The sequence below is a fragment of the Pagrus pagrus genome (assembly GCF_965226575.1).
Source record: "Pagrus pagrus genome assembly, chromosome: 20".
In the NCBI taxonomy this organism is placed as follows: domain Eukaryota; kingdom Metazoa; phylum Chordata; class Actinopteri; order Spariformes; family Sparidae; genus Pagrus; species Pagrus pagrus.
In genome coordinates this window covers 22,500,939-22,712,152 of record NC_140207.1, presented here as the reverse complement: position 1 = coordinate 22,712,152, position 211,214 = coordinate 22,500,939, and the positions used below count along the sequence as shown (strand labels likewise).

Sequence of the window (211,214 nt, the reverse complement as noted above, 5' to 3'; positions counted from 1 at the left end):
AATGACATTGGCTTTCTCCTTGGACTCCTTATACCTTTCCTCCACCATAGCTTTCAAAGCTTAAAGGAAAGAAGAGAACACTCTTGGAATGGCAAATATGGGGAAATAGGGAAAAACACTTCATGTGCTCACATACGCACCTGCCTGGTGGGGAGAACATAGGTAGGGTTCAAAGCTCTAACAAGCTTTCTGAACCCTTTGTCCTCCACAATAGTGAAAGGCTGGGAATCCTCAATCACCATACTGACCAAGACCTCATCCACATCAGTCTTCTCTCCTGATGACAAAAAAATGCAGTATTCAATTACAGATGTCATTAATTAGTCACATTTAAAATATAAATTAATGTTTTAATTTTATGTTTGTACGCTGTCGTATCATTGCATCCTAAAATGGCTTACCTGAGCTTGGTCTACCTTGGTTGGTCTCCTTGTTTTCATGCATAGATGAGGTGTTCTTGTTGTATCCCAGTTCTTTTGAACACAACAGACACTTCACCTTTTACAATACCAGAAATTAGAAGAAATAAATTAGAACAAGGGATACGCTGTGTTGTCACATTTATATTACGCTAGTAATTACTGTGTCCATTATGAGAGATCAGCTCAAAATGTTCCCAGACAGGGGAAAATCTCCTCGCTCTTGCTGGTTCCATCGGAAAAACAAAAGAAGCTTGAATAGATTGCAATAAAGTTCCAAGTCCACAAACTGTAAGGTGACAGGGGAGATCCATTGCGTTTTGTTGCCCCTTATATTTCAAATCCCACGCCAAACCGGTAAACCATTTCCTGAATCAGTCACGTGGTGTGGTATGGTATGGTATGGTATGGTATGGTATGGTATGGTATGGTATGGTATGGTATGGCTGGCTGGCTCGCGAGGCTTCGAACATCACCACACATGTCATCGACACAAGCCTCGATACGCACTTCACAAATATCTTCCTGGACTACTCGACACATGCTTCAAAGCCTCAACACGGAAGACACATCACTACTGGTAAGTATCACTTACATCATATCATTATGCATGGTTATACACCAGGTAAGTACTAGAGTGCCAATGTAATGTAATCCCTCCCACAAGGCTATATTGTATACACAAACACAAAAAGGCTGAGTTAAATGACCGGATGCATTATATCAAATATGAATGCACAACATCACAACATAAACAACTGCATTACACTGAGGATTAATCACTGTATCCTAAAAATATATGAAAACATACATAGATGCTAGAACACGTGTATGAAAGGCTAGCTCAATCTTAACTGGCTATATCCAGCAGATATAATTAACATTTGGTCAAATGAATGTGCTCATATCAAAGACACACCATATCACAATGTATATACTCACAGGTAGTGCCTTCTCAAGTGCTTTGAACGAAGGATGGCAACGGATGAACAGACATCAGCTTCTCTGGAGTACACATGCCATTTACAGGTTACTCTGACTAACTTCCTGAAATACAGGAAGTAGAAATTCAATTCCCAAATACTGCACTATGGTAAGTGACCAGCAGGAGTCACTAAAAACACTGAATAACTGGCAGAGCCAGAACAATCGGTATTACTATCTCAAATGTACAGACATTCTTGTGAGCCACAATGGATTGTTTTGTAACCAATGTGGTCAGAAGTACCCATTACTTGAGTAAAAGTAGACATATCGTGTTTAAATATTACTTTAGTAAAAGTGCGAGGTACACATACAAATAGAACTAAGTAAAAGTCTTAAAGGTCCACTTTGTAAGAAAGTTGATCTCAAAAATGTTTTTTTTATAAGGTAGAATTTTCTGGCAATAAATGTAGTGAAAGTCCAAGTAAAAGTAAAATTATTCATATTAATAAATTTTATTTATTTTTTATATATCCCATATGAACGTATGCACTGTATACTAAAGGTCAAAATTATTATCAGCTACCATATTCAGCAATTTTTAAATGTCTGAATGAGTGTTTTTTTAATCCAACTGTTGATATAATAAATTAATTTACAAATATGCTGCTTTGGCTTTGATGGAGCATGTATTCTGTAAAGTAACTAGTAACTGCAGTTATCGAAATAATGGAGAGTAAAAAGTATAATATTTCATAAAGTAACTCTGACACAGCCTTCAACTCACCTGCAGAGAGGTAAGCAGTATCGGTAAGCCCATTTAGCCCATTAGCCGATATTAGCCTACCACAGATAAATCTGGTGTTGGTGTATATGTTGTCCATGCTTGGGGTAATTTTTATAGCTAATTTATTAAATATCCAGCAAAGTTTACTTTTTCTATATGTCCAGTTCATTATGCCAATGATTTTTTTAGTAGGCTATGTAGTAAGGGGTCCTTGGTCTGAAAAATGTCCAGGATCGCTAATAACAGCAGACAGTACCTGATCTGGCACATCAGTCTGATGATGGAGAGACACAAAGTGGCTCACAGGAGCCTTGAACTGATGATGACCATTCCTGTCACATGGTGTCACTATAAACCTGTAGCCTGAGTGAGGTTGGACCATTCGTCAAACCGCCTCTGTTGGTTTTCCCCACCCCGGTTCTTTATTTTGAAGGTTTTTGTAATTGTACCATCACATTGGTGAAAAAAATCAAGTTATCCATGGACATTTCCTCAGTGCATTTATTTTAACATGTAATCTGAACATGTTCAGGTTTCTACATTCATTGAACACAAAAGAATAACCGAGGTATAAACACAATTCCAAGATTTATTTAATACTGTTTGTGCTTCCTGCTACATTTAATATTAAAACTAAATGGTCGACTCTTTCAGGGTATTTATAATCCCTGCTCCGTCTATTATACAGGTGGATTTACCCTTGAATTCCTAGTTTCTGAGCGGACTGTATTTTCTATAATGAATCAAACTTCTGTCATCCCGGTGACATTCCAGTCCTCTGGGCGGTATCAGGGCGTCTTCCTGGGCCGTGGCCGTATCCAGGGACTGTTCCTCCCCGCGATTGGACCGGTACCGTCCCGTAAAAGGAGTCAAACTTCTCCATTGTATGTACGGGGTGTCCGTCAAAAGTATATTTGGTGACGGCGAAGGCCCTGCCCAGGGTTTGAAAGCTTTGATTGGACAATATCATCGTCACTCAGCCCTTGGAGTCGATTTCATTGGTCAAACTGAGAGCCAGTCACCAGCCTCCAACTGGGATTGGAGCAGAGCTACTCCAGGGAGGAGCACGTTAGTCTGAGCGGAGTGCACACTTTGGTGGGCGGATCGTAGCGGTGACAGCGACGCTCGGAGACTCCTGACAAACTGTCAAAAAGCAGACAACTAACGGTGAGTCTAGTGAAAAATGTCAACTTTGTGTTTGAGTCGCTGTGCGTGGAAACGTGCGCTGTTAGCTGTTAGTGCTGAATCAGTGTGGGCGGACAGCTGTAGTGTGTAGCAGTGAAATGACGGTGATTTTGGATGAGTGATCTCACAGCACGCATCACAGCGACGGTGGACTGGTTTAGGATAATGCTGCCTTCAGGTGCTCCTCGGAAAATCCTGAAAAAAGCACTTGGGCTGAATGCGCAGTAGAAATGTACCTGTCTTTTCAATGAATGATTAGCTAAAGGGCGTTGTTGTGCTAATTTCTTGAACGGCCCATTGCTAACACTGACTATGAACTTTCACTTTCCCCGTCCGGTGTACTATAAAGGGGCGTCGTTCACGTGCAACTGAATATGGTGTTTCGGATATTCCCGACAGCACCTGAGGCAGCATGGGTGCGCACGGTGAAGTTGCACGGTCACAGCAGAGCAGACAGGAGTAAAGTTATGCAAGCTAGCGTGAGTCTGTGTGTTTTGTGTCCATTCATTTAGAGTCTCTATGGAGGGCCGAGCTCCATATACCCAATCCTGTGCTTTGATGCACTTCATCCAAACTCCTTTGACATCACTTAAACTAATGTGTTAGCAGTAGTGAGTCTTTGTCAGTGCAAGCTGATTGATGACAAATCAATCTGAAGAGATTCCCACCGTCTCTGTTGTTTTAGCTCTGATCACTGCTTATCATCGGCAGCTAGCAGTGCTTGTGATACACAAAGAGAGGCCCTTCAGTCATTCCCTTTCTTGACCCTCTCTTGCACACATTTGAAGGTTACATTTAAAACTAAATATGTGGTATTGATGATAAGTGGTGGGTCAACATATCTACAGTATACAGCACTCTTGTGATAATTATTGATACACTGGTGCCAAACAACGATATTTTTATCAAAACATGCAGGCGCTCTCAGCAGATTCCCCTGATAATTTGACTTACCAGAGTCACTACTATATGACTCATGGTGTAAACTTCTGTAAATTTAATTTGCACAGATTGAAAAGAATTTAACGAGGCGTGGTTGCATCCTTCCGTTAAACATTTTAACTCCAGAATTTTTCTACTTCTTGGTAGCTCAGATTTTTGTTATTTTGTGGCTTTTCTACATTGGAATGATGACAGACATGGACATGGACAAGTTACAGTCAGTCTGTGTGTGTGTGTGTGTGTGTGTGTGTGTGTGTGTGTGTGTGTGTGCATGCATCGTTTTGTATTCATTAGCTATGTTTGCAAAATCACATTTTAAATATTGAATGATGAGGCTTAAAGGTCATTCTTGACCTTTGAAACAATAGTTTGACCCCTCAAAGATTCCAAACTCAGGGTCAATTATTTGCTTTTTTAGAGCTTTCAGCTGCATCTGGTCTAGTCTAGTCTCCACAGTTGTAATGACTCAGTAATGATGGCGTTAGCTTAGTCATTACAACTGAGCCAAGTCAATCATAGCTGATGTGTTGTTAATGAAGAGGTTGTGAAAGTTCTGGAAAACGCTCATGTACCTACCTGATGCTCAACATGATGAACTGTCAAAACTAACTGTTCACACCTGCTCTGGTACATTACGGTGCATTTTGCCACTGATGATGAAAAGAGGAATCACAGCAGACAGGATTGTCCCTCTCCCTCCCTCTCTCCCTCCCTCCCTCCCTCCTTCTATCCAGATTACTCTCAATCCTTCCCCAGCCAGATTACTGAGTGAGAAATAAGAGGTGGGACTGATCTAAGGCCCTGAATTCATTATGGACCTGATCCAATCACATCCCTAAAATGTCCAGTTCCTTGTTGCTTTGCCGTAAGCCCGCCAAAGTGATCAGGTATTAGGCCTGAGGGGTTGACAGTTATCAAACAGGTCACAGCGGTCACTCCCTCTCACACCACCTGTCCTCAGAGCTGATAAAAAGAACAGCTACAGTATCTCTGTGTAGAGTTGTACAATATGCAGAGATTAAAGAGTGGTGATACTTTTTTGCCAAGGGGTCAAACCCCACCTGAAATTCTCGTTTGTCCATAGCTAGATCTCTCTGAGTTACCCTGCTGTCTGTATAGAGAAAATGCTTCCTTTAGCAGCAGAGAAGCACAGATACAGCCCCGGATGTGTCCACAAACAGTTCTACTCTTTGTACCAGAGGCTCTTATTTTGAAGGCTACATATATCAGCTCTGGTGGAGGCAGCTGTGTAACATACGATGCAAAATTAGACGTAGTGAAAGTACCTTGAAAAAACCATTTTATAGAAATACCACAGCAGGACTGGTGCCACTAAGAGCAAATATTTCCAGGGATGGAAAAAAAGAGGAACATCTGTTTTATCCCTAAGTGTTTTATAAATACACCAGCCTAAATCTTCACATTCTGCTACAGTCCAACTGTCTCAGTGTGCTGAACGTTTCCCAGTGTTTCCTGAGCAGGCCTTCTTCAATGCTCAGCAGCTTCTTGCCAATATTAAATACCACTCTCAGTTGTTTTATAGTCGTGCATAGTTTTGGGTTCTGGGAAAAACTCTGCAAAGGTGAAATCAGGCATAACAATAGCCTGCTGCTGAATTCTGCAGCAAAACTAAAGTAAAACTGTCTTTATTCTTGCTAGTTTTGCATCACATTTAGTAAAACTGAACATATATTTGGCCCTCGTGGCCAGCTGCATAACAAACTACCCAACTCCAGGAGAAATAAATGATCCGTAAGCATGTTTGCCAAAGTCTAATGTCAGACATTAACCTTGAAAAGAAGGCTTTGTTTAGGGAGAGTAATTGTAGAGTTGGTGGGATGGTTGGTCATTCGGTTGCCCATAGAAACCAAAAGTGAACGAAAATACAGCACTCTGCCTTGAAACATGTGTCCTTATCAACTGGTAAAGTATGCTTCAGTTGGACATTTGCATGCATAGGACATTTCTTAAAACATGCATTAACATTAGTGAACAGGCAGCCACATCCAGACTTGCATTGGAAATGTTAATTGAGTGTCTAAGAACTGTACAATATTTAATTTAGTAGTCTACATTTTAATTCTCAGATGTTTCCTGCTGACCTTAGTGTGGACTCACGACTAAAACATCTGTATAGAAACCATAGCAACCATACACATCCTCAAACTTAAGTGGTTAGTTCAGGTGTAATATAGGTACTGTATATTCTGTACAAATTATCATTAATGTGTGTGAAGTTTAAAGTAAAGAGATGATGAGTGCCCCCTTGCCCCTCAGAACAGAGTTAAAAGGGGGAGTGGTTGAAATCTGCCCTTCTCAAATGAGACAACCCTTCAAGACCCTCAAACATCATCAGGTGTTGTCGATGGCCTTTATGTTAACAGACGTGACCGGGCATCTCAAAATGCCGTCGTTAGCAGCAGTGATTTCTCTTGTGTAACTGTGGCAATCCTGATGTTATTACAATGCCATTTGTCATTCATCTGATGGAGATAGAAAAGCATGGATGATGGTAATTTGTTCACTACTTCACACTACCAGTCAAGTCATTAATTAAAAAGTTTTGTTTTATGTTTGTTATAAAGAAAGCATTCTCATAACCCTTGGTTTGAAGTGTGTCTCTGAAAAATCTATATTTGGAAGATGATGTAGCCCTAAAACTTCAACCTACCCCTCTATCCCAACAAGAATCAGGACCCTACCACTAGGCGTGAACGCTCAAAGCAGAGGGGTGGATTGGGATTGGACCTATGTGTCACATATGAGCCAGTAAGATGAACCTTTAGTCCATTTAGGGTTTGGGTATTCCTTCAAAATGTTTGATATGATGGTGATCGGATACATATTCTTTCTTACTTTACTTAAAGCAATACAAACATGTAAATATACATCTTAAAACAGTACTTAAAAGTAGTCATATGAAACTGTCCAAATCAAATTAGAATTTCTGATTGAAGTTCAAATATAAATATGCAAAAGTGAGACCAAAGATTAAGTTTCTGTACTTGACCGTTTTCCACTTTGGTGGGGACAAATATTATTTAGTTTTGAAAGTAATGTTCCAGCTTTGTAGGGAGTCCTGTGGGAAGCTTTGAATTTAATGTAAAATGAAAGTCTTTCATAAAAAAATATTCTTTTTAGTACAAAGCCTGTTGGTCAGGGACTGAAGATAAAGGATTAGATTGGCACACCATCCAAATAATCTCTTTTATATTATGTGTAACTGTCCATGTATCGTGAAGGAATACACAGAAATGCAATTATGTTTAAATAAATGATCAGGCCAGGGACCAGAGCAAGCAAATTAGAACGTCATCTCTCTCTCCAGGAGGTTTCAAGAGAGGAAATTAAAACTTGACTGAAACTAGAGACCGTCTTATGATGGGCGTATTAATCTATGAAATGAAAAAAAAAAACGATAAAAATTGCTCATCACAATTTCCCAGAGCCCAAAGTGATGTCATAAATGTCAAACATTTACTGAAACAATGAAATTGACTGAAATTAATCATAGTCAAAATAGTTGGAAACTAATTTTCTTTCAAATGACTAATTGAATAATTATTGCAGCTCTACTGACAAGAAAAATTTAATACCGTTTGTGGCGCCCATAGAATGGTTAGTTGACTGAAAGACTCTCAGCCATTGGTCAGCAATATAAGGTACTTTTGGGCTTCAGTAATAATTGGGCTCTTTTGGCCATGCTTCAGTCCATACACACTTCAAATTATTAAACTGGCAGACAATCAAGTCTTAAGTTAACACACACAAGTATAATTGATTGTGACTGAAATCTTTTTCAGCATAGAAATAGAAGGAAATTTGTCATGTTCATCAAAATATGAATAAACATACATGAATTAAAGGAGACATAAGGCGGGATAAAGAATGGAAGGAAAGGGTGAGTCAGGAAACAATGATAATAGTAGGAGGGGAAGGAAGGAAGGTGGGGAGGAAGGAAGGGAGGAAGTATTTAAGTGAACAGACAGGTTCCAAGAGTTACTCAGTCGTAGAGATCCTGAATTCCTCTCAGCCTGTGGAATGTCAATTGACTGGAACTGAGAGTCATTGACTCCCTGCTTTCCAGCTCTGCACCAGATACGTCAACTGCAGATAATCTGCTGTGGTTCCCTTCTTTTCTCCTCATGTCTGCTAACCATGACATGAGCCATAGTTCATCCTAGAATATGTCAGAGAATATCCATTTTGCAATTATGTGACCTTGTAGGTTGAAGCTAATTTGGGAGTTATCCAGGTCATGGTTAGAGCTGTGGTGCAGGAAAGCTGATCTGTGCAGGGTCATCCTGGCTGTAGCAGGATTCTCTCTTCAAGGTCATGAGGCTGCTTCATCCCAACCTCTGTCTAGGAATCAGGAAGCAGTGAAAATCCATCATCCATTTGCTCCTGTGCTGCCAAACAAAGCTGCTGCTGAGGGTAGTTTAGATCTGGGACAGGAACTGCTTTATTATCCTTACATAATGATGCTGCCTCACTTTTGTCTAAGCTATCCACAAACCCAATACATTGCTTCACTTCTTTTTGACAGGACTGATTTCCTTCTCAGCTCATCCTCACCAGTTCTTGAATAAGTTTCAGACATAAGCCCATGTATTGATCCCTCAGCTCCTGTCTCCTCCTTAAACTGTGTTGAAGCTTGGATGTTTGGAAGATTGGGAGTCAGTTGTTAAGGTGCAGCAGGGTTATGCTTTGTGGCCCCGATTGCTTTGGTGGGGTTTTGACGTATAGATATGCTTGAAACGAAATAGTGCTGTCTTAAGGAAAAAGTGTTGGGCGTCGCGATGGACAAGGTCAAAAATGGTTCAAAATGGTTAAAACACTTTCAGACTCTCCTCAAAGGTATTCATATTGTTCCACCTGACTTGACAAAACCCAATGCCAATACTGATATTGGGGAATAAAAAATTCTGATACCAATACGTCAGTCGATATAGACATAGTTTTTGCAGTAACTCCTCAAATGTGGTTATCAAGCACTTGTGACAAAGACATGTAATGGAGGCAGGATATTTTACATGTTAACAATAGATTTTATTGTCTAAAATGACATCAGGGCACTGAAAAAATAATCTTCACTGAGAATTTAATAATTATAAATTACACCAAGCATCTTTTTTTGTATTATAGTCTAAAAAAAATAAGTTTTCATATGGGCCCATACCAAACAACATATACAATACGTCTGCATGCATTTTCAGTAATATTTATCAAAATGACCACATTGGTGTTCTCAGCCATGTCTCCCAGTCCAGTCCCGTTAGAGAGATGATCACATATTAGGGTTGGGTCAATGGATGATAGCATTGCCATCGCCGATAGCTGACAATCATTGATTACTTAGTCTTCTACCATTGTCATATTGGTAACTGCCCCCGGTGGGTGACTACAGTGGTGTGCTAATGAGCAACTCCTGCCTTATGGCAATTGCCGAACCCTTATACATATGTTCTTACTGTGGTCACAGCCTATTAATTGTATAGGAAGGGTTGACTGCCATGTACTCAGTGAGAGCTTGACCCATGAAGAGCATTTATGATCCAAAGTGATCAATACTCCATACAGTGGTAAATAGCTCCAGCACTGCCGGTAATGCCTTCCATCAGTATTGACCCTGCAGTGGACCTGTGAAACATTTTATGTTGTTTACTTTAAAATCAATGCGGCTGTAAAATCTGGTGATGCATTGATGACTGTGTTGCAGAGCATTACATCCACTGAACCGTACTGGCTGTGATTCAGCTGTTTTGAACCAATGCGTCAGTTAAACCTCAGTGTAGCACCCTTTGTCTTTTCTCCACAATTGTCAGAAGTGTCGCTAACTGAATCATCAAAGCATATTTATGTTGTGAAAGCCAAGTCTGTTGGCAGATGAGCTTGGTGTTTTGCATATGGTCAGAAGGAGTGTCGGACTTCGGCCTGTTGTTCAGTTCTGTCCCCAGCCCAAATGGCTCTTATCAGCAGTGTGTGCCTCTCAGCCTCAAATGATTTGTTGTCTTTAAATGTTGTCTGGGCTTGTTAAGAATCACTTTGAGTCGAGTCATGGTTCAGTGAATTGTTGCAAACTCATTCTTTCTATGCTGTATGAAACCCAAAAATCATTTCATCAGAGAGAGAGAGAGAAAAAATGTTGTTCTCCTTTTCATTCCAGATTCACTTTCTTGTTTCAATTAATTATTTATTGCTTGTAGATTTCATGTTAAGTCAATATAGCAGCCATTACATTCAGTGCACTGATACTGCTATGGGAACGCAAAGCAATCTTGGGCTGCAACTAATGATTCTTTTTCTGAAAAATCAATTAATCGATTTGTCTGTGACCATCCCAGTTTCCTGCAGCACACAGTGATGTCTTCAAATTCAAGTTGTTTCCAACTTAATGTCCAAAACATGAAGGTATCCAATGAGCAAAGATAACAAAGAGAAAAGCAGCAAATCCTTACATTTGAGCTAAAACCATCAAAGATATTTTCGTTTTTATGTGATTAATGACCAAAATAATGAATAGTTTATCAGAATTGTTGTAGCGTCCTCCATTTTTGACGCTTAAGGCAGATTTATGGTTGAATGTGGGCTCTGCACAGAGCCAACACTGTAACCTACGCAAGTGGCCGATGCCGTAGTGAGCATTTATGCGTGCTGATATGTCTGCATCAAAGGCAGTTGTGAGCAGTTTGCCAGCTGTACTTTACCCTTTAAACACACTGACCCATTCGGCTCACAGCTGCGTCTCTGGGCTATGCATAACGGACAGGCAGAGTGACTTTAGGGAGGGCTACCTTCAAATCAAGCATGTCCGCTTTGTCACCCTCAGACACTCTGGCCGGGAAAAAGGCTCTGAAGGAAAAGTTCAACCCAAGAAGAACAGCTGGTCGGTCAGGAGGGACTGCAACAGCCAACACAGTGTAGTGCATTTACTGGGGAAACTACATGTCACAATCCCCGTTATAAGCACTGTTGGTTAGTAGTATGGGAGGAGAAGCCGGAAAATGCAATGCTTTCAAGTGGATCACTCGCAGTTGTTGCGTTCCACGTCACTGTGACACGCAGTGACTTCTCTTGGGAGGTGAATGTCCGGTTATGGCATAGGCTACGGTGTAGGACATGCACCTATGCAGGGTCTATTCCATAGGTACTGTGTCAGTGCTAAGGCATAAGCTTTATGTTGCCCTCAAGGTCAGTACTGTCAAGATGGCTTTCATTTGGTAAAGGTATGAATTAGCAGGTCAAAGTCAACCCATTCGCCAGAATAAATGTTGGCAATGTACGTTTCTTATTATTTATTTTTTTTGTTAGTTGTTTTTGTCACAAACACAGCTGGAAATTGTCCCCAGGTCTATTTAAAACATCCAGTGGTGTCACACTGACAAATGTTGAAACGTAGCCTAGAACTGTGGAACTACTACCACCATCCCCTCCACCATATGAAAGTCAGCTTGTTAACATGTAATGTGAATGTGATATGACACGTATTGCAGAAATGTCAGTATGGTACATAGCCTATGACAAGCACAAAATGTAAACGTATGTGGCAACATTTTATTCTGGCGAATGAGCTGGCAAAGTTCTCCACAGCTGTATTGGACTTAGATACATAACAGAATTATTTCACCTTGGCGAGTGAATCAACAGATTGTGGATATTCCTTTGAAATTATTTGAGCTTGCTTGCATTATAAATGCTAGGATGACTAAATCTTAAGAGCAATCATTATGCCCTCTGAACTCCAGCTTTGTTGGACCTCTCACCATATAGGTTGATTGAATGTCTGAAATTAAATGTATGCTCAGTGATTCTTGAGCATGTATTAACATGTTTTATATTTAATGTGTCAGGGTGTGAGATGAGCAGCATGTTGAAGTAACCATGAGCACTACAATAGCTGCAAAATGTGGAGATGAGTAATCCCCGAATGATTATAGTAAATCAGGAGTTTTTTCAATTAAATCGAGGAATCAATGATATGAAATGATGAGATTTTCTCTTTCAACGACCAACAGTAACATAATTGGTGATTTCATATTGCTGTATACCACTTGCAGCCAAACAAACACAGATTTTACCGTGTGTGTTAGTGTGTGTGAACACATACATAGATGAGTAGTGTGTATGTGGTGCTGGAGGGGTAAAGTCTAAGATTGCGTGACAACGGCAGATTGAATGAATGAAATGATGGAGGGATAGAGAGCGGAGAGGAAGAATGGGATGGTACAGCGTGAACCGGCCACTGTAATCCCCCCCTCTCAACGGTAGCAGCTGGACCAGTGTGTCAGCAAGCAGGCTTTACTGCTGCCAATCAGCCCTGCTGGGAATTATACAGCAGGGTGAGTTGGATGTTGCACAGATGGATTGACATGTGGATGGAGGGTTAAGAGGTGTGTTTTGGACAAGGAAAGTCAGAGAATGTGAGAAAATTCTCTGGATATGTCAGGCAAGAATTTTATAAACTAGATATTTGATTAAAAAATCCTTTTACCTTTATAGCTCATTTACAGTTTCAGAGCTTTCAACAGCTTTAAGGTGGAAATACATTTTGGTTGTTTGTGGGGGGGTTTACTCAGGAGTGATAACAGGGATGGTGTAATTCTATCTTAAAGCCAGATTCAAAGAACCAGCTAGAGGGACCCATCTCATATGTCATCAAAGAGACAAAATACAAAGGAAAGGACAGCCATAGGAAAGTAGTTTGACTCACACAGACAGTTTAGATGAGAAACAACAACTGAGACAACAATGGATGTAAAAATACAGAGAAACCAACAGGTATTGTGTCAATTGTCAGGTGGCTGAAATAAAATGCTGTGAGTACTCGACCAGTCAGTAAGCCCCACCCCCCCAGTTTCTGTATGTTTAGAAAGTAGTACCCCCTGAGCAGGAACGTCTTGGGCGCTAAATATTTTCCTGAAACTTACTTTAGATGCTGTTCCCTGCGGTGGAAATGATCTGAATTAATTCCTCCAAAGGGTCCTAGTACTTGAGGAATATTCCTTCAGTGGAAAAGCGACCATACCTTTTCTTAATATATGACCACGCTTACAGCAGAATAACTTGTATATGATAATAACTTTTTCTTCAGTGCCAGCTGCTTGGTTGAAGTTGAGGTTATATGTGTGAGCAAGTCATCATATTTTTCCAACACTGAATATGCCAATGTGTGCTGTTTCTTTGACAGTTGCTTCAGACTTTTGCTTATTAAGTTGTTCCTCTAAAATCCTGGTGGGGGGTTCCTCTCCGCACCGAGCCATGTCAACTATACCACATCAAACTGGGGATGCAGCAGTGTACTGGCTTCAAGGAATAACGTTTATTGTTCCATAAACATTTGCTTATCTGGGGTATTGAATTATATGGCACAAGTGTTATTAAAAATATATATTTCAAGTTTATGTCAAGTGTAATGTCTTTCAGAACATACATTTTTTTAATGGTTTTTTTTATGTTTCAACCAAAAGAAATCCCTTCTGTTTTCATTTCTTTTCGGGTCAATGTAAAAAATGCTCATTTTAATTGTGTAACACCATGTAACTGTAATACTGTGAAGACCTCATACTTTTGCAACCCTACCACAAACGTGTCCTTTTAGATGGACAGATAGTACAGTGACAGTCTGAAAAAAGATTTTAAAAAAGAGAGACTCTGCTTATTGTTCAAAAAACAGTTAACTGTGAGAAACAGGAAGTGTAGCATCACTTTGTGTGATTAGAGTTCTCTGTCTGAGACTCATGTTCAGGATGTGCAGTGCTGTACAGTATAATGACAACATAACAAGCCTTAATGTAAATGTAAATAGATGTGCATGCATTTCTCTTTTTATATACAGAGCTGGGTATGAATTTTCAAACTAACCTAACCCTAACCCTACCCTGGCTGGATGTGAACCAGAGACGTTGCAGTTTGTGGTCAGCACCTTAACCCCTAGGCGACCAGGGTGGTTCATACTGTTAACTGTCATTTTAATATTTATTATATATCTATATTTTTATAGTATTAAGTAGGAATGGAGATGTGACTTGTGACAAATGGAACCCATATTGCTGTGAACCATTATTAGGAATGTGAGGCATTTAAAGTTCATGGTGAAGTCTGTGAGTCACAGGCAGAGAAGGACTTGTGTTGTCATATAGAATCCACTGATCCAGCAGAGCGAGCTGTGTGTATACACACACTAGAAAATACCCTCAAACATGTCATAGCCCTGGATGAGTTTGTTTTGGGATTAGAGTTTGACCTCTGTGTGTCTGTCTGTCTGTGAGTGTGTGTCCATGCTGTTTCGCATTCCATTGCGATGTGTTCAGCCTCGCTCTGCAACAATAGAGCATAGTTCACAAAGAAATACTGTGTGTACGTGTGTGTGTATGTGTATGTGTGTGTGTGTGTGTGTGTGTGTGTGTGTGTTTCAGAGGGTGTGTAGGCGAGACCACGGGGACATACAGGGAATTCATTCACTCATTGCTGTGTGTCGTTTCCAAAGGGAGGGAAAGAAGGACAAGACATTAAGCAGGACATGATGGAGGCTGTGGACATCACTACCTGTCTGTCTCTCTGCTCATTAACGTGCACGCTAATGGGCTGCAGCAAGTGCTGAATTATGCAAACATGTCCCGAGAGTCCTGTTTAATTTTGTTAGGACCATTAGACAGCTCTGTCATACACACACACACACACACACACACACACACACACACACACGGTCAAACACTAGTCCTTTCACTTAGCCCTCAAACAGGCCCACTGTGAGCTCCATCAAGGCACTGTGTTGATGTGAGAGCAGTAGGACACACACACACACACACACACACACACACACACACACACACACACACACACACAGGGCACATATTAACATTACCTAAAGTGGAGCTCTGTGAATGGAGCCAAACATCAAAGACACAGTGGTTGTTAGGAAAATACCAGGAGCCCACTGGCTCCTCCACAACATTAAGATGTAGCCACATGTGTAAATACCTGCCACTTTTTGTTTAAAATGAACATCTGTCTTCTCATTAAGATAATTACCTATACAGCTGCCTTGTCAAATGAGCAATATCAGCTTAGAGGATGAGCTCCAATATCTTTCTCATTCCTTTTGTTTCCATTTAACATGTACTATATGTTTTCACTTTGTCTCTTCATGCATCTCTTACTCTACCCTTCCCACAACAGTCAACTAGTGTGACATGAGAGAACATACACTCGCCATTATTATTGTATGGGGAGATTTTGATAGTGCAAAAGATAAGAATTGAACTATATTATAGGAGTAAACATCCTGAAAAAAGGAAGAATTGAAAGTATTGCCCAAGTTTCAGCCCTAAAAAGGATGTGATGTAACAGTTTCATTGTGGGTAGTAAATAAACTCAGAGCAGAGCATTGACAAACTTGAACTACATTGGCGTTCAAGAGTGATGCTGCAGTTTGTACAGTTTTCTTAACGAGACTTGAATAACCGAAAACTGTGCATCTTGAAGCATGAGTCTATCTGAGCCAGTGTGGAGATCACACATATACAGCAAATACATGCTTCCATTTGAGGGTCAGACCAAGTATGTTACATTAAATCTGGACACAGTGTTGGAGGTGGAGTCCCATTCATTCCTATGGAAGCTTCTCAGCTGCGCTTTGAAGACAAAAAAGCTTGACTTCCAGGGTATGAAAATACCCAGATCTTTCGTGTTGTGCGGCCCATAGAGCATGCACACTGGAGACTTACGCCGACCGAGCCGGATGGAAGCAAGATGGCTCCCTGCTCAGCTGCTTCCATTGTCAACTTGGTGGCCCTGAGGGTCAAAACACAACATTTTAGAAAACATAACATTACAAAAAACACAACAACTATTCTGAAATGCTGTGTTTTCAGAATGTTAATGTGAGTTTTGAAATGTTGCTGCTTTGACTCTAGGGCCACCGTAGGAACTTCACCATCTGCAATGTGGAGAAAGGTCTTTGGTAGTGATACACAACACAAATTAAAAACAAAACATGACATATAATTGAGGACAATCAACAACACACCAGTGAGCAATATGAGTGTTATACAAAATCACTTAACGCTTGGTGCTGATAAAAGGGCAGAAAAAGGCTATGCATGCAGAATGTTAATTGCATTTGGCAAGACCGACTTGCTTAACATATTATGGTGGCTCAAACTTGATGTATGACAGTTAAAACTCTGCAGAGTAGCACCCTGTTTTTTCACTGTCAGCTAAGGTTTGCAATCAAAGAAAGTTTTTTCGTGTTTACAGACATTTTCCAACATCCAAACAACCAACTAAAGATGGCTGCATAATCAAATTGAACAATTCCTCATGCTAAGCTTGTATCTTTTTATGCAACAAATCCTTTCCCATGAATGTTCTAACAAGTACCAAAAATAGGTTTTTTTTTCCCTACTAGCTCCTACACACTTTCCGAAATTGTATCTTTTAGGGTTGAGTACCAGACTCTGTACTTTAAAGAGTACTGACCGAATTACGTTGGTACTACTGAGTAGCGATTCACATTAAATCAATCAGGGTTAGGGTTACTTGAGTGCGCATCTTTACAGTAATGTTATAGAGAGAGAGACAGAGTGAGATGCCTCCCCAAAACTCAGCCACTGACTGTGTTGGAAATTCCTAACCAACATGCCGTTTAGTTTAATAAACAGTATGTTTATTAGTATGTCTGAACCCTCAGTATGTAAACGGCATACTGTATATGAGGAAATATTAGAGCATGCTTTCTGTTTTTGTTTTCCGAGACAATTTTTATTGTACAAGCACTCAGCCTGCTAGCTGCCTAACACATAATGGAAATTCCTGTTAACGCGCTGACAGAGGTTAGCATCACTGCCGCGATAAAGAATATTTACAAATGATATGTTTTAATTCACATACTTAACATAAACAATATGTGCGCTCATATTAATAAGCATATACAGTATTCCATATGCTTTGGAAACTAAATTATACTGCTACAGCAAGCTAAAGGGGTCAAAACTCAAAATTCCCAATCAGTTTAAAATACAGCCACCCAAATGTAGCAGTTTACTTCAAAAAGTATTTTATTTTACAGATTTATAGCAGTGCAGCAAGATGCTAATGATGCTGCTGATATCAAACTTATAACTCCTGACTGACATGTGATGTGCATTGTTACCAGGAATATGACTCATGATATATTGTCTCTACTGAATGACTTAACTGGTTAGAACTGGAGGAACTTTTTTTGTTATTACAGAGAGGGTGAAGTACCGAAAAAAGGTACCTTTGGGTACTGGTACTGAATTCCAGGTACTGATATCAGAACCGGTATCGATTCAAATGTGAACGCTACCCAACCCTAGTATCTTTTCTCTTTGTAGTGTCACACAAAAATACCATGTAGTTGTTGACCCTCTTTTAATTGTTATCTATTTTCTGTCTCTTATTGTTTTTTCTCACCATTCACTGTGATGTGCTCCATCGTTCTCATACGTCCTTACCCATGCCTTGCAAATTTCCCTGTCAAGCTCCCTCCACATCCATGTCTTCCCGCCAGAGGATCAATACAGCCATCCTCTCCCCCTCTCCTCCTCTGTTGGATAGTTGACAGGTTTTGGAGGCCGTCATGGTTTTACATCACCACTGATTAGGAAAGCAGAGCTCTGTGTACTTTTCTCTCTCTGTCACACTCACTCACTCACACACACACACACACACACACACACACACACACACACACACACACACACACACACACAGATTTAGTGATGGCAAACATTTCAGTGCTTTTGCCGGTTACATGGGAAAGCCCTTACAGACCTACGAGGCCTCTGCATTATTCATCTGCATATGGCATATGATTCATTATGTACTATATGTGGGATATCGTGCATAAGAGCTATGCTATTACATAATGATCTTACACACATAAGTGCACTCAGTCTGTTGTAAAAGACCTAAAACTGCATCCGAACGACCTGTCGGCAGTTTCTACACAACCATTTCTGGTACCTACATATGAATGATGACATTTTACATCACTCTGTGTCCAACATACATGTATGGATGTATATAGCATATGTCATATATAACCAGTTTATGAGCGCACATACTTCTGGGGCTGTGGTGCGTCATCAGACTATTTTGGTCCAAGTCACATCAGCATCATGTGATGGTGTTGCATCCGGAGGACAGGATTGATGTGAAATTTGATGTTTCAATTTGTCAAAGTGTGTGTGTGTGTGTGTGTGTTTGCATTCTGATTGTTATGTAGCAGCCTAGCCGGAGATGACAACATAATGACCACATTAGTTCCTTCCTATTTTTTTTCAGTGTCTTAGACCAGCTCTAATATATGTATATCATCGACCAAGGTGCTGCTACATCATTAGCATCCCATCTAAACATTGCATTGGACATTCAGTCAGAAATTTTCAATGGGAAATTCTGATTTTTTTTTAAACCTAAATTTACATGTTTTGGTGTGTACCTGATTCATACTTACAAAAAGTTTTGTGAGTTGTCCAGTGCGTTGCCTCAGCTGGCAGCCGTGACATGACGTCAATGGCTGAAATGTAGTCCTGTGGAGAAACTACGTCTGTCCAAGTTCCGTCGACTAAAAACTATTGTTTTTGCTACTGACAGGCTGAGGCAGGTATTTTTAATGTCTGACAACATTATGGGAATAATTCCTCCGGAGGCAAACCTTTATATTAAATAGAAGGCTCCTTTTTGCAACTAAAAACCAACGATACAACAAAGTATCGCTCTGAAATCTTGCAAGAGGCGAGTTGTTGCAGGAAGGAAATGTGATATAGTGTTAGAAAAAGGAGTTTGGAGTTTACCTCAAGGAACTGCCAGCGTGAATTTGTCTCCAATGTCATGGCTGAATATTTGACTGATTTTGAAAATCTAGATGAGGAAACAACTCTAACAACTCACCTTGTGAGATTTCAGAGTGAGGCCTTTCCTTGAATGAGACTTGTATTTAACAAAAGGGCTATCTCCATAGGACATCAGACAGTCAGTGGCAAAAACAAGCACTTTAACTGGACGTTGTGTTTAACTTGACGGTCGGAGTTGCCCCAAAAGAATACATTGCAGCAGTGTCGCAGCTGCCAGCTGTTTAAAAATTAAAAAAAGTTAAAAAATATGGGAATTCCCCTCCCACCAGTTTTTATCTTTGATACAGCTTTACGTTTTCCTGTCACTTACCTAACATGCGGTCGATTGACTCATCTCTTGGTTCACAAACCTGATTAGTGACTGATTTCTGTATTTCTAGAAGTGTGTGTTATCCATGCTGCTAATCGCATATGCCAATGTTTGCCTAACCATTTTAAAATATTTCAATGCAAATGTGTTTTGGTAGCTGCGTGAATCAGTTAATAAGTGGACATTCTAAACTTAAAAAGGAGGTGATATTTCAAGCTTGAAGTTTTCTGATCGTACCGAAATTCCTTGCCACATAAAGTGCACAAAGCGGTGCTCCTGTCAACAGTTCCATCTTGGCGATGTTTGAAGTACCACTCCAGTGTGTTTTGATATTTTTATGATCTCTCTTGACAATGTTGTGTAATGTGCGTATCAATTACATTCCTTGCGGCCCGAATTGTTGCGACGAGCAGTTACATTACTGGGGGAGTGCACGTCAGGCTACTCCTGGGTACGGTGTCGATTCAACAATTAACCACATCCCGTTATTGGTTTGAGAGAGAATGTTAACAGTTAGAAACTGTGGCTGGAGTGGGGCCTCAGTCTTCTTCCTCCATCATGTTCACAAAAGGTGCTGGTCAAGGGGCGACATAGAGCGTGATTAATCTGAGTTGTTTTTTTTAACATGTTATTTTTTCTATTATTAATTAAACAAAATGAATGCGTTATATTGACAGCCCTAGTGAATACATATTTTTGACAATATAGCCTTTGAGTACGGTTTCATGCATATACAGAATTAAAAGGGCTCTAAGTTACTTTACACATGGTCTCTATTGGTCCAAAGTAAGAAATAAATTGAAAGGGATGCCCCCCTTTGCAGATGACACCCTGTTTGACCAATGTTAAATTTCCTGTTTAATTATCCCTGAGAGCATCATACACCGTGTGCTTTGGGCTTTAGTGCTTTTCTACTCTTAAAACATCACACACTTTTGCCAGGCTGTCATCCATTTTTATATAACAAGGTTCCAAAAATGTGTGTCCTCTCTGTTCTGACCCCTTTTATGACACATGAATGTTTTATCAGTTATTCAACCACCACATTTTCCTGTGTGTGTGTTTGTTCAGGCAAATATCTGAGAGCACAGTTCACTGAGAACATATTTCGATTACATATTTATGTGTGTGACCCTTGTCTTTTTGTGTCCACCTGCATGTTGTGTCTTTGTGTGTCAGCTCTTTAATTTCCTGATGTGACAGTCAAATGAACAAGGCCACATCAGTGTTTATTAAGTCTGAATTCATGCTGTTGATGTTTTGATCCTCCATCCTGTGCTTTGGCACCAGATTTTAATGTGGTTTTAATTTTTTGATGAAAATGTTAATCATAGTTTTCTTTGACAAAATAACAAGTGCTGTGTTATTGGAAGTCCTTTCAGGGACTGAGAGCAGGAACTACAGCTCTTGGGCTAAAATTGGACCTTGTTTACTGCATTCAAAATGCAAGTAAAGTTTCCACAACAGAAAAGAGCTATTCTGTTCTTCACTCTGCAACTGCACCTGTTTAACATTCACAGGTGCTGCAGACACACACGTACCTTTCCAGTGCCTGAACATAGCAGGTGATTGAGGATCACTAACTGCACCTGTACACCTCCTGAGACTAATTACACACACACACACACACACACACACACACACACACACACACACACACACACACGCACACACCAGACACACCTTACTGTGACTTTCAGCCACTCCCTGTATTCAATAACAAACCAGGGGCCCATAGGGCTGTCTCTGTTTCATTCTTTGCCTGGCTTCCTCGACACCAATGTCCCATCACTACAAGCCTAAAAACAACTGTGTGTGTGTGTGTGTGTGTGTGTGTGTGTGTGTGTGTCAGAGAGGGAGAGAGAGAGACAGACAGTTTCAGTATGTTGCTGGGCCAAATCACTTATTGCCTCAGTTGTGGGCTAAAGTGTCAAAATGTGAAATCAGAGAAGTGTGAGAGTTTGTTTTGTTAGATGTGCAGAGGTATGCTGTTTTACTCTTTTATCAGGAAACATTCCATAATTGAAGGTGTGGCACTATGTGCTGAATTGTAGTGATCTCTGGATTTTTGCTGTGTATAAATACAGCAAATGTTAATCTGGGTGTTAATTGCAAAGTGGAACTACATGAAGGAGTGTCTGTGAGGGTTATTACTGATATTATAGTTGTAAAACTGTGACCTGCATTTTTAATAATAATAATAATAATAATAATGTTACTAATAATAATATCAATAATAATAATAATAATAATAATAATAATATTTGTGTTCCACAACCTTATCACACGATAATTTGCCAGAAACCTCATTCAAACGATACGTTAGAATATTGAGTAGCTTTTCTTATAGTGCTTCCTTATGGCAATGCTTGGCTGGCTGGAAAAGCAGTTCCACATTTCTGTCTTGCAGGTTTTTACAGCTCTCCGTAAACAGAAGTGCTGTTAACACAAGCTGTGAATTTGCCGAAGGCTGAGGTGTGATATCACTACGCTGGGACAGAATATGAGGATGTTTTGAAACGGAATAAAAACCAAACATATAAACTCAAAACTGCTCAGCCAGCTAAGTCTTGTTGTAACTACTGTAATATATCTGCTGAAAAATGTATTTTTTCCATTGACAGATTAGGCACTACAGTCACTAACTTTATTTGTGTTAAGCTAGCAGTGCATGCGCCCTGCTCACCAGCACAGCTGGTGGAGGATGCAGGAGTGTCTTTCATCAAGGCTCAATGAAACTAAGTACTGTAGTTTAATTTGCTCTAGCTCTTAATAGCTCGAAATAGTAACTGTTTACTCAGTCTATATCAAGTTATTTTTAAAGGTTTAAAAGTCAACCCGACAACCAGCCTACTTATCATAGGTTTTAGCCCGACTGATACAGAATTTAAAGTAAAATCCGTCACTGATATCACTGTTAGAGATTTTTTAAACAACTTTTTCAGAGTTGTTTAATGGGCAAATACCTTAACAAAAGTTGTTGCTATCTCTGTGTGTGCATGTGTGTGTGTGTTTGTGTGTGTATTGGCAGAGTGCTGTGATTTTGTGGCTCGGTGAAATCGACTGAATGGCCCGCTAGGAATTTCACCGATAGCATCTCTGTCAGATTAGTGCAATGGCAGCTGGACAGGGTACCCCTCAGACCTCAGTACACACACACACACACACACACACACACACACACATACACACACACACACACACACACACACACACATGCACAAGAGTATGATGTGGTCATTAAAGGGGATTTACCATTTTTTTGTCCGACATTATCAGTCAGATAATTGTTACATATTCTACAATTCTACCCATCTAATTACATTATATTTTGGCAACTTTGATCAATATGTGAATAAATTTTGAGCTTTCTTTAATAATTAGTGTATGTACTTAGTCTCCATAGCCCAATAATTCTTACCATTTACACAAGAGTGTCTGGTTAGAAGATTTTATGATATGACACCTCAGCATGACAGGTTGGAGGATTCCCTGTGGGCGTACTTAGAGTGATTTACAGGGTGTGAACAGGTATCACATAACAGTCTCTCACCTCGCTGCCCCCCTTCTGCTCTCATGTAAACTAACCTTGGGACGGACATGTGCATGTGCAGCACTTTTCCTAGAAGTATCTCTGCTTCTTATAGTCTCTCTCACACACATAGACAGAAGCACTGTGCATCTTTGAAGTAGTTCCCCTCAGGTGTGCAGGCAGGGTGTGACTGTAACTAGCAGGGAAACTACTCTGTGCCTGACAGACAGGACACAACAAGCACCTAAAATGAGCTATTTGTATACTAGGACAGTCACTCTAGATCATGCCAAGAGATAACGGCTAGATGAAGGCTATTTATGCACCAGACCAGTGTGTCCCAAACTGGTCAAGCAGGGACGTGTGGATGACAGTCCACTACAAAGTGAGAAAGTTTTCATGTTAACAACCATTAAAAGATACTTGCCACTGGGCCCAGCAGCTTTTCTGGGGGATACCCTGTGATCATTCGATTCGCAGAACAGATGCAGCTGATTGCTTTTCTGCTGATCGACTAATTGATTACTCACCTAATCCTTGCTTCTCTGCTGTAGTTGTGTCGCTCTGGAGTTACGCAGTTACTATATCACAAATGGGGGATTTAGTTACAAGGCTTTTACATGTGGTAATAACACCTTCTGCACTGCATCCTCACTCTTCATCCTCAAACAGGATGTCCATCCTGTCTGATATAAACCTATCTGAGCTACTTAAATGATGTTCATGTACCATTTAACTATAAATATAAACCTGTAAAGAGCATGAATAGTGTAAATTGCTGCTTTAACAGCACTTAAATTCAACTGTATTCTTCAAGTCGCAGGTTAGATCAAAGGCATCTATTTTACTCTCTGGAGTTAATGTGATTTTGAAAACGATAATAATTAGTCAGAAGTGTTGGCTTTGTTAAATAGATGTGCAATAGTCCTTATTCATCTACAGGTTTATGTTTTAAACATTAATATATTAATATTTCTTTTTCAGTCAATATTGCAGTGTGACACCAAGGTGGATGAAGTGTTAAGCCCAAAGAAAACATGACAGAATCCAGTGTAAATACTTTTAATGAGGTTACACTGGGGTCGCTGTTCCATCCAAGCGTTGGAATAAAAGCTCCAGTTTGTAATTGAATCCATCAGGTTGTGTACGAGCAGGTGTGTGTGTGTGTGTGTGTGTGTGTGTTTGTGTGTTTGTGTGTGTGTGTGTGTGTGTGTGTGTGTGTGTGTGTGTGTGTGTGTGTGCGCGCGTGTGCGAGGGAAGAGAGAGAGAGAGAAACTGAGCTTGGGCTAAAAGTCCCTCGTCAGCTGTCTCTGTATATCAGCTGGAACAAAAAACAGACGTGTGGCTGCAGAAAGAAGGGGAAATGGCCTCAAATACAAGCACACAATATAAAGTTATATGAAAAAGAATCCAGATTGTTTAGTTTTTAATCAGTTAATTTATTAATGAATCAATGTTAATCATGAGTTGTGTCAGTTATTTCAGATTCACTTTACATTACCTGCAAACTTAAATATTAAGTTAAAATTTTAATCATTTTAAAACAGTAAAGTTTATGTAAATATGTACATTTGTAATGTGCTTTGGATCATTATTTTATTTAGAAATGTCTCTGTGACATTGAGAGTATTGAGATATATCAGGAGCAACAACCACACAGTCACAAACTCATTCAAGCAGCAGATCGAGCCAGCGCTCATTCTGTCTTACACACACACACACACACACACACACACACACACATGCAGTAACTGAGCAAGCTGAGCATTTAGAGGAAGTGTTCCGCCCCTCTCTTAGAAAATGACATCAGAGGTGTGCTCTCCTCACAGTTGCTACAGGCTCAGGCCACTGAACACTTTGTTCTTCAAGACCATGTAGAGCCTGTCTACTTACATAGAATACAATACAATAAAACAACATACTACACACTACACTCATAGAGTCTGTATTTGTATGGCTTTATTTAATATCCCATTGTGAGCAGCAACAGGTAAAATGTAGGATGGTGCAAATACATTAGTTATTTTGGAAAAATGCTGAATTTCAAAAACCTCATTCATCCATATTCTCTTTACTTGTGTTTAAAAAGTATTGCAATATATTTCAAGACATGGATAAGATCACTGAGGTATTTATGTACTTCAGACCAGTCAGATTCCTGCAGCTGTTTTCCGAGTAATATTGAGTGGCTGTAAGGCTTAATGTCATATTCTATTCTATTCTATTCTATTCTATCCTGCTCGTAGTCAAATTTTCTGCCATATGGATCCCACCCACTGTCCAATGGGTGACCTCATATACCCCCTTGTATGACTCCAGTGAGGTCAGCCTTTCCTTCTGCGCTCTGTCCATGTGACCTCTCATAATAATAGATCCACAGAGTGGCAATGTAGGGATATTAAACTGCCCTGTAGCTAGTTTACAGCCACATCGTCCTTGGACAGTGAACACTCCACTGCAGTTGCCAAACACTTCAAGTAATAAAGTTAGTGTAGTTGGAGGCAGACAGATGTGGACATTGAAATTGCCAATTTTCACTCGTGCTGTCTGGTTGAGTTAAAATCCACTGCACCTTCCAGCAGACTGCTCTGTCACAGCCTCCCAGCTGCACAAGAATATCCTTAGGGTATGACGATGCCTGCGGAGCACTTTGGTGAAGTGATCTCACACTCTGTGTTTGAACCATGTTACAGCAGGGAAGAGGCTTATGTCTTTTCATATTTCTAATATAGTTGTCTCAAGCAGTTACTGTATGTCTACAGTGCCTTGCTCAGAGGCACAGTTTAGAACACACTACATACCGAAGCAGCTGGTCTGGATCTGGTTTCAAACCTGCAGCTGGAATGTAGCAGCAGTGTGTGCAGGAATCAAGCCACCAAATGTTTGGTCCCAGGTTGACCTCTTCGATTTTCACCAGCCTTATTAGAATCAAGCCTTAAAATTCCCATTGTACAGCTAGTGGGTTGCTGTGTACTTCAGCATAATTACTTGTTTTATGTAAAAGCAGGTGGCTCGGGAGGCAAGTGTCACGGATATTTACTTTAAGCCAATTGTGCTAAATGTGTGTTACGTCCCCTGCCATTGAGCTAGCAGTAGGCTTTGGCTGATATAAGATGTTATCAAAAATCACAATATTTGCCATCATAAGAGATATTTTTCACAATATCAAATATCAAACAAATGTGTGCTTCTTCACCTGAGAAGAACTGCTCTGACTGTTTTTTTTATTTATTACAATGTTATTTCTCACCTGGATGGCCCTTTAGAGTTTAGAGGGAAGGGAACCAGTGACAGACTAGCTGCACTTAATATATTATGCCATTGCACTTACTATATATCTAATTTAAAAGTTCCTATGTCATTTTATTTATTATTTAAAAGTGTTGTATGTGTTGCTGCAGTATAGTATAAGTATATAAGTATATATTGTAAGAAAAAAAGCTGGAATGGAACAACACAGCATCCGAGAAGACGGAGGCCAGTTTGACAGAGAATACAGTAAGAAGGTTGTTTTCTTGCAGGTTTGGCTCCTGACACCCTGGTGCTGAGTCAGCAAATAGGACCATCAGCTAGCTAACAGTAGCTTGTAGTACGTTTAGCACCAGTCAGTGATCACTTTAGCAACCAAGTTACAGGTATAAATCCGTCAGGAAAACCCCACCTCAGTTCTATAACTGGCATCCATCGTGCTCAGAGACTGCCTATGGCCCCGGTCTGGAAGTGTTCATTCAGTGGCTGCAGGTTGGCAGTAGTTAGCAGTTATTTTAGCAACTATTAAAGCTGTCAGTTGTTAGGTTATGTTTTTGTATAGTAATCCTTGTGGCCTAGCCTGTTTTGCTGGTGACATTTTGATGCATCCACGGCAGTGTCATAAAAACTAAGATGGATGCAAAATTAGTATGTGTTCCTTTCATCATTTTCCAGGAAGTGACAAACTCTAAAACGCCTGTGAAATGACTTTTTTTGCCATTGTTGGCCTTGATACTGGTGTATAGGTGAGATGTAGGGCAAGACATAAGAATAAAACACTTAAACATTGATTTTGACTGCATGGGAACTTTAAAATGTTTCCTTTTGGGTACTTGGCTGAGAAATTTATATGGGTTAATGATTTATGAAGAGTAAACATTCTATCATCAACCCGACACAGCTCTGATTGTTCAATGTTTAACCAAGGAAGGTGAGATCAGATCCAGGTCATGCAGAGTTTATTTTCTATTAAAGAGGCAGCCATGGCAGCAACAGTGGCAGCAGTTCACAGAGGATCCACTCTTGTGAAGTGTCCTTGACAAAGATAATGAACCAGCTCCCCTGAGCATCTCAGGGATTAATCAAGCACATCATTACATTTTGTTGTCATAAAGTAAAGGAACAGGATAAGGAGAAGATGCAGAGTGACTTTTGGGATTGAGTCCTCTGTGTTATGTCATGCATCATATACCGCTATAGAAATGTCCTGCCAGGGTTAAGCTTACTGTATGTAAAACACACACACACACACACACACACACACACACACACACACACACACACACAAACACAAACACAAACAAACAAACAAACAAACACAGACACAAACACAAATTTCTGTCCTTCTCTTTCACTCCCTACAATCAATCAATCAATCAATCAATCAATCAATCAAACTTTATTTATATAGCACCTTTCAAACAAATCAAAATACAATCTAAAGTGTTGTACAAGTAATTGAAAAAGAAAAAACATGATATGAAAACAGGTTTAGAGACTAATGCACTCCAATTGCAAAAAAATAAAAGTTAAAATAGTAAAAGATAAAGAATAAAAGATAAAAACAGCAATAAAAATAATGATAGAAATAAAATATTGCACGTAAACTTTGATTTAAAAAGTTTATAAAATATAACAAGAATAATAAGAACAACAGTAAAATGTAAATAAAATCTATAAAAAATATAGAAAAAGAATAAAGGGCTATGATGAAAAAAAAAAAATTAAAATAAGCCATAAACCATAAAAATTGTAAGATTTATTTTGTAATTATAAGACATTATGTAAAAGCCAGACTAAATAGAATAGACTCTCTCTGACCCTTTGAACCAATGATCATTACTGGTCAAGCTGTCAAAAGTTCTGTGACATCCAGGCCTTACTATCTAAAATACAGTTAAAAAGTGAGTCAATCGGCCCAGTGTTATCAGGAGACACGGCCACATAGAGCTGAGTGTCATCTGCATAGCTGTGGAAAGAGATGCCGTGCCTCCTGATTACACTGCCCAGGGGTAGCATGTACACATTAAAGTGACGGTCCTAACATTGATCCTTGTGCTACCCCACTGGCAACCTCGTAGCGATTTAGGAAACAGTCGCCTATAGATACAAAAAATGTCCTTCCACAAAGATACGAGTAAAACCAAAAACAATTCCAGACGGGCCAGCATGCTCACTTAATCTATTTAAAGGAATCTGGTGGTCCACAGTATCAACAGCTGCACTAAGGTCAAGTATTACCAGAACTGAAGGCTTGTTGTTGTCAAGACTTGATCTGATTCCCATCAGCTCGGCTTTAAAATATCCAGTTTGTTTTTTCTTTAGAAGGGGCTTCACCAGAGCAGTTTTCAAATCAATTTACAATTGTAAGTATGTCTTGAGATACAAAATTAAAAATAGTTTTAAAAAGTGTGGTTGGAAATGGATCAAGTGAACGTGTGGAGGGCTTCAGTTATGTTTCTATTTTCCTGAGTGTTTCAGCATCAACCAGGTCAAAACATTCCAGCTTTACATCACATCGTACATGGGATATGGGTGAAAGTGCAGTGTGCATGTTTTGCTGGCAGATACCAGATCTAATGTTGATTATTTTCTCCCTGAAGTAGCCAGCAAAATCCTCATATTTGCATTACTGTGGTTAGACGTGGTGGGATTTAAAAGGGAATCTGTTGTACTAAAAAACAGACTTGGATTATGAATATTGGTGTTTGAATTGCCTTGTTGTAGTTTTTAAGTTTTTCAGTGAGTATGTTGTGGATTTCTAGTTTTGTTTTACGCCATTTGAGCTCATCAATTCTGCATTCTCTTTTTAGTTCTTGGGTTTGATAATTTTTCCATGGCACAACCCTTTTTGTAGTTACTTTCCTGGTTTTAGTTGGAGCTACTGCATCAAGTACTATTTTCATTTCACAGTGAAAATCATTTACAAGTCTTCACAGGATGATGGTAACATTATTATTATTATTGTATTATTATTGTAGGTTGCAATTTGTGATGTGAGAGTTGTGGCTATTTCAGGGGTAATGCAGCGTTTTGTAACAGTATGTTCTGTTGTACTTGGAGGAGAATGATTAAAAACTGGTAAAAAAACACACATTGGTGGTCAGACAGATGTTATGTTCGGTCCTTTTAGAGCTCTGTTGGCTTTTTTGTGTCGAGCTGAGATGGTGGGTGGGGAAGCAGTTAGTCATGTTGTAATACATTGCCTCATGTTGTGAGCAAGCACCTGTGAGCCCCTTGTAGATTTACAGATCTTTTCTCAGTCATCTTTGCACTGCATCTTCAAATTCTGTTCCTCTGGCCACACTGTATGATTAAAGTGACATTGAGTGATTTCTCAACAACCTGTACGTTTCGGTGAAATCCTTCAGATTGGTATAAACTAAACCAGTGTTTTATGTTTCAATTTATCCATAAATTGTGTTTTCTAGTGCAACAGATGCAGAGTGATGTACTGTAGTTCCTCCTCATCCCCATGTGAGCCATCATGGTGCTTCATTGTTTACATCCACTCGTGTTGTGTGGAAGCAGATTAAAAAGAGGCTTAACCTTCACCTCTGCTTTTTTGGCAGCTGGAGGACACACACCCACCCTCCCATGAGTACACACGTATACACATACAGGCTTGCACACACACAAATACACAAGACTAATCCACACATACATTCACACAGTCATTTGTTAGCAGACGGCACAATAGAAACTGCCTCTTCCATGGATTTCCTTCCTTTGTTGAATCCAGATTATTTCCGAGTGGCCACACCAAACTTGTGAGCACAAGTGGAAAACAGGAGTTCGGCTCAAACTACAGCACCTCACAGGGGTCAAAAAATAAATGCACTTATGACTTTCTCATAGCAGGATCCAAATCCGTCCCACTGTAGGACCCAGACTAATGAAAAGGTTCTGCTCATGTGGTCGAGAGAGGACCTGCTGAAGAAATAGAAAAGGAACAAACTTTAACAAACTCTAGCTTAGTATTCAAATGGCTGCAATTGGTTTCATACTGCGTGAAATCGTATCAGTTGGTAGACTGGGTGGCATGGATCACACAGCTAACTCTGCAGCTGGCACAAATGACATACTGTATAGTAAACACACACACACACACACACACACACGATGTGGGGTTAAATATGGAAACTGGGGCAGTGCTTCTGACCAGCATGGCTTTGTGGTCGAGGCAGTAGGCAGCAGTCTTCCTGCGACACACCCTGGTCTCAGTACTGGGGGCTCATTTAGCCTGCTGATAATAAGTGTGCCTTCATATAGGCTAGTTTATTTATATTCCTGGTTGGAAACTATCCATTGTTCACTATATGTGGAGTTTGTAAGCCCTTGTTATGATGTAATTTTTTATTTTGATGATGAATTGGCTCAATTCTGACTGATTATCTGAGGACTGATTTACCTACTAACTGGATGGCTGACTAACTGACCATGTGACTGACAGACTAGGTGATTGATTGGCTGACTGCACTTACAGTTCACTAACTGACTGTCTAAGGCCTAGTCCACACAGGTGTTTTTTTTAAACAGGGTTTTAAAACAAAAATGATCTCGATCCAGACGAGTGTTTCACTACCCACTCAGAAATAGGCTCTGCCGATACTAACACAGCTGAAAATGCAGATCACGTGATCATTCATGGACAGTGCCAGTGTAAGCAGAAGCAGATTCTCCACTCTGTGGTTGGTAACCTACAGAAAGTACTGTGACTGATTTACTTTTACTGACTCTTTACAGTTTTCCACTGACTTACGTTTACTTTTAGTTTATATTTGTCAGAGGTACTAGGGCTGATACCAAGGCCATGTACTGATAAGACCAAATCACGAAAACAACTCTGAGTGTCTGCATTGTTTCTATAAAACTCTGTTTCTGCCCATCCACTGAAAACAGAGTTTTTTATTGTCTTAAGGTCCGTTTTCAGTGACCTAATATGCCTTTTTAGGGTGTATGAAAGGCAAAATCACATAGAAAGCACCAGAGGTGGGAATTGTGGAGTCATCAAGTCATCTCCATGCCATGTATTTGTTCTGTTCATGCACTAAACCAGCTGAGTCCAAACAGCACAGCTCTTCAGCCAGGAAGGTGAGCTAATTAGTGAATGCACCTGGTTCGGTGACAGAACAAATACATGGCATGGAGATGACTTGATGACTCCACAATTCCCACCTCTGGAAAGCGCCATGTTTTGACAGACCCCAGTATACGTGGGGATAGTGCCCAACAGGGTCTGTGATAGGGTTGGGCCGATGCCACTGTCCATTGCTGATGGCTGACAGTCATCAACCACTGAGCCCTCTTCCACTGTAACTTTGTGATTTAATAGCCCCCCACCCCCACTCCAGTTGTCATTAGTTGTCCAGAAAAATCTGCGACTAAAAATATTAGTTACTGGATGGAACTCCAGTATGTGGGTAGCTCCTTAATGGGCTTCACTATTGGTTAGCCCCGTTGAGGCTTCACAGAAATTATAGTACCATTTATGGGAGTAGCCTGTAAGTGCTGTTTTTCTGTGGAAATCATCATCTGCAATGCAGTAGACATCTCACAGCCCTAGTCTGTGATTTTAAATGGACAATAAATACATTAAGATTGTCCCATAAAAATAATTAATTGGCCCTCAGCTGCAGAGCTTTTTAGCATTAGGATCAAGGTTAACTACGTGGCCAAACGTATTTGGACATTTGAACATTACACACATGTGATTTCAAAACCATCTGCATTAATAAGACTTTGCAACCAATCAGCCACAGCAGCATTAGTCCCAGTGTCCACTGAGTGCAGTTGTGTTGTGTTGAGACAATCTGCTGCCATGCTAGCTGGTGCTTTTTTTTATAGTCCACTTTCTTAACACACTGAGGCTTCTCTTTTATGGAATAGCTCACATCTCTAAAATGTAAAATGTTTCTGTTTAATAATGCTACATTTATTGATAGTTGACATGAAGTATAATATTTAATGAGGGCTTCATTAGTTATTGACTTTGCTTTGAAGCACATCAAGCAAAACTAGTTTTTGATATTTGTTTATGTCACTCTTGTCAACGGTGTGTGAAGGAGATGTTTCTCTACAAGTTCCCTTCTGCTAATATATACTGTAACTGAAATAATGATAAAATAATGATGAGATTGTGTACTGATAATGGTAAGTACAACCACAAGTGTCTAAACAAGAAGACATTACTAAACATCTCTAAGTAACATTGTAAATGTGGTTACTGAAACACAGGCTGCTTAAAGAAGTATTTCACCACTGGAAACAGGCATCTGACTGGTAAAAAACAGTATGGTTTTACTAAACAGTACACTAAAATATGTTTCTGAGAACATTTTAGGCAAGAAATATACCATTACCAGGATTGTGTTCCATATTGATTTTGCCGGCAAAAGAATGGTTGGCTCTCGGTGCAGGCAGATCGGAGAGAAGTTGATCATTGTTCATTTGCAAGACTAACAACATTGTAGTGATACAAAGCTGATTGAAAATACGCCAGGTTTCCATTTCAATACGCCCAGCTTTCATTTGACATCAGAACTGTGAAGGAGGGGTGGTGCAACAAGACGCAATGACTGTATCAAAAAAGTCTGTGGTCGGTGCTCAAGTTCATCCCCACCTCAGTTTTGTTTGATTGGGGTTGAGGTCAGGTCTCTGTGGCCAGTCTAGAATGCTAAGGGTGCTTGCAAAAACTATAAAAGACAGCCTCAGACCACAAGTACAGATACTGTAAGCCATTTTGTCCATGTAATGTAGTATACCTACATGTTCTCCTTGTGGTAATGAGTAGATAATCCAGCAGATGGTGATGTGGAGTTATTTTTTAGATTTTTGGCTGATGTTAAATTAAGCTGACTTACCTCTGACTGTAATATTTGATAACAGATGTTTGTAGCTTTAAAGAATATTTGTGGTAATATAGGACATAGTATGTATATAATGGCATCAGGCAGGTTTAGGTTCATGATGTACTGTATTATTGGCTGCAGCTAAGGAAAGAAGGGTTATTGTGTGTGTTGATTTAAACATGTTTGACAGGGCAGCAGCTAGACAGAAACTGTAATAACTCTGAGGTCTCAGGATTGATCCTCTTTGCGGCAAATGTCTCCTCTCTCAGCGTCCTTGAGCTGGACTTCGAACACTAACCTGCTGTTTCAACCATGTGAGAAAAGAAGGTTCAGCAGAGAGGGAGGACATGTTTGTAAATGGCAGAGTTGTAAATTGTGCCGTAGACGATAATTGTTAAGATGGAGATGAGACGATAAACACAGTGAGCGTCTGAGCAGCAGAGAAAGGCTGGCTGCTGCTGCTGCTGCCACCAAGGAAGATAATCTGGCATTATAGTTGGAAGATGACTCAACATGACTCGGCAGATTCCCCTCGTGGCCATTGGTCAGCTGAACTCCCAGACGAACTGACGACTGCTTGGATCTGTGTGTCTGTGTGTGTCTCCATGTTTTGGTACAGATTGTACTTCTATGTTGGACCAAGTCATGCATTTCCTTCACACCACCTAATCCCAGCTGAAACTGTGCCTCCTTGTGGTAGAAAGGTATATATTAAGGTGGTATATTAAATTTAGGTTATAACCAATGATAAAAAAGCTTTCTTTTGTCTAGATGCGCAGCAGAGTGGTCAGACGTTGAGCTCAGGCCTCGCAGCTGGTAGACACTGCCCTAGTAGCCAGTTTGATGCCACCTTGGGTGCAAACCTGTGGCCCAGTTCAGTTCACATCAGATTTTCCCCTCAACACCACCAGCAGATAGAATTTGTCATTTTGTTGGCCATGCTCATCAGATTTAAGATTTCCTAGGCAGCATGATGCAATCAGCTGTAATTTTGTTTTTCTGTTGTCATTGCAATGTACACAAGAAACTGTGGATCATTAATTATAAGGATATGTTTTCTAATGTTTTACATTCACAGCTACCACATTATATGGCCATATTTAGAATTTTAAGCATTCCTCTTTAAAGTACACTGTTTTTGAGTTGGAACAAACACATTGATGTCTTACAGACATTTGACATCTGATAAAAATCTCTTAAAGTATCTTAGGACTCTTTTCATGACATTGACACATACATAAAAATACAGTAATTGGGATGTTTTTCTCAGAAGATTAAAGGCTCAAATTCTCAAATATGAATAAGTTGCATCCACTAAAGGGCATTAAGTTTTCTGTATGCATCCATTATTTTTCCATTTTCTTAAAAAAATGATTAACCCCTCCCTCCAAGAGATCGGTATTCATTCATAATTCGTTATCGTAGGACAACAGCTGTAAATCAAATGAAAAATCGTTCTCCATGTATCGTATTTATCTTTATAGTTCTGTTTAGAGCTGTGCAGCAACATTCACCAGGAGATATCATGTTAACTATTCTCTTGTTTATTCCTCTATCTGTGTGTGCGCAGCCATGGCGGAGTTAGACCTGAGTCTGAGCGACGCGCTGACAGACAGCGTTCCCCAGCCGAGCCCAGAAGGCCTGGTGGAGAGGGACTTTGTGGCTCAGCTGGAGGCGGAGGCCTTTGACGATAAGGTCGGGGAGACGGTGGGAAAGACAGACTACATCCCCCTGCTGGACAACGACGACACCAGGGCAGGTGAGAGTGATATGTTGGAACTCATCGGTGTATGGCTATTGTAGATATTACTTATCATGACAAGTGCAGTAATAAGAGAGAGTGAGGAAATTATGTTTTTCTTCTATTACAAGAGATAAGGAGAAGCACACTTTGTATTAATTAAGACAGTATAGCAGACACAGAGACAGTAAACCAGCTGTCTCCTTAGCTGTCACGTCCTTCCTCTTTCTTAAGGTGAGAACTTGATATTAGCCCTGATTTTCCAGTCTCGCCACAAAAAGACAGATCAGAGGCAAATCAGTGCTTGCTCCCTTGAGTGATGATTGTCAGTTGTGAACCGTTCAAAGACACAAGAGCTGGCCGACAGCTTGCAGACACGTTGGCGATGCCTGCTGGATATTAAGCGGGCTAAATATCTGCTTGAGTCACCAGCAAGGAGCCAGGAATGAGTTACAGCCAGTGAGAGCACACACTACTCTTAGCTCTCTGAACCCAGTCTTATCATGCCTCGATCTGTATGGAGCGGGTAAGATAATATAGATACTATCAAAATATATATACACACAAGCTTTCAGTATTTGTAATTGGGTTTCCTTGTTGAACCACAATATGAACAGGCTGTTACTACAGTTTTCTTTTTCATCCTTGGTTTTAGCTGCCACCACCTGTTGCTGATCAGTCATATAGTGTGCAAACCACAGTGAACGCAAGACTCATGATTACAAAACCGAAAGTTGTGCGGTGTCAACAGCACGATGATCTGACTGTCTTTGAGAGTCTTGGAGTGTGACCAAAGCATTACGATTGAAGGATTGATCGATTAAAACACGTTTGGTGCAAGGTCACTTCACTAAGTTGTTACGGCAGCTGTGTTAGCAAACATGCTTATTTACATATGCATCAGACACAGAGCGAACCAATGAGCTCAAAGACGTTCAAAAGCTCCCTACATGTAGTGTAGTATTAAAGAGACCTTGTTTTAACATCCTCCACCTCCTGTTTAATCCAAAGCTGAGTTATTTCCTCCACTTATGAAACTAAAAGCAGCAGGCAGCCCCTGTCTGTCTTTGGACTTAAACGTTCCTGAATGACATCATGCCTTTGACTGAACCCCTGTATCTGATTCCATCTCTCCTGGCCGGGATGAAGATCTGTGTTATGAAACATGAACTGCAGCTGCTCCTCAATGACTAATAGTATCAGGCACTGCTGGACACTGGCTGCCATTTTGGATCTGCTGGGGTGCCATTCAGCCGCAGGGAAGATAGTAGCCTGAAGATAAGCAGAGCAGCGGTCACTGTTATATATCTCAGCTGAATAGAACAGTTTGGCAACATGGCAGGAAAATGTGTCCCAACTCTGAGCGGTTTCTGTCCAGTGAAGTTGCTCAAAGTTTAGCTCCTACATGTATGATAACTATAACTCAGTCCACTGCTACTGTCCACGGCCCTTCATGTAAACAAGAATGTGTGTCAAGTTGTTGAGCATTAAGGACAACATGAAAGAAGCAATGCAGTAATTACGAGTGGGACACCCTATCATTTTACTTTTGTACTCTCAAAAGTATAGTTTACCAGTGTAATAGCTGGCGTATTTGTAGCTGTACTAACAACCGTCACTGGTTTTCTTGTGCACCATGGTTTTATACTGTTTATAGGTAGAAAGATGCTGCAGATTAATTCTCTCTGTAAGGGCTCAGAAATTCAATTCATTTTGCTACATCTTGGTACACATAGAATTATGATATCAAAGATGCTAAAGGGATTTACCAACAAGAACTTGGTAAACAACAAGAAATAAAGCCTCTCAGCCACAGAATGCATGCCTCACACTTGTTCTTACATTATTACAACAGAAATCACCCTCAAAAGAGCCTCCATACACTGTACATCTGTAAGAGAAATGTGTACGAATAGATACTGGATAGAAATATGACACTCCTCAACTAAAAGCTCAGCAAAGAAAGAAAATCATGAAGTCTGTTTTTCTGAAAATGGAAGCACTTGAGACCTTCCGGTGGTTCATAATAATATGGGCATTACTTGTTGCTCAGAATTGACTTTTGATGACCTTTTATCAAGCTGTCCTGTTGGTTCACTCACCACAAAGCAATAAAAAGAGATAGGTAGAGAAACAGAAAGGGTTCTTTTGAGGTGAGTAAGCACATAGATACACAGTAGATGGATCAAATAAACAGCTGAGTGAATAAGCAGATAAAAGGAAGTGACAGTTAACCGGAGCTGACTCAGCTCTTGGGCCTGTTTTGGTTCCCCAGACACTCTGGTCAGACAGTCAGACTGTGTGCGGGCACTCGTCAGTGACAGCCGGCTGTAGGACGGGCCGTGGGTGGTGTTGCCAGTGATCAACTGTGGCACGATGTGTGCATTCGGACAAACGCAGACATGCTGACACACACAGTGCCAAACAGCAGGGCGAGGCAGTCCGCAAATGATTGTCCTCTGTCAGCAGGAGAGCTAGACGGAGGAGGCACAGTTTGTTTTTGTTGTTTTTATGACCACAGTTGTTGGTTTGGTGTCCTGATGCACACGTAATGTGCACTCACATGACCGATGTGTGTTTGATGAGTGTTCTGTGCTCTTGTTTCTGGTCGATGTTATTTGTGTCCTCTTGCTTGGACACAAATGACTTATACCTTGTGTGTGCATGTGTGAGTTGTTGCATGTGGTTTTCAGGTTTTTTGCATGCCTACACATTGAAATGTTAGTGGGTGTTTGTGTACTGTAAATATGTGTGAATAGTCTTGCTTTTATGGCTTTGTGGCTGCATTTACCTGCATGGAAACTTGCATGCATTTTTGAAATAGTGAGTGCTGTATCACAAACTATGATAAGTGGGTTTACAGCCACTGACCAATCAGCCAAAAGAATATAGACAAAAAGAAACCATGTAACAACATAGCCTACTCATCCATGGTAGAAGCACAGGTAGCTACTGCAACAATACAAAGCACATAACTTAGCAAGCCAGCTAATATTACTTACTATTCTACAACCCCAGCATCTGTCTTGCTTAGTTACTCTCTCTTTTTCCTCTTCTTAGCTTTTTCTGTCAAAGTCCTCTTCTGTCTCTTTACCTCTGTCATGATGTCCCTAGAGACTGTTGAGTCCGTTGCCCGATCGCCTGGCTCCAGTTCTGGTGCCTAATTCCTAATTCCCGGACCGAACACTACAACTTCCCGGTGGTGCTGAGAGGCCGAGACATCGAAACCATTCAGCTTATTAAAAGTCACTGTAACATTAAAATTATTTTGAAGCTGTTATTTTAAAGTAAAATAGTTTCATAGTGTTGCTTTTTGAAAGCAGCTGATACTGGTTGTTCAGGAACAATGATCACTGATGAACTTCATGCTACAGGCTCTTTGCCCTCTGTGACTCAGCAGTAGAGCGGGTAGAGCAGGTCGTCCACTAATCATGGGGTTGGATGTTTAATTCCAGCCTTGTCAAAGTGTCTTTGAACAAGACTTTGAACCCCAGTTTGCTGCCAGCAGTTAGACCACCATCGATCTGCATGGCAGCTTTCTGCCATTTGTGTGTGAATAGTTGGCGTTTGGGTTAACGAGATGCAAACTGTAAGGCACTTTGGATAAAAGCAGGTCATTTACCATTTTGCAAAATCAGTGTTGTGTGTGTGCATGTGTGTTTGAGTCGTGTGTGTCCTTGTGTGTCAGAGCCTTGGTGTAACGCTGTTGATATAGAATGTCCTTTGTGTGTCGCATATTGTGCTTTCCTCACTGACACCAGCCAATATGTGCTGCCCTCTGTCTGGCCCAGCCTGACCAGAACACGGCACACAGACCTATTAACATCCTCATCCACTGGTAGACAACACACACAACTAATGCTCAGTGACCACTGTGAGGTGCCCTTTAAAAAGCCTCAAAGGGTCAGGGTCAGTTGTTTCCATTTAATTCCAGCCTTAGTCTGTCATATTTCCGCTGTACAAACCAACACGATGCAGTTTGATTTCCTATCTCATCAAGCACTTAGAGGGATTGTAATGTGTTTGCCTATTTTTGTATGTGTGTGTGTGTGTGTGTGTGTGTAGACACGGGTACTGCATTGGAGAATGGAGAGCAGGAAGTTCATGGGGCGCAAAAGCCTGGTAAGATCCAACAATTCTCTCTGCCGTCGGGTCAGTCTGCTAAGGCCGCCTGGTCATCCTCACCCACCAGTCGTGGCCCGTTAGTCTCCTCTTGTCTCTCAACCTTGTTTACTTCTTCTTGTTCTTCTCCTCAGTTCGATTCTGTGTGTGTATGGGTGTATGTGCACTCTTCAGTCTTGTTAGTGGCCTTTCAGTGCAGGATGTGAGCTGCTCTTACTGCTCTCCAGCGTCCATTCAGTGTCATCTCAAAGCACAAGGCTGCTACTCTTTCTTTTGTCCTCCCAGCTGCTCAGTCTGAGTAGTTCAGCTGAAGAGAATAAGGCATAGAAGTGGCTACAAAAAGCAATGATGTGGGAAACATTTTACAAATGTCTCTTTTCTTATTACAGTACGCTCTCAAACACTGTTGCCACTTTCTTCTTTTGTGTTTTTGTTTGTTGTAAAGAGCAAAGAGGAAAAGTACTCAAATTGTTAACTTTAAGTTATCTTATGTGCAAAAAACACAGATCTGACTCTGGAATAAAAGAATAGATTTTAGAAAATCTGTGGTTATATCAGTCATATAGAGATAATATCACTCACACTCTTATTAATAAATGGAATAACATGATCATTGAGGCTCACTTGCACAAGTCCCTTATACTCAGCAGTCTTTTTGTTGCTCATGATGATACCAACTTGTTACAGTGTCATCTATAGTATTGGAGATAATTAGCTGCAGAGAGGAGATACAGCTCCAGAGAGGAATATTTATTGTTTCAAATGAACAAACCGTCCGTCTTCACCTCTGGCTGTCTGATTATACTGAAATTGACTGTGTGTGTGTGTGTGTGTGTGTGTGTGTGTGTGTGTGTGTCTTGAAACCAGCTCACATTTTCTTACAGTACTCTGGTCCTCTTTGTTTCCCCATCTCTCAGCTTTAACATACTTACTCCACACATGCTCCTGTTCTCCGGTTCAATGTTTCTTTTTGTCATTCAGTCATTTCATTTTCAAGACATTGTCATTAGCAGAGAAAGGATTTTGCATGTGGGTATAAATTAGTGTTTAAAGTCTGCTCTGCTGCTTCACTCCTCCACAACAAGCAATCCCAGTGGCTGCACATATCTGCAAAGTACGACATGTTGTTCAAAATCACAACTCAGTTCACCTTCAAAACTAGTTCAAAAGTACTAACTCACAACCTATTTATACATCAATCAAACAGCAGGGGGCTGTGTAACAGATGGTGTTGATATCTTATATAGTCAAAGCTCCCTTCACTTGGCAGTAGGGCAGTGCTGGTATCGATTGTCTAGGTTTGTGTGTGTGGTTAGCCCACATTCACGTCCTGTATATGTTCAAACTGAACGCTGTGATCAGAGCCCATGATGCAGACAAAATGTGAGATGTTTTTCTTCCATGAACAGCCCAGTAAAAAATGTAGCTTACGTCAATGACCTTTCTGAGATTTGATGTTCACCCAAGCTGTAAGAACCTGTCGCTGCTCCTCTTCATCAATCCATCTGTCATACAGTAAGGCACAAGGTCTGAGACCACTAGTCCAGATATTCTATTTTGCAATTGTTTTGAATGTAATAGGCTCATATCTTTTTCCATTATAAATAAGTATCTCAGTTTAACAGTTTGAGTAAAGAGTTGAATGTTTTCAGAATATCTTTGTATTTGGTTTGTCCCCCTTTTGCTTTAATGACAGCATGCACTCAAGCTGCATGGACTCCACAAGTTAGTGTAAAACCTGCTGACTCATGTTATCGCAGCTTGATCTGACAGTGCTCCACAAAGCTTCTTGTGACGTCACTGAATATTTGGCTTTCTCAGTCTTCAAGTGTCCCCATAAGTGTTGAATGGGGTTGATGTCTTCAAGTAGTTGTGTCAAAGCTTTGAGGTGTTTGGGCTCATTATTCTGCTGCCGTATGAAGATCGAAGATCAAACCAGAGGGTGGAGCATGTCTCTGATGAATGGAGTGGTGTTTGTCCTCAGTCAGGGTGGAGTCAGTTCTGTGCAGGAGTCTGAAAACAGCCCCAGACTTGAATCTTCCAGCACCATGTTTCACTGTAGGTTTGAAACACTGTGGTATCATTCTGTCTTCTGTTTGTCTCCTTACATACACCCTTCTGTTACTGACACTAATCTATCACTGTGATTCAGCAGTGAACTTACTTTTTTCATCATCCACAGTGAAATTCTGGTATTTCTTAGCCCACCTCAACTGTTTGTCCTTGTTTCCCTCCTGAGAAGTAGTTTAGAAACTTCTCATCCCCGAGACACTACAAGAAAGCCTTCTTCTGACAGGGAAACTGCTGATTGGAGTCTTGTGTTGTTTATTTAGTAAAGTCTGTATCTGAGATGAAGTTGCTTTTCTATCCTCAGGGAACTGAGCTCGATATATTGATTCTTCCTTAAGACTAGCCATGATTGACACTAAAAAAACCCTCTTTGCTTAGAATGACAACAAAAGAATATCACTTACTTTCTGAATCCTCAAACTTTCTGATTATCCAGGTTTACGTGAATTTTCAATGTGGTCTCAGACTTTTATGAACTGTATGTTGACCTATGAATCGAGTTAGTAGTCCAATGATTATACACATAAAGGTCAGTTAACCTGTCATGGTTAGAATCAACAAAGCAACATGTGAAAAACGTTGTAAACGTGTAATGTCTTCTGTGGCTCCATAGTAGCTTTCAGAAAATACTTGACATCATCAGGGTTAGGGCTACTTCATTTTGAAGACAAGATATTTGCTAACATGCTGATGAAAAGACTTGCAGCTTTGGTTTTTATTGCGCAGGGACAGGGCCACAGAAAAACACTATTGAGAGTAGATCCAGTGATTTTGGCTTGACCCATTAAAAGACAGGATAAGTCAGTCTTTGCTGCTATTTCTTTTTGACCACTCTCTTTAAAATCCTTTTCTCAAATCTTCCAACTATATGGAGGTGTAATACTAAATTGCTTGAGTGTCCCTCAATTAAAAAAACTAGCCTGATTGTTGATTAAGATTAGTGACCCCATGGTTCAGATTAAATAAAAAGCAGTGTTGATGACATCAATATAAAAGGTGTCATGTTACCACTGTGCAGGTGATGGGGTAACTGTCCCAGCCCTGACTGGCAGGTATCCAACCTGGTCTGTAATTCTACTTTTTCAAATTGAACATAATTAATGTCTACCTTAAACAGGCATTTAAACAGGCTCTGGGCAAAGCTGCGTCTATATTTTCCACTGAATGTCATCTGATGCAAGTGCACTATGGGAAGGATAGAGCTGTCAAACCTGGCCACTGCCATCTTGTACAGTGCGGTCCTTTGTGATGACTGGAAGCCTTGGTGGGATGGATGCTGGTGACACTGGGAGGAGTGATCGGCATGTAAATCAGATGTCTGTGTTGGCATGTTCAACGCTTAGCTGCATGGCTGTTCGCATGGCATGGGTAGCTTGTGTTACCATGGTAACAGAGCCGCATGTTGCATGTGTGTATGTCTAATAGAGAGGCTGTTACTGGTGGAAGGATGCTCTGTTTAAGTTTTGGTTAAACTATATTTCAAATCTCCCACACTGCATCCGTAATGAGAGTACAGTGTGGGCTGTGATGTTTTATTTTTCAGTGGGCCTAATTTAGTAGATAGAGCATCTGGCTGTGTCGAGGTGCATTGGATCCATTCATCACTGTTATTCCAGCAGACCCCAGGGAGAGGACGCAGGCGGTATAAGTAGAAACTGGGTCAAAGAATTGAGAGCGTAAGCTGAATCCTGAGAAAATGCAGATGTGTGTATGTATGAGTGTGTACTGTTGTTGAGATGCTGCATGTCACCTCTGATGCATGATGCTTCTGCATGGCACTTAAAGACAAGTATATCGTATAGAATATTTTCCCAAATATTTGACCATTATAAGATGACGAGCAGCAGAATCAGATAAATCATGTTGGTCAAGTATTTGACTTTTGTTCGATGAGTTAATTTTGTGACAGCTTAACTAACCTGCTTTCTTCCCTTTTTCCCCTTATCCCCTTCTCTTATTCTTTTTTCTTCTTATGCCACTTTTTTCTTCACTCTCTTTCTGAATGAACTCTATTTCGTTGATACCCTTTTTTACATCTTCCGCTCTCTCTCCCCGTCCTCTTGATTGCTGTCATCACCATTTTTTTTTACTCTGCTTCCATCTTCTCTTCTCTTATTTCCTTCTTACCCAATCCCCATGCTTCAGAGGACTAGAACCCACCTCCATCGCCATGCCGACTGTCAATCAGCTGTGCTTCCGCTTCCGTGCACCTCTTCCCTCTCTCTGTGCAACATACACACATATTCACACACACTATCATCCCTATTCATGGCTCCTTTGATCCAGTGTGAAGGATAGAGTCTGAGGTTGAGGACAAGAATGTACATGAATGAAATTACACACACACACACACACACACACACACACACACACACAGAGGAAATGCTCACACGTGCACATCCAAAGACTGTTTCAGGCAGGTGCTGGACCAATAGAGAAATAATTGAAGATGAAAATAGCCAACAAATTTAGATGCAAATTTAAATAAAATGAAAACAAAGAAATAAGGACTGTACAATGTAGCTCCCATAATGCAATTAATTGGCACATACACAAGCGACGTTTAGAGCTAATGCTCTTCTTCAGACTTACTTGTGCATACAGAGACGCCATCTTTAAATACAAACACCACATAGACCAACTGTCTCAAAAAAGCATTTGGATTTAAAGATGGCATCTCTGTAGGTTCAACAAAGTCTGAAGAAGAACATTAGCTCGAAATGTCACTTGTGGAAGTGCAAATAAATTGCACTCAAAGGAACAGTTATGTAAAATGTAAATTCAGTCATTATCTCCTCCCCCCATGCTGATGGAAAGTCAGTCAAGTTTCATAGTCCTCAAAACATTTCTGGAGCTTCACAGCAAAACAGCATCGCAGCATTCTCCTAAACAACTTAAGTAGCTGGGGACTTGTTTTAAAACAGAAAAAACAACCAAAAAACATCAAATGGGTCCATACAGCTCGTCAATGTAATTCAAGTTTCTAGAAGCCCCGAGATCCCAAATTGATATGAAAAGAGTTATTTACACCCTGGACGGGTGACCACTTCAGATGAGGTGCGTGCTTTAGCTTAGCATCCACAGTGAAGATTTCTTCTTTAAAAAGGCTGTAGATAACGTCTTTTCAAATCAACTTGGGATCTTGGGGTTCCCAGAGATGTGGATTATGCCAGATAAGCTTAAGTCATTTTTTTCTTTCTGTTTTAAAATAAGTCCCCAGCTACTTCAGTTGGTTATGAGAATGCTGCAACGCTGTTTTGCTGTGACGCACCAGAAATGTTTTGTGGACTACGAAATTTTCCATTAGCATGAGTGCAGGTAGATAATGACTGGATTTAGATTTTTCAGGTTAACTGTTCCTTTAAGGGAGCTGCATCTACTTTTTCATGTTTTTCGTACTCACACACACACACACACACACACAAAACCATGCAGCACACGCTGTTCAACATAATGCGTTGGCACACTGTGATCCTCTCCGCTGGGCAAACACACAGTCACATTTGAAATTCAATTGTCATTTTGTGCTGTTTTTGTCTGAAGTCAGAATGACTGCTGTTATTTCCACTGTGTCCAATGAAATCTTCTCTACTTGTCTGTATCTTTCTCATCACTTATTATTTGCAAATTTGTCCTATAGTAACAAAAATATACAGTATGCAAAATCATTTCAACTTTACATATTTAAAATTCCACGGTGGCATAAACAAATGAATCAAAATTTAAAAAAGTGACACACATCTGTAGCCCCTCTGCTTTCTCTCCCTCTTTGTCTTACTATCACACTGAAGCAGATAGTAAGTTCAAAAGTTCATGTCCTCACACACACACAAACTCACGGGCACAGACACCATTCAGCAGCCAGTCCTTGTCCTCCTGTCTGACAGATTTCAAACTGTGTCGACAACGCTTCAAGCTGGATTCTTCAACACCCGGCAACCAGCACACACAAACAAACACCCTCACATATTAACCCGCCAAAGGACTATTTGTATTTTTTTTCTGTCTTTGACTTTCAATGAAATGCTTTCAATACTTCAGCTCCCTTCGATGGTCACTTCTCAAAACCTTGAAAATCCCTGAGCTGTGAAACCTGGACTCTGTGTGTGCTTTGCACTATATAAAACATTCTTTAACCAAATCGATGTAGAAGTAAATCCCAAAGCCTGGCCTTCAGTAGACAATCATTTTTGTAACCAATGTAGGAAATGTCCCTGTAGTCTTTGAGCTGCCTTCTGTTCCACGTCACTGTAATATGTAGTTTGTTTATTAGTCCTCACTTCAATCGATCTGATACTTCAGAATGATTATTTATCAAAGTCACTCACTCCCGTGTCTGCATACTAATTAGGCTACATGTCTGTTGTGTCTGTGGCTGTATATTGTCACTGTGTAGGCAACAAGTTCATTCAGTCAATCAAGCATCTTAGTTCACTGAAAACTAGCTTATTAGATCATATCATTAAAGGTAAAGTTCACCGAAAAATTAAACTCAGTCATTATCTTCGTAGCCCACAAAACAATTCTGGAGCATTCTCCTAAAAAACTGAAGTAGCTGGGGACTTGTTTTAAAATGTAAAAAACATCTGAAAAATCCCAGCTCCATACAGGTTGTCTGGTGTAATCCAAGTCTCCATAAGCCCAGTGTTCCCAGATTGATGTGGAAAGATGTTATTTACACCCTTTCTCAACCGCAAACTTCACTGTAGCTGCTAAACTAAAAGTGCTTGCACATGATCAACCGCATGTCGAGGGTGTAAATACCATCTTGTGGCCTATGAATCTTTACCTAACTTCCCATTGGGAGGGGGGTGAGTAGATAGTGACTGCATTTTTTGTTTATTGTTTTTTCAATATTTTATTGTTATTTGGTTGAACTGACCCTTTAAGAAACATTTGTGAATGAGGCGTAGTCATGTTTCATTCTGTTAAGGCATTGGCTTAATAGAATGGAATTTCAAAGTGTGAAGAGTGTGACTTAAACACATTTCCATCTGTCACTATATTGGAGCAGGCAGAGCACCCCACTCATTGTAACAAGTATAATCCTCCTCCGATCTTTTCATGGACATAAGATTATTGACGACCTCTGTAGAGATATTTACAGGAGTCAGAAGTCAAGGTCAGCTGCAGACACAACAGAATTTGAGCAGATTCTTCCTTCTATGTTGTGTTACTTATACACTTTGAATGTTTAACTTTTTAGATGCATAGAAACATCCCATACTGTATGTGCCACATTTAGAACCAGCCAGTTTGATGTGTTCGTTTCAAAAGGTATCTTATCTCGGATTGTCCTTTTTATAGACGTGCCTCTCTCTGTTGTCTGCCTGCACCTTGTGCTAATAAACCAATATATAACACACACTTACCTGGCTTTTGGTTTCTCTTTCTTCTTCTAACCAACCTGGACTAAACCTCCAATCTAATGTCTAACTGCTGTACTTTTCCTTCTGGTAGCTCCTTTCTATTCCTGTCCCTCGCAGACTTTTATATTATGTGCAGTATTATTTCCTCTTTTCAGATATTCTTATATTTTAGCGGCTTTCGAAGAGAACAAGGCGCTTAGTCATCCTGGCTGTAACCTTTAGAGGCAGTGGGTTTTTACACTGCAAAGCTTAGAGATTAGTGTGTGCTGCAGGGAAAAGGTTTTCTATTGCGTCTGAGAGATGTGCCTTTCTGGTTACAAAATACATGTCTTTGTAATTCTTTCCATTTTTGGAAAGAGTGAATAGAAAAAACAGTAATTTTGCCTTCTCTCCATGGCTTAAAAGTACTCATAGAAAAAGAAATAAAGGGGAGTAGGCCCTCTCTAAAGAGGTTTGCCAGCTATCAGTATTTTATACAGTAGCTCCTCTACCAAAATCAGTGGCTGACTGTCAGGTTGCATACATAAAGGGAGAGTTGAAAGAGATAGCATGACAGAGGCTCATCTACATTTTCTACAGCTGTCATTAAACTACAGTGCATCATCATCAGCTTAATTTAAGCTTAACATGTTAAGCATGATAACATGCCGATGTGTAGCATATGATATGATGTTTACCATCTTCACCATATTAATTTAGCCTGTTAGCATTCTAACATTTGCTAATTAGCACTAAACGCAAAATGCAAGATTAAAAAGCCAGTAACTCTGCACTTCTTTGCTGAAATATAATGTGAGTTTTTCACTGCTGTCTTACATTTTGTAAACTGACCCATTAAATCGGGAAAAAAATCAACCGATTAAAAAATAACAAGAATGGTACTCAGTAGAGCAAAAGTTAACATCCACTTGTACATCATGTCAGTCTTCAGTTCCAATGATTTCTACAGCTCTCATGTTTTTGTGATGAATGAAGGCCAGAAGACCTTCATAATTAAATAAAAGACCTGTCATAAATTCATTATTGAACCAAACTTCATGAAGGTTTTTGTGACAAAGTAGTATGTTCCACTCATTTCATCACAGAAACATGAGAGCTGTAGAATTGAACATTGGAAGTGAAGACTGCCATGATATACATGTTCTTTACAAGTGGATACAAACTTTTGACCACAACTGTACATCTGCCAAGGCCCAACGGTCCCCTTAATTCAGTGAAGCCAAATCCAATATCAAATAAAACATATTTAAACATATTCTGCTAGATCCAGATTTTATTTGGATCGGCATCAAATTGAAGTTTTTTTTTTGTTTGTTTGTTTTTTTAAAAGTCCTATCTTACCATGCAGTGTTTCCCTTACCATTCAATTGGGGGGTGGCTGCTGCCGAGGGGAGGGAAGCTGGCCCTGCCCCGTGCACTGACACAGTTCCACACACCTGCAAGCACAGAAAGAGCTAATGAAAATAGTTCTTCATTTCAGCCCTATTAAAATTCCCTTTAACACGTCTTTGGCCTGGTTGAGTCCACTCCCAGCAGGGCAGCTCTGAGACTAGCTGTGTTGCTCCTGCTTTACCATCCACTATACTGTAACCTCTAGAGATCAACATGACCTTGGCAATCCTCTCTGTCAGCATGGGTCTGTTTGTGTGTGAGCGTCTAGTTGGGGCAGCCTGGGAAAAACGGAGGGAGATAAATCGAATCGAGTCCTTTGTGTAAGCAGATGTGCTTTTCAGTGGAGGGATCGCCCCGTACCGTTCAGAGTGTACGCCACGAGCACACACTTACATGCACAAACATCCCAACCCCCAGAGAGCCTCACCTCAAACAGCTGATCCCCTACATCACCCTTAAAGAGGGTGAGTGAAGGAAGATTCAAAAATAGGAATAGGAATGAGTTGGAGATCTGAGGAGTGTTGTACATAATGCATAGATAGACCCCCACATGAGTGCAGTACATTATGTTCATCTGCCCACACAGTGAAGACATGCATCATCTGAGGACCTTGAACTCCTGTCGTGCCTGCAGCATGTTTCATACAATATTGATCGACTGAATTAAGGTGTTACATAATCGACTCAGTTTAGCTGGTCCACCACTGTGGTCCTGAATGAAATATCTTAATGACTCTTGAATGGATTTATTTTTATTACATTTTCTGTAGATATTCATGGTCTCTGGAGGATGAATCCTAATGACTTTGATGATCCTTCTGTTTTTTATTTCGTGACCCCAGCAGCTCAAAACCGTCACATGTCCAGTTTAAACATCTCAGTCTGCTAGATATTGGTAACACTGTATAATAACCATCATTAATAAATGCTACATTTATAGTTAATCAAACTTAAGTTAACAGCTAACACTGAAATGCTTGAACCATTTATTAAGCAGCTTTTCATTGTTGCAACTGATGTTTATAATGCTTTGTAATAAATGGTTTATAAAGCATTTCATTGTTAACAGTGAAATAACTATTAATTAGAAGTTAAATTAACTTTACCATTTATAAATGTGGTTTTTAAAAAGTGTTGGTGATGTATTTGTTAGTCTCAAATCCTTAAAAGTGGTGGTAAGAGGAGCCATAGTGGTGCCGTTGGCAGTATTTCTGAAGTAAGAATGATAGACATCAGTTCAGACATGAAAAACCCTCTGGAGACTTTTCAAATCGTTTGCTAAGCTGATTTTTGCCTTGGTGGGATCTGTGCCACCAGTAGTGGCACTGGCACTGCCTGACATAATTTGGGTCTCAGTTGTAATCCTGTTGCTTCTTCTATATTCTCCCTGCAGTATCAAGGCCGTACACATTGAAATCCTTTAGAAACTTGCGAAGTAAGTTGAAAAGTTGAGAATGCATTTCTCCAGTTGTGGAAAGTGGAAGCACTGATCCACACATATGTATATTCAGTGTCAGGCCAACTGGAGGTTTACTAGTCCCAATATCCAGAGGAGGGAAGTAACAAAGTACAAATACTCTATTACTGTACTTATGTAGATTTTTTAGGTATCAGTGCTATAATTGTGTATTCATTTTTCTGACAACTTTTGATTTTCCCTCCCTACATCTGAACACAAATATCTGAACTTTCTCCTGCTCACATTTTCAAAACAGGCTCGTAACTTTAGTTTGAATGCATTTGAGGGGAATTTTGAATGATTTGTATGTTGGGCATTGCACACCGCCTTCCCAACATCACAAGTCTGATTTCAACATGTCAGTGAATATCATGGACAGCAGACATAGTGAGACAATGTAAAATTCATAAGAAGACGGAAACAGACAGAGAGGGGGACTGGAATGGGGAGAAAAGGTGTGTTACTGTCTCGTGTCTGCAGAGACCCTGCAGCCCTCTGCCTGGATTGTCTTATTTTCTTGCTTTGTTACTGTGCTCGGGACGCTTTACCAACCGAAAATGCCAATGGTAATTCCTTAAGCTACATAGACATAAAAAGATACTTCTGTATCTTTTGTCAGATGGCAGCAGGGTGAACAGACTGTGACTGGGGTGGGTGTTGTCTTTTAGTATCTTTTGGGCTCTGTGCAGACATCTCACTTCACTGATGTCACTGATGCTCTGTAGATGGTACCAGTGATGTTCTGGGTGGTTTTAATCAACTGCTGTAGATCCTTCCTGTCCTGGGCCGTGTACAAGCACCGAAATGGAGTCTTAAATTTCCTTTATAAGTAATGCCTTTTCTGAGCTTTCATTCATTACATTACACGTTTGAGGTTTAGTTCACCTTCCTAGCATTGTCAGCACCTCCATATCTTTCACAGTTCTGGTGTCTCCCATCTTCATCTTGATAATACCCCATAGATTATCTATGGAGTTCAGGTCAGGTGAGTTGGCTGGCCAATCAAGCACAGTAATACCATGGTCAGCAAACCAGTTACTAGTAGTTTTGGCACTGTGGGCAGGTGCCAAGTCCTGCTGGAAAATGAAATCAGCATCTGTAATCTTTGTATAGAGATGCTGATTTCCTATTCAACAGGATTAGTAACTGGTAACTAAATTAGTTATTACTAAATAGTAACTAAACCTGAAAGGCCCTCTCTAGAGCCAGAGTTTGGTATGTCCATTCTGGTCTACTGTAGAAGCATGGCGTTGTAAGATGGTGGTCTCTGTGGAAGAGGGCCAACTCCCTCTGTAGATATAAAAGGCTCATTCTAAGAAAACAGAAACACAATGGTTCTTATTTTTAGTTGATGGTACTGAACAGATCACTATTAATAATTTTCTTCAATTTCTGCCAATAGATCCCCCCGAAATTCTACACACTTTACCTTTAAACCTTCATTTTCTTACCTGTGAGTGTTTAAAACCTCACAAAGCCACTAGTGTGGCTGTAGACTCTGTAGAGCTTTCAAAGACCTCAGACCTCTTTCCATCTTGTTTATGTTAGAATGTAAGAATACTAAGTGAAATCATTGGATACTTGTTGGAAAAACAGACATTTTTAATGTGCCTTTGAAAGGTCTAACTCGTTCTTGCCTACTTGTCAAATGTCACCTTCTTTTTATTTGAATGAAAAACCATAACGGCCAACTTCTAGCTGAGCACATCACCATCTTTGTATAATTTGATAAACTCACGCTGTCATCCTGTTTTACTTGAAGAAGTGATTTGGTAGAAATGCTGGATAAATCTCCTTTAAATATTCATGATGCAACTTTAATCCCCGAGCGGGGAGACAGGCCTAATTCCTCCCTCGCTGATGTCTTCTGTGGAGACAGAAAGCTTTTCATCTGTGTGAGCCTCTCTCACATGTGAAGGTGTGTGTGTTTCACTGTGAATACGCATGTCTGTGTATCCCCACGTACTGTATGTGTGTGTATATGTATGAGTAAATGTCTCCTCCTTTACTCTCACGTCAGAGTAGTGTGTGTGTGTGTGTGTGTGTGTGTGTGTGTGTGTGTGTGTGTGTGTGTGTGTGTGTGTGTGTGTGTGTGTGTGTGTGTGTGTGTGTGTGTGTGTGTGTGTGTGTGTGTGTGTGTGTGTGAGAGAGAGAGAGTATTAAGGCCTCAGACTTGCCTTTGAGCTTTAAAATGTGAAATGTTCTGGACGGGAAACATCAACATGGGCAACTAGTGATTTTTACACTCTCCACTGCACATTGAAATGTGCACTTGTTCACTTCATCTGTTGATTTGACAGGTACTAACTGCACAATCCCTGCTGGTGGGAGTTAAAATCCAGCCCCCTGTTCGGCTCAGTAACATGAATTGTGATGCATGACAGGGAGGAGTGCTAGGAAACGTGACAGCTGGAAATGCAAATATGAGGGAACAAAATACAGAGGATAGTCAGAAAATCCTTTGCGTTAGCTCAACTCCTTAATCCTGCCAATAAAAAAAATCAACAAATATTGACGTAAAGGAGGTCAAGAGAAAGTTACGGTGGGATTGAAATAGACTCACAGGGATTGCCTCTATCGTTTTCCCCTTGCTAGACAGACAAATGTAGGGGTTGTTTTCAGGCGAGGACGAGGAGGTGTCGTAAATACAATGACATAGTGGGCTTGGATTCAAAGAAGTGAAGCCTGGATGAAAAGAGAGGAAGGGTCTATGTTTGTTAAAGGTACCTGCAGGTCCCATCACACACACACACACACACACACACACACACACACACACACACACACACACACACATTACAGAGGCATTGTCACATCCAATACACCCTGCTTCTCTACTGCCTGTCAATGCGCATCACTCTCTCACGCACTGAATCTGTACCATCACTGCATCAGCCTCTTGACCTCTCATCTTCCACAGTCTTCTCTATTTTAAACAGCACCCAAACCTTCTGTGGTTTAATGATAGAGGTGGTAAGTTGGAAAATCCAGCAAGCGTAAACTAGACTTTGAAAGTATCCGGGTAAAAAAGTCCTACTCCCTCATCAACATGCACTGCCGAACAACTGCTAGAAGTCCACGAGAGAGCGTTGGGGGTGAAAAGAGTGCAGCACATCGTTGTCATTGCTAACCATATCCAACTACCTTTGATTTCACATGTACGAAAACAACTTTCATTATCATAATCATGTAAACAACAAACATGGCTACTGTTAGTGCTTCCTGCTGTATTTAGAAATTTTGGGTGCACATTCTCTTCTGTTCCTGTGAATAACCTCGCAATATATCTTGTATTTCATTCACACTGAATGAATTGTCTGGATGGACTGTTGAGCACTTTTTTGTATGATTTTATTATTCTGTGTAAAAGTGCAAGAGAGTGCATGAATACAAAAAACAAGTCCTCTTCTTGCACGACAGTCTTTTGGAAAAAGTATTGCAACACATATGCATTCTGAACATATTGAACATACTGAAAATATTGATAACAATTATTGTTAATTGGTGTGATCAGGTGGTGTTTGCCACAATAAATGTGAAAGTATTGACAGCAACAAATTTAAGCATGGTGGCACATGATTGTACATGAATTTTACACACTTGATAGACATGAAGAAGTCTTTAAGATACAACAGGTGTGTTTTTTATGCATTTCAAGTTTTTTTTTCTTTTTTACCATATCATACCATTTCTTTTTATGTACAGTTACAAACAAAATAGTTGACATTTTGGAGCATTTCTGCTTTTTTGGCCATGTTTCTTTCGAGAATTTAAAGGAAAAACGTGAACTCAATCAAGCTGTAAATGAGCTGTATCATTAATTTATGTCAAGTCCATACAGTATATTAGCCTGTTGGAGAAGCTAACATCTATATTAGCCCATTGGATAAGATAACATGTATGTCTGCATCTATATCCTCTCCTCCACGACACAATACATGCCTCCAACAATCCACTGAATCCAAAACTAAATGCTTGATTTTTGATTTTTCTTGGCCATTACAGCAAGCTAGCTAGCCAGTGACAAATGAAGTGAGACAATCCTTGTCATGGATAGGCAGTCTCGTGTACAGTTTAACCACAGATACAGACATGACAGGATGAGTGATGACTGACAGGATTAAGCTCAGAAATGAGGTCTGACAGAGGACAGGGCTGGTGTGAGTTTAGGAATTGCTTCAACTTGATTTTTAGGACAAGCAGTAAGGAAGTGTTTCTGTAATCAGGCCCCTGCTATCTGTGTCAATGCCACTGTATGAGAACTGTATTCACATAGGAAACATCTCATGCTGATTATATGAGAAACACTAAAAATAATTCATTTAATAACACAGCGTAGAAAATGAAAGTGAAATGGAAGAGTGAGATGGAAAGGCATGCTGAGGTGAGATGAGGCTGGGGTAAAACAGATCTGGAGTGGGGATTAGAGGAGCTGAAGGACTCCAACAGTGTCTCTGAGCGTGTGTGGGGATGCCGTCAGTATCAACAGTATGGCATTAACCAAGCCACATTTTGAAGGGTTTCCCCTTGTATTCTGGTATTCCTCAAGGCCCTTCCTAACTGCCTAAGCGGTGAGCCTTCTAGCAGTGGTTCTGTATGTTCTGACTTATAATTATAGAAGATCAAGGCGTGGTCTGGTTTCACCTAATCCAACATGCAACCCAGCCAATGTTAAACTTTCTGAAATTTGCCACAGCTGCTGGAACATATACTGTAGATGTTATCTTATCCAACTGGCTAATATACATGTTATCTTATCCAACTGGCTTATGTAGATGTGAGCGTCTCCAACATGCTAACATAGATGTTACCTCAAGCAACATGTTTACTTATATGTTAGCTTCTTCAACAGGCTAGTAAGTTAGTGTTAGCTTATCCAACAATTACGGTTTGAGTAACATTTCATTCATATTAGTTCAGAGGTTTCTTTAATGAGGTGCCAGAATTATTTTCCAAAGCCTGGTACATTCAGACTCTTACAGAGTTTGTTGAGGACAGTTTCAAGGTAAAGGTGGACAGAAAGGGAACTACTGCTGATTCAACCTAATTCAAAGAACATGATTAATACTCTGTCGGGGCTGAATCAACACAGGACTCTCTGGATGTTTGTTCTCTCAGAGAATTGCAATCTGTCCTGTCCTCTCTGTGAACCATCATTGTGCGCCTGTGGTGTTGCGGCAGCCCTGACCCAGCCAGTTCATAGTGTCTACCCCAGCTTGAGGAGCTGAGGCTGAGGCAGAGGGGCAAGGAGAGGCTGGGGTCAGCTGGAGGACAGCTGCAGGATTCCAGCCTATCCTGCCGGCTCATCCTAGATTAGACTGTTAAGGTAAAGCAAACCATAGGGCGCCATGCACAATCTGGGATAGAAATACATTGAAAAACAGCCAGTTTTGGTATTAAGCTTACTAGCAGTAAGCTGCCATGATGAACAAATAAAGTACATTGATTTGGAGGTTTGTGACCGAGCCAGTGTGGTTCATCTATCCCATCCAGGAGAAAGAAGGGTGGGGCAGATGAGCACAGAGGACAGAGACTAGCCCACAGGCTATCAGCCATATGAGAGAAGATATGAATGGAGTAAACGAGGCGATGCTAGGCTTGACTTCAGCTGAGTCAGAACTGTAATGTATATCATATAGTCCAGTTTGGGATAAGCCAGGGAAAAGCTTGTTTTAGAGTTAACGTTGTGATGCGAGCTGATGTTAAATGCTGTGGAGTTTCACCATAGAGACTTTAAAATAATTCTCTAATAATAGCCAGCATTAAAAAGAAAATAAAGGCTTAGTAAAAACAAATGGGTGGTGGGTGGGCGAGGGGCTTACCTGTACTGTATAGCTCACACGGTGAATTCAGCATCATGTACATTTTCAAAGCACTTATTCATCAGTGCAAAACCAAAGTCACGTCATACTCTCCACTCTGCTGCTTATTCACAAATTATTTTCACTTCACAGTCACTTCCGTTGTTTTTTCTCTGTGAAGCTACTGTCAGTGAAACCCAAAGCTCCCTGCTGATCGTTCTCAGTAAAAACCTACCAACAGAAGGGGATGCAATACCCACTGAAGCTCTTGATGTCTTTTAATGTGTAAAAACTGTTATTGACGGTAGCTTCATACTTAACAAAAAACAGCAAAGTAGTTTGGATAAAAGTTTTTAACAAGAAAATTATATTTAAATAACTGTGTTGATGTACTTTTGGTTTTAGTGTTGTGGAAATATTCATTAAACTGATTTCATCAAGATGCAGGTTGACATGGACGAGTTTTGAGTTTGTATTAACCAGGGAACAGAGGAAATTAGGACTTAAAGTCTAAAATGTCTTCAAGTATGAGCATGTTCCAAATAATGGAATGGTTGTCTCTGTAGCTGAGGTTAGTAAAGGTCATGGTTTGCATTAAAGCTCATTAAGTAGGCCTATGGTAACAGTAACAATCCTTCCTCTGCTTTTTGTTCCTTTACTCTCTCCCTACGCTTTACTGCAATGACCAGACCATTGTCTTGGGCCAGGCCTGGCACAGGGTCACTCCAGCTGGCTGAACAGTGGAACACCACAGTTGCTCCTTTGATTGACTGTGTCAGTGTTCAGCCTTTCATGTTGTTGTAGCAGCAGTTCTGAAGAGCTGCATTTGGCTCAACACTTGACCCTATTCTTTAACTATAATATCTCGTACATCTATGGCTTGCATATTCAGTTTAATTCAGTTCTTTTTTCTTTGAGCATGGAAAATATATATATACTTTCACTCTGTAATCAACTATTCAAATGGCAACTGAAAACAAACTAACAGAAAAGTTGAGACCGGTGGTAGATTAGGTAGTGAGTAGGTACAGTCTTCTGCAGACATCTGCTAACATGTGGTGATGTTAGCGTTAGCAGGGCTAAATCGGAATGCATTAGCCTGAAACAATACATGTGAAAATAACAGAAGTGGGGAGAAACACTCTTCATTACACTTACTTTACCTGATTAGACTTCTTCTCCGGACTATGTACGGACTGAATCCTCTGACTCTCCTGCTTTTGTGTTTCTGTTAGTCAGTCTAAAACTTTGGTCGGGTAATTGAAGGAATATATTTAGTGATCAGCTAAAGAATAACCCCAGGCTGCCAGGTCGAAAATTACTTGCTGATGACATTTTTTATCCTTACTATTTTAATTTTATTTTAGGCAGGTTGGTCCACAACTATAAAATGAGTCATCAAACACAGGGACCCAACAATATGCTCTAGTGTGGTACAGTCTGTAGCCATCACTAGACTTGTGGTGACTCAATGTTTTTGTACTTCCAAATCACCTCCTTCTGGGTTTAAAATCCTGATAACAAGGTGAGCAAGAAGTGATGACTGTGGTGCAATCCGTTGCTGAGAATGTCACTGGAATAGAGAGTGGACTGTAGTCTGAGTCATGCTTCAGATGGTGTGAATGTCATCATAACAAAGACTGAGTGGCACCGTTCCTCCACTAACCCCTGCACCACCTCCGCAGCTGATCCTGAATCTGCCGCCTGTCCTCAGAAGAACAAGCCTCACAGGGATCCACTGCCACTTCTACGGCGTGTCCCTTTAAAAGTAGAATTAGGCGAGTGTGTGTGTGTGTGTGTGTGCGCGTGTGTGCGTGTGTGTTCATTTGAGGCTGTACTCATCCTTTTTATTCTGTCAGGTCAGCCATGTGTCCACCAAGCGTGGGATCTGGCTGTCTGGCTGCCATCATGTTGCGTCTGTGTTTCTCTCTGAACATCAGTGTGTTTGTTTGGTTACTGTGTGCTGGTGCTGGTGTTTGTGTATGTGGGTGTACGCGCATTTGTTTGTCCACATTAGTGTAGCTGCAGCAGAGTATGTATGAGTGTGTGAGTGTGCGTGTGTCCTCAGATGCATCACACACAGATAAAGTTCACCCGTCAGACTGATAGCTGCTCCAGTCTGTCTTGCCACACTTCGTCCTCAGGCAGAGGTCAGCACCCCCACCGCCCAGCAGCAGCTCTTACATAATTTGAAAATTCTGTCGTCACTAAACACAAGATCTGATATCTAACGCTCTGTGGCACAAGTCACACTTTGTGGTGTTGCATACTAGAGGCCAAGGTTAACCCCTTGTCTCCGACTTAGTTAATTGGGGTTTCTATCCCGCCCCCCCCCGCGCGTTTCCTTGTGACTGGATCGCCAGTCAGCCCTTTATTTTGTCAGCCTTCAGATTTCGTGACCAATTTAATAAATTGGAAGTGAATGCTGTATTATTCCTTCATGATTTCATTTTTTATGGGGAATGTTTCATACTTACACAGGCTGTAATATTACTTTGATACTCCCTCATTTCATCAGCAGATATTTGTCTTCTTCTTTGGTTTTCTATCTGTGTGATACCTAGTTAGCCTGTTTTTCATTAGGTTCAGGAATTTGTTCCTACATAGTGAAACAAGTGAAAATGTCTTGCCAAAGTCGAGTGTTACCACAGAAGCCCAGCAGTGATTCTCTCCTCTGGTCTGTAAAGAGACGGTTGTTAAAGGTCAAGTAGTCGTGATGAATGATGACACTGTAATGAGCCTCCTGACTCAGCTGCAGTTCGAGGAACAATTCATGTTCCAAAAAAACACACACAGACATACACATACTCACATGTGGTGCATCACAGTTAGCCTTCCTTGTTTTAAGCTGAGCAGTTCATTGCTGGTACATTAAACACAGTGCAGTGTGGAGAGAATAACTCAGCATGAAATTTTCCCTCGTGCACTGAACTGAACCATCCCGAAATTTTTCTGAGCTAGAGGAAGGCTTCAGGCACAGTTGCATTTACAGGGTCAAAAAAAAGCTGAAGCCCAAAATGTTACTATTGTTTCACAGCAGATGCAATACAGAGGGTAAGTTTAGGGCCAGTCTGAGGCAGATGGTAATGACAAACTCCAGTATACATGAAAGGAAACTGGTAGATCAAACAGTATCTGATAGGTATTATTAATCTTTGCTAAAAAAATAATAATAATATAAATTTTGTTTTAGAAGTAGTTATAATAATATTGTGCTCACTGAAGTCATTGCTGTGATCTAGAAATGTAGCAACATTTCTACTGCAAAGTCCATCAGGGCAGGAGACACCAGAGGTCAGCGGGGCTGTAGCCTGATTTTATCTTGAGTCCACATATACATTATATCCTTCCAACTATGACAGTAGAGGTGTGAATCTTCACTGGCCTCACGATTCGATTATGATTCAGCTGTCAACGATTCAAATGCAAAATGATTCTTGATGCATCTCAGTGTACGGCATCCTCAGTGATCTTTATCACTGCACATGGCTACTTTCATCATTTAATTCCCCTTTATTCAGAAAGTTCTTCCAACAATCAGACTACAGCAGTCTACAAAAAAAGCTGCATCTTTTCAATACATAAGCATCACAAAAACAAAACATTTATCCATCTGCAGTGCCTTACACGTTTGTTGTAATCTACAATAATATTGTTTTTACATGGCAGCTTTAAGATAAGGCATCTATTGAATCTGCTGCACTCACCTCTCTCAGAGTTGGACGACAAAGTTGACAGCACCTCCTCAGATCTTGGCTGATTAGCTGGGCTTGCTGTAACAGTTACTATTTATGGCTGCAGACATTAGCTTCAGGTGAAAATGGCTAACGTGTTTAGTAATTGTTGTGAGGCAGAAGTCATGCATAGCGTGGCTTTCGTCCAGTTCGTGCTTCCCACAATTTAATAAAATCTGACATGTGCCCCGAGACGTCCGTTTTAAAAAATACTCGGTCGAGTTTTTTTTATCATTTGCAGATGATCTCTGCCTCCCTCCGACATACTTCCTACATAAGTCACGATAGCCTAATGTCCGCTCACAATCCAAAGCATGGGAGCAATGTTGTGATGTAACTTTATTGTCCAGCTGAGGCCGGACAATCACAGATCAACATACTGTAAGATGCAGAGTCTCGATTATGCTCTCTCTCTGCATCAATGCAGAATCTTCCATGTCCACATCACAATGCATCTTATAATCAGGACATTTCCACACCTCTATACAACACGCTGTTTGTAGGGATTACACCTCCGTTTTCCTATGACTTAAGTGACTTAAGTCAGTTAAGTGAGATTGCATAAGACATAGCTGGCTGGATGAAAGTCAAAACATGTATCTAAAAGTGTGCAAGAGGAATCTTCAAACCCAGAAATAAGTTCCTTTGTCTCACAGGCAATGGGTTTTCAGAATTAGCTTTTCAGTTTGATGCCTGACATAAGGTCTGTAGTCTACTTAAGCTTAAGAGACTGTCTTAATGTTTTATTACACAATATTAAAAACCTCAGTAAATACCCCACAATTTAATAATAAAACTCTTACATGTCTTAAAAAAAGTGGTTGCCAACAAGTGTCTAAATGAGACTACAGAGGTTGTCGGGGACATTAAACATCATCAGAGCGAAGACGGAGACTCATCTACTCACTAGTCTGTCTTTACAGGCCCACTTTAGTTACAAGCTTTTCTAACTCTAACTTGTAGATTGATCAGTTTATAGTATAGTGTGTATAGTATAGTGTAATAATAAGCTTTGTGGTGTTGACGTTGAGGTCATATGACCATAATGTAGTCCATTTACAGCCTAACGTTAGCTTTTTACTTCTGCGGATGCATAGACCCTTCAAAAATGAAAAAAGTGGTGTTCGCTTGTGAGGATTCTCTTTCTGAACAAAAAGTATCACAGACTTGTTTACTGCAATAATCCAAAATCCAATTGAACAATCCCATAGGCATTTTGTTAAAGGAACCAGAACTATGCTAAATTTCAGTCAGAGTCCAAAAAACGTTGTTCCTGCCGCTATACAGTATACAAATGTTTGAGACATGAGCCTCAGCCACTCAAGTGGAAGGAAATAGGGCATTTTATGGTCAAAATATCATATTGTGATTATTTTGACAGATATTACGATTGATGATAATGCAACGTTTGTTTGGGTCTGTATCAAATAAACACGTTTTCATAGATCTGGAGAACAATATTTATATGTTAGAACATATCTGCAGCTCTACAGTGCTTCATTTTAATGCTGTTTTGTCACACATTTTACCTTTATCAAAAAATTGCAGCATTTCGTTGGAAACACTTGGCAATATTTGATTGTATATTGTTTAATTGTGCAGCTCTAATCTGAACCACTATTTGATGCAACACTAAAAGTGAGCACATCTGAAATGTCCATTGTACAGGAAACCTGTGTGAACCCATTTACAGGTATTCACCTTGGTATTCACTGCCAAATAAAATAATACAAAAGTTTATGTCAAATCTCTTTTAGTAGCTGACTGCATATGTTTCATGTCCTGTTGGGCAATATTAGAGCAATTTTGCTACATTCCCAGATCTCTGCAATTAACTACTGTACAACGTTATAATGATCAATAGAAATGATGGACAAAAAGTGAAATTATCGTTTTATATACCACTATAACAGGCATCTACCTAAACTCTGTAGTTTACTCTGCTAATTTAGCCCAAGAGATGTTTTCTTTGAGTGATGGGGACTTGTCAGACAGCTACCAGCTTTGAGTTTATGTATTTGTGTAATCCCCCCTCCCCCCCCCCAAAAAAAAATACAAAAACACCCTGTGGTCATAGCTGTAAATAACATTACCGAGTCAACCCGAGTGGTTTGGTCAGGGGTGAAAATGGAAATAGGGAGACATATTAAAGGTTTTCATTCCAGTGCCCCTGAATGCCTTTTCAAAGCTGCTTAGTCTGATTTCAGCACCTTGGACAGCGGAGCAGCACAGCAGGGGAAACATCCGCCTGTTTTTTTTCTCCCTGCAACATTTTTGCTTCGCTGATTTAACTAAGAAGACCAGAAGAAGCTCAGTGCATTTATGTGTACTCATGTTGGCTACCTTAACCATGCGGGAAGTCAAATTTGCGTTTACAAGGCAGACACACAAGTGTGAGACCATAAGGACGAGTGCTGCTCCACGAGTGTTTTGAATCAATCGGTGACCCTGCCGACGGAGTGTTTTCTGCATCCTGTCGAGACAGACAATACACACCCTGCCATGGCCCCTGTGTGTGTCTGATATATGAAAGCGTTAGTGACTTTGGGTGGCGTCCTGTCTGTTTGCCTCACTGTCACCCTCCATGAACGCTGCTGGGAGAGGGTTGCCATCGGTGCCTCCCTCCTTCTCTCCTCTGCTCCTCCCCTCCATTCGTTACGCCTCTGTCTCACTTCCTTGCTATTTTTCCGTTTTTTTCCCTTCCCTCCATTCATCCACTCCTTTTTCCCTCACTCTATAAATCCTCTTTCCTGGTTTTCTCCCCTTCCCTTGCTTTCCTCCATTCAACCCTTCATCTTTCTCTCTGACCCTCTGTCTGCCTTTCCCTCACCATATTTTCTCCTCCTCTTCCCCTTTCCATTTTTACCTCCCACACACAAACAGCCACATTAAATCTGCCAGTCGGGGTTCTGGCCTCTGCTGTCCAGGCAGGATCTCTGGTTGGAGACTGGGACAAGAGTTGAAGGGTGACTACAGGAGTAGAGAGGGAGGGAATGTCTGAGTGCGAGGGGAGGCGCTAGCTGGCGGGGCCTGGGACCTGGACCAGACAGACAGTGAAACGTCACGCCAAACCCAGACTCCCCGACTGTGATCACATTCTTGTGTGTGTGTGTGTGTGTGTCTGTGTGTGTGTCTCTTTTTGTGGCGTTTTGAGTGTGTGCGTGTTACTGGGGGTACACAGTGTTAGTAGCTCAGAGCCAGCTGAGGCTGCAGTGGAGACAGACAGAGACAGAGGCACTGAGCTGTACATGGCAAGCACCACTGAATATTGAGTTGTATGGGACTGGGAGATCTGCTTTTGGGAGGAAATTTGGCAGGTGAGAGTGCAGGTGCATGCGCATGTGTTGCAAACAGTTTATGTATGATAGGGTCAACTGTATAGAAGTGTTGATGTTTTATAAATGCCTACGTGTGAGTCATTTGTGAGTGTGTGTGTGGATTTGTGTCTCGTGGATTTTAGTAGCCTTGTGTTATTAACTTACACATGTACGGCGCGTCATCAGTGAGGAAGAGAAACTAATGTTCGATGATCCATGTTGTCACTGCAGGTTGTAAGCTGACCACAGGGGGACAGACATCTGCGTTGCGCCAAGAGCCGCAGGGAGAGGTGTGGCCACACTCACTTGAACCGCAGCAGGCCTTGGCGACGGACTTCTTATCAGGTACAAGGTGGAGAACATTGGTGACACTTCCAAATAAAATGAAATAAATTAATAATGTTTCAAAAAACTATTGTTGATGATAGTAGGGCAACAGTTTTGGGTGAGTTTCTGACATGGTGTCTTAAAGGAACGGTTCACCTATAAATGTAAATTCAGTCATTATTTCCTCTCCTCTCTCCGTGCTGATGGAAAGTCAGGTGAAGCTTCGTAGTCCACAAAACTTGTCTGGAGCTTCACAGCAAAACAGTGTTGCAGCATTCTCCTAAACAACTGAAGTAGCTGGGGACTATGAGGACTAATAACCGACGTAATCCAAGTCTCCTGAAGCCCCAAGATCCAAAATAAATGTATATATATATATATGTATTATGTCAACTTAATTGATCCCCCAGCAGAGAAATTAAATTCAGATGGGGGACAATGCTAACACTTTTAGCTTTGTAGCTACAGTGAAGATTTCAGCTTTATAAAGGGTGTAAATAATATCCTTTAAATTCATTTTTTAGGTTGTTTTTACTTTGTGAAACAAGTCCCCAGCTACTTAAGCTGTTTAGGTGAATGCTGCACTTCTGAGTTGCTGTGAAGTTCCAGAAATGTTTTGTGGACTACGAAACTTCCCCCGACTCATTGGTGTAGACAACGACGATTTTGGGCGAACTGTCCCAGAAGCGATTTTAGTTTGAAACATAGATAAGGAAGGACATGTTTAATGTTTGTAGTCAGAATAACAATAACAGCTAATAGTTTATTTCAGAGATCACTACCATCTAAGTAACAGCTACTACCACAGGTGTGTCTGAGCCACCTGACTCAGAATGAGCTCAGACCAGAGTCAGGAGTCTGGTCCCTTCAGACTTGACTTTAGACTCCACCCCAACTCCACCTTTACTCATGACTTAACTTAAATAACCTCACCAATACCAAAGATTAAAAAAGACGGATTAAAAGAATGCAGCCAATCAACTTTGAATCAATTTGAGAACAACCAATCATGTTGCAGAAGCAGAGGGCAAGGATGCATTTAGCAGTGCAAACCAGCAGGCACATAAAATGGACTAAACAGAGAGTTTAGGACTTAGACTTGAACTGGAACCTTGGACTAAATTCTTATTTTATTGCAAAACTTGAGACTTTTTCCAAACTTTGGGACATTGTTAAAGTACTCATGATCAAAATAGTGAATAATTCTCAGTTATTCTTACCAGAGTGAACTTTATTAAGAAAGTATGTTGACTAATAGGAATATGAAAAGGACTTTATCTGTCGTTGTCAGTAGCTCTCAGGATACAAATATAAAAAGTAAACAAAGACCACAAAGCTGACCAAAGACAAGTAGAGAATGTTGTTATTGTCAGGTCAATATAGCTATTCGAGTATGTGTTTGAGAAATCTAAGCTTGTATTTGCTAAAATGTAGAAACCTTTCCATTTCTCTTTTTGTTTCCTTCCTCCTTGCTGTCTACCACCACCTCGCCCACTCTAAATTATTAATGCCTTCTTGCCCCTTCACACCTATTCCATCATCTCCATCCCTTCTTTTCTCTTTTTGACTGCTTCATCCATCTTTGCCCTTTTTCTCTCCCTCAACTACTTCTTCTTTCCCACATTTCTCTTCATCCTCTTCTCCCTCTCTGTTGTTGTTTCCCTCCATCTTGCCAGCCTCCATGGCAGGTTATTCAGACCCTCTGGGCTCTCAGACCAGCCCTGCCCAAATGATGGATGCTGGCCGAATGGGAGCTTTTTCAGGTATACCTCTAATGCTTCCTTCTAACTGCCACACAGCAGCGCTGCATTAGTACTGATGCTGGTAGTACTACTATGATACCAGCAGCACTAATAACTTACATTATTAGGTTGACAGGTACTTCACAAACATGAGCTTAAAATTGCAATTTGAATTTTTTTATGGAATAAAATGGAATGGAATAGTCATACATACATGCACACATGCACAGTCACACACGCAAAGTGCACACACACACACACACACACACACACACACACACACACACACACACACACACACACACACACACACACACTAGTCTTTGAGGCCTTTGAGGATTTTTTAGCTTGGCTCAACAGAACCAATTAATTTGACTTGCTGTGCTGAGTGGTGGTAACTGTGTTAACACATCTTTGCTTTTAACTGGGCTGCAATGCAAATGTTTCCTTTACCTTCATGGGCCTCTAATGCCTTTGTTAACTGACCTGTTGGACTATGCCTTTCTCTTCTATCTTTCTATCTATCAGAATAGACAACATATTGGTGTGAATCTCAATTTCTTCAACATTTCAAGATTTACAACATTTTTGTTAATTTCTCAGTGAATAATATATGGATCTTGATGAAAAAAAATCGGGTGAATTTCGGGTGATTGATATTAGTTCATAAACTGATTCTTTCAAATAAAGCAAGTAGCTAGCTGACACTACTGGCCTGGATAAATGAGATGCTGCTTTTAGTGTAACAGACCAGGTACATGCATAGCTAAATCACTTTTGAAGAGGATGCATTTTGTGTGGAACATTATCTTTTTTTTTTTACTGATCAGGTCAACCTTTAGCTTTATGAGTAAAGTAAACTCTGTTATGCTGGTAACACAACCTACAGTGTAGCTGTAGTGAGAGGTTGAATGCCTCTCTACATCTATGAAGATATGTGTAAAAATAATCTGCAATGTCCTCTCATGAGATATATGTGTACATACTGTATAAAGTTTGATTTTGAATTCTTCTCTAAATTCTGTTAATGGTTTGTTTTTAAAAAAGGAGTTGTTTCCCAATCATAAAATTCAGTCTTTGACGATCATTAAAGCAAACAGTGATATTTCAGTACCCAAAGCTCTTGTTCATTCATTTATTTTTTCATAAAAATGTCTGGCCTCATAAAATCTTCCCTGAGAAATGGCTCTTGTTGAGGCAAAGCTTGTTGGCTGCATGCAGAGTTGTAGCTGTCATGAGCTTGGTATCTGCTGGTACTCCAATGAGTGACACACACACACACACACACACACACACACACACACACACACACACACACACACACACACAGTATGAGCTATGAGGCTGAGTTATGTCTTTCACCAATGCCAACCTCTGCATACCCAGACCTCACTGTTGCCTTAATGAGACCTGTCGTCTCTGGGCCACTGCTCCAGGCTTGAACCCTCACACACACACACACACACACACACACACACACACACACACACACACACACACAGAGTTGACACTTACATCCATGGATGCCCACAGAATTACTCTAACACATTTTCCACCAATTAACACATTGAACCCTCATACACATGGAAAACCTCACTAACCCCCTTATCCACACACAGACACAGAATATCCAGGAGCTGAATGTATGAGTTGAGTTGTCTGAGTCATTCTTGCTGATGTATCTTTTTATCTCATGCCCTCTTGGGCTGTCTCTTTTCTTTTTTGTCTTGTTCCCTCTCCTTCTCATCTCTTGCTCTGTCCTTGCTTTGTTAATGTACAGTACTGTTCTTTGTTTTGTCCATGTTTAAAAGAAAGAATATCCTTGTCTTCATTCTTAGTATTTGAAAACCCGCCATAACAGCCCAGGCACCAGATGAAACATTTCTGCCAACCATTGATTCATTCACATTTGTTTGTGTCATAGTACCATATTGGCATTTGTACAAAACCATGTAATATAACGTTTCGTTCACATTAAGTGTGTAGGACCTGACCCACTGAGCAGGCAACGTCTGATTGATTGACTTTAGCTGGATATTGTGCTGTTGCAGGCTAATAGAAGCAAGATAAAGGGCTACCCTCTGTTAAATGGATTATTGTTTGTGTATGTTTAATAACAGTAGCATCATTGCTAAGATAATCCCCAACCCTGAACCTATGTATATGTTTGTCTGCTTTGTATCGTCAGGTTTCTCCCAGCCTGGTGGGATGGGGGTCAATGTGGAGGTGGGGACTGCACCCCTTTCAGCAGAGAGGATACCAAGTATAGCAGAACCCCAGCACCCTATACCCCCAACGGGGTCAGAAGCCCCCAAAGACCACACCCCCATGCTGCCTGAACCCCAGGCTCCTCGCAGCCCTCTGGACCTGTCAGCAGGTAATTCACTTGCAGATTACCTTTACATGCCAATGAAAGGTGTATCTAGTAACAAGAAAACCTGCTCTTCTTCAACAAAGTTGTGCTTGACAATCAAATTTTATACGCACATTCACACATTGCCCAAAGCAAGTCAGCCAATTATCTGGCACAAATGGAGCCTTTGTACCTTGCTCATGGGCAGGAATTTCCCCTTTTTCTCTTGATACAGTAGACTTCCTCAGCTGTCCAACCAAACTGATGTTCAATGCTATTTTCAGTTTTGTAATATGCTGTAGGTACAGGGCTACAGACCACCAGGGTTGAGCATAAGCTGAAGTGGTATTGTCATTGAAAACATTAAAATCCATGGTGCACTTTCCTGACTATGATGTCATGATTTGTAAGATACTTTCTTTTTGACTTGCTGAATAATTTATCTATTTGTTTCACTAGTCCTCCTGATATTTGTGCACAGATGATCTGTCCACTTAGCTACTTCTTTTAGCAGTCTAATGCTTTACAAACGTATATACTTATGAAGTGTTCATTTCTAGACCTCTGTAATATCTGACGAATACTGCTAATTAGGGCTGAATGATATGGTGAAAGAAATCATACTGCGATTATTTTGATGGATACTCTGATTGGTGATTCACGATTAGTGGGAATGATTATTTTTGCATTAGGGGCCGACCAGTATCGTTTTTCAGGGCTGACACTGATACTGATTATTAGTAATGAAGGAGGCCAGTAACTGACATTAGGAACCCAGAAACATTTGCAGTGAAAATAAAAATCTGAGTGTCAACGTTTTGAATAAGTGAGGTTTGCTCAATTACTGCACTTAAGTACAATTTTGAGGTACTTTACTTGAGTATTTACAGATGAATCCCTGTTAAACTCCCCGTTCCTCTGTGACGGGGCCCTAACCAGTCCATGACAGGGCCCTAACCAGTCTTTGACGGGGCCCTAACCAGTCTTTGACGGGGCCCTAACCAGTCCGTGATGGGGCCCTAACCTATGAGTGACGGGGCCCTAACTGGTCCTTGACGGGTCCGCTCGGACCTGCAAGAGTCAGTGACTGGAATGAGATCCCCCTTGATGACTTAGTGTACGTGGGGCCGAATCGTAATGCCCCTAAGCGCTGTGTGTGAAAAACCAGTTGCAATGGTTTATCGATCCACTAGGAGGAGCAGTGATGATGAAAGCTGAACCATTACTTCAGCGTGAAATCAGCTGTTCTTACTGTGTCATAGGCATACAGTATTTGATGTGCTTTTGAGAGTGTAATTCCCACACAGAACATATTGAATGATTATTAGGCTACCATATTATGAGGTCATCAATATTATGCTTCAGCTTTTGGTTTTTCAACAGTTCTGCATGAAAGTGAAAGTAAAATGGCTGGAGAATTAATGATTTAACAGGAAGGAAAAACTGTGTGACCAGCACTTGTCTGAGTGGCTGCCTGCACTAAGAGCATCTGCAGTGGTACTGAGACAAACTATTATAGTGTAAGAGCCATTTCCTTGTTTGTTATTGTAGTCAAGTTTCACCCCTGCATTAAGTCTGTTGTGTCATTCTACTTCATATAAAGTAGGCACTGTACAAATAAACTTTATTTAATTTTGACTAAGACCGGAATTTAATTAGTAACAAGGTTTAACTGTAGCTTACAGTCATAATAAAAATAACAACCACAACAATGAAAAAAAAAAAAATAACATAGCAGTGTATCAGAGACCACAAATCATTTTCTGAACTTAATGCTTTAGAGAGTGGTGTAGATGGCAGAGTAGAGGGCCCTTCTCCAGCAGCTATTGGGGGCTTCTGCAAAAATGTCCTGAGTGCATCTGAAAGATTTAGGGTAGAATACTACATATCTGCAAACTTCACATGTAGGAACTTCAGAGTGTTGAAAAGTCCAAAAGTTGAAATGTATAGAAAAAATATCAATTTCCAAAATCCACAACATGTTTTTATCTAACAAAATATTCTGCTTCAATATATATTTTTGCCGTTTAGCCTTTAAAACATTTTCACTGTGGCAAAAAAAAATTTGCTCTCCTGACAGCATGGTCTAGCAGTAATCTAACAGCATGAGAAATAAAATGTTTTTTTCCTGTTAAATCTTTAATTTTCCAGCCATATTACTTTAACTTCAAATAGGTGAAGCATAATATTGATGACCTCATGATATGGTAGCCTAATTATCTTTAAATATGCTCAGTCCTTGATCATATTTGTATTTGAAGTATTTGGTTTGAATATTTCACTGGGTGTGGGTGGTTACAAGACGCATGAACTATTACGCTCAGTTGACACAATTTCAGAGATGCAATCAGTTTATAAAAGTGTGTTCACAAACATCTTCTGCGTATCTTGGGAGGTGACGGAGGCCAAACGCATCATTAGCATTACAGTGCATCTTTTTGTTCTTGCTTAATGGGCACTGGCCATCCCAACAGGTCTCCCAGCCCCCCACACTCATCTGGCGGCTGCAGGGCTTTTTGAATCAACTACAGATTTTTGTCCTGCATTTTCACAGCGTGCGTCCACAGACAAGAAGAGCACAGACAGATCTCAAGAGGCAGAGCCGCTGCACATGCTCTCCAAACTCTGATCAAACTGTCTAAGCCTGGCTGTGCTGATACAATATAAACTAAGAATCTGTTGCTACACTGCCTATTCAACATGCTGTGAGGAACATTTTGAGTGTAGTACTTAGCTAAAATAGAGAAAGATCATGAACTGGAAGTCCGCCCTATTTTGTTTATGTACTATGAAAACGGAGGCTAAAAAGCCCTGATGAAACTCTAAAACAAGGCAGTGATGAGCAAACATGAATAATGGTCCTGTTCATTGTCTATTTCTCTCCTAAAGTGTTTTCAGAAACATAATGTAGTGGCCTTTTCAGCTGTTCTCTGGTTATGTAGCAACAATTTCAAAAATATTAGTGTCTTTCTACTGAATATACAGATCACTTTTATGCCAGGGCCATCTTAGTCCCACAAAAGTAAAAGTAAGCCTACTCATTAAAGGTGCACTATGTAGTTTGGGGGAAGAAACCCCCCATTTGTATGTGCCTCAACAAACTAAATACACACACTGTCTTTGTTTTCATGACAGAATAAACTGGATAAACAAATGGTCCATTTCAAAATAATATACATTATATTCTCAATTTTTATAACTATTGATGCATTAATGTGTTCATAAGTTTAGGGCTGCAGCAGGTAAAGGATGAACTCATTTTAATAACTTTATATACTGCTGGTTTGGCTTAACCTATAATAATATAACCTAGATACAACTTTAGATTATTGATATAAAATATATATAAACTAAGTAAAGTAACCAGTCGGCCTAACGCTAACTAAATTAAAGCTTTAAAATAAATGAAGTGGAATAAAAGTGTAATATTTGCCTCATATATATATATATATATGTGTGTATAATATGTGTGTGTATATATATACATACATATACATATACATACACATATATATACTGTATATATATATATATATATATATATATATATATATAATGGAGTAGAAGAATAAAGTTTAGAGGGTATTTATCCTGTATATGTGTTTTGTGAGGGAAACGCCATCTCATGGTGACAACCTGCAGTTGAATGAATGGGTGTGTTTACAGTGGAATCTAGCCACTCCCAGTCAGCTGGCAGCCGAAAGATATTTATTTGGGAGGGGGAAAATCAAGGCGACTGCATCTGTACATTATACTTCTACTCAACTACATTTATTTGATAACTTGAGTCACCAGTTACTTTGCAGCTTCCGATCATTCAGTGTTGATAGGCTGTTACTTGTGACATTTAACCAATCAGATCATGTTGAGTGAGACCACAGAGTGGTGGCTACAGAGAGAGGATGCTGCATCGGAGCCAAAGTATTGCATTTTTTAAAACTAAATTATTTTGTTTGCAATCAGACACAAAAAACCCACAGATACTGACAGTTGGAAAAATGTTGAATATCAGCCGCGATGTTCAGCCAGGCCAATAATCAGTCTATACCTATTTTGTGTCACAATTTTTATTTTCACTGTGAGAAAACATTTGAAATCTGGAGAACAAGATTTGTACGTCAGGACATCTCTACAGCACTCCAGTACTCACATTTTACCTTTATTGAAAAATTGCAGTTTCTTGTGATTTGGATACTTGGCTGTATTGCGATTTGGCTAATATTTCCTTTAATTGTGCTGCCCTACAGCTTATTGTTATTTGAAATACTGTAATAAGACCCACCTCTACAGCATGGTTTGAACTGAACAATTCTTTAATCGTGAGGTGTTTCATCATTTTGTCCACCCACTGCATTTTTAAAAAAGGAATAAATAAGAAATGATAACTTTATCATACAATATATATCATATATATGACTGTGGCCTATGCTGCACCGGCTGATCTGTTCCACAGAGGGGTGCAGTATACAGAGCAGCTGTCTGTCTCTGTTTTTCTATAGTGTCCTTTTCGCACACTCAAGCTTCAGTGTGATTTAGTCATCCAGCTCAAGGTCAATGCACATCTGATGCTGACATGTATAGGGTGCCAAGGCTTCCAGTCATATACTGTATGTGTTTAGTCTGTGTGTGTGTGTGTGTGTGTGTGTGTGTGTGTGTGTGTGTGTATGTTTATCCTACAGAGAGAAGCTGTCTGTGTCTCCCACTGTCCACTCTCTCTTGACCAGCCCCTCCCTTCCCCCACCACAGCCGGCCCTGCACACCCCATTGGGCTGCTCTCCAGTTCAGTGCACATCTGATCCTAGAGAGCATGGAGTTGTAGTTGTCACCATGCAGTGGCTTGTGTCACATAATATGGCCATGCTTACATCCTGTCCCATGTGGCTAGAGGAACAATGCACAAAGCATCACGGCAGCTGAGCCCCCATGCTGTGCTACCACACAGCAGGTGGCAGGAACCCTTGTATGTTTACAAAATAAGAGCAGGGGCACATATCAGAGTGGGTATGCATCTGTTTGGTGATTTCACAGCTAGTAGAGTTTGGCACCACATAACCATGAACTGGGGTTGGGCGATGTCTGCCAAATTGGCATATGACGATGTCTTCAGTGAAACATTGTGATGGATGATGCTATCATTCTTTTTTTTTATGAATTTGAGGCAGCGTGTACCCTCAGTGTTGTCGTAAGGCAGCAGTGGCATATTAGGTCACCACTGTAGCCACCGCTGTTTCACACCGTTGCTCTGACATGAATCTCCAACTGTCTCACCCTGCAGAGGAAGCTATCTCCTGTTACCAATGACATACATCCCTGTGTCAGGTCTCCGCACCACACGTCCGTAACTTAGCTTTGTTCAGCCTCTCATGCATAAAACAACGTTGGCCAACTAGCCACGGAAGCTAAGCTAAGAAAACTGTATTAAAACGGCATGACTGAGAGAAACAGCGGCCTGTGGGAAAAGGAAACACTGCTGCCACAAATACAGAGTGTCCTGGGTTCCCCTTATTGAGCTGGTGTAATAAGAAAATAATAAACAGGACATGGAGACAGAGAGATTAGTAGTTGATGTTTGTCAGCCATCAGCGATGGATGATGCCATCGTTAATCGGCCCAACTTTAACATGAACTGTAAAAAGATATCTAAAAGTACAAGTCTCGTTCCTCTTCTAAGATCCCTTAACTGAAGCTTTGTGGGTGGGAGTAGATGGATGTTGTTGATAGCCAGCAGACACTCATTTAACTCATAAAACAAAGCAAATGCAAAATCTTATCAACTGAACTAATACTGATTTTCAGCTATTTCTTCATGTCTTCTTAAGGACATTCCCGCTGAAAACAATCTCATGATACACTGTGAATTCTCAAATAAGCAGAGGTGAAGAAAGATTTTGGGAATATATGGTACTGTAAAGCATTGGGCATTAAGGCAATCCTGTAAACAATCCAGTCACTGGGAACTTGTCTTGGCACGAAGGGCCTTTAACCACATTTGTACAGTCTATCATTGTTCCTTGACCAGGTGATCCTACATGACCTGAATCTGGTTTGTTGAATTCCACCTGCTGCTGAAATGTTAACTTCCAGAGACCAGATACACAGCAGGAATGTTTGAGTCAATACAACTGAGCTGTGCTTCAGTTTAACTGCAAATAGTAGTGCTCCAACTTGAGTCACTGCAGCAGATGGAGATGATTCATTAACAAACTTTTCAATCAATCTGTTTTAAGCTACTCTTGCTTGTTAGCCCCACACCTCTTCTGTGAAATTGATTGAAAGACTGTGTGCCTGTCTGTGTGCAGAATCTCTCTATGTGTGTGTCTGCAACTGCTAGGTAAAACATGGTGACTCACCAATGCAGCAATCACCAACCCCTCCTTCCCTATTACAAGATGTAGAGTGCCGACCTCTGAAAACGTGAAGGGACTTTGTAATGAATCTGAATGAGGGACTGAAAAAGAGCAGGACAATTAAAAATGTATCAAAGTGGCAGCATTAATTATGTTACATTCCTAAATTTAAGGGAAAAATTCAACCAAAAATTAAAATTCAGTCATCATCCCCTCCCCTGATGCTGATGGAAAGTCGGAACAAAACATTTCTGGAGCTTCACAGCAAAACAGCATTGCAGCATTTTCCTAAACAACCGAAGTAGCTGGGGACTAGTTTTAAAATGTAAAAAACAAGTCAAAACAACAGCAACCCAAAAACATCATCATCCCATCAAATAGCTCCAGAAATGGCTAGTTCCCAATTTTTTTGAAAAGATGTTATTAACACCATTTTTAAAGCTGAATTCTTCACTGTGGCTGCTAAGCTTAAAGCGTACACTTAGTGTGAAGAAGGTCTATAAGCCTGACTGTGCATCGAGGGTGTAAATAAGGTCTTTTCAAATCAGTGTGGGATCTCTGGGATTAAACTACACAGGAAAAGCTGTTTAAGGCCATTTTATGTTTTTTACATTTTAAAAAGTCCTCATCTACTTAATTGTACCACCTTTGAAACTGTAGAGTTACTACAGTGTGTGCAGTTAAGGCAAGTTGACTGTTCTTCTATGCTCCCTTGGCCTAATGATGTTGCAGGACACAACATTTAAGTCATTCTGATTCATTTGCGTGATGTCTTTTTCTGCCTCTCCCAATTATTGCACATACAGTATAGAGAGTCGAGTTCTGTCACGGGTTTGTTCATATGAAATATGGCACTCCAGAGAGTAACTGTACTGAATGGGGCCTGACAGCTGCTCCACTTTAGCTCTTTTTCTCTGTATCTTTGTGTGTGCGTCTGTGTGGATAACTAAGAAGTGGAAACAAACTGGGCCAAAGCAGAAGAACAACCTTGTCTCAGCGGGCAATGTCCCCTTTACTCTTGTTACCTCTTGTCTACCTGAGCTTTATCATACAATGTCCCAAGACCTGGCTGTTTTAGTTACAGAATGGCTGCCTATAATTGACCTCCTTTCTATGGGACCATTACGCAGTCTTTTTGTTTTTGTGTGTCTGTCTCTTTGTTCATGTATGTGTAAATATAGAACACTGTATATCTATATTGTGACCTTAATTGCCTCTGCACACAGATACACAATCGTGCACACACAAATGCATAGACACACATCTTGTCTTGATCTTAAACAGAGCTCTTTTGCTGCCCAACAGTTTCAGCGTGAGTGTGCAACTCTGTACTATAGGCCCTGAGGCTGCAGTGAGTCAGCCACCGAAAAGTACCATCATTTAATTTAATACTCTTCAGCATGTGTGTGTGTTTGATTCTCATTCCTCCCAGCACTCACTCCATCACTCAGTATAGACACAGACAGAATTTTGAGACTTGAAATCCAGCTTGGGGTGGATTTTTATTTGGTTATAATTTCAGATCAATAAAACACACATTTGTTTGTTTTACTGACTGAAGAAGGAAATGCACTTCAATGAATGAAGGAGAAAAACCATCCCTTCAGTTCAGATCCATGGTTGTAGTGATTAAGGCTTGGCTTTTTGGAGGAACATGCACCCCTTGTGGCTTTGGATTGAATTCCTTCAGATGCTACTATGCTGTGTCTGATCCATTTTGTCATCTCCTAAGCCCTTTCAAGGTTACAGTTAATTAAAAGATGCCATAATAGTGTTAATTTGTTGTTATTTTGTTATTTACTGTTATCTTCTTTGTAATATTGTTTTGAGACTAAGAATTTTTGCGTCTTTGTCATACACTCTAAGGTTTCTGTTATTTTCTATTTGAGTTAGACTAAGGGAACCAATTCATATAAACAAATCATCCCCCCCAACCTTAAACTCTCCCCTCTTCACCCACAACAAGGTGCCTTAGGCGATGGTTGGCCAGGCCAGGCTGGCTTCCTACCAACAGACGTTCCTTTCAATCCTCATGCCAGCCATCTCGCAACCAGCCCTGACGACCCACCTGACGGTTGGCCTAGCCGAGAGAGTACAGCCTATGCTGGAGGCGACGAAAGGGAGGGAGATGGATCAGACCGAAAACAGAGGAAAAAGAAGAAAAGGCGACAGAAGGAGGAAGGTTCTTTTGAAAACATCGAGAGTAGGAGTCACCTTGAGGTGCAAGCACAGGGAGAAAACACTCCTTCAACCGAGGAGTTTTACCACAGGATTGGCCCAAGGCGGGATAGAGGAGAGGGTGGCTGGGAGGAGCAACTTGGGAAGAGTGGAGGCCGAGGGAAGAGGGGTAAGAGCAGGAAGAAGCTTCCGGAAGAGTGGGGAGTGATGGCGGAACCATTTGTCCCTGCGTCTGCTGCAACCTCTCAAATCACAGAGGAGGTGATGATGGATCTAGGGAGCTCTGTTCAGGGGAACCTGGAGTCCTCGTTTACAGACATGGACACCAGCCAGAGCCCCTGGAAAAAGGAGGTTTTCCCCGAAGAAGGCCTGGTCCCTTCCCCCCTGTCCCAGGACCTATTCTCTCCAACTCTTACTCCCATCAACCCATTGATCCTGAACAGCGAGCTGAATGCCACAGCTGCTCCATTCACCATGCCCTCCACCAACAACAGTGCAAACCTTGGCTCATGTCCGGATGACCCATTTGACCACCTTATAGATACCGAAAATGCCAGCTTGGGTAACAGCAGCCAGGCCTTTTTGCCACCTTTCTCACCAGAGAATGAAGCAACAGGTGGTGACATGGTTGACAGCGGGATGTTTGACAACACCAGTCCCCTCCAAGAGTCTCATGTGGAAGGCATTCCTGAAGGAGACACTTCCGCTTTCAGCCCTGCCTCCCAGCCAAGCCCGGGAATCTCCCCAAAAATTGAGGTGTTAGCCTCAGCCCCGCCTCTCTCACCCTCAGATGCTTCATGGCTCCTGAACGACTCCCACATGAGCAGCAACAGCGAGCTATTTGACTTCAGTGACATGAGCACTTCAGGTCATCCTTTACCCTTAGGATTGTCCTTCGACACCCCTAGCCCAGCCCCTCTCCGCTCCCCAAAAACCACAGCGCAGGAATTCCAACCCAAAGAGCACAAAGATGCCAAGTCGGCCCAGAAGCAATCCAAGAAGTCTCGTTCATCATCTTCCTCCTCCTCTGTGAAGAGTCCCACCTCCCCAGGAGAGAATAAGTTCCCTCTACAAGAATCCCCAGTCATCACCCCTTCTTCCCCTCCATCGGCCAACCCTCTGGCAACTCCAGGATCTGGTCTTAACCCTACAGCTAAGCCTTTCTTTCCAAGCTTTGCCGACTCCACGGAAGAACCTGCTGCGGTCCCTTCGGTTATCCCCATCATTGAAGGTTGGTTGTAGTCAGCCCTGGACAAAAAAGTTAGATGTAGATAACTAAAAGAAATGAGTGGTTTATTGTCATGCATGATGCTTCCATCCAGCTTGAGTCATTCAGATATTCAAACCTGATTTTTAAACAATCCTTTGGACAGAATTGATTCCTTGGGTGTCCTTGACTCATTAGGGGTTTAGATGGATAATCAGACCCATTTCTATTGCCCCTTGCATGGACACATTTGTCTAAAACCTGGCTGGGGCTTTTTGGCTTGTCCTGTTGGACTGTTTTTGAGTGACTAACGCATGGGCTCAAGTGTTGACCAACTGAGGCTGTGGATTGGCTTGACTTTAATCTGTGAGTATCTTCATTGCCAATGATGCACTGCTGGGATTTTCTCATAATTAACAGTGTTGTTGTTGACGGGTGTGCTACTACTAACCAATCACGGAGTCTTTCTCCTTAGTGACACCACTAGGCATCTTCACCAAATCAAAACCAACCTTCTTTTTTCTATTCTTTCCAGGTGTATGTGTTAACACTGTAATCACACTCTGTTTCCTTGCATCCAGGTTTGAGATGTCACTCTTTCTTCTCTGTCCTGTGTCCAATTAACTCCTTTTTCTCACTAGCTGCCTGTTTCTTTACAACTTCTCCTAGAAAAGAATGTTGAAGGAAAAGGCTTTGTTGATGTCATGTTAACTCCTTTCTGTTGTTATACATCAACAGTTCACATCCTGGTGTGTATCCTGAGTGTATCCTACAACGTTTAAGACATTTCAAATGTTAATTGTTGTTTTTGTTGATTTTACTTTCCATGTTCTGTGATGATTGCTGCCTTGGCTGATACCCCATCATAGGTGAGTCCTATTTTGATTTTCTCTTGCAGCTTTTTTGTGATTTTCATGCATCATTATTGGGACTAATCATTGGGCTATTACAGAATTGTTGACAGAACATTCAGACTGTTGAGTGCTTATTGAGTGAAAGTTTCGGCAACAAGGCTGCTTAGATCAGAAATGAGTTGAGTCTTTTTGGTGACAGTAGGGTGCCATCTTTCTCTTTGCAGATGACGTTGTCCTTGTGGCTTCATAGGGCCTAACCAGTAATGTGCACAGGAGCAGGCTGCTCCATTTCTGTTGTGACAGTTGTTGTGTTTCCAACCCTAATCACAAGTGTGTCGAATGACCTAAAGAGGGAAATTGCCAAAACAAGTAACAGAAAGTATTTTCCTTTGCAGGGTGGCTTTGCTCACCTTTAGAGGAAGGATCCAAGGATCCAAGAAATCCAGAAAGAGCAGGGAAATGTATCTGCATTAAAGAGGCGCTGGTTAACTTGTTTTGGGGAATATGACAAGGACACCTCCCAAATGCCTCTCCCAAAGTTTTTCATGTCATTTCTATCTGAGAGGAGACTTCAGGAAAATTCAGACCATGGTGGATTAGATATCCCATCTGGCTTAGGAATACTGTGGGATCGCTCAGGAGGGGCTGGAAAACTTAATGGGTAAAAGGATGTCTCAGCTACCTTGCTTAGCTACAGTACCTACAGTTGCTATTTGTTCACTGCGGCATATACTACAAAGCAAGTTCAACGTACCTTGGATATCTTTTCATTACCTTGCTTCACTAAGCCTCACAATCACAATCACGCTAAGAGGTCAGACAAAGGAGGTAGCAACTTGATAAGTCAGCCCAGGTTTTCCACATCTAGCCATGAGCACATTGACATAAAAGGGGAGGTGTTTGCAGCTTATGACCATTCGCAAACATGGACAAATCCTCTGGAGGCGGCACAGAATATTTCATTAATGAAGAGCAAACTTAGAGACAAATATAAGAAGTTAAAACACATAATTGACGCTAAAAGCAACAAAGCTACAGCTGCCAAATGCAGAAAGGACCGCTGACATAAAAAAAATCACAGACTTTGTGAATACGTAAATTAATAAGCTTATAATATCACTCTCATCATTAGGACACAAGTAAATCTGACTATAATTATATTTGTGTATTCCATTATGTAAATGTTTTGCTTACATGTATTTTTATGTTGTGTATGACAATCTTATAATTTTTCTTTAATCTGAAACCCCTGCGGCATCAAACAGACTTTGGAGCAAATACAAGATAAATATGTACCATAACAAAACATAAATGTACTTTTGGTGTTATCTCATTGAAGATTTCAAGTGTACAGAAGTACACCTATCCTGATCTGTGCACCAAAGAGAATTCACCCAGAGAATTGATTGGTCAGTAGGCAGTAGGGATGGGCGAATCGATCCAAAAATATCGATACCTCCACCCCTTTTGTAGAGCTATTCAAGCATCAATTTGATGGATATAAGGGGTCGGTTTCAGTTTCAGTTTTCAACGTAAAATGTTCAGCCGAGTGAACACATGTAAGCCTTCACTTTGCTTCTCCACGTGTTGTGTGCACAATTCCCGCATTGTGCATGCGCATTTCACCCTGGTACGCACCCTGACAACTAGTTCATCCGACATGCAATGATGGCTGAATGCAAGAGGGGCGTTGTTTGGAGCTACTCCACAGCTGTAAATGAAACTAAATAGTACAAGGGGATGTTGGTGTATGTTAATGCATCCCTATGGTTATTTACTTTTAAGTGCAATTTGGCATTTGTGCACGTGTATACTTGCAAGTGTTTGTTTGTGTGTATGCGTGTCTGTGTGCACGGTTGCGTGTGTGTGTGTGTTTTCGCTCTTTTCCAGAGAAGCTGATTTATGGAGATACATAGTTCCAGAGGATTTATTTCCCTGTCCCTCCTTTCAACACTTCCTGTCTCTGCCTCCCATTGGAGACTGTAATGAGGACTGAGGCAGCCTTCAGCTCTCCACAGGAACAGCAGAGTGTTGAACCTGGCTATTAAGCAGCTTTGATCAATGCCCCCCATCCTTCTACTAGAACGGAAGGGCTTACATTAGTATTTTTGTCACTTCCAAGTCCCATGAATTGGAGGCTAAATTCATGCTTGTTGGGCTGAAGTTTGATCTCTTTGTCATACACAGAATGGTTATGTTTTGTGTGAATGTGTATGTTTTGGTGTGTGTGTGTGTGTGTGTGTGTGTGTGTGTGTGTGTCATATGAGAGAGAAGGCAGAAGACAAAATGCTGATTGCAGCTGGCTCTGTCTTCCCTCTGTGTAATGAGAGCTTTGTTAGAGGCCAGGGGTGGATCTTTGTCACCAAGAGTGGTATTTAAGCCTTGTACAAAAGATAGGAAGGCATGTGGAGCACAATAAAGAGCAAGAAGAGAGACTTTGGTACAGTACAGTTAGGAAGAGAGAGGTTGACATGCAGAAAAACACTGCTCAAGTCAGAGAAACAAAAAAAGAGGAACAGAGTGATGTATAAGAGGGGAGCAGGGATAGAAAACTTTGCTTTTGTATCAGAGGAGAGAGAAAAGGAAAGGATAAAGGAAGAAGAGATGATGCTGTGGAAGACTTGTGGGATTGATGCAGGAATATGACGAGATGAACAGAATAGTGAGAGGGAATGAATGAAGATAATTCATAAACCCTTCTTGTGATGAAAGAGACATACAGGAGTAATATTGAGAGGCAAAAGCCTAGATGGAGATGGAGAACAATGTAAACCTTTGGGAGGGTGATGTTTAAAAGTGAAAAGAGAGAGCGAGGGTCAGAGAAGTATCAGCATTGGACAGTCTGTATCTACACGTTCAGTTTAACAGCAGATAAAGCTGAAACAGATACATAATACTTCTTATTCATCATTGTGTCATTTTTAGAACTGGGAAATGTGGAACATGTTGGGACATTTTCAAATCGTTTATATTTCACTTCTGAAAGTTGAAATAGCAGGGACTGGTGCTGCTTCAAAGTGGATTATTGTGCCGAGAGTTGTGTCTACTCTATTACCTACCTGTGAGGCTATTAATAGACCACTCAAAATACAGTGTATAAAGTGTTTCCTTCCAACAACAGACGACAACCGTCTACACGTCTTTGCACTGTATGATAGTACACCACACAGAAAAAAAATATATGATATTTTCAAATATTGCAAAGACATTGTGTAGGGTCTAGTGGTTTTGTTGACCAAAATGATATAAGACTTCAAGCTGCACTCATTGATATTTTTATGTCAGCAGTTGATGAAATGACTGAATGTCCTGTGAAAGGGGGTCACTTGTTGTGTTGAACCCACAGATTATTATTACCCGACTCCACTATTACCTCTCAGCTTTACTGAGTGTTTTAACCTCGTTCAGCTCATTGTTTTGGTTTTTGTGTCTGGAAATTAATCATTAAAACGGGTTTTCAGCAGCAGCTGGAAGCAGTTATCTGCAATGAACCTACTGTACAATCCCTGTCTAGCACCAAACATATATAGCTATTTGTTAGCAAACACATTCACCATAATCACTTTAAAGGTGACTTCATTTCATTGTTTTTTCACAGATAGTTCTACTGCCTCCAAGTTTTGTTTTTTTTTTGTATTACTTCTAAGTTTCTTCTTTCCTTTCTGTTTTGTTTTTGATTCTCTTTCCTCATATGGTGCTTTCTACTCTAAACTTATTAAGTCAAATAAAAAGTAGATGTGGCACCAAAATAACCAGGAGGCAGAGTCAGGCCACATCGCAACAACACCTGTCCTCCTCAAGCACCAACACCATTCCCTCTCTCTCAAATAAACCACCGCTGTGGTCCTGTCTCCTAGACAGATACAAATACACACCCACACAGACACACATACTGTGAGCAACTGAGTCATCAAGCTATTTAAGGACGAACACAAATCCTCAAAAGGCAGACAAGCGTGAATATACAGTATCAGCAGTCTATTTTTACCACATAGTGCTTTTCGCTGTTGTTTAGGATCTTTTCATTGGGGCACAGGCTGTTAGATGGTAGCCCAGAAGGGAGTTTTGTACAGTATGTCCCCGTCCCTGAACTGGGGTGAGCTAATTCCTTTTGACAGCTTCTGGGGAAGTGGTGGGATTTCACCTTGGTGCTACCATTGTAGAGACCAACTAGCTAACTAGAAGCTAACAGTAGTAGTGTGAGTCACTCTAGGTTATATTTCAGAAGATGTACCATGCCTCAGCAACAGATGCTCAATCTATAGAGATAAGATCCTATAGGACAACTGTATTTTTGTGAAATAGATTTAGTGGAACAAAATCAAAACCAGCTTCATGTTTCAGTTGTACTTACAAAACATCTCATAACATAACAGATCTGATGGCACAATCCACCTCGAGACAGATTTCTATTTCTGATAATCAAACGTAAAACCAATTAAACCTTCTTGCAAAATCGTTTTCCTACTTGTTTTCTTTACTCCTTGGGTCTGACACATAGGTAGCCTTCCACACACGAACGTGTGACCCATAAGACTCCCTCCTCTGCTCATCCTGCCTTCTGAGTCTAACATTAACATGCTCCTTGTTACTGTTCAGCTCCTAAATGAGTCATGACCTTATTTCTGTCCAGTGAAGTACTTTGCTATATTAATAGAAGATGTCAAAATAGTCCCTACAAGATTTGCTCTTACCATCTCTTACCAAGGTTTATACCAAGTTCAGCGCATATACGCAGGTTTTTTTAATTGTGGGTAAACCCTCGAAATAATAGGTGATTGACTCCTTTCACATTGCCACTGGATGAGTTTGCCTGAGCGTGAGTTTCTGTTTTGTTTTTGTTTTTTTAATTTTGCTATATTTTGTCATCACAAGCGTGCCAGTAAAAACAAGACAGGATCATAAACTTCATCAGACTACATCCAGAAGACATTAAGCTTGTTTTAAAGCTTCTTAATCAATTACATTTTGAATTAGACAGACATCACGCTTTTATCTCATCAGAAAGCTGGCAGGGATCAGACATTGAGGACAATAACAATGTAATAGTGGTTACTTTTTGATATCTTTTACTTTCAGTTTTACTTCTCTTTCAGTCTCAGCGCTGACTGAACAATGTTCGAGAGCTGCTTGAACAGAGACAGATGGTGTGTTTGGTATGAAAGGGGTATTACAGTATGTATGTTTGTATCTGGCATCTGTCTGACCATACTTTGGTTGATCTATCTATTTGAAGTCTTCAAGCCCAAACTGAGATAACCCTGTTGACATCACCAGGGATTATATTGTCAGATATGGCAAAGCTTGTCCAGAGCCACAGAACATTTTTTTTAAATGTCTTGATGTGCTGGATACTATTATCCATAACTATTATTGAGCTTTTTGAATTTTAAATGGTGGAGTTGGCATTTAATGTAAGAAGGGAGAATGTATTCTCTGTCCATGGTGCTGAAACCCCATGTGGAGGGAGCCTACATTCATGTCCCTCCTAACAACAGTTCTTTACATACAATATACCATTACTCTTCTTCCTTTACACTATTACAATCATTATTTCTGACATTTGTGATAAAAGGTCTATTTTCCAGAAGTTAAATTACTCCAAACTTGTGAAAAACAAGATTTAAAAAGTTTACTTTTTTAGGACTAAACACCTTATATTAAAGAAGAAATTTCAGTGTGAATGCTGGATGTTGAAAAGGTGACGCTCAACTAAATCTCTGGCTTTAATTTTTGAAGCATCTGAAGGAGCATGTGCTGTATAGGGATTCAAATATCCTATGCCCCTAGGCTAGGAGCTAAACTGCTTGTTTGAGGGGAAGCTAAACTCCATTGCCGGCTTGAATTTTTGATGGATAGTTTCTGGTTTAAAGATTGAATGAGCAGATAAGAGTTAAAAATAGAGTCAATATTTGAAAAAGTTTTTTAAAGTGTCATGAGATAAGTTTAGTTGTGACTTGGACTTGGCATATATATACCAAGTCACAACTAGTCACAATTAGTTTAGTTGTGACTTGGCATATATATACCAAGTCACAACTAAACTTATCTCATGACACTTTTCAACTGAAGCAGGTCTTTAATTATTTCATTTGCAAAGGGGGTGAATGGTGCCTGTACTAAACGCTGGGAGCTAATCTGTGTATCTTGAGAAATACCTGGGAGCTAAACTGCATCTCTGACTTGAATTTGTGTGCAGAAGCAGCTTAAGAGGTATGAAGTGTTGTCAATTGCTATTAATGGGATAGAAAAGTTAACGAAATTAGTTTTAATGGAGCTTCTGTCTTAAAAAATGAGTGTGCAGGTACAAGTTGAAAACAGTATGACGAGCTGGAAAAGTTTTCTGAACTCATATGAAACTCTGCCTTTTCAAGAAGAAGTTGACCTGATTTCCAATTTAGTAGAGCAACTTTATGGTCTGAGCTTTGCTTAGACAGCAGCTAAGCAAACAAGTAGGTCTGTACTGCACAGTAAGTTTTCAGTGTCCCACCAAGATAAATCCAATATGTCATCTTGGCTTTTTCAGCAAGTTACATTTAGCTGAAGACTCCTCTGTATTTGGCGTGAGAGATGTTTGTGAGAGAGCATTGAAGAAATGTGTTTTGCGGATTCAGTATCTGTTAAATAGAAATAAATAAAAACAGATGCTTAGAGGAATGCATCTGAGAACAGCAGAGGCCGAGCCATTGCCCAGGCGGGCAGACGTCAGACAGACTGAGAGAATTCAAGAAAATTGAATGACAGGAAACGAACATGTCTGAGGCAGAGGAGTGTCCAGAAAAAAAATTAGACTGACAAAGGCGTGGAATATAATCATAAAGAAAGCTGAGAGATAAACAAACGGAGGGAATGAGGGAGGGAGGTTTAGGCAGGGAGAGATTTCTGAATACAGAGACAGAGAGGCAGAAAAGCATACAAACAGATTCAGATAGGTAGACATTAATTTAAGAGATGCTTATAGACAGTGTGGCAGGGAGTAAAAATGTTAAGCATGCGCAAGCTAAACAGATGTATGTGTTTATAAATGTATATAAACATCCCACTGCAGACATTTGATCCCACAGACAGGGAACCACAAGACATACTTGAGGTACACTTAAATTGCATTATATGTGTCATTGTATTGTGTTGTCATTATGTCATTACTGTGTGCTTTAGATCAGACAAAAAAACACTAGTGGGAAGTCTTTTCTATAACCAGCTATTTTGAATAAGTCTAGCTTGATATTTACATGTCTGTGAGGCTCGTCATGGAGGCGCTTATCCAGATGCATAAATGCAAAGATGAACTTCATCTGAAAGGAAAAACCTCATAAATGAGTAGGGGGACATTAAAACACCTTTAACCTCCTGTACAATAGATTCAGTCCAGTCGCCAGTATAAAGTATTGGCAGTTCATGTGTCTGCAAATCACTGATTGGCTTCAGATCACGTTCACATCACATGTTTATGACCATAAGCACAGCATTGACACATACAATTGAAAATTGAAGCTTAAAAAAACGTATAGTTTCAACAGTGCTGTGCTTTGCAGAAATGTACATTGCCAACATTCATTCTGGCAACTGGGTTTAGTATTTTACCATGTTGAAAACTGCATAGGAACCCTTTCAATGAATATCAGCCAGCAAAGAAAACCATGTTAGCATGTCATTGGAATGAATGCATCAAAAACAGTTGGGTGCCTCCATTAGTAAAGGACACAACACTAACGCTCAACCAGAAGCTCTAATGGCTTTTAAAAGGTGCCAGACTCACAATTTCTTATTCAGGCAGATAAGCAAGTAACAGTGTGCACAACTGGCCCTTTATGCCTCAGCAGCTAGAAGAAGGGTTCACTTAGCACCTTCGTTTGATAGAGCTGTGTCTGAGAAAAGACTCCTTTTGGAGTGGAAAACCCACCCCAGACAATTCAGGAACGTTGAAAGTCATTAGATGATAATGAAGCTATTAACAGCATTCTAATTTGTCACTTTAGTAATTGACTCCTTGAACCTGATTGACTCATTGTGAAAGTCACACACACAAATCTGCTTATTCTTTTTAACAGATTATGGAGGCTGGAGATAAACTATTGATAAAGGTCAAAATGTCATTTTCAAGTTTCCAGTGGTAGACAGACATGAAGTGCGTTTGGGGAGGGACAGGATGAAGGAAAGGAACAGGGATGGGGGAGTTGCCATAGAGACTAAGGATCAGTTAATGTTGCTCTAGTAACAGCAACACATGCTGGAGTTAATGAGACCCTACGTTGACAAGACACTCTCTGACTATACAGTGTCTGTTCAACACACACACACAACAAACTATGAAAGGGGCGTAAATCAGTTGCAAATGATTATTGAAGATTATTCTACAAGACATGTTAGCAGGCTGTAAGGCAGAAAAGGCAGAAATACCAATTAATCTATCACAAGAGCCTCAAAAGACCAGAAGACATCAATAACATTAATTTTGAGGACAGTACATTTGTAATATTAAAGTACATTATTGTGTGTTGATTCGCTTTGAGCTACAATAAAACCAACCCAACAACCAAAAGACAAAAACAACCACCCTAGTTGGCAGAATAAATGTTGGCAATGTACATTTCTGCAAACCATGGTTATGTTGAAACTTTACATTTCTTCATGTTGGAATTTTATGTTGGTTTACATTCAATTTTCAATATGATGTTGTGATGTTGTGCTTATGGCCTGGTTAGATTTAGGCACAAAAAACACTTCAATCAATCAATCAATCAATCAATCAAAAGATTGAAGATATCTGTTTTGGTCGCCACAAACAAATTGTCTCTTAAAAATATCCAGTGGTTTCACACTTACAAATATTAAAACAGTCTTGAACTGCAGTCACTGGCTTAGCAGCCTTATTGCCTGTAACTCTAATATACTATAATATACAATATACAGTACTCTTGTATTGTAAAAAAAAATGTCACTATGGTAAGTGACTCATACGAATGTGAATGTATGATTCATTTGCAGTTCATACCAACATTTTATCCTGGCCACTACGGTTGGGTACCAAACTCTTAAGGGTTTTGTTCTGTGGGACAGGTGTCACATCTTATTGCAAAATGATGTCCAGAAATCAAAAAGAAATTACCTATTAATACAGGAGTATCTGATGTCCTCCATATTCTCCAAGGTTCTATACTTGGACCCCTTCTTTTCTCAACTTAGATGCTCCCATGATTATCCATAAAACACAACATTGCTTTTTAACTGACACTGTATAATAATGAAACATACAAGCCTCATTAACAGTCTGTAGGATATCAAATCTGGATGGCTTTGAACTTTTTGAACTGTCAAAGTTATCTTGTCAAATTTGAGTCAGTCAAATCTATGCCTCTCGAATCTATCTCTACATCCAAGACTTAGTGCCGTGGTGACAGGGTTCTCTCAGAAGCTCCCGAAACTAAACTTTCTCAGTTTTTCTCAGTCTGTTGAAGCTTTCAGAATCCAACTTAAAAGACAGTATTAGTCATTGGTCTCTATCAGTGTCTAACCAAACCTGTTTCTGTATATCACAGTGTTTGTCATTTGTTGTTGCTATGACAATAATGTAGCAAAGACTGTTGAGTTCATCTCCTCATTTACAGTGAAAGTCTGAGGAAACCAAGTGGAACGCAAACAGGGTGAACGCTCATGGAGCAGTATCAGCGGTAACATAAAAGCAAGCATGAGGCTGTGTAGGTTTTCTGTGGCAGTAGGTTTTGGTAAGTGATTGCACGACACAAACCTCAGCAGGAGGCAGTCAAAAACAGCAAAAGCCTCCTCTTTCATCATCTTAATTATGCAAAACAAGTAAACAAGGCAGGCACTGGTGCATTTCTGTACCAGACTGTGAATTATGGAGATATCCTCAACCAGCAGGCAGCAGGGGAGGAGATGGAGAGAGAGGAGGAGGGAAAACGGATGAAATGTTTTGACTTAGTGCCATCAAAGAACAGTCTGAGCTGAGCACCACACAATAATACATTCTACATTGAGCTATGCCGAGTTCATATTCATGGCATGTGTGTGTCAAATTAAAGAAAAAAAGGTGTCAAGAGCCTTTCACAATTTACAGTTTGCTATAAAAAATGAAAGCTGTGCTTAAAGGTGGGGAGTGAAATAGATGAGGGGCAGAGACTGAGCTGTCACTGGTGTGAAAATAGTCTTCCAGCAGGCATGGTAAAGTTCGTGGTACTACTGTGTGTGTGTGTGTGTGTGTGTGTGTGTGTGTGTGTGTGTGTGTGCGCGCGTGTGTGTGTGTGTCTGTGTCTGTGTGTGTGTGTCTGTGTCTGTGTGTGTGCATGTGTGCGTGTGTGTTTGTGTGTGTCTGATGAGTGTCTGACTGTGACACAGGTTAACTAATCCAGACTGGAAATGGAATTGCACTGCTAACTGAAGCTTAACATAGAGCTCATTTTGTTTTATTAGCAGGGAACTGACTTTGTCCAGTAACACCAAACTACAGGACCTGCAGGCTTATAATGACAGACAAGGTTATTGAAAGTATTGTCATAAAATATGGCGCAGACATTCATGGCCTCCAGAAGATGAATTCTCAAGACTAGTCTAACCCCACCGGCAGGAAGTCTCTTGCCCCTCCCTAACTGAACAATATAGACATTAGCATTAGCAATGCTGCAACACTGGTAGAACAGCAAGGTCATACACAGCACAAGCACACCAATTACTGTGCTGTATTCAGAACTCAACAGGATAATAGGTCTGATGCACAGTAATACCACAGTTGCCAACTTTGGGGAACTGGCTGGAGTGAGATTTTAATGCCATTGGCTCAATCACACGAATGTGCATGATCACTTCACCATGTGCACATATTTGGACTCAATACACCATCAGGGTTATGTAAGGGTAATTCTACTTGTTGAGGTAGAGAGTTGCTAATTCTCCGAAGAATTTTAGACTCAGTGTGATGAATCAGATCTCTTTAATACATGCAGCATGGAGAGAAGACCCACAGCGTTCTCTCCAGTCTTCCAAATGTTTCTGACTTAAATACAACAGAACAGTGGTTACATACTTTACGACAGGTGTTAAGCACTCCTTCACAAACAATGACCCCCTGATGTTTGTGTTGATTGTACCTTTCCCAGGAAAGCAACCCTTTGATGTTTTATTGGACAGTAAATGTCATCTTATCTACCTGACCTATTCTAACACTGACAAGTCCCCACCCCTTAGGTAAAGGGTACATTGATTTCTGAATCCAAAACTGTTTAATTTGCACAGTTTGGAAAAGCATTCAGCTTACACATCTGGCGGGAGCTTAGGTCTAACATTTAGGATATAGCCGGACTATGCCACCCTGGGACTTCCCACAGACAAACACATACTGTACCTGAGAGCCTCTCACAGTATAGCTGCTAACTCTACGTAGCCAAGAGAGCACATCTCCTACAGTCTTACACAGTTAGCAAATTTCAGCTATAGCAATTAAGTTGGCAAATCAAAGCATACTATCCCACCTCGCAAAATGATTCTCTCTAGAGCCTTTTTCATTTTAGAAGACCTGCGGCTACACAGTGGTGTGTAACCATTGGTTTCTCTGGTATTAGCGCTGTAGTAGATGGGGCATTTTCCACTGCTTGGGACATAGAAATTAGTTGAAACCATCGCTGTGCCTAAGTATAGCCTCACAGACCCACGAGCCTAGCTGTAGACTCTAATTAATTTAATAATCAATAGTATAAGCAAAGTTACTTTCTGACCTCCATTTTGTAATATACCATTAATGGTTCAAATCTTGCAAATCTGGTCTAACTGTGAAATCACAAACATTTTACTCTGTTTACTTCTGTTTTCAGGTTAACAGTTACTGTAAGTAGTGTTTGTATATACTGTATACATTTCTGTTTTATGCTTTATGCATGAACCTGATATCCAGCTGCCCTCTATTGTTATTTCATTACTAAATGTAGAGCTGATTCATTTGTTTTTCATATTCTTGAAGTTGGCTGTATAAATCCAGTTTAACTCGACAGGCTGACACCTAATGGTAGTGATAAAAGATATCAATGTCACATTCTCCCTTTCCATGTTGTTCTTTATTCGCTTTTAGTTTTAGGACCCAAGCTCAGCGCTCTGCTGTTGTCCATCATGGCCAGCAGACTGTATGCCCTCTGAAATAATGAAGATGATGGTAGGAAGAGAAGAAAACTGTAGGTGGGCATTTGGTGGTGAGATGGTGGAAGTGGATGCTGTAAACATAGACAGGGTTTGTGTTTTTGCGTGTCTGTATGTGTGTGTGTGTGTGTATGTGACAGAGAGTCACAGACGGTAATGGGGGGAGTAGATGTCTAAATTAGCCAAGGGCGCCAGTTTCATTCATTATGAATAACGAACCTACATTAAGCAGTTGCAGCTGCTTCATAGGGAGTGGTGGAGCCGATGGTTATTATGTCATTAATTATTAACAATGAATGAGACACTCTCTCAATTATGCACCATTTAGGCAAATGTAGTCTTTTTTTAACTCCAAGCAATGCAAGAAAATTGATGACAAAGAAAAGCACAATGTGTGGTTGGTAGATGAAAACAGACAGACAGGGTGTGAATGGATTGACTCAAGTGAAATCTACACAGCTTTTATTCATATTGCTTCTATTCTCACATCCACAATTTTTACCAACAATCTGGTGTCTCCCAGAGGCTTACTGTTAGTGGCACAAAGGAATAAGAACTAAAATCTGGTTTGTGCACATGCAAAATTAGATAAGATTTTTTTTATTTAACTGTAGACAGAATTTGTTCATCTTAGATTCTCTTGATGATATATTGAACAACAAGTGTGCAAGCAGGGTAGGCATTCGCATTGTGGGGAATGTAGGCACCAGGTTCTGAAGAGCAGTCCACAGGTCTAGTACTGTTCTCTTATATCACTGTTGAACTCATAATGGACAGTTAAGAAACAAATGATCAGAATCGATCCAGAGATATTGCCTTTTTATTCCAAACATTCTTCTTCCTTTTCAAAGCCTACATTACCCACAATGCAACTTAGCCACTGAGTACCATTACTTGAGGCAACTCATAAGATGAGTGCCCTATGAAGGCATAAAATACCTGTAAACACACTTAATTGTATAAAATGTAATTGAGTTATCCTTTAATGGGTTAAATTTTCCATTTATCAAAATAATAGCAGCCTGAAAAGTAACTCCAACTTTAGGCAAGACTCTGATTTGGCGCTCAGTATCTGTTGTCAGTGTCCTTGTCACGTTTCAGATGTCTGTGGGTTGTTAGCAGTTCCACTGAAGAGACATTTTCACATTAAACTTGTCCCATGGTTACAGTAATATAACATTTTAATAAGTCCTGAGAGTTCAGACTATCCAGTATTTCACATTAGGTATCTAAAGTATGATTTTAATTGCAGACTTCAACATGTAATGGAGTATAAACATACTCCATTACATGTTGAAGTCTGCAATTAAAATCATCTTCTTTGTTGTATTGGTACTTTGACCTAAGTAAAGGATCTGAATACTTATTCAACCACCGGCAGTCATCTGAGCCGTGCTCTGATGCAACTGGGATTGACTCTCGTTTCTGAAGAAAGCATTATCTCTGCCTATATACGGTATATTTTGTTGTGTTTTTCCGTGTTGGTAATTTGTTGTTCATCATCTTGTGCATTAACCATGTACAGATCCAAACATTTATCTCTCCATCATCAGACTTCTTTCCAAGGAATTACTTTCTTGCCTGATGGCTGTAATTAATACAAAGACTCCGTTGACGGGAGCGAACTCTTTGACCTGTGGGAAAAGCCAGTCAGTACATTAGCATAGTGGAATACCCTCCCTGGGGTGTGTAGCATATTAATAACCCTCCCCTTCTCACACACACACATACAATGTAAGCTTTCAGTGCTGTCATCCATCCTCCTTCCATCAGCACCAAACATCCCCTCGAACCATTTCCCCCAACCCCCTATGTGGCTGGAGCCGGCACACTGATGAGGAGCCAGTTGCCATAGCAACAGGAGGCAGTTGCTTTGGCGACTAATAGGAAGAGGGGCTATATGGAGGAAACAATGGATGTTTAGGAAGGATGGGGGTGTTGTGACGGGCTGCGTAGGAGGATGCGATTGAGCTATAAATAGACTAAAGTCTGTCTGTCTCCCTCCATCATCCATGTCTTCGACAACTCCCTGCTGAGATTACCCTCTTGTCTCTTCACACCTGTGATCCTTCCTGCCTTTCAGAAGTAAATTAGCATATAGTAAAAGGCCTGTCTGTATTGAGGCCACAGCAGAGGAATTTCTCACTCTTTTAGTCCAGCAGTTTCAAATCAGCCACATGACTGTGATAGGAAAAATGAGAAACTGCGACAAAAACAACCGATCACATCACAGATATGAAGCTATTTTACACCAATATTACAGCAGTCTTTGAACACATCCCATGCTATAGTTTCAGTATCAAACGTTAAATAGAAACACAGGATAGATGAGCACTGCTCCAGAGAAACTTCATACAGTGGATAACAGGCAAAACCTGACATCGACGTGTTGTAGTTGTTTCTGGAATATTATAATGAATGTTTTTCCAGGAACATAATTGCATCTGATATCCAAGTTATCCTTTGTAACAGGTGATTAAAGTTGTGAATGGTACCATTTTAACCCAAACCCTGTTTTCCCTAAACCTAACCAAGTATGTTTGTTGTCTAAACCTAACCAAGTATGTTTGTTGCCTAAACCTAACCAAGTATTTTGTTGCCTAAACCTAACCAAGTATTTTTGTTGCCTAAACCTAACCAAGTATTTTTGTTGCCTAAACCTAACCATGTATTTTTGTTGCCTAAACCTAACCAAGTATTTTTGTTGCCTAAACCTAACCAAGTATTTTTGTTGCCTAACCCTAACCCTAACCCTAACCCCTAACCCTAACCCAAGTGTTTTTGTTGCCTAAACCTAACCAAGTATTTTTGTTGCCTAAACCTAACCAAGTATTTTTGTTGCCTAAACCTAACCATGTATTTTTTTGTCTTAAACCTAACAAAGTATTTTTGTTGTCTAAACCTAACTAATATTTTGTTACCTAAAATTCAGTTCAGAGAGAAAATATAGGGATAATTATTAAATGGATTTCCACAAAATTTGATCGAAACATGCATCAAAGGATTATGCCTCAAAGGATTAAATTATTAAATTTGGTGATGATCAGATCAAAATTACTCCAGTTATGACTAAATACCTGTAAAAACTAGACACATCAGCCTCAGCTGTTCTTTGTGATGGCCATGATAAACATGGTGAAAATGAGGCACAACTAACTGAATCTAACTGACCCGAATTACACTGTGAATTGTTTTTTCAATTTTTGTGCGGTTTCTTTATTTTAAAAAACTTTAAGCTCGTAGCTCACACAACTCTTCGTAATTTTTCAGGCCTAATTTTTTTAATTAAAATTACAAGCCTAAAGATGTAATTTGTAAGAAACAGTCCGAATTCAAAGGTTGCTCCAGAACTAAAGGGTCTAGCATAACCACTTACTGCTGCTCAGTGTTGTCTGTGCTCCAGCTATATTCGACTAGCTGCCCTTACCAAGTAGCTCACTTAGCTGTGGAGCTAAGTGGCCCCATTAGCTAACAGGAGTCACATCATTCAAACTTGTTTGTCGACTTTATTTTACGATGAGTTTATGAGGCAATTAAGTTTGTTTTAGTTTGGTAAAAGAGAGAAACTTGAATTCAGAAGGTTAACGGTAGTATTTTTCTGTTTATTAAGGAAAATAGGTATCAAAATATTTTCTTTCTTGACATTTTGTGTTTATTTTGTTTACTTACCAGACTAAGTAGTGAACTGGCAGCTGGAACTATGGGGGCTAGGAGACTATGACCTCTTGAGGTATAACGTGGTATTAGGAGACAGGGGCTTGCTTGTTAGCATGTTAACTGCAGTAGATATCTCTGCACAGTACAGTACAAACTGTAGATGTCTATGACATAACAACAGTATGTTTCAATGTTTTTAACTAAAATTCTGAACACATTTTATAAATTACCCCTTTAAGGGTAACTTTTGAGCTAAACAGAAATAGTGACTTATGTGACCTTTAGTCTTACAAGACATGAGAGGAATGGCAGTGTAACGAGAAAGGTTTGTGTTTTTTTGTGGAAAACACTGCTGTTTCCTGTCACTCTTACCTTGAATCAATGAGGCCATTTAAAGGTGGCATGTAGTCCTTTTACTGGCCACAGCTTTTGTCTGGTCTGTGTGCCCTCCGAGTGGCCTGCACGGGTTATTAGGCACAATGCTTGTGTCACCCAGTGGAGTTATATAAGACTGTGTATAGTCTGTGTGTGTGTGTGTGTGTGTGTGTGTGTGTGTGTGTGTGTGTGTGTGTTTGTTTGGTTCTTTGCCAGACAACCAGTCAGACAGGGTGAGGTCATCCATTTGGTGTGTCTGTGTGTGTGTCCCCATGGGACTCTGGTGTCAGTTTTGTACTTCAAGAGGCAAGCAGACAGGGAGAGAAGACATTTAGGGAAAAAAAAAGATGACAGATGTGGCAGGCAGCGACAGTACACCAGCCTCCAGCATGTCTACCCACCTGCCGGCATGTCTACCTTACTTCCTGTCTGTGCACACCTGTCTGTCTGGGTTTGACGTGTAAATTTGATAGTGACTCTGTAGTGTGGTGATGGAGGGGATGCAGACGGACAGAAAGACAGATGGACAGACAGGTTTGAGGAATGCAGTAGGCCATTCACTGATGTGACTGCACAGTGATTGAGGTGGTAGACATTTTGGTGGACACAAGCTTTCCAACTGTGGTGACAGGCTGCCTTTTAATGGTGTCCAAACATGTAGGAGTCATCAGGAGCTGTTTGAAGGACACTAATGGTTGAACTGAAGGGAAGGAAGAAGGCAAACTGTGAATCCAATGACCAAATAATGTGCCAGAGATACTGTATGGTGGATAAGCAGGAAATGAAATAGGCTACAGCTGTTCAGTAAGATAGTTGAAAAAAAAAGAAATTATGTATTGTCTGTATACAGTGACTTATAACACTGTTATAGCTTATTCCTCCATGCCTCTGATGTCCAAAAAGTAGTACAAACTGATGTCCCTGGGTGGCATCCTTCATATGGATGGCCAGGGCAGTTTGTCCTGAAACAAAGTTTTCAGTTTGAAGTTCTTAGAGAAATTAGCAACACTGAGCACTGTAGGAATATGTCACCCAATTCAATGCTATGTCTCTTTTTTGTGTTTTGATGATGATGCTAATTGAACAGTGATATGATATGCTGCTGCAGGATAAGTTCTGTAATACGATCTTATCTGAGTAATTCCATGAAAACGTCTTTTCAATTCATGAGACTATAGCTGAACCGATACAGATACTTTCCTATTTAGGAATTTTGGACCTCTGAGTTTAAATTTTTTGTAATTCTGTGTATGTGTATTCTGAGCCTCAGCAATTGCTTATTTTTCATTGGACAGGGTTGAAATTTGTCCTAATGTCCAAGAAGTATTTATGTAAAAACGTGTTGCAGAATGTACAGTAATCTAATTAATATCAACAAATCAAGCAAATAATCTTCTATTTTCAAAAAGATGTCATGCTGCTCCTTCATGATTTTGTTTTTTTAATTTAGTTTTTAAATAGCTACTTTTTTGTACTTTTCACTGACTGTAATATCACATTCAGTGGTTTTATTTTATGGGTAGATATTTGAACTGTGTTGACTTAAATGCTTCTATCTTTGTGTGACCTTTGTTTTTCACTGGGTTCAGGAAATTTCATAATTTGAAATAGTGAATTATTGTGTTTTGACCTCAGGAAGTAAGATCAATATTTTTCTTCAGACACAGAGAACAACTTGACATCATCATCATCATCATCCAGGCAATAAACCAAGTCATTATAAGCTGTAACTTGCAAATGTCCTAAACTCACTGAAAAACAGGCTCAACAGGTATCACGAAGATAGAAATCCTTCAAATCAACACAGTATAAATGACTACAGATGAAATATAGAAAATACTACTTATATAGTTCTATAATACATGACATACTTTTAAACCACTGTATTTGTTTAGGATTTATTTTCAAAATGTCAGTCAAACTGGTGAAGTTAACCACAATATAAGTGCATTAATGTTCCCATATTTTTGGTTCTTTGCCGTCACACCTGATAAAATAATGGGATGTGCGTGCACTACTTTGTGGCACCATTTTGAGGATGACCCGGTCAAACAGGCATCACCCGTGAAAACCACAAGAATAGCCCAAACCACGAGTGCAACCCCTTAAACCTGCACTCTGCTGCCTGATTGTTAGTGACACACCTCCTGCTGTGCATCTCTTCACACTTCCTTAAAGTCAAGCTCATGGTGGGACACCAAAATACCAAACCGGTGTGCACCGTGATGAAAATGCCAAATCCCTGAAGGCAAAGTTCCACCATTCACGGTGTGCTGCCATAACAACAACAGAGCTCTTTTGTCCCACATGATGTTATGTATTCGTGAACATGGTAAATCAGATGGAAGGCTTCAGAACGAAAAACAACAATGTAACCCTCAAGCATTGGCTGCGATACATGAGGAAAGTGTTACTCCATGTTACATAGTGAGAGTGATTTGTCATCATTTTGGCAAACTTTTCTGGTAAGAATGAGGCATTATTTTTCTCCTCATGAATTCTAAGGATGGCATTGTCTTTTTTTTTTTGCTGATGGAGATTTTATAGAGTTTCACTCATAAGTAGGTGTAAAAAAAGTCTATAGGGAGTTTCATACATGTCCACTGAGCTGTCAGATGTATCTGGTTTACAGTTAACATTTATAAAGTAGAAAATGGATTCTTTGCTAGGTTCAGTCTGTAACTGCCACAAACAGGAAATCATTTATAATAAATGAGGTATGTCAAGTTAATTTACTTACTGTACATAACATGTTTCATACGGCAGGCGAAGACTCAGTGTGCTTATGTGGTGATTGCTTTTGTTTTAAAGGTAAAATAAAATATATATTTTCTTTACCTTTCTTTACAAATTAATAGCTGTTTAACATTTGTTTTTAGTTGACTGGGACATGCAAGCATTAATTATATAGATTTACATTTAATGACATAAAATATTGTTCAAACATAAAGCAGTTTTACAATATTAATATGTTGTATAGTGAATAAAAAATAATACTAATACTTTTACCATTACTACTCCAGAATAAAGAAGATAATGATAATAGTAGAAAAAGAAATATGACAAAATAAGTTACTGTAGTGATGCACACACATTTATATATACAGAGTATCCATACACATGCATATATACACAGCATCTGCATAAACCTACACACAAATACAAGAAATAGAGACCGACCGATCAAACTTTTTGCACCCAGTACTTCAATATTGTTTATGAATATCCATTTATTCCACCGTTACAAATATTCCAATTGTTGATTTCTGATTCTACAAGTTAATCTTTCCGTTTCTAAAATGTTGTTTACCATCGACTTCCAGTTAATAAATGAAGGTGGGGTGGATTTAAACTAGGTTCTTGTTACTTGTTTCAAAGCTCAAGTGCTTTTTTTCCCCACGTTTTATTTGTCAAATTTGACAGCATTAGTTGATTCTAAGGCATTATGACATCTGCTTTTTAAAATGGGTCCAGAATTGATGATTCATTTGTCATGTCAGATAAGGTTCTCATCTGAAAGGGCTGGAGACAAAAACTATTTGTGTCTATGGCCTGCCAGAGAGACTCTCTCTTTGTCCATTCTTCTGTCCTGCCCCTTCATTAGCTAGTAAAACTTTTACTCGTGCTTTCAAGGAGGGCTCCACCTTTCCTTTTGTCAAAGCCAGCTTGGCATGGCTCTTTTTTCCAGTGGGAAACTTGCGATGAAAACAAAGCTCTTGTTCATTTAGTGTTTTATGAAGCAGTGCTTCCTCTGGGTATTAAGAACCATTTGTAGTTGTGCTTTTGTTAGTGTACTGTTCTCATTATGTGGCAACACAATTTAACAGCAAGCCAAACTCCGTCCAATAAATGCATGAGTCAGGAACCATCTTAGGTGAGCCTTTTGATAAGATGCTGTTGTATATGCATTCATGAAGAGTGAAACTGGAGAAAAACACAAAATACAGAAGCAACTTAGTGTTATATCTGGTGCAATGACAAGGCACTGTAGCTATGGCTTACTGCTACATACTACATGACTTTTAAATAAACCAAATCTGAATTTCAACTATAAATATATATTAAATTATAATAATGCACTTGCACTCCACATTCAACACAGCTCCCACAAAGTTCACAAAAACATCCTCCCCACAAATATCACCAAACACTATTACTGTCATTAGTTTACATGACACAGAAACTTACAGGTGATGCTTTCACAAGCTTAAATGGAAGGATGGCAGTGGATAAGACATGTGTCTGCTTGGAGAGAAAAGGCTGATTTCAGGTCACATGACAACTACTTCCTGAAAAGACAGGTTTCTTCCTGTTCAAACAAACCCATCACTAGGGGGTGCTAAAACATTGCTCAAAGAACTGTAAGCCTGAGGCAGGACAGTTAGTAAGCCATTAGGACTCTAAATGAAAAGAGACTGTTTGTATGAACCACTTTAAGTGAAAACCTTAAGAGTTAGAAGGAATATAATTTGCAGGGAGGTGATTTTGGAAAATCTTGAAGTTGATTTGGGTTTAATATTGAAATTGTACTTAATTGACATTCAGTGTGACTGCTCCAAAGCACCGCCAAATCCTCAAGTGAGGCGGAAACTGAACTTTTCAGAGCAAGATGCAGTGGACAGACCAGACAGAAACATGGTACCCTTCAGCAGTGCATCTTGTCCTGTCCTGGCCTGTCCTGGCCTGTCCTATCCTGTGATGTTGCTGGGAGGTGACATGTACCCACACCAAATCTCCACTGCCCTCATTCCAGTCCAGCTTTGTTTACTTCCTGTGTCCTTTGTTGCCCTTTTCCTTTACTTTTCCCCCTTTTCTTCTCCACCCTTGGCACTGTGATCTTCCTTACTCTCTTGCTTGTTTGTCCCTCAACTACTTTCTTCCTTTACTTGTTGTCTTTGTCTCTGTGTCCTTCTTCACCTTGTTGCCCTGATAAATTTGTCATTTATTTCTCCTCACCCTTTGTCCTGCCATCCCTCGCTCTGTCCCCATTTACCTCTCTGGCTGTTGTAAATTGTTGTTTTCAGCCAACGTTATGCCTTCAGTCCAAACCAACAGCCACGGGAACGCCTGTAACCGCTGGCACACACACACACACACACACACACACACACACACACACACACACACACACACACACACACACACACACACACACACACACACACACACACAGCTTATCCCAGGACAGCAATCCCATCTCTCTCCTTCTAGTCCACTTTTACTTTCCCATCACATACTGACCTTTGCTTAAATGCCCGCTGTGTAGCCCATGATGATCTAATTATATGTAACACAGCCTTTGACAGTTTACATTAATTGCCAACTATTTTCTATTTGTTGATGTGTGCAGCTGCAACATTATATTTTGACACATTTCTATTGCCGCCTATCTGTAGTAAGATAGGTACATTATTTTAAGTATATTTCTGTATCACTATGAAACAAGCTGATAGCTTTAACAGGTAAAGGCCAGGAGTGTACAGGCACAAAACATTTGAATTACCTTTTGTATAATGGTTTACATGGTAAATTCCTCATAATGTACATTTTGAAAGCTTCAGTGCAACAAGAGACTCATGGTACTGTATACTTTACTCTTTATTGTGGGCAAGTTTGAAGATGGATGTGGTCCAAGCAAGGACACCAGAAGTAGGTGGGTCGGAAATCAGGAAGGTGCCATCAGCCCCCCACTTTACACCCCTGGCGCACATTTGTGTTAGGTCACTGCCCTCCAGCTCCAATCATTCCTGTCCACTTTAAGACATGACGTTAAACTATCTGTGATGGAATCACACCAGCCGTGACACCAAATTGGTGTGTATGGTGTAAGGAATACACGACTTGAGATTAGTGAGTTTTGTGAAACAAGACAACTGTACCATGTCTAATGTCATACATTGCTTGGACCAAACAAGGAAGTATTTCAGCAATATTTCAGTGTTCCATAGTAGGATGGTAGGCATATTGATAACATCTGGTACAATTCACCTGCTTTTGCCGAACCCATGTGCCTAATGTTGTGTGTGAAGCAGGCGTCTTGGAATGGCTGCCGAATGAGAAACAGTAAATCACTCAGTGACTCAGTGCAGCTCTCCTGAAGTACACTGACTATGTCTGGGAAATCAAACTTTTTCAACAAGTTGTAGCACAATCCGTTCCTGTTAACTGCTTCAATCACCAGAGCTCCAGTAAAACTTTGCCAGTTTCATGTAATTTCATTGCAGTTTGCAGTTTTGGTGCGATCAGAAAGACAGAAGAGTGGAAATGGAGCTGAGAGTGTTTCTGTGCCAGACACCAAGCCAAGTTCCTGTTAAATGCTTACAGGCTCGACTCAGTGTGTTCATCTGGTTAGTGGTATGACTGTATTTTTGCAAGTATAAGCATGTCTGTCTCATGAATGTTTCTGACATGCTACGTGGCAGAAGGATACCCAGGTGAATACACTGTGCGTCTACATACAGAATATGTGTTAATGTGCAACAACCTGCATGTTTTTGAATATTTTGCATAGCCCACGTTTGATTCTCCAATTGTGTGTGTTGTGTGTGTTGTGTGTGTGTGTGTGTGTGTGTGTGTGTGTGTGTGTGTGTGTATGAGCATGGTTGAAGTATGAGGTGTAATGGAGTGTGATTCTCTATATGTGACCAGATATATTCTGACAGATAACATGGTCCCTTTACCAGAGGCTTTACTCCTCATCTGTCTCCCGTAACACGATTTGCCATCTCCCCCACTTTGATTGGGAACGCTGGTGGATGCACTAATCATTTCACATATACATACATGCTGAAGTAGACCTTCCTGTTAAGACACATGCAACATATACAAATATTCACACATTTACACACACAGTTGTCCGTGCCATCATTTCTTTAGTCTTCTTGACTCCTGCTGTCGCCTTCTCTCATCTTATCTGTCCATTGCTCTTTATTTCTATTTCACACACGCACATGGTGGTGTTGGGGGAGTCTGCAGCCTTATAACAAGGACCATGTATTTGTTTGTTTAAAGGTCTTACAAAAAACATTAAGCACAACATTGGGTCAAGCACGACTAATAAAGTACAGAGAAGGTGAAGCAGAGATATAAATGTAAGGCAGATATTCATTGCGTTGCTCTCGAGGGCTGATGAGGAGTGTGTGCATAGATGTGTGGAGTGTGTTTGGGAAGGTCTTCAGTTCAAATCCACTCTTCCCCAAAGCGCCTGCATCAGCCCTAAGTCAATCCTCCCCTAGGGGAAACAGAGCTGTGTGTTTGTGTGTTTGTGTGTGTGTGTGTGTGTGTGTGTGTGTGTGTGTGTGTGTGTACATTGTGCTTTTTACCATGAGACAGGACTAGAGAAAGAAAGGGGTTGAGGGGAGAAAAACGTGGAGTGAAAGAGAAAACTAGAGGGGAGGGGGCTTTCTCACTCCACCACAGTGGGTGGGATTTGAGAACAGGCAGCAGCCAATTGGCAGCCACAACTGGGTCACATGATGACTGTAATAATCAGTGAGAGAACCAAGGAGTGAGAGAGAAAGAGGGAGGGAACGAGGGAGAGAGCTGAGCATCCAGTTCACCCTCAGTGTGTGATTGAGTTCAGAGCGGAGGCACAGCACGAGAGACGCCACACACACACACACACAAACACACACAGAGCAGAGCGCACCTGAGTGACTGACCGAAAGGGACAACACCGCAAGGCAACAAAGGGAAGAGCGAGAGAAGGGAAAAGAAGTGGTGAAGATTACCTTTAGACTTCCAAGACTGAGACAAAGACTGACTGTGAAACAAAGAAAGGGGGAAAAGGAGAATAGTAAGGAGAGACGGCATGTCTTCTCTCTCCAATCAGCAGCCTGGCTCTCCTTTCTCAGAGTACAGTGAGCTGTGTAAGGTGCCGTCCCTGTCGCCCACTGTGCCGGCTCCGACCTGGGATTGGCAGCACCCCTCAAGCATGGATATGGGCACCCCGAGGGGCCTGGGGGTAGGAGGCGGGGCTCTGGCACCAACTGGACTCACAGATGAAGACAAGCTGTGCTTCTTCGAGCAACCAGGCAGGGGCAGCATGGACGTGGAGCTGAAGGTGCCGGGTAAGGTTGGGGGCATCTCTGGAAGCACCTCGCTTGGAAACGCATCACTGGGCAGCGCAGGGGATAGTCCCGACAGCCCTCTGTCCTCCTCCCCATCTCCCTCCCCAGCTTCCCCAGGCAGACTACCCTCTGCCCTGGGATGTGGGGGCATCAGTAGGGTCTCCTTGCCACCGGTTCCTGGATCCCCGGCCAGGCATATGGAACTGTTGTCATCAACTAGTGCAGTGCCTCCACACTCAATAGGAGCTTCACTGATGGAGGCATCTCCAGTAGACGGAGACTCTCCATCTGAACCATGGAACAACTCCAGTTTTGTGGAATCCAGCCCAAAGGTGGCCATGCCCCAGGTGGCCCCTAACTACTGCGTCATTGGAGTTGTTAATGACAACCACTTGGAGAAGGCCAACAAGGTTTTAGCCGGAGCCGGGGCAGCCCTTGGGGCCCAAAAATTTTCCGAGGGCTCGTCAGGGGACAACAGCGAGGAGGAAGAGATAGAAGAAGAAGAGGAGGACTTGGAGTTGGAGCCCTGTTTTATGGGGCGAGCTCAGCAGCAGAGGAAGGCTATGCGCCGTGCAATGTCCGAATGTTCCCATCTGTCGGTACCAACCAGTCTAGAGCTGCCAGATAAATACCCAGGTGGAGATGGGGTAGGGCTGGACCAGTTGTTGTCACCAATGGGTGGACCACGTCGTTCACCACATTCTATGAAGCGCTCCCTGACGGTTGCAGAAGATCAGCCGGCAACTCCATCGCCCACCCTCTCAGCAGCGGGTACCACACACATCGACCTGCGGCAACCTCCACCTGAACCCCGCCTCTGCCTCTCCCCGTTCCCACCACTGAAGAACGGCAATGCTGGCTTCCCTCTGTCGCCACTAGAGGCCCCACTGCAGGACTTTAAGGAGGAGAAGGAACCAGGTGGTATTGTGCTTCCAGTGCCTCCCAGCCCCAAGGGGTTCAGCAGCATGGACACCAGCTCTGCTCAGTCTGAAGGCTCCGACTCTGAAGGGGAAACTGTTCAAATTAAATCTGACATGGCTAAAGATGCTAAGTTTGACCGCAATGATACTAAACTCAGCAGTAGTGCAGGTATAGACTTTGGAGCTGGCATCAAATCGACAGTGGCAGGGGACATTGATCGTGACCTTGCCACTGGTGGCTATACCAACCTTGGCTTGAGCTCCAGCACCAACCCTTTCATCACAGTGGATGGTAGGTGGAGGTCATGTTTGCAGTCTCCCCTTTTTTAATATGTGATGCTCATCAATTAATGTCAAAGTTGTCTGCCAAACATGTTGATATGGATAGTTTGTGGGTTTAACTTTCACTGCCCTCAGTTCTGCCTGTGGGAGGCTGGTGCTGTGCATAACATGGTGTCACCCAGTCCAACCATTAATTGATCCATTACAACTGCGGACCACCCAGAAAAGGGGCTCAGCACTGAAGCGCTACAGTGGGTGCAGCATGCTGGAGGTGAATTCAAATAAGACAGATGAATTCATGATCAAGTGTTGTTTTCTGTTTGTACTTGGTCGCTGTGTGAACTACAGTGAAGCACATGCAGACAGGATGTCATGCATTCTTCAAATAGCACTCCTATACTATTCGCATCATTTAGGGCTACAGTATGCTGATGAAAATATTAGAAAAATCTTGTCTGGGCTCTTAAGTTGCAGAGATGTGTGATTGTGGGTTGATTTGTCTACTGATAAAGACATTGATTCATTCATTCATTGTTTGAATGCTTTCTTTTATTGATTTCAGTCTTTTTCAAACTAGATTAGGTTTTCTGGTCTAAGCTTGCAAATGGCTTGGGGTCAGGAATAACTCCAGAGGCAGACTGAAAGAAGGAGTGTCAGACGGGGAGAAAGAGAGTGAAAGAGAGAGAATGAAAAGCTGCGAGAAGTCGACAGCAATGGAGCAGCTCCCGCGGGCTACTTGACATTCCGTGGTAGTAGTGTCTGTCTCGTTGTGTTGGTCAAACCCAGCCTGCCAATTTTAGATACAGATCTTACACAAACTGTACCGAGTGGGTGAATAGATTAATCTTATAGTGTGTGAATGCTACGACAACATATCGAAGCTTATTTCCTTTTTTTATTATTTGTGGACACAGGTGGGCGTCTTTATGTGCAACTGAGTATGTTTGGTCATGTGCATGCAAATGTGTGTTGCAGCACAATAAGCTTGTAGCACGAGGTTGTTATAGTAGCTGAGTCTCCAGCTGACATTTGGATGCAGGGTCAGGATAACGCGGTTCATTATAGCTGATGGAGGCTCTGTCTTTGTCCAGCCTCATTTTCTCTCCATGCTTCCATCACTTTTTATTTGTCTACAATGCTGTCTCTTTCAAGCTTCTTCAATCCTCCTGTTGCTCATTAGATTCTTGGTGAAGACAGGCAGAGCCAAGATGGCTGGAAGCAGGTCACGGTCACGTCAAATGATGACCACCTCAGAACCAAAACGAGGTCACTGACTGGGATGTATGTCCCAGTATGGTGGTGCTATAAGGACCATCACTTTGTCTCAGTCTCAGTTTTTCTGTCTGTCTCTTTGTCTCTTTCTTTTCCTCTTTACTCACATGCCATGGTTTTTTTTTTGCCGTCAGCCACAAAGCCGAGTATAGCAGACGCTGCCAGCCTGGCCACTGGAGTATTAAAGGGGCCGTGATCTTTATTTTCTGCCCCCTGAAGTCTAATCAGGAGCATGGCAGAGTCATCGAGCCACAGGCTGTGTGTTGTATTTATGCATCTGTTTGCTTTCATACCAAGGTCATGGAGATATGGCTCTTGCTCCTGCTGTTGAGTACAAACTGTTTATATCCACTGGATTGATAGGGCTCAAACAACAATACTGTTTTCCTCGAAACAAAGGCCCTTTGGAGATACAGTGGTTTCCCAAACAGTGATGTAGTGTAGTCAGTTCATGCAACTGTATTGTATGAGCTGCACATGTGCAATATACTGTTTGCTTGGTCTTAGCTCCGTCTCTCTAGAGGGCTTATGGGAAATAAGGATTAGCATATTTGAAACAGAAAAAGAGGAGAGAGGATTGGGTGGGGTAGGGAAAACAATTCAAAAAGACAAAAGTCATGGAGGGAGAGCTGCAGATGAATATATAGGGATGGAAAACAGGGAGTTAGGCTTTGGTTGAACCTTGCTTGGATAGATAGGGGAGGGCAGAGGAGAAAGAAGGAAAAATCAAGAGTGAGTTGAAAAAAAGGGGGTTAAAATAAACTGAAAGGTTATGGTGAGAGTTCAGTCCATAAGCTTACGTTTCAACGGACACAAACCAAATCCCACGCTAAACCTACGCCTCGAGTCAGTGTGCAGAGCTTCTGTCATTTCAAATTATTTTTGTCTGGTAATATTTCCTGGTTTCAGGGACATTTTCAGCCGCCTTCACTCTCAGAATCAAGCAGATAATTGTCACATAATGTTCCGTCAGGGACGTTGAGTTGAACGTTCTCTCCAGCGGTGGCCCTGTGTTCGGCTGTAGTAAACGGCTTTGGGACGTGGGCATGTGCTTGTGTTTTCTGATTGATGTCACAGTGCACTCACTGCAATTTTTGCTTGCATATGTGTTTGTTCATCTGTGTGGGCATATTATTTGTCTACTGTTTTAATATTTTTGTATATATGTGTATATATATATCTTTATATCCAGATGTATTCTTGCATTAATGTGTATATTTGCATTTGGGCATATATTTGTGCATAAGCTTTGCATGTGCATTTTTAACCCTACTTGCATCTTACGTAAAAATTGGCATCCCTTCCTCTTAGTGTCATACTGTATGTCAATCAAACTACAGAATTCACTTGGTACACATGCTACTGGAATGAGCACAGCTTACTTTTTCTATTGATAGCACATTTTACAATGTTCACTGACAACTTTCAGAAATTCATTTAGAACTGAAGTATTAGCTATGTGTCTTCTGACTTCAGATCTTTCCTAATACCCATCAGTTTCTTTTGTTGTTTTTTTTGTCGAAAGTAACTAACAGTAACTTCAAACCACATGCAAAGCCAATTTTCACCTTGTGTTACCTGAACAAGTTTGACCACAGAATCATTTGTGCACATTATTCGCTCAAGTGTTTATTTTTATCCCGCACAGCCAGATTACTTTACTGTACATTAGCCGTAAGATAGCTAGCAATGGCATGTACTAAAGTTGTGTGTGTCTGTATATTTGAATTCAGCTTCTCAATGAACTAGGCACTCACCAGGGAACTCGGTTCTCTCTCGTCTTTGCCCCCTCTCTGTATCGTCATAACATAAAGGACATTTCACATCCAGCTCCAGTCAGCAGTCAACACAAGACAGAACATAAACACCCGACAACGGAGGCCACCTCCACAGATCATTGCTGCAGTTAGGTTGATAATCAGGCGTGAGGATTAATCCACTTTTTAATCCGAAAAGTTAAAATGTAATCTCTGAGCTCTCCAGTTGGTAAACAGCTCAGGATCAGAGCAGAATCTGATGTGACTTCAGGTGTTTATTCCTCCAGAGCTGGTGTCTCTGAGCTGCTGAGCAGCGGCTCTGCCTCTCCTCGCTCTGCCTGGACCTCCCCACACAACACCTGGCAAAGCCCCGTAACAAAGGTGGATTTCTCACTTGAAGTTGAATATTTTCAACACGTGCTAATGCACAAATGATGCGTATTCATGTCATTCGTCTAGCCAGTTTGAGTAGCCACAAATTTGTGTCATCATAAGACATGCACTGTCTGTGAGAGTATGAACCAAACAAAACCGTCTGTGGTTCAAAGGCAAATGCAACTGCACTGCAGACAGCTGTAAACTATGTCCGATTGAGCTGCCAGTAAGTCTTTAACATGTCCACTAAGACAGCCAAACACAGGGTCTCACACTTCAGATTCCACAAAGTCCAATCTTCACTTTCCACTTTGTTGCCACTTCACAACCACTTTCTGTGTCGTGTGTTTGATGTGCTGCTAAAGGGCAGTGATGGAGTGTATCTTTCACTTCACAGAGAGTGCTGTTGTCAATGCTGACAAACTCTAAGAGCTTCATGTGTTGTGGAGCAAAGAGTGACAGAGTTTTAATGAGACACCGTCTATCAGAGCTGATTTACATAATCAACTTGAGCACCCAAATGAAGGCCCTAGAATTATTCCTCATTAGTTTGTTAATGGTGGAAATATCCCTTTATCAGAATTTCATCTTAACCTCTGCTTATTTGCTTTAGATTCCTGAAGGATAAAGATAATGAATTGTGTATCTTAAGTAGCTTCATGAACAGGACATTATAGGTCAGTCTAATGCAAAAAGCTTGGCGCAAGTTTTTTATTTAATTTAAAGCCATTCCTCAGTATGTGCATATTTATGACATGCAAATTAATAAATCCCAATTATTTCTTTACAAATGTCAGACATGCCTTTTTAACCTACATTTCTAAAAAAAATATGAGACAGCTTAAAGAGCTTTTCTTAAATAATAGAGTAAAGTCGGCATATTTTACCATATTAATAAGAAGGCAAAAAATCTTTGAGCTGAGGCGGTGCTCTTCAGGAGAGTCCAGGCTTAACAGCCCTAAATGAGCAGTAAGTGTTATCATTATGCTAATGAAACCTTCAAATGAATTGGCTCACTGCACACAGATGCTCATTGCTCTGTGCTGTCCTGAGCCATATATTATACAAGAGTCGGGCAACCCCAGGGCATCCTGGTGCCTCAGCAGCTCTGCTCATGCAGCAGGTTGACATCCAGCTCAAACCCTTATCAGGGGCTGTGCTGGGCTTTGTGACCCATGCAGAGCAATGGTGCACTGCAGATCCTTCCAGCTCTTGTGACAACAACAGAAGCATCATATCCATTGCCAAAGCCAATTTCAGTGTTGTGGATGTAAATTCACTCCAATTCATTAACATGCAGAGACACGAGGAAAAAGGAAAGAACAAACACACTACATGTACAGAATCAGTGTGTTTGTTGCTAGCCAGCTACAGATAACATGCAACAGCAACATGTAGAATCAGTATAGTGGCTGTCAGAGGAGAGTAAACTAGCATCAGAGGGGTAGGTAGTACTATTAACTTTGTTTTCACCTGATAGGCGGGACAGATCTTTTATCTGTCTTATGACTACATGGAGGATTATGTGATGTCACTACATGTGTCATAATGTAATCCTATTGTACTGTAGCTCAGAAAACGTTCAGCCTGAGCAGAGGTCTGATCAGCAATAGTAAGTGAACTTGTGTGATTGTGCAGTGCATTTGAGAGAACATGTTGCAGTTTTTCCTCTTCTTTCTGTTTGCTCTTTAGCACTGATGAAATTCACAGCTCCATTGACTTGTTGTCTGAGTGATGTACACTTTCTCTTTCTGCGAAGGGCTGAAACAGGTGTCAAGATCTGTACCATGACATTCTTCATACTGAAGTTAGCATGATAAGCAGCTAGCCGCGGCCCGTCCTGTCTCCTAATACCACTTCGTACCTCAAGAGGTGATAGTCTGATAGCCCCCGTAGTTTCAGCTGGGAGATGTAAAAGTGGCGAGTTTACTGCTTGGTAAGTAAGTCAACAACATAAATTCCCAAAATGTTAAGAAAGGAAATATTTCTACACCTATTTTCCTTACTAAACAGAAAAATACAACCGTACGCCGTCTGAATTTTAGTGAATCTCCAAACTAAGACATGACACAAACTCGACATGAACAGCCTTGCTTTGTCTTTCCACAATCACCTCTGGTTTGGTCGGAATAAATCCTTAATTCACAGAGTAGTTCTCTTTAAAATATAGACATAAATGTGACTTTCATATTCTCGTAACTGCTCTTCGAGAGTTATTGCTGACATCGTGCTTGGCCTCTAGCATGTTCTCATGAAATATTTCCCTCAGTAATGCCCCTTGTTACCGACCTACACCCTCAAGGCCCGCTGTGATTGATGCTTCCAATCATAGGCCGTCAATAATTAATGCCCCTCTCTGGAGAGGTGAATGATTGCTTTTTTACTTTTTATCTCCTCTTGTTCCCGGTCAGTTGCTCTGATGTTTTTGTGCTATCTGCTTACATCTGTTGCTAGAATTTGCTGAAAATCTGCAAGTCAACATTTTTCTGGTAAGGATTGAAGCTGCAGGATTTGGTGTGTGAGTGTTTTTGTCATACCTGATGATGCTTCTGTCTGCTGTGATGACAAGAAAGGAGGAGCATTGTGATAACACACTGTGGGAGAGGGACTTTTGGGCATCGCCTCCTGCTGTTTGCTTAAATGAAGCCATTTTCACCAGGCTTCAAACAGCTGTGACACAGATCAGATTTCTGCCCTAATTAGAGGATCAAGTTGATCTCCTGAGCCTCTCATTGTTTACAGTGTAGAAAGAGAAGCCCTTGTTTGTTCATGTTTTCATTCCCAGTCCTTCCCACTTGGTTCCTTTCCTTTGTCTCGTCACACCGTTGTCTCACTTTATTTAGGTCAGTATTGTTTTTCTTGCTTGCAGTCACCTATTTGTGTGCACTCTGTTCGGTCTGATGTCTGTCAGGGCTCCAGGTCGGGGGTCGTTGTATGTTATGTAAGCTAACAATGTCATTTCATTCTACTCAAAGCCTCACACTCCAATTCCCTTGTCTTGTTCCCTCCTTCCCTTCCTATTATGTCCTCTTTCTATCTCTTTCAGTCCCTTTTCAGTTTTTTTCTTCAACTACAAGGTAACTTTAAAGGTCATTATTGGCATAGTACAATTTTCTGAAGGAGCTATAAAAAGGAAGCAACAGCCTTAACCAGTTCACTTTTGTGTTCCCTCTACATTAGTCTTTCTTCTTGCTCTTCTTCTGTCCACCCACTCACCTCTAAATCTACTAATCAATATTTCCCACACTGACTCTCGAGGCCACCCTTCTCTCTGTCTTTGCTCTTTCTTTTATCTTTATTTTCACCCCTTTTCTGATTAGTCTGCAAAAACAAAAAAAAGGAAACATATGGACCAAATAATCTCATTCATCGAAAATGCATGTTTGATGCTTTAATATCTTGTTAATGGCAACACTTTCACTAACATTAGGTTGGAGACCTAATCTTCCTCTTAGACCACAGACTGGAGCAACGACAACTTGAGTTAAACCAAAACTAGCAGTTAGCCCAAGATGTTGCTGTTGGGTAGATTAGGTTTATCAAAGCAACCCACTTTCCAGAGTAAATGTTGGCAGTATACATTTGTTGACAGTGTACAAACCAGACATATGTTGCGACTTTACATTTCTTTCGGTTTTCGAACGTCTGGAAGTTGCCCTGACGTCTCCTGTGAAAATTTCCTGTGCTGTCACATTTCAACAAATATAACAAAACACCATGATCCCTCGTCAAAAAAATAACAAGTGGTTTCACACTTACAAATATTGAAATGCCATCTGTGGTCACTGGCTTAGCAGCCTTATCTCCAGCACCATCCCCTCCACCTCCTCATATGAAAGTCATGTAATCGACATGCAATAAACATGATATGATACATATTGCTAAAACGTCTATATGATGCGTGTGGTGCCTACATTTTATTCTGGGATTGGGCTGACCAAAGACTCTATTATATGTTACATTAAAAAAGAAGCAGACATAGATATGTCAGATAAGTCAGACCAACATGTTGAATTACACATTGTCAAATGTCACAGGTACGGCTGAAAATGTCAACAGAAATAAACATGTTTTCGATTTCACCACCATGCGAATCAACCAGAAGTGACTGTCGTTAGTGCAGCACTACTGGGATACGGTATATAAGGCCAGGTGAAGGGAACCTTCCAAAAAGCCACTTGATCAGCACCATACTGATACTTGTGTGGGCTTCAGTGCACAAAAGACTGACAGACACCAGCAGCACTTGATTCCAAATTCGAATTTTCTTATTTTTGTAGTTTTGTCCCTCATTCCACATGACAGTGAAATTATACTCACCAAGTTCATCTCTCAACGTGTGCTGGATGAGGTGAAAGTGACACGTGCCTGCCGCCGCTCTAAAAGCAATGGTCTGTTTGACCCACTGCAGGCTGTGACTCAAAACTCATGGAGCCAAATTAGGTACTTTCTCTGAATAATAGCTCAGTCAAATCTGAACACACAGACATGATGCAGATTTTTCTTTTTTACATTCAGTGTGATTTACACTTTCTGAAAAGTAACAACTTCAAGCCCCATCCATATTTACTGGAGCTCAGAATGTCTTGATGTGTTGGGGACCATCAAACTCAAACTGGGTACTTGAGTCCCTGTGTGCAGCTTACAGAAAAGACCATGTGTTTGGCCTTGTTCATAGAACATTGAAAGCAATTTTATACATTTCACATGTGCATACTGTACATGTGACAGTTTGTGATGTCCATTACTGTGTGACAGTGGACCAAAGAATCAGAATTGTTTCCGATGTAGCTTCGTCAGATGCGCTCTGTGCTTGTATTCCTTTTGAAAAATACTGACATCAGGGATCGAGCTCCTAAACTGGGACACAGCTCACCCAACTGTCAGGTCATCATCACCTGAGGTCAGGTGATGCTAATGTTTCATTCAGCGAGTCAACACAGGACACGTATCCTCTTTTGGCTTGTTTATTTTCACGATATTTTGGTTAAGGAGGGCAGCAACATCAGCCAGACTCATAGTAATTTGTCTTCATTCACATCAACAGATCTGAGGTCTGAAATGTTTCTCCTTTTCTCACACACTCGGCTTATTAAATTTGCTCAACCAAATTTAATGCTGTTTACTCTGTTATTATTCAAGCACATCTATCATATCAAATAAATAGACTGAAGATGTTGATTTTCCTCAAACTTGGCACGACGCCTCTCATCAGCTCCACATTTGATGTGATGGTTTTGTTTTAAATGATCCGTTTAAATTGAAGACTGTTCGATTTTATGAACAAACTCTACAGATCATAGAGCTATTTGCACAGATCTTACCTCTGGAAGGTGCTCGACAGACATGACCACCTCGATCTTTTGTGATACTGTGTTGATGAGATTTGAGAAATGGATTTTGTTTACATGCCATTCTCACATTTTCCACTTTTCTTTCCAAACAGCTTGCCTCCTCGCTTGCTATGCTAGCAACAGGAAGAGATCAGTTTTCATTATGAGCAATTTGTGCCTCATCAGATTGGCCTGTCACTGTAGAGATTGGTCAGCACAGATGGGGAGAAACAGGAATGATGAAGACGTATCTCGGTTATATTGGTCTGTGACAGCCATTTTAAATGTGGACCTCCAAGAAGAAATCTAAAAATATAGAAAGACAGATACTGAGAGTGGAACCAATACATAGGTAGCCGTAATCATTCAAGCTCCTGGAGACTGTAATGAGATAGAGCAGAGCACAACAGGATATATAAAGCAGAGGGATGATCTGTCAGAGGCAAACAGGGGAAGCTACATGTCATGTTGGTGAAGATTAGACTGTGAGGGAGATTCTTAGAGATTCTTCTCCTCTGCATGTCTTTGAGTTAGTGTGGTTGGATAATTAGGAGCATGTCTAACATGTTTACATGCTTATCTTATGTGGCACATGTTGAATCGTTTGCCTCTGCTGGGTCTTTCAACACATGAAATAGTCATATGTACAGATTGTACAGATCAGTCTGCACTGAGAGGAATTACTTCAGTGAAGCGTGTATGAGCACAGGAAGCTGTCCTCCTCTACTGAATCTCAACACTTGTTTTTCTCAATGTTTTGAGATTATTAAAATGTATTTTCAGAAAAAATAACCTCATCTTTTCACTTCTATAGCCACATGACCGTTATCAGTGATGTTTTTGTTTCTGGTACTGGAATGGAAACATAACATATCACAACACCCACATTATTATTTGATAATAAGTCTGAAAGTTTGACACATGCAGGCCTGTAAACAGCTGTGCTGAAAATAATCCAATACAATGAATCAAATATGTTAAACTGAAACAGCTTTTGAAGAAGGATCAGTCATGTTGTCACGAATGGTCTATAGACACATGAATGGGATATTGTTGTGATTTGGCATCATGAAGTTGTTAGAAAAAGTAATTAGTTTGTTATTTAATTATTAAACGTGCTGTTGTGAAAGAACAAGAAAGTGAAGATGGATGTAGGAAGAAAGGATAATAGGAAAGATATTTAAATTTTCCCATTTTAAACAACTTTTGTTGTGATCTGGTATAGATTTTTCGAGTTTACGGGGGACTTTCGAGTGCACTTGAATGCACCATGAAGTCCCTGTCCCTGTGCAGTGTGTGTGAAACTGAGACTCTCAATGTAGTTTTGGCAGATAGTTTACCTGCCAGTGCAGCAGAGAGCCCTCACAGATTTACTTGCCAAATGAAAAATCTACCTGCATTTGGCGCCTGACAGGTGTCAATTTTAGACCTTGACATGAATCCACAGGAAAAGACAAAGCCTGTATTGAATATATATTGATATCGATCTCAAGATTTTAGACTCGATATCAAATCATTCATATTAAGATTTTAATCCAGTTTACACAAATACTGGAGCACTGTGGTTAAAGAACTGACAGTTGTGGTTAACCTGCACAGTGACGCTGAAAAAGATGCAGAGTGACTGAGAGTGATGCAGGGCAGAGGGGACATTTTAGGCCTCTGTGCCCAGGGCCAGTTCTTTCATAATCTGTCTTTAGACTGAGTGGATTTAAGTGACAGCTGTATGAAACTGTCTTTTTGTTTCAATTTCTACTGCTGTCTCTGTCTCTGTGGGGTTTTTGGTGATGTGGTCCCATTTGAGTGTATTGCTTAGAAGTGATGAGAGTCTGGGTTTTGGATATAATGAGCTGAAGGTTGTTGTGGCACCAAGTGAGTGCTGCTGCTGGTATGTGTGTGAATTGTTGAATTGGGTAAGAGGCTTATTGTCTGTAATTTATTGGCATCATTTCTAATTAAAATCACTTTTCTTTCCAGTAAAACCAGACACGATGGAGATGGCAGAGAAGAAAGAGGAGAAGCAGGACAACATAAAGAAGGTGGATATGTTTGACCCTCTGGATAAAGCTGAGCACAAGAGTGTGAAGGTTGACTTCATAAGCAGTGAGACTCCAGCAAAGGTGGACAAGGAGATGGAGATTGAGACACAAAAGGAGAAGGAGAAAGAGGCAGAGAAGTTGAAGGAGAAGGAGAAAGAGGCAGAGAAGTTGAAGGAAAAGGAGAAAGAGGCAGAAAAGTTGAAGGAAAAGGAGAAAGAGGCAGAAAAGTTGAAGGAGAAGGAGAAAGAGGCAGAGAAATTGAAGGAGAAGGAGGAAGAGATGGACAAAGTCAGCCAGAAACAGGCAGAAAAGGTGGAAGAAAAGATGGAGACAGAAAAGGGCAAAGAGAAAGAGACTGACAAAGTGGAGTCAGTGCAGCAGAAGGCAGAAAAAGATGATAAAATGAACAAGGTAGAAGAATCGCCAGATAAACTGGTGAAGACTGATAAAGTTGAAAAAGTGGAGAAAACAGAAAATGTGGACAAGTCCAAAGAAAAAACAGAGAACAAAAACAGTGAGAATCTTGAGAAGACAGAGGTGAAGGAAGGGAAAGGGCAGCACAATGACAACGTGGAAAAGACCACGGAGCAGCTGACAGCCGTCAAGTTTGATATCGATCACGACAAGCTGGAGAAGAAGGCTGACGCAGAGACAAAGATGACAGCAGAGGAAGAAGAGGCTGACAAAGACAAAGCCAAGAAGACAGAGAAAGAGGTGGAGAAACCGGCTGAGAAGCCAGCGGAAAAGCCAACGCAGAAGAGCGAAAAGGAAGAGAAGCAGGCCGACAAAAAGACGGTGGAGAAGAAGGATGACAAGAAGGAGAAAGCTGCAAAAGCTGACGGTGGAGACAAGGCCAAAAAAGCAAAACCTGCGACTAATGGAAGCAGTGCCACACCGAGCAAAGACCTGGGGAGTGCAGACAAGAAGACCAAGGTAGGATTTATTGTAAGATGGGGATTTACACACTGACACACTCTGATGATATCCTTAAAATCTATACTGAAAACACCTGTGGGTTAGACACATTAGAAATTATCACCGTGTAATAATATAAGACATCACATACAGACTCATGTCAGACATGAAAATCAAGGTAAGTAAAAGTTTTTTTATTGCTATCAGTGTGGTAAGGACGAGTGTGGATCTGTAGCATTCTGCAGGTAGAGAGCAGTGTGAGCCTCAAAGGAACATCATTATTCCTGCGCACCGTGCTTTATCATTCAGCTGTCTCGCCCTCAACAGGGTGCCGTCTGAGGTTTTTTTTTTGTTTCTTAATATATAGTGTAGTCCATCAGTTACCCATGTGATTTTATAAAAGAATATGAATTACAGTGTTAGACAAAGATAACAATTCAGATATGTGTGTTTGTGCTCCTGTACAGCAGGTTTAAATCTGTTTCTATACATATTTAAATGTACTGAAGCTGTGTTGATATATGATTATAAGTATACTGTTATCAAGCATACAACACTTATGGACGCTTCATATTGGGAGTTATATTTAGCAAAGATAAACATATCTTATGTCTGCTTTTAACTAAACCTTAGTGTATTATTGTGTGTATAAAAAATTACATATTATAATTGAAAAAGCAATTAGGTTGCTTTTATTCTTTTTCCCAGCAGAAAAAACTCAGCTCGGTGACATTATAATTTTATTTTGACAGATACTGCGATGATATGCCTCACGATAAGTAGTAATAATAATTATTTTTGCTTCACAACATTAACTTTAACTGAGAAAAACTATTAAAATTATGATGATGTGACATTTGTTGGGGTCTGTACCAAACAAACAAACATTCATATATGACGTTTTCATATATGACCAAAACTTTCACAATAACAATCTAGACGAATAGATCCTAAGGTAAGAGGAAAATACATTTTGTTCTTTTTATTTTGGGGTGAACTATCCCTTTAATATCAAACAACATCCAGTCGGCACTCAGCACACACCTCACTTAAAATAAATTAAAACAAATGTTTTGCTTCTTTCTATACATTTGTCATCTTTCTTCTCTCTGACTCACTTTATTTGACTCCAGTCTTTTATTGTAATCAGGCTTTGATGCTCTTTTGACCTGTGGTCAGTTATTGCACACTTCATTTAAAGAAATGTATAGTGTTTGCATTTCCCTTGTAAAGTCACGTGACTACTGGGCTCAGATACCCCCTGGATGAAGGGCCTATATGTGATGTACTGGAGAAGGGCTGTATGTTGAGGCTGAGTTTGAATGACAGGAAGCTGTTCATCATGCATGCTGCTGACGCTTCTGCTGCTGCTTTCTTTATGCCTGCTGTGTACATGCAGGACATTTTTTCACAGTTATGTAAATCCATAAACAGTATCAACATGAGACATCACACCAAATGCTAATTATTATTTTACTGCATTCTTATTATATGATTTATGATTGCAATGCTGCTACTGCTGCTTAACCTCCCCTGCTGTTATCATTTGACATTTTCCTTATTTTTTTCTTCTGTTTGCTTTCCCTTATAATTTGCCCTCCATCGCTCCCGTTTGTCTCGGCCCCACGTCGCAGCCTGCTGCCGGGGCGACCAAACCAACTGCTGCTGCCGCCAAAACGCGGCCGGGTAGCGCAGCTGCTGCTGGTTCGGTCCCTGCTAAGCGCCCCACTTCCTCCACCACCACCTCCACCTCTGACAAAAAACTACCCACAGCCAGGGCACCATCCACAGCCGCTGCTGCTTCAAAGCGGCCCTCCACCACATCCACCAGCCGCCCGACATCCTCAGCCACCAGCACGACACGTGATGTCAAACCGAAGGTAAGTTACAACTGTCAGGACGTCTGTCAAAGAATGGTCAGTTATACGGAACAACACGCCTGGATCCACTTCAGCATGCTGGATGATCACCAACAGCACAATATAAGGGCTGTAAACCTCCTTATAGTCCTGCCTATACTCTGCTCCAAACAGAGGAGGTCTGGTTGAATTTCATTCAGCTGTAATGGGCTTTTAGCAGAACACACCTGATGGGCTTTGATCGTATTTGACTGGAGTACAAACGCTGCTAAATGTGAAGCTCATATTGTTTTGCGGAACACAAAAATCTGTTTCCCCCCTCAGTCAGAGAATGTGACCATCTGGTCTCAGTGCCTGTTAGCGTGCACAGACTCACAGGACTGTATTCTAACACTGCAGCACAGCCACATATGTAGTCCAACTTTTAATGCATTTTCTATAACGAACCTACACCCAACAGAGTTTCTGCACAGCAGGTGTCTTTACCTAAATCCTTATGAAATTTCCTTCACATCCTTCATTGACCTCATGATGTTTTCAATCAAGGTGAAGGAAAAGTGGTAAAGAAAGAAGTGACTATTCGACCGCACCTTCATTCTAAGGTACCAAAGACACATACACGTTTATCAGTGTTTGTAGCATCACTGGCAAATGTGAACTCAGAATATGTGTTGTGATTCTGGAGTATTCTGGCCTGGATCTACCATATGGGCAACCTGGACACAGTGGCCCTTGAACATAAATGGCCCTCCGCGATGGGAGAATAAAAAAGAGAAAAGTATGCCTTCTTTTTATAAGTTTCACAGATGTAACACAAATAATGAGAATCAGAATGAAATAAAAGTTGTTTATAGATAGTGCTGCACACTCATGTTGCATCCCAATGAGGGCTATTTGCAGACTTCATGACATCTGCCCGGGCTGGCAGGGGTGTGATGCAGACCTTCCAGTGCTCACCGTGTTAGTAAAAGACAGCCTTTGATAATGAGGCAGTCGACATTAAAGTCGTTCTCACCAGGAGGAAGAAGTTCCACGTTAAGACATTCGATGTGATCGTTGACAGTTTGCTGTCAGGACTAGACAACAGGTCAACCATGGGGGTACAAATCCAACCTAGTACTTGAGTTTGTAGGACTACGGTGACAGAATGGATGTTAGTTAATTTTTTTTGTTCCTTATATTTAGAAAGACACAAACGGACATGGATAGTATCATGATGGAAAAGAGAGACAAAAACAGCTGCTTACAGTGTTTTGCTGATAAGTAATCCAGAAAGATTCTGTAAAGAGTCACGTTTCCCTGCCTTGGATCAGAAGACATTACCACGGCATCAGGTCTTGTCTGCTACAAGCATCTAAAACTGGACATTTTTGTTATTATATAAGTCCCATTAAGGTCTCGCTCTGTGTTCTCAAAAGACGCATCAGAATTCTATCACCCTCCTCCGGTGGCCTCTTTAACTGCAACCAGTGTGACACTACAACCGATTAATTAACAGCCTTTATTTAGCCTCTGAGCGCCCAGGGGTGCAGGCTGACTCAGTTCAGCGAGGCCGGCTTGTTGCAGGACGGCTCAGCTGTATGTGGAGCGTAGCATCATGCAAGGGGTTGGGGTGGAAACATGCTGCTGAATGAAATGTGCAATCCTGAAGGAGCGGCTTGGACTCAGTCGACACGTTACACTCATCGGGGCAAAATCTTTGACCTGAATTTCTCAGTGAAGTCACTGAACATTTGCCCGAGCTGATGACAGCAGCCGCACATGCAAAAGTTGTTCTCTGACCCACTTTAGTGCGAACAGCATTTCATTTGTTGATGATGGTTTTTGATTTATTTGCTGCCTTCACTGCTGCTGACACCGTTCAGTCTGTCCGTCCTCTCGTCACCTGTGTCTCCTGTGTTTATATTTTCTCCCCCTCCTCAGACAACTGCAGAGAAGCGCCCCCTTGTGCCAAAGGCTAGCACTGCCACCTCAAATCAAACAGGCTCCACTGCTGCCACCAAAAATGGAACTGCTACCACAGCAGCCAGTAAAACTGCTACATCAGCACGCACAACGGCGTCTACTCGCACCAGTACTACCACTGCAGCCAAAAAGCCTCTGGGTACAGCAGACATGCTCACACACACATACACACATGTTTTTGTTGATCGGTATTTTTATGTGAAGCTTTTAAGTGTCTTCCATACTGAATAAGATAGGGTGTATTCAGCCAAGTTTCTCATGCATTCGAGTAGGAATGTTGCAAATGATTGATGATTGAACTTGCTTATTATCGTCTTATTGACATATGTTGTCCTTTGTAACAACTAAACACTCTCCATCTGTGTTTCAGCCTCTAAGACAGACAGCAAACCAGGAGAGGAGAAGAAGCCCAGCACTCTGAGGTCTTCTGCAGGTGTGACAGCACTCGACTCCCTTCACATGTTAACATGCAGAAGCAGGAGACACTCGGAGAAAACTCTCTCAGCCTCTGGCACAAAAACAGGCATAAAACACAAAGGAAGAAAAGAACATGTCGTGACACACATATGTTAATACAACGGCAGCAGATACCTCTTCAGATGGCAGCAGGGTGAACAGTGATCTGGTCTCAACTGATCATATTGTTATGATGAGTTACATGAAGTATTGTGCAGCCCTCTGTGGATACAGTCTATTTTTCAGGTTTTACAGTCACAGTCAGGGAAATGATTTAAATAGTGGCTAGTTTTGGTATTTATTTATTAAAATCCTAACTGGTGCCATTATTCCTCCCTACAATGCTACCTCCCTCTGTGCTTTTAGCTCGCTGCAGATATTTCGGTCCTCTTTCTTCTTTTCTCTCATCTTCTGTAATCCCCTCCTGAGTTGTGCCTCTCCTCTCTCTCCTCCAACCCAGTTACAGCTTTACTCCTCCTGTCGACAGATTAGTTTACATTTTGGCAACAGGAGAGCTGTCAGCAGGAGTGTGACACTGCAACACACACTGCCCAACCATGACAATGCTTTTGAGGCGTGTAGAGAGAGTGAGGCTTTATTGCTGAAAGGCCCTGGAAAGTTAAAAAGCCTCACCACAGCAGTCTGTGGATTACTGTCCCCCTGCTGTTGACAGGAGTTTGCAGCTCCTGCTGATACAGCCCCGCGTCGTCTAATCTTCCAGGGTTCTTACGGCAAGTCAAATTACTCTTTAGAAACATTTGGGGAAGCGGGAGGATTTCCTCAATTAAACACGTCTTAACAGGAGCCGGAGATATAGCAGAGGCTCTCAGGGAGGATTGACAGCAGGACACATGGCTCAGCACTCTGAAGGAAAAGCTGACATACAGCAAAACATATGTGACTTGACAGATTTTAATTGGTTCAAATGCTGCACTGCCTCAGTGGCAGTCTTTTCTTAGCACAGAGCTTTTATTGTTTACTGTTGATTTTGCTGTTGTAGCATTGTTGTTTTTTATTTGTCTAAAAAAAAGGAAAGTTTAGATGAGAGAAAACTCTTCACCCGTGTCCAAACTGACTGTTTATCGCAGCAAAGAAAGCAGACGCTGCAGTCAAAGTGCCCACAACTCATGAACATATCAGTCGTGTTCACAAAGATACTTACATTTACATTGTTTTTTCAACCAAGCAGCAAGTCAGAGCTGTCAGTGATATCCCAACATCTGATGTGAGCTCAGTGTTAGAATAGATTTGGATAAAAAAACAGTTGCTGCCTGGTTTCTTGTAGTCTCCCTCTGGTCTGATTTCTAGCTCAGTTTTACTGCCATTTCGTTTTTGTGTTGACTTTCTTTTCTGGGACTTGCATCTTTTATCTGTCAGAGGTGACTGTAAATGACAGACAGGGTCCTTTGGGTTTAGAGAGAGTGTGTCTGAATGCATAATACACTTGGAAATCATATCCTATTCTAAGCACGTTGCTTTGGGTTTTATTTGTATGATGTTTCTGTAAAAGGTAGCAGAAAATGTTCAGTGTATTTGGGATGCTCTGAAGCATCAGTCCACTTTTATGTCATGGCTCAGTCTACATTGTCCTTAACTCCAGTGTTATTACATTCAGTGTGTATTCACTTCAACAGCCAAAGTACCACCTCTAGCGAGTTTTACTGACTTGGTGTTCGACCTAAACAATTTGTAGAATCCAGCTTTCTATTTAATAGAACAGACATGAAAGTGGTATAGACCTTCTCCTCTAACTATGCGCCTTGTACCCAAAATGTCGAACCATTCCTAAAATAGTTTGTCTTTGAAAATAAGAGTGAGAGAGAAACAAAGTTCCATGGGAAAATTGTATCCCAGTTTCCTTCCAGTGTGCTCAATAAATCAATGGACATATACTTCTGCAATGGAACACTCTAAAACTCTGAATAACTCTCCCCCCAGCCGACTCTGCCAAGCCCAAGACCACCACCACCACCCGCAGCTCTGTGTCCACCACTGCTGCATCCCGCACTCGTACCGCAGCAGCCAAACCGGCCACAGCGTCCTCCACCTCTGGCACAGCACCAGAGAAGAAGCCCGCGGTGCCCCGCACCGCCCGGGCCACTTCCTCAACCACATCCACCACCACGACCACCACCTCTAGGACCACAGCTCGCCCCGGCACAGCCCCCGACATCCGCAACGCCCGCTCTAAGATCGGCTCTACAGACAACATGAAGCACCAGCCCGGAGGAGGGAAGGTAGGTGCTGCTCTGGCTTCATCTGCAGCTTCACTCCTTTCCACAGGTGCACGTCTGTTCTGACATTCCTGTCCTTCAACTAACAGCTGTGAGGCCTATTTAACATGTGACACTAGCTCCCTTTGGTTTCTCACTTTAATCCCAACACACCCCTCGCTCCTACCACTGAGCCCTACCCCTCCATTTTGAGTAGGGGTAGGCTGTCCCGATTCTCATTGGGACAGAGGGTTGGGTGATGTCACTTCATTTTGTAGACCCAGGTTGCAATAAAGCACGCCCACAAGTCCTTCTCTTTCAGCAAATCATCTTTTCTCTCCAACACTCCTATTTCACCTCCCTCTCCATCTCCCTCTTCCCTCATGTCTCCTTGCTCTTCTTTTCTTTCTTGCATCACTGACTTCTCTTCTCCCTCGTTACTAATTCTCTAATCTCTACTAATTCTCTTCTCTCTTTCATCTTTTTTCTGCTTCATCTCACACTCTGCTTCCTCTTCTGCCTTATTTTCTTTCTTTTCTTCTATCTCAATCATGTTTTTGTCTTTCCTCTTTTCATCCTGATGCATATTCCCTTTTGCACTACCTGCACCGCCTCCTGTCCTTGTGTGTTGTTATGAGGTTTTCTTGTTGACCCGGGGTCGGCTTGTCTCCCCAGGTGTCATCTGCCTCTCAGAGCAGGGCTCTCGCCTCCAAAGAAACGAGCCAGGGCAAAGTGAGTTCCCTCTCCACCCTCCCCACCGTCACCACATACTCCACCTCCCACCTCTCTTTCCTGTTCATACATATTTTGCTATTTTCTTTGTTCATTTGTTTTATCACTACTGAGCGCACAAAGCCAGGCTTGAAATGACTTGCCACAGGTTGATGAGTGATAAAAGCACCTCCAGTATCTTGTGTTGTCACATTTTCATACAGCAATATACAGTTTCATACTCGTCTATCATACAGTAGTTATTATACCTGTCTGAGCATGGATACAGACAGAAACACAGAGGGGCCTCTGGAGAATTTAAACAGTTATAATCACATGAGTCATAAATGATTATTTCTACCTCCTTATTTTTCTTCTAACGGTTAATTAACATCCTGCTTAGAGAGCCAGGGTGGTAATTAACCTTGACCTAGTTTGTAGTCTCTCTTGACTCCTGACTTGGGATTCACTCTTGAGTGTTGGCATTACCTTGGGCTATAAAGCTGTCAGCTGACTTAGTATTACTACCTAATGCCATCATCACCCGACATTCAAGCCTGGCTATGTTAATCTTGTAATGGAAAGTGGCTCTGATCTGAAGCTACAGCTCTTTTACGCCACATCCAGGCTACAGCTGAGCCATCGAGAACGCTTTAAGTTTTTATTTACATTCATAACTTTAAATTTTCGAGGTGTTGTTACCCGGACATCATCCATAGACCTGTCAGCAGATAAAGGTGGAACACTGCAGCGTGCTTTTAAGTGAGTTGTAGCCAAATATACAAAATACTCATATGGTCCTTTAAGTATTATGAAGAAGATTATAAAGTCTCAGACTGGTATATTTTCCTCTACAATCTGTTGGCAGGGCACATGTCCAAAATGTGTCATTCCACCCACTGTGGTCCAGTGGTAGAGACAAAGACAGTGTTTTCATATTGGAAAGGCAGAGAACGATTCATATCCTGATCAGTAGTAACATATCGTCAGGTAGTACACAGCTGAGGCAGCATCTCAAGTCTGTGCATTTCATGTAACAAGTTTTAATGTTCGAAAAGAAATGGCTCACTACCACAGCCCTCCAACTGTAGTGTTATACATTACACATAACTGGCTTCCTGTTATTAGGGCTAGGTAATGTATTGATAGTATATCGTGATCAAGATATGAGACTATATATGAGCTTAGATTATGGATATTGTTATATTATAAATAATATGTCGTAAGGGTTGTCTTTTCCTGGTTTTAAAGGCTGTATTACAGTAAAGTAAAACTGTTCTACTTGTTCTAATACTCGCCTTTACCCACTTCTCATTCTATCAACATTGCTGATGAGCAAGTGAGATGTGTGTACGTGTGTGTGGATGTGTCTTTGACAAACTCGCAGGTCTGGTCTCGCAGTGTAACCTGTCATTAAACAACAGTATTGTCATTTGTCAATGTGTGTTAATAACATTTCCTGGGGTCCCGTGGATGCACTTTAACAGGGACAGGTGTTTGTATGTTGTGTTGTATGTGCATGCTGTAGAGTAGATGCTGCTTTACTTCTCTGGAAACATTTCTTTCACTATTCAAATGGCAACATAAGCAAGATTTACCATTTCAGACAGCCTAGCAGTTGATGTCAAACACACCTAAGACAAAAGAATATTTGCCGCCATGTTTGATTTTGCCCAGGTGAACCTCGCTCCATCCTTCTGCTCTTTTCTTTCTAACCCTTCCTGGTTCCATGGTGACTTCTTCTCCTCTACTCTTTTGTTTTCTTTTCCTCTCTTTTGTCCTCTTATATTCTTTTCTTTTCTCTCCTCTCTTCTGGTTTCACGTCCTCCTTGTGTCGTCCCTTCCCCTCCCTTGCTCTCCTCTCCCCTCTTGCTGCTATGCTGTGTCCATATAGGTTCAGATAGTCTCCAAAAAGGTGGACTTCAGCCACGTCACCTCACGCTTGGGCTCCAAGGACAATATCAAGCATGTTCCTGGTGGAGGGAATGTAAGTACTGCGTGGCCTGCATCCAGAGCTTATATGCATCGGCCATTAGTCAAAAGAAAAATTGACCAGAGCAAAGATGAAATGTTATGTCTTCATCTCTGTTTCGCTCCAAAAAATAGAATTAAACCAAATAAAGAACAAATTCCTTAGTTTTATTAGTGTCACTATGATTAAGTTGTGCAGTATATGACAAGGGGTCAGCAAAGGTAGCTCACGTGCTGCTGTCGGTTGGACCCTTGGAAGTTTTGAGAGCATCATTGGACAGCATGCTAGCAAACCCAATGTACCAGCCGTTCCCCAGAACCCGCTTCACAGTCCCTTGCTTCCTTAAACTCTTCTTGTGTTGTCCTGCCCTGTCACTAACTTACTAAACAGATAATAAAGTCAAGCAGACATACACCACTGGCCTCTGACTGTCTGGTTCTGTGAGGACTGGGAGGTACAGTGGTGATTTGTGGTTTCTTGAAATGATGCTGTCCCATCCGGGGCTTCGTCTGTTGGTTTCTGGCATTTTTACTCTGACTGTACCAGCTGATCCTGCCGTTGTCTAAAATGACTTTGCTACTATGAAAGTGTTTTTTCAAGTGTTCACTTCAAAGATTATAGGCTATAAGCACAACATGTCTGAATGGAGTTCAGCAACATCACATTGTAATGGAAGCAGCATGATGTTAAAAGTTGCATTCTGAATTCTTCTTGTTTTGTGGAGAGAACTTATCCTGATGGTGGTAATTCAAGGTGTAAATGTGGCTTTTATTGTAGCTGGAGAAGAAGAAATCAAACTATCAAGGGATCCATATCTCTGTAGAGTTTTAAACCCTCCTGATTAAAAGGCCTGTGACATTTGACAGGTGCAGATACTCAACAAGAAGGTGGATCTGAGTAAGGTGACGTCAAAGTGCGGCTCCAAGGACAACATCAAACACAAGCCAGGTGAGCTGGGAAAATGTTGCTTTGACCGCTTTATCTAATACATGGTGCTCACATGTGCTGCATGATCTTTCTCTGTATACACCGAGTCAGCAGTTTATTAGGTGCACATAGATAAAATAAATGCAATCTGATGCGACAGTCCTGCTAATGATCTTACCTTCATGATGGCTATAATGTTCGAGAGATGTTCAAATACTTTATTAAGTATAATAATGTATTGCAGTTTATTGCCGGTCTGATGGATCAGACTGGTTAGGTTTAGCCAGGTCAGGGGTCAGCTACCTTTACTGTAAAAGAAGGAGCCATTTTGTAAAGAAAATATCCAGTGGCATGTGAAGGCCTGCTTTGAAAGAGCAATACAGAACTATATGCAGGCCTACTTGGTCCTCCCATGTGTGTGGCAATTCTTTTAAAAGAAGTAGCCTACTTTGATTATATAATAGATAAATAATAAAACATATACATGAAGTGTCAGCCTAGCTTTTAAATTGGTTAAAGTAATAAATACATAGATTTAATTTATTTCAATACGAGGTAACCCTCTTCTGTTCTTTCCTTCAGCCATGTACAGAAATCAACCCTCAGGTCTGAGCATAACACAACGATATCAGCTCATGTCATTCAGTTCATTGACAAAATCTCAACTTGCTTGAGCGGAGTGTAAGCTATACATTTTCACTGAGAATGCAAGAATCACTTCAGGCCTTCAACAATGATAATGTTAAAAATTAAGTTTAGATTAATACAATTTTTTACAGTTTTGTCAAAGCCACAGGGAGCCACTGGAGAGGGCCAGTAGAGGCGCATGCAGCTTCAGAGCTGCAGGTTGCTAACCCCCGAGCTAGGTGTGCCTTTAAATTGGGAATTCAGTGTACATGCATTTGTATATGGCTGATCCATAATATGTATATGCATATTAAATGTATAAAAATCCTGTCAAATGTTGAAGTGGTCATGCCACATTAGAATAATTAAAGGACCAGTTCACCCAAAAATTAAAAGAACAACTGATAAAACACAAATTCGCTCCATAAGTCTCCAAAAGCCCAAAATCCCAAATTGATTGAAAAGCCGTCATTTACACCCTTTTTAAAGCAGAAATTTGCTAATTGTTAATTCATGACTTTACATAAAGAACTGGGTCATAGTAAAGGAGGCAGTGTAGAAGCTGTTCTACTAATGCACATAGATATGTAATCTTGTGGTCCATATATGCATGTATATGATCATCAGACTGACTGTGCGTGTGTGCTGCAGGCGGTGGCGATGTGAAGATCGAATCCCACAAGGTGAGCTTTAAGGACAAGGCTCAGTCCAAAGTGGGCTCCATGGACAACGTGAGCCATTCACCTGGTGGAGGAAACATCAAGGTGAGACGATCACACATGAAGACCTCTTTCAGTCTGTGTGCACACTGTTACTCTGTCTGTAAACTCTGGTTTATACAGTCCTGATGATTGTATGGGGCTGCAGATCAGAGCACCTGCTGACATTTTGAAATTTTGACCTGTTCAACCAATCACAACAAAGTTGCATCAGGTTTTACAGTACACAGACAAAGAGAGAGAGAGTGTGTGTGTGTAGCTCAGCTCCAGCCTCAGTCAAACATACACACAGACCTGCAGCTCTGCATAGTGACAGAGACAAGATGTAACCTGGCTGATATGTTTTTACAGTTACTGGCTGGGGGCTGCACACTACTGCCTATAGGTTGAAGAGGGATTACTTTGTATGAGTCTATACGTTATTTTTAGGAAAATCCAGCATATCATGCCTGCAACCTTTGAAAATCCTCATGAAAATCAGATGTTTTCAGTTGTCCACATGCAGCATATTGTACAGCACCAAACATTTTTCTCAGGATTGGGTCTAAATCACTCTCCTCTCTGACAAAAAACATTGAATAGCCAGAATAGAGAGTTTGCTTGTGATAACCTTCACTGAACTTTGGAGCCTGGTCAGATTGGCTATGTGAAGGACATTGGTGCTGACTCAGTTCCTTCATTTCCTGTGTATCTGCATGTTAATAAAATGTTTCATGGAGGCATTTGTGTGTGAGGAGAAAAAACCAACATCGAAAGCTAAAAGATGCTGGGTGGCTTCAAGCTACAGTCGCGGATGATAATGACAGCCTGTCATAGACCATCTACAGCAACCTGGAACATCTCCAACCCTCCACACCTGCACTCGGCTCCCTTCCTCCTGGCCTCTTGTCCTTCTGCTGTGTCTGGATGCTTCTCTGCAGGGCACAACTCAGCTCAGCTCTGTCTCTGTGAGACAAAATGGAAGAATAGGGGCACAGAGAAGGGATGTTGACATGATGATATATGGAACAGGCGCAGCAGACCATATGTGATTAACAGACTGGGGATTGTCATGAAATAATGTAAAACAGGATTCAAGTTCCAACATTCTGGGTCGGGTCATCGTATGGGAGGGGCGTGTGACATTTTGGACAAAGTGATCAGAAATGATGTCACCTGTCCCCTCAGCCTATCGCAGCCCATCTGCATTTCATGATCACTGCATGATCTCATCCGTCACTCACATTCTCATCTTCACACATTGTTGTGCACACCCAGTTATCATCTGCACCCTTCAACCTGGTGAAGATGCATAATCATAAGGACAGCTGAAAATAGCATCCACACAATAATAACCTGTCTGACAGAGGCTTTTTCTCTTTGATGAGTGTTAACTGAAGTCTATTTTTAAAAAAAGATGTTTAGCACTTTGAAACGTGAAAGATATTTCTGCTCTTACTTTTTGTTGGAAAGACGGTTCACATGCATAAAATACCTCATGTTTTATTCTAGAACTCACAGAAACACAATCCCCTGCACCCCGCCTCATGCTGTGTCACTGTTGAGTCTCCTCATATATTAAGCAATAGTGCTCTTTGCTTGCCTTTTTAAAAAAAAAAAAAATATTAATAACAAATTCCATGAAAAAACAAACCGACAGTGTACAAGCATTGTGTGTGTATCCTGACACTGGGTGACATGTTCCTTTATTACCACGAACATACACAGCAGTTACACACACATACACTGTCAGGCTGACCTAAATACTCACTGGAGCACCAAATGTGGATTAATGTAGCACTGAAAATAGTCCCCAACAAATACACAATTTGGTTGTGTCTGAGTAACCTTTGCTAAAAACTACAGCGGTCACCTGTTCTTAGGACACTGCTATTAATGAAAGTATTGGTGAGCCATTTTTGAACAGGTCAAGCCTCCTACAGTGAGAACCTCTGGGCTGAGGGCTGAGTGCCACAGATAGGCTGGAGAGGTCAGAAAGTACCAAGAGAACGACACACACATTGTTGGTTTGTGTTTTTCATGGGAATTGTTGACATTCAATGTACTACAAGGAGTTTCTAACTGGTTATGGAACAGTCTGAATTTAACATTGATGCCTTCATATGATCTAGATAAGCAAATAAGACCATCAGCCTGTGGGTCGGACTGTGAAAATTTACAATATTTTTTCATGGCAGAGTGCTGAGGATAAACTCACAGCCTGAGGAGTAGAGCTGCTCTGTAGTCTGGTGATATGAACTATATTTTGCTGTTGGCTTATTATTATGAAGATATAACGTTACAGGGAATGTTGATAACTTGGAAGTTGGCTAACAAAAGTTCTATTACCAAGCAACTGAACCTGTTAGCTGTAAACGTACATGTTACATTATTAATCTTACATAGCCACAAACCTCATCGCTATGCATCCTGCAAACAGCTGAGTTTAAAAAGTCTAATAGTTTCAAAAATATGTTTCCTCTTTCAGTCCCTCATGCGCTCATCAGATCAAGATCTTTAGACAGAAGGCAGTGATGCTCATACTGCTTTTGACCACAGGGGTCGTCAGAATCAACGAAGGATGAAAGTTCCTTGTAGTTGCTTTAAGAAAAACAAATAATATCGCTGACCGTGTCCTTTAAGCCTGCTACTGATTGAGAAGTGACTTCCTGAAGTGAGTGTTTCAGTTTGCACAGCTGTGTGTAGGGCGTTCCTACAGGTTGTTGAATTGTTTGTAAAGTATAAAGGCCACTGCGATCGTTTCCTCCGAGGTGAAAATAATAGCTTTCAGGCTTTTTTACACATTTGTACATGAGATCATGTGGAAGGGTTTGTGGTCCAGGAAAAGCATAATTTCTGCACTCTGCCGCTGCTTTTTTTTGTAAGATGATGTGCTTGAATTTTTTTTCTATCACTGCTTTCATTAGGCATGTTCAGTTATTCAGTTTGAATGTTCTGCACTTTTTCTCTATTATTATTTTTGCGTAATACCATCTCCTGCCACATTAGTCTGGCTCCAGATCTTTTAATGTTTTTAACAGGACATCTGCCTCAACAGATTTTTGTAATCACAAACTGTCTGTCTGGATTATCTTTAAATAACTACACACATAACTTTATTCTCTTTTACAAAAGACATGAAATGTGCTGTAGTTAAATGAGATTTGGAGCCAGGTTGTTCCATCCCCATCCCCACCGATTGACACGCCCTGCTATGTGTTTCTAGGCTGAGGGGGCCCAGGAGACAACAGAGGGGAATGGAACTCCCCTCGGTGGCACCGCGGCCTCAGCCCCAGGCTCCGAGCCAGGGCAGGCCGGGAGCCTTGCTGCCCAGGAGAATGGGCTGAAGGAGGGGGCTCCCTGTGATAGTGAGGTCCTCCGGGAGCCCCAGGCTCTGGACTCACGTATCCCAGAGACAAGTAAGTTTGTGTGTGTGCCAGCTTCTTCTGCTGTCAGTTCAGGGTTTATTTCACGTGTGACTAACATGGAAAGAGGAGACGCCCAGGAAAGGCCAACAGTGCTTGAAACATAGGGTACGGTATGATAAATGGACTGACAGTTTGTGGGAGTTGACTGAGATCAAATTGTTCATCTTAACACCTATGTGACTGCAGTAACTGTATATCTGTGTCTGTGCTGTATCCATCATGTTGTCTGCAGTCCAAAGCACCTGATCACACCATCATCTTTTGACTTCTTATCTTGCAGGCATTTAATTCTGCTATCCCATCTGCCCTCCTCATCTCAACCCCCCCACAACAACAACCTCCCCCTCCCCCCTTTCTCCTGTCTATATTTTTTTATTTCTCCCTTTCCTCCTCCCCCTCTTCTCTATCCTTTTCTTTCGAACCTTTCTGCTGCAGATTGAGTCTTTCAAGCTCAACTTCCGCGAGAATGCTCGCTCTCGCACGGACCACGGCGCCGACATCATCACCTGGCCTGCCCCCCAGGACAACAGCAGTCCCCACCCACACGGTTCCTTCTACTCTCTACACCAAAACCACCACCACCACCACCACCCGACTCCTCGCAGTGTCTCCCTCATTGAACCGTTGGCTTCTGCAGGCTGTGTCAGCTCCCCCTCTGCCCCCTCCTTGCTGCATCTTCAGGGGGAGGTCCAGGGGGACGACAGCAGCTCCTTAAAGGGATCTTGACCTTTCTTGCCCCCATCGAGCTCCAAAACCCCTTTTATCTTAAATCTGTCATTACAAATGTTTGAATCATCCAGTAGTTCTGCCAGTCTAGTATCATGTTATCAAACCTGTTCTCTCACATCTGAGCTCATCATTACACAACATCGTGCTCATCGTCGCCATCTCTACCCTCCTATATCTGGCTGAAGTGACTGTATAGACTAAGCTTGGGCCTTGGTGGGAATCCATGTGGAGGGAAAAGAGGGGATGGCAAAGTTTTCTCACATATTTGGTTGCGTCTTCTCCAAGCTGGCTGACCTGGAATCATTGGGTTTCATCGGATCCTCTTTGCCCACAGCCTGATGCAGTAAACCTGCATCATCTCACCTCCACACACCATCTAACAGCAGCGATCACTTCATCTGTCGACTGAGCAGCGTGGAAACCCTCTTGGACTCACCTATGGCTTCTCTGTTCCTTGTGACTTTAGGGGCTGTGTGTTCCCAATAACCACTTACTCTTTGCTTCAATAACATCATAGTAGTTCATTGTCCATCTCATCTGCTTCATCACTTCCTCTCTATTCATTATCGCCTATCATAAACAAGCTGACAAACAAAAAAGCTAGACAACAAGTAGGCTGTTTAACTCTTTATTCTCTGTGTTTGTGATGATGTGTTTGAGTGACAAAATTGTGTACAAACGAGCTTTGGTGTTCTGTTCGGATCTTATTTTTGTCTTTCTTGAGTTTTATTCTTTCTTTCCTCCTAGTTTCTTGGTTTTAAAACAAGGTTCTGTTTATTTATTGTACTTTTCCTCCTGTATAAGCAATACAGCAGCGGTCTTTCTTTTCTAAGATAGCACTCAGAAAAATCGTGGAAACACGCACAGGTTTTTATAAACCAAGACACACAGTGTAGAAGGACGCGATATACAGAGGGAGGAAGAAAGTCAGGAACGAGGTGTTGCTCGAAGGGTAAAAAAAAGAAGCATTTGAGGTGTGTTTTACATTTAAAGTAGCAAAAGACATGTTGAAACCTGAAAGTGTGTGAAATGCAATAGAAAAACGTGGAGAAGCTTTAATGGAGCGTGCAGTCCGGAGGGAGATGAGGATGTGTAAATGCTGCAGATAGGAAACGTCAAGTCAAAGGAGCTGTGTGTGTCGTATGTGCCTCCTGTCCTTCTTACCTGAAAACTACAGCAGGCTCACGCCTAAAACTGCTCAGAATAAGAGAATATCGTTGTTGACAAAACGGACATAAATGCTAGGGGGCAACCTGGTATTGTTGTTTTAATGAAGTTCTGTAAATCAGGCTGGTTGTTGTGTAGTCATGGTCGTTTCTATGAGGGTTTGGCAGCATGTTGTTTGCAGTTGATAAAATCTTAAGCTGATTACATGAACATCTGTAATATGTGTCTGGTATTGGCAGTGGAACATGACGTGGCTTTATCTTCTTCTATTGTAGCAATGTATTCAACTGTTGCCTCCAATTGCCTTTACAATGCATGGCAAGATTATATTGATGCCCAGAGCTGATAGCCTATGTGCATTATGACTCAAAGTGTTGTGGTAGTACCGTGTGTATATCTCTGGGGCAGTCTTAGTCAGTTGATGTGTTCTTACTCAAATGGGGATGTTGAGTGCAGACGAGCAGGGAGAGCTGTTGTCTGTTGGTTTCACCTCGGTGGTTACATGATTTCATCCCACAGCTCCAGACTTAGTGCGCATTGGCATACATTACTTCATGGCTCATACAGAAATACTCATGCGATGATATTTTTAACAAAGGTTCTGACCTATTAGTAGTATTTTGTTTTAATGATAGATCAGCTACAGAACACAGTGGTCTAGTGAAATTGAATCTGCTCATTATTCAGTTGTCAGCCATGTTCACTTCCAAGTATAGTATCATAACTACTGTTATATACTATACTAACTGTTGTTGTGCTTCTGCTACTGAAACTTACCCTTGTGGACATCTTACAGCTGCATTGATTTAGTTTTTTCGCTGTAAACACAAAATAGACATCATCAACGTCTGGCAGGTTGTCATGGCAAGCGAACTAGCTAACAGCGTGATACCTGTGCACACATCCCGCAGATAGAGTCATGTTTGCATCCACCTCGCAAATTTAAGTCCAATATTCAATATTCTTGAGGGAAATTGAGGCTTTTAAGCTGCAAAAACCTCGACTGTCTTCACCAGCGAGCTAACTGTGTCTGCCTGCTGTTGGGCAGGTAGCATACTTCAGGTTTGTCAGAACTATTTTGCGGAAAATGTCTTAATGTTGAATATTTTGAACACACTAGCAGCCACGCAAGACTTTGCATGAATAAAAAACACATTTCTGAAATCAAAATTTTGATTTAAATCTGAAAATATAAAATCAAATAATATGGAAAGAAGATTATGAATCTGACCCAAATATCTGATGCCAACATTTGGTTTGACTCTGCCATGGAAAAGTTTTGATACCAGTTAAGTATCAAAGTTCTATAACCCGCACTAGTAACAACACATATCTGGTAAAAGAGGATAAAATGACTTCTATACAATATCTTCATTACAGTTCTTTCTCTTGAGGAATGATTGACAATAAAGATAATTCAACGAAGAGCAAGTGTGATGATGACAAATGTGCATCGAACTATAAAAACACTCCTGAGTTTTTTATTCAAATTGTCACTTTATGAATGATTGGTAAAGAAGCTTTGAGAGAACTAAACGGCACCTTACTGCTTTAATAAACCCAATAGGTCTCACTGTGATGGAGTGGTGGTATTTGATCAACAATTAAATCGCCCCTCTAGGAACAAGAGATCCTAAATGACCTGATTATGAATGAGCTTTTGCATGATGACATGAATAGAGCAATAAAGAAAATGGCAGTGCCCTCATTTTTCTTCTTCTATTTAATCATGACACACAGTTCAGTTCAGATTCATTGTTCGTTTATACTGAAATCCTTGTCAATTGAATATAAGAAAATGGAGCATTTTAAGAAAGATCGAGTTTTTTGACGAAAATGGGCAATAACGTCTGATCAGCATCTTCTGAAAGTGGAAACGTTTCACACAGATGTTGCAGAACTTTTCTGCCAGTTGAGGTTGAGTGTTGCTAAAAGATCAGCTCTCATTTAATAGTTGAGTTGCTTTGTTTGTGACACGGCTGCCGCCTAGCTAAATTGTCCTTGTGCCTGTCCACAACAGTGTTTTTAGCTTTGCTTTTAGCCCAGAGTTTTTACTTATCGCTCCTTCTGAGATTGCACATGGATGTATAGATACTTTCTTGCTGATGCACTCTTTATGGCCCTAAGAAGAGAACGAAAGACAGTACAGCAACAGCATGAGGAGGGTTTGGTGGGTCAGGGATCTCACGGTTGTTCAGAACGGCTCCATGTACCTCTGATGGTGTTTTATCATGACTATTATTCTGATTATTAGTATGACAAATTGAAAAGGTCTGCCTTTTTCATTAGAAAGGGGCCACTGAAGTGAAAGAATGTCTTTTGAGATATATTGTACTAAAGACACAACGCTTTTGTATATGTATTTATCGTTGTGTTCCTGTAGCCTCGTGGTGGTTGTGCTCTCATGGTTGAAGTGATTATACTTTTGATTTGTGACAGCCAGTTTCACAAACAGTGTCCTGGAGTTTCTCCAAGGATGTGCACAACAATTTTTGGACACTTAAAAAGTCTTTAAAATCTCAGTTAACCAGATTTTATTCAAACCGCTTTCAACAGCAGCTTGATTTAGAAATATAGAGCTTCATTGATTTAAGACATGTTCAACAAAATGTGTGGTGCACAGTTATGCCCGCACACCATCATGTCCACAAGCCCAGTCTTAAGAGATGAGAATAATGTTCTGACTGGCTGGCATACGTCTCATTCAGGACACAGTGACCTCTGCAGGTTCATATGATAATAGAACAAAGCTGAAAGGGACTGAAGCTAATGCACCAGAGACACATGACACTGTATATCACAGTGGACACAGGGAATTTCTTGTTTAAGCAGGCACTAAGTGTAGAGGTCTGTGTATAGGCCTGTAATTTGGGAGTATTGCATATCACAACATACTGGCTGCTACATATGGCACTCAGAGAGCAGCAACCTGCCCAGGAGAGTCACACACACAGCGAGACCCTAACACATCCTTGTCTAAGGTTAAAAAGACTAACTGTAGTTGTCAGAATGGTTTGTGTAATAAATGCTCCTCAGTAAGGAGTATTTTATTGTAGAGCTTTATCTTCAGCCAGTGCACTCATACCAGACATGCAAGTGTAACACTAGCTAATAAACACCTACTGTACCTGCAGAGCATGAAAAACAACAATGGGATGTGTTAGGTAGACTTACTATGTTATTTGCAGAACCTCCTCATTGTTTTTTGTGGTTTTATTTTTATTTTAATTTTTTTTCTTTTTTTTCATTAATTTGAATTTTATTTTTTGGTTTGGAAAAAAAGTGTTTATTGTGATTACTTGTTAATTAGTGATGTGATTGTTGAACATGAAATAAAATGGACTAAAACTCATTTGTGTTGAACTTTATTCTGTTTCAGACAATATTTAAAGGGGCATTATGTAGTTTTGGAAAATACATTCAAACTCAGAAAGAAAATATTTACAATATTAATGAGCTGATAATATAAGCTCAGAAATATGTTTGGTTTTTTTTGTGAATAAACATGCTGATCTCAGAGGAAAATAAGGTCCCAGAACACTGTTTGAAGCCAATGTGGCAGGGTCCGCCACAGTCAAACAGGTCAGTTTGTTTATTCAGTCATGAAAACAAATAGAGTTTGTTGATTTAGTTTGTTTAGGCAGAAAAAAAATCAGCCAATGAAGATCTTTCTTTGCTCATTAACATTTCTCCAACAAAACTACAGAGTGCTCCTTTAACACTCTGTGTCCTTTAAGGGACTGCTAAATATACTGGAAAATACTTGCCTGAGATGCATAAAACTATAATGCATTGCACTACACTGCTGAAGCAGTAGCAGAACCAAACCTAGAAGCCATAATGTCCTTAAAGAGGTGAACATTTTGATAGTTGAATGGTTTCTGTAGCTCAAATTTGATAGCACAAAGAAGAAGAATATTATTAAATTCCAGAAGAACAATAGTGTGATTGCCTACAGCATTCACAACCAATGAGCTCAACTGTTTGTTACATGACGCTGCTTTTCAGCTGTTCCTGGAGTCATGTTAAGTTACTGCTGGTGAAAACCCAACATTTCTTCCTTTCATCCCACAGTAAAATGATATTCCATACACTGATGACAAGATAGTTGAATACAAAATAAATATTTTGATAAAGTGCATCCAACAATAATACATTAACAATAATAATAAAGTGGGAAAAATGATTATAGTAATAACAATGCTGATTTCTCTTGGGAGGGCCAAATTCTCTCTCTCTCTCTCTCTCTCTCTCTCTCTCTCTCTCTCTCTCTCTCATACCTGTCATATCTTCATATTAAAATTAAAAAATTGTTGTTGTGATCTACTTTACACAGATTGTGTAAGTGTGTGTAAGTGTAGTGAAAGACATGGAGCAAGTAATGAAGTGAAGTCACTAATAACGGCAACATGCCAGACTCCCTTACAAATCGAGTGGTTTTAAGAGTTGTCGCATCATGAGGAGAAACTTAACAAACTCTGTGAAATGGCTGCAATGAATTTGAAATCCTTTGTGCCTTGTTGTAAATTCAGCATTAAGGACAATACATTAAGATGTTTCTTTCCTTGTAAAAAGTGTCATCATCGCTGTAAAAGCCTGTTGCTTCTTTGGAGAAAGAAGAAAGCAGAGTAAGTCGCCAGACTCCCCAAAGGCTCAATTTTGAAACATGTTGCGTTGGGAGAAACTGAAACGCTGTATACAACACATTCTTGAATATTTGAATCTACTTGTTCATTTGGCAAATGTTATACATGAAGATATTTCTTTCTTTGTGTAAAAAACGTGTATCTGTTTGTTCTAATGAACACTGGGCACTCAAGACGAGGCTAGAATACATGATGAGCCAACAGTGACAATGGGCTCAACTACACCAATAAGCCACATTAAAATTTCGTGTCAGCAATTTTTCACAGGCTTCTTGGATATTTATTCATTATTTTACTCTAACATATTGCACAATAACATCTACATGTAATGGAACAGCATGACAGGTTTGATGATAACACACAGTCATAAAAGGCTGCTGTATCTTTACAAGCCACCAGATGTCAATATGCTGCAGCGTTTGAAGCTCAAAAGCTCCATAAGGCTTCATCCGCCTCTCTCTAGTTCAGACTCAACTGAATTAGTGACTGTACAGAATGTATTGGGGTGGGGAGGGGGGTGAATCTACCGTTTCATTTGATAAGAAAGCGAGACCATCCAGCATTACTAACATTTTTCTTTGGACCCTCCCCCAATATCTCAAAACAGTGTATTTATGACAAGCATGACAAAATGGTGAAAATACAGCAGCTCTATTTTTGAATAAACAGCTGTTAAATAAATGATTATTAAAGGCCCCAGATGTGCAAACAGAAGCTTTGTTATATGGGCTATTCATTCCACACAGGACACCAAATTGGAACAATTAGATATGAGTTGGATCAAGTGATGGTCAAGGCTGATGTGTTTGAAATCCAGTGTTTGTCAGAAGCAAAGAAGCAGTTGAAGAAGAAGAAGCATCATTTTACAGACCATGAATTTAAACTAACTCCTGTGCTCCCTCCACCTGATGAGTGGTCATCATCATCATCATCATCATCATCATGGACCAGAACATCAGTACGTCCCTGGAAAAAACTCGCTCTCACCTAAATTGTGCATTGGGGGGCGCCGTGTAGCTCAGTTGGTAGAGCAGGTGTCCCATGTACAGAGGCTTTGTCCTCGCTGCAGTGGCCCCGGACTTGAGTCCCAGCCTGGGGCTCCCTGCTGCGTGTCACTCCCCCTCTCTCTCTCATCCTGCTTCCTGTCTTGAGCTGTTCTATCAATAAAGGCCAAAAAAATACTTTAACATTTTTTTTTTTAAATTGTGCATTGGCAATGTCCTCTAGCAACACCAAAGCAGCTGTTGTATCATGTGGCACAGCCATTACGCACAATTACAGCCCTTATTGCCATTTAAAGGACCTGATAATAGGTCACACCTGAAAGTATTCTTACTCCCCAACTATACAGGAATGACTTTGTCACATTTTTACATTAAATAGATATTTAAGAGACCCATGGGAATGAATAAAATATCATTAGATCTCATGCATAGATTATTCGATGGTCTTTAGAATCATTTTACCTAAAAGTGGCTCAATTCAGCTGATTCTACCATCACACAGTTTAACCACAAAACCCAAGGTGTGAACTGTGGAGGAACTTGACCTGACATGAGCTTCTCTTAATAATGATTAGTGTTAAATTGAGGAGTCTCTCAAATATTGACAGTATGCTATTTATTTTCTATTTTTCTGTATCTTTATCATCATGGTCAATGCGTAACATTAGACGATTATTGATGTATGGTTCATTCATGAGGGTGATTTATAAGTAATTCACTTAAAAAAGATACCAGCATGAATGCAAGTCTTGGCAACAAGCGTCACTCCCTTGAACTCAAAGATAGGCTTAGAAAAAACAAACTCTTTCAGTCTGACCCAGTCTCTGAATGGAAGCTGGTTGATCTGTTTTTATTTATTCATTTTACTTAAATCACCATCGTTGTGTGAAAAAGAAGGAAGAGAGGAAGTTCACTGAAAAAGCTAATCCCTGGGCTCTGTGGTCGGGTCTGTTTGAAGATAAGGGATTTTCCCAGTTAATAATTATTCAGTGTTAACACTTGATTGTATGTGAGGGGTGTTGATAAGTCTTTATCAAAAATAGTCCAGACTGCCTACAAGTGATCCGGTCTGGACTATTTTTGTCCTCAGGACAGAAACACTCTCCTCCCTGAGCAAGGGTAAAATAACAGTCAACAGCTGACCGAGCTCAGTCCTTCACTCACTCGTTTTCATCAAATCAAGATGAGAATGTTATTGTTGTTGCTTCTCTTGTGTCATGTTTCATCACCAGGTAAGATCACATTTTAAATCTTTGAACTCTTTAAACTTCACAGTCCACTCGACTCTTTTGCTCCAAGTTTAGTTCCACTTTTGCTCCAACTTGATCAGACTGTTTTAACTGAATCATACTGATTTCATCATATTTCTGAGTGTGGTGATGATGAGTGTGTATTCATACACATTCACACACTCACACTCACATTTATATTTTCACTTAGCATCATATTTATGAGTGGTGCTATTCATAGGCTCCTTTGTTTGTCCTGCAGTGCTACACTCCCTGAAGCATTTCATAACTGCATCAACTGGAATCCAAAACCTCCCAGAACTTGTGGCAACACTAGAAGTTGATGAACTTCTGGTGGGGTACTGTGACAGCAACAAAAGGCTGGATCTAAAACAGGACATTGCTAAATCATTCTTCACAAAGTATCCTGAGCAGTTTGAGTGGTACAGACAAGAATGTCTCCATTTGTTGCCACACTTCAAAGCCTACACTAGCACTTTGATGCATCTCTTCAACCAAAGTGGAGGTACAGTATGTAACATGTTATAGCCTGTTTAACCTTTTACTGTTCTGCATCTTAGTTGTAAAGTAACCCAGGGCCTCAAGATACCAATCAGTTCAAACTCTAACATCATTTTACACATAACCTGAAATAGAAATTCATGTAAAGCAAATCATCATATCAGTTTGTCTTCAGTGGTCCAGCCACTACCTGTCATTCATCATGTCAACATTAATCAGCCGCTTGTTGCTCAAACTGTTAAACACCAACTACTGTTAATAATCTGTTGACTTGTGAACGCACATGAATAATAGTAGCAGCGCATTGTAGTTCCTCATAATTAATGATTATCAGGGATAATCATTAGATCACCTCGGTGATCTAATGTAAATTGGATCTTATTATTTATCATAATTAATGATTATCCCTGATAATCATTAATTATGATAAATAATAAGATCCAACTTACATTAGATCACCTCTGGAGCACCACCCTTGAAGAAGAGAAAAGATAGCCAATTCACCAAATCAGTCTCATAAAAAGGTACTAAACTGTCAGTTTGTAACTCTGATTAATAATTAACTTAATAACTACAACCAAAATTTGCATAACAGCTAGTAATGGTCAAAGGATTTTTGAGTCCTTGACAGAGTAGAGGTTGGCAGCATTCACTCTTGTACAATATTAAATAGACAGCATGATGGTTCAAAAGTCTTAGGGTCTTTGCATGCAGCTAATCATCTTCTCTGAGTCTGTGTGAAGCATAATTCAAATAATGTAAAATTAATCATGTAGCAAAGAAAACTATCATTAACCTGACCACACAGAGATCATAATAACACCCAAACAGTGAACAAACACATAGATTGAACACATGTGCATTACATCAACCAGAATTAAACAGTCCTGTGCTTAGCCATCCTATGCTATGTTGTGTGCTATCTAGGCCCAGTTCACCATTACCAGTCTTTGAAGAAAAGGTGCTGGTGGTTCCTTGGCTGATGAGCCAAGCAGGAGAAGGTTGTAATTCCAATGTTGAACAATGCTGTTCTTGCTTTGCAAGGTCTGATGAAAGACAGCGGACGGAGGAAACTGGTCGCCCCTTTCCTTTGCAGGGATAGCATCTTGGTGCTAACTTTTTGTGTTCCTCAGATTGTGGAGTTAGCTGGCAAGCTTTCCGCCGCAGCTGCTGGTGCTAACTGATCTGGAATATTTGCAGGACCTCGCTTCGCTGCTGTGTCGAGAAGTTCTTTGGGCCTGCTGGAAATGCAGCTGGCGGCTCTCAGCAGCTATTGGTCCCAGAAGAATCCAGGACAAGAAAACTTGAGGGCAAGCAGCCCTGAGGGGAAAGAGCGAGAACAAAGGAAGGAGCTGGAGTTTTGACTATCTGGTCAAAGCTGGGGTCTGTCACCCTGACCAATAGTAGCTCAAAGCTGAGTCTCTTGGCAGTCTTTGCACCTAGGTGTGAAAACTGGGGAATTCTGGGAATCTGAGTTCAATTCAGAGTCCATTTTGAAACCATAATGAACAACCTCATCTGTGGGTCCCAACAGCATCAAACAATGTACAATGTTTTTTAAGATAATCTTTCCACTGAATGTTTCATCTGTGAATCATTCTTAATTACAGTGTCTCTGTCTGTCTCAGGTGTCCATGTTTTACAAGAGGTGCATGGCTGTGAGTGGGATGATGAGACTGGAGAGGTCAAAGGTTTCATGCAGTATGGTTATGATGGAGAAGACCTCTTGGCATTGGATCCGAAAACATTTACATGGAGCGCTCTAAGACCTGAGGCTGTCGCCGCCAAACTGAGATGGGAAGCTAATAAATATTTAAGAGAATACTATAAGACTTCTGTTACTCTGATTTATCCAGAGCAGCTGAAGGAGTATGTGGAGTATGGGAGGAGCGTTCTGCTGAGAAAAGGTAGAACCACCTGACCTGATGTAGTTTAGTAGACACAGTGATCTTCATATAGGCTGCTCAGACTGAACTGTCATTGTATTATCAATCCAACCTGTCTGACATCACCGTTTTTTGTAGTGGTTACATTTGTTTTAGTCCTAACCAATCACAGACATGGGTGGGGTGACATTACTCACCATCAAAGATCAGACTGTGATGCCATTAAACAGATCATGTGGAGGCTGTGTAGCAAATGTGTTATGTACCCTGTCATTATCACACTGTGGTCTGGATACATGGATCACATTACTTGGCCACCATCGCCACTGTCCTTCTGCTTTTTTAAAAATCAATATTTAGTCGGCCACTGTAACAAACTGTCACAAGCACATGGGCGACGTGATTCACATCATGCTGCTGGTTTCACACTATTCCCCTGATCAACAGTTTGCAGCAGTGATGTGCCAAGAAACATAGTATTGCAACAAAATAGGCAGTGCAGATGACACCCGCTAGCAAGTGAAAAAGGATGTATTTGATGCATCATTTTTAATATTTTAAAAAAGGTTTCTTGAGGAACAAAATGCATCCAATACATTTGTTCGACATTTGCTTGAAAGCACTTTCACACCTTCTGTTATTGATTTAGAATTTAATTTCTTCATCTTTCTTTTACCTTGTTTCTTTTCCTCTCTCTCCTCTTTAATATCTCTCTTTTTACTCTCCAGAGCTTCCCTCAGTGTCTCTCCTCCAGAAGACTCCCTCCTCTCCAGTCAGCTGCCACGCTACAGGTTTCTACCCTCACAGAGCCTCACTCATCTGGAGGAAAGATGGAGAGGAGCTTCATGAGGAGGTGGACCACGGAGAGATCCTCCCCAACCACGATGGAACCTTCCAGATCAGTGTTGACCTGAACCTTTCATCAGTCACACCTGAAGACTGGACGAGGTACAACTGTGTGTTTCAGCTCTATGGTGTGAAGGACGACATCATCACCAAACTGGAGAAAGATCGGATCAGGACCAACTGGGGTAAGAGTGAGATCAGAAGGTGCTGAAGAGGAGTGCATGGGTATAGGTATAGGTATTTTATTTTCGCGGTGTCATACACCAAAGAGGGGCCCAGCCCTCATGGGCTTATAAGACACACCATAAGAAATAAAGAACAATAAACAAAAGAACATCACCACATACATTAATCAGGGATCTACAGTATTCAGAAAGCACAATCCACAATCAAACATAAAGCGCACCCATGCGCTGTTGGTAAGCATTCAACACATATTGAGCTAAATAAAACACTTTTTCACTAAACAGGTATGTTAGTCTACAGTCATCAGACACAGAAAACAAATGAGGACGTTCCGGGGTCATTTTAAGAAAGAGCTTATGTCTACATTTATGGTAAAAAGGACAGTAAAACAAAAAATGCATTTCATTTTCCCCCTCTCTCAGGTCACACAGGTGACACTTTCTATTCTCCTCTGGAATTGAATGGAAACGTCCCGTTTCAACCGCCAGAGGCGGCCAGATACCACATCTCAACTGGGCACAGACAGACCTCTGCGCTCTGGTTAGGTTAAGGGTGACATAAGGCTCCGGCTGGTAAACAGACTTTATCAAGCTATACACTCTTAGTTTGGGTTTGTGCAGAATTTCTTCTGCCTAATTTTGTTAATATTTTTCAAATAATATTATCTTAATTTGTCTAACATTACAAGATAGTTTATTTCTATATACATATTGAAGACCTGCTTCATCAAATATTTTAATAAGTTCCCTTGTCCAACAACGTTTTTTTGAAAGGTTCCACAAAAAAATTTGTTTGACAAGTCTGTTGTCAGGCATATTAATGAGTCTGTCCCATAGTCGCACCATGTCACCTTTAATCCGCACTTCGCATGGTTCCCATCCCATATCGCCACATACTGCAAGTTTGGGGGCCATTTTGTGTATGCCAAGGAAGCAGCGCATAGCTCTGTTTTGAACTGTATTACATTTTGTTAGATTACAATAGCCCCAAAGCCCTGCACTATAGTCTAAGATTGGACAGACACAAGAATTATACAACTGTGTATAAGTTTTATACCCAAGATCCCTACACAGCTTGACCTTGTTAAGGACAGCTCCCAGTGCTCTGCCTGCAGAGTCTGATAGAACTTTTATTGAGTGAGTCCTAGGTATTTATAGTACTCGATATATGACAAGAGTATTGAGCCAAAACAAAACTTAAACTTAGTCTGCAGTTCACCCTTCTTTCTGAAGTGCATAATCTGAGTTTTATCTTCATTTATCTTTAGTCTCCATTTATAGCAACAATCATGAACTATATTCAGCTGACTTTGAAGGTCATCTTCAGTCTCTGCCAGGAGGACTAAATCATCCGCATAGACAAGAGTGCCGACTGTAAAATCACCCAGTCTTACACCAAGCGCTGCTTGCTTAATTTCCATTATCAAATCATTAATATAGATCGCAAACAGCGTTGGCGACAGCACGTCCCCCTGCTTAACACCTGACTGAGTTAAGAACCAGCCTGTTCTATGGTCATTGATCTGCACACATGCAACTGGTGTTTGGTAAATAGCTTTTAAGGCGTTATAAAATTTGCCATCTATACCAGTTGTTAATAATTTGAAGCTAAGAAGGTCATGATTAATGCAATCAAATGCTTTCTGAAAATCTATAAAACAAGTGAAAGTAGGTTTCCTCTCTTGTATTCTAGCTTGAACTATAGTAGACGGAGAAAATATATGGTCAATACAGGCTCTATTCTTTCGAAAACCATTCTGTTCATCAGCCAGCAAATCAAATGTTTCCAGATAGCTATATAATTGTCTATTAAGAATACTGGAGTAGAGCTTGTAGACACAACTTAAAAGACTTATCCCTCTATATTCAAAGGAACTCGGGGATCATTATTTGGGGATTTTGGAATTGGTTTAACGATGGATTTATACCATTCAGAAGGGACCACGTTATACTCAAAACAAATAGAAAAAAGATTACCCAGAATTGGAAATAAACAGGGTATGTTAAGTAGATCATTAGACAAATTATCAATACCTGTAGCTTTTCTTAGTTTAAGTGTGTCAATTGCCCTTTTAACTTCCTCTTGAGTAATACTAGCATTTAGGTAGGGATTAGAGGAGTAAGATTCTTGCTGCATATTGGTCTCCATAACATTTTTTTCCTCAACTCTCCTTGCAAAAAAACAATTATCCCACTCTGATAGGCAGTTACTTCCAGAAAATAAAGAGCAAAAGTCTTTTTCCCATTTTTTCAAAACACCATCAACAGAAAAAAGAGAGGATCCATTTTCCAACACCACTTCCATTGGGATGGGTTTAACTCTTTTTGGGCCCAAATTATTTATCAAGTTCCAAAACAACTGAGGATTATTTGATTGCAAATGCTCTATTTTTAATGCCTGCCCCCTCTCATGTTTTCTTTTACAGGCTCTCAGTTTCCTATCAAAATTCTGTTGTTTAACCTTAAATTCATTCCTTAATTGTTGCTTCCTCACGTCATTACTATCACACTTTAAAAATATTTTCTCGGCCCTCCTCATTTCCTTCCACATTTCTTTCAACTGTTCATTCCAGTAAGGTTTAAGTTTCCTAACGAATCCACCTGACTTGATGGTGCATGGATTTCTGCAAACATTATTACCATTACAAATCTATTCACAGAATTTACCGTACTAGTTATCTACATCTTTTTGACATTGAACATGAGTAAGCTTATCTAAGAATTCAGCAAACATAGCTTGACACTCACTAGTGGAAAGAACATGAGGAGAGACTGTTCTAACATTTTTCTGAGGGTAATGACTGGGTTGAACATTATCTGGCCCCGAATAATCAACAGCAGAGCCCCCTCCTGCTTGAAAATTTAGGACTAACAGTGAGTGCATCCGTCCATTTAAAATACAGCATTTGGAGTCCTTCAGAAATTCTATCAACATTTAATTTAGGCATGGGAATTCATGTTGAACAATAATAATAAACTAATTAAATGTTTTGCTTTGTTCTAACCTGCTTCATCTGCACCAGTCTTAATTCATTTTATTCACCAGTGAAGCCCAGTGACATGACCGTCCCTGTCACTGCTGCAGTGGTTGTTCTTGCTCTCACTCTTGTCGGTGCTGCTGGATTCATCGTTTACAAAAAGAAGAAAGGTGAGAGAGAAAAAGGAAAGATTTCACTACTTTGATTTCAGTCTTTGAGTTGATTTTTTTTATTTAGGTTGCAAAATTAAAACAAGCATCAGAGAAAGTAAATACAGTCAGCACGAAACAGACATTACCATCTTGTCAGTAAAACTTACTTTGGTTCTATTTCAGCTGATCTGACTCACACTTTAAAAGAAAGTTTCACATTATTGTGCAGATTAACCTTTTCAACACTGTTTCATGTATTTATTGTTTATAAAAGTTCAATATGGGATGTTTGTTTCTGACCTGCAGCTCCTGACAACAGCACAGAGCTCTCTGAGCAGCTGAATCCAGAGACCTGAATACAAACACACTCAGAGTTAAAGATGGGTTCTTGCAATTAAAATAAAGTTACATATAGAAAAGGACTGATTGAAAAGGTGGGACTGTTCTATGTTCTATGGCTCTGATTGGTTGTTTTATTAATTGTTGTTTTCTGTCAAATTCATACTCAAAACAATCAGTCGACAGTGTATGACCAGACTTTAGTTATAAACTATTCTATCTTTACAACTTGTACATTGATCAGTTCATAGAAAATGTGTATAGTAATTGTGTAGTATGACACTTAGTGGTGGTGACGTTTAAGTCATGTGACCGTGATGTCGTCTGTTTATAGCTGAGATGATGACTGAATGAGGAGTTTTGGGATAAATGTATCCTCTAACCTAACCTATGTGGGTTTTTCACATGTTTGTAAGTAAGAAACAAGAAAATGAACCCTTGCTTAATCCAGACAAAGCTTTTATTGGGGTTACTGGGTATGTCCAGCAACAATAGCTAATTGTGGCTAATGTGAGGGAAGGTAAACTAACGATGGATATTGGTGGGTTACAAATAGGCCCATTACTCATTAGTCATTTTGCTGACTTAGATATTTCTCCACAGATTCACTGGTATCAAAAAGGTAAAACAAGAACAAACACAGTCCTACCTTAACAGAAGACATGTTATTTTGCTGCTTTACCTTCTTCTAAGCAGACATTTACTGTCTTTGCTGGAGAAGCACAGGTGTGACTAACAATATTAAAGACTCTGTCCATTCCAAGTGGTTAGACATGCCAGAGAACTGGCACCCTGAAAACTTAAACCTAAACACCTAAATGTGGAATGCAGCCATAATTACATTGCACCGGTGCTTTTCTGGCTGTTACAAGTCAATCAATAAGCTGTGAAAAACATTTATTTTCTAATTCCTTATGAGTTACCATTTTCTCAGCTGGGTATGCAATAACAGCTGTTACAACCGCTGCTGAAAATAAGAGCTTGTTTATATGAACATGCTAAAGACAGACACTGAACCCTATTGAGGCATTATGGAATAGAAAATATACAATTCAGTAAGGAGTAAACAGACTGCTCATGTCTGTATTTAGTTTGAGTTGATTTATTTTTGTACCACATTTTGTTTGACCTTTTTAAAAATATATATTTATTTATGGTTTAAAAGTATGTATGCAGGTCATGTGGTAGAGGAAACTGTGAAAGGTAGTTTGTTGTGGACGGTAACTTTACAATCAGGAATCGTGGTCGGCATGTATCCCCGCTGTTGGCCGGTGCGGGGCAGCAGAGAGACTTTTTCCAACCATGATTCAGCCAGTAGAAGAAGACGGTTACTGGGGTAACGACAACATCGTCTCCAGTCGCTGACTGTCTTAAAGCTAATGGCTGACATAACGTTTTACCTTTTTAGAAGTAACGCTAGTTGATATTTTTCTTCCCATTGAGACAAGCTTATTAAACAGTCGCTTCGGTTGGACATTGTAGACGTCCATACGGTCTGCTAAAACGACCAAGAAGCAGTTCAAGTTAAGGTACGAAACATTTACCTACTAGCGTATCCATGCTACTAACAGCTAGCTCACCCGTGGTAACAAGATAACGCTGAAGTTATCTTAACATTGAATTACGTTAAAAAAGTAAAATGGCTAACGCACTACAAAGGCTACGGCCGCCATGAGTTTAGCTATAGATTATTTAGCTGATGTTACATATAACTTACCGTCATACATGGTAACGCTTTTGGGTCGGTAACATTCAAGTCAATACTTCATGTTTTCTTGATAAGTGGATTTAACAGTAACGCTACAGCAAGCTACCAGTTACAATTTGGCTATCTTGGCTTTCATCGTTTAAACTTGTGTTGTATACTAGCTAACAGCAGCGCATAGCTTATTGATGCAGCATGCTTCCCTTAACAGAAAACAACGCTTACATAATATCATGTTGATGAACCACATGGAGAAACTGTCTTTAATTTCTCTGACTTGGCGTCAATGATGCAAGTATAAATCCTGTGTGAAGGATTTTGGCACACAATTCAGCCTCAAACTGGCTCACACTGGGCAGCATTCAGTTGCTGAGATGTTTTTCATGTCAAGGTGCATACATCTGAAATCCAGGCTTTCACAGAGATAGTGACAGGTAAGTAGCAACACAATTACAGTTCGATAGCCTACTAAAATTGGGTGTATACTAGGGCTGCAGTTAATCGAAACGTTATCGAAAGTGCCATGTGGCCATGTGCAATATCTGCTCTTTATGGGAAAAATGTGAGACAAATGATATCATTCATTATACTGAAGTGCTGCAGAGATGTGTGGGCCCACAGAGCTTGTTGTCCAGCTGTAAACTAAAAAAACAAACACGTTTGATTGGTACAGACCCCAACAAATGTCACATTATCAGGGTTTTAAAAGTTCTTTCAGTGAAAATGAAATTAGTTACACACAAATGATCATTCCCATTAATTGTGAATCATGTCGCAATCTCAATATTTGTTAAAATAATCAAAATACGATTAATTTAACATATAATGACTAGACAAAAAAAGTAGAAGATTCTACTTCAGACTAAAAGATAATCTGTTTATTCCATGTTAATCAGTTGTGGATAGAAGATGTAAAGTACAGCACTCACCTGCTGTCACCAAGCAAACATACTAACAAGTGCTGAGTTATAGCAGCACCACTAGGATGTATGAGATTGTTTCCACCCATCAGTTCCAAATATCTGATTTGCGCTTATTATTGTTACTGTTAATATGTTCAGAGGTTTAAGGCATCATGGCGAGCCAGCGGCCTCCCTCCAGCATGGGCCGCCCAGCGAGCCGCAGTGGATCTGTGCTCCCAGCCGCTGGGAGACCCCCAACAGCTGTCAGACCTCCTCCTACAGCGATTCGTGTTGCAACTGGGGTAAGTTAGCCGCAGTTTGGATGGATTTTAGCTTTAAGATACAAGTGCTCCTCCCATGAGTTTATTGGTTACACTGCTAAAGTCACATCAACATATCTACTACAGCAGAGTAGCAAAGGTGCTAAAGCCCAAATGTATCTCTCAGTTTCCTGGCCTCTTCTTTTTTATGTCTTAGGTCAACATGTTTTGAAAAAAAAAAGATGTGAAAGTAGCTGTTGCATCTCCCCTCTCATTACTGACTGGCTGAATTAGATCTCTAAAAGTTAAACTTATTTATCTTGTAACTTTCAGACAGACTACTTTTAGTTCAAGGAATGTTTGTGGAAAGTTTGTGCTTGCTTTTGTGATCTGTACATCTGTGATGTAATAAGCACCTGATATCTCTACATGTTGCAGTGATGGCAACTAGTCTGAACTTGCCAATGTTTTTCGATAAATGATTGATTAGAGACCCAGTCTCACTGTATGTTATTCATTTATTTTCATTCCAGATGGTTCCAGGTACAAGCGGACATCCTGGTATGAGGGGTGGCATCCCAATCGCCACCCCTGGAGTCCTGTCAGCACCAATCAAAGTGACCGACAGGCCTGTGACCCAACAGGGCCTCAGTGGGATGAAGACTGGCATGAAAGGTAAGTTTGACATCAGCTCACTCTTCTCACATGGATAGATGTGTATTTGTATGGTTTTATGTTGGTGCAGACACTGTGAGCCATGTTAAAACAGACATCATTGGTGTCACGCCTCTCTCTCCCTCTTTTCTCCACTACCTGCCTCCTTCTTCCATCCTCAAAAGGACCTCAGAGACAGATTCTGGATAAGTCCTACTACTTGGGCCTTCTGAGGTAACACATGCTACTATTGATGCTTCTGCCAGGGAAAACATTGTTGTGTAAAAGATGTTCAGCCTTTCTTAAACCTTTCTTTAAGTACCTGCTGGTACACACTGCTCAGTTTTACCATTTGAAAGTGAATGTGTTTGTTGTGCTGTTAGGAGTAAGATCAACGAGTTAACCACAGAGACCAGCAAACTGCACAAAGAGATCGACAACTACAACCAGGAGAACTCTGTTTATCTCTCCTATGAGAAGAGGTGAGTGCTGTCTTTACTAGGTAGTGCTGACACTACAACTTGTAATTACAAACAGCATGTTCTCCAATTTTATTTAGGCCCACTGCATCCCACAGCCTTCAAATATTCATAAATATAAGGAAATGCACTCATTGTGCAACAAAAAGGGAAATGTTTGTGGACTGCACTACCCCATCATCCAAACCTTGGAATTCTAACCTAAATTAAAAGAAAAAGTAATAAAAGAATACTTCTTAAACGCATGCTCTCCAAGTAAAAATAAGAACTATTTCTTAAATCTATTAAAGGTCCCAAATTATGCTCAATTTCAGGTTCATACTTTTATTTTGGGTGTCTACTAGAAAAAAAACCCAGTCTGCTCTGTTGGTCAGCGTTCAAAGGCCTGAGCAGGCAACGCCCACTATGCTTTTCAACATTGGCCGTACTGGGGACATGGTCGGCGGCGGTGACTGTATAGATGGGACATCACAACTTTACAGAAGTCCTGACAGCTTATTTAAAGGCAGAGTTTCTGAGTACTTGGTACTTTCTCTGTGTTTATATAACATCCTGAACATGCTTTGTAATGAAAGAAGGCATGGAGTTCTCTACAATATGTGACCTTTAACTATGTTGATAAAAAAAATGTGATGAGCTGCTGTCAGGATCCATCAAAGCCAGCTCAGTAGGTGAAAGTGATTGATGGATTTAGTTCATCCATCGCGCATATATGTCATGGTAATTTATTAATAAGAGCAGCATATTGGGTGAAAATAGATAGCCCTCTTCTCCAGTCCGGAAGTGTTAGATGAGAGAGGTGGAAACCTGTTGGCACTGTACTGTTACCAACACCCCTTTTACACTGGAGAACAAAAACCACCAACACCTGGCTTTTGTCTTTAATGTGAACGTGTACAATCAACGTTCACTCCCATGTCAAATGACTCTGCAGTAGTATCTACTTTGATGGAAACACAACACCTAGCTGGACAATTTAGTTGTTGCCCCTTTTCATTCGCGATGCTGTAACCTGTTGAAGTGACTGCTGCTTTTTTAATGTTTCCTGTTTTTCTGGCACATTCTTGACGTCTAACATGATACACCAGAACAAAAAAACAGAGGCTTTTAGCGTGTTTTCTCACAGTTAAAAAAACTGCATATACAAGCTAATATTGGTGTAAAAATGGTGCAAGTCAGGTATGAACACGAGAGCTCCTCTAATACAATGAATGAATATTATGATTTAGAATACTACAACAGTGCCAACAAATCACCAACCCTTTGTTGTTTTCTTCCCCTCAGAGCTGAAGGCCTGGCTGTAGAGATTAAGGAACTACAAGGGCAGCTTGCTGACTACAACATGGTAAAGTGTTAGCCATTGTTTATAATTATTTTCACTTCCTATATACAGAGTGTAAAAATAGAAAATGCAAACACCAACGCATTAGCTCAATGCAAGTACAGGTGGAATAAAAATCCCCCCAGATTAGTAACTAAACATCTTGTGTGTACAAAGTGTTTGAAAAAACTTTGGTGGTTTGAAGATCTGTGCTGCACTTGTTAAACACCTGATGAGTACTGATATGTTGGTGATTTTATTAAATTCATGTTCGTGTAAATTCTTTATTTCTAATTCCAGCTGGTGGACAAGCTCAACACCAACACAGAGATGGAGGAAATGATCAATGACTACAACATTGTAAGTACACCATGAAAGCAATATGGTTATTTTTGTGACACCTCCAGCTTCAGAAGTCAGAGATGTCGTTCAGCAGGCTGGTTTTGGAGAGACTTTTCCTTATTGCAAATATAATGAGAATGCCCACTCATTCCTTCTTTTTCTTTCCTCTCCTCCCTCCTAGGTGAAAGACCAAAATAACAGCGAGGCTGAAAGCATTGATAGCATCTTCACTGAGAGGAGAGAGTAAGTTATTATTATTATCATGATTATTATTATGTTACAGTTCAGAGTTCAAGATCACTGAGGAAAGAATTTATGTTGGGACATCCTGTTCTTAAACTTATCTTTTATGATGGTTTAATGATAAAATGACAATGAAAGAAATCTAATACCATGGAAAGAAACATGCATTTAGTATTTTGTAAGATTTTAATGGTTTATAATTAGTGTCATCAATAGTCAGTCAAGTAAAAATTAATTGTTCATGTCATGGTCATGTCTCACGAATGCTGGCTGTATTACATACATGTATATAGAGTTAAACAACAAGTTCATCCATCTAGTATGTGGAATCAACATATTTACATGTCAATCTTTTAAAATTGTCATTACCTTTTAAAAAGGCTGTAAATGTTACATTGCACAAACTGAACAAAGCAGAAGAAAGAATCTGTAGTTTTCACCCACTGGTTAACTTTCTTCAGAAGTGTGGTGGCTACAGTAATGTTTGGCCCAGAAGCTCAGATGAAAGTAGACCTAAACTCTAAACAGCAGGTGATTGATGCTGTATGTCAACCAGGAATATAAACTAATACAGACTTGCAAGGAAAGCTACATGGGTACATTCTCTATAAGAGAGACGAATCAGTGTTGATGGCTCAGCTGCAAACTAAAAGACTGATGCAGTGACACTCAACATTGATTCTGCATCACATCTTTCCTCCTTTGCCTGAAGAGCTCACATACACTCATTCACTAAAAGTCTGATGTGCAGTTCAGAGACTGTGCAGTATGACTCTTCAAACGAGTGCCATTCCAACAACTCATTTAAATTTCAATATAAAAGGAGGCAGCACATCTGTGTGCATATAGAGTATGGATCTGTTGAGTGGAGTGGACAGGCAAGATCCACATCTGTGCACTAGTTATATCAAACTGGGATAGGTTTCTGCTTCATATTTTTGGTAAATGATATTCTTGAATTCTTGATAACCAACATTCCAACAATCCTGCTTTAGTGCTGAGAAAACAAATAACTGATGGTTTTATTCAAGTAATCCACCCATGGTGATGTAAGGGCTGCTCAGTTATGGCAAAAATCATAATCACGGTTATTTTTTTTAATATTGAGATATTGATTATTTAACACGAATACTCAATGACTTTGGAAACAAAAAATGAACAATGAATTTCCTTAAACTTTAAATGTAATTCAACTGAAAAGCACAAATTGCCTTATTATAGTCATAATGTATCATATTAATATAACATAATATAACAAATATAAAGACTTATGTAATATATGATGTGTATTAGAAAATGATAAAGCGTAAGAGAGGATTGCTGAAAAGCAACTCTCTTGCCCTTGTCAGCTGCTCCAAGCACGAGCACTGTAACACCACTGATAGAAGCGCATCAAAAATCCAAGTGGCAGCGGCTTGACCACGTTTTCACAAATGATTGCTCACTTGAATAGAGTGCTCTTACATGGCAGTGAGCTGAACTAAACATGCCACAGCCTGGCTGAGAGTGGGTTTGTGCTTTTAGGGAGGGATTAAAGCACACCACTGTCCAGGAAAGGGGTGCTCTGGATTTACAAGACAAAACAACAACATCATTGTGAAATGGAATACAACACAATAATCATTGTATCTCTGTTCTCTAGTTTTTAATATCTTTGGAGGCCAAAATTATAAGAAAACAAAAAAACCAAAGATGAATCACCCTGCCTTAGCAATGTTACTGTACATGTCCTGTGTAGAGGAACTATTCTGTTGCTACCATACAGCAGCTCCCAGTGAGCACCTGGTTTTTTGAGTACACGTCCGTCTGCGATGATTGCCTCCTCATCTTGTCACTGCTTCACCAGCTGATGTTTGCTTCTTCATGGTTCTGCCGATGCCTCCTCTCCTAAATGTCACTCTTCCCTCTTAATGTATGGATCCTCAAAATACCCATCCTCCTCCTCCTCCTCCTCCTCTTCTTCATCCTCCTCTATCTGCTCATTCGCTTGCTCAAAGGTGAATGTCAAATGGTTCTGGTATAGTCCTGTCTCTGAGAACACTGTTGACACAACGTCGTCCTCCTCCTCCTCCTCTTCTTGGCGTAGTCGCCGATGACGGTAGTTGTGGAAGAGCTTGTACCAGGATGGCCCCTTTATGCCACATAAGATGAGCGTGGAGGTGAATAGTGCCAGTACTGCAACACATGCTGTGAACTTCCAGGTGTTGCCGAGCACAGGTGTCTGGTCTAGTTTGGGTTTGGATGGAGAGAGGGAAGAGAGACTGTTAAGCTTGTTTGTACGACCCATAATAGAAGAAGGGGTAAAGAATGAGAAACTGAGTCAAATCTCTTTGTCCTACCTTTGTTAATGTGGTTCTGGCTTGTCAGAATAGTGGATGAGGCCAAAGTCGGCTGAAAACCGACTGGTGTTGGTGGTTTCTGTGGTTGTCTAGTAGAGGTGGGTGGTGGTGATGTTGAACACACAGCTATAGCCTGCAAAAACTCCCTTCCCTCCTGATCTTCTAGAGAAGCACAGGTGACTTCTGGTCCTGCTGTAGAGCCGGACATCACATAGAAAAGCATCCCTTTAACTTAATCTGCCCATTAGGGACTTTATTAAAATGATGATATACATTTGAAAATGAAAATGTAATTTCACAATAGCATTATGCATTTCCACATATCTATTTGTTTTTTGAGTAAAAATGAAAAAGCAAACTTGCATTCTCATTTTCACCTGCTAATGTGGGCTTAATGGCTGTAGAACGCCATAGGTGGAAGAGAACTGACACAGAAGACCATCGCAAAAAAAAGATACCTTTTAGAAGTCAACTTGACACCACCAGACAAGCTGTGCATATTTTCTGTCATAAGGCTGATTTTAACTGAAAAAAGGTCCCAGATTTTTAAAATCAGCATAGTGCTTTCAAAGACATTTTCACTCAGATCTTAGCCCCCTTGAAACTGGAGTTTACAGTGAAACAAGATTATTTTGGTAATTCTGTTAAGGGATGAAAAATGTGGTGAAATTACAAAGCAGGCTACTGACTTTCACTAAAATCATATAAAGTGTAATAATGATCTAATAATGTTTTTTGTATCAAGCTACTTGAATTCAACTTTGAAGCTATTTCTTTAATTGATAGTCAGCTACTTTAACAATTGCTTATCGGTTAATCATTAACACATTTTGTCCATTAGAAAACTGTTTCGACCACTGACATGCTCTATGTTCGTGACTTGAATAATATATACACAAATTAATGACATTTTAATTGCGGAAGTCCCTCACTATTCAACAGCTCTCCTCTCCCCAATAAAATCCAACCCATATAGCTAAAATGTAATAATATCATTTAATATTAAAAGTCATTTTGTATTTTTTATATTAAATATAACTTAACAGTATTTTATATTTAATTTTGACATATTTGATAAGCAAGTAATTTGTAAGTATTTGTGATGGATTTTTTTTTCAATCTCTGACTGTCGATTAATACGTTTTTATTTGGTTAAATTCTTAACAATGATTAATCCATTAATCATTAAACATTAATCATTAACATCCCTAACTTGAATCATTTTTGTCTACATTTCTATCCAATCTGGTACCCACCCAAATTCAAATTATAAACCCTAAATATAGAAGTGTAATCTGATGATTAAGCCAGCCTGGATTACATGTTGGCTTTATTACTAAAAGGTTGCAGAAATGAAATTATTACCATTATTAACACTTGCTGCTTTGACCACTCCAGTGCTGTTCAGCAGGGGGCAGGAACAGTTCCAGGGGTTTTCCTGGAGGTTCAGCACCTGATGGCACCAGACAGGGTCAGGTTAAATGGATTCATAATAACTTGGTTCATACTACTACATTTCTGAAAGATCTGCAAGTTTACACTTAACAATAATGAACTGCAGTGTATTTAGGTTGAACTTTAATCATTAAGGAATGAGAGAGAATACAAACTTCAGGTTAAGACAAGATTGTGTAAAAATATCTGCTAATATGAAGTTTTAACCTTATAATTCATTGTCCTAATAATTGTTGAAAGCTACTGAAAGATTTTCAGTTTACCTGTAGATATTTGAGTCGGGTGAACAGCTGTGTATGGAGACTTGTCAGCAGGTTGTGGGACACGTTCAGGTCTGTCAGGTTATCTAGGCCAGAGAAACACTCTGGGTCCAGGCTGCAGTGACATCCATCAGTAGGATTAGTTGTACATATATGCAGTATTTATTATATCAGCAGTACTTTAACATCCATACTTATACCAGTGATGTTGTCACACTCTTGGTTAATCAGTAACACATGTTTTGCCTTATTATATAGAAAAGGTGGAGAGCAGATTCCTTTATTTGTTTCTTACCTGCTGATTTTGTTCCCGGACAGAGACAGCACTTTGAGTTGTGGTACCACAGAGAAGTATTTTGCTGGTATAGCGGTCACCTGGTTACCGTCAAGGTGGAGTTCAACCAGTCCGGGATAAGTAGTCAGGGCTATTCTGTCAGCACCGTTCAGAGTGATCAGGCTCCCCTCAATCACCAGTTTAGTAACACTGGAGCTGTTGTCACCATGAGGAATGACTTGCAGAGTCTTGTTGGTCAAGTTCTTTACCTGCTGATGGGTAAAGGATGGACATTTAATAGACTAAATAAACATTCTGAATAAACACTTACAGACAGAGCATAAGGGACACAGCAAAAACAGTAGGTTATGATCCAGAAATCACATCACTCTGGATCAGACTGTCAGCAAAAAACAAATTCCTCTCACTGAGTACCAGCTTCACAAATAGACTAGAAAGAATACCTACCAGTATGTTGTCCTTGACACTCGCAACGTTACTTCCCACTACAGTAATTGCTACCACTGCAGTCAACCACTGCAGAAGAGGTCGCCGGCTCCTTTCCATTATCCTACCCTGGAGAAAAAAAACACTCAGTACTTGATCTGGAAAATCCCATTTTCATCACTTTGAGTTCAGAGCTTTGCCTCAACACTGAATCTGCTTTCCTAATTCCAGTATGTATATTTTTTGCAGGTCATCACAATTCATGCTGTTGTTTCAACAAAAAAACATGACCTTGTAGAAAATACAGTCTTTTGGACACACACCTGAATATTAGGGCTCTACGATATTGGAAAATAACTGACATTGCGATATTTTGGTTTCCTGCGATATATATTGAGATATTAAAAAATACACAAATTTCCATTAATTGGAAAGAAAGAGCGAGTTTTACTTTGTATCATGCAGCAAAAAAGCAGTAGCTGAATGCTATAGCTGTTTTTTAATCTGCCTTCATTGAACATCCTGGGTTGTGACTATTGCGTCCCCACAAGAGAAAATGTTTCTCAGTGAAACTCATGCGTCCTGGTCATTACCTTTATGTATATATTACAGATTGAGAATCTGCTTATGTAACACCTTGATCAGAGCATAGTGTTCATGAATTCTTTGATCTCTTTTAAAACACACCACACTGTCATCAATTACATTGATACACCTACACTAGAGTGTCTCTTATTTTCCTGATACCCTTTAGAGAAAACAAACTCATTGAAGTTCTTGAGACTGAGATTCAGTGAACAGCACACCTGTTAGTAACACATGTAGATATGTGTCTGCTGAATAACCTTTAACATGCATACAGTGCAACTACATCTGTCAGTGTTACTGTCGTATTCCTGTAATGTTGGTTGTCTCATTCGTCACTATTCCATATTACTGAATATTAACTAAAAACACTTACCTGTCCTTCCACCGGCCCTCAGACAAACTTTTATTCACCCGTCACCTGTGATGCAGCCAGCACAGCACATGACCTTTGTTCCTTGTTGTAAAAGCAAGAGGCTGACTCACACTGTTGGAGCTAACATTTATGATCTTTGAAGTCAGTCCTCCTTCCTTACTGTGTTTCTTACTTTGCAAGTATCTTCAAGGCTTTTGTTGTTGACAACAAGTTGTTTTTCAAATTACATTATCTGGTTTTATGAAGAGAAAGGTTACAGTATACAGTACATGAGTCTGTCTGATGTCTCTTCCACTCTTCCTTGCCTGCATCCTTTCTTTATCTATCTTGCTGTCTTATCTGGATATCTGTCTATATTATCTGTCCTGGATATGATTGTGGACCCAGATCTTTGTCACGTGTCTCCACCCCCCTTCTGTTAACTAGTTAAGGCAAAGCAAACATGAAAAATGAATTAAAGTGAAACAAACCCTTTCACCCTGCCGTGTGTGTTTGTTGTGCAGGAGAGAGGAGGACATCAGGGCGATAGAGGAAGAGATCAGGAGGGAGAGGAGCGTCGCTGACGAGGTCATCCAGGCAATGCCTGCTGCAAAGCAAGACAAGTATTTCACCATGACAAGAGCCAATGAGGAACTGCTACAGGTGTTTATATTATATTGCTATGATACTGCTCTTTTTTCCTTTTGTTACTCAAGGATAAGTGTGATGTTTGCACTCAGTGTTACTGTACTTTGTGTTCTTGTCCTTTCTCCATCTCCTCTCCTGACCTCCTGTTTTTTTTTCTTTTGCAGGAGCTAGCTGTTCTCCAGGAGGAGCTGGATATTCTGATAACCAGGAAGGAGGATTATGAGGCAGTGAGTGGAGTTACAGAGTTTAGTGGGGGAAGGAATTTGTGGAAGGAACACTGGGTTTCTGCAGGAGAAGCTACACTTTATTCTTTTTAGCCGTTTGTGATGCCACATAAAATGTTCAAATAAAATGTAATATCTGTTACATGGTCATACCAGCCAAAGTATGATGGACATCAAAAATCAGTAGGGAAGATAAGATTTATAGAATGATTATTTATCAAATGCACATTTTTGTCATTACTTCCTGGTAGAGATGGCCGTTTGATACTGAAACTCTGAAGCCTGTTTCACTTCTGTGAAGCGCACTGTTAATGCATTGTGCCGGAGCTTGTGTTGAATGAACAATATCACGTCACTGATCACATCTGAAGCTTCAGATGTAATTGACTGCGACAGTTTCACAGCTAAACTATGCGGTTAGCACTTTAGAGGGATAAAAAAAACAGAATAATTGAGAAATATGGTGATGTACATGAGAAAGACAGACATTAGTATCATTTCCTCATGATATCAAGTAATAATTTCATAAAAGTGAGGTTATTTAATGTATATAACTCCCACTTTAATCAATATTGGTCTCCAATCACTTCCGACTCATGAAATGAAAATAAATATCAACCATGAGTTTTAAAACCTGAGCCCACAGTAGCACTCAGTCTAAACTACAACTAAAGGTACTTTAATCTTTCATGTCAGTAAACATGTTTTCTATCGAAGCTCTTTGGACAACACAAAGTTAAAACAAAGAAAAAGGAAACAACACTGGACAACACTTAACTATTAATAGCACAGTGTGGTGGTGATGATGGTTAGGCTCCAGTCTTGAAGGGCTGCTGTCAGTCTTACAGTCAGCCACCAGATGTCACTGTGTGTCCTGAGTTTGAAACTCGGCACAGCACAGATCTTTTTCAGCACAAATAGAAAGAAAGCCCCAAAGCTGCATAAAGCTTCTTCTGCCCATCACTACTTTCTAGTATTCTAATAATATAAAACAATCATTCCCAATGATATAATTAATTAATCACATGCTGCAGAAAAGGGATCGCTGAGCGGATGGCTGGATAACCAATTTAATAAAAAGCACTAAATAATTTAAGGTTGCATATAAAATTGACATAAGCTCAGAGATGTGGAACAATAGTAGCGGAGATTTTCCTGCCAGGTTTAGTTAAACTCACATACACACAACATTTTATAATTAACATTACTGCCTACAGCGTGCTAGAAAAGATATGCCATACCTTTTTAAATTAAATGTAAGACTTTGACCTTCTTCAGCTTTTTTGTTGAGGAAACCTGAAGAAATGTGTTCAAAGGCTTTTCAAGACCTGCAGATACCCTGGGAGGAGGGAGATGAAGTGTGTTAAGGAAGCAGGAAGAAAGGAGCAGACAAAAGTAGATAAATGCACATGTGAAGTAAATTCAAATAGCTTTTCAGTAACATCCCACTGCTGTGTAGTGTAATGGCAGCTGCTGTGGCAGCAGTAACATCACTGGCTGTGGTACTATCAGTATCAGTAGTGTATACAGTAGTAGTATTATTAGCTGATTTAATTTACATGCTCTTCTGTGCAGGAGCTGGCTCACTCACACATAAAACAGGAAGTGGTTCGGCTTCATGGGACTCTGTCTGAGCTGGAGGCGAAGCGTGTAGCCAAGGAGGCTGAGCACAAGAGCCTGGGCTCCCCACAGGAGGAGAGGGACAAATTATTTAAACAGGCAAGTCGACAAGTTAAAACTGACGTGGACAATATGTCACAACAAAGTTTGTATTAGACCCATATTAGCTGCATTTATTCAAAACACAATTAACACATTTTTTGACCAAAAAAAAAATAATTACATTAAATTCAAGCAAACTAAATGATAGTAGTGATGACTCGTGATGAGACAGACAGTGAGACATCAACATTTAAGATGCTGCTTTGTTTCCAGGTGAAGGAGGACAACCAGGAAATCGCCAGCATGGAGAGACAGTATGTCTTCATATTGAACCCAACATGTCATGTTGTTACCAAAACTCTGTCTGCACTGTTAGCTTTGATTTTCATTTTTGTTTTGAAGAATTTATTACTTAAAATTAGAAGTTCAAGCATGAAACACTGACAGATGTGGAGCACTGTGACACAACTTCCAATCTCAGTTCTTCTTCTTCTATAAATTACTTAAAATCAATTCATGCAAGAACATAGTCAGCATCTCTGCAGCATCTTTTGTCAAAAGTTATGAAAGCATTTCTGTCATAAATGGATCCAGTTGGAAGTTCTGGTGAACTGGTTCAAAAAAGGCTAAATGAAGCGTTTGAGAGGTCCTTATGTATATGTTTTACCTCATTCAACCTGTGACCTTTGAACTCTTCCTAACTTGCTTCTAAATTTGAAACTCAGACTCACAGAGATCAGGGACAGGACCGCACAAATCACAGAGGAGATCCGTCAGCTGGAGCAGGACTCAGAGGAAGCACAGGGTAACACAGGACAGCTGCTTTCTCTTGTTCAGTCTAATGTTTCCTCTAAAATCATCATCATCATCTTATAGTTTAAATGTTACAAACTATCAGATTACAGACGCCATCAAATCTCTTTTTATGAATATATCATGAGCTGAAACTATAGTTTTAATTAGGAATTCATCTGCTGATTATTTTTATTTTAGTGACATCTGTGAATGACTTTTTCTGTCTGATCAACAGTCCACAAAGATAAGGAATAACAGAAACAAGACACATGATGTATGAAGTATTACCCAACTCTCAAAAATGCTATTGATTCATTTTCTGTCAGTCAACCAAATAATTAATCAACAGTTTTATGTAAATGTGTCTTTACTTGGACACATTCTTACACACAAACTGCCAGATAAAGTAAACATTCAATAAATCTCTCTAATAATCATGTGATTACTTGCTTAACTAACAGTTTCTTGTCTGCCCATAAGGGGAGTGTCAGCAGAAATACAAGGAGCTGAAAAAGAAAGAGGAGGAAATTGACCGTAAGTTGGACATTTGACAACCGATATGATTCGACCTGAGTCAAATTGTGTGACATCACAATATTATTTATTCATTACCTGATGTAGATCAGGTCGGTTGTGGGTATGGCTATTGATTCTTTCATATATTTAGTGTGAAGGAGGGGTGGATAACAGAGTGACTGTTGAGTTAAGTAGATACTGTATAATACATTGTTATTTAACTGCTCTAGTGCTGTGCAGAGTTTGACGTTGCTTTTAAGACTGATACTGAACTAATACAGGGACATGATGGCTGACAGTTCTATGGCAGCATGCACTTTGCAGTGCCGTCTTGGGAATGACCACCAGGAGGCGACAAATCCTGCACACAGGATCTTCAATCTATCTGCATGACCACATGTTGGTTTAAATAATGTGTTTCAGGGTACCTGGAGTCTTTTGAGGAGTCCAGAACCCAGGAGCAGGAGAAGATGACACAGAGCCAGGAGAACATCGTCTCCCTCCTGGAACACTGCAGCAGGGTGAGGAGGAAGGGGTGTAAATATTCCAGTGAAGGGCCGACACAAAAGACAGTGAAGACGATAGCAAAGTGGAAGGAGAACGAATGGCTGAGGGATGAGTAGTGAGAGATGGACAACAGGAAAGGCCCAAAAGAAAGTGTGGTAGAGAAGACTAAGTGTGTGTGTGTGTGTGTGTGTGTGTGTGTGTGTGTGTGTGTGTGTGTGTGCAGAGCATGCTGCGGCTACGTCAGGTGGACACAGTGACCGCCAGTGAGCTGAGGAACATGCAGGAAGTGCTGGTCAGCAAGGAGACAGAGGTGGTCCAATCGGAGAGCACCGCTAGGGGACTGACAACTGGTTAGTCACACACACACACACACACACACACACACACACACACACACACACACACACACACGCACAGAGTTCCAGTAGAGGATACAGTCTTCAAAACTTTCTGAAAACATGCCAATGCTAACTGTCAAACTATCCCTCTGTCCCTGCACTAACCTCCACCCAGAGTCCCACCGCCTGCAGCAGGACCTGGAGAAGGTGCAGCAGCTGGAGGGGAAGATCACGGGTGAGCTGAGCACCCTGAAGGAGCGGGTCAGCACCATGGAGTCTGAGCTGACCACCTACAGAGACCTGGACACGCTGAGGCACACAGCGGAGGAGAAGAAGAAGGTACTGTGCTGCAGAGATGTGCAGCAGTGTTGCACATTGAGAAAGATGTAGCACCAGTTTGCTGCTCACAGCTATGAACTACATGTACTTCTTGGTATATTTTATCTGTAGTGACAGATATCAGCCCCATCAGCTCACTTTTGACATCTACATGCTGTTGATTAATTAAACATCTTGTGCTAAAGGCAGCTAACTGTAGGCTAACCAAGTGTCTGTTGTTCCTGTGCAGAGACTGCAGGAGGAGCGCGTGTCACTGACTCAGCGTCAGGATTCATTCAAACAGCTCCTGGAAGAAATGAACCAGAAATATGAAGCTCTGAAGACCAAACTGCAAGAAAACGAGACTCACGCTCAGGTGAGAGCATTTGAAAAACATCGTTACACAGGCACTAATGTACTGGAGCCACACACACACTGGTACAAGTGCATTTTTCATTACAGTTATAATAAAGATGTAGAATTTTATATTATTAACATACCATATATAACTGCACTGTATAATATTAATTGTATACTGTATGCTCTTTGTATTGCAGCAGAAAATATGCACATACCTATACATTACTATAAAACATGAAGTCTTTCCAGTTCCTTTAGTTTCCAGAATTCAATACTTCCATGTGGAAAGTTCAGTTCAGTCCTGCCACATTTTGTGGGAAGTGGTTTGACGATAATACGTGAATCACAATTAACTCACCATCAAAGCAGAGGTACAACATAAGGTGTCCATAAAATAAAACGTATAAAATAAGCTCATTTGTAAAAGGCACAATTTCTGATCAAAACTAAGAGTGAAGGCTAAATAACAACAAATAATATAATCAGTGGTTCACATAAAGCAGGCTGACACCAAACTACAAAATGTCAAAGCTGAAAAGCCCTCAACAAGCTTCATTACAAGTTCAATACATAAGATTGATATTTTAACATTTAACTCTAATTGGAACCAATTACAACTACTGATAACGTTACTGCTGCAGTGATCAAACTTTAAATGCATTCACTAAAAGTTTAATGATTTGTCTTCACAATATTCTTCCTGATGAAGAGAAGGTGCACCCACTTCAGACGGGTGCTACAGTGAAGCTTCCATCTTCAAGAAGGGTGCAAATAACACCTTTAAATAAATAAAGCATCAAATTATCAAAGAAATGTTTTGTGGACAGCCAACTTTCCATCGGCATGGAGTGAGGAGATAATGACTGCAGTATCCTTTTTGGCTGAACATGTTCTTTAAGGGATTTGTTTGACATTGTAACGTCCTCACAGTTGATGTCACAGACGTGGTCTTGTGACTAGAAGCAGCAGGAGTTATGTGCTGCTGTTGAAGTGCCCTTGGCAGTACGAACTTGTATTGTTCTGCTCATGCTAATCTTGTGCTTTTTATACTGTGTGTGTGTGTGTGTGTGTGTGTGTGTGTGTGTGTGTGTGTACGCACTTTGTGTTTCAGCTGGCTAACCTTGAGAGGAAATGGCAGCACCTGGAGCAGAACAACTTTGTAATGAAAGAATGTATCCTTCTGACATCTGTGCCTTCATCTCTGTACTGTCCGACTGAGGTGGAGTGATGTCACTCATCACTCATCACCTCAAGATGACAGTTTTGAGAGATCTGGGATTTGTCCCTGTAAGAACTGCCCAGTGTTACATCAGTGTTTCTTCCCTTAACCGTAGCATCAGTTATTGCTTCTAAACTTCAGGAGAGCGACTACGACTCAGTCGCCAACAACGTCTACCAGCAAGTGTCCGAGTACAACAAGAGTCTCATAGACTCGGTACAGAACAACAGGAGTTAAACACACAGAGAAGAACACGTTCTGTTAAAGACATCAAGTGTCTGTGTCACTACTCATTTATCACAAGACATTTCAGTTAATGGCCGTGGTGATAATGCTCCTTTGAAAACTTCAAACTCTTCTTGTGGAGTTTTTCTGTCGAAACAAAAGATTGTGTGTTTTGCCAGTTGAGTACTTTTCAGGTTGTGATGAAAGTGGCACTGTTTCTTCACACAGATGGACTTTGTCAAAGAATGACCTACATATGTCTATTTAGTCAAAGTTTGTAAGTATTTATCTACTATATTTTGTATTTAAATGTCTGGGAGATTCTTCCCATGTAGGTTCCTATGAATGTAGCTTTACAGCTCTCTGGTGATTTTAATAAAGAGGTTATGAGAAAATTCAGATGTTTTAAGTTACTTCTATCAGCCAATGTGAAGCCAGCTGCTTATGTCTGAAGGTGACACTGTATCTCATCATTGGCTCAAATTACCATGTAGTTGCAACAGAGTGGTGATGTCCATCCACTTTTCTGCAGTGGATGATATTTACAGAATGATGAGTTACACACCCATCAATATTTCTGCTAATGCAGCTTTTAACTAGTCTCGTCTGCTTCTGTCTTCCTGCATTTCCCAAGTTGTACTGTGATCTTTTAGTTTCTGGTTTTCATCCCCTACAGGCTGCAGGTGTGTTCATTTATTTTAGTGCAGAATTAAAAAACAGATTTGAAAACAACTTACATAAATATGTGACTAAATCTACATTATCAAATCTATTTACCAGGAATCTACTCTACAAGGCATCACAGTGTGTGTGTGTGGGTGATTATCCTGAGCACTGATCCTCACTGTTACACTTCATATAAAACACAAGCAAAGCCTTTACAACTCAGGAAACAAGACGAGCATCAGCTGCCCAACAATAAATCACATGTGATTCGAGACAAAGTCACTTATCATTTTTATATTTATTGCTTTTAATTACAGGAAAAACATCAACAATTTGCATAAAATCCAAATTCCACTCTAGAAATATATTTGACCTTTCCAGTACAGAGATATCAAAGAGTACAGTAAACATTACAACTGAGGGTGGCAGCAGAGTGACCCCTTGCAAATGTACAGTACAGCATTTTTCAAACCATTAAGGTTAACAAAACTACACTTGGGTTGTTTGGTGCATCCTCAGTATTTACACTGGACTTCCCTCTGAATCCAGTCTGACTGGTCCACATCTGCTCACTGCTTGTGATCACTGGATCCAGAACTCTCCAGGATCTCCAGATCCACTTCAAGTGTCAAATGAAAGGAGAGGTTGTTTCTGGGAAACAGTTTGGGGCATAGTCCGATCTGACAGCAGTGTGTTCGAGGGTGTGCATCCTTTACAGATTTACATCAAATATCACAAAGTCTCCACGACTGACATCTCCTGACAGACACTTCAAAAGTGCAATATGTAAAATTTGTTTCAAACATTCAAAATTTAACTCAAGTTATCAACAGAATGTGAAGAAATAACAGTTTTGACATTATGTAAAAACACATTTATGTACTGTGTTGCAGAGATATTTATGGAAGTTAGCATGCTAACCAGCTAGCCCACTGGGCGAATGCCGAGCCCAGTTCTGTGCCCTCTCACCCAGCTCTGGTCCCAGGCAGAGTCAACTAGGTATCGCTAACTGCATGGCTAACTGAGCGAGCCAGCAGTCAGCTACAGTTAGCGGTCACTCTGTTTGCTGGAAGTATAAATCAGACAGGTGGCCAATTCTTACATATTGCAGCTTTTTAAGCATTCAGGAAAACAAGTGTGTATGCATAGATTTTAATTCAACTAATGCACTGACAGTAGGCTGAGCAGTTAGGGCAGGCAAAACAACACAAACAAGCAGAGCGTCAACAGCCCTGAAAACAAGCACAGAGCAGCCTGAGACACACACACACACACACACGCACGCACACACTCCCCCCCTCACCAGCAACAACACAGCTGGACAAAATGATGCTGAGGGAAGAAGAAAACCCCACGGTAATAAGGAGGAACTTGAATAACAACACAAATGAGAGCCTCACTGAGGAGAGGTGGCGTCCTCCAGGCTGCCAGAAAATCTGATGGCTTCAAACAAATAAATGTTACATATTTTTGTCGTCTTCAGAGGGAGACGGGACAGAAAACACCCACAGATGCTCAGATCTAACAACAGGCCTGTTGTTCACTGTTATCCTCACTGTTAACTCCTTGTACACTTTCTCATATGGAACCCCAATGTGGCCAATACTAAATAAATAAACATGTATTGTGAAATTAACATATGAAGAAAATAAACAGTGTAAAACATAAACCAAACATTTCCTTATAATCTGTTATTGTCATAATTTCACTTTTCATGACAGCGGCCTCTCAGCTGATCTCAAGCCTCTCATAAAACAGCAAGCTCGAGACGTGCTACCATATTTAGCACCTGTTAGCAAGACAATGTCAAAGTCATTCTGATTCAACAACAGATCTGCTGTTAAAAATAAACGGCAACAAAATCTGTAACTTAGCTCAACATGGCTGCTCATGATACCAACCCCAGCTGGCTTGTAAACTTGTATTATTACTCAGCATCAGAGACAGTGTTGGCTAGCTCCTGTTAGCAAGAGCAGCCACAGAGAAAGACTGCCTTTCTACTTGTAGAGGTGTGTCCAACATATTTAATTTGAAAACACTACTGACATAACTTAGAATTAATCAGCTGGTGTTAGCTACAGCCATTAACCGTTTCATTGCTTTAATGCTAAACCAAGCTTGCAATTCTACTTAGCTAGTTAACCAGCTAAGCTAGGAAGGAAGGATGAGCAGCCTTGTTAAACTATATAAAAAAGGATAATCTAGTCTCTGTCTGTGTTCTGTATTTATTAGCAGCAACAGCTAGTCGGTGGATTCAGTTAGGTTTGTCCTGCTGTTGTCAAGCTAAGAAGTTAGCTGGCTAAATCTAGAGGCAGTTGTTGAGTTTGCTAGCTTAAAAGGGAGGGTGTGTGTGATTGGCTGAAAGGTGAGAGTTCAAACATCGCTGTCATGACACTAGGAAACATTAACTATATAACTGAAAGTAATGATAACATAACATTTCACAATAATACATTTTACGATTATTATTATTTAATACTGTACACTTGGGCCTCCATATTCTCACACATTGCCGCATTTCCCAAAATACTTTTTAGAGCCCTCAAAGAATGTTAATGAACTTGTTTAGGCATTCAGATCGTTTAGCTAATTGCTGTTTTGTAAGTGTTAAACAGAGGGAAGTCAGTTCAGAAGATAAAGTCACGTTTGTCAGATGTTTTTCTGCAAAAAAAAAAAATCCCCCAACAGATATTTCAGATTTATTTCCTCAATTATCAACAGTAGAAAGTCAGTTATTTCCCTCCTGTGTTTCAACTTCAGTACACATTCTGCTCTCTTATAGGCTTCAAACGGAACCAGCTGTGAACAGTTAACTCTTTAAGGAGGTGATCCGACACAAAAACAGCTGTCAGATAGAACAAACACATTGCATTATTCTAACAAGAGTGCAGGAAAGAACGGTCTTGATGACTCAGTCTATATAATGTGAGGATTGATGTCCATTCTGTTTCTATTTGTCAAATCTATGACAAATGAATCCAGAGTAGTTTGAAGCTGGCTGCACCTTCGTAGTATTGTATGTGGTACACTGAGGACAGCGACAGCTGACATTTCTGTACTTAATTGTTCTACAATAGAAAAAAAGAAAAGAGCTTGACAGTGTAGATCACCAACAAGCAGTCAACGATACCAAACTATATATTGTTAAAGCGTCGGTGTGGTTCAAACAGGGAGCTTGTTGTAGTGTCGACAATCATCTGACTATTTTTTCCCCAAAATTGATCACAGACGTTTCTGCAAGACCTCAGCTGGTCTGGTATGACAGGAGGCTAATGTAGTGTCATTCCACTGCAACTGACTATATAACCTACTATTGTAGCGCATTGAACTACCTGTAGTGTTAATTCAAATCATTTTGGGATGTTGGGGGTTCTGGAGATGCTGGATGAGTTGTATGGAGCCATTTTAGCCCTCATTTACTTCAGTTGTTTAAGAGAATGCTGCGACACTGTTTCGCTGTGAAGCTCCAGAAATGTTACCATGAAACTTCAGCTGACTTTCCACCCAACTCATCAGGGAGAGTCAATAATTATTTTTATTTATATATATATATATATATATATATATATATATATATATATATATATATATATATATATATTTATTAAAAGTAATCAAGATGTTGAAGTTACTGATTACTTCAAGTGTATTTTCAAGTTTGATAATGAAAAGAATAACTCATGTTGTAGTGCACCTGTTCCTTCCTTTTTCTAGTGCATTTCACCAAGTAAAACAATCTTAAAATTTGAGAAAATAACAGACAAAGCAGCAATTACCTTCCATCTAAACATACAGTATATCAAGTGGCAAAAATGCATGAGACCAATAGACTCTGATACAGTCCGATGCCTTAAACAAGGTGTACATTCAAAAACCTTACAGCAAAATTAAAAATGAAAACAAACCTAAAAACAATTTTGCTTACATTACTTTTTTGATTCTTGTTTTAATCTTTGAAAACTGCTGTACAGTTCTGTCTGACAATAAAATCCTAGTTGAACAGTAATGAGGAAAAAGCATAAATACGCTATTTTAGAAATAAGTGTATAAGAACCTCTTCAGTCTCCACTTTCATGTAAAAACAAAAAAAAAATCCCCAAAATCTCTGAACATCCTAATAATTAAGTAATAAGTTAATCATTTCCAACCCTCAGTGCAAAAATATCAAAAACAAACTGAAAGGGAAGGGACCGGGAGTCACGTGGACTGTTGGTGTGCACCAGACAGTCAATCATCTCCATGGTAACAAGATTTTCTCAGGCACAAGTACTTCGGCTTCATCCACTGAGCCCTTGGCAGGTCGCTCTCTTTTTCTAAATGCTTTTTTCTCTCCTTTTTTTTCCTGAAGCTTCAGTGCGCTGCTCACACACAGCGCTGTGGAAGAACAGAGGGCCGTCACTGTGGAAACCAGACCGGCGGAACTCCTCTTCATCTTTTCTTCCTCTTCAGTCGGCATTGTCAAGTGCTTCTGAAATGTGGGAGGCTGCGTACTTTAACCGGAAGCCACCTGCAAACACACACGAGACCACATGCACACGTACAGAGATGCATCCAAACACACACACGATACACGATCAGTGGACAGGTGAAAAATAATAGTGAACATCACTAAGTGGGGGCTCTCAGTGTTTTGTTCAGCTGTTCAGCCTGTTCATGTACACTGTACACTGTAAGGTTCTTAATCTAACTCAAAGCACTTCCCTGGCAGTCACTGGTTTGTTATGACAGAAGTCTAACTGCAGATTTTTCAATGAATTTCATGTCCACCATCAATAACAAAGCAGCATCACTTTAGAACAACAGGTAAGGTAAAGTTCAAAACTGTCATTCACTGTGTGGCAGACATGCTTCCCGGGGAAAAGCTCAGGGCCCAGACACAACAATCAGACACGGACGCTGACCGCTGTGTCGGCCAAAAAGCTGCACTTCAACACAACACAAAGTCTACAGCCATCAGCTGACCTGACTGTACGGTCTGTGTTCTGTAACTGTATTAAAACAGGGGAAACACAATGACTCTAAACTGTGGATATACATAGAGAAGTGTTTTAACACCCCTCTCGCTAACATGGACACTTCTAATGGAGAATATTTCTGATAAAAATGTGCAAATGGCCCTGGTGGAGAGGCGGAGATGAAAAATAAGGAGCGACAGCACTAAATGGGTAAAATCATGGATACTACAGCGTCTTCTGTTATTTCTCTTGTCGTGCACTGATTGGCCTCGCTGAACAGCCAGATTCATCTCTCTAACAGACAGGCTCAGACACTGATTCAATGTGCGAAAAGCTGCCGACAGGAGCTGACTAGTGCCAATGGTGCGGGTGACATGGCAAAGACCAGAGACACTCACCAACAGTCCCAACACTGGCTGTCGACTGACTGTCAGTCTGGTGCATCAGGGTGCTTAGGGCAGCTTTGTGTGACTCGTCCAACATTGTTTTCAAGCATTGCTGCAACTTGTAGTCAATGACCTGACTGCAACATCACAAAAAACTTATTTGCTGTGGGTATGTTCAGACCGTCAGCCTCAAGGGGCAGTAATGAACCCATTCAATGAGGCAAAGACACACGAGTACACGAAGGTAAGATTTACTCTTTGTATGGAACACGTGTTCTCACACAGCGTGCTTAGTTATTTATAAGAGAAATTATTTCAAGGATGAAGACTAGCTTGGTTTGGTGAATGCACATCTGGGTAAGTTCTCCAGCTCTGATAAAGTGCAGCACACAGCCACTTACTGTTTCTATAGGAAGCCTCTGAGACTGTCCCAAACCAGGCTCAATAATATACATGAAGAGTTTGAACTGTTTAGAGTTGAACTGTTGCACTTGTTTTCTGTTGTAGAGCTTTGTTAAAACCCCAGAAACACAAAACTGTCGGCAGCACAAGTATTTAACTATAACTTGAATAGCATGAAGGACAGTGTCTGCGTCTGCTGATCCGCTCTGGGTGGTGCAGGTTGGCAGGGGTAACAGCCAATGACCTGCCAAAAACTGAACAGCTCCCACATATGGAAGATTTGCAGCCTGATAATTGTAAATGAGTGAGCTCATTAGTTTATCAATGAGTTTCATGACGTGCGTCAAGTTAAATTTCAGCCGGGAGCCTGAAATGCTGTCTCATGTTTTCCTAAAATGCCTAGAAAGCCAGTGGTGATCATGTTCTGTATCTGTAGAGGTCACACCTACTGCCTGTAGCTGTTAGTGTGGTTTGGTTAGTTTCACTCTGGCGTGGTACTCTTGGGATAACCAATCACAGAGGAGTTTGATGGCAGAGATGTAGCCAGAACAAATTCTTGTCAATGACAGCTCTGTATGACAAACTTGTCTGCTTGCTGCCATGTTTTTCCTTCTCTGGCATTCATACCAGGTAGGAACAAGAACCTTCTGCCACATTCCTGCCATCCTGCAATACAGGTGTCACAGAGGGTACCTGTGATTTTTAGGATTTTAGTGCTTTAAATTGGCGCAATTTGATTGTTTCAGTGGCACCCCTTCTCTTCTGGCCAAATAAACCCAACTGAAGGAGATATGTCAGGATAGTTTAAACTAAAAGGCTCAAAAGATACTTGGTGAGAATGGACTCTGGGAGGGAAACTACAGGCTCTTCTGTTTCTCTCTGTTCCGTGTAGCTGCTCTACCTTGCTGCGTGGAGTCTATGGAGGGCTGGTTGCAGTCCTGAGCGTAGTGGCCGCTCACACCACAGTTATAACAGGACACGTTGCCGTTCTTCTTGTTGACTCCACCTCCTCCCAGTGTAGCAGTGGGCAGCATACCCAGGGGGTTTGGGTACACGTGCTGGTAGACACGCTGGCAGAACGACGCAGCCGGCGCCATCTGCTGCTGGAGGTTGTAGTTTGCAGCCGCAACAGCTGCCACGGCCGCAGCCTGGCTGCTGAGCATATGTGATGGCACGTCCGCATGGCTGTGAGAGTGAGTGTGGAGGGGGCCGTAGGGGGGCGGGTGTGCAGGAGGTGGAGCGGTGGGAAAGAAGGGGGACAAGGTGGCAGCACCGTTGGCCTGGTGTGGAGGCTGAGCCTGGGTGAGGTAACTGTTACTGCACAGGTTTGTGAGATGGAAGAGAGGCTGAGGAACGCTGAACACCTGCCGTGCTGCTGCCATCTGGTGGGCAGGGAAGAATAAAGGCGCCTGGCAGCCGGAGGCACCGCTCACACTGTTGTTGTTACTGACGCTGACCCGGCCACCGCAGTTGTTGTGACAGCCACAGGTCCCACAGCCCATGGGTTGCTGCTGTGGTTGCTGCTGCTGCGGTGGTGGTGGTGTTGGCTGCTGGGGGGGCAACTGTTGCTGCTGGGTATGCTGAAGGTTGCCAGGTGACACAGGGGCACTTCCACAGGAAGCACTGCTGTTGCTGTACGACGTGCAGTCGCTGTGTGCTGTGCTGTGAGTAAGCGCTGGGCTGGGGCTGGGAGCAGGTCCAGGGGTGTGGGTGGGCACAGCTGGAGGAACAGCTGCCTGTACATGACCAGGAGATGGAGCTATTCCAGTGGCTGCAGGTGCTCCTACAGTAGGCATGACAGAGGTGGGGACAGGGGGCAGAGTGTAGGGAGAAGGCAGGCCAGACGGTAAGTTTAATCCAGGGTGCTTGGCATGTGGAGTCTCCACATGTGGCAGAGAGGAGGCCAGGACTGAGCTGACGCCGGCCGGGTCTTGGCAGGGCAGAGACTGCTGAAGAGGAGCAGGGAAGGATGTAGGGCCAGGAGACATGACACTGATGGCTCTGACAGGAACCTGGTGTGGAGCCTGCAGACCAGCAGGAGTAGAACCACTCCCTGGAGCTCCATCAGTGCCACCTTGGCTGTGAGGCAAAGCTGTTTTGAACCTCTGAACCATGGGCTGCACAGCGGGACTTCCTGAAGGGTGGAGGCCAAGAGGTGGAATCCCAAACGTTGGGAGCATGTCCCTCTTCTCTGGGTCACCCACAATTCCAGGTCCTGGGATCGCTGAAGGCACTAGGGGCATCTGCATCATCAGTGTCCCAGACGAGGGCTTCACATCGGGGACGATGTTTTGGCTGGGAGGAGGGGCCAGTGGAAGAGAAGAGTCAGTGGCCCCGTTTGGGAGCACATGAGGCAGAGGATGCATGAAGGTGGAGAGGGGCAGAGGGGGGAAATCTGTGCTGGTCTCTGTGCAGAGCGGCTCCATCTGGGCCCGATGGTTCTTGGAAGACAAAGAATGGCTGCAGGAGACGTCCCCTGTGGCAGCTGGATCAGTCTGGTGGGTGAAGAACATGTCAGGGCCCCGACCTTTGCTGGAGTCATCAGAGTGGCTGTCTGTATCTAACAGAGAGACGACATTAGATTAGCACAGGTTCAGTCAATGTTACAACATCGCTGTGACAGATGATAATGAGAGAGGCATAAAGCACACTAAAGGTGTGTGTGTGTGTGTGTGTGTGTGTGTGTTACCTTTGTTGTTGTCGTCCTCACTGTCCATGCTCTCTGGTCCTCTGTGTTGAGGGCTGGATGGAGAGCTGTAGCCTTCGGACGAGGTTTCACCAAAGGTATCTGGACCAGAACCTCCGTCTGCAACAACATGTGTGTGATCAACAACAGAGGAGCCACCAACCATCAGGCTACAGAGGATGTACCCGTTCAAGCAGAAACTGGAAAAAAATTTAGATTTCATCAATCTTATCATGATTCTATTTGGTGGGTCCTGTCTGAGTTTTAGGGGGAGTGAACATGAGCCTGTTCTGCTAACATCACAAGATCCCCCATTTTTTAAAGGATAGGTTTACCAAAAGTAAACATTCAGTCATATCTGTTTACCCTCCATTCTAATCCAAGTCTCCAGAAGCCACAAGGTTGAGCCCCAAATTGATTTGAAAAGACCCTTATTTAAGCAGAAATCTCCACTGTGGTCGCTAAGCTAAAAGTGTTTGCATGCTTTTGGAGGTAATTTCTTTTATAGTAATATATTCCATGCATCTTCTACTACAGGAGACAGTTTCATGCCATCATCCAACCAGCCATCCACACACTCACCTTTCCTCTGAGGTGACAGAGCTGGTACCAACCTCCCATTGGCTACAAAGGCAGCAGTCCTTCCTTTCCCCTTGTCCCTGAAAAGAGAGAGTTATGTCATCAGAGAAACGCAGCAAAAGGGATATAATTGTGATCTGTTATGAGCAGTCAGAGGCAGACTATATAGACTGATAGGCATCTGACAGAGCACTAATATAAGTATCTTAATGTCAGTGACACTACACACTGTCATAAACAGATCACAGACAAACATGTTTGACTGTGACTTTCAAAAATCCACTAATGACTTTAATCTTCCATCTTCCTTTCTTTTCATCTGACTCAACAGTCTTAGCCTGTAACATTGATATCTGCAGAGTTACCATAACATGACCGACCTGTCTGTGGGAAGGCCTCTGCTCTTTGTTTTAGTGGCTGGATGGTTTCTCTTCTCAGTGTCCGGGTGCTGTGAGGACGACAGTCAGTCAGAACAGCTTCACAAATTTGAAACAAAACCTTTAACACAGCGTCACAGAGAATTCCTTGGGTGATTTTTGCCACCATTATTGCATTTTTGGTGATGTAATTTTGTTTTACAACGCACCACTGCCCAATGTGGTCAAAGCTACAGATCATACTGTTAAAGAGACACTACTAACGACAAAATGACTTACATATACAGTTACAACACACTGACAAAGGGAGGAAGTTTTGAGGCTGGTGTCGATATCAATGTTATTGGATGATTTTCTAACATTCACAGAACATACCATAAACATTTTTTTTTTGTAATGATCGCTCAAATATGGTTTCATAAACTTTATAAAAAAATTAAGAAATGAATGTCCAAAATGACACAGTGCACCGTAGGTCAAATAACTGTTCCCTTCCACCTTCTAAAGAAAACTCTTTCTTTGAAAAAATGTGAGATTCACTCAGGGACTGAGTGTAAGGAATAAGGAAGCCGTCACCAACAAAAAATAAAAATCAATGGAACATGTAATAAATTCAGTGGATAACATGTTATTTGCCAGAGTGATTTACATTTACAAAACTAAATGGACAAAATCATGACATTTGGAACAATAAACAAAAGTGGTGGAGTCTTGTCCAGCAGCAGAGAGGGAGAGAGAGAGCGAGACAGAGCTAGAGAGAAAGAGACAGAGAGAGCTAGAGAAAGAGAGAGACAGAGAGAGCTAGAGAAAGAGAGAGAGAGCTAGAGAGAGAGAGGATGTGCTTCATCAGCAAAGTGCTCTCACTCTCTCCCCCACACACACGTAGTCTTGACCTATATCAGTGAGATTAGCAGTGAGTACCCCTGTTCACGTGGCAGTGTGTGACACAACCAACCACACACACACACACGCGCGTGCACACGCACACGCACACGCACACGCACACGCACACACACACACACACACACACACACACACACACACAGCTGTATCATTCATACAAAGGAGTAGCATGTAACTACCAGCTCTAATGATTAACTGGTGTTCATGGAATTGTCCTCAACTGTGACCTGTGCTGTGCTGAGGTTTACAGTCGAGTTAATCATTTGACCAACACTGCTCAATACCTCTGCTGACATCTTGACCTAGCAAGTCAACACACCCACAAACAACCATCACCTTAATGATTCACAATTAGTTTTTAAGTAGGCATGGGCCGGTTACCGATTTCAAGGTATACCACGGTATGAAAAGTCACGGTTTCAAAACCACTAAAATTTTCCGTCATACCGTTCCTGTGGTATGACGGCAGGACTGCTGCGTTTTGTAATGTGACGTCTCGTCAGGGAGAAAGTAGAGGCCCCTCACACCGCGTGCAGCTGCAGCGTAACTGAAATGAGCTCTTTACTGAGGCAGATGGTAGTTAGAATATCTTATCTTTTCTATATCTCTATGATAGTAACTTTTTTTTTTTTTTACTGAGGCAGATATGGTAACTAGCATGCTAAGATAGATCCATCTTAGCATGCTAGTTACCATATCTGCCTCAGTAAAAAAAAAAAAAGTTATCCATAACTTTTTTTCTTTCATCAATCTTTATTGCTAAGATGGATAACACCAGCTAGTTTCTCTAACATGAGGTGAAGAAGAGAAGCACATGTGTAATGTTTTTTTTACTTTAATGCTACAATTAAGTTTAGCTTGTATAACCTGCTGTGTCATTACAAATTCAGGTTAAATTCACATGTCTGTCTTATTTTTTCTTTTTAGGACAGCAGTAGCTCTGGCAGCAACAGGGCATCCACCTCAAAAGCTGAAGGTCAGCCCACAATTCAGCAATCATTTGAGAAAACAAGTCGCCTATGCACCCACATCAAAGCATGCTAAAGACCTGAACAATGCTGTGGCATACTTCATTGTCAAAGACATGATACCCTTTCAAGCTGTGGAGAAACCTGGGTTTCTGAAATTGATGAAGACAGCAGTGCCACTTTACAAGTGCCATCAAGAAAATTATTCTCAAAGAATGAAATCCATGATATCCCTAATATCCATCATGTTCTATATATTGTTTAAAAATAAAAGACTGTTCAATGGAAAAGTTTTTTCCTTTTTTTGTTTTTAAATACAGACATTCAAAATACACATTTTAGAGCTGTAATCATAATACTGTGAAACTGTGATATTTTTGCCTAAGGTTATCATACTGTCAGAATCTCATACCGGCCCATGCCTATTTTTAAGTCAGGTAAGCGTGTTCCTTGTTATTGGTAATATTTTCATTTATACATGCAAACAATTCTGAACTCTTGTAGACAGGATTCCTTCTCTATGTGCCAGACCCGAGAGAACACCTGGACAATATGACCAACAGATTTTCCGTCATCAGTCATTTTTCAGTGACTTTTGCCTTTTAATATATATAATAATATACTATCACAGTTTGAAGCAGATGTTTCACTCATCTTCAAACAAAACAAGCATGTTAAAGAAATGGGCTTCCTACTGGAAATTATAGAAGGACAGCACAAATCCAAACACTTTTAGATTAGTATGAAAGGAATCTGTGCACAGAGCATGTTAATGTTTGTGTAATACATTGAAATGATCAACTATGTATTTTATTGGTGTGTAGAGGCACTGCTGCTGAAGAGAATGAACCTGTTTTTCAGCACATATTTCAAAATGAGAGACGCAAAGTAAGTTTAGAGTTTAAGAAGCAGTAAAAAGATATCTGGCCTTCAGAAGCATCCCACAGCTCTCAAACCTCACCTGCTCAGCCTCCTGGCTGCTCCTCAGCGTGCAGCTCTTCCTCCTCTCTGCTGGACCATTTAGCTCTGCAGCATGGCCACCTCTCCGACTATCACCCTGGGAGCCCTTGGCACTAGAGAGACTGGTGGAGAATAGAAGAATATAAGTCAAATCAAATCAAATTTTATTTGTATAGCCCAAATTCACAAATCACAGTTTGCCTCAGAGGGCTTTACAATCTGTACAGAGACGACACCCTCTGTCCTTCGACCCTCGATTCGAGTGAGGAAAAACTTGCCCCAAAAAAAGGCCCTTTTAACAGGGAAAAAAAATGTGGAAGAAACCTCAGGAAGAGCCACAGAGGAGGGATCCCTCTCCCAGGACGGACAGACGTGCAATAGATGTCGCATGTACAGAGCAGATCAACGAGATCACAATGTATACAATTATAATAGATGGTTGACATAAGTGTTGTCCATTTAAGTGTGTATCCTATCATAAAATTATTATAAAAATTCCATTTTTTTTTCGATGCAAGAAGTCTTGTTGGTGATGTTTTCTATAATATAGAGTAGTATTACTAGGGACGTTCCAAATGTCTAATCTACGGATGTTTAAGTTGAAGTATGAACCAAAAGTAAGAAAACACAAGAAAAGAAAACCCATTTTAATATATCCAGCAAGTCCAACATATTGCATATATTACAATAGCCATTTGAAACCGTTAATCACATTCCTAAATAACCAAATCCTATTTTAAATGCTTGTGGAATGTGTGACCCTTTGAGCCTTACATTATGAATATTACACATTATCCTACAAAACATGACAACAATATGACAAGTGGCAACAGTTAACCAGTCTTCTTATATTAGTAACCAATGTTTATTTTTTTTTATAATATTTTGTACATTTCTGAGGCACAGATCAAACCACACAATCTACTTACCCTTGACATGGACTCTTGGTCCCGTGCTTTTTCTTGTGTCCCTGAACATACGACTCTAAATCTGAAAGAGAGATCAACAACACTCTAAATTATACCTATGGTTAATCAATATTCAATTATTCTATTGTTACAGCTGCTGCCAGAGCACTTTTATTCTGAAAGTAATGATTTGGGTTAAACTGCTTGGACCCCTTACTAAATATAATACAAATATGTAAAGCATCGCTGAAACAACCTACAGCCGGACACTAAATAAGCCTCTAATCATCACCAGATTCTTACTGTTAAGTTCAGTGGTAATAAGTTTTAATAGAGCCATGCTGGCAGAATTTTATCATTTAGCCTTCCTTCTTTCTATCTCGCTGTACCAAGTGCTGTCACTCTGCTTACACATAAAAAAAAGATGTTTACATTGCACGGTTTCTTCAAGTTTAAAGGGAAGTGCTTGTTTACAACATTATAACATCAATAAGTATAACATCAATCCAACACACACAAGGTCTTGACAATTGTGGTGAAAATATGAAGCAGGTCAGAGCTTTGGTTAGTGTTGCTCGAGCTGAACTCGGTCCAGCTGACGATGAGGCAAATGTAGCCGTGAAGTATGAGGATTTTGGCTCAGCCTTTCCAAACGACCTCCAAAAATAAACGCTAGTTAACTTTTCATGTTTACTATGCAGCTCAGGCTATGACTGCAGCCCTGGTTAGTGGGCCGTTCCTTTGCTTTGTCCGTACGCACAATCAGGCCTCATTCACTGATTATACATGCTCTTGTGCATGTCTTTTGTCCTCTGCTCTCTCCCTGCCGACTACTCTCCACAGAGGAAAACACAAAAGCCATCACTGTGGAATCATTTCACTTCCTCTCACCTTCCTCCTGACTGGAGGCATCAGAGCAGTCTCCCTGGTAGGCCTTCCCCAGTTGGCAGTTGCCTGTAAAGAACAAGATAACTTTGTTACTGGAGACAGTAATCCCATTTTGTACCGTGGCTCTCTGAAGTGTGTTGCTGTGAGATTTATGTCACTGTGTCATGTATGAAAATAAAAAGAAGACACACCAGATGTTTCATGGTGATGTCCGGCCCACTACCTAATAACACTGCCATGTGTTCTGGCTTTGACCAACTGTGTCTGTATCTCCTAACAATTATCTTTCTAAACCAGTGATTCTCAACCTTTTTGGGCCAGCCCTCCCCTATCTGTTATCCAGGCCCCGTACAGCCCCATCAAATAAAATGTAGGCTAATTATATGTTGATTGTTGATGATTCATCCGTTTATAATTATTACTATTATGATTTTTACGCTTGCTATTATTTATATTATTTGTCATATTGCATTTATTTTTTGTATCAATCATATATTTTTTAATTTGTTTATATATCATTATATTTATGATATTGTTATTATGTTGTGTCATATCATTAGAAAGCATTAAAAAGCCTATCAATGAAAACCAAATAACAGATCTGTATTTACTGGACAGGAATGACTTGTTATTACGTTCATAAGTTCCATTCATAGATTTAGATTTTCCCCTTAATTCAATTAACACATTTGTTTGAGTTTGAGATTCACATTTCATGTTTCCCTGGTCTTATTTCCATTTACAATGTCATTTTTATTTCAGCTTCTGCATTTTAAATGCAACTAAAAAATTAAAAAATGCTTTTTCCACGTACTTCTTTGTTTTAAGTTTATTTATTACCTGATCATTTCTAGATCAATAATAATATTCTTTTAATTGTATCTATTTCACTTTTAGTTTTATATTTGGACTTGAATTTTAATAATGGCCAAATATATCTGAGGATGCTCAGAGCGCTCTGGAACAGTGAAATTCTAAACCACCATTTCCGACTGAATATATGAAAGCAACATGTTTTACAGCTAACGCTCAGCAGACTAATGGTAACTCTTATTATTTAACTCATGTTTGGATAGTTAACTACGTAACACATCTGAGTTGGATGAGGAAATGAGAGATAAGTGCTGAGCTTGGCAGTCTGGGCATTTCTCCACCTGTATGCAAGTGAAGCACCTTCACTAGATCTTTAGAAAGATTTATCATGTTTCCATCTGCAGAAGAGTTGTTGCACTTGTGACAACGAGCATGATCCGTGTCAGCTTTAGTGAAGTTTGAGTGCACTGTCATCAGAGCAGGTCTGTGTGTGTGTGTGTGTGTGTGTGTGTGTGTATGTGTGTGTGTGCAGGCTGAGACAGCTACCCCACCCCTCGCACAGTGCACTGATGACAGCATCATGAGGAGGAGAGATCTCTCTTTGGCAGTGAAAGTAGCAACAGCAAACACTGCAGCACCCAATACAAACATTGAAAAGATGTTTTCAAAATCTGTAAAAATGTTTTCATGTACTGTAGGTGCAAGTTTCAACTCGTCTTGGCGCGAATTTCTGGTGTAAACTCACAAACGCCCACCCAAGAACACCCCAGTGCCCCCCTGTCAAAAGTTTTGCTTCCAAATCTTATGATTACAACTTTATGGACATTCAGTGCGATACTTACATCTGCAGCAAGTAGGTTTTGTTGAGTAACTGGAGTCACAATTGAAGAAGCTGCAGACCTTTCTGGTCTGTCTGAAGACTGGAGGAGCAGACAGGAACCTTTCCCTAAAAGGTGGTTAGAGGGAAGACACAGAGAGAGGGAATAAGGTAAACCTGACTGTCATGGTGCTTCTCTTAGCAGGAAGAATACATGAGGCAGCAGAATGACTACAATACATTTGTGGTAAGCAGCTGAGTAAAACTTAGACACTTATACACACATAAATGTCATTAACACTGGAGATGCTGAGGACACAGCTTATAATTGAAAAAATGACTAACTCAGTATTTTACAGTATTGGGCTTTGTGTGACTACTGATGATCAAACCACAACAACACACTCCTGAACATACAAATTAGTGCTTCAGAAAAAAAAAAATCTGTAGACCTCTCACGCAACGCCCATACACTGTATGTTACTCAACATAGTGCAGTTAAAAGGGGCACTATGTAGTTTTGAAGAAGAAATTCAAACTCAGAATTTTATAATTTACTGAATAAACAAGCTGTTCTCACAGGAAAATAAGGTCCCAACAGTGTTTGAAGCTAGAAAGATGGCAGGGTCCGCCACATATAAACAAAGTAAACAGTATAAATTGTGTTGTCCTTCAAGGTCAGTTTGTTTTTTCAGTTTATTCAGTCATGAAAACAAAGAGAGTTTGTTGATTTAGTTTGTTTAGGCAGAAAACAATCAGCCAATGAAGATGTTTTTTTTTATTTATTATAAAAGTTATGTTGAAGAAATGTTTATGAGAAGAGATTCTCATTAACATTTCTTCAACAAAACCTTTACAATAAATAAAACAAAAAGCTTTCCCTGGTAGTGCTTAAACCTACACATGAGAGAGAGGCAGGAGATCAAGTGTCACACTTCCTTGCAATACAGCCCAGTTATAGATGAGAAGCTTCAAGTCAGGCAGTTAAGTTTCACTTTCCACAGTTTCACTTTGCAAAAAATGAAACTGATGGACACCATGGTGTGTGTGTGTGTGTGTGTGTGTGTGTGTGTGTGTGTGTGTGTGTGTGTGTGAAAAATCAATATAGCTTATTGACGCTGTATCTGTAGCACTAAGAAGAGACATGAGGCAAAGATACTACATGACCGGGGGGACATGCTGTTGTTCTGTCATAACTCTGACAAATCTAAGCACACAGTCACGGTGCACATATTTTTAGATTTAGTATGACTCACACTCTCATTATCTATGTCATAATGTTCAAAGCACATAAAACTTCCATAGATCTGTTTAGAAATCATCCAAGCACTTCAGAACTTGCCTGAGAATAATTCTTTAGTATTAAACTAATCAAGTTATAATCTTCTGTTTATTCATGGGTACACTGCAAACTGGATATGCTAATAGCTAAACTACATGCTTTAATGGCAGCAATTTGCCAACATGTAAACAAATATAGACTAAAACACACTGCTCAAGCTGTGGCCCACAGTGGAGTTCAGCCTGGGCCGCATTTCCGAGAGATTACAAACTGAGCCCGACCCTAACTTGACAGGCGTTCTGTTATTTTAAGTCCGAACCCAACTCAAGCCCGACACAGTTCAAGTAAGCAGAATGAATGTTTGCTGCCTGGAAAATAACAAATAGCCTCTGTCTTGAGTTCAAACAGTAGGTCCATCACTTATTATGACTTATCACTTATTTTTTACATATTTTTTTATTTATTTTTTTTTACAACCTACTTGTAAAAGCATTATGGGAACTCTAGTTCAAAAACTAGAGGGATGATCCCCAAATAATGATGCTGTTGACTTGATTTAGTGGATGTGGGGGTTCCCAGGGTCAGACTTGAAATGATTGCTCTCGATCAACACTCTTTTCTGACTCTCATCTTGCATTTCTTGTCATTGCTATCATCATAAAAACACTCACTGGCTGCCCTTCTTTAACCACAATAAGTTATGTCATGGGACAACCAATAGCTTATTCACATCAAACACAATCTACAGTTGTTGTGGGGACTTTACTGCTTGAATTTAGGTTCTTCCAGGGTGCAATAATGCCATTCGAATTCTTCGGACTGCTTCAAAGTGCCAGAAAGCACAATTTTCAGTTGTCTCCTTAGTGAACTGTGGCACAATATGGGGAAAGAATGTATTCCAGATCTATTACATACAGGAAATGACCCCCCCCCCAAAAAAGTAAAATGAGACAGATGTTGACTGAACTCAGAATAACAAAATTAAATGACCACAGTCAGACTGCGGTTTGACCTCGGTCAAAGCTGCAATTTGCAGCGTGTTCATGTGATCACACAAGTCCATCATGTTCTGCTGATGGAACTGGAATTAGATTTACAGCAGGAATACTGGCTACTGAATCTCACTAAAGGTAAGCGAAGGATAAATGCTTGAATGAATATATGAAAAAAAGAGTGTTTCCCAAACTGACTGCCCAATCTTAGTCAGCCTGTTCAAAATGAATTCTTATACAGTTTCAGTTTAATTTGTTCACAATTCAATAAAAATAGCCCTGAAATTCTTCATGTTATAGTCATTTAGAGAAATGCAAATTATCTCTAAACGCAAATAATCAGGCCAGATTCGTCATAATAAAGATTAATATTGATGAATTGGAAATGAATCATGGTTTTAGTCTTGCAATAACCCCATCAAATGACATGACAGGTCTATATCTAGGCTAAATGTAAAGTACCTGAGGTTCTTCTCCACATCCCTGCTCTCACTGTGGTCCCCCTGGTTCAGAAGCCTCAGGATGCTCTTCTCAAAAGACTCAGTACACTGATCCTTAGGAAGCTGCATAGAAAAAGAGGGGAGGTGAAACAGGCAGGATACACTGAGAAACACCATCATCATCATCATCATCATCATCACCGTCTGTCTTAACAAGTACAGAAGTAAGTTCGAGCTGAAATAATTTGTGTGTCACTCATTAAATCTGATATTAAGGGGATACCATCCCCTTGTGGTTGTGGTCTATTAAGTATGTTTTATTACTGGATACAGTGTTGGAGGCGGAGCCCCGTTCATTCCTCAGTGGCGTTTTGAAGCCAAAAAAGCTCAACTTCCCGGCTATGAAAATACCTGGTTCACTGACCGAGCCGGCTAACTTCCGGTTTAGCACCCGGCTAACTTGATTGGGGATAAAATAATTTAATCGTGCGCCTCTTCTAGACTTTTAAAATGTTATTAGACCTAATGGCTCAAATTATGATTGTGAAAGAGTCATTTCGTGGGGGTTGTGACACTCCTGTCTGTTTTACAGATGCTTCTTTTACAATGGGTCTATTGTTGTTTTCTCTTCTGTTACAACTGTTTCCGGCACATTCATGACGTGAACATGATGTAAGCGACGTACAACGCAACGTTTCAGAAAGTTTTTGGATAAAAATTACAGCCTTTCCTGCGGGAAGTGGGAACTTTCCGCAAGAATTTTGCACCTAAAATCTATTTTCCTCTGTTTATTATGCACGTAACTACAGTCATTGTGTAACTGGCTCGTATGTGACCTACACTCAACACTGTGCCTGAATGCATCCTGTTTAGACAGACGGAGCACTGGAGCTGCTGCTACCCTGCTAACATACTGCTCACACCACTCCTCCAGTTTAGACAGTGTTACTTTGACTTGGTTCTTATTACAATTAATTTTTAATAATAAATTATTTAACACTTTTGCATTGGACATGTATCACAAAAGCAGCATAAATCTTGAATTCAAGTCCTAGTCTGAGTCATGACAAGCAACTGACTGGTTGGATGACCTGCAACTTTGGCAATTTTGTCATTACACAAGAGTGCTCACCTTAAAAAGGAAATTCTCTAGTTCCAGATGGGTTTTGGTCACACTACTAGAAGAAGAGTCCGACCACTTCACCTGAAACACAGCAGAGGACATTCTCCATCACTACACGGACTACAACAGTAAGACAGGAAATGGAGTCATGCTATTGTTTCATGGTACAACAAAATACACATCCAAACAGGCATGATTACACCATATTGATTGAAGTGATCTACTTTTGGTGACTACTTGTTGAAAGGACAGACATTAGACAACTGACATAAAAACATCAAAATAACTCCAAATGACCATAAGTTTCATTCTATTGAAATGGCTCGGCTCAATCAACTCAAGCTATTTTTCTTTATCATAGTGATGCTGTGTACAACAGTGTGATATCGTCTTCTTGTTTATCTTTTAAACTGTGTTTATTAGGCTTTCCAAAAGACTGTAATTAGTGACGGAAGAGTAATAGTTGTTCGTACAGATCACATAATCAGTCACAGTTCAGGTTGTTAAGTGATAAATTGAAAAATCAGACATGAAAGTTAAAAACTTAAAAAGGAAACAATGAGAAAAATCAGACAATGGAACATATCCCTATCATTCTAAATACCACAAGGGAATTGATTCCTTTTGACAGATGTTATAAAATTTACTGAACCACTAATTAAAAGGCAAACCTTTTCCACCTTCTATCATTTTCCATCTTTTAATATCGCCTCAGCTCGTTAGAACCCAGACTGACATGATACAAAAAAAACAGTACCAGCTACCAGGTACCATCCACAATTTTTACCAATAGAAAATGGTCCCATGCAGTAGAAATACAACAATTCCACTAACAAACCATGGTAAGCATTATGGGGAAAGATGATAGGCAGACGTAAGAACAGGTCAACTACCCACACTTGAAGTCATCCCTTCTCATCCCGCTCTATAATCATGTGTGACTTTAGTTACACCCATTCAGAAGCCACTTGTATTAAAGTTATGCAATGGTTGCGATTGTAAAACTTGTACTTTACAGATAGATTTATATTTATTGGGCACTTTCTATCTGTGTACAAAGTAAGATTACAAAAGAAAAGAAAGAAAAAGAACCACTGGCATGTCAGGTCTGGTTGTAAAGAAAATAGACACAGAAGGAAGTGATATATTTTCTGAGCAGTAAGAGCTCATGAGTTACTTAACACCATGAGTAACTATGTGTGCCTTAGGAATACATTAATAAAAGGGAAGAAACAGCACTGCTGGGTTATTCTTAAAACAAAGTCATCTGTGAATGGTCGTAACATCAAATAGACACTTATGACAGTAAAATGTCACTACAACTGTGTATTCACTGTCTGATCCATTATGGCCCACCAATCTCAACGAGAAAGCTGACCGTACCACTCTGAGTCGATTTCTTCTACACTAATAAATAGCTTTACAATAAAATCGTTCTTGGTTGCATTTAAATTCTTCATTCCTATAGAAGCTATAGTATAAGAATCAGCTGTGCAAACAGTCACCTGCTATTACCTAGCATGATGGAAATAGCACAGGCCTATTTAGCAACTTGGTGCAGGATAAATACATGTGTGACAATGTATGTGTTGCCTTTGCGTGTGTCCATCAGTGGTTTGGTCCAGTATTAACAGATGGAGAGAGAGAACTGCACACTGTTGTGAGTGCTTCTGGCTTGACTGTTGAAGCTCAGTCAAGCCAACGGGACTTGGTCTCTCTCTCCATCTGTCTTACTAAATTTTATTTCTGTAAATGAGCACAAATACTCCCATTTGTTACTGTGAATCCATGTTTGTAAACCATGTTTTTTGAAGGGACAAGCTCATTAGCAGTGATCAGATACCACTAGCTTGGCACTGAACTGACTCATTATGGAAGTGAAGTCTGGGATTAACGCAATGGCCAACTGATATAAAAAACATTTTAATAAAGAAATAAAACTGTGCCTGTAACAAAAACACACACAAGCAAAACCTGCATTTTTTTTCTAGTGTGGCTTCTAAAACATACGAGGCAACAGCCTTATTCAAATCCTGCTTGACCGCACCATAACGTCACCGTGTTGGAGAAAAAAAGAAAGCCTTACTTTCAGGCTGGCATGAATACAACCAGCACAATGCACCACAGGGAGACAGTGATGCCAAAGAACAGGAGTAGTACACACCTTTCAGAAAGCTTCATCCTGCACAGAGTAGCAGGTGAAGGCTGCTCACTGATAACTGTAGACAGTGGACAGGTGAGTCCATGATGTGTTTTGACCTGATTGTGATTCAGCGATGAGACAGCAACAACAGAAGCTGCTGTCTAACATATAACCAATCACAACTCTATTCGGACTGTAAAATCTAATCGACAGCATGTAAGTGTGTTTGTGTGTGTTTGTCCAGTAGGTTCACTAAAGAAAACACCAGACATAAGTACTGAGTACTGTCAACCCTACTGAACTTATTATATAGAAACACAGAATCATGCTGAATGAAAAGTTACTCCAGACATCTTAACCTGAAGGAGAGCTGTCAGTGTGTTAGTTTGTGTGTGTGTGTGTGTGTGTGTGTAGTTACCTACCTCAAAGTTGTACTCCTTGTCTATTCTGGTCCGTGAGATGCCCCTGAGCACAATTCCCTCTATATGCACTGCTGTAACAACAGAGACCAGTAAGAAACTATTGTCAGTCCATCTCTCCAACAAGTTCCGCAGGACAAGAGTAACACAGCTAATATGACTTAGCAAATATTGTCTTCACAAACACTTACTTGTGTGTGTCTCCTGAAAGCCTATATACTATTATACCACTAATCAATACTGTGAATTGATCTGTACTGTCTTTGTGTCCAGACCATTTTTCCACTTCTAAAGTTATTAAAGGACAACCATCATAAAAAAGCATGAACCAATGTGCCAGTGTGGTGCCACAGGAATGAGCCCTAGAACCCAGAAATAAGTCAGCATTAAGCACTTTTTAAAAAAATAATTTTTTATTTAACCTTTTTTTAACCAGGTAAAGTTTATTGAGGTGTAGAATCTCTTTTTCAAAAGTTCAAAACACTTCCTGTTCCCTCGTCTAAAAGTCAATGGGTTTTTTGAATGAGTTTTTGGTTAAATATCTGAAATAAGGTCTGTGGTTAAAACAAGCGGAAGAGGTTTTCACCAGTCGTCAGTAAATACCCCACATGTGAATTATAAAGCGTTTATGTGTCTTAAAAACAGTTGCTAAAAAGTGGCTAAATGAGACTACAGAGGTTGTCATTAAACATCATCGTAACTGTACTCACTACTCCATCTTTACAGGCCGAAACTAAACTATTCTAACTGTAACTTGTACCTGTATCAATTAATAGTTAAGTGTGTATAGTTTAGCTTTTTATTTCTAGCTATTTCATTTACACTTCAAAAATCAGTGTTCATCTGTGAAGATTATCTTGCTGAACAAAACGTGTATTATTTTCTGCAATAATCAAAAAATTCCTTAAGATTTTTGTCAATCACGATGATGCTAACTTTCAGTCTAGCCTACAAAAATTTGTCATCCCTGCAGCACTCTATTAAATGATATATAATAAAAACGACACTACATGAATTCCAGCTAAAGTGACAAATGTTTCTGTTTTATTGTAGAAACCTGTTAGTTTGGCATGTTTTTGCACCTTACACAGTATTTATTCAAGACCCTGTTTTACCTGCCGCAAATGAATAATGATTTATGTATATGTGTAATGTGTTAGCTTTTTCCATTCACCTTCTCTTTGTGTAGCCCAGCGGCTGGAGCGTCGGCTCTGGCATGGAGGATGGGAGGCTGCAAATTCCCCAAAACCTGCTGGGGAAGGCAGGTAATCTGCCTTCTGACCCACCAGCTCCTGCAGACAAAAAATACACCAAGTTAGCCCACTACAATCATGACTATAAATTACAGCATGTCCATAGGGTGTGTCACAGATTTCATATTTAGCTAATTTCAAAATACACTGACACACATCCCTTTATGTTTTGCAGAATCATACCGGCAGTATCCAATACATCATATTTAGGTTGGTTTAATGTGATGTTTCAAAAACAAAGACCTTGTTAGGTGCTTGGGCACAGTTTTTCCTCACTCGAATCGAGGGTCGAAGGACAGAGGGTGTCGTCTCTGTACAGATTGTAAAGCCCTCTGAGGCAAACTGTGATTTGTGAATTTGGGCTATACAAATAAAATTTGATTTGATTTTGATTTGATTTGATTTGATTTGCAATGTTACTCTCTTGTACATTTTTTGGTAATATCATTTAGTTCTGGCATACACAAGGAATAGGATTAAAACAGCCCATAGTCATATTTATCTCTGATAAATTATAATCTTCACAATTAAATCCACACAAAACCACTTTAAATGTTGAATATCTACAAACAGTACACAGCTAATATAATATGTAAGTAAAGGACACATGCAAAACAGCTGAGCTACACCATCCATGTTTGATTTCAAAAAGGCAGCTCAAGCATCCAAAACAGACATGATGTAACCACAAACAAACACCAATAACCACTGTTTGTTTCCAACTCTCCTCTCACTCACTGTTCTCTCCCTCTGTCTTTTACCACATTCAACAGTGCCACAGTCCAGAGACTAAAAATGGCATGTTTGATTTTATTAAGAGCAGTGCATCTTCAGACCAGGCCTGACTCACAATAGATTCATCTAGAACACAGCTGCCTCGTGGAGTGTTTTATCAACTGGATGTCTGCCTAAAGGTATGTTGACTGTGATAAGTCAGCAGTAAATAACGAGGGTAAAAGTCAGACACCAATGTTGACATTTTTAGTTTAATTGAAAAAAATCTAATCTGCGTATATTTTACAATTACTTCTCTGTGAGACTACAGATTGTGGTAATTTATAGCAGCAGGGGCAGACATATTTAGGAGGCTAACCAATAAGTTAGCATCGCCCTGGTTCCCTCGACAAAAAGCCTCTGGGATTTTCCTTTCGAATTTTTTGATTATTGGTCAAAATAAGCTCCGTGGCAAACACAAGTTAAAGATACTGGCATGTTTTGTTCAGCAAGATAATCTTCACAGCTAAAAAGGTGAAGTTATGCAATAAACTACATCACTGTTGCACGACTTCAACGTCACCACCACTAAGCTTCTTACTAAACAAACCAATAGAAACTTTACTAAAAACATATCAATCTACAAGTTGAAAAGTTAGAGTAAGAATGCAACTAAATCAAATCAAAGTTATTTAAATAGCCTGAAAATCACAATCATATTGCACCAGTGGGCTTTACAATCTGTTCGGTGACAACATCCTCTGTCCTTAGCCCCTTGATTCAATTAATGAAAAACTTTCCAGAATAAAAAAACCCTTGACGAAACCTCAGGAAGTGCCACAGAGGAGGGATCCCTCTAAAGTCGGCCTGTAAATACAGATTAGTGAGTAGATGAGACTCTGTGTTCGCTGTGATGATGTTTAATGTCCCCGACAACCTCTGTAGTCTCATTTACAAACTTTTTACCAATAAACACCTTATAATTCATATGTGGGGTATCTACTGATGTATTTTTTTTAAACATGAAAATCTCCTAAGCTTGTGGTAACCACATACCTTATTTCAGGTATTTAACCAAAATTCCATTCAAAAAACACATTGACTCTGAGACAAGGGAACTGAAAGTGCTAAGATGTGAACTTATTTCTGGGTTTGAGGACTCATTCCTGTGGCACAATATGCATTACCAATCATTGTTCAATCAATTCAAGCATTCCTAATGTAAATTACCAAACATACCACATGTGGGGTTTAGGCAGAATGACACTGACACTAGACCCTGAGGTGTGAGAGGCTGCTGGGAAGCTCTGACACTTGAGAGTTGGCTGCATAACAGCTTTGCATTCCTACCATGACTTCAGATTTGGGAAGTGAATTTTCCATTTAAAATAGGGCTGAATGATATGCAAATATATTAATATTCTGATTATTTCAACACATATTGTGATGTAAGTAAATTTTTTAGTTGGATGGCTAATTTTTGCATTACATTTTAAAAAAAAATTAAAATGAAAATAAACGATAATGTGAATTTTGCTGGGGTTCGTTCCAAACAAGTATGAAACGCCACAATGCTTTATTTATATTGTATGTTCTGACACATTTTTACCTTTATCATAAAAATGTAGCATCTGCAATTGGGAGATTGATAATATTTCGAGTATTTGTTCAGCAGTAATTTATAAGTGTAAAGACAGAAACATTTCATTGTTTTGCCAGAAATCTCTTACAACCTTTGTTAAATCATTTCCTGGGAGAAACCCTGGGCTCTCTGTGGTCAGAGGTCCCATTAGCTCAGTCAGTAATCCATAAATGCCTCAAAGGCAAACAGTACAGTAACTTTGTGTTCAACTGAAAGCTCTTATTTCAAACAAACTGTATGGTGGCTCCTTCTACTTATTAATAACCCCAACCTGAGGGGAGGAAACAGGTCAAATCAATAAAATCTGCAGTTGCTTGGAAGAAGATGGCAACAAAACCTAATAAAATGCAAATCAGAGTAACCTACATTAGGAATAAAAGGAAACAGAAAAAAGTACACAACAACTTGAATTGAATGAAAAACTAAATTACACAGGATAATAACGAGGAAGCTCCAGTACGTCACTATTCAACAACTGGCCCAACAACATCCAACCTATACTGAGCCTAATAAATGTCTAAAATATGATAATATCAGTTTGTGTAGAACAGTGTTCTTCAATCATGGTTCCCTGCCCCAACACAGCTGATTAGAATGAATGTGGCTATCAGGCTTCAGCAGAACCTGATAACGAGCTGATCATTTAAAGGTGTGTTGGGGCAGGGAGACATTTAAAACATGCAGAGCAGGGGTCCTCGAGGACCAGGACTGAAGAACACTGGTACAGAATGTCTTTTTGTATGTTTTAAATTACAAATTACTTGTATGTTAATTAAATACATTTTCTCATTCTAGTATTGTCATTTATTTTAATCTGATCGCTAAGCAAGTATTTTTTTATTTGTAATAAGATACGTCTGAATGTATGTGTGCCCATCTCTGATTGTCAGTTAATTCATTTTTAATTGACTGTGATTAATCATTTAATTAGTAATCATTAACACCCCTAACAGAGGTATGGGTACATTTATGTTTGTTTGATTGGAACTCTGCCCTGGAGGTTGCTACTTGCTCTTCCCACATTAGTTCGACCCCGGCTGCCCCCTCTTTGAACATATTTGGATTTTCTGGCTTCAGTAACTGATGAGAATTGCTGCAAGCACTAAACTAATGATCCAGGGGCCTGTTACACTAAGAGGGTTTACAGAGTTATCTAGATATACCATTGTACAAGGCAGAACCCTCTAAAATCTGGAACATGTACTTGTGTAGAATGATTTGCCTCAAAGTTTAGCTGAGAAATTCAGTTCAGATTTCCTCATAAACAGCCCTTTTAGAAAAGGAGCTTGCTCCCTAATTTTCCTCCTAAAATGCTACTTCCATGTCTGTCTAAATCTGTTTGTTTTCTTCTGATTTATATGAGAAGCAAATGTGCTGCTGCGATTCTTTTCTTTGACGTGGCAACAACATTACATTATTGTGTAACTAAGCTTATACTTATTGTCAGCATACCATTTCAGCAACACATGCTACGAACATGTCTTATTCAGAAACCTTGTTTTGCCCAACACTAACAGACCTGAAAACAATTGTAGGCATGACTACCCCATGTTATGTAAATCCAGTCCCTCTCACACAGATGCTCAAGTTCCCAGACATGGCTCCATTCATAATGTTTGATTTCTGTGCATCAAAGGCTCTGATGCTGCTTTACAGACTATGTGATAAAATGAGAAACAGCTGTGTGAAAAGTAGGCAAAAGCTCCATTTATGTATTTAAGACATCATTAGCATTGCTGATGACCTTGGCAGTTAATGCTGTCATTGTAACTTGTAAATGAAAATGAAAAGTAACAGGTGCAAGCCACAAGTGAATCAATACTTTATCAGACTCGTGCTGCAACAGTTCCAGCACAGAGCAGCTGGGAGAGACAGTCTGAAGGTGCAGGGTGTTAGTACTTGGCATTTTATGGATGTAGCTTTAATAGGGGCACAGCTAAGCGTCTGATAAGCTTGTTAATGACTTTCACTGTACGGAGTTTATAGGTAGGCAGTATAAACCCACAGCACCGTCAAAGACGACGTTATACACTAGGAAAACCAAGGAACGGTGTCATGGCAGCGTCCCATACATTTGGGCATGGCTTGTGTAACTGGCTGAAACCAGCGGCCGAACTTTAGCTGCTGGCAGGTAAACTGGTGAGCTTATATATGTTAGCTAACTAGCATGTGTTAGCAATAGCGGTCCTGCCGTGGAGGACAGCTCATGATAGGAAAGGGACGTTTCCTGTTGGACCACTTGGAATACTGGGACAATATGCACTGTTACATCACGTACTATTACCTAGCTATACATTTACATTTTAAATAATTTATAACTTTAGCCACCAAAGCTAAAAACATTCACTCCCTCCTGAAGAGCACAAGTCTAAGTTGAGCAAGTTTTCGGCTAGCTTAGCTTGGCTAGCTTCAAATGGTAACTATTACTGAGGCTCATTACCGTTGTCTGGGCGTTTATTCTCAGCCGTCTTTGACGTCTCTCCTCCTCTATGGCAAGCTCTATTTTGTCAAGCTGCCCTCGGACCTTCTCCCGTTGGTGGAAGTGGAAAGCTGGGTGTAGGGAGGCCATGGTAAAAAGCAGCGCCAACTGCTCCAGAGGTCCTGCCGCTGTGTCGGTAGTGGAGAAGCCGCAGGTCTGCTCTGACCGCCCGTACACATTCCCGTCCTGACACGGTGGATGGGACGAGTGGTGGTGAGTGTCCCTGAATGGAGGAAGCGAGTACTCGTAATTTTTGTAGAACAAGGCCGGGTCTACATGGCTCAGTATCCGAAAGAGTATTCCAGCACATTCCCTGCTGTCAGACCCGAGGAGGGACAGGCAGACCAGGAGTTTGGACATAACCACTGGGTCAATCACGTCCGTTAAAACTCCCAAATCGCTCGGACTATTTGCCCGAAACTCGAAGTCCCGTAAAACATGGTAATCTTTTCTAGCGAGATCCTCTAAGTAAGATCCCAAAAAGCGGAGCTCCAGGGGTTGGCACATATGTAGCAACCCGCACATGAACTCGATCCGCTTAGCGGGGTTTAGATGTAGGCCGAACCACTCAAAAACAGTCTCCTTGTCCAGCTGGGATGGGTGCACATACGGTCTGGGCGACTCATCCAGTCCGTCCGACGCCGAGGAGGGAGGCACAGTCCTGGGAATATGTTCCGACTGATCCAATGAATCGTCCTCGGCCGTTTCGTCGCCTCCTTCCTCGCCCGTTTTCATCGGTAGCTTCATTTTCGGCATTATCAGCGCTGCGAGAGAGCCTTCAAAGTGTAAATAACGGAGCAGTGCGCATTATTGACCACTTACACCGTTTCGTAATGTTGAAGAGAGAGGCGGTCTGTCAGTCATGGATCAGTGTTTTTACTATTAGCTAATTATGTGACGCTGCGATGGGACTGGAGCTCCTTCCCTACGTTACATTCTTCTTCTACTCCTCAATTCCGGCAGAGTGGCTATGCTCGGTTAGCACAGTGCTGCCGCCGTGCGACTGTCAGCGGAGCTGCAGTAACCTGCAGGAGGCTATATAACTCAAACTGAACATGTAGGCTGGACTGCTATTTATATCTGTGTTCCAGCTGTCCCCTCGGATCTTTTAACGGCTGGGTCACTAGACTGCAGTAAGCTTAATACCCCTCCAGCTATTTACTACACCGTTTTCAAACAGAAAACAATTTAGCTACTTCCGGCTGCATTAGTAGCCTCCTCTGTAGCCCAGTTAGTCTATTCAAAATATTGTTTTTAAACTTGTTTATTATTAATTGTTAATTCAGTTATATACGTTGCATAGTAGTATAGAGGCTGATTTTCCTATCGAAAGGCCCACATGTACTTTTTTAAAAATTATTATTTCAACTAAGTATTGCAGACGCTCTTGTTTTCCCTTCAGTTTTGTCTTTAACTCTCAGATTAGCAGAGGTCATAGATGTGTCTTATCAAATAAATAAATAAAGGATATTGTTGCAAAAAGTTGTCTGTGTCTAAATTAAAATAATGCAGAAGAGTTTTGGGAATCATGGTTCATAATACTGTGATTTTCAGTTCAGACCACACCAGTTTGCACTTTCATCAGTTGCAGTATTAGAACATTATTGTTCTGTATTTATCAGGATATAATATTTTAAGAGTATCACTCAAACAAAAATCAGCTTTTAACTTCTACTACTACTACTTTAGTCATAAGTCTGATAATAATAATGTGACAAACTGGAATGGCTCTCAGGAGGGGGGCATGCATCCTCCATGGCCCAACAGCCCCCTTTAATTCAATCAAGCTGAGTCCAATATCAAATTAAACATTTAAATCGGCTAGATCTGAGTTTTTATTTCAATAACAACTCAGACAAACCACCAACCAATGGACACAAATGATCACATAACCTCCTTGGCGGAGACTACAACAATAATAATAGTAAACTATGTTTATATAGCAGCCTTCATGCACAAATTTATTGATAACATTAAAATAAATCAGGAATAATTAAAGTATACAGTATAAACATAACCGCAACAACAGTAATGATCATTACCATGCACTTTCACCACCATCTTCCTGTTAATTGCACTCTCCTATCAGACTGAGCAGTAGTGTATATAATCAGGACATGGCTGGAATAATGTTAACAGATTCTACACTCACAAAATACAAACGAAACAGTTTTGCAAGTTGAAGGGTGAAAGAGTTGAGACATTTGTTCTGTGTATATATATATCCCATATTTTGAACACACATTTGTTAAAGGAGCAATATGTAAGAATAGAATCCATACTCAAAACAAATAGAGGTCAGCATATCAATAAAGTAACTGCCGCTGGTTAGTATGCTTACTTTAGATATCTCTGCAGCACAAAACACAGACGTCATAATGTCAAAACTGTTCTTTCTAAACATTCTGTTGATAATTTTAGTTACTTTTTCAATGTTTTTAACTAAACATCTTACATATTGCACCTTTAAAATCTGTGTCAGTGAGCACTCCTCCTTTGCCAAGATAATCCATCCACCTGACAGGCGTGTTTTACTAAGATGGTAATTAACACAGCATAATTATTGCACAGGTGTTCTTTAGACTGGTCTCAATGAAAGGCCACTGTAAAATGTGCAGTTTTAACTCACAACACAAACACAAAGCCACAGATGTTGCAAGCGTTGAGGGAGCGTGCAGTTGGCTGTAGGAATGTCCTCCAGACCTGTTGCCTGTTAATTGAATGCTCATTTTGTCACACCACATGAGGCAAATGTTAGTCTCACCAGATATTGACCCCCAACCCAAATTCTCTGAAAAGATATTGGAGATGGCTCAGTTGTGGTGAAATTAACATTCAATTCACAGGCAACAGCATTGCTGCAGCCTGTGAATTGAACTTGTGACATCTGTGGCTTTGTGCTGTGTGAAAAGAATGCACATTTTAGAGTGGCCTTTTATTGTGTCCTGGCCAAAGAACAGCTGTGCACTAATTATGCTGTTTAATTATCTTGATATGCCACACCTGTCAGGTGAAGTGATTATTTTGGGGAAAGGAGAAATGCTCACTTACACAGATTTTAACAAATTGGTGCCAAAAATTGAAGAGAAATAAGTGTTTTTTATGCATAAAAAGTCTGAAATCTCTTATTTTAATTCATAAAAAATAGAAGCAAAGATAAGGTTATAGACCAGTCTTTATATATATAATTTGTTTCCGTAAATGTTTGAGACACCTTACAGTGTGTCTTCATTGTGAAACGCTCAAATTGTCACATTAAACACTGTCAAACAGTTTCTTTAATTTTTAGAAGCACATTGCCATCCTGCCTCTTTTCACTTGATGGAAAAGGGTGAACAACCCTGTTGAAAACAAGACTAAAGTAGGTTTTTCACTCACTTCACTTAGGCAATACTGCCCTCTGAAGACCAAACCTGACAATTACAAAGAAAGGGAAACCAGGCTGTGTAAATGTGGCTGCTTGGTGCAGCTTTACCTCCTCTGTGTTTCTCAGTGAAACTGGCTGATGGAGTGTTTGCTTAGTCTGGATCAGAAAAGTCAAACAGCCGCCTCCTGAGCACATGACCTGCAGCTCGCCAAGACACATGAGGTCAGATTTGTAAAGATAAGACAACCAGGGGAATCCCGCTGAGCTGACCCTGTGTGAAATATAAAGCTGCATTCCATTTCACACAGAACAAAGTTAGATCAAACGTATAGGCTGAAGGGTCATAGTCATAATTTGCATGTGGTTTTCATTAGTTTTAATGATTCTGTCTAAGGCTGTACAGTAAAAGCTAAGAGGAGCAGCCTTTTACACACTCTGTGCCAAAGTAAGTGTAATGTTTAATTTGTCCATGTCAGCGTAGAGTTAAAAAATACTGGTTGTAAATAATTTTCTCTGGATTTATACAGTCAGGAACACATGTGAATGGTCCTCTGAGGGACCATGCTTTAAGTTCTGGACAATCACACACCCTACTGTCAGAACACGTCTTTCAAGACACACCCCTTGGCCTTCAGTGAAATTCCTAACATGGAGTATGAAAATGTTAAATGTTAGGCCTACCTGTAGTGTATTTAGTACATAGACAGTATTGTACTGTATGTCTGCAGTCCACAAGATCCACCCTTTCCTGTTTTACTTTACAAAGACACATACAGGACGTACATTCAGTAGAATAGTGAATCTATTTCAGATGATTTATGCATGAAAAGGGGCACTGCATCCTAGACTGAACTGAATTGATACTTCCCTTAGACTTCCTCTGTAATAAACGCAGTGTTGGAGCTTACATAGCCTCCTGTGCTCTGTCTTCCTTCCAGCCTCATGTGGGCTGGGCTGAAGAGGAAGTGAGAGGACATATTTGGACATGTTTTTTTGTTTTTCAGTCGTATATTTTTGCTAATTTATTTCCTGTGCTCTCAAAGGCCTTGGCAACACCAAAAACCTATCCAAGCACTGAGTGAAGAGCAGCATGGATCTTCACTGTGCTGCTCCAACAGGGGGCAATGGCAGTTCACAGTTCTGTCTGTCTGTCTGTCTGTCTGTCTGTATGTATGCATGTACTGTATGTGTAGGGTTAGGGTTAGGAAGTACCTCTTCTGTCACTAATGGGTAACCTGATGGTGGTTCTTGACAGTAGTGGAATGTAATGACTACATTGACACAAGTACTGCATTTAAGTACAAATCTGAGGTAAGTGTGCTACACCTGATTTCTTTTTTTAACTTGTACTCCACCACAGTTGAGAGTAATTACATCTACTTTTCACTCCATGGTATTATTTTGACAGTCTAGTTACTTGTTAGTCTAGTTACAAATTAAAGGTGCTGTCAGTGTTGTCAGAGCTAACTCTTTGTCCTCTCTACGTCACCACACTTCCACGACTCCTTTCTTTTTTTCGAGGCAGCTCGCTTTGCCTCTTTCTTTTCTTCAAGGATTTTTCTTCGCTCTGCATGTTTGGTAGTATAAGCCGTCACCAGGAGTGCTGGAATTGGTAGTTTTCCCTGTTCCACCATTGCTGGAGGATCCTGCTCTGTGTGTGTCAGGACCACCTCTCTATTGAGTTCTCTGTCCTGATTGGATAAAATGGTCAGGGATACAAGGAGATTTCTTATAATTGACGCACTCCGCATGCAGTCTGCTTGTGCAGTCATTGTGCATGATCGGAGTCTTCCACAAGCCTCAGTGCAAATATGTCGCTAAAGCTGATAGAAGAAGAAGAATGGAAAAGAATGACAGTAGTGAGTACTAACAATAGCCATGTCTGATGTTGATGTTCATTATGAAAATGTTCAGGGTTTTCTAACCTGAGTGAGATGTGTACACAGCCACAGAGCCAATGAACAAGTGAGCCACAGTGGCAGCAACAGACTCATCCAGCGGTAATATCAGCACAAAGCACACACCTGCAGCAGTAACCGTCACATTCAGTAGCCCTTTTTGGACTGAGGTACATTTGTTAACAGAGTTGTTGATTGATGTTTTTCTTAGGTCATAAAGGCCCAAGGGGAGTGAAGTGGGTCACGAATGCATGTACTCAAAAAAACGGAGGATTAATGCACATTTTGTGCTTTAGTAAGTATTTACAGCAGCAGGATGGTGTATATGGGATTGAGTCAAAGTTCATGGCGATGAAGGAACAGGTCACCTTGGGCAGCAGTCAGACTCATTGATGTGTTTTTAATAGTTATTAGACACAACAACTTTAAAGCCTTGGTCATCAACAGGTGATCCTCAGAGTCACTTTAGGGGGGCGCCAAATTATTGTTTGGTAATATTTTGAAAGGAATCCAAAATTATCATTTAAGATACATTTACAATAAACCACATTAACAACATTGATGATAGTCTACTTGTGATTCCTTGTGCAGTCATGTGAGCAAGCAAACCTAATGATTCCATATAAATCACTGAGCGGCACCTATCCATCACTTAGACATAGCCATGATTCAACTGCTGCTGACTTGTTTGAATATGTATCTACAGGGTGGCCTACTTGTTACTGTAGGCCCAGGTTAATATGCAGCAGATTTTTGCAATATATGTAGTAAGGGCTCCCTGCTCTGCGTCTATCAGTAAGGGGTCCTTGGTCTGAAAGTAGTTAGAGACCCCTGCTCTAAATCCTTATGGAAGGGTGCATTGGATCTTGACTCTGACAAAATTTCTGTCCTCAGACTCTCACCAAGGTCTGGGGACAGAAACTTTGATAAAAGAAGTACAAGTGATATATATTTGGGTACGTACACAATACTTGTAAGGATCTATTTGAGCACTTTCATGGAATTTAAAATAGTATAGAATAAGTGTGTGTGTGTGTGTGTGTGTGTGTATACAGTATATCCACACACACACACACACACACACACACACACACACACACACACACACACACACACACACTGTCCTTTTTAATCTATCAACTACAGAAAAACAGATTCAAGTCAACTACACTATATACTACTATATGTTACTCCATTTTACACATTAAAGTGTGTTAACAGGTCTTAGGGAGTACTACTGTATAAGTGTAAAAAGTAGTATCAAGCCATTTGTGGATCCAGAGGATGCTGGATGTAATTTGATAAATTGCCTACAGTGATGTCACTCACAGTTGCATTGTGGGTAATTTAGGCACAAGGTTTTGAAAAAGAAGAGTAATTAGTGAAATAAAAAAGGTGATATCTCTGTTCTGCTGTATCAATTCTTAACAATTGTTTTGATGAGTCCAACAGTGTTATAGGAGTGTAATGATAGTACAGTTGGCGTACATTACCCACAATGCAACTTAGCCACTTATAGACATAACTGGTGGCAATTTATCAGAATACATGCAACTTCCTCTGGAGCAACAAAAGGCTTATACTACCTAGTACAGCCGTACTAAATATGTACATTTGGGGCTATTATAATTACTTTTGAGACTGATTCATTACTTACACATGATATCACAGAGGTCCAACATGGGCCACAGATGCTATTTCATCTCTTCCCGCAGGGATTCTGAAACCTGTAATTTCATTAAACTCCTGCGCAGCTGCAGTAAAAACATGCTGGCTGTTAAACCACAGCCCTGCTCCAGCTTATGGTATGGCTACTGATCATGGTTTCAACTATTCACACACAATCTCATCATTTCAAAATAAGAGCATGCTGCTGGTCACATGTCATAAGCCTGTATGCTCACCTAGCCTACTGCTGTCCCATTACAAACCATAAAGTGACTAAAAATCTTCTAAACTCGCTTACTGTACATATCTTAATGACAGATGGAAACAGTGATTCAATATGATTAACACTTACAATCAAACACCAATGCAAATCACACTGTGGTAAGTCCACACATCGGATGTGTGTATGTGTGTAAATCCTCTTTGGATCCACATTGGTCTCTGTAGTGTCACATTCTGTGGTAAAGCTAGCCACCATTTATAAAGGCCGCCCTGACACTCCCACCACTCCCTCTGCCAACCAGTGGGAGGACTGTCACCAACCAGTCAGGGCTTCACTCTCTTCACTTTCTCCTTGCAAAGTGGCATTCATCACTGTCTGCCTGCAGCTGAAAGAGAAAGGTAAGGCCCTGTCATCACTTCTTTACTGCATGAGCTGTTATGTGATGGGATTTTATGGAGGGTAAGTCTGCCTTATTTGATCTGTTCAGGCTCAGATCATGTTTTGTGATAATTTTGAAATCATACTCATCAATATCAAAGTGGTGCAGATAGTGTAAGAAAAGCATTAGTTTGTTCTTTTTAAGAGAATATAGCTGGTCTCTGTTCTTGCTGGTGGTTGTTAGTTAGTTAGGTGGTTGTTGTTTCATTTACCACTTAATCTGCAGCTGTATACATGGTATTTGTGCATTCCTGTATCATCGCTGTTTTTTAGTCGCCTTTTCCAAACTTGATGTTACCCATGGAATGAGTTTGGTTTGGCCAGAAGGGACCAGCCATCAGGACAATGAGAAGACAAGCTAAATATACAGTATAACTGCATACATGCACCTCTGTGATTATGGGTCACCAAGGTCTTCTGCCTCAGCGCAGCGCACCAGCCTCTCTCTGGGTTATGCTGTTCGCTAAGTCTGTAGCCTGAAATAACTTGGTCTTCCATCCTAATTACTGTATGTACAACTCTTGAATGAACTGGAAATGTTGGAGAAGGTATGTGGGCTGGTGTTCAAGATAGTCAAGGCAGAAGGCAGAGATGTTAGTTTCATTTATAAAGATCAATTCATTGGGAAATGCCAAAAAAGTATAAGCTTCAGAGGAAGTCATCCAATTATCTGTAATCAAGAGCTTTTACATGACAGCTAAACCACTTGGCTGACTGTAGTTTGTTCTGCTTTGAATAGGAACTATTCATGCCTTTAAAAATGTTACATACTGTATGAGGAAAAACAATGTATCCATTACAAAAAAGAACGTTATGAATTTTCAGCTTAACTTCATTCATAAGCAAAATATCTGCCCTTACTCAGTTCAGACACAGCTTTTTATGTTCTGGTAAGATTATATTAAAATAAAAAAATAAATTTTTTACATATATACAACAGCTATGTCGTGACTCAGTTACTCAAGATCATCTACAGGCCTTGTGAGCAGTTTTGAGTCAGAAAAACAACCATTTAAAATCTAAAATGAAAGCAGCTTATTAAGACCCATATTTCTATGTGTGTTGTTAGATCTCTTGCGGCTGTAGTAATTATTAGGACAGGGATTGATGGTCGGATGAAAAAAGCACAGGACTTTCATTCAGCAGACTGCTGTCAGTGACCACTGTGAAACCAGACATAACTTCTTCCTACATAGTGAAGTTATGTCACATACAGAAGTTACAGAAGTATCGTAGTGAGTTTTCCTAATCCCAACCAAAGAGTTTAAGTGCCTAAACCTATCGTATAATTTTCCTGTCTAAACTCAACCAAACTGCGACCGTACGACAGAGGTGTGTCACTGTTACGCTGCAACGATCATGTTGTTTTAGGAACGTTGATATATGCTGTTTTGGGAGCCGCTGACAACAGACCCATTCAGTCGTTTGAGTATGAGGATGTGCTGGCAGTTTTTCCTTTCTACAAACTACACCCGTGCAGAACCATGTTACCGTGCAGAAGAAAGCATGCATCACCACTAGCTAACTTACAGCAGCTTTAACGCGAGGAAGGTTACACTCCAAACATATCTGATGTTTCTGTCTCTTTAGTCACGAGTCATGTTAAATCACATGATTCATGTGCATCATGATTTATTCACTTAATCTATTTCCATTGCAATTGGTCACATGTGTTGTTATTGATACCCTGACTTTTCCACCTCAGTCAAGCATAAAAACTTTTGCGACATTTCAACTTTTTTTTCCCAATTCCTGTGTTTTTTTTTTGTTGTTTCTGGTTAAAATTTCTAGAGATTTCACACAGGTATTTTTCAGTGTGTGTTTTGTACATAAAACGCAGGTTGATGGAAAGACAACCATTATCCAAAGCATTCATTACTGATTTTTAATGCATTATACCTACTTCCAAATAGGCACTGGGGTCCTTTCAAAAGTTGATCACAGAGAACACTGTGTCTTATTTTTTAGTTATATTAGCAATGCATGGTAATAAACTGGGAGCCTTGTGAATCAATCTGCACCCTTTAACTGTACAATGATAATGAACACACTGCATGGCAACAGAAATCTTGTAATGGAAAGTCAATGCAAATTGATTTTCATACCATAGTAGAATGAATTCAAAGCAATGTCTACAAAGTTGTTAAACAATATTTAAAATGTAACATAAAACACAACGTGCTTTGGGAAATGATCAGTAGGTATGTAAAGTATCTGTACATTACAGTTAACTGTCTACATGCAAAAACACTGGTCTTTTAAAGAAGGCATTTAATTAAATTTCACACCAGTAGTCTAACCACACTGACAAACAATATCCTGCTTGACCCCACATCTCATAAATATTGTAATGACCAAATAACATTCTCAGCCATCAGATGTAGTAGTGGGATCTTATTATAAATATAGGGCAGTACAGAGATTGCTCTCTGCAGTCGGCTCTGTTTCGTAAACCAACCGAAGGTGCTGAGCAATCCCAACAACATCTGCGCACAAGGAATGTTCTGTGAGGCTGAAGCCAGTGGAGGCCGTTGATGTGGTTGGTATACTGCACTTCTGGTTTGCCAAATGTAGAGTGAGGTTTGGAGGAATTCAGGTTCACTACCCACCTATCCACACTGTGTGTATGTAATGACTAACATGTTTTAACATGAAAGAGTGTGGCACTGAGGAAGGATGTATAGATGGGTCTAAGGAAGGAAAAAAATCAGTGTATGTTTGAGGATCCTGGTCGAGACACTTTTAGAAAAGGTGCAACATTTCAAACATCCGACAGTAGCTCACTGTCTCAGTGATATATATAGTGACCTCAGAGTCTTGAGGTTTGAGCTGGATATCAATGGAAATCCAGATCATAAACTAGGGATATCTGTGGATGGTGTTTACATATTGCACAATTGTAATGGCCTAGTGTCAGCCAATTCAATTATTTGCATCCGTATCTGTAATCTGCATGGACGAAGCTTACATGAGGGAAAAGTGGAACCAAAGTTGTTAATTTAAGCCTGAAATTAATATGGATTGATTCATGCTTATATTAGAAAACTATTTACAGAATAGCCGTAGAATTGAGGTTCATAAGAGTAAGAAAACTATTTACAGATTAAAGTTCATTATAAAAGTTATTTGTTATCTATAGTAATTTAACCAATGAGGATTTTCCTTCCCTCCCTTCCTTTTCCTTCCCTATCATGAGGACAGATATTGACACATTTTGCTCAGATGATACTTGTACTTGTGAAAAGTACACTAACTGTACTGGATACTAGTTTAAGCCGAGGACTAGCTGACACATTTATTTTTAAGAGTAGAAATCCTGTTTTCCCGTTTTTCATCCAATACCTACAGATAACTGTATTGGCATAAAGCCATGGCGGGATTCCTTTATAACATCTACAAAACTTAGAGTATGCCTGGAGCCATAAAGCTGGAGACAACTTCCTGAATAGCCAAGTTAGTCTGACCCAGTGATGGGCCACACTGCCAATTATACTCAGTCCACATACAACGATGAATTAGGGGCCAGAGGGAATCCAGATCTGATATTCAGTGCAAAGGTGCCCATGACATAGGCCTGGGCTCAGCCAACTGTATGACTATAACTGGCCCTATTGTGGCCCAGTACTGGACACCCATGTTCTGGCTACCAGATCTGGATCACCACATAATTCATCATTGCAGAAGACAATGCAAAGAAATAGCGTAACGTCACTGTCCAGTCAAAACCACGTAACTCCAAACTTGGTGTATACATTTTGATAAAACTGAGGGAGAGAGTGCTCTTTTATGAGTTGAGACAATTCTCCTATTTCATCAGCCTAACAAAACATTTACAAAGTCATGGAATCATATGAAATGTGCATTACTACTTTGCACCTCATGTAAATACTGTAAATATCTTATTTAGTTTATTTTGTCTATTTTATTCTATCTGTATTTGATTTGTATTTATCTTTTCCAAGTACTGACTTGTTTTAATGTGCTGACTTGTTTTGTGTCTGTGTACAACTACGTGCCATAAATTCCCTCCCAGGGACAAATAAAGTATTTTGAATTGAATTGAATTGAATTACCACAGAGCTGGTAAGAAAAGAGCTCATGAAAAGTTGAAATTTTGGAGATGAGTTTTGACTGGACAAACTAATAAAACTGACATCGTAAAAAGCTTTATTGAAATATTACATTTCTGTTTGTTTGATGCATTGATGTATGGAATAGTACCCACTCCTCATCGCTCCAGACAGATCTGATATTTAAGTCTGCTGCTCTGATCTCCAGCGAATGCTTCATGTTTTTCATGATTTGTCTATTTCTATTTCATGTTGCTGCATTTTTCCAAATTTCTGCCCTTTCCATTTGGGTTGGATGGCATTTCCTAAAATTCTGCACATCTCCTTCTTCAGCTGCTATAAACTAGAGCTAATTGTTGTTTTTTATTCCAAAAAGTCCTCTGTACCAAACAACAAAATACATAATGTGTCATTGCCTCCGAAAAAACAACTCATAACAGCTCTCTGATCTAACATCTCTATTGGCAGAACAACACCGTTTGTCAGTTCCTTCCAAATAACATCCAAGAATGTTTCCTGATCTGCCACCGCTGTGGTTAAGGTTTGGTTTGGTTTATGTACCAAAACTACTTGCATTGGGTTTGGAAAGGATTGTGGTCATGGTTAAAAGAAACCAGTGTTGACTGCAAAGCAAATGGTGACCTCGCATGTCAAAGTCACACACTTTGCTGACCCATCTGTCCAGCCTGACCTACTCCTGATGAGTTCTGTTCACACTAGAGCTCTTTATCCATTAAATATAAATAAAGGTCGCATTTAGAATTGTGTTATACAACACAGGGTTGCATAATGAAACAAGAGTTTGTAGTTCCTTCATGCTACCCAAACATAAAACTTAATCTAAACATAAATACAGATATTTAGACCATACACATAAACTCAGCAAGGAAATAATTCTGTAATGCATTTTTAGATTTTGCATTTGGTTGAATGTAAGCAGCAGCAACAAGATAGTGATGATAATATGGTCGGCATCGTCACATAAAAAGTTCAACATCAGGTAAACACTGTCTATCCACTTTGACTGCATGTTAGCACCAAGCATCACTGACGTAAACACACAGTCCACTTCTCCTCGTCCTGTCAGAGTCCTGCACAGCTTGATCCAGGATGTTGTGGTGGGGACAGGTGTTGTAATGTTGGGATTCAGATTGATTGTTTCCTGTTTTATTTTCTAAGGCTCATCCTCATGTGTCATGTAGTGTTACTTCCTGTCTTTGTCTTGTTTTCCCTCCCATGTGATTGTCCTGATTATTTTCCCCTGGCCCCGATCAGTCTGTATTTAGTCTGTTGTCAGCATTTGGATCCTTTTTTTTTTTGCCACAATCATAACAGGTCCTTGTGAATATTCCCCCGTTTTATTTTATTTGGGCCAGACATTAGCCAGGTGCTAATGGTTCCAACGCTTTCTCTCCTCCCTGGGTCAGTCTAGCACAGGGGTGGGGAACCTCCGGCCTCCGGGCCGTATACGGCCCGCGAGACTGTTGCGAGGCAATGCATAAGTGTACCCACAAACAATTAATTCAGTAAAGATTATTTCAAATGTGCAATTAAATGACCCCGGGGCTGGTGTCTGTCTTTCCGGGCCATGATCAAAGTCAATGAACACAACATCAGCGTAACTGTCATCTTGTGTCATCGCGTCGTGTCCTCAGTGATTGACAGTTGACAACAACGTGTGGAGACGGAACATGGCTACTAAAAAAAGAAAAGTTGATGCGGAGTGTCGCTCTTTCCAGGACAAATGGACTTATGAATTCTTCTTTGTGGAAGTGAGAGGCTAGCCCGTGTGGCTGGTGTGTGGGGACGCGCTGGCCGTGATGAAAAAGGCAAACCTTGAGCGCCATTACAGCGCGAAACATGCTAAACTGGATGACCTGAAAGGACAAGAGCGGTGGATAAAGCTGCCGCTCTCCGACGGAGTTTGAGCGGCCAGCAAGCAGCTTGATCCGAACCGCGAGCGGACCAGGACAACGTGACGCAGGCTAGCTTCGTGGTCAGTAGCTAATTTAGTAATAGCTTTATATGAGACAACTCAAGGCCATAAAAATATGTTGTGTGCTGCTTACCTTAAAAAAAAAAAAATCATTGCCCCTGAGGGATGGTATGAAAATTTAAATGGCCCTCGATAGGAAAAAGGTTCCCCACCCCTGGTCTAGCAGGTCAGGTTGGATGGTCGCAGGATGTGGTGGGCAGTGATCATCTCAAAGTCTGCTGCTCAACTTAAATTCAAAACCTGCGCTTCTTTTTTCTAATCCTGATCTAGTATGTAAAGTATCGATTTCTGTCACAGGTAATACGTGTTTTAGTAATAGAGCTGAGAAAAATAACAGATTAAAAACAAAAATGTGGAGAAGTTTGAATTACCTATACCAGCCACTGCACCTGCATGAGTCCAGATCTGCAGGTCTGCAGGTCTCAGCTGTCTTCACTGATTTGCAGTGACATGTGCTGCCTGTTTAAGATTACAATGCACCTTGTTCACAGACACTTTGAAGAAAAAGCTAATGTTACCAATGATGATAATGATCGGATTCCATTTAGTTGTGCCAGTAAACCTACCAATGAGTCATGTTAACTGATCCTACATTCTGTAGTGGTCCAGACTGCAGCTGTGCTGTAACATCTCACTGTTACTGAACTGAACTACATCCAATAATAATAAAGGTGTAGGTCTTTCAACCTAACAGGCGTAACAAAACTAATAGGAGGGTCAGAGAGATATTTAGCAAAAAAAATAGCATAGTCTGTACACACCAACGCATCAGGAGAGGTCTGATCAGGCATGATAAGTGAAAACGTGTGGGCTTTAATCAGGAAAGGGGAAGCTCGAGGCCAGTCAATGTAAATCATGTCAATATTCACACCCATTGTTCAGGCTGTTAGACGACACTATTAAAGAGAAACCCTGTCTGGATCTCTATAGCAGTTTATCTTATCACACAGCTTATCAAATGTATGGGTTGGTGAAACTGTTACTAAATTAGTTACCTGAACTTACTCGCCTGTCTTTGAAAATGTTTACTATCACTTTTTGCTGTGGCCCACTTTAAAGCCTATCAAAAGAAACCCTTTTTAAAAGAAAAAAAAAAAAAAATCACGTTCCCCACATGAAATCCCTTAGAGGCCCAAAATGTGACACTCGAATTACTCGAATTAGGCCATTTCCAGCCCATGGCCCACTTGTTACCCATGTTGTCCGCATGTAATTGATGATGCGCACACATGTGCATGTTGAGTGGGTACTGAGACCCTGTAACTTAAGCTAATGTTGTTTGTTTGTTACTGTGATGGTTCTTGACGAAAACATGTACCGTTACACCCCTAGCTATGAGCTGGGTCGTTTATATAGTACTGGCATTGTTTAATGCATTTTCTGAAAGCAGGAAACTATTGAACAGATAAAGTTTTACCCATTTAATTTATTTTATGTTAGAGACATTTTAAGGTAGTCTTTGCACATTTCAATGTGTGTACTTTATACTTCATCAAGTGGGGCTAAAAAAAGACCCATGAAAGTCACAGCTGGAAGTACCTTGGTGTAATGTGATTCCATAATAGCGAGTCAAACAAGAGAAAGAGGGAGAAAAAAAGAGAGAGTTACGGGAGCTGGGAGGAGACTTTGTAACAGAAAGGTTGTGGTAGCTGTACTCTCTTCAGCTGACTGATCCTCCCCTGTCTTTAAAGCATCTGCCAGCACACTGCAGCCCGCTCTGCCATGTTTATATTTCTGTTTTCCCATCCCAGCATAGTGCTCACGTTGTTATTTTCTCCGGCCCAGCCTTGTGGTCGGCGGAACCATGTTTGTGCTGCAAAGTGAACACAGGCAGAGCTCCACAGAAAACACACTACAAGACCATATGTTGAATGGCCCAACATGAAAACTCACAAAGGCTTTACACAGTGAGCGGGGGAGGACAGAAGAACAGAGAGATGTGATTTCAAAAGGCTGTGACAAGTCATTCTAAAGCCATTTATCAACACTGTTACAACACTGTATTTATTGGACCTTTATATGGACTGAAGGAAACAGTCCTCCCAATTTAGAAACACATGTATTAGAATGGGTGTGCATTATGATGTGTGTGTATGTGTGTGTATGCAGAATGCAAAGCCTCAAGACTTGAGACATTTGTTTTGAAGACAAGCTGTAGTATTAGTGTTTCATTGTTTGGAGCAGGTTGTTCCTAAAGGTGCAAGGTGAAACTGAACACTGAGTGTGTTTTGAGCACACAGGTGTGACAGATTTGAAATGTCAACCAGAAGAAGACTCTCAGCTCTTTGACCAAATACTCCCAGGAACTGAGGAGCCAGTAGAAACGAGGAATACGAAGTCTCTGTTTGCATTTCACCATCTGAAGAAACATGAAGATTTTTACACATGAAGTGAAAACAACATTTAAATAAAAGCTGCAAGGCAGACATGCAGATTTAAATTGGACACTGGAAAAAAAAGGCTTTGAGTCGAAAGTAGCGCAAGATCAGCTGACTGATTCATACTCATTTATTTAATTTGAGCATGTAACTAATGAGCAAATACAGATCTGTCTGTTCTTCACTCAGTGGCTCTTACAGTTCTCTCATTCTCACTTAGTAAGTCAAACAACATACACCTTAACAAGAGTGTCCACTCACTCATCTGGCAATGTATGCTCACAAAAATGCATCTGTGTTTGTCCACTCAGAAACTGATAACTCCAATGACCTGATTTTTGGCTCTTTTGTGAGACAAAAGGCATTAAAGTAGTAACTTCCTGAGTTACTAGAATGTGTCCTGGGACTACTGAACTGGTTTCAGGGGTGGAAACAGGCTATAAAAGCCACACCGAACACACAGCGATAATTGACGTACCTCATTTAATGAGCTTCATTTCATGCTCCTTCATTTCAGGCTCACTGCAGGCATCAGTTTTCAAATGCCAACACCGCAGAACCAGCAGTATTTTGGGAAAATGCTGCTATTGCCGTATATATAGTACTCATGTTCTTCTCTAGTGACTTCAGTTTGGCACAAGGACCACACACACACACACACACACACACACACACACACAGAATGTAACATCCATCCATCCATCCATTTTCTTCCGCTTATCCGGGGCCGGGTCGCGGGGGCAGCTGCCTGAGCAGGGACACCCAGACTTCCCTCTCCCCGGACACTTCCTGCAGCTCTTCTGGGAGGATCCAAAGGCGTTCCCAGGCCAGCCGGGTGACATAGTCACTCCAGCGTGTCCTGGGTCTTCCTCGGGGTCTCCTCCCCCCGGTGGGGCATGCCTGGAACACCTCCCGAGGGAGGCGACCAGGGGGCATCCGATACAGATGCCCGAGCCACCTCAGCTGGCTCCTCTCGATGTGGAGGAGCAGCGGCTCTACTCCGAGCTCCTCCCGTGTGGCGGAGCTCCTCACCCTATCTCTAAGGGAGCGCCCCGCCACCCTGCGAAGGAAACTCATTTCGGCCGCTTGTATCCGGGATCTTATTCTTTCGGTCACGACCCAAAGTTCGTGACCATAGGTGAGGGTAGGAACATAGATTGATCGGTAAATCGAGAGCCTCGCCTTGCGGCTCAGCTCTCTCTTCACCACAACGGACCGATACAATGACCGCATTACTGCGGCTGCCGCACCGATCCGCCTATCAATCTCATGCTCCATCCTTCCCTCTTTCGTGAACAAGACCCCAAGATACTTGAACTCCTCCACTTGAGGCAGGATCTCTCCCCCAACCCGGAGGGAGCAAGCCACCTTGAATGTAACATTTCTTCCTAATACTAAAACAATGTTGTGTCCAACCATCAGGATGCTTGTTGGATGCTTTGTTGACTTCAGTTCAGCATAACATTACACCACTCTGCAACTGGATATTGGACTTCCTCACAAGCAGAGCTCACAGAGTTCGGATTGGCAATCACACCTCCTCTACGTTACTGCTCAACAGCGGAGCCCCCCACGGCTGTGTGCTCAGAAGCTCAAAAGCTCCATTACTGGTGGTGTAAATACTCAACACTCCACCAGTGCTCCAAACTCTCATTCAAGACAGCTAGCTGCTGAGGCTAACTAGCTAACAGCTGCTAGAGTGATACACATTGTACCTTTGAGTATGCAGATGACATCATCGGCCGTATAATAAACAACGATGAGAGTTCATATCGGGAGAAAATCTACAATCTTGCAGAGTGACACAGAGAACAATCTACTGCTCAACTTCAGTAAAACCAAGGAGCTGATTGTTGAGTTTAGAAAGGACGCAAAGACACACCGCTGTCTACACATCACCACCCTGGTTAAAAAAGCACAGAAAAGGCTTGACTTTCTGAGCAAGGCTAAACTCTGGAGCAAGATTCTGGTCAAATTTTACAGAGGAGCAAAAGAAACATCCTTACTGGAAACTTCACAAACTGGCATGGTTCATCACGGCCCAGGACAGGAAAGGCTCTACAGTGGGTGGTTAAAACCACCCAGAGCATCATTGGGATCCATCTACAGAGCGTCAGTGACATCAGTGAAGTGAGAGTGAGAGCCCAAAGATACTAAAAGACAAAACCCACCCAGCCACAGTCTGTTCATCCTGCTGCCATCTGACAACAGATACAGAAGTATCTGCTGCTGTACCACCAGACTACAGAGCAGCTTCACTCCCAGGCTGTGAGACTCCTCAATTCATCATAGACACTCCATTTTCTAAAATAGATGTAGCAGACAGGACTCAAACATTGTTTTGTTTTTTTAAACCCTTGTGTTTTAGAAAATTATAATATATTTATCTTGTACCTTGTACAACAGAGCTGTGATAAGTTTTCAGGAAGTGTGTCCTCAAAAGTTGCAGCCGTAGGCAGTGCCAAGCTGGGCTCAGCTGTGGTCTCTCTTCTTTGGAAGATGACATGAACCAATTAATTTCATGAGACAGGTGCTGCACATTGTAGACATTGTGGCCTGAAGGTAGAACACAGGTGTCCACAGTGGAAACTGTTCGGTGAGGGCTCAAGACTTTGGACACCGTTATCCCAGAGAAAATGTGTCTTGGAGAAAGAGAGCTCTTCCCTGGAATGCCTCCAGGACAAAATGGGTTTTTCTCTGTGTGCAGTATGTCTGACGATTGCTGAGCAAATGACAAACAGAACTGAGCACGCTGTTCCTATAATAATCTCCCTCTCTGCGGCACTGCGTCAATGTTAGTTACTATCACTGGCTGGTTACTCAGCACGAGACTTATAAAAAACATGACACGCTAAAATCCAAAAAGACACCGTAAACTCTAAAAACAGAGTTGTATCCCATTCATTCCCTGATAATGCTACATGTGAACAGCAAATCCATGTTAAGGTCAGGAGGAGAAGAGAGCTTGTTAGCTGTTAGTAGCTGGTGGGCAGCAGGGTCCTGTGGTGTGTTTAGCTAATTGGGCTAATGGAGCTAAACACAGAGCAGAACTGCAAGTTTCTTTTCAGAGGATCATAAAGCATTAAACAGTTAACTGCAGTGTAATGTGACAAAACAAGTGTACTTCTTAGCTTTAAGTTTTACTTCTCCTTTCAGTTTTAATGGTAGTTGGCAAAC

The 211,214-nt window shown here is 40.6% G+C and overlaps 5 protein-coding genes across 14 annotated transcripts; 3 read left to right on the top strand and 2 right to left on the bottom strand.

Moving 5' to 3' along the window:
- Nucleotides 1–3,201: 3,201 nt before the first annotated feature.
- Nucleotides 3,202–134,336, top strand: LOC311249442 (uncharacterized protein). Of its 9 annotated transcripts, XM_084340470.1 has the most exons (18): nucleotides 3,202–3,297; nucleotides 34,652–34,840; nucleotides 38,888–38,944; nucleotides 62,318–62,431; nucleotides 64,090–64,176; nucleotides 66,344–66,532; nucleotides 74,822–76,264; nucleotides 113,256–114,250; nucleotides 115,867–116,112; nucleotides 118,015–118,195; nucleotides 118,427–118,489; nucleotides 120,451–120,749; nucleotides 121,401–121,457; nucleotides 123,331–123,423; nucleotides 124,275–124,356; nucleotides 125,614–125,726; nucleotides 128,887–129,079; nucleotides 129,524–134,336. In XM_084340470.1, exons 2-18 carry the CDS (start codon nucleotides 34,654–34,656, stop codon nucleotides 129,526–129,528), a joined length of 4,404 nt encoding a protein of 1,467 aa, XP_084196596.1. In that variant the 5' UTR covers nucleotides 3,202–3,297; nucleotides 34,652–34,653; the 3' UTR covers nucleotides 129,529–134,336. The 9 variants fall into 9 exon arrangements, with proteins under 9 accessions (XP_084196596.1, XP_084196597.1, XP_084196598.1 ...); XM_084340471.1 differs by lacking the exon at nucleotides 38,888–38,944; XM_084340472.1 differs by lacking the exon at nucleotides 64,090–64,176.
- Nucleotides 134,337–139,889: 5,553 nt separating this feature from the next.
- Nucleotides 139,890–145,125, top strand: LOC311249835 (major histocompatibility complex class I-related gene protein-like; the record flags this gene model as incomplete). The annotated part of the gene is made up of 5 exons (XM_084341151.1): nucleotides 139,890–139,905; nucleotides 140,014–140,292; nucleotides 141,000–141,302; nucleotides 144,349–144,450; nucleotides 145,106–145,125. The coding sequence occupies 5 exons, from the start codon at nucleotides 139,890–139,892 to the stop codon at nucleotides 145,123–145,125; spliced, it is 720 nt and encodes a 239-aa protein (XP_084197277.1).
- Nucleotides 145,126–146,090: 965 nt separating this feature from the next.
- On the top strand, nucleotides 146,091–163,603 carry ift74 (intraflagellar transport 74). Of its 2 annotated transcripts, none has more exons than XM_084341081.1 (20): nucleotides 146,091–146,300; nucleotides 147,538–147,680; nucleotides 148,172–148,313; nucleotides 148,478–148,526; nucleotides 148,676–148,774; nucleotides 150,056–150,116; nucleotides 150,393–150,452; nucleotides 150,616–150,677; nucleotides 156,917–157,055; nucleotides 157,205–157,267; nucleotides 158,840–158,983; nucleotides 159,200–159,240; nucleotides 159,652–159,731; nucleotides 160,202–160,255; nucleotides 160,661–160,758; nucleotides 160,968–161,094; nucleotides 161,258–161,421; nucleotides 161,651–161,776; nucleotides 162,872–162,932; nucleotides 163,101–163,603. In XM_084341081.1, the coding sequence occupies exons 2-20, from the start codon at nucleotides 147,552–147,554 to the stop codon at nucleotides 163,214–163,216; spliced, it is 1,815 nt and encodes a 604-aa protein (XP_084197207.1). In that variant the 5' UTR covers nucleotides 146,091–146,300; nucleotides 147,538–147,551; the 3' UTR covers nucleotides 163,217–163,603. The 2 variants fall into 2 exon arrangements, with proteins under 2 accessions (XP_084197207.1, XP_084197208.1); XM_084341082.1 differs by lacking the exon at nucleotides 146,091–146,300 and adding an exon at nucleotides 146,721–146,910.
- Nucleotides 152,572–155,572, bottom strand: LOC311249788 (uncharacterized protein; the record flags this gene model as incomplete). Its single annotated transcript, XM_084341104.1, has 5 exons — nucleotides 152,572–152,903; nucleotides 154,382–154,469; nucleotides 154,735–154,846; nucleotides 155,027–155,274; nucleotides 155,474–155,572. The coding sequence occupies 5 exons, from the start codon at nucleotides 155,570–155,572 to the stop codon at nucleotides 152,572–152,574; spliced, it is 879 nt and encodes a 292-aa protein (XP_084197230.1).
- Nucleotides 163,604–167,503: 3,900 nt separating the features above from the next.
- Nucleotides 167,504–192,997, bottom strand: zcchc2 (zinc finger, CCHC domain containing 2). The gene is made up of 14 exons (XM_084340616.1): nucleotides 191,961–192,997; nucleotides 187,086–187,203; nucleotides 185,915–185,985; nucleotides 183,359–183,430; nucleotides 182,249–182,349; nucleotides 179,538–179,641; nucleotides 177,886–177,948; nucleotides 177,016–177,076; nucleotides 176,088–176,208; nucleotides 173,259–173,326; nucleotides 172,882–172,958; nucleotides 172,303–172,419; nucleotides 170,515–172,173; nucleotides 167,504–168,377 (listed from the first exon to the last, which is right to left on the bottom strand). Exons 1-14 carry the CDS (start codon nucleotides 192,753–192,755, stop codon nucleotides 168,316–168,318), a joined length of 3,489 nt encoding a protein of 1,162 aa, XP_084196742.1. The 5' UTR covers nucleotides 192,756–192,997; the 3' UTR covers nucleotides 167,504–168,315.
- Nucleotides 192,998–211,214: the final 18,217 nt, after the last annotated feature.

Bases quoted from the DNA above. Each gene is read 5' to 3' on its own strand.
- ift74 (XM_084341081.1), top strand. From the start codon at position 147,552: ATGGCGAGCCAGCGGCCTCCCTCCAGCATGGGCCGCCCAGCGAGCCGC. The intron at 148,314-148,477 runs GTAAGTTTGACA...CATCCTCAAAAG, and splicing joins GATGAAGACTGGCATGAAAG to GACCTCAGAGACAGATTCTG. The intron at 157,056-157,204 runs GTGTTTATATTA...TTTCTTTTGCAG, and splicing joins CCAATGAGGAACTGCTACAG to GAGCTAGCTGTTCTCCAGGA.
- zcchc2 (XM_084340616.1), bottom strand. From the start codon at position 192,755: ATGCCGAAAATGAAGCTACCGATGAAAACGGGCGAGGAAGGAGGCGAC. The intron at 177,949-179,537 runs GTAAGTATCGCA...TGTTCTTTACAG, and splicing joins AAAACCTACTTGCTGCAGAT to GCAACTGCCAACTGGGGAAG. The intron at 173,327-176,087 runs GTGAGGTTTGAG...TCGTCCTCACAG, and splicing joins GCAGCCAGGAGGCTGAGCAG to CACCCGGACACTGAGAAGAG.
- LOC311249442 (XM_084340470.1), top strand. From the start codon at position 34,654: ATGGCGGAGTTAGACCTGAGTCTGAGCGACGCGCTGACAGACAGCGTT. The intron at 76,265-113,255 runs GTTGGTTGTAGT...TTTTCTTTCCAG, and splicing joins GGTTATCCCCATCATTGAAG to TAAAACCAGACACGATGGAG. The intron at 121,458-123,330 runs GTGAGTTCCCTC...GTGTCCATATAG, and splicing joins AAGAAACGAGCCAGGGCAAA to GTTCAGATAGTCTCCAAAAA.